Genomic DNA, 249,704 nt, shown 5'->3' on the forward strand with positions numbered 1-249,704 from the left:
GGGGAAATTCTTACCTGGTGCCGCGACGCTCAGTAACACGAACGCAACCAGGAACCGCATCCTGCACCGACTGCGCTTCCTTCCCCTAATGCTCTCGCGAGATCAGCACGCTGGCTTAGTGTTATGTCCCGCCCCTTCCTGTGTGCGTCGCCGCAGCCACACCCACGCAAGGGGCAGAGATTAGAAAAAAGCCCGGAAAGCTAGGGTTCCGCTATTTCATCCGAAGTGTGACTGCTTTTCTTGGTGGTGGGGCTGTATTGTTGCGTGTAGAAGGCGTATTTGTCTTTTCCTGCTTTCTTAGCTCCGCAGCGGCCGCTACAAACTTAGTCCCCGTTTCCTTCTTCGCTCTCGTATTTACGAGACGATACTGGCGGAGCAGGAGCTCCCTGGCCCACGGACGTACCCACGGGAGTGACGTCGTTGGGGCCTGGCTCGTGCTCGCTCCCATCCTCTACCTGCCTTTCTACCTTCTCCCTCCTTCATGGTTCTTTCCCTGCAGCGCACAGATGTGTGGAAATCTGGAAACAGACACTCACCCCATCACCTTTGTAGCGGGAGCCTTCGCAACCCTGCTGCCTGCTCTTTTGACCCCCCCACAGAAACGGTGTCAAAGATCTTTTCTTAAAAGTTCATTTGTTTTCTGATCGTGTAAATTATTCATTCACGCTAGAAAAGTCACTAAATGTGTACAAGTAGAAAACAGAATCTCTGCTTTCACCCTTCCAGAGTAGTGACTATCAACGTTTTAGCGTATTTCTGTCTTGCAAACAATATTTTTGATTAGGTAATATCTAACGGTTGAAAAATCAAAATGGGATTTATTTTGTGAAAAGTTCACATTAGAAAGTTACTGAAGCAATTATCTTTAAAAACCTCAAAAAGTTCTTGTGGGATTTCTCTTGTGGTTTAGTGGTTAAGAATCAACCTGCGAATGAAGAGGGCATTAGTTCCATCCTTGGTCCCATGGGGCAGCTAAGCCGGTGGGCCACAACTACTGAACCCAGTGACCTACAGCCAGCGCAACAAGAGAAGTGACAATGAGAAGCCCCTGTTATCTGCAACAAGAGGAAGCCTGAGCAGCGAATAATAAATAATAAAAGAATGTTTTTGCTCTCTAGCTCTCCTCCACAAGTTCCTATTCAGTGATTTTTTAAAACAATTAAGATAAATATAAATGTACTCCCGCCCCCTGTTTCTTAAGTAGTGTGTTTTCACAGTCTTTTATTCTATAATCATTTTCTCCCAAATTGCAATTATTGGATATATAGTTTTGTATCATGCTGTTTAAAATGTCTGTTGTGTTCACACAGACTATGGGAAGAAAATAGTGTGTTTAGGAGTTAAACATTTAGGAAGCTGTTGCAGTAGTCCTAGAAGGACTAGCATAGGTACGGTGAGAATAGAGGGAAGTGGTTGGACTCAATATAAATTTGGGAGGAAATACCAACAGGCCTTGGACATAGATTGGCTATGGGAGGGAGGTATGATGTGAGGAAGATGTGGAAAACCAGATTTAATACGATTGGGGCACTAAAAGTGAATTTCTTGCCTGTGAGACAGTCAAGTAGAAATAACAGAGAGGTAGCTGGAAACATGAACATCAAATGTGAGTTCAAGGGCACTCTCCCCTAATTAATTTAAATATTGTCAAACATGACTGTTAATGGTTTCATAAAAAATTTATATTTATCATTGGTTTTGTGACAGTTTCCTTATTATTGGAGTTCTGAATTATTTTCAGTTTTCTACTCATAGTGATTACTATTTATAATCAGGTGCTGATTAGGTGCCTGAGACAGAAGCTCAAAAAACTTAAGCAACTTGTTTAAGTTGTGCTATTATCTTACCCATCCTAGGTAAGTGACTATGCTTAATCTGCTAATTTGAGAGGAGAAAAATAGTCCTTGTTATTCTCTTTTAGTTTTTTTAAATTTTTATTTATTTTCGGCTGTGCTGGGTCTTCACTGCCTCACAGGATTTTCTCTAGTTGTGAGTGGGGACAACTCTTCCTTGCAGTGCACGGTCTTCTCAAAGCGGCAGTTTCTCTTGTCTCGGAGCACAGGCTTCTAGGGCAAGCAGGATTCAGTAGTTGAAGCGTGTGGGCTCAGTATTTGTGGCTTCCAGGCTCTAAGCACAGGCTTAATGGTTGTGGTGAAGGCTTAGTTGCTCCAAGGCTTGTGGGGTCTTCCTGGACCAAGGACTGAATCCATGTCTCCTGCATTGGTAGGCAGATTCTTTACCACTGAGCCACCAAGGAAACCCGTTATTCTTTAATGTTTACTGCACATATAATTCACCTGACTTTGAGCAATTAATTGTTTTAGGTATCAATTTCTTCTTTATGAAATGGGAATAAAAGTGTTGAGGGTGAGAAAATTCATACAGAGTATTTAACAGTATCTACCATATGGCACCCCACTCCAGTACTCTTGCCTGGAAAATCCCATGGACGGAGGAGCCTGATACGTTGCAGTCCATGGGGTCGCTAAGAGTCGGACACGACTGAGCGACTTCACTTTCACTTTTCACTTTCATGCATTGGAGAAGGAAATGGCAACCTACTCCAGTGTTCTTGCCTGGAGAATCCCAGGGACGGCGGAGCCTGGTGGTCTGCCGTCTATGGTGTCGCACAGAGTCGGACACGACTGAAGCGACTTAGCAGCAGCAGCAGCATATAATTAAGGCTCCCAATACATTCACTATAGAAAACATTTTAAAAATAAAGATAAGACAAAGTAAGAAAATAAGGTCCTGTTCAGTTCAGTTCAGTCACTCAGTTGTGTCCGACTCTTTGCAGCCCCATGAACCGAAGCATGCCAGGCCTCCCTGTCCATCACCAACTCCCGGGAGTCCACCCAAATCCATGTCCATTGAGTCAGTGATGCCATCGAACCATCTCATCCTCTGTTGTCCCTTCTCCTCCTGCCCTCAATCTTTCCCAGCATCAGAGTCTTTTCAAATGAGTCAGCTCTTCGCATCAGTTGGGCAAAGGACTGGAATTTCAGCTTCAACAGCAGTCTTTCCAATGAACACCCAGGACTGATCTCCTTTAGGATGGACTGGTTGGATCTCCTTGCAGTCCAAGGGACTCTCAAGAGTCTTCTCCAACACCACAGTTCAAAAGCATCAATTCTTTGGCACTCAGCTTTCTTTATAGTACAACTCTCACATCCATACATGACTATTGGAAAAACCATAGCCTTGACTAGACAGAACTTTGCTGATAAAGTAATGTCTCTGCTTTTGAATATGCTATCTAGGTTGGTCATAACTTTCCTTCCAAGGAGTAAGCGTCTTTTAATTTCATGGCTGCAGTCACCATCTTCAGTGATTTTGGAGCCTAGAAAAATAAAGTCAGCCACTGTTTCCCCGTCTATTTGCCATGAAGTGATGGGACCGGATGCCATGATCTTAGTTTTTTGAATGTTGAACTTTAAGCCAACCTTTTCACTCTCCTCTTTCACTTTCATCAAGAGGCTCTTTAGTTCTTCTTCACTTTCTGGCATAAGGGTGGTGTCATCTGCATGTCTGAGGTTATTGATATTTCTCCTGGCAATTTTGATTCCAGCTTGTGCTTCCTCCAGCCCAGCGTTTCTCATGAGGTACTCTGTGTATAAGTTAAATAAGCAGGGTGACGATATACAGCCTTGACGTGCTCCTTTTCCAATTTGGAACCAGTCTGTTGTTCCATGTCCAGTTCTAACTGTTGCTTCCTGACCTGCATATAGGTTTCTCAAGAGGCAGATCAGGTGGTCTGGTATTCCCATCTCTTTCAGAATTTTCCACAGTTTATTGTGAGCCACACAGTCAAAGGCTTTGGCATAGTCAATAAAGCAGAGGTAGATTTTTTCTGGAACTCTCTTGCTTTTTCGATGATCCAGCGGATGTTGGCAATTTGATCTCTGGTTCCTCTGCCTTTTCTAAAACCAGCTTGGACATCTGGAAGTTCATGGTTCATGTATTGCTGAAGCCTGGCTTGGAGAATTTTGAGCATTACTTTACTAGTGTGTGAGATGAGTGCAACTGTGCAGTAGTTTGAGCATTCTTTGGCATTGCCTTTCTTTGGGATTGGAATGAAAACTGACCTGTTCCAGTCCTGTGGCCACTGCTGAGTTTTCCAAATTTGCTAACATATTGAGTGCACCACTTTCACAGCATCATCTTTCAGGATTTGAAAGAGCTCAACTGGAATTCCATCACCTCCACTAGCTTTGTTTGTAGTGATGTTTCCTAAGGTCCACTTGACTTCACATTCCAGGATGTCTGGCTCTAGGTGAGTGTGAGTGATCATACCATTGTGATTATCTGGGTCATGAAGATCTTTTTTTCTACAGTTCTTCTGTGTATTCTTGCCACCTCTTCTTAGTATTTTCTGCTTCTGTTAGGTCCCTACCATTTCTGTCCTTTATTGAGCCCATCTTTGCATGAAATGTTCCCTTGGTATCTCTAATTTTCTTGAAGAGATCTCTAGTCTTTCCCATTCTGTTCTTTTCCTCTATTTCTTTGCATTGATCACTGAGGAAGGCTTTCTTATCTCTCCTTGCTATTCTTTGGAACTCTGCATTCAAATGGGTATATCTTTCCTTTTCTGCTTTGCTTTTCGCTTCTCTTCTTTTCACAGCTATTTGTAAGGCCTCCCCAGACAGCCATTTTGCTTTTTTGCATTTCTTTTCCCTGGGATGGTGTTGATTCCTGTCTCCTGTACAATGTCACGAACCTCTGTCCATAGTTCATCAGGCGCTCTATCAGATCTAGTCCCTTAAATCTATTTCTCACTTCCACTGTATAATCATAAGGGATTTGATTTAGGTCATATCTGAATGGTCTAGTGGTTTTCCCCACTTTCTTCAATTTGAGTCTGAATTTGGCAATAAGGAGTTCATGATCTGAGCCACAATCAGCTCCCGGTCTTGTTTTTGCTGACTGTATAGAGCTTCTCCATCTTTGGCTGCAAATAATATAATCAATCTGATTTTGGTGTTGACCATGTGTAGAGTCTTCTCTTGTGTTATTGGAAGAGGGTGTTTGCTATGACCAGTGTGTTCTCTTGGCAGAACTCTATTAGTCTTTGGCCTGCTTCATTCTGTACTCCAAGGCCAAATTTGCCTGTTGCTCCAGGTGTTTCTTGACTTCCTACTTTTGCATTCCAGTCCCCATAATGAAAAGTACATCTTTTTTGGATGTTAGTTTTAGAAGGTCTTGTAGGTCTTCATAGAACTGTTGAACTTCAGCTTCTTCAGCGTTACTGGTCAGGGCATAGACTTGGATTACTGTGATATTGAATGGTTTGCCTTGGAAATGAACAGAGATCATTCTGTTGCTTTTGAGATTGCATCCAAGTACTGCATTTCAGACTCTTTTGTTGACTATGATGGCTACTCCATTTCTTCTAAGGGATTCCTGCCCACAGTAGTAGATATAATGGTCGTATGAGCTAAATTCACCCATTCCAGTCCATCTTAGTTCGCTGATTCCTAGAATGTTGGTGTTCACTCTTGCCATCTCCTGTTTGACCACTTCCAATTTGCCTTGACTCATGGACCTAACATTCCAGGTTCCTATGCAATATTGCCCTTTACAGCATCGCCAGTCCCATCCACAACTGGGTGTTGTTTTTGCTTTGGCTCCATCCTTTCATTCTTTCTGGAGTTATTTCTCCACTGATCTCCAGTAGCATATTGAGCACTTACCGACCTGGGGAGTTCATTTTTCAATGTCCTATCTTTCTGCCTTTTCATTACTGTTCATAGGGTTCTCAAGACAAGAACACTGAAGTGGTTTGCCATTCCCTTCTCCAGTCGACCCAGAGTTATTAAGAATAATACTTTCTTGGTTCTCCCTTTTTTATAGGCAACTATGTGTATATGATCAATTATTAACTGGAAACGAAGCAAGTCAGAGAACACATGTGCAATTCTCATCTTGCAGGTCTCTTTGTCACTTTAGTGACAACTAGTCATGTCACCTCTTTTGGGACACTAACATCTCCTTATTTTCCAGTTTCTTTACTCAGCATCCCTTGAGGGCTCACAATTGTCATAGAACTATTTTCAGAAGGATAATGAAATTGACGGCACAGAGTTGATGTAAGATAAGGAGTTATTAGGTATTTCAGTAGAGGGAGTGAAACCCGGTTGCAGTGGGATAAGTAGTAGATGGAAGGTAAGTAGAAGCTAGCTTTTTCTGGAAGTTTGAATGTGAAACTAATATGGAAGAGGACTGAGTGTTTTTAACCTGACTGAGAGGAATAATTTACTAGACAGACCAAGATTACAAGACAGAGAGATATGATGACTGCTGGAGGGGCTGGGATTCAGGGGACAGTTCACCCTGAGTCGACCTTGAGACCTGTGGAAAAGCAGTTAGCACGGCTGGAGGGTGGGTGAATACTTAGGTAGGGATGTGGGAGATCAGAACAGAATTTTTTTTTTTTTTCACCTTTTTTGGCTGTGTGGGATCTTATTTCCCCAAACAGGGATTGAACCTGTGCCCCGTGAATTGGAATCTTGTTGGAATTTTAACCAGTGGACCACCAGGAAAGTCCCCAGAATAGAACATTTTAGCTGGCCTCAATTTCCTTGATATTCTAAGGGGCAACATAGTCTTTGAGAGAGAAAAGGTGGGGATTAACCCGAGGACTTGAGGATGGTGGAGAGAAGAGTTGTTGAGGGGAATAACACAAGAAACTGACAAAGGCTAAGTGTAGTAACTGATGAAATGTGCTGAAGGCCTAGCTTATGTTAGGTACATGTCTATTGTGGCACCTACTGCAGGTGTGTGGTTTTTCTCCAGGAAGTGCTGTTACCTGGAATAGGAGCAGAGAAGGTAGATTTTAGAACTAACTTCTTACTCACACCAATACTGCTTTAAGGGAATGATAGGGCCATAACTTGAATAAATCTTAAATTTCCTGGCACTTCTACATATAAAAAATACTCAAAAAACTTGGAAAAGAAGGGACTTTCCTCAACCTGAAGAGGGCATGTACAAAAACCATACTACTAACATAACGGTAATGGTAAAAGACTAGATGCTCTCCCCCTGAGATAAAGAACCATGCATGACTGTTCTTACCACTTTCATTCAACTTTGTATTGGAAGTAGCCAAGATAATTCAGCAAGAAAAGAAAATAAGACGCATCCAGATTGAAAGGAAGAAGTAAAACTATATCCATTTGTAGATAACATGATCTTGCACAAAGAGAATCTTGAGGATTTTCTAAAAATTTATTAGGACAGGTTAAGCAAGGATGTAAGAAGTGAGATCAATATATAAAAATCAACAGTATTCCTATACACTTTCAACAGACAATCTAAAAATGAAATTAAGAAACAATTCCATCTACAATAGTATCAAAAAGAATAAATCCCTTAGGAATAAATCTATCAGAAGAAATGCAAAACTTATACTCTGAAAACTACAAATATTATTAAAAGAAACTCAAGAAGCCCTAAATAAATGGAAAGACATTGCATATTCATGAATTGGAAGATGTAATTGTTAGAATGGCTGTACTTCCTAAATTGATCTACCAATACAAACCCTATTAAAATTCCTGGTGGCTTCTCTGCAGAAATTAATAAATTGATCCTAAAATTCATACAAAATGCAAGAGACCCAGAATAGCTAAAACAGGTTTGAAAAAGAATGAAATTAGAGGACTCTCATTTCCCAATTTTAAAACTAATTACAACATTGATTAGGACAGTGTAGCACAGGCATAAAGACATGTGGCTAATGGAATAGAATTGAGAGTATGGAAATAAACCTATATATTTATGATCAATTGATTTTTAACGGTTCAACGGGGGAAGGAATAGTCTTTCAACAAATGGTGTTGGGATAACTCACTAATGTATGGATGTTCACCACCATTAGTATTAGTTAGATAAATGCAAATCAAAATTCAATGAGACACCACTCCATATCTACTAGGATGGCTGTAATAAAAAAAAAAAAAAAAGGAAAATGCATCAGGGAAATGCAAATAAAAACCATGATGTCCTCTGACACCTGCCAAAATGGCTATCATCAAAAAGAACACAAATAGGACTTCCCTGGTGGTACAGTGAATGGGAGTCCGCCTGCCAGTGCAGGGGACGTGATTTCAATCCCTGGTCCAGGAAGATTTCACATGACATGGAGCAACTAACGCCTGTGTGCCACAGCTGCTGGGACCGCACTCTAGGGCCTGGGAACAACTGCCGAGCACCAGTGCCACAGCTGCTGAAGCCCGTGCACCTAGAGCTCATACTCCACAGCAAGAGAGGGCCCTGCACCGACAGGCTAGCACGCCACAACTAGAGGCTATCCCACACACAGTACCGAAGGCCCAGCTCAGCCAAAAATAAACATGCTGCTAAGTCACTTCAGTCGTGTCCCACTCTGTGTGACCCCATAGACAGCAGCCCACCAGGCTCCCCCGTCCCTGGGATTATCCAGGCAAGAACACTGGAGTGGGTTGCCGTTTCCTTCTCCAGAGCATGAAAGTGAAAAGTGAAAGTGAAGTCGCTCAGTGGTGTCCGACTCCCAGCAACCCCATGGACTGCAGCCCACCAGGCCCCTCTATCCATGGGATTTTTCCAGGCAAGAGTACTGGAGTGGGTTGCCATTGCCTATTATTAGCTAAATAGTTATTTAAGAAACATGAAATATCCAGAACAGACAAACGCAGAGACAGAAAGTAGATTCATGATTGTCCAAGGGCTGGAGGTGGTGGTGTGAGGAGGAAGTTCCAAAGAGTATGGGGTTTCTTTTGGAGGTAATGAAAATGTTCTAATGTGATGATGGGTACACAACTTTGAACACAAAACCACTGAGTGGTACACCTAAAATGGATGAATTGTATGAATTATGTACCTCAGTAAAGCTGTACAACAAAGATGAATTCCAGTGCTTGGTATGTGCAAAGAAACCCAAGGACACCCCTCCCATCTTGGCAATTTCAAGAAGACAAATGAAAATAAAAAGATTTATCCCTTTGGATCTCAGTTATCTATACTGACTGGTCTGTGAACATTCGAGGCTGAAAACAGGATTAGATTTTTCTAGTTCTGTCAGGCATGACTTACATCCCCTTCCAATAGAGGCATTCCTCCTTTGCATTCTGTAAAAATTGTACACAGCCTTTGGTGTGAAGAAAGGGACTTGAGTCAACAAAGGACTAAAATACTCAGCAAAGTCTTGCAACTGCAATTTTATTTTCTTTTGTGAAAATAAACAACTGGGAGTTTAAATTGCTCCAAAAAACCCCATAAAAATGAAAAGAAATACACACAGAAGAAGCATGTGAGGTGACTGGGGAGGGAGGAGGGTCTCAGAGCTTTGGCAGATTGTGCTAGCACATTCCCCGGTGACAGGAGCCAGACCTGTCTGCCACTCCGGGACTGTGAGGGGACATCTTGACTGGTAAGGGGGTGGAACACAGGCTTCTTCACTGAGGAAGTGGCAGGCACCTTGAGTCCCTTTAAATGCAGGGGAGAACCATTTTAGAGGACCTCTTCCTCCACAGAAAGCTGGAGGCTGGGGGGTGGGGTTGGTTTAGGGCCACTGAGGGAAAGGTGCACTGGTGGAGACAAAGGAGGCCAAGGTGTCTCTCACGTGGTGACAGCCTTACACTGGGCAGAGGACAAAGATGAAGGCATGAACCCACGGGAGAAAAACGTGGGCCAAGTAAAAGGGAATGTCGAGGAATGGGTTGTAGATGAAGAGGCTAGAAATGGCAACAAGGGCCAACGTGTAAGCTGGATTGAGGGGAGCCAGGAAGCAGGGGATGGGGGTTGGATGTGTGAGGACGATGGGAAGAGGAGGGAGGGCAGAGAGTCCAGGAGGTAGAGAGAGGGGTGCCTTCTGCCCAGGTCCATCCACCGCTGCACATACAGGAAGAATAACACACTACTTTTCAGTTCTCGTTTTCTTTTTTTTTTTAAAGATTTTTGTTTGTTTGTTTTTTTAAAAAAGCCTTAAGATCAGCTACTGGTTACATCTACAAAACGTAAAGTGCTGCCGTTACCAGTCACTTTACAGAACAGTCCAGAGTGGTCAAATATTGACCAATAAAGTTTCCTTTTTTTTTTCCTTCTGCATCCTTACTACTCGATGAGTCACGTGACAGCCTGCATAGGTCAAGGGGGGCAGCTTAGTGGGCAGACTTGGTGACCAAGGACAGAGGCTGGGCCTGGAGCACGGGGAGGGCCTGGTGGGTGTGGAGCGTGGCGGGGAAGGATGGAGGGGACGTCAGCAGAGCTGTGGGCACGGACCCCAAAGGGAGGGGCCGGGACAGGAGCGGGGGCTGGCTGCCCATCTGGCCAGAAGAGGTGGCGGCAGCCTTTGATGACAGGAAGGCAGCCGAGTGGAGAGCCAGCTGGGCCCGGGTCTCTGGCTTGGTGGTGAGGGAGAGAGGCTGGGCTTGCTCCGAGTGGGTGGCGGCTGGGGCGGCCGGGGAGGCCAAGGCCGCGGAGGGGGTAGCTGGGGAGTCCAGCATGCTGCCATGCGAGGAAGCAGGGCTGTCACAGGGCTTCTCGGGGGGCAGGTACTGGACACATGGCTTCTTGCTTTTGGAGGCCAGAGCACCTGTGGGGGTGAGGGTGGGGGTGGGGGGGACACAAAAAAGGAAGTCAGCCCCTAGGAACGATGGGAAAGGCGGAAGTAGTACGTATGACCCAGGAAACAAGCATGCACAGAGGGAGGGACGTGAGGCCCTGAAACGACGCCTAAGGCTTTCAGTACACCTAGGCTGCAGTCCATGGGGTTGCGAAGAGTCGGACACGACTGAGCGACGTCACTTTCACTTTTCACTTTCATGCATTGGAGAAGGAAATGGCAACCCACTCCAGTGTTCCTGCCTGGAGAATCCCAGGGACGGGGGAGCCTGGTGGGCTTCCGTCTATGGGGTCGCACAGAGTTGGACACGACTGAAGCGACTTAGCAGCAGCAGCAGCAGAGCACAGAAAAGGGCCAATACGAAAATGCCAAACACACCGTTCAGTATCTGCCTGGAGGGAAAATAGCTGAGCTTATCAAATTATCATGCTGTGCTGTGCTCAGTGATGTCTGCCTCCTTGCACCGCTATGGACTGTAGCCCGTCAGGCTTTTCTGTCCCTGGAATTCTCCCGGCAAGAATAATGGAGTGGGTTGCTATTTCCTTCTCTAGCAAATTATCATCTTCCTGCCTAAATCTTATCATTTGGGGGATGGATCTCCGTTCAGTTTGCTTTAAAATCTTTGGTTTATGATCCTCCTAGAGATAGTACAGCACCTGCCAAGCACCAATTCAACAGATTTTGCGTAATGCTGTTGCTGCTGCTAAGTCGCTTCAGTCGTGTCCGACTCTGTGCGACCCCATAGACAGCAGCCCACCAGGCTCTCCCGTCCCTGGGATTCTCCAGGCAAGAACACTGGTGTGGGTTGCCATTTCCTTCTCCAATGCATGAAAGTGAAAAGTGAAAGTGACGTCGCTCAGTCGTGTCCGACCCTTGACCCCATGGACTGCAGCCTACCAGGCTCCTTTGCGTCATATACATAGTTACTTTATGTGTACTCCTATGGAGATGAATATATAAATTATAGAGATATTAGAAAGCTAGGAAAGGAAGTGAAAGGAAAGGCTATAAAAAGCACTTAGTGTGTGTGTGTTAGCTGCTCAGTCACGTCTCACTGTTCACAACCCTATGGACTATAGCTCACCAGGCTCCTCTGTCCATGGAATTCTCCAGGCAAGAATACTGGAGTGGGTTGCCATTCCCTTCTCCAGGGATCTTCCCTACCCAGGGATTGAACCCAGGTCTCCTGCAGTGCAGGAGGATTCTTTACCACCTGTGAAGCCCTTTAGATGGAACTAAACTAGTTCTACCCTTGTCCTGGAATGAACGTGAGATGGGAGATGTGACTGAAATACTGGCCAAGGTATGGGTGAAATTCTGTGCTGGGTGAAATTCTGATGTAAAAAGATATTTGTGGCACAAACGGGCCTTCCTAATCTAAGCAAATGATTATTTCCGATATTCAGCCAACCAAACATTGAAGGAAAACCTGAATCTACTGGATTCACTGAAAGGTGGTATGCCAGTCTCTAAGGGGCTGGGTTCCTAAGGGAATTTCAAGTCTCATTTCAACAACATTCAATTTTTACTTTTACTGCATTGATTTTAGAATCTAACCCTCAAGTAAGACTCAACTGAATTGAAGAGCACCTTTTGAATGAGAAAGTGCTGGACCAAATCCTCCCTCCATTTACCAAGCAGCATGACCAGGAAAGTCCTTTCACTTCTCTGAGCCTCTGAACTGATCATCTCCAAAAGGGGGTAATAATAACACCCACCTGAGTATACCCAAGTGGTGCTACTGGTTAAGAACCTGCCTTCCAATGCATGTAGACATAAGAGCTGCAGGTTCGATCCCTGGGTCAGGAAGAGCCCCTGGTGGAGGGCATGACAACCCATTCCAGTATTTTTGCCTGGAGAATCCCCATGGACAGATGAGCCTGGCGGGATGCAATCCATAGGGTCTCAAAGAGTCGGATATGATGGAAGCGACTTAGCACGCACGCACAAGTGTACATGAGGCAGAGGCCTTGAAAATGGCAGCTATTAATATTAAAACACAGCATTGACATGGTGTCCATCAGAGACCCACACACAGGGTGCTGGCAGGTGTAGCTGGCACAGTGGCAAAAAGTAAAGACGCAGATTCCTCCTGAAGACTCACCGTCTGTCTCTTGGACTTGCTGCTGCTGGGACTGCGTCTGGGACAGCTGCTTTTCTCGCTTCCTCTTCTTTTTCTTACCCTGAAAGATATGGCCAAAGGAAAAGGTAATAACCAGGGACAGAATAACGGCTTTTCTGATGGATTCAGTTATGAAGTGGGGAGACAGGATATTTTCTGTACCAGGCGCCCAGGTCACATTCTGTGCATCAGCCTCATGAGGAGGCATGGTGAGCCTTTCTGGGGGGCCACCTCCCTCCCCTCAGCTCAGATAGGTCCTGACTTTCTTGGAAGGTCTCATTCTTTCCCTGCCCTGCAGGCTTAGTTTTCTGTCTCTCTCTCTAGAACAGTGTCAGGTTCTTGATCTTTTTTGAGGCACCCCAGGTATCACTGAAAATCTCATGCAGCTGGAATTCCCTGGCGATTCAGTGGTTAGGACTATATGCTTTCACTGTTGAAGGTGTGGGCTCAGTTGGCACCAAAGGGGGAAAAAAAAACTAACTCAGCTATGAAGACTTTTAGCAAAAAAAGAGCAAGTAAGAACATACATACAGGGACTTCCTTGGCAGTCTAGGAGTTAAGAATCCACCTGCCAATGGGTTTGATTCCTGGTCTGGGAAGATCATACATGCTGTGGGGCAGCTAAGCTCGTGTGCCACAACCACTGAACCTGCATACTCTAGAGCCTGTGCTCCACAAGAGAAGCCACTGCAATGAGAAACCTTCCCACTGCAACTAGAGAGAAGCCCCCTGCACATCATAACTAGAGAAAGTTCGTGCAGCCCCACCAAAAATTTTTAAAAAATAAAATTAAAAAACCTGTCCAGTTCCAGGGAGGTATCAGAAATGTAGGCAGTAGCTCATGGCATTGTGAGCCCCAGGTTGGGAACCCTTTGCTGCAGACACTGATCATCAGAACTAGCACACAGCTGACACCACACCCTGAATGATGGAATTAAAGGCTGAGTCCACTTCCAATTCCAGTTGGCTTCCCCGGTGGCGCTAGTGGTTAAGAACCTGCCCTTCAGTGCAGGAGACAAGAAACACAGGTTTGATCCCTGGAGGAGGAAATGGTAACACACTCCAGTATTCTTGCCTGGAGAATCCCATGGACGGAGGAGCCTGGCGGGCTACAGTTCACAGGGTTGCAAAGAGTCGGACACAACTGAAGTGACTTAGCAAGCATGCATGCCCCACTTGCAACGGGACAGGCACAAAGTTAAGTCTGTCCTTAGGACACCAAAACCATGTCCTTGTGGCCCTCCTGAGAATTAAAGTGTCTTCCTCATTTCTAGAGAAATACAGACTTCTCCCTGGCCTTAAGGGTCCTCTATCACTGGAGTCAGCTTCCTTCTCCCCCAAATCCTCACTTGGAGGCTGCCCCCGGTGCCTGAGTGGGCACGTACGTAGTTGTCCCGGGCTGACCAGGTCGGGTAGAGCTGTGAGTGAAGCTGCCGCTCCTTCCGGGCCAATTCGTAGTACTTGGCCTGTTCTTCTCGGGACAGGTTGTGCCACTGTAGAGAGAGGATCAGCGAGGACAGAGTGGTGAGTGTGGGGGACGCTGAGCTGCACAGCCTGGAACATAGGGGCGGACCTTACCTTCCTCCCCAGGATCTGGTTGATGGCTGCACTCTCCTTCAGGGTGCACTCAGCCACCACCTTGGCCCTCATCTCCTTCATATATAACATGAAGGCATTAAGAGGCTTCTTCACGTGGGGCTTCTTTTCTTCCTCTTTCTTCACTGTGACTGGTGATTTCCTGGGAAGTCACAAGGCTGTAGGTTAGCATTTGTCAGCTGTCATCTCTCAAGGAGGCTAAGGGCTGGCTGCCTCTGGGAAGCGGGGGATGAGTCACTTGGCAGCTAATGAGAGTTGCCCAGGGCTGCTTTCAGCACCTGAGCACCCAGTTCCTAGTCTCTGACTGACCTCCAGCCATATTCTAGGAGAGGACAACTTCCTGACAAAGAAGCTGTGCCCTTGACAAAGGTGGTGGGGGGAGCTGAGATGGACTGGCCCCAGGTGAGAAAGAGGAGGGGGCAGAGCACTGTAGGTAGAAACAGACCCGGGGCGGGTCTCCTTGGCCATGAGACTTTGACTTTCAGTGGACAAAGCGTGGGCCATGGTGCTGGACTCAGCTCTGACCCAAGTCAACCATGTGACCTTGAGAAAATTCCCCTTGCAATTTTCAAGTGTATGGGGGGACAGGGAAGGAAGCTAAAAGCTCTCTCAGTTTCTCTTTCAAAGTCCTGATTGTAGGGCTTCCCTTACTGTGAGAAAAGATGCATGGTGTCTCCGAGAGGATGGGAATTCCAGGGGTCAAAGGGAACAGTTCGCAAGGTGGGGAGGATGTGGCTGAGGAAGCCGTCAGCTGAAGGTCCCCAGGAGAAGAATCAATGGCACTTGCTACTCAGAGACTGGCCACCCGCCACCAGGCTGCCCATTACTCACGCGCTCACAGCCGGACTCAGGCTGGGGGGCGCTGGTTCCTGCTTGACAATGGGGGAGACAATGGCGGGGTGGGGGATCCCTGAGGTGGGCAGACCAGGATGGGTCGGAGCCACCATGTGAGGGGAGAACCGACTGGAAACCAGGCTGCATACCAGGGGGAAACAAAAACAACAGAGGGATTCAGGCTAAATGCTTGTCACTGGCAGAAGACGTGATGGAACCCAGCCTTGATGGCAGAGGCATGTGAATATCTCTGCCATGGCAGAGTTGGAGCAAGAGAAGGCTATTGGCTGACCTCGAAAGAACTCATTTTGGGAAACACCCAACAAACCTCCCTTCCCCAACAAACGCACAGGGTTCCTATACCCGATGCTGAAAGCAGGTGGGATGAAAAACAGAAGGTGCAGGAGGTCGGAGGCCAGGTACACAGGGGAAAGGAAAGAAAGGCTTATGCTGTGGGTTGTATTTTTTTTTTTTTCATTGGTGGTACGATTGTCAGGTAGGTCAGCCCCTGAGACGGAAATCCTCTTTTATAGTTCCCTTCTCCTGACGTCATTTCAGGAACAATCAATCTCCCAGCCTCTGGCTTCAGTCTGACATATTCAAAATGCTTCAATGCCACCAAGCCCTGCCCAGCCCATAGGGGAACGTGCAAGAGGACTGAGTGCGAGGGCTTTAAAATTTTTCTCTTAGAGAGGGAGATGGGGCAAGAGTGAGCAGAGCCTGTTTGTCTCCATCCCACAACTAATCAGAGAGGCGGGGAGGAAAGGTGAGCACCTGCCTCTTTGCTTACTACCAAGAGAAAGCTGTGTCATGTAATGGTCAGAAACTGCAGGGGAGCCAGTAGACAAGCATTCCCTGCACTGCTGCTTCCCCCCTCACAGCCGCAGCCCCAGGACTCACCTGGACATCGAGGCATTCATGGCGAGGGCAGGGTAGGGGTGCCTGAAGCCACCAGGAGGAAGGGAGTACATGGGCTGTCCTTGCCTATAAGGGCCAGGAGTAAGGAAATGCAGTCAGGAAACTGGCTGAAATGGGAACGTTCATAGGGACGGAGAAGGGGTTGGGAAGATAGGATGATGAGTAAAAGGCAGTAAGTAGGAAGTGGGAGTTGGGAAGATGCTGCCTGGGAAACTTGTTCTGATGCCCTGGGGAAGTTCTGGGCTTGGTGAGAGGGCTCCACTGTGGAGCTGGGGCTGGGGCGGGGGGCATCTATATTTGGACCCCAAGGACAGGCTGGAGGTACAGGAGGCAGAGCTCAGTGTAAGGAAGGAGGGATAAGAAAGGCTGTAAGTTTCCTTACTGTGGGACGAGCCAGCTGAGGGGATGTGGGATTTGCCCAACAGCTCCGGGAGACAGTGGGTAATACGGAGACAACTCGGATGGATGAGGGGGCCGGGGGATTCCTGCTTCCAAGGAGAAATGTGTCAGACAGTTCCTTGACCCTACACCTTAAAGTCACATCAAACAGGAGGCTACCCTTTGTTCCCAGATGCTCTGCAGCTTGCAGTGCCTTTTCTTTCACTGTTTCTGCCCTCAGTCACCAGTAACTTCCAACTACTCGTATTGGAGGTGTCCAAGACACAGGCAGGAAATCTTGGACTGAGAAACCCAAGGTTATCTCCGGAGTCATCACCTGGAAAAGCTTTTTCATTCGTGGAAAAATAAACTTCAGATTTCCGTGTAACAGGGAAGAACAATAGCTGATTCCACGTTGGATCTGTTTTTCTTTGACTTTAACCTTTGCTCTTCATGCTCTTGTTACTATAATTGTTGAAAGGATGCTGTATATAAACTGCAAGCATACATAATGGCCTGTCTCAGGGAACCTTGCCCTTCTGTTGCAAAGTTAGACTAAAGTGACTTTGTTCAGCTCACAGGGAGACTGTTCTGACCTGACCCACCTGTGACTGGCTGTAAGAAGAAACTAACACATCCCTGTCCTGATGCAGGCCAAGCCAGGAGATATTCTGCAAGACTTAACGGCCTTTTTATTTTACTTCCTCCCCCTCTCTGTTCTATAAAAGAAACTGGCATCCAGACTCCGATAAGATGGTTCTCTAGGACATTAGTCCGCTATCTTCTTGGATACCCAGCTTTCTGAATAAAGTTGTTATTCCTTGCCTCCCAATTACAGGCCTGTCATGTGGTGACCAGACTGAGCTTGGACTCAGTGACATCTGTTCCACATTTATCCTCCTTATTATCTGTAACTTGTAATAGCTATCTAAAGAGGGACTCCAAAAATGCTCTGAGCCACAGCAACTCTATGGGAATTTTATGAAAACGATGGCTCTCTCTGGGATGAACAGTGTAGGTGAATAAGTTGAGAAAAAAGTCAACTCAGTCTCTTGCCTTGTATCTATACTTATAAGTCTGTTAGGGGAAACACACTGACTGAAACTGCCCACCCTGGCCAGGTACCATAGAAACCATTTGTGTGAGTTATTTTACGACAGGAAGTCCTGGCAAGGAACATGGAACTAATACGCCACCATCAACCGGAAGAGTTTGGGAAAGGTCAAAATGAGACGCCATGTATCCTCCCACCTCCCACCTGGCATCCATCTTGGCTGAGCAATGTGTGCACCACCAGGAAGGACCCTGAGTCAGAACAACTGGCCAAAGACAACTCAGAAACTAACCCTATCACCGTAAAACCCGAGTCTGTGAGCCACATGGCAGAGCAGTCCTCCTGGGTCCCCTTATCATACTGTTCTCCACGCGGGTGCCCCTTCCCAATAAAGACTCTTGCTTTGTCAGCACGTGTGACTCCTCAGACAATTCTCTTCTGAGTTACCTGGGCCAGCCTGAGCGGCAGCCAACTCACCTGTCTTTGGATCGATCTCTGGGGAGAGGTGTGTGGGAGGGGAGCCGGGGGAGAAGTGGTCGTTGCTGTAGGTGATGAGGGGCGTCAGCGGATGCATGTGGTGCGGGTGCTGAACAACAGGAACTTTATTAGACTGAAAGACAGAGGGAAAAAGACTAGGGCCAGTTGCCAAGGAAATGGCGTACAGACAGACCTCAGAGATACTGCAGGTTTGCTTCCAGACCGCTGCAGAAAAGTGAAACAATGATTTTGGTTTCCCAGTGCATATAAAAGTTCAGCTCAGTTCAGTTCAGTCGCTCAGTCGTGTCTGACTCTTTGCGACCCCATGAATCGCAGCATGCCAGGTCTCCCCGTCCATCACCATCTCCCGGAGTTCACTCAAACCCATGTCCATTGAGTCGGTGATGCCATCCAGCTATCTCATCCTCTGTCATCCCCTTCTCCTCCTGCCCCCAATCCCTCCCAGCATCAGAGTCTTTTCCAATGAGTCAGCTCTTCGCATGAGGTGGCCAAAGTACTGGAGTTTCAGCTTCAGCATCATTCCTTCCAAAGAAATCCCAGGGCTGATCTCCTTCAGAATGGACTGGTTGGATCTCCTGGCAGTCCAAGGGACTCTCAAGAGTCTTCTCCAACACCACAGTTCAAAAGCATCAATTCTTCGGCACTCAGCTTTCTTCACAGTCCAACTATAAAAGTTACACTTACACTATTCTATAATGTTACGTATGGGGAAGCCCTGGTGGCTCAGCAGTAAAGAATCTACCTGCAATGCAGGAGATGCGAGTTTGATCCCTGGGTGGGGAAGATCCCCTGGAGGAGGGAATGGCAACCCACTCTGGTATTCTTGCCTGGGAAATCCCATGGACAGAGGAGCCTGGTGGGCTACAGTCCATTAGGTCGCAGAGCTGGACACACTGAGCACATGCAGTGTTAGGTGTCAATGGCATTATGTCTAAGAAAATAAACATTTGTTGCTGTTGTTCAGTCCCTCAGTTGTGTCTGACTCTTTGCAACCCCACGGACTGCAGCACGCCAGGCTTCCCCATCCTTCAGCATCTCCCAGAGTTTGCTGAAACTCATGTCCATTGAGTCGGTGATGCCATCCAACTATTTCATTCTGTGTCGTTATATATTATATATATATATATATATATATATATATATATAAAATTGCCTTTTTATACTGAGAACCCCATGAATAGTATGAAAAGGCAAAAAAAAAAAAACCAAAAACACAAAAACCCATGCATACTCTAATCAAAAACACTTTATTGTTAAAAGGTGCTAATCATCAACTGAGCCATTAGTGAGTTGTAATCGTTTTGCTACAGTGACATCAAAGATGACTGATTACAAGCCACCATAACAAATATAATAATAAGGAAAAGTTGGAAATATTTCAAGAATTACCAAAATGTGACAGAGAAACAAAGTGAGCAAAGGCTGTTGGAAAAATGATGCTGATAGATTTGCTGGATAAACCTTTAATTCATTAAAAAAATGCAGTATCTGTGAAGCACAGGAAAGTAAAGTACAATAAAACGAGGTATGCCTGTAAAATCTGTGGTTATTTACTGAGTTGAATATGTGCCAGGTATTTTCCATGCAGCATCGCATTCAGTCCTTGTAGAGAACTTAAGAGAAAGTAGCAGTCTGCTTGCCCCTTGGAAGAAAAGTTATGACAAACCTGGAAAGTGTATTAAAAAACAGAGACATCACTTTGCTGAAAAAGGTCCGTCTAGTCAAAGCTATGGTTTTTCCAGTAGTCGTGTATGGATGTGAGAGTTGGAAGAGGTCTAAGCACTGAAGAATTGATGCTTTCGAACTGTGGTGATTGAGAAGACTCTTGAGAGTCCCTTGGACTGCAAAGAGATCAAACCAGTCAGTCCTAAATTAAATGAGTCCTGAATATTCATTGGAAGGACTGAAGCTCCAATACTTTCGCCACCTGATATAAAGAGCCAACTCACTGGAAAAGACCCCGATGCTGGGAAATACTGAGGGCAGGAGGAGAAGGGTTATGACAGAGGATGAGATGGTTGGAAGGCATCACGGACTCAATGTACATGGATTAGAGCAAACTCAGGGAGACAGTGAAGGACAGGAAAACCTGGTGTGTTGCAGTCCATGGGGTCACAAAGAGTTGGATAAGACTTCATGACTGAACAACAAATACAGCAGAAAAAGAATCAAGAGATTTAGAGGAGGGATTACACCCAGCCTCCTACACACCCTCTTCAAAACAGCCCACCATCACTCACTTCATGTATGCTGTGTGGTAAATGGCAGACTGCAGAATTATGACCCATGCTCTGTGTACTCTCAGTGAATTCTGAAACGCTCAACACATGCTTGCTAAATAAACTTCTTAGAAATAGTAGCTCATGGGCTCAAGTCTGAGACTGGGAACAGAGCCGTGGGAGAACTGTCACCACCAGGCCTCATATAACCACTTGTCATGTTCAAGGTTTACATTTATAGACACTACCAAAGGGCATTAGAACTGTTCTCCCTGGAGCGTATCAAACACCCTGCTGACCTAATTATCACATTTTATTTTAAACATCAGCAAATATAAGGAGCACATTTTATATAACTGTTAAGATAGCAAAACCAGGGACATCCCTGGTGGTCCAGTGGCTAAGACTCCACGTTCCAATGCAGGAGGCCTGGGTTTGATCCCTGCTCAGGAAACTAGATCCTACATATCACAACTAAAAGATCCTGCGTGCCACAATTGAGACATGGTGCAGCTAAGTAAATAAAATAAATAAACACTAAATTAAAAAAAAAAAGAAAGTAAAATTCAGGCATGTCACCAACACATCATGATTTCAGAAATGTTAAAAAGGGGGGAAACCTGTGTGCCCTGGAATCAGTAAACTGAATTTTTAATTGTTTTAACCTAATCTCACTTAACAGTAAGGATTTTTATTACAAAAATGGCTAGCGTCCTTATTATAACCTACTAAAGGAGCTATGATTATCTTGGTTTGAGGAATGAGGAAACAGAGCACGGAAAGATGAAGTGATGTAGCCTGAGTTACAGAGCTAGTAAGTCACAAAACTGGATTCATATCAGCCCTTTACATGCTAACAAACCAGGGTGTCTTCTCTTGCATCACCTGCCAACCCAACAGCCCAATCAAAACATCTGTCAGAGAAAGGACATATACTTATCTTTTTGGGTAATAAGGTAAATGAGTTACAAGTGGAAGAGAGATGTGTTTAAAAAAGAGATCTGTAAAAAGGATGATAATTTGATGGCATCTCAGGAGAAGGAAATGGCAACCCACTCCAGTGTTCTTGCTTGAAGAATCCCAGGGATGGGGAAGCCTGGTGGGCTGCCGTCTATGGGGTCGCATAGAGTAGGCCACGACTGAAGCGACTTGGCAGCAGCAGCAGGGGCCAGAATTCCAAACTTCTGTCTTTCCTGTTGAATGTTTCATTTCTAGATTCCATGAGCCTTTTTTGCCTTTTAGTCGGTACCCCTTTGGTGCTCATCATGCAAGCTACGATATGTACATCTCCTAAGTATTCATGCACTCACAGTAGTCTTGCTCTGTTTTCAGTAGGCTAAGCAGAGATGAGAGGCAGAGTCCTGGAGCAAGGCCCGGAACCCAGAGGCCCAGGTCCTAGACCTGCAGAACTGTGACCGAGATTTCAGACGTTCGCAACTACAACCACTAGGTGGCGCCGGTACACGGCGGGGCTGCTGGTACTTCCTCTTGGACAACTTCTATCACCTCCCTTGGTTGGGCTCCTTTGGCGTTGCATGTAGTTGCAGGTATATTCTAAAATTATTTTCTTCTTACTGTTTTCACCTGTTCCCTTACTGGCTTTTGAAGAGGTCTCCACGAACAAGAACACGTAAGGCAAATAAGAGTATTAAAAGATTATTTTAAGGTCGGATTTCTATTAACAGAATTTCCTGTGGTCATGTATGGACGTGAGAGTTGGACTGTGAAGAAGGCTGAGCGCCGAAGAATTGATGCTTTTGAACTGTGGCGTTGGAGAAGACTCTTGAGAGTCCCTTGGACTGCCAGGAGATCCAACCAGTCCATTCTGAAGGAGATCAGCCCTGGGAGTTCTTTGGAAGGAATGATGCTAAAGCTAAAACTCCAGTACTTTGGCCACCTCATGCAAGGAGTTGACTCATTGGAAAAGACTTTGATGCTGGGAGGGATTGGGGGCTGGAGGAGAAGGGGACGACAGAAAAATGAGATGGCTGGATGGCATCACTGACTCGATGGACCTGAGTCTGAGTGAACTCCGGGAGTTGGTGATGGACAGGGAGGCCTGGGATTCATGGGGTCGCAAAGAGTCGGACACGACTGAGCGACTGAACTGAACTGAACTGAACTAATGCAATCAATGACGCATTCAGGTTTCACGGAAGCAGCTTTGTCTGAAGGGCGATTTTAATTTTATTTACTTATTATTAACTTTTTAAAAAGGTGTTTTTTTCCTTCCCAAGGCATAATTAACTTTGGGAGGTTCTTTTAAAAAAATGTTTATTTATTTGGCTGTTTTAGGTCTTAGCTGTGGCATGCACGGTCTTCAGTTGCGACATTCGAACTCCTACTAGAGGCACATGGGAACTAGTTCCCCAACCAGGCGTCGAACCGGGGCCCTCTGCACTGGCAGCACAGGGTCTTAGCCACTGGACCACCGGGTAAGTCAATATAGGGCGATTTTTATATTATAAAAACCAATATAATTATTACTAAGAGTGATAGTAAATGATAAAAGAAATACACAGAATGAATGTGTAACTTAAAAATTACAGTTTTTTAAAAACATGTAAATTCTATGATAAAAAAATTAAAAAGACTAGCAGGTATTCCCTAGTGGTCCAGTGGTTAGGACTCGGCACTTCACTGCCATGGCCTGGGTTCAATGCCTGGTTGGGGAACTATGATCCTGCAAGCTGCACACCACGGCCAAAAAGAGAAAATAAAAATAGAAGCATACCAAAATGTAAAGAGTAAGTATATTTGAATGGTGGGAGTACAAATGATTTTGTTTTTCTTGTGTTTTCCAACTTTATTATCTATTAAAAATATACATATGATGAATGCAAATTTCCTAAGGAAAAAAATACAAGCTATATTATAAAACATTTAGAAACCACAATCACACACACAATAAACCCCAACAAACCCCCTGTGCCCACAGTCACACTAGCATAACCCAGTACCTATTATCATTTTGACATATCTCTTGTGCATCTGTTATTTACATCATTTATAGCCATCTTTTTGAAATTAAAATTTTCAGCTTTATTTAGATATAACTGACAAACAAGACTGTAATATATTTGAAGTGTATTATATGAGAACTGAGTATAGGTACCCAGAGTCATCCTAAAATGCTTAACGCTGTTATGAAAGTAGGACTGGCCATGTGCTGTCTTCATCAGAAACTGGCAAACAGCACGGAATGGGTGTCAGAGTTAAGCACGAAGCAGGGAAACATGAGTTATATTGGAAAATGCAGTCTCCTCACTTAAAACACTCTGTGAGTTATTACTGGTTCCCATTAGGTGGCATCATTGTCCAGAAAATGGATGGGAAGGTGGTGAGTTCACAGAATGAAAAAGGAAGGTAGACTTTTCCTTATCAGGCTGGGAATATGCAGCCTCTGGAGATGATTAGCAAAACTCGTTCTCTTGGGTTCCCCTAGTGGTTCAGTGGTAGAGTCCATCTGCCAATGCAGAAGACATGGGTTCGATCCCTGGCCCAGGAAGATTCCACATGTCCCTAGCACCACAATCAACTGAGCCTGCTTTCTGCAGCCCATGCTCTGCAACAAAAGAAGCCACTGCAGCAAGAAGCCTCCGCTTGCCGCAACTGGAGAAAGGCTGCGTCGCGGTGCAAACTCAGTACAGCCAGAAATAAACAAACACACAAAATTACTTTTTAAAAGATCACTCCTTTAGGGCTGACTCAGGGAAAGCTCTCCTTGGAGGCTATCATCCCAAGAAAAGTCTCCCACTGATTTCTCTCCTTTGCTGTCCTCCAGGCACATGATGTTCGCAGCATGAAGCCAGGTCAAATGTAGGGATGTGGAGAACCAGCGGACAATTCCTGCTGTACAATACAGAGAGCACACACAAGCCAGGACACGGGTGTTCCCTGGGCAAGGAAACTAGCCAAGTCTAGCTTGCCCCAAAGCAGAGCATCTCAGACCTACCTTGTGCTCGAATCCTTCTGTCCCATCACACAGACCCAACCCTTTTCCAACTCAGGTGATCCTTGTCTATTCCCTGTTTCTAGGGTTGTTGTTGTTCAGTCACTCAGTCGTGTCCGACTCTTTGCAACCTCATGGACTATAGCCCACCAGGCTCCTCTGTCCATGGGATTTCCCGGGCAAGAATACTGGAGGGGGTTGCCATTTACTTCTCCAGGGCATCTTCTCAACCCAGGCATCGACCCTGTGTCTCTTGCAGGCTGATTCTTTACTGCTGAGCCACCAGGGAAGCCCCTTTCTAGGGTTGGTCCAAGCCAAAGTTCTGGAAACTTCTGGTTCCCAGGAAGCATGTATCCTCCCTTCTACTGTTCATGACTTTCTTCCAAGCTCTAAGTAAAGCCAATGCTCCACCACAGATGAACCAGCCACCTCTTCAAAAGCTGCTTCTCTCAGTAACTGCTTTGCGTTCAGGCGTTCAGTTGTATCTGACTTTTGGCAACCCCAAGGACTGTAGCCCACCAGGCTCCTTTGTCCATGTCATTTTCCAGGGAAGAATACTGGAGTGGGTTGCCATTTCCTCCTCCAGGGGATCTTCCCGATCCAGGGATCGAACTTACATCTCCTGCGTCTCCTGCATTGCAAGCAGATTCTTTACCACTGAACCACTGGGGAAGCCAGTGGTTTGAGGCCTTTATAAAGCCTTCTGCGTCCTAGGCTTCGTTCACTATCCCCTTTTCTTCCTGATCTGAATTTCAGAGATCAGAAAGATAAGGCTTTTCAGGTCAGGCAAAGGGGAGCCTTAATTGTGGTATCCATGTGGTATCCATGTTCCGCAAAGCAGACATAGAACAGTCAACAGGCTGCCCAGCAAAGATCCTCAGACTTGCACTGGGTCACTAACTGTAACTGATTTTATGTATTTAAAAAATATGCTCTACCCACAATCAATTGTCTGTTAACTGCTTGAGGGAATCTTCTCTTAAAATTGTTCTCAAGAGACTATGCTTAAATGCAAGACTTCAGGGGAAAAGGAAGTTGGTTTGTTCCTAAAGTACCAGTCCAGGATTTTCCTGGTGGTCCAGTAATTAGGACTCCCGGCTTCCACTGCAGAGGGCATGGGTTAGATCCCTGGTCAGGGAACTAGGATCCCACAAGCCACACGGCACAGCCAAAAAAAAAAAAAGTACCAGTATACTCTTAGTGGTGGATTAACATATAAGAGAAGCAAAGGCAAATAGAACCTAATGAAAATTGAGGGGGAAAACTCTAATTCTAAGTGAACATACCCACCACTCTCTAACAAATACTACTTAAAAGGAAAAATATAAGTTCTTTGCTAATTCTGTCATCGTATCCTATTAAAGAAAGGAAATTTGCATGTATGTCTTCTATACAGAATTTTCCTGGCAATTCACACATTGATTTATTGGGTAATTGTCTGTGAAGACTGTCTACACAGCAGGCACTGAAGTGGGTAGCCAAAGGGCTGGAGGCCAACAGCAGACATGGAAAGAACCTGGGTCTCCGATGGCATGGTTTGCTTGTTGAACTAACTGGCCTGGCAGAAAACATGACTCACAACAAGTATTCATGCTGTATCTATGACGTGCCAGGCACTGTTCTAGGTCTTGTGAATGCATTAGAGAATCTGTCTATCTAGACAATAATCCAAACAAATAAATAACTAAAATATTAGATAGTGATAAATTTTTCTAAGGAGAAAAATCAAGTCAGGGATAGCAGATAAGATGCAAGGAGGGGGACTTCCCTGGTGATCCAGTGACTAAGACTCTGTGCTCCCAATGTAGGGGATATGTGTTCAATCCCTGATCAAGGAACTAGATCCCACATGCCATAATTAAAGATCTTGCATGCTACAATGAAGACTGAAGATCCTGTGTGCTGCAACTAAGACCTGGACCAGCCAAAATAAGTATTAAAAAAAAAAAAAGAGGCAAGGCAGATGTAGGTTATATGTTACACAGGCCAACCAGGGAAAGCCTCAATGAGAAAATGACTTCTGTTTGATTTTTATTTATTTGACTGCACAGGGTCTCAGCTGTGGCACGTGGGATCTTTGGCTGTGGGATGTGTGATCTAGTTATCTGACAAGGATCAAACTCAGGCCCCCTGCATTGGGAGCGCAGAGTCTTAGCCACTGGACCACCAGGGAAGTCCTCAGAAAATGACTCTTGAATGAATATTTGAGGGCAGCGGAAATGAGATGTGTGGGCAGGAGAGGGACGGGGTTTTGGCAGAAGGCACCCAGAGTATAGTGGCTCCAGGTGGACAGGAAGATAGGTGTGTTTGAGCAACTCCACGGAAGACAGTGGATTGGGGCGCAGGGAAGAAAACAAGGGGATAAAAGACTGTCTTAATGTACTAACACATACATTTTGAACTTCTCAAGCAGGTGGCAAGTAGTGCGCTGCAGGCTGGGAAAGATGTGAACATAAATCCAGGATCTCTGGATGGCAGCAGCAGAGAGAAAATGCTTTGGGGAATTAGAATGTGCTTCAGGTCCTTCTTGGAAACAGTGGCACATTTCTGAGGACTTTGCAAATTGGACAGGGCACAAAATTCTTGGGTTAAAAAACATTCCTTATCAAAACTTATCTATGGCTTGCTGGCATTAAAGGCAGCAAAAGAGAACCCTGCGTTTACCTTTATTTTTCTTCCTTTGATACTGGCCTTTCCCCCTGCTACGTAGATGAAAGTCAAAGTGTTAGTTGCTCAGTCATGTCTGACTCTATGTGACCCCACGAACTGTCTCCTCCAGTCTCTGCTCATGGAATTCTCCAGGCAACAATACTAGAGTGGGTTACCCTTTCTTTCTCCAGGGGATCTTCCCAACCCAGGGATCGAACTCAGCTCTCTTGAACTGTAGGCAGATTCTTTACCATCTGAGCCACCAAGGAAGCCCTGCATAGATGCTTATAAGGGGAAAAAAAAAAAATTAAACCCTTACAATTCTCATTGTTGCCAGGATGTGTCTAAGTTCACATAAATTTTCATTTACTTTGTAGAATTCAGGTGAGCACTTTCAAGCCGTACACTTGAGTTTTTATTTATTTATTTTTAGGCTGTGCAGTGCAGCATCTTAGTTCCCCAACCAGGAAACGAACCCATCCCCTTGCAATGGAATTGAGGAGTCTTAACCACTGGACTGCCAGGGAAGTCCCTAGTCTTTTCTTTTAAAGATCAGCTTTGTTTTCTTCTCTTATTGCCTGTTGTTTTTACTGGTTGTGGTCTCCTCTTAAGGAACACTATTTGTAGACTGTTTTTCAGTTGTCTCCTCTTTTTCTTTTGTGTCATCAATGTACAGACTTGACTTGCCAATGTCCACTTTGCTCTACACTAAGAGTAATGAACTGGGAAATATGAATTGTTGTTTAGTTGCTAACTCATATCCGACTCTGTGACCCCATGGACTATAACCTGCCAGGCTCCTCTGTCCATGGGATTTCCTAGACAAGATTACTGCAGTGGTTTGTCCTTTTCTTCTCTAGGGGATCTTCCCGACCCAGGGACTGAACCCGCATCTCCTGCATTGGTAGGTGGATTCTTTACTACCACGACACCAGGGAAGCCTGGGAGATATGAATAAGGTTTCCCCCAAGCTAAATCTCAGTGGCAGAAACTAATAAAGGAATGATGGCAGTAGATAATTACAAAGGCATGCCATGAATTACGGGTGCAAATTTAATAAGAAACAGGGCATTTATGCAGCTTCCAAGCAGCATACAGCTTCTGCCTAAAGAGCGACTTATTAAGTACAAAAGGAAAGAACAACCTCAAAGAGAAAACACATGTCAAACATTACCTTAATTAAATGATCCAAGCCAACATCACCGACATTGGGACAAATGGACATCACAGACCTGCCTCCTGATGTGAGGCACTGAGAGGGACACCTGAATGTGGTCGTGTTCTTGCCAAAACATACAACCAGAATCTAACCACGAGGAAATCTCAGATACACCCAGATGAAGGGATGTTCCACAAAATAGCTAGTCTGTACTTCTCCAAAGATGTCAAGGTCAGTAAAAACAAAGGCTAAGGAACTCTGGGAGATTCAGATCAGTCAGTTCAGTTGCTCAGTTGTGTCTGACTCTTTGCTACCCCATGGACTGCAGCACGCCAGGCTTCCCTGTCCACCACCAACTCCTGGAGCTTGCTCAAACTCACGTCCATTGAGTCGGTGATGCCATCCAACCATCTCATCCTCTGTTGTCCCCTTCTCTTCCTGCTTTCAACCTTTCCTAGCATCAGGGTCTTTTCTAATGAGTCAGCTCTTTTTGCATCAGGTGGCCAAAGTATTGGAGCTTTAGTTTCAGCATCAGTCCTTCCCATGAATATTCAGGATTGATTTCCTTTAGGATTGACTGGTTTGATATCCTTGCTGTCCAAGGGACTCTCCAGCATCTTCTCCAACACCACAGTTCAACAGCATCAATTCTTTGGTGCTCAGCTTTCTTTATGGTCCAACTCTCACATCCATATATGATTACTGGAAAAATAGTAGCTTTGACAAGACAGACTTCTGTTGGGAAAGTAATGTCTCTGCTTTTTTTTGAATGTTGAGTTTTAAGCCAACTTTTTAACTTTCCTCTTTTGCTATCATCAAGAGGCTCTAAAGAGAACTAAAGTTCTTCTTTGCTTTCTGCCATTAGGGCGGTGTCATCTGCATATCTGAGGTTATTGATATCTCTCCTGGGAATCTTGATTCCGGCTTGTGCTTCATCCAGCCCAGCATTTCTCATGATGTACTCTGCATGTAAGTTAAATAAGCAGGGTGACAATATACAGCCTTGACATACTCTTTTCCCAATTTGGAACCAGTCTGTTGTTCTATGTCCAGTTCTAAATGTTGCTTCCTGACCTGCATACAGATTTTGCAGGAGGGCAGGTAAGGTGATCTGGTATTCTCATCACTTAAAGAATTTTCCCCAGTTTGCAAGGAACCACACAGTCAAAGGCTTTAGCATAGTCAAAGAACCAGAAGTAGATGTTTTTATGTCATTCTTTTGCTTTCTCTATGATCCAACGGATATTGGCAATTTGATCTCTGGTTCTTCTAATTTTTTTTGTTTTTTTCCCTCTACCTTTTCTAAATCCAGCTTGAACATCTGGAAACTCTCGGTTCATGTATTGTTGATGCTTAGATTGGAGAATTTTGAGCATTACTCTGGTAGCGTGTGAGATGAGTGCAATTGTGTGGCAGTTTGAACATTCTTTGGCATTGCCTTTCTCTGGGATTGAAATGAAAAGTGACCTTTTCCAGTCCTGTGGCCACTGCAGAGTTTTCCAAATTTGCTGGCATATTGAGTGCAGCAACTTTCATAGGATCATCTGTTAGAATTTGAAACAGCTCAGCTGGAATTTCATCACTTCCACCAGCTTTGTTCGTAGTGATGCTTCCTAAGGCCCATTTGACTTTGAATTCCAGAATGTTTGTCTCTAGGTGAATGAGCACACCATCGTGGTTATCTGGGTCATTAAGATCTCTTTTGTATAGTTCTTCTGTGTATTTTTGCCAGTTCTTCTTAATATCCTGTGCTTCTGTTAGGTCCATACTGTTTCTGTCCTTTATTGTGCCCATCTTTGCATGAAATGTTTCCTTGGTATCTCTGATTTTCTTGAAGAGATTTCTAGTCTTTCCCATTCTATTGTTTTTCTCTATTTCTTTGCATTGATCACTTAGGAAGGCTTTCTTATCTGGGACATTAAAAGAGACTAAAAGACATGTCAGTGAGATGTAATTTGTGATCCTGGGTTGAACTCTGGACCAAGAACAACACACATCTCAACAGACATGACTGGGACATTTACCAAAGTTTCAAAATATACTGTGAATTAGACAATAATCCACAAAATATATTGTGTGTGTTAGTTGCTCAGTCATGTTTGACTCCCCTGTCCATGGAATACTCAGGTCAAGAAAACTGGAGTGGGTTGCTATGCCCTCCTCCAGGGCATTTTCCGAAGCCAGGGATCGAACTCAGGTCTCCTGCATTGCAGGCAGATTCTTTACTAGTAGTGCCAACTAGGAAGCCACCATTATACACATACATATATTACTTTTCTGGTTTCAAAATAATTTAATTAGGGACTTCTGTGGTGGCCCAGTAGTTAGAACTGATGCCATGCTTCCAAGGCAGGGGCCTTGGGTTCTCTCCCTGGTTGGGGAACTAAGATTCCATATGCCTCATGACAGGGCCAAAAAATAAAAAAGATTTTTAAAAAAGATTTACTTAAAAATCCTGAATGTGAAGAGAAACTGGACTCAGGGGCAGAGAGGGGTTCAGAGGCGGGCATCCACCTGTCCCCAGATCGCTGATTCTCCAACCATTCATAAATGCTCCCTGAGAATCTGTTCTGCCAGGCATTATGACAGGTGCTGTATAAATAAATATGAACAAAACAGAGTGAATTTTATCTTGAGTTGGTTATACTCTGCAAACCAATTTATTTGCTTTGTGTGGTTGGTTACCATGTTCCATGGAGAGAGTGGAGGGCCTAAGAAGGGACAAGGTATGTGGGGCCACAATGAGGGGTCAGGATAACAGTCCACATGCAATAATCAGACATTACTCCTGAGTTATTAGAGCTTGTTTTGAAGGCACACAAATTCAAGTGGTAATAACACTTAACTCCATCCCCAGCCTGGCCCCGTTATGGCTTGTTTATATGCATTCCCTCAACAGGCAGCTTCAACATGACTCACTACATCTCTCCAAGTATGCAGGCTGTTTCCTTTACTTGCCCTTTCCCCAGGGCCAAACTCATCTTAAAATATTTCGCTCATGATTCCAAAAGAAATTTAATAATCAAGTGTTTTCATTTTTCTAAAAAAAAAGTGTCCAAACCTCCAACTACTTCCGGTAACCTGGTTACCTGCTGACACTTCCAGCCTAGAAAACCTGGCCGACAGTAGACTGGAATGTTTTCTGGTTTCTGCTTCCCTTTTGCCTCTGTTTGTAGTGAGGCTGCAATTCTGGCTGCCGCTGGGAATCTTCCAGAGAATCTTCTGGCTTGCCGCTGATAAACTAAGATACCTATAGCCCCAACCCAGACCAGTTTAATCATATTCTTGGGAGCACTGATGCTAAATTCTATAGGCTTATTATCTCTATTATCTGTGTAATGTCTCTGTTTGGTCTGGTATCTAATTTCAAAATTCATCACCTCTTAGTCTGCTAAATAAACTGTATTTTTATTTTTAATTTTTAAAATCCTTATTTATTTATTTGCCTGCATCGGGTCTTAGTTGAGGCATGAGGAATCTTCGCTGTGGCATGTGAGCTTAGTCATCCTGTAGCACACGGGATCTTAGTTCCCTGACCAGGAATCGAACCTGTGTCCTTTGCATTGGAAGGTAGATTCTAAACCACTGGACTACCAGAGAAATCCCAACAATAATTTATTTAATTTCTTTCAGATTTTATTATTTTTTAAAAATATATTTTTAAATTTATTTGGCTGTGTAAGGTCTCAGCTGCTTTGTTGCGGCATGTGGGATCCAGTTCCCTGACCAGGGATGGAACCTGGGCCCCCTGCGTTGTGAACATGGAGTCTTAGCCATTGAACCACAGGGGAAGTCCCTATTTTTTTTTTTTTAAATTAAGGTATAATTACCTATAATGTGTTCGTTTCTGCTGTGCAACAAAGTGAATCAGCTATATGTATACATATAACCCCTCTCCCCAAACACTCCTCCCATTCCACAACTCTAGGTCATCAGAGAGCACTGCAATGAGCTCCCTGTGCTCTATATAGCAGCTTCCCATAACAGTATTTTAATTGTTCTTTCCCTCTCTTATTAATAGCAGTGCTAGAGGTGGTGGGCAATCCCAAAGAAGGGCAATGCCAAAGAATGTTCAAACTACCACATAATTGCACTGCTCTCACATACTAGCAAAATAATCCTCAAAATTCTCCAAGCCAGGCTTCAACAGTACATGAACCGTGAACTTCCAGATGTTTAAGCTGGATTTAGAAAAGGCAGAGGAACGAGAGATCAAATTGCCAACATCAGTTGGATCATAGAAAAAGCCAGAGAATTCCAGAAAAACATCTGCTTCTGTTTTATTGACTATGCCAAAGTCTTTGACTGCTTAGATCACAACAAACTGTGGAAGATTCTTCAAGAGATGGGAATACCAGACCACCTTACCTGCCTCCTTAGAAATCTGTATTGCAGGTCAAGAAGCAACAGTTAGAACTGGACATGGAACAAAAGACTGGTTGCAAATTGGGAAAGGAGTATGTCAAGGCTGTAGGCTGTCACCCTGCTTATTTAACTTATATGCAGAATACATTATGCGAAATGCTGGGTTGGATGAAGCACAAGCTGGAATCAAGATTGATGGGAGAAATATCAGTAACCTCAGATACGTAGATGACACCACCCTCATGGCAGAAAGTGAAGAGGAACAGAAAAGCCTCTTGATGAAAGTGAAAGAGGAGACTGAAAAAGCTGGCTTAAAACCCAATATTAAAAAAAACGAAGATCGTGACATCTGCTCCCATCACTTCATGGCAAATAGATGGGGAAACAATGGAAACAGTGACAGACTTTATTTTCTTGGGCTCTAACATCACCACAGATGGTGACTGCATCCATGAAATTAAAAGATGCTTGCTCCTTGGAAGAAAAGCTATGACCAACCTAGACAACACATTAAAAAGCAGAGACATTACTTTGCCAACAAAGGTCTGTCTAGACAAAGCTGTGGTTTTTCAAGTAGTCATGTATGGATGTGAGAGTTGGACCAAAAAGAAAGCTGAGCACTGAAGAATTGATGCTTTTGAACTGTGGTATTGGAGAAGACTCTTGAGAATCCCTTGGAGAGCAAGGAGATCCAACCAGTCCATCCTAAAGGAAATCTGTCCTGAATATTCATGGAAAGGACTGATGCTGAAGCTGAAACTCCAATACTTTGGCTACCTGATGTGAAGAACTGACTCATTGGAAAAGACCCTGATGCTGGGAAAGGTGGAAGGCAGGAAGAGAAGGGGATGACAGAGGATGATATGGTTGGATGGCATCACCGACTCGATGGATATGAGTTTGAGCAAGCTCCGGGAGTTGGTGATGGACAGGGAAGCCTGGCGTGCTGCCGTCCATGGGGTCGCAAAGTCCACTCAGTCGTGACTGAACTGAACTGAGAGGCGGTGGTGGTGGTATAGTAGCAAGCTAGCAGTTATTGGAGCTTACTTTGTGCAAGGCACAATTCTAAACTCATTACAATGCATGGGCTCATTTTCACACAACTCTGAGGTCAAATCTTCTTCTAATACCTATTTTATAGACGAGGAAACCAAAGCAAAGAGAGATGAGATAATTTCCTGAAGCTTCACAAGTAGGAAGTGGCAGTGCTGGGATTCAAACCCACTTTATTACACAATCTCCAACACACATCGTCCTCCCTGGGCATTTCAGGTTTGGCTCCTATTCACACACACGTGTATCTCAGATAACAGAATGAGAAGCTCTGACTTGAAAATGGAAAACGGTGGTCTCTTTCCATTTTCTGGAATATTAAGTAAGGTTTTCTCCTGTGAAGTTTTCTTTAAGCTTTTGAGGCCTGTTTTTCTGCTTTTCTGTATGAGAGTACAGAGTGTGATAATATACAACTTCCTAGAAAAGTATCTATTTTTCTATCTACAATGTAATGTATCCACTATTCATGGTTTTCCACTCTCAGACATAACATGAGCCCCTGCTCCACCAGCTGTGCTAAGATGTCTCTCAGTGACTGCAGGTTTGTCTGGCGGTGGATGCTATGAGTAGAGAACCTTGTGGAGAGTTTACGAATTTCATGTATTTTTATGTCACTTAAACGGAGATAATAAGTGAGGATGAGTAGTTGATTTATTTGAGGAAAAGGGTCTAAAAAAAATGGAATCATAGAGAGGGCAAAAAAATGTGGTAATGTATATTAATACAGCTATAGTCTTTCCAATACCCGTGAATGGATGAGAGAGTTGGACCATAAAGAAGACTGAGTGCCGAAGAATTGACATTTTCAAACTGTGGTGCTGGAGAAGACTCTTCAGAGTCCTCTGGACTGCAAGGAGATCAAACCAGTCAAACCTAAAGGAAACCAATTCTGAATATTCATACATTGGAAAGACTGATGCTGAAGCTGAAGCTTCTATACTTTGGCAACCTGATGCAAAGAGCCGACTCATTGGAAAAGACCCCGATGTTGGAAAAGACTGAAGGCAAGAGGAGAAGGGAGTAACAGTGAATGAGATGGTTGGATGGCATCACTGATTTCAATGGACATGAATTTGAGCAAACTCAGGGAGATAGTGATGGACAAAGAAGCCTGGTGCACTGAAGTTCATGGGGTCGCAAAGAGCTGGACAGGACATAGTGACTGAACAACAATTAATACAGTCTCCTGGGGCCAACAGGAGAAGGAAATGGCACCCCACTCCAGTACTCTTGCCTGGAAAATCCCATGGATGGAGGAGCCTGGTAGGCTGCAGTCCATGGGGTCGCTAAGAGTCAGACACGACTGAGTGACTTCACTTTCATGCTTAGAGAAGGAAATGGCAACCCACTCCAGTGTTCTTGCCTGGAGAATCCCAGGGATGGGGGAGGCTGGTGGGCTGCCATCTATGGGGTCGCACAGAGTCCGACATGACTGAAGTGATTTAGCGGCAGCAGCAGCAGCAGCTGGGGCCAACAAAAGAATGATAGGAAGCAGAGGATTGAGAAAAGGTGGGCAAATGAACGCTGTTAGGTATTAGATGGTAAACAGATCAGGAATGGAGGTGGAAGGTCTAGCTCTTGTGTGAAGTTGGGTGGTGAATATTAGAAGGGAAATATAGGAGGAAGAGGAGGGCTGGTGGCAGGCTTTTTGTTTTATTTTTCAGAGCTAGATCACTCTGTGCAGCAGGTGGGAGGGCAAACTCAAAGAGTCCATGTGCTTGTTTTAAAAATAATTCACCTCCTCTGAATGCAGATGGAGATTTTTGAAGATATGCAGATAGGATGTGAAGGACGCTGGATGGGGATGTGCCACAGGATGGATGGGGCCATCAGCAAGGATTTGAAACACTGAAAGAGGGCTTCCCTGGTGGCTCAGTCTAAAGAATCCACCAGCCAGTGCAGGAGACTTGAGTTCAATCCCAGGTCTGGGAAGATTCCACGTGCCTCGGAACAACTAAGTTTCTGTGCCACAACTCCTGAGCCTGCACCCTAGAGCTCAGAAGCTGCAACTACTGAAGCCCGAATGCTCTGAGAGCCTGTGTTCTGCAACAGGAGAAGCCACTGCCATGAGAAGCCTGAACACCACAGCTTAAGAGTAGCCCCTGCTCGTTGCAACTAGAGAAAAGTCTGTGCAGCAATGAAGACACAGCATCGACAAATAAATAAATTTTTAAAAAAAATTAAAAAAAAAAGAAATAAAGACAGATGGCTGTGCTGGGAGGGGACAAGCCAGTTTTGTGGTGGTGATGGGGGTCGTTGGGATGCCCTGTCCCCGACTGGCCACTAGTGGGCACCTGCACCTCGCACTTGGCCATCAACAGTTGTCTTGGAATCTAGAGGGTCACAGGCAACTTCCAGGCCTGTCCCCCCTCCCCGTGGGGCATGTTCTTTAGGCTGCTCAGGTCTTGGTGACGGGCCATGGAACCTCTCAGGGCAGCCTGTTCTGGATGGCTGTGACAGTCACCTGAGAACTACACAGGACATTGGTCTGTAAACTACCCAGGGCTCAGACCCTGGAAGTTGGTCTCACGATTACTGGAAATCATACAAGCTCACCGTGCCGTGACTTATCTCTCTAGAGATACCTTCCTTCTCCTCAACTAAATTCTAAATTCTTTAAGCTTTTTAAAAAAATTATTATTTTTTATTGATGTATACTTGATAGTTATGCTGTGTGCTCAGTTGCTCAGTCATGTCTGATTCTTTGAAACCCCATGGACTGTAGCCTGCCAGGTTCCTCTGACCATGGGATTTCCCAGGCAAGAATACTGGAGTGGGTTGCCATTTCCTCCTCCAGGGGATCTTCCTGACCCAGGGATCGAACCCACATCTCTTGCATCTCCTGCACTGGATTCTAAGCTTTTAATGAAAAAAGACTGTCAGGAGATCTTAAAATAAGAGGAGATGAAATATGAATGAGATGAAATTCTACATCTGGGATTTGCTTGCAAACAACCCAGCGTGGTGGAAGGAGGAGTGTGAGTGAGGAAAACCATTGAAATTTTACAGAATTAAGTTTTAGAAGCATCATATATTCCAAGGTCTCCCTTCTACCTGTGTGCTCTGTGTTTCTGAGACTCACTGCACTAGAACAACACTAGTCAGCTTGTGGGGCATGTGGGTTGCCCCAAGCTCCTAAGAAAGCCTGGGAAAGAGGGATACAGGGTCCTAGCTGGGAGCATCTCCTAGCCCATCAATTTCAGTCTGTTGCAAACCCTGAGATGAGGAGACAGATCACACTGCACCTCCTCCCAGGACCCTCCAGACCCTCCTTTGTGACCGTGTCGCCTCGGACATTGGTAGAAAGACGTTGGTTGCCTCTAGGGATTTTTGTTTGCATATATTTTAATTGATTCTTTCCTATAACATCCTGTACAGAACAGCCTCTTCAACTGTTGCTGTGCAGCTCCGAAGAGGAAGTGAGGGCTGTGAACCGAGCTCTAGTGGGAGAGAGAGAACTGGGCTGCCAAGGTGGAGGGGCGGCGGAGGAGGACCAATACAAGCCAGGGGCAGGGCTGGCATTTCTGAGCTCATGACATCCTGGGTGGTGTGTGCGTGTGCCGAGGTGTTAGTGGAAGAGTGGTAGGGACATGCAAAGGCAACACTCTAACTGCTGCACTCCTGACCGTCTGGCTCTCACACTTGGGGCAACGCTGCTAGACCTTCGGGAAGGTGGAGGCAGTGATATGGGACAACGTCAGTGAGAGTGTCCCTTCTGTGCTTTAAGAAGAACAGACTTACCAAGTGTGCTGGGGACGGTGACCGGGCGTCCTTGACTGTGGCGCTGGCGGGGACATCGAGGAGCGGCCATTTCATCTGCAGGTACTACACAGGGGACAGAAAACAATGTGGCTGGTGAGAGGGGGCCACGAAAGAGCTCCATGTGAGCTGGGGCCAGGGGCTGGGGGGCAGACACCAAGCTTCATTCGACCTGCGTGCTCCTTACTGGGTCAGTGTCCAGAGATCGGAGCAGAGTAGAGCATATATCGACACCGCTACCGCCACCAGCCCCTGCATCATTTTGGGGTAAACACGTGACAGCACAACTAACCAAAGTGTAATATTCAAAGCCCCTACTGCTGAGAGTCATTAGGTGTGAGACAGCAAGACTCGTCAAGGGACCCAGGGCTCCAAGACGGTGATCCTGCCTGTTCAGTTCCATCTCTCACAGCATCACACACAACACTCCCCAGGAAACAGCCTCTCCAGAGCAATCTGGGGAATGAAGGAATACAAACGATCTGCCTGACACCTCCAGGGTCACGGGGAATATCTGTCCTTATTAAGGATGTGGATCTTTACTTCGCTGTAGTGTTTCTTGATCATGAAAAGATTTTCCAGTATCCTGCCCTCTCCCATGCATCACTGCAAAAACGCCAACCAAACAGTCCCTAACACACACACACACACACACACACACACACACACACACACACACACTCACACATGCACTTTAAATGAAAAGTGATTAACACCAGCCTAGTAGTCTTGGGCAAGAGCCTGGGAGAGAGTGGGTAGAGAGGCAGTGAGGGGCTCTGGAGTCGGGTGTTCATGGGCTCAGGTTCTCACTCTGCTGATTATGCTGTGTAACCCTGGATAAGTGTCTTAACAACTCTGAACCTCAGTTTCTTCATCCATAGAGCAAGGTGATTATCACTAACTTGACAGGTTGTTGGAAGGATTAGGGACAATGTCAAGTCTTGAACACAATCCTGTGCCCATGGATGGCATTTGATAAATGGCAGCTATTATTTTCATAAGCAAACCATTAATCTTTGCCGGGAGCAAAACACACATGCTGGCTTAGTGTCAACACTGATACAGTGCTTCTGGGCAGCAGACCAGCCTTGCAGGCTCTTTGCAGAATTCTTGAGGTTACTTTGAAAATTTGAGCCCTCATGGGAAGTGATGGCTCCAGGAAATGTTTCCCCAGGGAGACAGAAAGAAGTCTTTGAATTACCCCCTTGCTTCAGTTTTGGGACTGGGGAATAAAATCATGACTTGGCCTTGAGCTCTGAGCAGAGGTCAGGAAAGGAGGTTGGGTAGTACCCCTTTGCTCTCCATCAACCACAAAAATATGACTGAGAGGGCAGGGGCTGGACTTGCCACAAGGTGTCCACAGGCAGGAATCACAACCCAAGGACACATTAGCTAAGGCCCAGGGAGTGGACAGACAGCAGCTGGGGTGGGCCAAGTGGGCCCGGCCATGGGAGGTGGAAATGAATGGGGACCTCGTGAATAAGGACAGGTCCACTCTGAGCCCTCTGGTCTCCTGCCTCTCCCCCAGCTGAGTGTCATCTTTGTCCCTACCTTCTGCCTATCTTATTTGCTTCCTTCCTTTACACCCCCACTCATTTATTTCCCTTCTCAGAGCCTACATTTCCTAGATGAACTAACTGCGATTTAAATGCCTTTGGCAAGTCAACGGCACTGGACAAATGTATCATTAGTAAAAACTCATTTCCTCAGTGAATAACTTTTGTGCCACCCTGACAGTTTTCACAGCAGACTTACATATGTAAAACAGTTTAACTTCCATGACAACTCTGCTATGACATGCTGGGGTGGCTGTCTTAAACTGCAAGACGAGCTAATGGAAGTAAATTCAGGGCAGATGACTTGCCCACGTTATGAAAAGCTGGAGCTGAGGTCTCTTGACTTCAAATCCCACACTCCTCACCACAACATGATTCATAAAGCTTTTCTTAACACAATCTTCTGGAACATTCCATTGCCCCCCATAGCCTTTTCTTGGCTCTGATGGGTTTTTTTTCTCTCCTTTTATGTCTCAAACAGGGCTGGCCACCCAGAAGCTGAATGAATACATACATGGCAATGTATTACTGTAGGGACTCTTGAGGTGGCCAGAGCTTGCATGTTGAGTACTGATTATCACACTTGTTTCTCTACAACCACAAATACCAGGTGAAGTGTTCCAAATTTACCCCCCGCCACATGAAACACCAGTGTTCCTAAAATCCATCAACTCTTCCAGCATCTGGTTCCCTGTCTACAGTCACGAGGGTCAACACCGAACACTCTTCACTCTTGTTGCTTTCTTAGACACGCATGTTGGGGTGGTGCAGAGGAATTGATCTGAATCCTGATTTGGGACAGTGCTGGAGTTTGGGCTCTTTAAGAATACTATCTGCTTAGCTTATGGGCTGGTAGACATAGCAAGCTTGTAGGATTCTTGCAGTTTCTCAACTGTGGCACCATTGACATTTGGGGCTACAGAATTCTTTGTAGTGGGGGCTGTCCTGTGCATTTGAAGATGTTTAGCAGCATCCCTGGCTTCTACCTATTGAATACCAGTAGCACTCACTCTTCTGCCTGGTTATAATAACCAAAAATGTCTCCAGACTTTGCCAAATTTCCAAACTTCACCAAATATCTCTGGGAGGGGCAAAACTGACTATGTATGTATGTGTGTGTGTGTGTATTCTTTTTCATTATAGGTTATTATAAGATATTGAATATAACTCCCTGTGCTGGACAGTAGGACTCTGTCTATTTTGTACATGGCAGTCTGTATCGGCTACTCCCAAGTTCCTAATTTAGCCCTCTCCCACCCCCTTTCCCTTTTGGTGACCATAAGTTTATTTTCTATGTCTGTGAGTCTGTTTAGTTTTGTAAGTAAGTTCATTTGTATCATATTGTAGATTTCCATATAAGGGATATCATATAGTATTTGTCTTTGTCTGAGTTACTTCACTTACTATGATAATATCTAAGGTCCATCTATATTGCTGCAAATAGCATTGTTTTACTATTTTTTTATGGCTGAGTAATATTTCATCGTGGGCTTCTTAGGTGGCTCGGGTAAAGAATCTGCTCAGGTAAAGAGCAGGTTTGACCCTGGGTTGGAAAGATCCCCCAGAGAAGGAAATGGAAACCCACTCCAGTATTCTTGCCTAGAAAATCCCATGAACAGAGGAGCCTGGTTGGCTATAGTCCATGGGGCCGAAAAGAGTCAGACATGACTTAGCAACTGAACAACAACAACAATATTCCATAGTGTATATGTACCACATCCTCTTTATCCATTTATCTGTCAACGGATGTTAAGGTTGCTGCCTTGTCTTGGCTACTGTAAATAGTGCTGCTATGAATGTGGGGGTGCATGTATCTTTTCAAATTACAGTTTTCTCCAGATATATGCCTAAGGAGTAGGATTGCTGGATCATAAGGTAACTCCGTTTTTAGTTTTTTCCAGAGTAGCTGCTCCAACTTACATTCCCACCAACACTGAGGGATTCCTTTCCCGCACACAGGGCCCACTCTCACTCACTAATTATAACTGAAACCTGGAAGCTTGGAGGGTGGCTAAAGATCTTTAGCCTGGTCCACCACTGAAGTCTGGCTCCTTACAGATCAGTCAGGCAGCTGTGGAGAGGGGGTTCCGGGAATAGTATGCATCTTTGCAGGACCCTTCCAGCTCCAGCCGATCATGGAGGTTGAGGGTGTGGCACATGGGCGTGCCTGTGTTCAGAAACAGTTCATTCCAAAAGGTAGGGAAATGGAGGGCTGTTGTTTCCCTCTTTCTACTCTTTGGCTGTTTTTTTTTTTTTTTAAGATTTTGAAACCAGTGGTGGGGGTAAGGAGTGCGGAGAGACCTGTAAGAGCTGGAGCCCCTGTAGCTTGGTGTCATGGAATATCTCTGCATCATAATTCTGAAGAAAGGAGCGTTCTAAAGGGACAGCTGAGCTTCTCAGCACCACAGGTTGGGAGAGAAGGAGCCAGCAACACCCCCTTGTAAGCCTTCCCAACCGCATCCCCAGACCTTTGGAGGTGGCTGTGCACTCCTAAACTCCTAAGTCAGGCTCAGCCTGATGTTCAGCGGAAATAAATCTCTCTTGGCTGTAATTCTCATGTGCGAGCGGCCAGCCCCACAGGGCTCATCACTCATTGGTGGAGAACATGTTCTTGGGGATTAAGAGATGTGTGGCTGAGCCTAGATGCTCTGCATAGTGATGGCATGTGGACAAATGAAAACTGCTGGTTTCTCCAAGCCCAGCCTAAGCTCTGTCCAACTGGCCACAGCTGGCTCCTGACCAGTGTATCATGGTCGGACTTCAGCACCTCCCTACTAGGGGATGCTCACTGGGATGGAGCACAAGGGACCTGTGGGGCCTCAATGCACCGATGGCCAAGCAACAGCAAGAGTCATCGCTTATGGGATAAGCACTCTCTTTTGTGTCAAAAAAACAGAAAGAATGGTGAGGACCCAAATGGTGAGGACTGCTAACCCTCAATTTACAAATGCTACTTAACATGCTGCTGTGTGCGGTGACTCTCTGAGACAGGCTAGGTAGGCAGCTTTCCAATCTTACTGAATCTGGGAAACTCTTTTCCGTGTGTGAGGGTTCCATGGAACACACTTGAAGTTGTTAAAGTGTTTTTTTTTTAAATTTTCTTTTCTTTTGGCTGGGCCATGCAGCATGTAGGATCTTAGTTCCCCAACTAGGTATCGAACTGGTGCCCCCGGCATTAGAAATGTGGAGTCTTAGCCACTGAACCACCAGGGAAGTTTCCTGTCTCTACTTTTTTATAGTTGATTTACAATGTTGCATCAGTTTCAGGTGTATAGCACAGTGATTCAGTTATACACACACATATACATATATATATATAGGAAGATCTGCTATTGTGGTATTGTGGTTCAGTTAGGTAGAGTGAGGCTGTGGTTTAGAATGTGTCTTTATGTTAAGGAAGGATGATTCTATTCCTATTTTCAAATCTCTTTCACTGGGGCAGATGTTGACTTCTCTTAGGATCTACCGAAAAGGTGGTTTCTCTCACTTGACTCAGACTGGAGATTATACCTAGAAACAGATTTCCTTACACTGAAGCACCCTTGCATTCTCCAGGTAAATCCTATTCGATCACAGGGGTTTGTTTGTACTTGTATGTATTGTGGAATGCTAAACATGAATATTTTCAGATTTTTACTTCTATATTCTTAAGTGAGACTGAATAGTTTTCTTTCCTTCCTCCCTTGCTGACGTCTTTATCAAATGTTGCTATCAGCACTGCCTGCCTGTGGGCTTGGTTGCATCTGACTCTTTGCAACCCCATGGGCTGTAGCCTGCCTGGTTCCTCTGTCCGTAGAATTCTCCAGGCAAGAATACTGGAGTGGGTTACCATGCCCTTCTCCAGGGGACCTTCCTGACCAGGGATCGAACCTGCATCTCTTACGTCATTGGCAGGCAGGTTCTTTACCACTAGTGCCACCTGGGAAGCCCCGCTATCAGTGTTATTTTGGCCTTATTATTTATAAAGGGTGCTCCTGCTCTTTTTCTGAATGTTCTGGGATCCTTTCAGTATCTCGGGCCCCTCCCCAGGCCCCTCCATGGGGATAGCCCTTGGCCAGGTGGGCAGGGGCTTTCTTGGTGGCTCAGACAGTAAAGAATCCACCTGCAACTTGGGAGACCTGAGTTCTATCCCTGGGTTGGGAAGATTCCCTGGAGGAGGGCATGTCAACCCACTCCAATATTCCTTCCTAGGAAATCCTAGGGACAGAGGAGCCTGGCAGGCTATGGTCCATGAGGTCACAAAGAGTCAGTCACAACTGAACAATTAAGCCACAGCACAGGTGGGCAGTTTCTGCTCAGGTCCAGCCTGGGGAAGGGTCCCTGTGTAGGGTCTCTCACTGGAGAACCGGAGCCCTCCTCCTGGAGGGAGGTGGGGCGCTGGGCCTGCAGAACTGTGTTGTGCCTGGAGACCGTGCAGCAGATTAATTGCAGCTGTGCCCTGGAATTTCCCCAGCACACAAATCTTCATGATGCAAAACAGCTGGGAGGAAATCCCAGCATGCCCTGTCCAGAGGCAGAACTGCCAATGAGCGCTGGAGATTAACCCTCTGCCTCCCAGAAGGTAGGGACAGCTCCTTCCCCACCAGGCCCCCCAGTTCCAAACTTGCTGTGATAGAGACAGGACACTCAGGACTCTTGGCAACGCCCACATTCTCCCCATCTAAGTGTTCTCACAGAAAACCCTGTAAGCAGGTCCAGGCAAGAGAGGAAGCTAAGCCTCATGGTACAGACACAAGATCAGTGTTCCCAGTTAGGGGCTCCTTACAGCCGGAAGCCAGAAGGCAAGTCAGCTTCACTCCACCAAATGCCTCTTCTCCTTGTGGGGAGGGACAGACTTGGCACAGAAAGAAAGGGCCCCTGTCTCTACCTTTCCTGTCTCATGGTTTTCATGTGTTGGATCAGAAGCTCATCAGCTTAGGTGACCAGTCTTTCCTACCTCTCTGGTCCCTCATGGTGAATGAAGATTCTGGGACACTAGAATTGGGCTCCTTTTAATACAGAGAAGACCTTCCCAAGCCTCCCTCCCAGATCATATGGTGGGCCAGCCATCCAGGAACACAGGCCAGAGACCCAACCCTGAAGGCAGATGGCCATCCACTCTCCGATCCCTTTTAAAGGTGATTTTTAACATCAAGAATTGTATTATAGGGATTTCCTGGTGGTCCAGTGGCTAAGATACCACACTCCCAAAGCAGGATGCCTGGGTTTGATCTCTGGTCAGGGAACTAGATCCCACACACTGCAACTAAGAGTATGCATGCTGTAACAAAAAAAATACAAGCTGGATTTAGAGAAGGCAGAGGAATCAGAGATCAAATTGTCAATATCCGCTGGATCATAGAAAAAGCAAGAGAATGCCATAAAAACATCTACTTCTGCTTAATGACTATGCTAAAGCCTTTGACTGTATGGATGACAACAGACTGTGGAAAAATTCTTAAAGAGATGCGAATACCAGACCACCTTACCAGCCTTCTGAGAAACCTGTATGCAGGGCAAGAAGCAACAGTTAGAACAAGACATGGAACAATGGACTGGTTCCAAACTAGGAAAGGAGTACGTCCAGACTATATATTGTCACCCTGCTTGTTGAACTTACATGAGGAATACATCATGAGAAACGCTGGGCTGGATGAAGCACAAGCTGGAATCAAGATTGCTGGGAGAAATATCAATAACCTCAGATATGCAGATGACACCACCCTAATGCCAGAAAGCGAAGAAGAACTAAAGAGCCTCTTGATGAAGGTGAATGAGAAGAGTGGAAAAAGCTGGCTTAAAACCCAACATTCAAAAAACAAAGATCATGGCAACCAGTCCCATCATTTCATGGCAAACAGATGGGAAACAAATGGAAACAGTGACAGATTTTCTTTTCCTTTTTTTTTTTTTTAGATTTTATTTTCTTTGGCTCCAAAATCACTGTGGATGGTGACTATAGCCAAAAGACGTTTGTTCCTTGGAAGAAAAGCTATGACAAACCTAGACAATGTATTAAAAAGCAAAGACATCACTTTGCCAACAAAGGTCCATATATCAAAGCTATGGTTTTTCCAGTAATTATGTATGGATGTGAGAGTCGGACCATAAAGAAGGCTGAGTGCAGAAGAATAGATGGTTTTGAATTGTGGCGCTGCAGAAGACTTTTGAGAGTCCCTTGGACAGCAAGGAGATCAAACCAGTTAATGTTAAAGGAAATCAACCCTGAATATTCATTGGAAGGACTGATGCTGAAGCTGAAGCTCCAGTACTCTGGCAACCTTATGCAAAGAGCCGATTCATTGGAAAAGACCCTGATGCTGGGAAAGATTGAGTGGCATCTTTAACTCAATGGACATGAGTTTGAGCACACTCCAGGATACTGAAGGACAGGGAAGCCTGGCGTGCTGCAATTCATAGGGTCGCAGAGAGTCAGACATGACTGAGCGACTGAACAACAACAAAACTAAAAAAGATCCTACACGCCACAATGGAAGATCAAAGATCCTGAGTACTGCAACTAAGCCCTGGAACAGCTGAATTAAAAAACAAAGTCACTGAAAAAGATAAAATGAAAGAAGTAGAAAAACTGGCTTCCCCAGTGGCTCAGTGGTAAAGAATATGCGTGCAATGCAGGAGACACCGGAGACCCAGGTTTGATTGTTGGGTTGGAAGATCCCCTGGAGGAAGAAATGGCAACCCACTCCAGTATTCTTGCCTGGAAAGTCCCATGGAAAATGAGCCTCGTGGGCTATACTCCATGGGGTTGCAAAGAGTCAGACACGATTGAGCGACTGAGCATGCATTAGAAGAACTCGTTCCCAAACTTGATGGATTAGACACAGTTCCAGGAGCAAAGTATAAAAAAGGTTTACACTCTTATCCTTTATTTCCTTTATCTATAGATGACTAGTTTCTGCATCTGCTTAATTTTCTGAATAGCACTAAACCCCCAATACAACCACCTTTTTTGGTTTTGCTCAAGTGTAGATGGCTGTGTTCCTTCTTGAAGTTTTGTTGATAGGTGAGTTGTTACAAATAAATCCAATTAATAAATCTATAAAGCCCTATGATAAGTGACTTTTCAACTTAATATGACAGACCCAATTTTCCTTGGAAAAGTTATTTAGAACCACATGTGGCTAGTGTTTTAAGCCAGGGAAGGGAATTTTGTCTCTCTAGCACCTGTCACAGCAACTTAGTCAATAAATATTTTTGGAGCCCCTCTGTGCACTGGCAGCAGAGGGGCTCCAAGAACATTCCATGACTATAGAGTAAACTCAAAAATAAGAGTGGGCTGGCTGGGTTTCAGTTTCCCCATAAGTACCCATTTCCTGCCCTTTCCCCCAATAATTCCCCTTCTTTCCTGCATGGCCTCAACCTATTCTCTTTCTCTCCCAATTCAGAGAATCTGGCCATTTTGCCTACCAGATTTTTTTCTCCCTTTTTTGACCACACCTTGTAGCATGTACGAACTTAGTTCCCCAAACAGGGATCAAACCAGTGCCCCCTACATTGCAAGCACAGATTCTTAACCACTGGACCACCAGGGAACTCCCAAGAGACAGATTTTATTTTCTTGGGTTGAAAAAATCACTGCGGATGGTGACTGCAGCCATGAAATAAAAAGAAGCTTGCTTCTTGGAAGAAAGGCTTTGACAACCCTAGACAGCATATTAAAAAGCAGAGACATCACTTTGCCAACAAAGGTTTCATATAGTCAAAGCTATATTTTTTCCAGTAGTCAAGTACAGATATGAGAGTTGGACCATAAAGAAGGCTGAGCACCAAAGAATTGATGCTTTCGAACAGTGGTGCTGGAGAAGACTTTTGAGAGTCCCTTGGATAGCAAGATCAAACCAGTCAGTACTAAAGGAAATCAATCCTGAATATTCATTGGAAGGACTGATGCTGAAGCTCCAAAACTCTGGCTACTTGATGCGAAGAGCCAACTTACCGGGAAAGACCCTGATGCTGGGAAAGATTGAGGGCAGGAGGAAAAGGGGGTGACAGAGGATGAGATGGTTAGATAGTATCATTGACTCAATGGATATTGAGCAAACTCCAGGTAATAGTGGAGGACAGAGGAGCCTGGCGTGTTGCAGTCCATGGGGTTGCAAAGAGACGGACAGGACCTAGCAACTGAACACCACCAGAGCTGAAGAAAGTTGTTTTAAAAAATATCTCTACCAGAGGCCAATTTTTAGTGGTGAAAGGACAGAGCACAAAAGTTTAGAGAGCAGGGTTCCAGACTCTCTCTAACCTCTCTGAACTAGGTCGTCTCACCTTTTAAAATGAGACTGTTTCACTTCATCAGCCTGAAGCTTGGGACCCAAACCAGATGGCCTTCTATGGAAGAGAAATCAAATGCTCGTCTAAAGCACAGGGCGTGCCAGGGAGTGGAGCCTGAGTTGAGGGGCTCAAATCTGACCCCCACTTCCGAGCTGTGTTCCTGAGGACGTTTCTTGACCTTGAATAACCTCTGCTTTCTCGCCAGTAAAATGGGAATAAAGGGTTTTTTATTTACAGGAATGGTCACCCAGGAGAGGACCAAGGTCGGGCACATGACACGCTCTCAGGAAATATGTGTTTCGTCACTAAAATGTAGTAATTTTTGTGCAATGAGCCTCTTACCTGCACTTTTCCCAGGGGCAGGGAAGAGCTAATTAATAGGATTCAGCCCCTCACTCATCTCCAGGTGCTCTGTGGGGAGCGATCCTGTATGGGTAAATGTTTAACAACTGGCTGTCTAAGCGAAAACAGAAAGATGAAGCCTGCTTTGCAGCACTTGCTTGTATTCATAGTGAAAATCTTCCCACTGTGGCTGACTGTGAGCTCCCACGGTGAGTCGCCGACTGCAGGGTGGGGAAGAGATGCTTATGATTGGCTGGGGCTGCTTGCTGTGTCCACAGGTGGTGGGAGGCTGCCATGTGTGTTTCTCAGCTGAAGTGGTCTTGAGGGAGAGCGGGACACTCAACCAGGCACGTCTTCCTGACTGCAGTGTCCTCCTTCTGGAGGGAGCAGGGGAACTCTGTCCCCAGAGCTATGGGGGCTCCCACTCTGTGAAGGGGCCTCTGGGATGGAGACCTGGGCTTTCCAGAAAAGTCAGAGTCAAACTGCTTTTAGGTCCTCATTTCCAAGTCTGGAGTTACGCACCTCCTGTGTCCTATGTACCCTCTTGCAGTGACTTTTACCTTGTGTCTGCTGGGCCTAGGAGCTTCCCTGGTGACTCAGCGGTAAAGAATCTGCCTCCAATGCAGGAGCCACAGGAGATGTGGGTTCAATCCCTGGGTTGGAAAGATTCCCTGGAGGAGGGCATGACTACCCACTCCAATATTCTTTTTTTTTTTTTTTTCACTCCAATATTCTTGCCTGGGGAATCCCATGGACAGAGGAGCCTGGCAGGCTATAATCCATGGGGTCGCAAAGAGCCTGACACAATGGAAGCGACTTAGCATGCAAGCATGCTGCTGGGCCCAGGCAGTTTCTGTGCTCACTGCCTGACAATGGATACATCATAGAGAAAGAAGCTTCTTCACAGGGACTTGTGTTGAAGACCTGGCCATCTGTTCCCTGGGCAGACCCCTGCCTGACCCCTTCTCCTCTCCCTCTGGCTCTGGTCTTGCTGTGGCCACGTCTGGTATACACCGACAGTGAACCCCTGCCTCCAGGTACAATCATCTGCCACGGCCCTGCTATGGCCTCTGCCCGTGCACCACCATCATGCGCACGTGGGGCTGATCACACACCCGCACACGCAGAGCTGCCTCATTCTCTTAATGGCCTGCGCTGTCCACAGCATGAAGGTAACACAACCTTCTAACCAGCTGCATAGTCGTAGACATACAGGTGCTTCCCAGTCTTTTGCCACCATGAATATCCTCATCACATTGCTCATGTCTGAGTACAGTTGTAGGACCTATTTCCAGTTGAGAGGGAACTGCTAGGTCAAAGGTATGTACCTTTGGCTTTTTAAAAAAATATTTATTTTATTTGGCTACTCTATATCTTAGTTGTAGCACATAGGATCTCTTAATTGTGGCATGTGAGATCTAGTTCCTGGACCAGGGATCGAAACCCGGTCCCCTGAATTGGAAGCACAGAGTCTTAGCCGCTGGACCAGCAGGGAAGTCCCTGGACCCCTGGCTTTTGGAGAGTATTACCAAAGACCTCCCTGTCTACACCCTTACCAGCAATGCACAAGGGAGCTCATCTCCCCAAGCCCCTGCCCACATAGTGTTATTCAATGTAATGATCTTTGCCAGGTGGACAGGTGAAAAACACGAGCTCACCATAGTTTCCATTTGCATTTCTCTTATAAGTGAGGCTGGGAATTGTCATCTGGACAGGTACTGATTTGAAGGACAGAAAAAACGTGTGCAACCAAAAAAGGGCTTTACAGTCTATGGGGGGAGGGGGGTGGTGGTGGGCGGGGGCAGAGAAAGGGTGAGTGCGAAATGAACAGGGGTAGCGGAAGGTGGGAGGAGGCCTAGGAGAGGGTCTCTGGGGTTCCTCGTAATTCCAGAGAACTGTGCAGTCTTTGTTGTATTCGACTTTCACTAGGGAGGGAGGAGGGCAGGTCTGATGGGAGATGAGGGCGTGGTCTGCGGGGTGTGGACGTGTGCAAAGGCAGAGGGCAGCCCAGGAAGCCGCTGCCACTTCCACTTCCCACCCATCTGGTTACTACCAGGCCCCTGAAGACCTGAGAAGGAAAATAAAGGCAACTGGCTTTTTATCTGCCAAATTCTATGGACATCTCTGGGGAAACACATTTCCTGCCCATAAGCCCTCTCCCATTTTGGCTCCTGTGGTTCCAGGCTCTGTGTGCCCCCTAGATGGTCTACACTTATTGACCTACATAAATGTCTTGGGCAAACTGTTCAATGAGTAAAGCCAGCTGTGGAACCAGAAGGAGAGTCACGGAAATGTTCTCACTGGGTTTTAGCATTTCGGGCAATTTTACTTTCTTCTTTGTGCTTTTCTTACTCATTTGACATTTCCACAAAGCCTGGCAGGTGTGGTCCATGGGGTTGCAAAGAGTCAGACATGGCCGAGCAACTAAGCACAGCACAGCATGCAGCATATAGTATACTACTGAAACAGTAAGCAAAGCTATGAATATAATAGCAACTCTAGATTATTTTCATCCCCCCAAACTGCACCTTCAGTTTCCCCAACTAGAAACCCCCAAATCCACCACCTTAACGCCTTCAGCCACCTCCCCTATCTCCTGTTGGCTACCAAGTTCCATGGATCCTGAGCATCTTTCTAGATTCTAGGGTTCAGGTTCTCCCTATTTCATAGCTAGGCCACTGCAGGATCTGCATCTGGTCTCCTGGCTCCTGTTCAGTGTTGGCTTGACTATCCAGGAGGCGGGCCTTTTCAGGTGGCCAGTGGTAAAGAAGAACCCGGCTGCTGATGCAGCAGACCCAGGTTCGATCCCTGGGTCAGGAAGATCCATTGGAGGAAGAAATGGCAACCCTCTCCAATATTCTTGCCAGAATAATTGCATGGACAGAGAAAGGGGTGGAGTGTGGGCTACAGGGCATTTGGCCCCAGACTGAAAAAAATGTCTGGTGTCCACATCAAAGAATAGGTTGTTGGATGGAGACTAAGGGGTCCCAGTCTTCTTCCACAGTGTCAACAATGCTTCTGTCTTTCTACTCATCTCTTCCAGCTCACCCTTCACTGGCCCTCCAGAAATATCTTTCTAAAACATTTTCAGTGCCCATAAATGCGTGCTTAATTGTGTCCGACTCTGTGAACCCATAGGCTGTAGCCCACCAGGGTCCTATATCCATGGGATTTCCCAGGCAAGAATACTGGAACGGGTTGCCATTCCCTTCTCCAGGCAGATTCTTTACTGTCCGAGCCACCAGGGAAACCTTCTAAAACATAAAACTATGCTATTTAAAACTAGCAGATGGCTTCTCATTCTTTCACAACTGCCTACTTGTACTTATAAAACTGACCAAGAGGCAGCAAAAGCTCTGTGCAAAACACTCCATAGATGTTTAATGGTTACCTCCTCTATCAGGTGGTGGTTTATGTGCATGATATGTCACAGCGGAGATTTTTTTTAAAGGCGTATAAACAACTGGAATATAAGTCAGCAGATGACAGGTTCAGAGAAGAGGACTGCAGGGGGTAGAATTCTCATGGAAACGCTGAAGACTTCACACAGGAGATGGCATCTGAGCTGGGGCATGCGGCAGAATACACTTCTGCAGTCACTTAGTTGTGAAAGCACTTTAGTTAATTCATTTGATGTTGCTGATCCTTGGATATGGATAAAGCAGATGCTATCATTCTCATTTTAAAGATGGAGAGGGACATTCCTGGCGATCCAGTGGTTAAGACTCTGAGCTCTCAATGCAGAGGGTGAGGGTTCAATCCCTCGTTGGGGAACTAAGATCCTGCATGCTATGTGGTACTGCCAATTTTTTTTTTGCCACTTTATTTTTTAATTGAAGGATAATTATAGAATTTTGCTGTTTTCTGTCAAACATCAACAAGAATCAGCCATAGGTACAGCCATGTCCCCTCCTCCTGAGCCTCCCCTCCCTCCAGAGCCTCCCTCCCCATCCCACCCCTCTAGATTTTTCACAGAGCTCCTGTTTGAGTTCCCCAAGTCATATAGCAAATTCCCATTGGCTGGCTATTTTACATATGGTACTGTAAATTTCCATGTTATTCTCTCCATACATCTCACTCTTTCCCTCCTCCCTCTCTGCTGTGTCCATAGGTCTGTTCTCAACCACTGCTGCCCTAAAAATAAATTCATCAGTGCCATCTTTCTAGATTCTATATATATGTGTCAGTATATGGTATTTACATTTCTCTTTCTGACTTGCTTCACTCTGTATAATAGGTTCTAGACTCAAATGTATTCCTTTTTATGGCTGAGTAGTATTCCACTGTATATATGTACCACAGCTTCTTTATTCATTCATCTGTCGATGGACATCTAGATTGCTTCCATGTTCTAGCTGTTGTAAATAGTGCTGCAATGAACACTGGGATACATGTGTCTTTTTCAATTTTGGTTTCCTCAAGGTATACGCCTAGGAGTGGGACTGCTGGGTCATATGGAGGTTTTATTCCTTTTTTTTTTTTTTTTAAAGGAATCTCCAAACCATCTTCCATAAAGACCATGTCAACTTACATTCCCACCAGCAATGCAAGAGGGTTCCCTTTTCTCCACACCCTCTCCAGCATTTATTATTTGTAGACTTTTTGATGACGGTCATTCTGACTGGTGTGAGGTGGTATCTCATTGTAGTTTTGATTTGCATTTCTCTAATGATGAGCGATGTTGAGCATCTTTTCACGTGTTTGTTAGTCATCTGTATGTTTCCTTTGGAGAAATGTCTGTTTAGGTCTTTTTCCCACTTTATGATTGGGTTGTTTGTTTTTCCCGTATTGAGTTATATGAGCTGCTTGTGTATTTTGAAAATTAATTCTTTGTCAGTTGTTTCATTGGCTATTATTTTCTCCCATTCTGTGGGTTGTCTTTTCTTTTAAGTTTAATTAGGTCCCACTTGTTTATTTTGTTTAAAAAGAAAGAACCTTCCTTCCTGGGACTTCCCTGGCAATCCAGTGGTTAAGACTTAGCCTTGCACGGTCTCTGTGTCAACCTGGAGAGGTGGGATGGGGAGGGAGATGGAAGGGAGGTTCAAGAGGGAGGGGATATATGTATACCTACAGGAGACAGGGATCAAGACCATCCCCATGGAAAAGAAATGCAAAAAAGCAAAATGGCTGTCTGGGGAGGCCTTACAAATAGCTGTGAAAAGAAGAGAAGCAAAAAGCAAAGCAGAAAAGGAAAGATATAAGCATCTGAATGCAGAATTCCAAAGAATAGCAAGGAGAGATAAGAAAGCCTTCCTCAGCGATCAATGCAAAGAAATAGAGGAAAACAACAGAATGGGAAAGACTAGAGATCTCTTCAAGAAAATTAGAGATACCAAGGGAACATTTCATGCAAAGATGGGCTCGATAAAGGACAGAAATGGTATGGACCTAACAGAAGCAGAAGATATTAAGAAGAGCTGGCAAGAATACACAGAACTGTGCAAAAAATATCTTCACGACCCAGATAATCACGATGGTGTGATCACTCACCTAGAGCCAGACATCCTGGAATGTGAAGTTAAGTGGGCCTTAGAAAGCATCACTACGAACAAAGCTAGTGGAGGTAATGGAATTCCAGTTAAGCTCTTTCAAATCCTGAAAGATGATGCTGTGAAAGTGCTGCACTCAATATGCCAGCAAATTTGGAAAACTCAGCAGTGGCCACAGGACTGGAAAAGGTCTGTTTTCATTCCAGTCCCAAAGAAAGGCAATGCCAAAGAATGCTCAAACTACCACACAATTGCACTCATCTCACATGCTAGTAAAGTAATGCTCAAAATTCTCCAAGCCAGGCTTCAGCAATACATGAACCGTGAACTTCCAAATGGTCAAGCTGGTTTTAGAAAAGGCAGAGGAACCAGAGATCAAATTGCCAACATCCGCTGGATCATCGAAAAAGCAAGAGAGTTCCAGAAAAAATCTACCTCTGCTTTATTGACTATGCCAAAGCCTTTGACTGTGTGGCTCACAATAAAGTGTGGAAAATTCTTCAAGAGATGGGAATACCAGACCACCTGACCTGCCTCTTGAGAAACCTGTATGCAGGTCAGGAAGCAATAGCTAGAACTGGACATGGAACAACAGACTGGTTCCAAATAGGAAAAGGAGTACATCAAGGCTGTATATTGTCACCCTGTTTATTTAACTTTTTTTGTTTGTTTGTTTATTTAACTTCTATGCAGAGTACATCATGAGAAACGCTGGGCTGGAAGAAGCACAAGCTGGAATCAAGATTGCCGGGAGAAATATCAATAACCTCAGATATGCAGATGACACCACCCTTATGCCAGAAAGTGAAGAGGAACTAAAAAGCCTCTTGAGGAAAGTGAAAGAGGAGAGTGAAAAAGTTGGCTTAAAGCTCAACATTCAGAAAACGAAGATCATGGCATCCAGTCCCATCACTTCATGGGAAATAGATGGGGAAACAGTGGAAACAGTGGCTGACTTTATTTTTTTGGGCTCCAAAATCACTGCAGATGGTGACTGCAGCCATGAAATTAAAAGATGCTTACTCCTTGGAAGAAAAGTTATGACCAACCTATATAGCATATTGAAAAGCAGAGATATTACTTTGCCAACAAAGGTTCATCTAGTCAATCAAGGCTATGGTTTTTCCATTGGTCATGTATGGATGTGGGAATTGGACTGTGAAGAAAGCTGAGTGCCGAAGAATTGATGCTTTTGAACTGTGGTGTTGGAGAAGACTCTTGAGAGTCCCTTGGACTGCAAGGAGATCCAACAAGTCCATTCTGAAGGAGATCAGCCCTGGGATTTCTTTGGAAGGAATGATGCTGAAGCTGAAACTCCAATACTTTGGCCACCTCATGCGAAGAGTTGACTCATTGGACAAGACTCTGATGCTGGGAGGGATTGGGGGCAGGAGGAGAAGGGGACGACAGAGGATGAGATGGCTGGATGGCATCACTGACTCGATGGACGTGAGTCTGAGTGAACTCTGGGAATTGGTGATGGACAGGGAGGCCTGGCGTGCTGGGATTCATGGGGTCGCAAAGAGTCAGACACGACTGAGGGACTGAACTGAACTGAACTTAACTGATGGCTGATTCATTGTTGAGGTCTGACAAAAAACAACAAAATTCTGTAAATTACCCTTCAATTAAAAAATAAAAACAAAACAAAACAAAAACTTAGGCTTCCAGTGCAGGGGGTGTGAGTTTGATCTCTGCTCTGGGAGTTAAGATCCCACATGTCTTCTGGCCAAAACATCAAAGGGTAAGACAGAAGCGACATTGTAATAAATTCAATAAAGACTTAAAAAATGGTCCACATAAAAAAAAATTAAAAATAAATAAATATGGGGAAACTGAGTCTGCTGAATGCTCTTGGATTTACTCAAAGTCATAAACTAGTTGACGGTCCAGTTGGCATGAGAAATATGGGGCTTTGGACTTTTATGATATGACTCTGAGAGTACAGGGAATGCTCTCTGTCCTCTAGAGGCTTCCATTTCGTCTTGGAATCCTGGGATTCCCAAGTGGCTCAGTGGTAAAGAATCCACCTACAAATGCAGGAGACACAGGTTCCATCCCTGGGTTGGGAAGATTCCCTGGAGAAGGAAATAGCAATGTACTCCATTATTCTTGCTTGGGAAATCCCATGGACAGAGGAGCCTGGTGGGTTACAGTCCATGGGGTCTCAGAGAGTCGTACACGACTTAGCGACTAAACAACAACAATCTTGGGATAGCAAATATGGACATGGGTGATGCCACACACCCCTGGTGGACCCATGGCAGACACTGTTAATAGATCATGTCACTCTTCCCAATTAATGTTGGGTAAGACCTCAGAATCTTCAACCTAGTACACCAGGCAGCCACTAACACTTGGTTAAAATCCATCTGTGAGGTACAGTCTGTTTATTCTGATCTAAGCCTGAAGGTAGATATGGACATTCCGGGTGGCAAGAGGGAGAGGTGGGACCAGGCCTCATGAACATTGCCCTCCTGGTTGGCACAGTGAGAAACTAAGTTCCTAGACAGAGGGGAAGGAGCCACAGACAATACGACTGGACAGCGAGACCAGTAATGACTGCAAAGCCCATTGACCAAAAGCAGGCCTGGGAAATCTGAAGTTTATGGATTTTCCCTGTGGGAGGAGAAGCTGGAAGGCATCCCAGGTATTGAGGAGACAGGAAGCAGGATCTGCGGATAATCAATGGGGAACAGGAAGTGCTTATCTGGGGCCAATAAAGCACACAACACAAAGGAACAGCCAGGCGGGTCAGAGCTGCCTCCCAGAGCACTGAGCTCCAACAGCCTCTCTCCCCAAGTCCTCTCCCTGGCTCCCGCAGGCCCAGCAGCTGGCCAAAATCAACAAATCCTGGGCACCAGGAACTGGGAAATGTCTGAGGAGGTCCCTAAATAGGTAGGCAGCTCTGGGAGAGACCTCGGACCCCACCAGCAAGAGACGATGCTAAGAATAATAATGCCACACCAGCCACCTCTACCCAGTGACTCTTGATAAAAGAGCCAGGAGGCCGGCTCCTGCATCTGACCCTGCTGTGTGTCCTCGAGTGGGTTAGTCACGTACCTGCTGCTGCTGCTAAGTTGCTTCAGTCGTTGTCTGACTCTTAGCGACCCCATGGACTGCAGCCCACCAGGCTCCTCCATCCATGGGATTTTCCTGGCAAGAGTACTGGAGTGGGGTGCCATTGCCTTCTCTGTAGTCATGTAGAGGGAACCAAAAATGATTTCATATTCATATGGAAGCAAAGGTAGAGGAAATTAGAACAGGATAGTGGGAGGGCTAAGAAAGTAATGTTTTGGGTGGGTATATTTCATTTTGATACTTTATATGCATCATCACAGGGCTTCCCAGATGGCTTGGTGATAAAGAATTCACCAGCCAGTGCAGGAGAGATGCATTCAATCCCTGGATTGGGAAGATCCCCTAGAGGAAGAAATGGCAACCCACTCCAGTATTCTTGCCTGGAGAATCCCATGGACAGACCAGCCTGGTGGGTTACAGTCCATGGGGTTGCAGAGTTGGACTCGACTGAGCAACTAAGCAGGCACACAGTATCACAATACCCAACTCATGCCTCCTCCTCCTCACTTCATGAAAGACTATAGCACCTCATTCCCAGTTCCCATCTCAATTCTATTAAAAAATCACTTTTTGAAATTATTATTTTTTAAACCTAGACAGTTTTAAAAAGCAAAGACATAACTTTGCCAACAAAGGTCTGTGTAGTCAAAGCTATGGTTTTTCCAGTAGTCATGTATGGATGTGAGAGTTGGACCATAAAGAAGGCTGAGCACCGAAGAATTAATGCTTTCAAACTGTGGTGTTGGAGAAGACTCTTGAGAGTCCCTTGAAAGGAAGGAGATCAAACCAGTCAATCCTAAAGGAAATCAACCCTGAATATTCATAGGAAAGACTGTTGCTGAAACTGAAGCTCCAATACTTTGGCCACCTTATGGGAAATTCATTGGAAAAGCCCCTGATGCTGGGAAAGATTGAGGGCAGGAGGAGAAGAGGGTAACAGAGGATGAGATGGTTGGATGGCATCACTGACTCAATGGACACGAGTTTGAGGAAATCAGGGAGATAGTGATGGACAGAGAAGCCTAGCGTGTTGCAGTTCATGGGGTCGTAAAGAGTAAGACATGACTGAGCGACTGAACAACAACAACATCATTTTTTTTCTATTTTTTGGCTGCATGCAGTATGTGGGATTTTAGTTCCTAAACCAGGGGTCCAGCACCCGACAGTGGAATCGCAGTGTCTTAATCACTGGACCACCAAGGAAGTTCCAACCTCTCCTATTTTTATTATTAAAATGAATAGTTTAATAGACATTAGGATATATATATCTCTGTTGGGTTGGCCAGAAAGTCTGTTTGGGTTTTTTTCGTTAAGATGTTATGGAAAAACCCAAATGGAACTTTTGGCCAGCCCAATATATAGATATGGAAAACTCGTTTCTTGGACATGGTTGCTTTCAACAAAGTTTCATTTTAAGAAGTATAGATAAAGTGAGACAGTTCAAAGAAAAATATTAAGTAAATGAAATAGGAGCTATGTGGTATAAAGATTATACAAATAAGGGACATTTGAGGAACACACAGAGACTCACGTGTTTATGGGCATCCAGGCTGCAATCCATGGGGTCGCTAGGAGTCGGACACGACTGAGCAACGTCACTTTCACTTTTCACTTCCATGCATTGGAGAAGGAAATGGCAACCCACTCCAGTGTTCTTGTCTGGAGAATCCCAGGGATGGGGGAGCCTGGTGGGCTGCTGTCTATGGGGTCGCACAGAGTCAGACACGACTGAAGCGACTTAGCAGCAGCAGCAGAGATTATACCAAGTTTCAAGCAGCAACCTTAGGAACTGGGAGGGGTCTGCAGACAAACCTTGGAGTCAACCCTAAGACACATCACTATTTTATTCCCAAATGCTTCTCACCCAGGACCACCATCTTCTTGTGCTCTCCTGGGTCAAAACCTCCGAAACCTTTCCCTCCACCCTCTTCCTCACTGTTCGCTGGCTAAGCCCTGTCCATGGGCCACCTCAGCTTTTTTTCCATCTCTACCATCCCAGACCTTGCAATGGCTTCCAAGCCCCTCTTGCAAGTCATGTGCACACCTTGTCACCCCCACTGACTTCCCTGCTCATGGCAAGGCTCCTGGATGCTCCCTCATGTGCCCTGAAGCTTCTAGGGTGCAGGAACTAAAACTTCTCTGTGTCCTGGGTGGCCACAGTCCTTGGCACAGCACGTCGTTTGAGAGGCGCTTAATGGTTATTGCAAGGCATTTCAGAGTTAACAGAATCAGACACACAAGTGCTTCAACCCTCTAAGTGTTGCTCCCCAACCAGTTCTAGGTGGAAATTGAAGAGCCTACTCTTGCTGGCCTAGGACAAGAGCAAGGATAACCACAGCCTTTTGGGAAGACAGTGGATAGAGCCAGTGGGTCCATCCACTGGCAGTGGGTGGTCCTGGGCTCAGTCATGTCTGACTCTTTGCGACCCCATGGACTGTAGCCCACCAGGCTCCTCTGTCCATGGAATGGACAAGAATGCTGGAGTGGGTTGCCATTTCCTTCTCCAGGGGATCTTCCCAACTGAGGGGTCGAACCTGAGTCTCCTGCCTCTCTTGCATTGGCAGGCGTATTCTTTACTACTGAGCCACCTGGGTCTACCAGTTGATAAAGGCTCCATTTTCTTAATACAATAAGACTGATCAAATAAAAAAAAATTCACTGATATCATATCTGCTTCCAAATATTTTAACATTTCCCTCTAGAGTGTATACACTGATCACAAAAAATAACCTGGTATATCTTAGTTCTTCTGTAGGGGAGGATGACACAGGGTTGTCCTGCCCAGTGTTGCTGTGCAGTACAGCATTTCTGGAATCCATATTCTGTCTGATATTACCATTCACATAAGCAGGCAAGTAGGTACAAAAGCCTTTGGACAGCAGACTCCACGGAAGAGCAAATAGATGTCTTTAAACATAACATTACCTTGTACCAGGCACTGTAACAAGCTATTTCCATGTGTTATTTCATTTAACCCTTATAGCCTTATAAGTTGATACTATTATTATCCCCACAGAACAAAGACTTTAAGTAACCTGCCTAAGTCCTATTTCTCAAAGGCCATATTTTTAACCCTTTCATTATACTAATGCTTGAAGAGAAATAAAACACACCACTTTAACAGCCCATCAGGGCATTTCTCAGATAAATTCCCTTTAAGAGCTGGGATTAGAACAACCCAGGCATCCTAACCCCTAGATGCAGACGAGCTTATATGGATCAGGTTATTTATTTATTTTTCAACATATAACCCAATAGAGGAATATATAAAAATAATTGGAAGGGGATGAAGTATTATGTAGAAAAAAATAAATATTATGAATGCCAATCAGCAGAAGTGATATAACACATAACAAAGGAATAGTTGTATTATTCAAGATTGTGTTTTGGCCAATCCAGACATTCCTAGTATGGTGGTAGCTCCCCACTGCCCCCTGGTGGTTCCTAGGCACTCCCTGGGAGCCGGCCAGGACAAGGAGTGCAAGTGAAGTCGCTCAGTCCTGTCTGGCTCTTTGAGACCCCAGGGACTGTAGCCTATCAGGCTCCTCCGTCCATGGGATTTTCCAGGCAAGAGTGCTGGAGGGGATTGCCAGTTCCTTCTCCAGGGGATCTTAAGGAGGAGCCTGAAAAAAAGGCTTTGATGAGGATCTATGTGGTAAGCACTGAAAACTGCATCAGGCAAAAGCCTCAGAAATCCCAGAAGCAGTAAAGCTCCTTTGGGCTAGGTACTTACCCAAACTAACCCAAAGTTAAGGGAAATCTCTGGGTTCCACTTCCATTTGTATGCAGAATTTGAGATAAAGAAGTTATGAACTCAGTAATGAGTTAAATACTCTCTGTGAAATTGGCTAATGCTCTTTCCCTCTTTAATTACCATGGGCACCTTTTCATACCCTGTTGATGGGAGAGTAAATTAGTAAAGCTTTCTTGTGCAATTTGGAGGTATGTACCCAGCTTTCCAAAGGCTTACCACCCTTTAGTAATGACTCCTAAGGAAATAATTAAGGATGTGAGCAAATATAGTTTAAGAATGTGCACTGAAGAGCTATTTATAATAGCTGAAAGATATTCAGTACCTTACGCTACAAATATGATATCCAAGCTTATGAAGTAGGTGAATATTCACGGGCGTGGAAAAGCATATGTGATGTTAAAATGAAAATGCAGGCTACAAAACAGGTACAGCATCCTAGTTTTGAAAAAAGTATATATGTGCTGAAGAGAGGTCTGGAAGGATATATGTACATGAGGAGGTGAGCTGAACTTAGCTCTGGGTGATGAGATTATGGGTGTTGTAAGTTTATTCTTTTGGTTACACATATATTGCTTTTAAAATGTAAAAACAACTAGAGGCAAAGGGAATTACTTTTTAATTAGAAATTTTAAATACAAATAAAATTCATCCCCCCCCCACCAAAAAAAAAAATCAGTAAAGTCTACATTCAAATTTCCAGTCTCTCATTTCCGAATTCCTAAAGGCTGTTTTTCCTTGAGCCGGATCCTGCCCCTGACAACTCTCCCCCACTATCCCCACTGGGGTATAAAAGCGGTGATCTCAGCCCCTTGAGAATCTCCACTTGTCTCTGAGCAAGATGTGCTGGGCCAGTGGTGACCGCCAGCTGCACACTCCGTCCCACTCCACAGGCCCTGCCCCTTGACACGTCCTCCAGCTGTCTTCCTTCCAGACTGAACACAGATGGGTGCCCCAGAGGGGTCAAGTTTAGGTTCTGTTTCGGCCAGAGGGGAAGGGCTTTGGAGACACCCCAGTCTACTGGAACTCAGACCTCCCTGGGGCCTGCCTGGGGGAGCTTGAAAATACTGATTTCCATCCTCCTATCCTGTCTATTCTAGGGTAGAGCTTAAGCACCCCCTCCCCTTTTTTAAAGCTCCCCAGGTGCTGTTGAAGTGAGTTCAAAGTAATCCTCAAATACTCAGATACTTCCCCCTAAGAACTTCCTGTAAGTTTCTACTCACTGAACTTCTTGTTCAAAGATGACTTTCCTGGTGGTCCACTGGCTAAGACTCAATGCTCCCAATGCAGCGAGCTCGGGGTTTGATCCCTGGTCAGGGAACTAGATCCCACATGCTACAGCTAAAGCGCCCTCATGCTGCAACTAAGACTGAACACAGCCAAAGAAATAAATAAGTAAATGAATACTTATATATTAAAAAAAAAAAAAAAGATGACCCTTGAGGATCTGATCCTGTTCCTTTGACACTCTTCTTACCCCCAGAGCCAGCATTCACCCACTTACCCTTTAGACATTTTTCTCATGCTTCTTACAAGATGATGCTGTGAAAGTGCTGCACTCAATATGTCACCAAATTTGGAAAACTCAGCAGTGGCCACAGGACTGGAAAAGATCAGTTTTCATTCCAATCCCAAAGAAAGGCAATGCCAAAGAATGCTCAAACTACCACACAATTGCACTCATCTCACATGCTAGTAAAGTAATGCTCAAAATTCTCCAAGCCAGGCTTCAGCAATACATGAACCGTGAACTTCCAAATGGTCAAGCTGGTTTTAGAAAAGGCAGAGGAACCAGAGATCAAATTACCAACATCCGCTGGATCATCAAAAAAGCAAGAGAGTTCCAGGAAAACATCTACTTCTGCTTTATTGACTATGCCAAAGCCTTTGACTGTGTGGATCACAATAAACTGTGGAAAATTCTGAAAGAGATGGGAATACCAGACCATCTGACCTGCCTCTTGAGAAACCTGTATGCAGGTCAGGAAGCAACAGTTAGAACTGGACATGGAACAACAGACTGGTTCCAAATAGGAAAAGGAGTACGTCAAGGCTGTATATTGTCACCCTGCTTATTTAACTTATATGCAGAGTACATCATGAGAAATGCTGGGCTAGAGGAAGCACAAGCTGGAATCAAGGTTGTGGGGAAAAATGTCAATAACCTCAGATATGTAGATGACACCACCTTTATGGCAGAAAGTGAAGAGGAATTAAAGAGCCTCTTGAGGAAAGTGAAAGAGGAGAGTGAAAAAGTTGGCTTAAAGCTCAACATTCAGAAAACGAAGATCATGGCATCCAGTCCCATCACTTCATGGGAAATAGATGGGGAAACAGTGGAAACAGTGGCTGACTTTATTTTTTGGGGCTCCAAAATCACTGCAGATGGTGATTGCAGCCACGAAATTAAAAGATGCTTTACTCCTTGGAAGGAAAGTTATGACCAACCTAGATAGCATATACAAAAGCAGAGACATTACTTTGCCAACAAAGGTCTGTCTAATAATGGCTATGGTTTTTCCAGCAGTCATGTATGGACGTGAGAGTTGGACTATAAAGAAAGCTGAGTGCCAAATAATTGATGCTTTTGAACTGTGGTGTTGGAGAAGACTCTTGAGAGTCCCTTGGACTGCAAGGAGATCCAACCAGTCCATCCTAAAGGAGATCAATCCTGGATGTTCATTGGAAGGACTGATTCTAAAGCTGAAACTCCAATACTTTGGCCACCTCATGTGAAGAGTTGACTCATTGGAAAAGACCCTGATGCTGGGAAAGATTGAGGGCTGGAGGAGAAGGGGACGACAGAGGATAAAATGGTTGGATGGCATCACTGACTCAATGGACATGGGTTTGGGTAGACTCCGGGAGTTGGTGATGGACAGGGAGGCCTGGTGTGCTGCGGTTCATGGGGTTGCAAAGAGTCGGACACAACTGAGCAACTGAACTGAACTGTATGCCAACAAAGGTCCATCTAGTCAAAGCTATGGTTTTTCCAGTAGTCGTGTATGGATGTGAGAGTTGGACCATAAAGAAAGCTGAGTGCTGAAGAGTTGATGCCTTTGAACTGTGGTGTTGGAGAAGACTCTTGAGAGTCCCTTGGACTGCAAGGAGATACAACCAGTCAATCCTAAAGGAAATCAGTCCTGAATATTCATTGGAAGGACTGATCCTGAAGTTGAAGCTCCAATACTTTGGCCACCTGATGTGAAGAACTAACTCATTGAAAAAGACCCTGATGCTGAGAAAGACTGAAGGCAGGAGGAGAAGGGGATGACAGAGGATGACATGATTGGATGGCATCACTGACTCGATAGACATGAGTTTGAGCAGGCTCCGGGAGTTGGTGATGGACAGTGAAACCTGTCGTGCTGCAGTCCATGGGGTTTGAAAGAGTCAAACATGACTGAGTGGCTGAACTGAACAGAACTGTATGCCAGGTACCATGTCTCGCCTCTGCCTACATCCTTACCCAGAACATATCTTTACTACAGAGAAACCATTATGTGGATAAAGCTTAAAGAGCAAGTGTCTGGAAAATATGGAGACTCCTCAACCTGAAAGCATCCACTGCAGAGTTTAACAAATTAACCATCAGGAGTTTAGACAGGAGACGCCCACACTGTGATTCCGGCCGATGTCACCGGGCAAATTCACTGTCACAGCCAGCATCCTTTAACATTCTTACTGGCCTCAGCACAAGACGTGCCTTAGTGCTGAGATGGGAGAGCCGCTGTAGCACTTTCCCCGACCACTCCAACCAAATCGAGGGCTTAGTCTTTATGGAATTTCAAGCATCTGGGCTAGGCGAGTTGGGTTGGGGCAGGGGGATACATTTCAGCACACAGAAGCCCTAAAAACATATCTCGAATCACACGTCATTTCCCAAGTGACCCGGTAGCACACCAATTCTAGGCATAGCCTGGGCGTGAGGCTGCTTACAGCTGTTTAGGGAGTGGGGCTGGGAGGCGATCAGGCTTCGTTCAGGGTCTGCATCTGATGACCCCAAGATTCCACATTTCTGCCACTTCCTTCCTGAGGCCCTGGTTCCCCTCCACTGACTCTGAAAGGCAATCACTGAACTGAGTGACACCGCCATCTCCATGTCCCAGGATCTGTGATGCACACAGAGCCAGACTGGCTAAATTCAGCTCTTCTGAACGATTTTGGTAAGCTACTGGCCAAATTTTCTATTTGATCTACCTTTATTTTCTGTGTTACATTCCTAAATGCCCCACATTACTTATCAGTTCCTTGAGGTCTGGGTACTTAAACACCAGCTGAATGAAATTCCAAGAAATGGCTTAAATGGGTCATTAATTTCTTCTTCTCAATTTCCATTTTTCTCCCCAAAGCAGGAAAATCAGTGCAGTTGGCCAGCGTCCCACAATTGGGTAAGTCCCTATGGTGCTGCCATCTCTCCCTTACTGTCTTTTTTGGGGAACTCCTCTGGTGTTGCAGTGGTTGAGAATCTGCCTGCCAATGCAGGGGACACAGGTTCGATGCCTGGTCGTGGAACTAAGATCACACATGCCTCGGGGCAACTAAGCCGGTGCCCTACAACTATGAGTCACAGCTCTAGAGCCTGCGAGCCTCAATACTGAAGCTCATGTGCCCTAGAGCCCACGCACAGCAGCTAGAGAGTAGCCCCTGCTGCACCAGGCTCATCAGAGGCTCCAGGGCACAGGGAGATCGTCTCCACAGAGAAAGCCCTGAGCTCACGGCATACTCTTTGTAGCTTTGAAAAAGCCAACTTCAAATCACCCCAATGGCTCAGGCTGGCTTTGGTCACAACTAAACCATCTCGCCCTTTCCTTATAAAACTCTGGCAAGACATCTGGGTGCTGGTGGAATCATATATAGCTCCAGCTTTTCAACATCCTCTCCACACTGTCAGGGGGATGGCCGTGGGCCCAACCTCAAATGCTTCATAATCCCAACCCCACTGAAAATGCCCTTTCCTTAAACGCTTGCATAGAGTGGCCACACGGAGAAGAGAATGTCAACCCACTCCAGTATTCTTGCCTGGAGAATTCCATGGACGGAGGAGCCTGAAGAGCTACAGTCCATGGTGTTGCAAAGAGTTGCACACGACTGAGCTCCTAACACACACAAATGTAGAGTGGCCACAGGAGTGGAAATCCAGAGGACTGGCCTTTGTGACACATCTCAGTAGAAATCAAAATGCCTTCCTATATAGGCATTATAGTTAATATCATGGTTAGGTATTATAGTTAACTTTTATGGTGGGTTTGAGAGGACAAAATAATTCTATTGATATTATTATCATTCTTAAAATTACTTATTTATTATTTTTGGATGTTCTGGGTGTTTGTTGCTGTGAGGGCTTTTCTCTAGTTGCAGAGAGTGGGGGCTACTCTCTAGCTGTATTGCACGGGCTTCTCTTGTTGTGGAACACAGGCTCTAGGGTCTCGGGCTTCACTAGTTGTGACTCCTGGGCTCTAGAGGAGGAGGCCAATCGTTGTGGCCCAGAGGTGTTGTTGCTTCGCGGAATGTGGGCTCTTCCCAGGCCAGGGATCAAACCCAGGTCCCCTACACTGGCAGGCGGATTCTTTACCACTGAGCCACCAGGGAACACCCTGTGCTTAGTTGCTCAGTCGTGTCTGATTCTTTGCAACCCCATGGACTGTAGCCCACTAGGCTCTTCTGTCCATGGGGATTTTCTAGGCAAGAATACTGGAGTGGGTTGCCATGTTCTCCTTCAGGGGATCTTCCCAACCCAGGGATTGAACCCAGGTCTCCCACATTGCAGGTGGATTCTTTACCACTGAGCCACCAGGGCAGCGTGTACTGATATTAATATAAGTACATCTTATAGCTTTGGCTTTGGAATACACCCCCTCACATAAATACACACACACCAGCAGTAATTCCATAGGTAGTTAAGAACTCTAAGGATGCTCTTGAGTATACATTCAAGTACTACACAGTAACTATAAACCACAAAGGTACTAATTAGAAATGGGAGAAAGGCTATGGGCAAGAAGGAGCTCAGAAGATGTGAACAGGGCCTGTCACAAGAAGACAGGATACCTGAGAGTGAGCAAATGCTTAACAATTATAACGAAGTCTCCAAATCCCAACAGAGCTACTTCTACATCCTGGAGTTGAGGACCGCTATTTTGGGGTTTCACTACTTGGATGTACCTGTATCTGTGGTACAGGTCACAGCATGATATTCAACACATCTTTACCAAACGACCACTGAAACATCTTTCAAACAGGTGCTGACAATGGCCAGGCCCATCACATCATCTTTACACAATGAATCAGAAGCATGGACCTCTTTTCTTTGGTTTAAATTCCAGCCTCCCTACCTGTAAAACAAGGGTGGCAACACTGCCTACTCCACATGGTTACACTGAGGATTAAATGAGGAAAGGCACGTCAAGTGCTGGTTCCTTCTAAGTGTTCGACAGCCATTAGCCATCAGCATCATCTTCTTTTTTCTTAATTAAAAAAAAATTTTTTTTTTTTTTTAAATTTTTCCACCATCCCGAGAGGCATGTGCAATCCTAGTTTCCCAACGAGGGATGGAACCCATCTTAACCATTGGACCACCAGGGAACCACCAGGGAAGTCTCAGTATCATTTCTTCTTGTTTATGTTACTATAGCCCTGTGGACAGAGCAGGGTTTGCCTTAATATATAATGGTTGAGTCTGCAAGGCTTGTCCCAGGGGATTTTTTCCCCCCCTACCTTTTTGACCACATAGCATGAGGCATCTTAGTTCCCTGACCAGGGATTGAACCTGGGTCCTTGGCAGTGAGAGCTTGGAGTCCTAACCACTGGCTGCTGCTGCTAAGTTGCTTCAGTCGTGTCCGACTCTGTGCGACCCCATAGACGGCAGCCCACCAGGCTCCCCCGTCCCTGGGATTCTCTAGGCAAGAACACTGGAGTGGGCTGCCACTTCCTTCTCCGATGCACGAAAGTGAAAAGTGAAAGTGAAGTCGCTCAGTTGTGTTCGACTCTTAGCGACCCCATGGACTGCAGCCTACCAGGCTCCTCCGTTCATGGGATTTTCCAGGCAAGAGTACTGAAGTGGGGTGCCATTGCCTTCTCTGCCTAACCACCAGGCAGCCAAGGAATTCCTGTGGACGACTTAGTTCCAGGTGCTTCAATGTATAGTCCAAGAAATGGAGAAACCAGATAATCCTGCAGTTTGGGGCAGGCACCGAGGGTCTGCTGGGGGTGTACCATCCCTCCCTGAGGCCCACCCCCTAACACGTCTGGTGACCCAGTCTGTGCCGAGGAACACCCAGCCTCCTTTCTCTTCCTGGCATTTCACGCCTCTCCACCAGCATTTATTGTCCATTGTTCAGAAAAAAATGAATCAAGCCAGGACTTGAGGCTTGAGTTCAACTTAAAAAAATTGTGCGGTTCTACGGATCTCCATCCAAGTTTTTCCCAAAAGATTATTCTCCAACAGAAAAAAAAAAGAGAGAACAAAATGGATACATCTCAAAAATTTTCAGTCTGTATGATCCCACGGCTCTCTTTAACCCCCTTGAGACACGATTTTCAATAGCAAACTGGGCTGAAGTTGGAAGGCAAGGCCTAGAGAAGCCGTTTAATTCCTACCACTAAAGACTAACTCGGGCTCTTTCACAATTCTCCCTCAGGCTGGCCCTCCACTTTATAGGGCCAAACCACTGACAGAATAAATGAATGCAAAAAATTTGCCTCCCAGCGGCGAACGCTAAGATTTTTGACAGATACAAATTCCCAAGTAAACCCACCCCAAAGATAATAAAAACGAGGGTTGGGTTTGATTGGGCTTGTTAGAGGCTGGGTGCCTGATTTTCTTTAGGGTCTGAATATATTGACATGGGGCGGCCGGGGGGAGCTTACTGACACAGCAGTTTGAGAAAAATCAACACAGGCCCACAGAGCACTAATTAGTCTGCAGACAGCTCACCTCTCATTCCACAAATACTTGCTGTGCACCTACCATGCTCAAGCACTGCGTGTGGGGACATGGGGACAGAAAGACAACGTGGCTTGGGATGGTGTCAGCCCAATAGAGAAGACAGGATTTGTGCCCCAAGTGGTAAATGTGAGTGGGTAATGCGGGCAAAGAGCTGGGACTTGACCTAGACTTTGAAGCATGGAGAGTACAGGTTGCCACTTGGACAATTTACACAGAGCAGGGCTCTATTCTAGACCTAGTGTCGTAAAAAATATGCAAACCTTCTGAATGGAAAGGATCTGGGACAATGTCTTTTTCAAGACAGATATGGAGGGGGTCTCAGAGGTCACTAGCTGTGACTGCGGAAAAGGGGGCAGGCACACAGGCAGGCCCAGCTCTAAGATCTTGGGGCCCATGACAAGAAAGCCCATGTAAAGGAAAACCCATGTGTAACATTTAAAACTGAAAACTCAGGCTAACAAACTGTTAAATATATCCCACCCTTCTGCCTTGACGAACATGCCTCCCTAATGTTATGAAAAGTATTGTGTTAGTCGCTCAGTCATGTCTGCCTCTTTGCGACCCCAGGATTGTAGCTCGTCAGCCTCCTCTGTCCTTGCGATTTCCCAGGCAAGAATTCTGGAGTAGGGTGCCATTTCCTTCTCCAAATGTTATGAAAGGCGGGGTTAGAATTTAGACCTCCTAACTCAGAACTTCTGAGTTCTGGACCAGAATGTGGTGGAGGCGGGGGGCCTAACCCAAGACCCCTCCTCTCTCTTCCACTTCCCAGTTCCAACCTGTAACATGAGATCTCAGGACCACACAAGGCAACACCTCCAGACATCTCAGCCTCAGGCAAGCCAGGAAAACCCTGACCCCCTCAGTCTAGGGGTGTACACACCATGTTCAGGGCACACGCAGGAGGAGGGACCTAAGCAAGGGACTGGAATTGGTCCTGCACTTGGAACTCCCCTGGTTCCTGGGGAGCCATGGCAGGGGTCCCTTCTGGCCAGCCTAACAGTGACAATGGGTACATGGAAGAATTCAGTTTGCTGGACGATGAGATATAGCGTCCGGTGGTTATGACAATACTAGAGGTTAACCTTCATCCCCAGATAATCAATACAATATCGTGTGTGCGTGCCAAGTCCCTTCAGTCATATCCAACTCTTTGCAACCCCACAGACTGTAGCCAGCTAGGCTCCTCTGTCCATGGGATTCTCCAGACAAGAATACTGGAGTGGGTTGCCATGCCCTCCTCCAGGTGATCTTCCTGACCCAGGGATCAAACCTGTGCCAGCCAGGCATGGCCTTGCAGGTCAGGAAGGAAGATTTTTCTTTTTTTTCCAAATTGATTTTTTAAAACTTTTAAAACTAAGGTATATATTTTATGGCTTCCCCAATGGCTCAGCAGGAAAGAATCCGCCTGCAATGCAGGAGACCCAGGAGATGCTGGTTTGAGCCCCTGAAGAGAAGGAAATGGCGACCCACTCCAGTATTCTTCCCTGGGAAATCCCATGGACAGAGGGGCTTGGAGGGCTTCAGTCTGGTGGGGTTGCAAAGAGTCGGACATGACTGAGCACGCATGCACATGTACACATACATCTTATATGGGGAAGTGCCCAAAACCTGGGTATAGCTCAATGAATTTTTAATAGGTATAATATTATGTAACCACCACCCAGACCGAGATAATGTTTTAAAAATTGCTTGTAAATTGCAGAAGTAACACATGAACGCATTCTCCTTGTAAAGCATTCACACAGGACATGTAAGCTGACCCCCCTTTGGCCCCCCTCTCCCAGCATCCCCCTCCACACACAAGGCCCCACTGTTATAATTCAGTGTGTCCGGAAGCGGGGGGCTCCCCTCCTCAGCCTTCCCAGGCCTTCAGGCAGCAAAGCAGCCTGACCAAACAGGTTTAGGGTCTTTCTCCTAGAACATTCTCTCCCGCGCACCCCACCCCCCATCCAGTTCCTGCAAGGGATAGAGATCCTGTGATTCCTCCAAGGAGGACAGCACAGCTGCCGCCCTGAGAAGTAGGGGGCCAAGAGGGCTGCGGGGACCTCTCCCCATCCTCAGGTCTTAAAGCAGCCTAACCCGGACCCCTCTGAAGCTTGGCTGCTGCAGACAAAGAGAGGCCCCTGGGTGCCTGCGCTGCTGGGCCTACACAAGGTGGAGGGAACTACTGGGCGGGGGAGAGGGGGGCACCCGCCCTGAGGTGGGGGCACGCCTAAGCCAGAAACCGCCCGAACTGGTTACATTCCAGCCAGATTAGCACAAGGCCCAGGCCTGCTCCAGAGCCCACCCCTCCCTTCTCCCCGGACCGTGAATAGGAGATTTAACTATTTCCCTCCCATTTGCTGTCCAGCTTCACAAGCTGACAACGCTCCCTGCTGTTTGCACATTAACCTTCCATTTGCCAGGCAGCTTCTCAGGGACTATGGATTAACACCCTCCACTAACCCAGACAATGGGCTCCAGGGAGGGAGGCAAGGGGCTCAGACAAGGGCCCAGACAAAGGCTCGGGCCCCAGGCCCAGTCAATCACTGCCCACATAGGGTGGGGCTCCCAGACAGGCCCCACTGGGAGCTAATGCCTAAGAGGCTGGAGTAAAGGCCTAAGAAGCTGAAGAAGACTCTAGAGAGTCCCTTTGACTGCAAGGAGATCAAACCAGTCAATCCTCAAGGAAATCAACCTTGAATATTCACTGCAACGACTGATGCTGAAGCTGACGTTGAAGCTCTAATACTTCGGCCACCTGATGCGAACAGCAGACTCACTGGAAAAGACTCGGATGCTGGGAAAGATTGAGGGCAAAAGAAGAAGGGGATGATAGAGGATGAGATAGCTGGACAGCATCACAGACTCAATGGACATGAGTTTGAGCAAACTCCGGGAGATGGTGAATGACAGGGAAGCCCATGGGGGTCTCAAAGAGTTAGCACAACTTAATGAGTAAACAACAAAGAAGCTGGGAAATACCCCCATCCAATCCTATCAGGATGTGCTGGCCTTGTGATGACTGAGTTGAAGTCTGAAAGGAACCCCCTGCTTCTAGGAGAGGCCTGCAGCGACCAGGGATAGGGAGCCCCCTGGCAGGCCTGGCTCTCCAGCTCACCAAGTTTAGCTTTTCTCCTGGCAAAATTGGTTTCTCGGGGGATGCAGCAGCAGGAAGCAGACGACTTTGGCCCCTGCCCCAAGGCTCCCAGGAAGGTTGCCTGTCCTCTCCTTAAGCCCTGACCGAGGCGACTAGTAGACACCGTCACGTCAAAGCCATCTTCCGAAGCTCACGTGCAGGTGTGCCTGCATGAACATGGAAGAGAAGCAGGAGGCGAGGGAAGGGGCAGCGGAGACAGCAAGAGCATTAGGTGCGGAAAAGTGAAAATGTTAGTCGCTCAGTCAGGTCCGACTCTTTGCCACCCCATGGACTGCATGCAGCCCACCAGGCTCCCCTGTCCATGGAATTCTCCAGGCAGGAATACTGGAGTGGGTAGCCATTCCCTTCGCCAGGGGATCTTCCCAACCTAGAGAACGATCTTGGGTCTCCCTCTTTGCAGGCAGATTCTTAACCATCTGAGCCACCAGGGAAGCCCCCTTAAGTGTGGAAATGGTTCTTAAATTTGTGGCTCTTCAGCTCAGGCTGCAACATAAAGGCCTGGCCTCAGGCTGCAAAAATTCTACTTCAGGTGATGCTAATGTGACCTTGTCCTGAAAAGTGGCACCTCTGTTCATATGTGTCATCCTGAGATCTCATTAAATGCAGATTCTGGGTCAGTAGGTCTGGGGTGGGGCCTGAGATACCCCATTTCTAAGGAGCTCCTCGGAATTGCTTGTCCAAGGCACTAAGACTGCCATATCCACCAGGAGGTTGATTCTTCTCCAAACCCTGAGCAGTTAGTTGCCTGGTTTTAGTTTAATTGGGATCTTAGCTCCCCGACCAGGTATCAAACCCGTGGACCCCACAGTGGAAGCATGGAGTCCTCACCACTGGACCATCAGGGAAGTCTCCAATTTGAGCCCTCTGCTCTTAAGACAGCCATCCCAGTCCTTCCTTACATGAAGACGATACCGTGACAATCCAGTCCCTCTTCTCTTGACCTGGAAGTTTCTGGGCTCCTTGAGAAAACCATTTGGCTTCCACTCCTATTTTCCCTGCAGGCCGTTGGCTCCTAGTCCTGGCCAGCAAGACTGTTTTGCTAACCTTCATTCTGTTCATAGTACTAATACCAGACAGAGGGTGGGTGGGGGTGGGGTGCAGATTGGTGAGACTTTTGGGGACTGGAGTGGGAACAGAGCCCCCAGCGGAAACAGAAACCAGAGTTCCAGCCCTGGGGCAGATCACACAGAAGAAATTTAAAGACAATTAAAAACCAACAGGCACAATTAACAGGGTTTACACAGGCAAAAACTCATTAGTGTGGGTCAAGGTGTTGCAGTTTACCTTCACTAGGCAAACCCTTTCTTTACAGATAGTATAAATTAACTGCAAACAAGCCTGCAATGGGGGACATTTAAAAGGCTGTGAAACAACTTTTGCGCTCCCCAGATGCAGGCGGAAGAACCTCTGACCTGCAACGGACACACAGATCCCTGCTTGGGGAAGCCTTTGCCAGCCTGGCTCAAATTCCTAGTGAAGTTCAGATGCAATAAACCTGTGCTCCATTGGAAAGGTTTTCTAATCAGCGTGCTCAGTCGCTTGGTTGTGTCTGACTCTCTGCGACCCCATGAACTGTAGCCCACCAGGCTCCTCTGTCCATGGGATTTTCCAGGCAAGAATACTGGAGTGGGTTGTCATTCTATTTCTCAGGGAATCTACCCAACCCAGAGATCGAACCCATGTCTCCTCTCACCACTGAGCCACCTCGGAAGAACTTTATAATTCAGAAGACTCCCTAATTCACACTAACCTCCACCCTGAGACTGCACCAACTATGTTTCCAGGCAGTGCCACCCTGGCCCCTGGGTACTGCTAATCCCTTAGCAGTACCTTAGTCACCTCATGGTCATTGCTGCAGAGGAAATTTGAGCAGGGTTTATGATTTGCAGTGGCAGCAAGTCTACAAATGATTATCCCAAACAAGATGATGTTAAAAGCAACCTCAAATAAAGCGCTCGTCCGGCTGCTCTTGTGTTCCACACCACTTTCTGCCCTTCCACCTGCTCCAACCCATGAGCCCTCTTCCAGGCCCCCAACAGCAAGAGGCTATTCTAAAGGTTAAAATGTCCCAAAGACCCCAGGGCTCCTGCGGACACCCCCGGCCCCCTTAAAGGTCATAGACCATAGTAGGGTCTGGCTGAGATAAAAACGCATCCTGATCGAGTCCCTTATGAACTGTATTGTTGTTGTTATTTTAGTTGCTAAGTCGTGTCCGACTCTTTGCGACCCCATGGAACGTAGCCCACCAGGATCTTCTATCCATGGGATTTCCCAGGCAAGAATACTGTAGTGGGTTACTATTTCTTTCTCCAGGGGATCTTCCTGACCCAGGGATCAAACCCACATCTCCTGCACTTGCAGACAGTTTCTTTACTGCTGAGCCACCAGGGAAGCCCATGAACCTTGGTCTAAAGTTACCCTTTCTGAGCTTTGGTTCCCACTTGTTAAAAAGATATCACTATAACTCAGTTCATAAGGTTGTGTTGAGTTTTTTTGTTTTTTATTTATTTTTAATCAGTGGATAATTGCTTTACAGTATTGCACTGGTTTCTACCAAATATCAGTATGAATCAGCCATAGGTTTACCCATATCCCCTCCCACCTGAACATCCCTCCCACCTCTCTCCCCATTCCATCCCTCTAGGTTGTTATCGAGCCCTGGCTTTAGTTCCCCGAGTCATGTTTGTAAGTTTTTCATTATTTATTTGGCTGCACCAGGTGTTAGTTGCGGCATGTCGAATCTTTTCAGTTGTGGCATGAGAAGTCTTATTAGATGTGGCATGTGAGCTCCCCGGCCAGGGATTGATACTCGGCTCCCTGAACTGGAGCGTGGAGTCTTAGCCACTGGACCCACCAGGCAAGTCCCTGTGCTGAGGTATAACTGAGTTAAAGTTTGGCAAGCATAGGGTCTGGCTCCTATAATGATAATAAAAAATGGAATCTTGTTTTTTTTTAAGGTGGGAGGCTGGTCTCACACCCTTTCTTCTTTGAGGCTCGAAAGACATCATTTTTCACTTGAGACACATTCTTCACTTTCTCTGCCTTTAGGTCAGTTCAGCTACTAGTCTTGTTTCCCCGAGAGTCAGGCAGATAGGAAGTCTGAGATCACAGTCCTCCTCATCTTTGGACTCCCTGCGATGCTCCACCCAATGCTTGCCGGCAGTACGAAGCTGCTGGGTACTTGTGGCTGATTTTCCAGCAAGAGTCAGCCAACACAGGGCGAAGTATGGACCCCATACCAGGTGGGCCTTGTGGCAGCGCAGATCAGACCTCCCTCCCACTGTAAGCAGGTGCGAGTTCTGTCCTTAAAAACACCTGTCAAAGAGGAACTGCACTTTTGATCTGGTGCCAAACTCTTCATGCATATGACCACCAACACTGTATTTTAAAATCAAACACAAAAGAGTGACTTCCCTGGCAGTCAGGTGGCTAAGACTCCGAACTCCCTATGCAGGGGTCCCAGGTTCAACTCCTGATCAGGGAACTAGATCCCACTTGCCATAAATACAAAGATTCTGTGTGCGGCAGTCCTAAGACATGGTGCAGCCATAAATAAATAAATAAATAAACATATTTAAAAAAAATCAAACAGTGATATGTCAGTTACACAATAAGTAATTATAAATCTCTATAGTTTCAGAGGCCTGTTGATTCTTCTTCAGAAGCATGAACCCCGAATGTTTATGTGTAATGTGACACATTTAATGTATCACTTAATAATCTTTTTGCACTGTCCCTATATTACTTTTTTCTTATAGAAATGGGTCATAAGATAAGGGGTCACCATCTCTTCTGGGGTGGCGTTGGTCTAATTTTAGGCCTCCCGAGAAACTGCTGTGTTGTCTTCCCCAGGCTTAACTTTCTGGAGTAGGCAACAAAGATGATGTTTTTAGATTTTCTGAGGTTTTAAAATCAGTAACCACTTCTATTGGTTTGTGCTGCATGCGTGCTCAGTCGTGTCCAACTCTTTGCAATCCCATGGACTGCAGCCCACCAGGCTCTGGGGGGGTTTCCCAGGCAAGAATACTGGAGTGGGTTGCCATTTTCTCCTCCAGGGGATCTTCCTGACCCAGGGATTGAACCCATGCCTTCTGCGTTGGTTTGAGCTGTCATCTATTGGGCCCTGGAAGTTTCAGCCTGCCCTTCTGGGCACCAAGAGGGGCAGGACTAGGGCTAGGAAAGCTTCCTGAGGAGCTGGATACCAGGGGCAGAGCAGTAGGGCAGGACTGGGCAGGCAGATGTCCACAGTTCTGGGGGAGCTCGTAGGGCAGGCGGCTCAGGAACCACATGCTCATTCAGGTGACACTGTGTGTAGACACTTCTAGAACTCTGGTCAGGGGGACCACTAGCTCCATTACACATACTCTCTCATGGCCTTTTCTCTCCCCTCTTGTCTTCACTCCACCACTCCCTCCCTGGAGCCAGGGACTCCCCAAACCTTCAGGCAAGAGCAGTGCTGGGTGGAGACTCTTTTGGAGGGGTCCTGCCAAGGGGTCCCCCTGAGGCTTGGTTCAGGTGAAATAGCAAGGAGACGGGTGGTGCACACTTGCTCGTGGGGCCTGCCTGGAGAGCTTTCTGCACGTTATAACAAGGATGTGTCTCTGACCATGTCTGTGAATTCTCTAGAAGTCCTGCAACTGTACAGGGGTCAGACCCTGTGGCTGCCAATTCACGCCCATGGCTATGGCTTTAGTAGAAGGGAGAGAGTGTTTCTTAGGTGAGAACGACTGAACACCAGAGGCACAGGCAAACCTGTGTGTGGGCATGAACGAACCTGGGGCTTCCTGTTTCTGTAAATGATCAATCACTTTTATTCCTTTCTGTTATAGTCTCTCCTTTCTGCCAACGCACACACACACACACAGAGCATCTCCAGTAGGGAAACTATCAGAATTTCTCTTAATTGCAGCCTAAACTAGAATGGGAAACCGTCTGATAGTTTAAGGGGCCAGCAGACATAGATGCCAGTCACAGGGAACAATCTAGAAGCAGAGACCTGCCAGAGTGATTCTAGAGATGGGGGGCAGGCACCTAATACGAAGCTGTTGTCTGGTCCTCTCCTCCACTGCCTCTTAGGTCCAGCTGGTCCCTTATGAGGCGCTGAGAGAAGTAAACAGCATCAGGCTGGGGCCAGAGACTTAGGTTCGGTCAACTCTGCCCCCCTAGCAGTGTGACTTCCGGCGGGTCCCACCCCTCACTGAGCACAGCTGCTAGAAAAAGCCTTAATTGAGACAAACATGTATTAAGCACCCACTGTTTACACTATATGCTGTGTGCACAATAAAAGGCGGAGCCTTTTTATTTCTTCCCGGTAAGCCTGCTCTTTGTGTGTGGTGAGAACGAGGGCTGGTCATCACTCCAGACAATAATCCCATCCAGATATGGGTCATTAAGCCGGGCCATGACCTACCCACTTGTTACACTAACCTATTCTTGGTTATTCCAAAACATTATTCAGACAGCAAGGAGAAATTGCTTCATTTTTCTTTCCACTCCTAAATTGTTCAATTAGACTCAAGCCCCCAAAACAAACAAACCGAACAAAACTCCTAAATACAAAGTAGGACCTGGGTACTAACATCTGTTTCACTCCCACAAGGGGCAGGGAGGTGCAGTGCAGGGCGGGGAAAGTGGGGGCTGGGGGTCCTCCCTCCCTCCCTCCCCCTGTGGTGGCCTCAGGCCATGCCCTCCTGCCTTTGGCCCCTAACTCTCCGCTGCTAATTACTCCTTTACCACCTTTTTGCTGCTCAGGCTGAACACTCCGTATCCTCCAAGTATCCTCCAAGTCCTCTTCTTTCTGCTTTCCCTTTTCTAAGTCCCTTAGAAAGTTCTCTCAAAGGTTACTTATCTGTCCCCCAGATTGCTGAATTCCTTGCGTGCAAGGCTTCCTTTGGGAGACCATGGCACACCCTGGGGGTTTTGGACGTAACACAAAACACAAAGCAGTGTAATACGAAGTTGCACAGGCTTATTAGAAATCCCACTTTAGGGCTCCCCTGGTGGCTTAGTGGTAATCAACCAGCCTGCCAATGCAGGAGACCTGGGTTCGATCCCTGGTCTGGGAAGATTCCACATGCTGCAGGGCAACTAAGCCTGTGCACCACAACTACTGAGCCTGTGCTCTGGAGCCACACTACTGAAGCATGAACAACCTAGAGCCTGTGCTCCACAAGAGAAGCCACTGAAGTGAGAAGCCTCTCACTGCATCTAGAGAGTAGCCCCGGCTCACCACAACTAGAGAAGACCCAGCATAGCTTTTCTTGTGGCTCAGCGGTTAAGAATCCAATGCCAATGCAGGAGATGCAGGTTCAGGTTCCTAAGTCAGGAAGATTCCCTGGAGGAGGAAATAGCAACGCACTCCAGTGTTGTTGCCTGGGAAATCCCATGGACAGAGGAGCCTGGCAGGCTACAATCCACGGGGTCACAAAGAAATAGACATAACTGAGCACAAGCACAAATAAATTTAAAAAATTTTTTTAAATCTCACTTTAAACTATGGTTTTAAGATCTCATCACTGAGTACTTTCTAAAAAGGCCAAATTCCCTATACCACTCCTATATGTGGTAGAGGGAAGAGGCCAGGGGCGACTGCAGCACTGTGGTTTCTGTCTGTCACAGACACCTCCCAGCAGTGCAAGACATCAGCTGGCCCTGGGTTATTAGCATCTCTTCCGAACCCAGGGTTCACTGTTGCCGCACTGGGAGCTTGCAATCAGTCGTGGTGGGAGTTTTAACACCATGGAAAATGACAGACACTACAAATCAGGGCTCCCTTCACCCCCAAGGCGGGTTGTTAAACATCTACCAGCCCATCATGCTTGTAACCCATCCCTCCCATCATTAATTTCAACGAAGCATTTATTGAGCATTCAATCCACTATATTAGACTCTGGAACCCAGATGAGTGGAATAAGCTCATAATACAGAAAAAAATAACACTGCTAATGCCACATAAAACCCACAGTGTGTGTTGTATATGTGTGCTCAGTCGTGTCCTACTCTTTACAACCCCATGGACCTTAGCCCACCAGACTCCTCTGTCCATGGGATTTCCCAAGCAAGAATACTGGAGTGGGTGGTCATTTCCTTCTTCAGGGGATCTTCCCAACCCAGGGATCGAACTGGAGTCTCTGACATTGGCAGGTGGATTCTTTACCACTGAGCCACCTGGGGAAGCCCTAAAACTTTACAATAATAACAGTTAACTTATTGCATCCAGCTCTGCCCTAAGTCTTTGCATATGCAAACTCACTTAATCCTTAAGACAACAGTGTGAGTTAAGAACTACTATCTTCTTATCTTCTCCTTTTCTCAGAGCAGGAAACTGAGCTCTTTCCTTCCCGGGCTGGAGCCCAGGGGTTTTCTATTGTCCCAGGAAAAGGCCTAAGTGTCCCTCAAGTGCAAAAAAAAAAACTCAGAGAAAGGCTCCAGCAGAGTTCAGACTCAAAAGCAAATCATTTTATGGAGGCCTTTGTGTCAGGAAGGGTTCTTGGAAGTGACAAAAATTATGTAAGCTCTGAGGAAGGTTCCAGAGACCCCAGGAAAGTCAGTGGCGCGGCAGTTTGGGCCAGCTTGAGAAGAGAGGTGTCTGCAATACAACAGGCCCCTTGTCACAAAGCCCCCTTCTCCTGGCTCACTTTGTCAAGCCAGGGAAACCCCTTCCAAGTCTGGAAGAGAAAAAAGGAAGAGGGCACCGTGTGCCATTATGAGAGAACAAACACAGCCTTAGATTCTCACAGCCAAACAGCCAGGGAAAAGTCCAAGCCTTAAAGCGTCCAGAACCTGGGAGGCGCCAGAGCAAACACACACCTCCAGGTCTCTGTTCATCTTTGCAGGGGTGACTGCGAGAAACAGGGCCCGCATCATCACGGGGCAGTAAGGGGCCCTATTTTCCAAGCAGTGGTGGTGATGGTGGCAGTGGGTTTTCCTGCTGGGTTCCCAGTTGAAAATTCTGGAGAGAACCGCTTTCTGCCTTTAAGCATCCAAAGAAAGAAACTGCAATTGGTGAATAACAGAAATTACATTTCTTAACGCTATTTCAGAAGATGAAAATAGCCATATCCTGCAAACAATCAGACAGTGGGCTGGGCCTTTCCTTAGGATATTTAGGAAAGACAGAAAACCAAGTCCACTCCCCTTTTCTCGACTTCCTCCTGGCTTTTTTTTTTTTTTTGCCTAGGGAATGAGTCAAGTCAGTCAACAACTATTTATGGAGCGACCACAGGATTGCAGGGTCTGGGAGGAGACTTGGGTTGCTGGAAGAAGCCCAGGATAGCTCTCACTCGAGACAGTAAAAGGAAATGTCAATCCCCAGGCCAGGTCTAAACAGAGCAATGAAGAACTGACTGCCACCCTGGGTGGGTTTATTCTGGACCAATCAGCCCCTTCTGGCTGAGCAGCCTTTGTTATCCTAAGGCCAAAATGGGTGGGTCCACCATGATCATGCACATTTTTGGAAAAATACAGGCACAATGCGCACAATCTTGATGACTTTGGGGAGGGGACTGGCGGCTGGTTGAGATGCTCTCTTTTTCCTCAATTCCCAAAGGGCCCCACAACAATCAAAATTAAACAAATGTTGTCAGATGTTCACCGTTTTATCCTCTGCAAATGTCAATGTGTACGCACCAGAGGGGAGAGGCTAGGGAAATCTAGGGCCGATGGAAACAGTCTTCTGGGGACCTGATTCTCTCGAGTTTGGACACTGGGTTTACTTGGCTCTTGGGGCTTTCTAGGTGGCTCAGACATTAAAGAATCCACCTGCAATGCAGGAGACTTGAGTTCGATTCCTGGGTTGGGAAGATCTCCTGGAGGAGGGCATGGCAACCCACTCAGGTATTCTTGCCTGGAGAATCCCATGGACAGTGGAGCCTGGCAGGCTATAGTCTATAGGATCGCAAAGAGGCTGAGACGAAGTGACTGAGCACACATGCACGCATGCACAGAGCCCTGCTACTCAAAGTGAGCTCCATGGGCTAGCAGCGTCATCACCACCTGGAGTTATGTTAGAGATTCAGAGTGTCAGGTACCACCCCAGACCCATGGAAGCAGAACCTGCTTGAAATCAACAAGCTCCTCCGGAGATCCCCATGCGCATGCAAGTTTGAAAAGCACCAATCAGATAACAACACGTGCAAGTTGCCTCTGTCTTGTCTAACTGCAACCTGATGAACTGTAGCCTGCCAGGCTCCTCTGTCCATGGAATTCTATAGGAAAGAATACTGAAGTGGGTTGCCATGCCCTCCTGCAGGCAGTCTTCCAGACCCAGGAATCAAACCTGCATATCCTGCATTGGCAGGCAGGTTCTTTACCACTAGCCGCACCTGGGAAGCCCATGCAGTTGTCATTAAACCCTGAAGACTCCCCCTAAACTCACATTTGGGGAACACTTGTCCTCCATACCGCAGGAGGCCAGTGAGCAGGCTCCCTAGATTTTTCGTTCACAAAAAAACCAAATATTAGGAAAACTTAAAGATCTGTAATGATATTATAACTCCTGACTTACAAGTAAGTCACCTGGCAGACTTTGCTGGTTGGTCCAGTGGGTAAGACTGTGCTTCCAATGCAGGGGGTGCGGGTTCAATCCCTGGTTAGGGAACTAAGATCCTGCATGCCATTGGGTATGACAAAAAAAAAAAAAAGTCACCCGGGACAATCCAGGTTGATTACATATTTGTTTAATCAACATTGGAAGATACCTTCTTGGAGACAAGCGGAACTGATCAGAGCTCACAAGGCACTCTCACTTCTGCATTAGTCTCCTCTAAACAGCACATGCCAGCCTAGATTCTCTTTGGTTTTAAATAACCAAGTACGTCTGTATAACCTGTATGGTTACAATTAGGGTCAGTACATCTGGGGAGGTCACCACAAACTCCCACACATAAATATGGTGATTTTAATAACAAATAACACGTTTGGCGACTGGAATATAAGCACGCAGGCAGAGGGAGCCACCAAAGAGTGTTAATTTGCATGTTCACAAAGGAAGAGAATCCGGTTACAACATTAAATGCTTCATTCTACAGAGCCAAGGGACTCACAAACAAGCTCACCATGGGCAAGCTCTAAACTTAAGGTCAGTTTTCAACCCCTCATGATTTTGTCTAAAACTCAAATTTAGCAGCTTGAGAAGGAGACTAGATTTTATTTGATTTACTGTGAATCCTGAAACACTGCCAACAGGGAAAAAACAAACATCGGAATAGATTTGTAAGTTAAAAACAAACATCAGAATAGATTTGATGCAGGGTCTTGAAATATTCGCCTTGTGTGTTAAGTCGCTTCAGTCGTGTCTGACTCTTTGCAATCCCATGGACTGTAGCCCTCCAGGCTCCTCTGCCCATGGGATTCTTTTCTCCAGGCAAGAATACTGAAGTAGGTTGCTGCGCCCTCCTCCAGGGGATCTTCCTGACACAAGGATCAAACCTGGGTATTCCGCATTGCTACCAGGGAAGCCAAACCCTGTGCAGCAAGTAGAATTGGTAAGAGCAAATCAATTAATTGTCTCAGTTATGGGCACAGATATAGAATCTAGAAAAATGGTACTGGTGAACCTATACGTAGGGCAGGAATAGCGGTACAGATGTAAAGAACTGACCTGTGGACACAGGGGTGCAGGGGAGGGGAGAGTGGGATGAACTGAGAGAGTGGCATTGACATATACACACTACCACATGTGAAATAGCTAGCCAGTGGGAAGCTGCTGTATATGGCATGGGGAGCTCAGCTCGGTGCTCTGTGATGACCTAGACGGTTTGGATGGGGGTGGGGGTAGGAGGGAGGGGGCGTATTTATATTTGTATTTCAGTTAAGTTCTGTCGCTCACTCGTGTTCGACTCGTTGTGACCCCACGGACGGCAGCATGCCAGGTCTCCCTGTCCATCACTGACTCCTAAAGCTTGCTCAAACTCATGTCAAACTCATGCTCATCGAGTCGGTGATGCCATCCGACCATCTCATCCTCTGTCGTCCCCTTCTCCTTCTGCCTTCAATCTTTCCCAGCATCAGGGTCTTTTCCAAAGAGTCAGTTTTTCGCATCATGTGGCCAAAGTATTGGAGCTTCAGCTCCAGTTTATATTTGTATTTATATGTATACAAACAGGGGATTCACTTCACCGTACAGTAGAAACTAACACTACATTGTAAAGCAATGTCAGTCGAGTTTAAAAAACTGTCTCAGTTATGAAGGAAACAGCTAAGAAACCCTCCCACTCAAATGGCATATATTTCATTGAAAGCTACTGGCAGTCACTCTTTACAGAGAATGGTGGGTAGTCAGGACCTATGGTGACAACAGCCATAGGGCAACCATCCGCTCCTAGACATGACCAAGAAGGAAGGAAGGTTGCTTTTCATCCCCATCCACCAAGTAGATATGGGTCAAATCCTATGCGCTTGGGGTGCATGTATCAGACTATGACTAGGATGGCATGATTTCATGAGATTAAAAAGAAAAAAATCTTGAGAGTTAAATGCTGAGGAGTCCTTAGCATTGTAACTCTGCCAAAGCCTTGCACCATCTGTTCTTAATAAATGCTGGTGGCAATATCCGTGAACACACTTGTCAGAGGGGCTACTTTCTTTCCCCTGCCTCATCCGTCCTTCCCCACCAGATGTGGAAGTCAGGAGACCCCGGGTGGAGGGTCTGGCCCTGCCAGGAGCAAATTCGTCAGCTGGATAAGCCTCAGCTCATTGCCTATTCAACAGAAGTGTTACGCCAGCTTTGATGAATTCTTAGAACTATTTGGAGGATCAAATGAGATAATGGATATGAGTCCTTGGGTAAGTCAGTTAGCCACGAACCCAAGCACTTTGGAGATAATCTGGTACTTCCATGGGTGAGGCTGGGTGTGTTGGGGGCGTTTCCTTCTTCCATGTCAGAAAAAACATGTGACACTCCTCAAAGTACTTCCCCCTCCCAGGCCCCCAGACAAATTTGCCTTTACATTTAACATATTTAGGATTCATTAAGTAACTAAATCCAGTTTTGATCTAATTGAGTTTCCTCCGAGGGCAGCTTAAGGTTTCTCTAAGCCTGTGAAGCTTATGAGTAATTGGAAGCTGGAACTCCACCCCACTCACATGTGTTGAGAAGCTCATCATCAATTTTCTTCCAAGCATGACTTAAGCTCTCTGCACAGCTTTGTTACATCTGGAGGCCAGAGCCAAGTCAACCTCATTCACTAGCGGCAGCACGTGCTGAGTTGTTTCAGTTGTGTCCGACTCTTTGTGACCCTGTGGACTGTAGCCCGCCAGGCTCCTTTGCCCGTGGGATTCTCCAGGGAAGAATATTGGAGTGGGTTGCCATGCCTTCCTCCAAGGGATCTTCCTGACCCAGGGATTGAACCTGCATTTCTTATGTCTCCTGCATTGGCAGGTGAGTTCTTTACCACCAGCGCCACCTCAGATAATACTATTGCATCAACTCAGCAGTATAGATGGTCCTGCCTGAGCCTCTGATCAGAAAGAATGCCTGGCTATCTCTCAGATGGAGATCTTTCTAGGGGAAGGACAGCTGGGCTGGCTAGTCACTCGAGAACCATGGCAGCACTGCTCTGCCCATGAGGGGCATGGCTGTCCTCCAACAGAATCCATCTGACAAATCCCTTTCAGCGTATTACAGTCGCTGGTTTGTTTTAAAGAGGCCACCTTGAGCCTGATCCTAGAGCTCAAAGATTTCTCACTGTGGTTCCTAGCTTCCTATCTGGGGCTCCTTGTTTGCGCTGTGTCCAGCCAGGAGCCTCTTTAGCCATTCACTCCATCTAAGACTGCACGGGGAGTGATGACTGACCCTCCAAGCAGTCCCCTAGATCCGAGGCTCCTAAGTCAGTCCTGGACCACATGTGAGCATGTTAAATAACTTCAGTCATGTCTGACTCTTTCCAACCCTATAGACTGTAGCCCGCCAGGCTCCTCTGTCCATGGGATTCTCCAGGCAAGAATACTGGAGTGGGTTGCCATGCATCTTGCTGGGCATCTTGCTGACCTAGGGATGGAACTCGTGTCTATATAAGTCTCCTGCATTGGAAGGTGGGCTCTTCACCATTGCACCAGTTGGGACAAGCAGCTTCAGTCCTCTCCATTGTGGGAGTCCAACACTGACCCAATGATGACACCAGTCTCCCCAGATCAGGGAGTCCAGTGTAGATTCCAGGGTTTCTCCTGAGGCTCCGTCAGGCTTGGGATTTGGGGGAAGAGCCTCCTTTGCCCAGTGTCTGCCTGGATGTCCCACTCTAGAGTCTGCCTTGATTTCCAGCAGGGTGCTACGTCCATCTTATGAACTCCATGGCAACCAGGCTCCTGAGGACCTCCATCAGCTCAAGCTCTATCCTACTTGTCCTGTAAGCAGCACCTGAGTGAGCCCTCCCTCTTCGTCCACACACTCCTTTCCTTGGTTCAGGGACTCCAGACTCTCCAGTCTCTCCTCCTAGCTCTTTGGCTGCTCCCCTCAGTCTCCCTGGTTAATTCTTGCTCGTCTCTCCAATTTGTGAAAGCTGCAGTGCCAGGGCTCGGCCCTTTACCTGTTTTCTCCTCAGCCCTCACACCCCAGAGATCTTCTGTCTGGGTACCACTGTTGTGCCGATGACTGTGAATGTCTCTCTGTCTTTAACCAGGCCTCCTCCCTGACGGGCTTCCCAGGTGGCACTATTGGTAAAGAACCCGCTTGCCAATGCAAGAGGCATAAGAGACACAGGTTTGATTTCTAGGTGGGGAAGATCCCTTAGAGGAGGGCATGGCAACCCATTCCAGTATTCTTGCCTGGAGAATCCCATGGACAGAGGAGACTGGTGGGCTACAAAGAGCCCATGGGGTCACAAAGAGTTGGACATGACCCAAGCGATTTAGTACACACGCAGGCACTCCTCCCTGAAATCAGTGATGCTACTGCCATGACTATTCCACTACGTGAAAGTTGCTCAGTCGTGTCCGACTCTTTGCAACCCCATTGACTATACAGTCTGTGGAATTCTCCAGGCCAGGATATTGGAGTGGATAGACTTTTCCTTCTCCAGGGGATCTTCCCAATCCAGGGATCGAATCCAGGTCTCCCGCATTGCAGGCAGATTCTTTACCAGCTGAGCCACGAGGGAAGCCCAAGAATACTGGAGTGGGTAGCCTGACCTTTCTCCAGGGGATCTTCCCAAGTCAGGAATTGAACCAGGGTCTCCTGCACTGCAGGTGGATTCTTTACCAACTGAGCTATGAGGGAAGCCCACTGGCTGTCCCCAAAGTAGTTCAAATACAACTCCGTTTCCTAAACGGAGCTCCTGGTGATTTCCTCTCCATATCTGCTCATCCCACAGTCTTTTCCATTTCGGTTAATGGCATTTCCATTCTTCCTGTCACTCAGGAGACATCCCTGACTCTTTTCCTCTTCTTATACCCTACCAGCAAATTTCCCCTTAAAAACGGATCCAGAATGCGACAGCTTGTCCCACCCCCATTTCTATGGCCACCGCCCAAACCACAGACCCCCTAACTTGTCTCCAGTTTTCCACCTTTGTCTCCCTTCAGTTTTTTATCACAGCAGCTCTAGAGCTCTGTTGAAACCTAGATCAGATCATGTCACCTCTCTGCTCAAACCCTCCAACACTCCTCATCTCAGAGTAAAAAGACCCCAGTCTTTGCCACCTTCTACAGAGCCTTCAGGACTGGCTCCCTGCGGGCTTTTATTTATTTATTTTTGGTTGCACTCGGTCTTCGTTGCCGTGTGCAGGCTTTCTCTAGCTGTGGAGAGCGGGGGCTACTCTCTAGATGTGGTGTGTGGGCTTCTCACAGCAGTGGCTTCTCTTGTTGGGGAGCACGGGCTTAGTTGCTCTGCAGCATGTGGGATCTTCCCAGACCAGGGATTGAACTTGTGTCCCCTGCATTGGCAGGTGCAGCCACTGGACCACCAGGGAAGTCCCCCTGCTGCCCTTCTGACTGCACCCACTGACCCTGTCCTCATTGCTCCAGCCACACTGGTTTCCTTGCATCTTTAAACAAGTTGTCCAGGTTCTGCCTAAGGACTTTTGCATTTGCTGTGCCCTTTGCCTGGAATACCCTTCTCTCTATGTGGCTGGACACTTGGCTACCTTCAGTCTTTACTGAAAATCCACCCCCAGTATGGCTTCACAGGAGAAACGGGTTGTCTTTCTATTCAAACACCTGGGTCCCCTGTGAAGAGCCTGTGAGCACAGCTTCCCCGCATAGAGGCCCTTCGCTCACCTCCGCTGCCTTATCCTAAACATCCACAGAGGTGGGTGCTGTGTCACAATTACCTCCTTGTGAGTAAGGTATAAACTGACCCTTGAGGAGCTCAAAATGAAGCAGGGCAACCCCATCTGAGCTATTGAGAAGCTTCCACTTGGCATCACCATTCCTGGCAATGAGCTACAAACACTCAATCTTCTTTACTCACCTCTGGGTGACCTCTGGGCTCAACGTCCCCTCCATCAAAACACGAAGAGACAGTAAGGGGATCTCTAGTGCCTCATGACCCCGAGGGATAACCATTATGCTTTCTAGAATCAGGTCTTTTGCAATAATATGCCAAGCGATTATGAATGAACTTTGAAAAAGTTGATATGAGGGTAGAAAACTTGGAACTGAATGCATACCAGTCTTGCCCTGTTAACCAAGACCCATGAAGTTCAGCTGCAGGCCAACTCAAGCCCTGTATACTTTTGCGTGTGCTTGCCCAGTTGCTCAGCCGTGTCCGACTCTTCGTGACCCCACGGACTGTGGCCCCCATCGGACTCCTCTGTCCGTGGGATTTTCCAGGCAAGAATACTGGAGTCGGGTGCCATTTCCTTCTCCAGGGCATCTTCCTAACTCAGGAATCAAACCCAAGTCTCCCGAGTCTCTGTCATTGGTAGATGGATTCTTTACTGCTGTGTGACCTGGGTGTGTGCTGATATCTGGCCACACTGAAGTCTGTAAGGCTTTACCTGGAGAAGTCTGTCATGTAAATGGAGAAAGGAAAACATGCACTTTCATTCAAGAGCTTTTAAAAAAATGCAACAGCATACCAGGAAAGTCTGAGGCAAAATAGCCGCTTCTAACAATAGGGAGGTTAAGAAAGAGGGAGAGAGAGGTGTTGGGGAAATTTCTTGCAGGAGACAGAGAACTAGAGATTTGCAAAGAGAAGAAATGGCAGGAAGCAAACATCCCACGTGGAAGGGGGGCTGCAAGCAGGAGACCCAAGGGGAATGTCTCCAAGAAACATGAGTCCGGGGACAAGGCTTCATGCTTGCCATCTACAAGCTTCAACACAGCCCATTTAAGGAGAAGGACACAGAATCGAGTGCACCTTCTGAGGTCCTGAGACTTGGGATTTGGGTTCTTATTGTTATAATGGCATGGTCAGGTTTGGAGAAGAAAGTTAAGCTGACAAATCCTCAAGGCAGTGTAGGACCGTTCTTTCTGTTCTTTGAGGCATTCCGCAGAAACAGAAGGGAAGGAAATTCTTACACACATGTGTTCAGACACGGACTAGTGTGGATTTGGACAGTTGTTGGCATTGTACTGGGCTTGCGCTTTAGGTGACATGGGTTCTATATTTGCATTTGGCAGCCCAGGGGTAGCAGGAATGCTCTGGAGAAGCCAGTAGCCATCAGGTTGTCAAATCTTATGGTATCTGTGAGAGCATAAGTGTTAGAGATGGAGAAGACCTGCTGGGAGACATCTAAGTCTCCCTCTCTCTGGAGCGTGTAGGTAAATATTTGCTTTGATTTGAAGTGATTCAAATTAAAAGATGTTTACTCCTTGGAAGAAAAGCTATGACCAACCTAGATAATATATTAAAAAGCAGAGACATTACTTGGCCAACAAAGGTCTGTATGGTCAAAGCTATGATTTTTCCAGTAGTCACGTATGGATGTGAGAGTTGAACTATAAAGAAAGATGAGTGCTGAAGACTTGATGTTTTTGAACTTTGGTGTTGGAGAAGACTCTTGAGAGTCCCTTGGACAGCAATGAGATCAAACCATTGAATCCTAAAGGAAACCAGTCCTGAATATTCATTTGAAGGACTGATACTGGAAGCCGAAGCTCCAATACTTTGGCCACTTGATACGAAGAAATGACTCACTGAGAAAGACTATGATGCTGGCAAAGACTGAAGGCAGGAGGAGAAAGACAGAGGATGAGACGGTTGGATGGCATCACTGACTCAATGGACATGAGTTTGAGCAAACTCCAAGAGTTGGTGATGGACAGCCTGGCGTGCTGCAGTCCATGGGGTCTCAAAGAGTTGGACATGACTGAGTGATTGAACTGAACCGAACTGAAATAGGGGAGGATTTCTCTTCATTTTCTTAAAAGATAAATGTTTTTAGACTCTGGGCGATTCAAAACCTTCCCTGGCCATAAAAAAGAAACAAAGCAAAAAGAAACCTGAAAGGAATATTTATGGAGAAATAGTAAACTATTCCTTGCGCTTGTGTGCTGTCAGTTCAGTCTTGTCTAACTCTTTGCAACCCCATGGACTGTAGCACGCCAGGCTTCCCTGTCCATCACCAAGCCCTGGAGTTTGCTCCCAGGTTCCTCTGTCCATGGGGATTCTCCTGGCAGGAATACTGGAGTGGGTTGCCATGCCCTCTTCCAGGGGATCTTCCTGACCCATGGATTGAACCTGCAGTCTCTTGTGTCTCCTGCATTGGCAGGCGGATTCTTTACTGCTAGTGCCATCTTAGGAAGCCCAAAACTATTCCTAGACTCATGTAGTTATCCAGCTCCTAAAGCTTAGGAGAGGTTGGTTAAAATACTAAAAATATGAAATACTAAAATACTAAAAACAGTGACTATATTTAACTTTTTTTTTTTAAGTTTATAAAGGAACCAATAAAATAAAAATACACCTGGAACCTGAATTATCTCCTATGAACAGAGACTACTTATAAACACATCCAGTCCTCTGGGCCAAAGAAGGAGAAGTGCACCCTCCCCAGTGCTCCCGGTCCTTGAGGCCTGGTCTGTGAGTCACTCAACACACTTCCGCTGAGAGTTACCAAGTAGGAGGCACGGCGGACAGGGTACTGGCAGAGTCAAGTGAGAAAACCCTAGTGTTCCAACTTCTGTTCCCACACTGCCAAAGAAAGAATAATAACAACACAAAAATGCTGAGTTCCAAAAGACACACTGTGAAAAATGTTGAAAAGGAAGGCAAACCCTTTAAAGGGGTGACCTTGGGTGTGCCCTTCCCAATCAAGTTAAATGTCGCTGCCCTGAGAACTTGTACTTTCTGATTTCCTGATGCTGCAGAATGCAAAGTTAGCATAACGAATTTAAAGCTCCCAGCTTCCTTCCTTTCTCCATTTCCTTAAAAACAAAAACAAAAGCCACAGGTTTAATATTTCCATTAAAATACAACCTAACAAAAAGCATCACGCACACTGTTTGTTACCATGGTGTAGGGAAAAAAATACACCTTTTTTTCTTTGGCGGAAAGACTACTTTTTCAGATCTTAGTGAGAAGCTAAATTCTGTCTCCTGAGTAACTTTAGTCCTTAAGTATATGTGCTATTTTAGGCGATTTATGGTTTTAATCGTCCGTGCGTGTTTCTGTTATTTCTCACTACTAACACGGTGACTGTTAGAATCAGGAGGGAGAGTCCCACATTGGCCCTCTTACTCCTACTCTGGCTTTCCCGTCCACACCTTTATAAGATCCTAAATCTCCATCACAGTCCTCAGGCTTCCTCACCTTTGTATTCACAACAGCCTCCTGAGGGAGGGACTCATCACCATTGTGTAGAAGAGGAAAGGGAGGCTTCCAGAGCCACGAGGCCACCCCCACATGTGGCTTCTGAGCACCTGAAATGATGGTGCTCATGGAAAACACGTGTTAAAAACTCAGTGTGACGTAGGGCTGAGTCGCTCTGCTGTGCACCAGAAACTATCACAACATTGTTAGTTGGCTATGCGTGAGTGAGTGCGTGCAAAGTCGCCTCAGTCATGTCTGACACTTTGCGATCCAGTGGACTGCGGCCTGCCAGGCTCCTCTGGCCATGAGATTCTCCAGGCAAGAACACTGGAGTGGGTTGCCATGCGCTCCCCTCCAGGGGATCCTCCTGACACAGGAATTGAATTCCAGTCTCCTGCATTAGCAGGTGGGTTCTTTACCACTAGTGCTGTCTGAAAAACCCTAGTTGACTATACCCTGACATAAAATTAAAAAACTGATAATATTGTTGATAAACTGGGTTAAATATAATACATGATTCAAGTCCATTTACTTGTTTCCTTTTAATTCTTGTTTAATGTGGTTACTAGAAAATTTTTAATTACCTCTAGAGCTCACTTGTATTTTTATTGGGCAGCTTTGCCTTAGAGAGCTCCATGCAAAGTCATCCACTGGAACAAGGGCAGGCCTCCTACTGCATTTGGGAGGCCCAGAGTTTCCTAGGGCTTCAGGAATTGGGGAGAGCTTTGCACATAGACAGGCTTCCCTGGTGGCTCAGATGGTAAAGAAAATGCCTACAATGCAAGAGACCTGAGTTCGATCCATGGGTCAGGAAGATCTCCCAGAGAAGGAAGTGGCAACCCACTCCAGTATTCTGGCCTAGAGAATTCCATGCACAGAGGAGCCTGTTGGGCTACAGTCCATGGGGTCGCAAAGAGCAGGACACAACTGAGCGACTAACACGTGTTAGCACATAGATGGGAGATGGTCTGCACTGTGCCCAGGAAGGAGATGAAGGATGCCCTTGGTCTGTGTGTGTCGTAGGCACAGGAAGAGAACGATACAAGGGCCCTGGAGGGGCGGGGGCTGACTGCCTGCTTGCATCGGAGCCTGCATAAGGGTGACAAGGGGACCTTAGCCTGGATCCAATGAAGGAGCTGGGGTACATGCACCTCCAAAATAGGCACCTCCAAAGGACCCAACTCCTGTCCCTTCCTTCCATACCTTTTTGACACAGTAGCTGCAGAACTGTTTTGAAATTTATATTGATGATGAAGTCACACCTTCCTACTTCAAATCTTGCAACCCATTTCTCTGCACACAGGGTAAAATCCAAACTCGACAGTTTGATCTGACATCCACCCTCCTCTCTGATTCTGCCTCCTACTTCCCGCTGCATGGCCTCCCATGGCCTTTTTAATTATTCCCTCCGCCAGAGACACTTTTACCTGGATGTCCGGGACATCCATCATCTCATCATCTCAACTTTGGTGTCTCAACAATCTTCCTCCTTCCAATCTAGAGTCGCTCCTCAAACACTACGTGCTGCCCTGTTTTATTCTCTGCCCAGCACGTCATTACTGACAGGTGGTGTTTTATCTGCATTGCCCCCCACCCCCATCCACTCCGAATGTGATGTCTCTAAGGGCACCCTGGGAGCTGCCATCATCTGCATTTCAGAGGAGATGCAAGAGTTCAGATGGAGAGTGCCTAGTGAGACACGCGTGCTAAGTCGCTTCAGTTGTGTCTGACTCTTTGTGACACCATGGACTGTAGCTCACCAGGCTCCTCTGTCCATGGGATTCTCCAGGCAAGAATACTGGAGCCTGTTGCCATTTCTTTTTCCAGGGGATCTTCCCAACAGAGGAATTGAACCTGGGTCTCCTGTGGCTCCTGCGTTGCAGGTGGATTCTTTACCACTGAGTCAGGTTTAAATCCAGACCTGACTCTACACCTGGCTTCTCCCAGCACTGCCACTGTTTCTTGCCTTTTTGCTCCAGCTCTTCCTCCCATACCTGGAAGAGAGGCCCCAGCAAGGCACTAACCTTCCCCGCCTCCCCCCACACCCCCCCCTCCCCACCCCGGCCCCCAACAGCTCCCTGAAGCCTCTGCTCCCTCCTTCTCCCCAACACCCCCTCCCAGGACACAAAAGGCCAGGAGGGGAGTCATTTGTGTGCTGGCCTTTCTTCCCCACCAGCTAATGGACTCTCTGTGAATAGAGCCCAAGTCCTACAAAGGAGTCTCCACCCCCTGCCCGCTGCCACTGCACAGAACTGTCCTGAGAACTGTTCTCGGTATACAGCAGGAACCTAATAATCACTGGCTGCTGCAACAAACAACCCAGTGGAGGAGAGCCCTTCCAGACGTTGACCCCAAGGAGGGCGAGGGCGCAGGGCCTGTCATCTGCCCCTCCCCGGCCCGCATCACCATTCCCATTCACTTTCCTTTCCTTCCTTCTCCCTCAAGGAGGCCCAGACCACTTGGGCTTTTCATGACTTCTCATCACCCCTACTTGTGTCCTCCGCATGAGAAAAAGCCCAGAGCTTGCAAAAACCCCCCTTTATGCTTCACTGTCTTACCCGCCCCTCCCCCACCTGGCTCAGAGTCCTCCCAGGGCCCCCAGGGAGGCCCCTCGATGGGGCACCCTCCCTCCTCCCCCATTATCCTCGGTTCCCCCTCTCCCCCTGGACTGTTTACACAGCTGCAGAACGAAGGGACGCTCATTTCTCCGCTCCCCAAGCCCAGGGTTAATATATGTAGATTTCCGGCTCCCCACAACCTGGGGCAATGGAACTGCTATCCCAACCCAGGCTCCTGTAAATAGTCAGTCCGATGATGACGGCACCTTCGAGGGATTGGAAACAAACGAGGAACGGCTTACAATAAAGGAGCTCGCAGACACCAGCTCACTCAGGTTGCCTTTCCACGGCCCAAGACCGCAGCAGCTGTTCTGCACCACCTGAGCCCCGTGAAATAAGCAATGCAAAGGTAGGCACACCATAGACCTCCAGGTGACCTGGGTCCAGCCAGGGACAACTGCAATGGCATCCTTGTTTGAGTATCATAGGACCCAAGGCTTGACCAAGTTGTGGGCAAGTTGAAGGGAAAAAAAGAAAAAAAACCCACTAGACAAACTGTCCAAATACCTTAGAAATAAACTAACTAACTGGGCTTCCCTGGTGGCTCAGTGGTAAACAACCCTCTTGCCAATGCAGGAGACATGTGGGTTCGATCCCTGGGTCAGGAAGATCCCCTGGAGATGGAAATTGCAACCTGCTCCAGTGTTCTTGCCTGGGAAATCTCATGGACAGAGGAGTCCGTCGGGCTGCATGCAGTCCATGGGGTGGCAAGAGAGTCAGATACAACTTAGCGACTAAATAACAACAAACTAACTAACTGAATAAATAAATGCCTGTAAAGTACTTTGGAGCTCTCCAATCCTAAGAGGTGCCTCCAAATGATTGCCTCCTTGACCATGCTCTAAACCAGATGGGAAAATCAAATTAGAAACATCTCGAAAGCATCCTCGTCTCATGAGCCTCTGTAGTAATGGAGGTATTCCAGACCAGTGTGGATTACACAAGATCAAAGTACAAATAAAAGAATTCAAGATAGTGACTTGAGGTTTGAAGAATACAACTCCTGGAAAGCCACGGAACTTCTGTCTCTGACAAAGGATTATTACTTTGCATTCTGCCTAATTTTCTCCAAGGAACTGGTCTGTAGCTCTTGTTATCTCCTGTGTTTCCACTCCTCCCCAGGGTGACACATTCTCAGAGGGATAAACATACACAACCTCCCTTACCCCGAGTTCACCTCATGCCGGATCTTAGTACTGCAGGAATCAAGGGTCACTTTCCTTTTCCACTTATGGAATAAAAAGATTCTTTTTCAAAGGATGACCTAACTTGTCTGATGGGGGCAGCCCTAGCCAGAAACCTGACAAGTCAGCTTTTTCTTGAAATATTCACTTTTACACTCTGGTCTCCAGAGACCAAGTAGCATGTTTATATTGTCCCATTTAGAAACCTCCGCCACACACCTAGGAGAGGCGCTCTGGGGGTCAGACCCCATCCAGGGCCATCCCTATAAGGAAACCTGTGGATGCCAAGCCTGATTCTGTCTGTGATGTCTTCATGGGGTCCAGGGCAACTATGACAACTAAAGTCAGCTCAGAGCAGAAGATGGAGGCTGAAAAGAAACCTGCTTACTCAGAGAATGCCACAGGAACTAAAGTGTTTACCATTACAGACAGAGCATAAGGTGAAGAATCTCTGTAGTGCTGCGAAATCCATCTCGGCCCATCTGCAAGGTTGGCATGTAGCCAAAAAGGTGCATGGTTTACCCTTGTGCTTGAGGTCCCAATGCTTGAGCTAGTGGACAGGCTATCTGAGTTTCACACAGTCCTGGGTGTGAGTTCTGTTGTACAGATGAGGGACTCTGCCCATGGTCCCACCACGTGACTCCCAACACAGGGCCTTTCCCTTAGGAACTGTACTCTGGGGCAACTCCCCAAGCGGGGATGACAAACCAATTCTACCACTGGGGCTGAGTTTTACATCACAGGATAAGGAAAAGACTCAGGGGAGGGCAAGGGAAGGACAGACCGAATCTGTCATTAAATTAATCTCCTAACATCCAAGAGCTCTGAGTTAATATTGGTGTGTTATGTCAACTTAGTGTGGACCCAGGACCCAAACTAAGGGAAAACGAAAACAACTTTGACAGCCATTTCCTTGCTTTCTTTCTCCACCCAAGAGGCACCAGTAGTTAACAGTATGGTGGCAACAAGTGGGTCAAAGGTCAGCCCCTCAGCCAGAGCTGGTTTCCATGGAGATGGGGCCTATTCATCCAGCACACAGAGCCTCTTCATAGCCACTTACACACAATTGAGCTATTACTGAGAGCCCAGGAGAGCTCTGTCTGGAGCACAGTGCACTAGACAGGGCAGGGTTTAATGGAGCTGATTAAATGGTATTGGGGAATTATCCCAGAGCAGGATTTGGGGATGCCCGTCAGAGGCAAGTTAAATCTCCAAGCCTCATCGCAATCTCCCCCACACCTCTCCCTTGTACTAGAATAATGCCAGCATCCACACACTCCTGTTCACCTCACTTTTCTTCCCATGTGTCCAAAGCTGAGGACAAACCCTTAATCTGAGATTCCCGGAATTTGAGTATCTCTATCATTTGCTCAGCATCGCTGCATTTTTGTGATTTAGAAACATATCAACCCAAAGGCAAAGAATGGATCCACTTGAAGCATAAAATAAATTCCAGTGGATGGAGAATGTGGTTCAAAACCAGTACCTCCTAGAGGCGAGAAATTCTTCAGCATTTGTTTGGGAATTCTTGAAATCCTGTTTTGTTTTGTTTTTTTCCTTTTCCCAAAAGAATGGGAGCACATTCCTTTACAAAATGCAGTGCCATCTGCAATTTATCAGACATAGATTCTACCAAAACTGTCACAGTCTTTCAGAGTGGAACAATTGAAGTGGAAAGTAAAATGACTAAAAAGTCCTATGAAAGAGAGTATTCTTTCATACAAAAACTTTAGGTCAATGTTTAATACATAACCAATCAAACCTGGAAATAAGTCAAAATCTTTTGACAAGTAAATGAATCAGCAAATACTGGCTCATCCACACAGTGGAATACTACGCAGTTATGAAAAGACAATGGTGATACAGACAGTGACAAGAATAACTCTCAAACGCAATCTGCTAAGTGAATGAAAGTGAAAGTGAAGTCACTCAGTCGTGTCCGACTCTCAGCGACCCCATGGACTGCAGCCCACCAGGCTCCTCCATCCATGGGATTTTCCAGGCAAGAATACTGGAGTGGGGTGCCATTGCCTTCTCCGAAGTGAATGAAGCCAGAGCCAAAAGGCTACACACTGTTTGAAACCACTTTTATGTCATTCTGGAAAAGGGAAAACCATAGGGATGGAGAACAGATCAGTGGTTCCCAGGATTTGCGACGGATTACAGGGCAGGGGTTGACTATCAGGGGATGCCCATGGGGAGTCTGGTGGTGAATGGTCTTGTTCTACTGTTACTTTAGTGGTACAATTTGTCGAAACCCATAGAACTGTACTCCACAAAGAGTGAATTTTATAGTATGTTTAAAAAAAAGCAAACTCAGGGCTTCCCTGGTGGTTCAGTGGTAAAGAATCCACCTACCAATGCAGGAGAATACAGGGTTCGATCCCTGATTCAGGAAGATCCTATATGCTTCCAAGCAACTAAACACAACTATTGAGCCTGTGTTCTAGAGCCTGGGAGGTGCGACTACTGAGCCCGTGTGTCGCAGCTACTAAAGCCCACACACCTGAGAGCCCATGCTCTGAAAAAAGAGAAGCCATGGCAATGAGAAGCCCGCACACCACGACTAGAGAGTAGCCCCTGCTCACTGCAGCTAGAGAACAGTAAAATAAATGAATGAACACAATTATTAAAAAAATCTGAATTGAGTCTTTTAGAGAACAAGTAAGGAAACAGTATACTGACTCTCCAGGTCAGGATAAAACAATAAAGAATCTGCTCTGTTCTAAGTAAGACCTGCCAAGCTCTAAGTGCAGTCCACTCTTTACAATCCTAGTTGCTGTTATCTCTAACCAGGTGAAGGGAAAGAGGAATATATTCAGGAACTGAAGCATGTCTCGATTTTTGTTTTTATTTTGTCCGTATCACATGGTATGTGGGATCTTTCCAGACCAAGGATCAAACCCGTGCTGACTGCATTGGGAGAGTGGAGTCTTGTTTCTGTTTTTTGAGGCCTTCTCTTCCTGAGTATGATTTGGGAAGAAAAAAATAATAGTGGAAGAAACAGTGCTTAGTAAGTAGGAGAGAAAATAGTGGAGAGGATGAAATGAAAACAGTTGTGGTCTCAAGTGGGTTAGTGTCTGTAAGCGGAAGAAGGAAGAACAAATTCAAAGTCTTTGCACAGAGGGTCCCTGAGACCTCACAGAAGTCGCTCAGCTTCAGATCAGACATACAGATGTCTATCCTGATCCCTGGAATGGCAGTGTCACCAGCACGCACAGCACTGTGGTGGCCCGAGTGGCCAAGACCAGACGGCGCCCACGTGCACATGATAATATCATAGTCTGTATTGTTGAGTGATGAACACGTGTGAGGTAGGAACTCAGAGGCTCCCCAGACCGACCTGAAGGGCACACAGCGAAGACCTCAAAGCATCTCAACAGGTCAAATATTTCCATTGTCTCACAACATCCAGGCACTGTTTACTATACCTAATTCACTTTATCTTCATGACAATCATCTGTGGTGGAAAGTGTTAATCCCATTTTATAGGTGAGAAAACCGAGGTACCAGGAAGCTATCAACTAGCAGAGGGTGGGATCTGAAACCTGTCCTGACCCAAAAGTCTGTATGCATAACCCCTACACTATTGGAAAAAATGAGATAAATCCACGAAGGCAAAGATTCACAGAGATAAAGCCCTACACTCATAGATATCCCAAGGCAAAGGGTAGGAAGGGCATGGAAGTGGTCAATTCTTCCCCATGGTGCTCGAGAAAGGAAGCTGCTTCAGTGTTTGAGGGTCCTCTCCAGTGCCCAGAAAACGATGCTCTGGTTCAGAGCGGAGTGGCAGGCCAAGGACATTCAAAATTTTCTTCTCTGGAAAACAGTCAAGGTGAACGGAAGACAACACAGGCAGTCTGTCTTCTGAAAGTGACAAGCTGTCATGTGGACAAGGAGGAATTTTGTTTGTTCTGCACTGCCCTCATCGCTGCAGGTGTCCACGCAGAGGCCAGACAACAAGTTGTTGGACCAGACAGCTTTCTGCTCTCAGCCAATGAGGAATTATTCTCAGATGTGAAATGATTCTTCCGTCTTTCTATGAGAGCAAGTGCGGAATGGAAAAGCCCACTTCTAACTCAAAGAAGAAAAGCAAATCAGGCTGCTGGGAGGCAGTGGCAGACAGCTTGGGAGAGGTGTCCTGTGGGCCTGAGTTGGTGATGCAATTCCTCAGAGAACCCAGACAGACCCCACATTTCCCAAGGGTGGGCAACTGGCAGGGGCTGTTCCTTCTGGCTGCCTCAGCTACCTGGTCCATCAGCAAGATTTCTGCCAATGTTTCAAAGAATTTTCAGTATACCTTATAATGGGTCAACATTAATCCCCAAGATTTAAAAAGTCAAGCTAAGACTAAAGTTTGGAAAGTTTAAGACATTTGTTCCTTTATCACAAACTAATGGTGAATAAGGGCTTTCCAGGTGGTGCTGGTGGTTAAGAACCCGCCTGCCAATGCAGGAGGTGAAAGGGACATGGGTTGGGATCCCTGGGTTGGGAAGCTCCCCTGGAGGAGGGCATGGCAATCCACTCCAGTATTCTTGCCTGGAAATCCCATGGACACAGGAGCCTGGCGGGCTGCAGTCCATGGGGTCGCAAAGAGTCAGACACAACTGAAGCGACTTAACATGCACTCAACAGCAAATTAAAAGGTGATGTCCAGGGACTTTCCTGGTGGTCCAGTGGTTAACAATCTGCCTGCCAATACAGAGGATATTGGTTTGATTCCTGGTCCTGGAAGATTACACATGTCTCGGAGCAACTAAGCCCATGAGCCACCACAGCTGAAGCCCATGCTCTAGCCTGTGCTCCATAACTAGAGAGGAGTCTTCGCTGGCCACAACTAGAGAAAGCCCTCTGGCAGCAACAAAGACCTAGAGCAGCCAAAAATAAATAATTGACAAAATTTTTAAAAAGCCACCTCTCAGGCTTTTCCTCTGGCAATTCAATCAAGTCGACTGTATAGGGTGAATGGCCTGGGAAAACCAGTAAAAACAGAGACAACTTGAAGCTTTTTTTTTTTTTTTTTTAAGGCTTTGTAATCCTACTGATTCTGTTCCAAAGAACTGGAGTGCTATGCGGGGGTGAGGGAGAAATAAGGCAGCTCCAGGTATAAACTAGTTCAGACCACTGTAAGAAACTTTGGCAACATGATGAAGAACTTTGAAATGTTTTCTAAACGTCTACTCCCTGATTCCACATCTGGGAATCAAGGGTAATAATCCTAAATTTATAAAAATCTTCACACACAAAAGACCTGCACTGGACTATGGTTTATAAGAGTAAAATACCAGAAAAACCCAAGTTTCTAAAAATGGGGGAATGGTTAAGTGTTATCAGCTGGAGACATAGCCTGTGACTAAATATTACATGAAAAAAGCAAGACACCAAAGTCCACCTCAGTATGGAGATACGGATGTTTGAAAAGAGAAGCAAGTACATAATTTATGCACCAGAAGAAGGGTCCAGCAGAAATTGGACCAATATATTTAAACGGTTATATTTGGGTCACAGGATTGAGGGGGCATTAAAAAGAAAATCTTGCCCCAATTTCCATATTTTCTTTCATAAACATGCTTCTCTCCTTCTTTCTCTCTCTTAGAGTAACACAACTAAAACAAGGAAACAGTCTCTCTCTATGTGCTTCCCCATCGTCTGGTGTCAATCTTTCCCATCTCCTTTCAAGAATGTACAGTCAGGGACTTCCCGCTTTCCAATGCAGGGGACGTGGGCTCCATCCCTGGTGGAAGAACTAAGATCCCACATCCTTTGTGGCAACTAAGCCACAACTGCTGAGTCCATAGCATCACAACTAGAGAGAAGCCCCACTTCCACCACTAGGACATGAGGAAGCCAAATAAGTAAATAGATATTAAAAAAAGGATGCACAGCCATGTATAAACGAACAAGCACAAGTTCGCATATTTCTGACTCTTCCCTCCTCTTCTTCCCCCTTCTTCCTCTTTTTTTTCTTTTTGGAAATACAAATTTTTATTTATTAACAAAGGTCTTTTCTAACAGCTTAGTTACATTCCAGCAAACATTATTAATAGAATCAGTTGGCATGTGTAAATATAATGCAACTAAATGTAGTTTAAAGTGTTACTTTTGGCTTTAATTTTTTAAAAAACATATAATTAACTTACTTTAGAAAAAAAAAGTCAAAGAGCCAGCAAATATTAATTCAGTAAATCAAGTGTAAATGTCCTTGTCCTGGGTCATCTGGGACACTCTTCACAGTTGACTGGTTTAGCTGTCTAATAAATATCTTTTTTTTTAACTTTATATTTTATATTGGGGCACAACTTATTAACAATATTGTGTCAGTTTCACATTATGTACACACATGTATCTATTCTCCAAATTCTTTGACCATTTAGGCTGTCACAGAATACGGAGCAGAGTTCCCTGTGTACTACAGGAGGTCTTTGTTGGTTATCCACTTTAAATAAGGCAGTGTATACATGTCACACACGATTCCTCCTTTTTCTTCTTCTTTTTAAAAATTTAAACAAGTGTGGGATTATATCACATATTCCCACTTGTTCCTCAGCTTCCTTTAAAATAAGGTCTTCATTTCTAAGATCTCTGTGACCTTGGCAGTCAATTTCAACCTCTCCTTCCTTACTTGCTCTCACTAAATTCAAACCATCCTGCACCTCAGGAGCCTCAAGTCAAGATGTGAACCTTGAAGGGGGTCCCAACCCACTTCCTCCCAACCTTCTTCCTTCAAGTTCCCCTAGAAGGCAGGAAGGATTCATCCCTCACTTGGGCTGCCCTTCTCCAGCATGAAGTCCTTACCTGTAAATGGACACTGATACGGACCGCTTGTCCCCTTGAAATGCAGTATTTCCAAGTCTGGGACACTACCTTTTTTTTTTAAATATCTCGGTCCCTAACACATTGCTAGACTGCAAGGAGCTGCTCAACGATCACCTGTTGAATGAAAAACAAATGCCTACAGATACCATCGAACTATTTATGACTGATTTTAAAGCCAATCAAGTATCAAATGTTGAATGAATAACTTCTCAATAAAGAGAGAGTCCAAGAACCCAAAGAGCTTATAATGAAAATGGGAAATAAGACACATGTGCTTTCAAAGGCATGGCACACACCAGTGGTTCCTGTCAAAATGGTAGGAAAAAAAGGACTGAGAGAAGTTAAATGTATACAATTTAAACGACTGTCCTTTAGTCTGCGGTGAGTTCATTCTCTTTTTTGGTTATTGTTATTAAACTGTTCTTTTTGAAATGAGATTATAGAGATAGTAGGGGATAGTTGTTTCTTTTAATAGCCTTACTTGGTAAAAATACAAGTTGATGTTGTTCTGCCAACCCCTTCCCCTACCCAAGTTCTCTGGAATCTGACTGTCCTGCAAACCCAGGAGTGGGATCCAGGTGGTAAAGACTCTAATACTTTGTGGGAAGAATGAATCCCCCAGACTGAGTGGGATGCTCTTTTAGTTGATCTCTGAGGATGAGTTTGATTTTTGAAAGCAGAGAGAGCAAGCCAGTGATGAGAGCTGAAAGCTCTAAAGGATGCAGGAAAAAGAAGTCCAAAGATATTCAGTAGGTAATTTTTTGTAGAGAGCTGTCATAAGATGGTGGCTCAGATGGTAAAGAATCCACCTGCAATGCAGGAGATTCATGTTCAATCCCTGGGTAGAGAAGACCTCCTGGAGAAGGGAATGGCTACCCAGTCCAGTATTCTTGCCTGGACAATTTCATGGACAGAGGATCCTGGTGGGCTATGGTCCATGGGGTCGCAACGAGTTGGACATGACTGAATGACTGGTGCTGAAAAAACAGCAAAAGAGCTTAGGAATGAAGACTTAAGCATTCATTCACTCTGGAGACCAAGAGCTTATACTGTCCCAGGTGCTTGATGTTTGTATTTTTTTGCATGTTTGATTATCTCAAACCCCCATTTTGCAGAGCAGATATCACAGATAAGTTTCAGGGTAAAAAGTGACAGAAATGCTCTTTGAATCCAGGTCCACCTCCATTACCTTTGTACTCACTGTCCTGGCAACAAGCCCCTACCCTCAATGTATGGTCAATGAGGATGTTCTGAAGGTTTGTGGGCAGGACAATGATATAAAGAATGTGGTACCCATCAGAGGTTTTCTAAAAATGGCGATAAACAGGAGGCAAGAGCTGAAGTCAGGACACCGCTGCAGTGAGCCAGGCCTGATGTCCACACCATGTCCTCTGGGGTGTCTCTGGGGTTGGAGGATAGTTTCACAGAATCAACAGGACCTGGAGACTGAATGGTGTTTATGGAACATGAGGGAAAGAGGATCCGAAGACAGAGAGCTTGGGTGATGAGGAGAGTGTGAATTATAGGAGAACAGAGAAGCGGGGAGGGGAAACATTTACTGTCAAACTGCTGCTGCTGCTAAGTCGCTTCAGTCGTGTCCGACTCTGTGTGACCCCATAGACGGCAGCCCACCAGGCTCCCCCATCCTTGGGATTCTCCAGGCAAGAACACTGGAGTGGGTTGCCATTTCCTTCTCCAATGCATGAAAGTGAAAAGTGAAAGTGAAGTCTCTCAGTGGTGTCTGACTCTTCGCGACCCCATGGACTGCAGCCTACCAGGCTCCTCTGTCCATGGGATTTTCCAGGCAAGAGTGCTGGAGTGGGGTGCCATTTGCCTTCTCCTTTACTGTCATAGATTTCGCCAAAACGCCACAGTGGCACTGACCTGAACAAGGGCAGCAGAGCACAATGGTTAAGAGCCCAGGGTCCAAGTTAGTCCAGGCTCAATTCCTGCCTTGACAGGCATGGGTGACCTTAGGCAAGTGGTTTATCTATGACTGTTTCATCAAGCTTAAAACAAGAATAAAGAATCAATTTCCTGGCACTTCCCAGGTGGTCCAGTGGTTAAGAATCTGTCTTCCAATGTAGGGGACGTGGGTTTGATCCCTGGTCGGGGAACTAAGATCCCACGTGCTGCAGAGGAACTAAGCCTGCACGCTCATTACCGAGCCTGCGTGCCACAACAAAGACCCAGTGCAGCCAGAAAAAAGAAAAAGAAAAAAAAAAGAATCAACACAAAATTGTAAATAACCATATGTCAATAAAAAATAAACGAAATCTATCATTAAAAAAAAGAATATCATGCTCTTCACAAGGGGGTTGGCTTTAAGGATTAAAGGACTTCTTACTTGCCGTGCTGTGTGAAATTGCACAGCCTCCCATATTTGGCAGTCTCTTGTGCACTTTCCCCCAAGCTTTTGCTTCCCTTTTTTCTTATCCCTCCTTCCCATTCTTGGCACACCTAAATCCACTCCTCCTGGGGAAGTCCACACCCTTGCATGGCTTCCTGGAGACGCTTCTCCTGCAGGTCTCCTGAGTCTGCCTCCTGGCCCTTCTCATCCCTCCCTCATTTTTACTAGTCCTGCTCAAACATTCAACTGTCTGGCAAGCACACTCTTATCTTCTTCCAGGTGAATAAAAATAAACTATATATTTTTTTATTTTGTAAAATGTCAAACATATACAAAAGTAGAGAGAATAATACAATGAAGCTGGTCAAGCCCTCACTCATGTTCCATGACTAGTCCATGGTCCATCTTGGGTCATCTATCCCCATCCACTCTACAGCCAACCCACCATGAGCCAAATTACTGTGAAGCAGAGCCCAAATAACACAACATTTTGCCCCTAAGTGTTACACTGAGTATCTCAAAAAGACTGACATTTTAAAAATGCCTATATATGATTTAAAAATTCCTATAAATGATAAATCAACAACCTCAGATATGCTGATGATACCACTCTAATAGCAAAAAGTGAAGAGGAACTAAAAAGCCTCTTGATGAGGGAGAAAGAGGAGAGTGAAAAGGCTAGCTTGAAACCTAATATTCAGAAAACTAAGATAGAGGCATCAAGTCCCATCACTTCTTGGCAAATAGATGGGGAAAAAAGTGGAAACAGTAGCAGATTGTATTTTCTTGAGGTCCAAAATCACTGTGGAAGGTGAGGCAGAAATGAAATTAAAAAATGCCTGCTCCTTGGAAGAAAAGCTATGACAAACCTAGACAGCATGTTAAAAAGCACAGACATCATTTTGCTGATGAAGGTCCATATATCAAAGCTACAGTTTTCCCAGTAGTCATGTACGGATGTGAGAGTCAGACCATAAAAAAAGCTGAGTGCTGAAGAACTGATGCTTTTGAATTGTGGTGCTGGAAAAGACTCTTGAGAGTCGCTTGGACAGCAAGGAGACCAAACCAGTCAATCCTAAAGGAAATCAACCCAGAAAATTCATTGGAAAGACTGATGCTAAAGCTGAAGTTCCAATACTTAGGCCACCTGGTGTGAAGAGCCGACCCATTGGAAAAGACTCTGATGCTGGGAAAGATTGAGGGCAGGAGGAGAAGGGAGTGACAGAGGATGCAATGGTTGGACGGCATCACCGACTCCATGCACAAGAGTTTGCGCAAGCTCCAGGTGATAGTAATGGATAGGGAAGCCTGGTGTGTTGCAGTCCAGGGGGTCACAGAGTCGCACATGACTGAGCAACTGAACAACAACAATCCTTAGGATGTCATTTACCACGTTCCTCTGAACGATGTATTTCTTGTAAACTAATAATGAGATCTAGAGGCTTCATCAAATTGAGGTTTAGTATTATTTTATCTTAGGGAGAGGAAACAAAACTACTTCTTCCCTTAGTAGCTGGGATACTTCTAAAGATAAATCTTCCTCACTACTATCGGGTGGGCCAGTAACAGACAGCACACGGCACAGGTGGGACAAAAGTCCGATCTTTTCCTTTCATATATCAGGCTTGAAATACTGACTATGGCTCCTTTTAATCCTCCACAGGATACCAGAGTTTTTTGTTTAGTTTCAAGTCATTAATTTAAAGCTTCAAATAAATATGTTATTGATGTTCAAACTATTTCATCTTTTCCCTCTTGTTCAGAATGACTCCTGAGCCTTTTTGACCTAGTGGCCCTAGTACCTGAGTCTCTCGTAGGAGACTATTAGTATTTCAGTGGGAAATAGTATTAGGAGGTCACAATCTGAGCACTATAGAGTCATTGCTATTCAAATGATGATTATTTCCAGGACTTTTCAGTAGAGAGGTTAGGAAAGAAAATTTCTCTTAATCTGATGAAAATAGATGATGAGTTTAAAGTAGACCTTCCAATTTGCATTCAGAACTACAAATTTTTTCTCAGCCTTCTTGATCTTCCATTTGTACCTCTTTTTAGCACATTGAAAATTCTTTTCTCAGTGACACCAACATGACTACTCATTTACTCCCTTCATAATACATACAGCACAGACTCAGAATAACAACACTAATACCACTGCATCAACCTGGTTAATTAAAACAGTTCAAGATTTTTTTTGGCAGGGTTGGGGTATATACCTTCTTCTTTTGCTCCTCAGGTTATATCCTTTCCCTGGTTGTTTAGTGGTTAGGATTTGGTGTTCTCAGGTTATATCCCACTATGGGAGACCTGGGTTCAATCCCTGGGTTTGTTAGATCCCCTGGAGAAGGGTACGGCTACCCACTCCTATATTCTTGCCTGGAAAAATTCATGGAGAAAGGAGTCTGGCAGGATACAGTATATGGGGTCGCCAAGAGTTGGACACAACTGAGAGACTAACACTTTGACACACAGGGATATATAAATAATTGTGTTTGCACCAGTGGGTTTTGCCGAGATCTCCTGATTTTCAGTCTGGTTCTGTCCCTGGGACTTAAGCTTGTCCAGCCCTTAGCTGGAGGCATAACATCCTGTCTACTCTTGGGCAGTTCCACCCCTGAGGTGGACCAAAGCAAACCAGAAAGGTAGCATCATCCACAGCAGATACCTGACCTCAGACTTTGCTTGTCCAGGAATTCTGCATGCTTAGACACGCTTAGGTCTGGGATGGGATGGAGACTGAGTGTGCCTCGCCCTTTTGGCAGTGATTTGGGTGGATGGCTATTCCCAAGGGGGCCAGGCCTAAAGCTGACTAGGCTTTTCCTGTGGTCATGTCCAAGTCAATCGTGCTCTGGCAACTTTTGAAATGCCGTGAGGTGACAAAACACTTTCTTACAATAATTTTTCATTAAAGATAAAACTAGTGCCAGGCCTCCCTGCCCATCACCAACTCCCGGAGTTCCCTCAAACTCATGTCCATTGAGTTGGTGATGCCATCCAGCCATCTCATCTTCTGTCATCCCCTTCTCCTCCTGCCCCCAATCCCTCCCAGCATTAGGGTCTTTTCCAATGAGTCAACTCTTCGCGTGAGGTGGCCAAAGTACTGGAGTTTCAGCTTTAGCATCAGTCCTTCCAATGAACACCTAGGGCTGATCTCCTTTAGAATGGACTGGTTGGATCTCCTTGTAGTCCAAGGGACTCTCAAGAGTCTTCTCCAACACCACAATTCAAAAGCATCAATTCTTTGGCGCTCAGCTTTCTTCACAGTCCAACTCTCACATCTCACATGACCACTGGAAAAACCATAGCCTTGACTAGACGAACCTTTGTTGGCAAAGTAATGTCTCTGCTTTTCAACATGCTATCTAGGTTGGTCATAACTTTCCTTCCAAGGGGTAAGCGTCTTTTAATTTCATGGCTGCAATCACCATCTGCAGTGATTTTGGAGCCCCCCAAAACAAAGTCTGACACTGTTTCCACTGTTTCCCCATCTATTTCCCAGGAAGTGATGGGACCAGATGCCATGATCCTAGTTTTCTGAATGTTGAGCTTTAAGCCAACTTTTTCACTCTCCTCTTTCACATTCATCAAGAGGCTTTTGAGTTCCTCTTCACTTTCTGCCATAAGGGTGGTGTCATCTGCCTATCTGAGGTTATTGATATTTCTCCTGGCAATCTTGATTCCAGCTTGTGCTTCCTCCAGCCCAGCATTTCTCATGATGTACTCTGCATATAAATTAAATAAGCAGGGTGACAATATACAGCCTTGACGTACTCCTTTTCCTATTTGGAACCAGGCTGTTGTTCCATGTCCAGCTCTGTTGCTTCCTGACCTGCAAACAGGTTTTTCAAGAGGCAGGTCAGGGGGTCTGGTATTCCCATCTCTTTCAGAATCTTCCATATAATTTACCTAGGTCTCTGTAAAAAACATTACTTTTCAGTTATGCAACTATCTATAAATGATATTTTTTTTAATCAAGAAAATAACTGGAAACATCAATGGACTCATTACCCATACTGAATAATTTAACAGGTTCTCATAATGATCTCAGAGTTCCCCTGACTTTTTTTCTAAAGAAAGAAAGTGTCACTGATACCCAGCTAAGGTACCCAATCTCAACCATCCATTTCCCCACCTTTCCAGAAATAACTATTGTCCCCATGTGCTCTTTATCATGCCTCTGCATGTTTCTATACTCATTACATATATATTATTATTATCCACAATTTACAGACTCAATTTGAGTGTTTTCTCCAACTTTTTATTATTTAGAAAAACTCCAAATTTACAAGAAAATAGTAGGAGAAGAAGAATGAAAATCCATTCCTCCTTCGACCAGGTTAATGATCATAATCATCATTACCATGTTTCCAAATTTTGCTTTATGTTTACCTTCCTCTGTATATACATGGGTGTGAGGATATCATGACACCTTATCCCTTGTTGGCAAAGTGATGTCTCTGCTTTATGGTTCTACAATACCATAAAAGCCAGTGAAAAATTCATTTTACGTTGGTCCTAGTCAAAACTAAGATTTGTAGAGCTGATCCTGAGTCATCAGAAACAAAATGAAACAAAAAAGATTCTATCTTCACTATTTAAGAAGTTAGAGGAGTGTAGGATCCCTTTTAGAAAATTCCCACCAAAAATTGGCTAAAGCTAATTTTATTGTCTTGAAAAACAAGTATTTATTGTCTAGAAAACCAAATTCCTTAAGGAATAAAAGACATATATACATGCAATTTTTTTTACCCCACAAATACACAGTGAATACCTCTCAAGTATGCTCCTAGGCATGGGGGGAGAAGAACACCATTTCTGATACGAAGGCATTAATGATCTAATGAAGGAGACAAACAAGAAAACAATGATTATGATATAAACTGACGGTGCTATTTGATGCTAGTATAGGCAATGGCGGAGAGCGGCACAGAAGTCAGTAACCATCAAGAATAGGAAGTTCTTTATGGTTGCCGGTGGAAGGGATGGGGCCGGGGGGTGGGAAGGGATCGTTAGGGAGTTTGGGATGGACATGTACACTCTGCTATATTTAAAATGAATAACCAACAAAGATAAAATGTTTAGCACAGGGAACTTTGTTCAATGTTATGTGGCAGCCTGGATGGGAGGGGACTTTAGGGGAGAATGGATACCTGTATATGTATGGCTGAGTCCCTTCACTATTCATCTGAAACTATCATAACATCACAACATTGTTCATTGACTGTACCCAATACAAAATAAAAACTTAAAAAAAAGAATAGGAAATTCACTGGCTTAGCTGGCCCTGTCATTTATGAACATTTATTGCTGAGTGAATATGTCCCTAATGCATGAGCTTCTTCTAAGACATGATGACAGTGTCTGGAAGTAGTTAGGGCAGAAGGTATCTACATGAGTCATGAGATTCACCTTATGAATGAAAACGGTTAGCCTCTGAAAACGGCTGGTGAATCCCCAGCATTCTCTAGGGACAACAGGGCCACTAAGAAGAAGGCAGCTGTCTCCCCTCCCCTCCCCAGGGTGTTCCTGTCATTGGAATGGCAGCAGGCTCAGGGGACCCTGGCTAAAACTAGAACTGATACTTCGTATTCTCCTGCAGGGCTCCGCTCACACACCTTATCAGGGCCCCCTTCACCCCTCCAAGCCTGGGCCGCTCCTATTACACATACTCCACGTAACGTTTCACTCTGCTTTACGGTGAGGACTGGTTTTCCTGTTTGTCCCCCCTGCCTTTCAAGGTCCCATGGGCTGGGACCCTATCAGATTCTACTTGGTAACCCCAGAAGGTGTTCTGTAATTGTTAAATGGATGCACAGATGCATGCACATCAGGCATGCTTCCAAGGCAGGCAGGGAGCAAGGGGGCTGATAATGTTGGCCTGATTAATTTCACCACATGTACACGTTCTAGAAGCAGAAGAAAGCATGGAAAATGTTTGTGGGCTGGTATGTTTGTTTTGATTTGTTTTATTCTCCGAGGCAGAGTGAAGAGGGTAAAAACGCACTGAGTTAACATCACTAACCACTCACTGGAAGTCGTTTGGAATCCATCATTTCCGAAAACTCGAAGCACAGCAGGACGCGAGGTTCCCAGATGGCAAGTGGGCTGGCGGGTCTTCATGGGCAACGGAAACAGGCAAATTGCATTTTGCACAGTCACATACCTTCCCAACGGATCCCAACTAGGATTTCCGCACGAGTCAAGTAATTCAAGGGAGGGAGCAGGGTGGTGGCGGGTGGAGGGAGGGGTGGGAAGGGGTGGGGTCCGCGGGGGTGGTGGCAGGAGATAAAGGTGCCTGGAGACCTGTGAGAGGGGAAGGCTGGGCAGAGAGGGCTCCAACTTGCCCATACTTTTTAGTTTCCTTTCATCCCTGTTTGAATAAAGTCTGCATTCCTTTTCTTGGAGGACAGCCCCGCTCCCCACCCAGCACAGCCCTGAATATGATGGAGCCCCTCAGGCCAAGCTCGGCAAGGAAGCTGAACCCTGGCCAGCGTGAACACAGGCAGATTGTCCCCCTGGCCCGGCTCAAGCGGTCCATTCTCTTCCTAGGCCTCCAAACCCTAATTTGACCACAAAAACCTGGCCTCTGGTGTTTCTGTTATGAGTATCGGATTCCTTCAGCTGAACTTGGCTGTTCACTGCCTGAACAAATTACATTAACAATACAGAGAAATGTATACAGGGCCTTAAAAACACTGCTGAGCAGGGACCAAAACAAAGACGGCGGTGTCCTAGCAACAAACCTCACCCCCCCCTGCCAGGGACTGTGGGCCCTGGAACTCCGCTCTTCTCTGCAAACAATTAGGGACAGAGAAGTCACAATTACAGATGGGATTTACAGCCAGGGGAGCAATCTATAAATCACCAGGCTCCCACCCCCAGCCATTCCCAGCCAGATAATCAGAGCCAGATGTTCACCACAGCTGCTTCAACGTGGGTACAAGGCTGTCCAACTCGAGCACGCTCCTCCTCTGAGAACCGGCAGAGGCTCCAGCCAGAGAATCTGGCCAAGCCAGAGGGGGCCTTCGCGCCCTGGAGCCAGCCCAACTGTATGAAAAGCTGGTTCGTGTGGGAACTGCAACTGTCTGTTAGGAGCCACTGCAGAGGTGCCCGGTGCTCTCGCTGGTGAGCCCTGTGGCTCCCCGAGTTCTCCAGAACTTTGCACAGTTTGGTGACAATGGCGACAAAAATAATCATCACCAGCAGCATTAACATTCATTATCACTTGTGAAGTACTGAGCACCCGGTGGGTCCTTTATAGGTCTTCCTTCACTGAAGAATGCTCTTAGGAGATCAGCAGATATGGAATTTAGAAAGATGGTAACGATAACCCTGTATGCGAGACAGGAAAAGAGACACAGATGTATAGAACAGTCTTTTGGACTCTGTGGGAGAGGGCGAGGGTGGGATGATTTGGGAAAATGGCATTGAAACATGCATAATATCATATGTGGAAAAAAAAGATCAGCAGAGACCAAGAAACTGAGCCTCAGTGAAGGGATAATGGTTTTCTAGAAGGTTCCAGGGCTGGTAAGAGGCAAAATAGCAACTCCACAGCTGAGTCAGCTTGAAACTGACGCCCCAACAATCTCATTAAATTGTGCAGTGATGGAGACTCTGATTCAGGAGGAGGGACTGGCACTTTCCAAATTATTCTCTCGCCTATCAGCATCGAGGAGACTTGTCATGATTTTATTCCTCCAAAGTGGCTGGCGTTTTAAATTTCTAGATTGAATCAAGTCAAACTATTAAGACTCGGGGCCATGGAACAGCAAACTCCAAGTGTGGTAAAAGCTAGGCTATTCAAATGTTGCCAAAGTACTTTTCTCCATAGCCCTCCTTTTTAATGCATGTCTAAATTTTTTAAAACTTATTTATTGAGATAACTTGCATGCAGTTATATGATATGCACACATCTTAAATGTGCAGCTCAATTAATTTTTACATCTGTATAAACCAGTGTCATAGCCACCAGATCAAATTATGGAACATTCTAGAACCCATTCTGGAATGTTCTCACATGTCTCCTCCCAGCCAATATTCCTCTGCCCCCAAGATAGCAAGTGTTCTAATTTTTATCACCATAGAGAGTTTTGCTTGATTTGGAGCACACGGATTCACACCGTCTGTCTTTGCTGTAAAGACATGTCTTCTGTGCAGTTTTAGTTATTCTCTGGGTCCAACCCAGGTTCCCAATTCAAAACTATCAACAGTCAAAACTTGAGGTTACATGATGAGTGCTCTCCGCTACACCATGACACTTGGAATTCCTCTTCCTAGTGCCCTGTTGGTGGTGTCTAAGATGCCCTGTCCTCAAGGGGTGGACAAGCCCCCAGCCATTTGTCTTCGGGAACTGCTGGTAACTGAATCTGGTAGTAACAGGCTGTGTTTACCCCACTTGTCACCCTTCATCCTTCATCCGGTGACAGCCAACATCTTTCACCCCTCAGGAAGTGCAGGAGGAAAGGGAGGATGTGGCTGGGGGCTCTCAAGGCGAGGAGCAGGATTACCCAGTCGGAATGTCTGGGCTCTGAGTGCCCTCCACTTTGAGCTGTTCCTCACCCTCTCACTAGTCCAGGAGGTCCTGGATGCCGGGGGGAAGGGGAGGGGTGGAGGGGGTAGTTTCCCACCTGGGCAAGACGAGGTGCCCATTCACCATCCACGCACATGGGCCCCATGCAGGTGTGGGCCTCCCACTTAGAAACGTGGGCAGGAAAGCTAGGCAGGGTGAGCGTGGGGGTGGAGGTGATGCAAAAAAGGCCAGTGCAACCGGAAGGCACCCTGAGCACAGTGCTGAGGGGCAGGATTTTCTTTTGCTGGCATTCTCCCCAGAGTCTTGACCTTGGCCCAAAGCACAGGGGTGCTCACCTTAACTCCTTGGCACTGCCCCAATTTCACTTCCCAGGGTGCTTATTTTTAGCTACTTGGAGCACCTGTTTATTTCCATGACTGCTTTAAAATTCTAAATCTGTTGGGATATTATGACACAGGACACTTCCAAAGGAGCTCGTGCTAGCAGCCGGAAGTGGCAGATCCTCAGGAATTCATACTCTCATCCGAGTGTTTATGGCTGACACATAAAGAAAGTGGCCTACCTTCCAAATAGAACTGTGGAGCACAGAATGACACAAAGGATATTTTGGGGTATGACTTCTACATGCAACAAATGATTGAAGAGATGGAAATAGTGGAATTATAGCATTCCTTTTTTTTTTTTTTTTGTGGCACCGGGCAGTTTGTGGGATCTTAGTTACCCAACAAGGGATGGAACCTGGGCCCCCAACAGTGCAAACATGGACACCCAAACAATGGACTACCAGAGAATTCCCTTATGGTATATTCTTGACTTGTAAGCCTATATCTGATTATCTGTGATGAGGACTGCTAGAGAATGGCAGAATTTGAAATTGACACAAATGCAGGCCACTCCCAAGTTCAGGACCTTGAATGCAGTCTTCTGTGACAGCGCTCCAGTCCAAAAAGGAGTTGGGGCCCATTGCCACACCCTGTCCTAAAAGCCCTCCCTGGCCCCTGGCATGTAGAAAGAATGGAGGTTTCCCATTTGAGGCATTTCCTGAGCTCCCCAGTCTCAGCCTATACAACTACCTTCTGCCTCACCACCTACCCCACCCCACCAATTGCCAGAATTTCTCCTGGAATCAGATTCTCTTGGACTGAGAGATGAGTTTTGTCCTGTTCTAGTTCTGGAGTTTTCTAATGCATGCTAAGTCACTTCAGTTGTGTCTGACTGTGTGACCCCATGGACAGCAGCCCACCAGGCTCCTCTGTCCCTGGGATTCTCCAGGCAAGAATACTGGAGTGGGTTGCCATTTTCTAAAGGCTGCTCTATTTCCTAATCCGGTAACTGGCACGGGTGTGAGAGCTGGACTATAAAGAAAGCTGAGTGCCGAAAAATTGATGCTTTTGAACTGTGGTGCTGGAGCAGACTCTTGAGGGTCCCTTGGACTGCAAGGAGATCAAACCAGTCAATCCTAAAGGAAATGAGTCCTGAATATTCATCAGAAGGACTGAAACTGAAGCTCCCATACTTTGGCCACCTGATGCCAAGAGCTGACTCATCAGAAAAGACCCTGATGCAGGGAAAGATTGAGGGCAGGAGGAGAACAGGGTGACAGGATGAAATGGTTGAATGGCATCATCAACTCAATGGAGATGAGTTTGAGCAAACTCAGGGAGATAGTGAAGGACAGCGAAGCCTGCTGTACTGCAGCCCATGGGGTCGCAAAGTTAGACATGACCGAGCAACCGACAACAACAACTGAAATGTGAGAATCTTCTGACTCTTCCCATACCTCTCTTGGGACCCCAACAGTAACCCCAAGCACAACCTGCTGAGTGAGTGGTGTTGTCGTCCAGAGGGGGAGTGTCTGTGGCCAACATGTGACTGAGCATATCATTCTCCAGGACCTGAGGGTACAGAGGTGCATTTGGCCCCAAACCCTGAACAAGGCACATGGAAGGAGGTGAGAAAACTCAGCAGACGGAAGGAAGGCTGAATGATGGCTAAGTGGTAGAGAATGTGCCTGCTAAGCAGGAGATGCGGGTTGGATCCCTGGGTTGGGAGGATCCCTTGGAGAAGGGCATGGCAACCCACTCCAGGATTCTTGCCTGGAGAATCTCATGGACAGAGGAGCTTGGCGGGTCACAGTCTAAAGAATCAGACAGGACTTAGCGACTAAACAACAATAGCAAAGCGATATGCACCTTCCTACCTCCAAGCTTTTACCCTTGCTGTCCACCGGTCTGGTATCCTCTCCTCACTCTCCAAGTTCAGACTTGACTCAAAAGACAACTCAAAAAAAAAAAAAAAAATCAAAACCCCAGACTGTGATGGGCTTTCCTTCCTTGGAACCATGGGTCAAACATATCAATGCTTCGTTAGACCAGGCACAGGGTAGTCCTGATAATAACAAAAGCCACAATAATCATTGTCTGGTGTTTCCTGTGAGGTGGGCCCTGAACCCAGGCCTTTCACAGTGAAGTCCACAGTAAGCCTACGAGGTGGACGCTGCCACTGCCCAGACACAACAAGGTCAGGTAACCTGCTCATGGTCATGCCACCGCTAAGTGATGGTATTGTACATGCTCAGTCACGCCTGACTCTTTGTGACACCATGGACTATAGCCCATCAGGCTCCTCTGTCCATGGGATTCTCCAGGCAAGAATACTGGAGTGGGTTGCCGTGCCCTCCTCCAGGGGATCTTCCCAACCCAGGGATAAAACCCACGTCTTTTACGTTTTCTGCATCGGCAGGTGGGTTCTTTACCCTTAGTGCCACCTGGATAGCCCAAGATAAGTGGTGGGGTCAGCACTGAATCCGGCCTTACTCTTGAAGCCCCAACACAACAAGGCTCTGCTGGAGGAGTGGGCACAGACCATTGGAGGGGGGCGGCCACCTGTTACCCTGCAGGAATCTGAGGCCAGCCCTGCTATGCCATGGATTTTTCAAAAAATTTTACATATTTTCTAACTTTGTAAAATCACTGTTCTAGCCCCAAATTGCATCTGAGATGGAATTGGGCCAGTGGGCACCGGCCATGCCCACTGAGAACAGTGCATCGTGCACCTGACCAGGCATTTCCCTGTGGGGTCTCACCTTCCAGGCCTGGAATCCTTGTTTCCGTGTCTGTGGTATCAGTTGGCATTTCCCTAATTTACAAGCTAAGTGAGGACAGAGAGCTGGGCTTAGAATTCATCAGGTTTTGTGAAATCCTCCATAGCCTCTTGCCCTCTTAGGAAGAACAGGGGAGAGACTTGCCTTTATAGAAATCCTACTGGGTGCCAACACTGTTCTAGAACTTTCTGTGTAGCAGCTCATGTAGTCCTCACCTATTGGGGTGATAATATTGACCTAGCTTTTTTATTGTTTTTAAACAGAGGCAGATGGTGAAAGGTTGAGGCATTTGGTCTCTCACCTAAAGGCATGGGCGTTAGAGACAGCCCCTTGCATGCTTCCCTCCAGCTCAGGGAACACTTGTAAATGACTGTTGATGTGTTCTATCTCCATGGTTCTGGCAAGGAAATCAATTCTTTTCCTTTTGACTGAGCTGTGCACAGCTGGTGGGATCCTAGTTCTCCAATCAGGGAACAAACCCATGCCCTTGGCAGTGAAAGCTCGGAGCCCTAACCACTGGACTGCAGGGTTGTTGTCGTTTGGTCACTAAGTTGTATCTGACTCTTTGTGACTCCATGGACTGCAGCACACCAGGCTTCCCTGTCCTTCACTATCTCCCAGAGTTGGCTCAAACTCGTGTCCATGCCATCTGACCATCTCATCCTCTGTTGCCCTCTTCTCTTCTTGCTCTCAATCTTTCCCAGAATCAGGGTCTTTTCCAATAAGTCAGCTCTTTACGTCAGGTGGCCAGGGTATTGGACTGCCAGGGAATTCCCATCAATTCTTAAATTAATTACTGAGGGGACTGTTTATGTTTGAAAGGCTCTCAGTAAGAAATAAAGTACTGACTCCTGGATACCTAAATTCTCAGAGTTTGGGGGGCCATCCTGTCTGCCTTGAAGACTGAACACTGCCCTAGAGATAAAGGCATATTCAGCAATATTACTCAGAAGTGTTTGCTAAACCCCTTGGTGGGTGGGGGTGAGGGGCCCCAAAGTGGAAAAGCAAGGTGTCTCAGGGAATAGACCCTTCATGCTGTGTGACCAGAGGCAGCCCAGTGCAGACAGAGCCTTGCGTGGATCCTGGGTTCCACAGCTCGTGCACCATGCGATCTGGGCCAGTCTCTGCCTCGTCCATGTTTCAGTTTCCCACCTACAACACAGGGATGATGAGGCTGGAACTAATAGTGCTCACTAACTCATGGCTGCTCTGAGGGTTAAATTAGTTGAAATCTGTGTTTATAGCCATAACTGACATGTGGCAAACCTCCAGAGTGGTGTTAGTATTTAGAACCCCACGTCAGGACTTCGCTGGTGGTCCAGTGGTCAAGAATCTGCCTTGCAATGCAGGGCACTCAGGTTCAATCCCTGGTCTGGGAAGATTCCACACGATGCAAGACAACTAAGCCCATGCTCCACACTACTGAGCCCTAGAGCCCACGAGCTGCAACTACTGAGTCTGTGCTCTGCAACAAGAGAAGCCACAGCGATGAGAAGCCAGTGCACTGCAACTAGAGAGCAGCCTCCGCTCACTGCAACAAGAGAAAGCCCTCAGGCAGCAGCAAAGACCAAGCCCAGTCAAAAATAAATACTTAAATATAAATGTATATAGAACTCCTATCAAGGCACCTCTGCCACTCTCCATGGAAGGGACAGGTCCTAACAGACTCGGTCAAAGAGTCAGGAAGAGCCTGGATGAACCCAGCCCTTCACACTGCCATCAGATGCTCCCTTCAACGGTCTAGAGAGAACTTTCTCCTCTGGATGGGTCTCAACTGGGTCTCATTGTTTATAGTGGGTTTTGCTCGATCCTCTTGGGTTTTCCAGGTAGACGATTTGCAAACAGGGATCATTTTACCTACCATCTTTACTGTCGTGGCTACTGTACATGCAACCTCTCTCCATTCCTAGCTCTTCACATTTGTCATTTATTCAAAGGACAAAGCCCTACTTGGCAATGACCTGGGGTCACCGCTAGAGATGCTTCCCAAGGGGAGAAATCGCAGGGCTCAGTAAGGGGCTGGCTGCAGCTGTGCTAGGTCGAAGGTCGCCCTAGCAGGGTGGGCAGCTCCTGAGAGAAGTAGGAATTCAACCCCTAAATGAGGACACTCAGGGCTTGCGGAGCAGGGGATAGGCAGGAAGGGAGCCTCTCGGGAGGCAGAGGAGAGCCAGAGCTGAGGTCACCATAGGACCCAGTAATGGTCCTGTGGCTGGGAGTGTTCCCTACCGGACCGGACAAAGGGCTAGGACCCAAAGTGCTGCTGAATCAGCACTGACCTGTGAAGATTACGCCCTGTCCCCTTGGACACCACCTAGGACAAGGTCTTCAAGATGATCTCTCCCTCCAGGATTTTAGGTATATGGAGATGGAAATGCTTTAAAAAAAAAAAAAGAGACACCCATGTCTCAAGTGGGAGATACCATTAAAGAAGGTAAACAATTTCCTAACTCACTAACAGTCTTACTGGGACTGTCCTGGTGGTCCAGTGGTTAGGCGTGGGTTCGATCCCTGGTTGGGGAACTAAGATCTTGCATGCTGCATAATGTGGCCAAAACAAAAACAAACACACTAACACCCACCCACACACAAACACAAAATAAACCCCAAAACCAATCTCACTGATTTCTACATCTAGGAGCACCCTAGGTTTACTAACCTTCCAGGACTGGATGTATATGTGACAGGAATCATCTCATCATTTGGAAACAGAACAGTTGCAGCAGAAGGTTTCTGTGCAAAGGTTGCTTCGTATCACTGAGACCCTGTGTCAGCCCTGGAGATAGCCCTCCCATCTCAGTGCTATAGCTTCTACTCAGGATGGTCCAGGAATCTGCATTTCAACAAGCACCCAGGGTGCTTCTGGAGCAGAGGTCTGGGATCACACTCTGAGAATGACTGTCCTGAGAGTTCTGCAGGCTCAGAGCCCCGACCATGTCCATCCCTACTCCCTCCTCTGACCCAGGAGGCCCTCCCAGCCATTCAACTGTGAGCAGCTCCCTTTGGGAGCAGAGGCTCCCGGTCAGTGGACAGACCACAGGAAAAGAAGCAGGCTGACCAGGGACTCCAGACGTTACATCTCCCATCCCCAATTACGGAGGATGGACAGGGCTACAGAACATCCAACGAAGCTCTCCCAGCTCACTCAAGTGCCAACTGGCTTCACATGCACCTGTGGTCACAGCCTCAAGCAGAGGAAGGGGATGTCCCATGGGTTTCTGCGCCTTTGCGGGTCCTACACTGGTCCCCAAATCACCATGCTCCTCTGGGTTGCTGCCTGGGGACTGACTTCTTTATTCACACCCAGGCCCTTCCCAGGGGCTTGAATGTACACATTCATCTGTCCCACTTGGAAAAAACTCTCTTAACCAGAGCATGCTCTTCACCTGTTCACCTGTGGCACCTTTTAGATTAAGATAAATATTTAACCCTGTTTTTCAATGACTCCTGTAAAACCTACGAAAGACGTGGAGGAAAAAGAAATCGATGACAAACAAATGGGGTTAAACCTGCCAAGCTCAGAATATTTTGAAAACAATAACCTTTAGCAATTTCTTATTAATTTCATATTGACTCCCATGGGAAGAAAAAAATTCATTTTTTATAATCTATCACTTTCTCATGATAATAAAAAATAAACTGAAGATAGCAAAAATGTAGCCTATAAACATTTTTTTTTCTTCCTGGAATTGTCCCTTCCACACAAAAAAAAGGGAGTTCCAAGCATTCCAGAATCTTTCCCTCTGTATTTGCAGAGGATTGGTTCATGACCCACATCCATGGATGGTTGAGTCCCTTATAAGAAACAGCGTTGAATTTGCAGATAACCTAGGCACACCCTACTGTATCCTTTAGACCATGCCTAGATTACTTATAATACCCAATACAAGGTAAATGCTATATACAAAGCTGTCACTGTGTGATAAATTCAAGTTTTGCTTCTTAGGGATTTCTGGAATTTTTTCCCTGAATATTTTAACCTGCAGTTGGTCAAACTGGTGATTCGAAACCCGCAGATACAGAAGGCAAACTATATTTGGCCCCAGATATGTGGAAAAACTAAAAGTCCATGTGTGACAGATAAATGCATATCTAGAAATCACTCTGAAAGCATGCAATGGTAAGAATTTAGCTTTTCAGCCACGAAAGAGATATGGCTCACCCCCTCACTTCCTTCGGCCACCCCTGCTATCTCAAACAGTAAAGAATCTGCCTGCAATGCAGGAGATTTGGATTCAATCCCTGAGTCAGAAAGATCCCCTGGAGAAGGGAATTGGTATGCATTCTAGTGTTCTTGCCTGGAGAATTCCATGGACAGAGAAGCCTGGCAGGCTACAGTCCATGGGGTGGCAAAGAGACATGACTGAGCAACTAACACACTTTCACCTCCTCCAGGTCTCTTCTTAAAAGTCCCGTCTGTGAGGCATGTCCTAACGTCATCATACAACAGCATCCCAATCTTTACTCTCAGTTTCTTGCTCTCTTCTATTTTCCTCATCAATACCTAACACACTGTTTATTTATTCAGTCTCTCTTTCAACCAGAAGGTAAGCAACTTACATGCTAACATTTTCCTCCCTGCTATATACCAAGGACCTTGAAAGTGCCTGACAGGTCAATGTACCCAGTGAAGGAGCCCCGTCCATCTGTCCATCCGTCCATATGTGTGTGTGTGTGCATGCGGATAAGTCACTTCAGTCATGTCCGACTCTTTGCGACCCCAGGAACTGTAGCCTGCCAGGCTCATCTGTCCATGGGATTCTCCAGGCAAGAATACTGGAACGGATTGCCATGCCCTCCTCCAGGGGATCTTCCCGACCCAAGGATTGAACCCGAGTCTCTTATGATTCCTGCATAGCGTCACCTGGGAAGCCCATAAATGAGTACTAAAACTCATTATCCAAATATGGGCTGAAATCCCCATTTGTTTCTGTATCAGTGAAGGTGCTTCTGAAATGTTTGAGAACAACTTGGAATGAGGAGTAATGTAACTAAACATTTTTTTGGTGATAGATTACCACCCTTCACACCATCATTCAGAAGGATGTTTCTGGCTGGAGAGTCAAGTCCACATTCCGGTTCGAGGGACTGGGTTTCAAGTGCTGTCTTAAAAGACAAATCTTTAGAAGACTGGATATTCTTTATTACCAGGGCAAAATATCTTGTATTTTTGTTGTTGTTTACTGGGGTTTATTTTCTCCTCCTAAAATTACAATACATGCTACAATTTTCTGTTGCGTAAAATGAACGAGAATCTTATTAAACTATTAGCTCCTTGAAGGGAGGTATTAACTCTAGATTCACAGCACCAAGAATAGTGGCTGGCCCAGAAAAGAGCCTTAAAGTAAGTTTAATGAGATCAAAGAGCCTCAGTTTAAAGACTCTCTGCCTGGTCTGGTTTAGCACAAATCCTGTTCTCAATTTGGTATCTGCCTCATGCTAGCTGTAGGATTTCGGGCTCTGGAACTAATTTTCCAGAAAATTAAATGAAATGATAACTTACAAACAGCATCCATTTTGAAGCCTGGGGCTAGCTTGGCAGTCAATTGGTAAGTGGCAGGGGTGACTGTTTTGTCCCTAAAATGCAGACAGAACCAAGACTGTTCGTGTAGCTTTTGCATTGTCATTTTAAGTGTCCACCAGAATCTTGGCTTGGCACACAACCCTAAACCCCACTAACACATTCTGTGGTCACATAGCCCCATAGGGTCAGGGAGGAATGCAGCCAGTCTGGTTAAAAACTAATGCAAATGGTCTCAGTGATAAAAAGGCCACCAACAAGGAGAGTCAGTTTGGTGTGGGTGGGAGAAAGGGCACCAACTTTCCCACAAGCTGGAGGCAATCCCAACAGAGACGTCACCCTCGGGCCATACACTCTTGTTTTCTACCATGGCCCCTGCCCCAAGACTCTCCAGCCAGAGTACCTAAGCCCAACAGAAGGGATTTAATGCCCCTAGGGCTTTACCTTCAGTTGGAAATGTCCTTCTCTGTCAATGATAGAAGGTCAGCTGTAGACAGCATATCAAGAAAAGAAAGCCTCTAAGTAGGTGATTGGAGAAGGAAATGGCAACCCAATCCAGTATTCTTGCCTGGAAAATCCCACGGACAGAGGAGCCTGGTGGGCTATAATCCACAGGGTCGCGAAGAGTAGGATATGACTTAGCAACTAAACAACAACATCAAAGTAGGTGATAGTCCTTATTGACGACTTATCAATCCCAGGATCCAACTAAAGTGCTAACATTTAATTTTTACATAATGTCCACTGTTTGATTGATTGATTGATTGATTGGGGCTTCCCAGGTGGTTCAGTGGTAAAGAATCCTGTGCCAATTCAGAGACACGGGTTCTATCTCTGAGTCAGGAAGATTCCTGGGAGAAGGAAAGGGCAACCCACTCCAGTATTCTTGCTGAGAAATCCCATGGACAAGAAGCCTGGCAGGCTACAGTCCATGGGGTCACAAAAGAGTCAGACCACAAGGTCTGACTTGGCTGGACCACAAGGTGTTTGGGATCTTAGCTCCCCAACCAGAGACTGAACCTGTGCCCCCTGCCTTGGAAGCGGGGTCTTAACGCTGAACCATGAGGGAAGTGCCTCCACTGTTCTTAAAATCCATTAGAGTTGGGAAGCCATTATATGAAAAACATCAAATAAAGGATGAGAGTTGACAAGCACTCCTGTCTGCTGCCCCCAAAGTCTTCTATCAATATATCCATAGCCCCCAAGTGCAGAGGCTCATGACAATTTATCTGGACAGGAATCTATCACTTCAAGACTAGAAATACTCAACCTTTGGTTGACAATCAGTTCTACAGACGTGTGGTATCTTTGCTTCCAGGAAACAAAGACTTTTAATACACACCTTTCCCACTGCCCTCAGCTCTAAGGCCAGCACTGTACTGAGAGGGAAATGGGCAGTAAGCTCCCTGTAAGGGCCGGGGGCCATTGTTGGATACTGTTTTTAAAAACATCTTTCTTGTTTTTCAATTTACAAAAGCAATATATATATATTATTTCAAGACAACCTGAAACATGACTCAAATTTAGAAAATGAAAAGTTCTCCAAAGCCCGTGAACTTCCAGATAGATTTCTATAAACAGATTAAAGAAAAAACCTAAAGTGTACCTTTAACAAAGATGTTTTTTCTTTGTTATAAAGAAAATCAAAAAATGAGGTACAAATTCTACCCGTTGACTTAGTTTAAACTTAAAAAGTTGTTGAGAGTATGGAAAGTCATTGTCATGCTGCTAACAGAAGTATAATTTCTATTCACATGTCTATTTACAGAAAGTCTTTTTCTAGATGGCATTTTGGCCAAATTTATTAAAATTTAAAATGCACACATACCATTAGACCCAGTAAATCTGGTGTTAGGAATCTGTTCTAGAGAAGGACTAACTTATGGGCACAAAGAGACATGGACAAGAGCTCTTTTCCTTTCTTTTTTTTTTTTTTGAATGTTTATCAAAATGGGAATGGTTCCAAGGTAATCTTTACTGCGGAATGTAACACAGCAGCTAAGAAGAATGAGGTTGACCCATATGTACTGATCTGGAAAGGTCTCTGAGATACACTAAGTGGAACCACACACACACACATGTTACTGAGCATGAATAATATGCCTCTCTTTGTGTTAAAAAAAAATTTACGAAATAATCATAGTAGCTATGTACAACTGGCCTTCCATATCCTCGAATTTCACATCTCAGGATTCAGCCAATTGCAAAACAAAAATATTCCGAGGAAAAAATAAATTCCAGAAAGTTCTAAAAAGCAAAACTGGAATTTGCCATGCACCAGCAAATGCTATTTACACAGCATTAAAAAAAACTTTTTTTCCTTCACCAAGCCACTCGGCATTCAGAATTTTAGCTCCCCGTGGAAACACGGAGTTTCAACCACTGGCCAGGGTCCCATACATAGCATTTATATTGTAGTAAGTATTATAAGTAATCTAGAAATGACTTAACGTATAAGGGAGGATGCACATGGGTTATACACAAATATTACAGGCATACCTTCGGAGAGATTAAGGGTTCAGTTTGAGACCACTCAATAAGTAAAGCAGATGATATAATAAAGCAAGTCACATGAATTTTTTGGTTTCCCAGTTCATATAAAAGCTGTGTTGAGGTCCAGTTAAGTGTACAATAGCATTTTATCTATAAAAAATGTACATATCTTAATTAAAAACCACTTTACTTGGCTTCCCTGGTGGTTCAGTGGTAAAGAATTCACCTGCCAATGCAGGAGACTCAGGTTCAATCCCTCATCTAAAAAGACCCCATGTGCCTCAGAGCAACTAAGCCCATGCACCTCAACTATTGAGCCTGTGCCCTAGAGCCCCGGAGCTGCAACTACCGAGCCTCCCCAGAGCCTGTGCTCTGCAAGGAGAGAAGCCTGCGCACAGCAACTAGAGAGCAGCCCCTGCTCTCTGCAACTAGAGAAAAGTCCAAGCAGCACCGAAGACCCAGGACAACGGAAACAACAACGACGACAACAAAATGCTATTGCTCATCATCTGAACCTTCAGGTTGTAATCTTTTTGCAACAATAATATCAAAGAACACTGATCATAGACCACCAACACAAATATGAGAAAGTTTGAAATGCTGCTAGAATTACCAAAACGTGACAGAGACATGATGTGAACAAATGCTGTTGGAAAAAGGTCACCAGAAGACTTGCTTAATGCAGGGTTGCCACACACCTTCCATTTGCCAAAAAAGAAATTTGTGAAAACTCTGCCAAGTGCAATAAATCAAAGCACATTAAAACAAGGTATGCCGGTATGCCACTTTATGTAAGGGACTCGTGCATCCTCCAATTTTGTGATCCACAGTAGGAGATCCTGGAGCAAACCTACCACAGATAACAGAGGAATAACTGTATATATGTGTTCAAATCAGCCTGGAAGCCCAGACTGTGGAGTAAAATGAAGCTAGAAAGAGAGGGAAAGGAAGAAGAGGTCAAGATAGAATTTTATGTCCCTTGTATTGTTTGAATGTTTTACTACAATTAGCATGCATGCCTCTCATAAGTGTAAAAAAGAGTGATGAAGACTTCCTGGTGGTCCAGTAGCTAAGACTCTGTGCTCCCAAATGCAGAGGACTCAGGTTTGATCCCAGGTCAGGGAACTAGATCCCACATGCTGCAACTGAGATTCTGCATGCTGAAAATAAGACCCAGCACAGCCAAATAAATAAATACTTTTACAACAATCTATAAAAAATGATGAAACAAAATCTTTAATCCAGTTGATATACTTGATTTTAGCATGACGTAGGGACTTAGCTCCCCCTTCCAAGTCATCCTTTTCTCTCTATGTGCTTGAGCCTGTTTCAGTTCTTTAGTCTATTACCACATCATTATCACTTGCTGTGGTTTTACAGGACACTTCAACATCCTTTACAATAATTTTAAAAGCACCTTTTAATTTCTTTTACAATTCTAACATTTTAATCCATTTGGAATTTTCTTTCATGAAATAATTTCCTATTTAGTCTTGAGTCTGATCTAACCATAATATGAACCTGCATTTCAGTGACTCTGGGCTGTCTAGCTACTCAAGAATTAATATCTTCATTTTTTAAATGTTATTTATTTATTTTTATTTTTGGCGGCACTAGGTCTTCACTGCTTTGCTCAGGCTTTCTCTAGTTGCAGCGAGCAGGGGCTAATCTCTAGTTGCAATGAGCTGCTTTCTTATTGAAGTGGCTTCTCTTGTTGTGGGGGCTTCCCTTGTGGCTCATCTAGTAAAGAATCCTCCTGCAATTTGGGAGACCTGGGTTCGATCCCTGGGTTGGGAAGATCCCCTGGAGGGGAAAGGCTACCCATTCCAGTATTCTGGCCTGGAGAATTCCATGGACTGTATAGTCCATGGGGTCGCAAAGAGTCAGACACGACTGAGAAACTTTCACTTTCACTTTCTCTTGTTTTGGAGCATGTGCTCTTAGAGTGTGTAGGCTCATTAGTTCAGGGGCACGGGCTTAGCTGCTCCAAGGCATGTGGGATCTTCCTGGACCAGGGATCAAACCCATGTTCCCTGCAATGGCAGGTGGATTCTTACTTAACCACTGGACCACCAGGGAAGTCCCAGAATTAATATCTTCAAACACATGATACTGAGTTAGTATCTCATCTGTGGTAGAGTGACTTGCAGTGTTCTGGTCATGTTAGTTAATCTGATGTTAAGATGGACACAGTACCTGAGGCAGAGTGCTAGGTTTCAAATGTGAGAAATGCTATTGAAACTCATGGATCTTGGAGAATACACACTAACCCTTCATAAGAGTAAGGAAGGATTTTAGCTTTCTATAACATCCTAGGGTCCATATTTGCCTCTCCATTAAAATAACTCAGGATCTCAAATCTCTTGCCACTATAGTAGGAGGCTGGAGCCCTCACGTCCCTGGGCCTGCTCTACTGTTCTGCTGCTGCTGCTAAGTCACTTCAGTCGTGTCCGACTCTGTGTGACCCCATAGATGGCAGGCCACCAGGCTCCCCCGTCCCTGGGATTCTCCAGGCGAACACTCCATGGAGTGGATTGCCATTTCCTTCTCCAATGCATGAAAGTGAAAAGTGAAAGGGAAGTCACTCAGTCGTGTCCGACTCTTAGCAACCCCATGGACTGCAGGCTACCAGGCTCCTCCATCCATAGGATTTTCCAGGCAAGAGTACTGGGGTGGGGTGCCACTGCCTTCTCCAGCTCTACTGTTCTAAGATTATCAAACTGCCTTGCACAGAAGGAAGCTGGGGCCCTAACTTTTGGGGATGATAAAAACCTGCCTGTCTGCCTGCTAAGTCGCTTCAGTGGTGTTCAGCTGTTTTTGACTCCCACAGACTGTCCATGGGATTCTCCAGGCAAGAATACTGAGTGGGTTGCCATGCCCTTCTCCATGGGATAAAAATCTACCCCCTACATTAACCAAAGCCCTCAAATGTAAGAGCTAAAACAATAAAACTCTTAGAGCACAGACATAAATTTTCATGACAGGATTAAACAATGCTTGTTTAGATATTACATGCAAAGCACAAATGACAAAAGAAAAAAATAAATTATCAATGTTTAAGACTTCTGTGACTCAAAGAATATTATCGAGAAAATGAAAAGACAACCCACAGAATGGGAAAAAATATTTTCAACTCACAAGTCTCATAAGGATCTACTGTTTACAGTACACGGGCTTCCCAGGCGGTGCTAGCGATAAAGACTCTGCATGCCAATGTAGAGGACACAGGAGGCGCAGTTCGATCCCTGAGTTGGGAAATGCCATCCCACTTCAGTATACTTGGTAGGAGAATCCTAAGAACAGAGGAGCCTGGCAGGCTACAGATCATGGGGTCGCAAAAAGTCAGACACGACTGAGAATCTGAGCGCATTTTAGAATACATAAGAACTCTTATAACTCAATAATAAAAAGACAAATAATCGAATTTTAAAAGATCAAAGATTTGAACAGAAATTTTTCTAAAGAAGACATGCCAGTGGCCAAGCAGCACATAAAAAGATGCCGAACAGCATGGGCCGCAAGGAAAATACCAATCAAAACTATAATGAGATATCCACCCACATCCACTAAGGTGGCCACAGTCAAAGGGACAGGCAGCAACAAGTGAGAATGCAGAGCATTGGGATCCTCATACACTGCTGATGGCAATGTAAAATGGTAGACCCACTCTGGAAAACAGACTGGCATTTCCTCAAATTTTAAACAGAGAGCTGTTGTATGGCCCAGCAATTCCACTCCTGGGCACTGATACATACCCAAGATAATTAAAAACACACAAAACCTTATACACAAATATACCCCCAATGGAGTGGGTTGCCATTTCTTCCTCCAGGGGATCTTCCCAACCCAGGGATTGATTCCGAGTCTCCTTTGTCTCCTGCATTGCAGGAGGATTCTTACTCACTGAGCCATCAAGGAAGCCCTGCACAAACATAAGTATTCATAATTGTTGCTGTTCAGTCCCTAAGTTGTATCCGACTCTTTGCGACCCCATGGACTGCAGCACACCAGGCTTCCCTATTCTTCATGTCTCCCAGAGTTTGTTCAGATTCACGTCCAATGAGTTGGTAATACTATCTAACCATCAAACCCTTTGCTGCCCTCTTCTCCTTTTGCCTTCAATCCTTACAAGCATCAGGGTCTTTTTCAATGAGCTGACTGTTCACATCAGGTAACCAAAGTACTGGAGGCTCAGCTTCAGCATCAGTCCTTCCAATGAATATTCAAAGTATTCATAATACTATTCAAAGTACAAAAAAGTGGAAATAATCTAAATGTTCTTCAACTGATGAATGGATAAACAAAATGGGGTATATTCCTCCAAAGGAATATTATTCAGCCATAAAAAAGGAAAGTATACTGATTTACATTGCAATATGAATAAACCTTGAAAACATTATGCTAAGTGGAAGAAGCCTGTTACAAAAGGTCACATGTTGTATGATTCCATTTATACAAAATGTCCAGAATAGGCAGCTCCGTACAAAGCAGATGAGTGGTTGCCAGAGGTTCGAGGGAGGGGACAAGGGAGTGTTAAGTCACCCAGTTGAGTCCGATTCTTTGCAACCCCACGGACTGTAGCCAACCAGGCTTTTCTGTCCATAGAATTCTCCAGGCAAGAATACTGGAGTGGATTGCCATTTCCTCCTCCCTCTCTGCCTTTGAGGGAGGAGACAAAGGAGAGTGACTACTAATGGGTTAGGTTTCTTTTTGGAGGGATGAAAATCGTCTGGAATTAGATAGCGGTGATGGTTGCACAACTCTGTGAACACACTAAAACCACGAAATTTTTCGCTTTAATAAAAGGGTGACTGGTATGGTATGTAAATTATATCTCAATAAAGTAAATAAATAGGATTTTCAAGCCATTAAAGGAATGAGAGAAAATATCTTGTACAATATTTTTGGAAATAAGCCTGAATCTTTACATCCAACTGGCATACCCCAAACAATGCTCCCCAATCTTGGCCTCCCATTAGAATCACCCGGGGAACTTTTAAAAACACACCGATGCTTGGACCTTCTTCCCAGAGGTGGCGATTTAATTGGTCTGGGGTGGGGCCTAGGGACTTTTGGTTCTCAAAAGCTCCCCAGTTGATTCTAATGCGCAGACAGAACTGAGAACTGGCTGCCCTAGAATTTGAGCTTTCAAGAGTCCCTGGTGTTGGTTTAGATATCTGTTATTTAATTCTTTCTCATAAACATGAGACAAACAAAAATTTAAATGGCTCACAGTTTCTGGCTTGTTACAGCTGGGATTTTGTTGTCTCGTCTACATTAAAAAAAAAAAAAAAAAAAAGATCAGCAGGTTGCCATTTTACAGACAGAATCTGAAGTACAAAATGGCTAAACACACACCGACGTCACCATAGTGAGCTGGGGTGGAGACTGAATTACAGCTGAGTCCCTGGGAACCTAACTTACTTCTTTTAGTAAGTCGGATGGAACATCCACTCGGCACCGGTGTTGCTGGCCCAGGAGGATGGAGGATGGAGGATGGATGGAGCCTCAGTCTGAGAAAACTGCAAATGCTCAAGTCCACCAACCTGACCTTCGGATTTAGTTAAATGGAGCCACCCCTCTGCCTCCCCCCGACAACAAAGCCTTTTTCTTAAAAGGCTGGGAAGATGAGGCTATTTCACTTCTTCATCTCAGGTAAGCCACCTCTCAAGTGCTCATCTACCTAGAACACTACTTGTCTGATTTTCATTTTTTCCCCTAAGCTGGTGAAAGCCACGTCAGGTCTGCTTTAGGCTCTATGTTCGTTTAGAAGCCCCAAAGCTGTTTCCAATTGGCAACGTCACGGCCAGTGTGTGTTGTTCATTAGTCTATTTGTGGGAGGCTGTCCGGGCCCCCATCCAGCCCCAACCTGTGGGAAATTCTTCCCTGATCCGAGAACCCACCAGGTGCCCCTGAGACCAGGAACGAGGCAGCCGCCTCCACCTCCCCTATGCTCTAAACGGATACACACACAGCGGCTGTCTGGGTTCTGATCTTGCTGAGGAAGCTCTCAATGATTCTCTGGCCCTTCTTTCTCTCTCACCGAGCTGTTTTATAAGTTGAATGCTAATCTGGGTTTCTTCACAATGTCGCCTTTGACGAAAACCTAATAAAACCCCAAACGGGAAATCCAGGAGTCATGGAGATGCCACGTGACTGTAACCTAAGGTTGTTGGTCAACTTGATTGGGTTTTTGAGCTCATACACCATCTAGGGACCTTAGTTACCCCATCCACCTTTGTTCAAATAAAGAAGATCTTTGTCTTTCCTCGCAGCAAATAAGGGCCTGAACCTTTCTGAGGAGTCCTGTAGACCCAGGACCACTGCATGCCCCTCTCTAGGCCTGTGACCCACCAGGGCTCTGGGCAGAGGTCCCCAGCTCTGCTCACCTGAGCAGCCAGAGGGACAAGAGCCAGAAGGACCCCCTGCCCCAAAGCTGGCCACTCCATACAACCAGAAGGCTGCCAAACCTGCAGGGAAGGAAACCTTTTGGTTAAGGAATGCAAATCCTCTACATGAAAACCAGGTAAGTCAGTGAGAAGGATAAGTGTGTTTTTCTGTGTCCTGACATCCATGGTTATAAGGTTGGGTACAGTCTTATCAGTCACATCATCTAGTAATTTATTTCTGATTCTTGTTTTTAATGGAAGAGTGTTGAGGAAAACCTTGATTTCCACAGATAAGTGGTAGCAAATGCTAACAGGCTTTTAGGAGACTGCTTTAGGACATTAAAAAGGTCTTTACTTAAACCAGTGTTTCTCAGCCATTCTTTCATTATTGCCCACCCCCTAAGGAGCTGTGGTGGACATTTTGGTCTCACTGTGCCCTCCCCTCTTCCATGAAACACTGGGCATCTGTTTACATACAGTGACCCTTTGGAGGGCCATGTGCCATTGCCTTCGCTAAATTTTCTTCATCTCCTCAGGGATAATACCTTTCTGGTTGAGAATGCATGAATTCAATGGGTCCAAATCTCTTTTATTAAAAAAAAATGTATTTATTTATTCATTCATTTATTTTATTATTTGGCTGTGTCGGGTCCTAGTTGGGGCACATGAACTCTCTAGTTGTGGTGCGTGGTCTCTACAGCATGTGGGCAAGTGAGAGAGCTTAGCTGCTTCGCAGTCTGTAGGATCTTAGTTCCCTGACCTGGGATCGAACACACATTCCCTGCATTGCAAGGCGGATTCTTGACCACTGAACTATCAGGGGAGAAGGCAATGGCACCCCACTCCAGTACTCTTGCCTGGAAAATCCCATGGATAGAGGATCCTGGTAGGCTGAAGTCCATGGGGTCACTAAGAGTCAGACACGACTGAGCGACTTCACTTTCACTTTCCACTTTCATGCATTGGAGAAGGAAATGGCAACCCACTCCAGTGTTCTTGCCTGGAGAATCCCATGGACGGAGAAGCCTGGTAGGCTGCAGTCCATGGGGTCGCACAGAGTCGGATACGACTGAAGTGACTTGGCAGCAGCAGCAGAACTACCAGGGAAATCCCTGGATCCAAATCTTAAAATAATGATAGAAAACTTCTGTTTCAAAGAGTTGTTAAAACAATAATATTAGAAACAACAATGGAAAATTCTTATGTGGTATTTATTATTTGTCAGATGCTGTTCTAAGTGCATATATATATATATATATATATATATATATATACACACACACACACACACACACACACACACATAAAAACTTGTTTAAAAGCCTTGTAATATCATTACTATCACCCTTATATTTTGGTGGTGCAGCTTATGGGACCTTATCTCCCTGACCAGGAGCCCGGGCAGCAAGAGCACTGACTCCTATCCATTGGTCCGCCAGGGATATCCCTCCTTATTTTAAAAGATGAAGAAATTATGGCACAGAGAGGTTAGGTGACCCGCCCAAGACCACACAAGTGGTACAGGGACTCACGCCCATCCTGCACACCCTAAACCATTAGGCAATGGCTGGCTTCCTGTGCTACTGCAACAACCACTTATTTCTTCATCAGACAAAGAAAAGTCAAATAAGATGTACCTCAAACTTGCCACAAGCCTGAAACCATCCATCAGGGGACAATTACACAAGGCAACATACCACGCTTAGCAGACTGGCCACTGAACCATGAAGACGCAGAAGCCAACCTCACCAGTGGCAGGTGTGAGCATCTAGATGACGGCCAGAGAGCAAACTGCGCATGCCTGAACCCTGAATGAAACTGGGGCTGGGCTACAAGTGTCCTAACCAACACCACATTTACAAGGAATTCCAATACCGACAGAAAGTGGCAGGGGCCTCCCCCACCCTGATGTGAGCCTCCCCAGCAGCTCCATCAGTGCACTGGTGGTCTCCAGTACGTTGAAATGTAGAATATTTAATCACACATGTTTTATTTTGATTACTTGGTAAAAAGAGAATTTTAAAAAATCAAGTCCAATGTTTGAGCAACTCTCAAAACACCAGACCCACAGAGAAGAATTTGAACCATGAGAAGACCCTGCAAGGCTCATGGTCTCAAAATCCAGCCTCCCACAAGGTCCCAGCACCCAGGTCTTGATATGGCTTCCCAACTCTGGCCCCTCTGATCTTCCAGTCATGTCTCCCAGCCTCATCTCCCACCAAAGACCTGATTCAATCGGAGTCGGGGGGCAGGGACCCATCATTACTGGCCCCTAAGCTCCCCATGCACGCATGCTCAGTTGCTCAGTCGTGTCTAACTCTTTGTGACCCCATGGACTGTAGCCTGCCAGGCTCCTCTGTCCAGGAGATTCTCCAGGCAAGAATACTGGAGTGGGGTTGCCATTGCCTCCTCCAGGGGATCGTACCCACCACTCACGCATCTCCTGCATTGGCAGGCAGATTCTTTACCACTGAGCCACCTGAGAAGCCCTAAGCTCCCCAGTTGATTCCAACATGTGGTGGGCTTGAGACCCACAGTTCTAGTCCTGTTCTCTCATTTTCAGAAGTTAACCCAACTGTGAGCAGGATCACATTCGGCTGGTCCAGTCCCTCAAGTGTACCTGAAAATACACCACTTGAACGTCTGTTCTTACTCTTCACCACCGTCAGAGGAGGGGACGAGCTCTCTTGACCTAAGAGTGTGCTCCCACTCATCACTGCTTTCTCTCCATTCATTTATCTATTAGTTACTGAATGTCTACTTAGTGTCAGCAGCTGGGAAATCAAAATAGACATGCATATATTCATGTGCTGCTTCCAGTGTTACAAAGAAAAAAGACAGTAAGGAGATCAAACCAGGCAATCCTAAAGGAAATCAACTCTGAATATTCATTGGAAGGACTGATGCTCCAATACTTTGGTCACTTGATGCGAGGATCCGACTCACTGGGAAAGACCTGGATGCTGGGAAAGTTTGAGGGCAGGAGGAGAAGGGGGTGACAGAGAATGAGATAGATGGATGGCAGCACCGACTCAATGGACATGAGTTTGAGCTAATTTTGAGAGATAGTGAAGGACGGGGAAGCCTTGCGTGCTGTAGTCTATGGGGTCACAAAGAGGTGGACATGAATGAGAGACTGAACAACCAAAGAAAAAAGAACAGGGCAGGGGGGCGTGTAAGTGGGAATTAGTTATCTAAGTAAGAAGTAAGGGTAATAACCTTCTAGGCAAAGCAAATCCCAAGCTTGAGTCCCAGGAACAGAGGGGTCTGGACAATTTGAAACCAGGCTAATGAGGCTGGGAGCATGAAGGGCTGAGGATGAGGCAGGGGTTCCTCTGTGGAGGGGCTTGCTCCCCCCACACCCCACTATGACCATCCAGGAAGGCAGCAGTGAAATCACTGCATTGGGGTGTGTGCTGGGCGGGGAGAAGGCCTCACTCACTGTGGCTTGGCTTCCTGTTTGTCAGGAATATTCACAATGCCGATTCCAGGTGGGGGTGATGATGAACTGCCATCTAGAAGCAGTGGTTCTTGAGCTTGCCTACACGCTGGAATCACCCGGAGTCCTTTCAAGTCCTGGTGCTTGGGTCCCACCACCAGGTGATAGATGGTCAAAGCTCCCAGCTGACTCTAACCCACAGCTGGACTGAGAACCACTGCCTGCAGAGCACTGGAAGAATGCCAGGCCCAAGGGATGTGCTTGAAAAATATAAGCTGTTACCACTGGTGTCTCCAGTCCTTCTTCCTACCTGTCTTTAAAATGTTCAAGCTCCCAATCAGAAATATCTCTTAGCCTCCCTGTGCAGATGAATTCTGTGATAAAACTTTGAAAACTGTTTAGCAGCCAGATTCATAGAGACACAAGGTAGGTGGGGAGGTGCCTTGGGGAGTTATTATCTAATAGGTGTGGAATTTCAGTGTGGAAAGATAAAACTCCTGGAGATGTATGGTGATGATGATCAAATAACACTACGACTATACTTAACTATACTAACTTATGTGCACGTAAGAATGGTTAAGATGGTAAATTTTATGCGATGGGTGTTTTATCACAATTCTTAAAAACCTGCTTAAAATACTGTTTATTGGATGTCCCTAGCGGTCCAGTGGTTAAGAATCCGTCTGCCAATGCAGGGGATATGGGTTCAATCCCTGCCTGGGAAGACTCCACGTGCCTCGGAGCAACTAAAGCCTGCGTGAGGCAATTACTGAGCCTGCGCTTAGAGCCTGTGCTCCCCAACAAGAGAAGCCACAGCAACGATAAGGCCTTGCACCACAACTAGAGAAAGCTCATGTGCAGCAACGAAGACCCAGCACAGTAAGAAAAAAATTAATTAATTAAAAAATAAAATACTGTTTATTTATATTCACAATGTCTTTCAGTGCCCACAGAATATAAGAAATGTTAACTTGAAAAATAATGAGAATACATTTATCCTTTTTGTTTTTAAGAATTTGTCTGACAGAAACGTCACATTTGCGTAAAGATACAAATATGCTCAGCGAGGCATGTTGCAATGGGGCAAAAAAGCATAACCGATCTAGAAATTTGTCACCAGGGGAATGGCCCAATGAGTCAAAGACCATCTTGGGAATACTACGCAACCAGGAAGAAGAATGGGATGAGCTGTCTCTGGGGGTGCTGACATGCATGAATAATACTATTTAGGGAGAGATCTGGCCTCCTGGCATCTAAAGTCCCTTCCCATGTTTAGGAATCCCTGCCACCTTTATGAGTCCTGGTGGGAGGCAGGATCCACCTCTCACCCTGAAGGTTGCAAATAGACAGCGGCAGTGTCCTTACCATTCCGGTTTTGTGGCATAGTTGTGGCCACTGCCTGGGCTGATGTCTAGTTTCCACAGTTTGAGTCCACAGCCTTCCTAGCAAGTCTGGGAACCACCTTGAGGTCCCTTAAAGAAATGCCTCTTCTGCTGATATCAGTCAGTTGATATCTACTGCTTGCTACTAAGAACCCTAGTGATAAAAATATTCAGAGTAAGACTCTGGTCCCTCCTATTTTGGTGGAAAGAGCCCATGTTCAATGACCATTTCTCTCTCAGTTTATTCACCCTCTTCTCCTCTCATCACTCAGATAGTCTTCATCCCCCTACTCCTAAAGGCCATGGTCCTGGGCCCTCTATCCATTCACATGCATACCCTCACCCCCACCAAACACAGGGCAAAGGTTTCTAGAAACAGTGAGCCTATTCTGCAATAACTGACACCCAAGTGCTATTATTTTACATGAGCCCTATCCACATGAGGGTTATTTTTAACTTAGAATTTTGAAATAATTTCAGACCTACAGAAAAGTTGCAAGAATAGTACAATAAACTCCCTCCACCTAAATACCCCAAATGTAAACATTTCATTTATCCTCCTCTCTCTCCATAGAGCTTTTTTTCCTCAGAAACACTTTAGTCTAAGTTGCACAGAAGATACCCTTTTGCCTGTAAATACTTCAGCATGCATTTCCTTAAAAAGACATTTTCTTACGTTACCAGGTTAATTATTTAGTCAGGAAATTAACACTGATACAATGCTATCATCCAATCTGCAGACTTCATTCAAATGCTGCCAATTGTCCCAATAATGTCCTTTAAAGCAAGAAAAAAAAAAGAGAGAGAGAAAAAGAAATAGAACAAACCCATGGTCCAGGATCCAATCCAAACTGAACAATGCTCAGACTGGACTTGCCAGTTTCTAGACATGTCCATCCAGATTGGATAAGCCCTTTCCTCTCTGGGCTCCACCCTTCCTCACCCATGAGAATAAAAGGTCAAAGAAGCCACGGGAACTTTAGTGACTTCTCTGTATGTTAAAGGCAATCTGTCAGGGAGGTCACCGCTTCCCCAGGCAAGGACATGATTCAACTAATTGAAAAAAAGAGAAGCTAATTTTATTGAGTGAGTACTAGGTGCTGTATTTGTCAAGTGCATCATCTCACCTAAGCCCCCTTCCTGCCCATTTCCACTGTTATCCCCCTTTTGCAGATGAAGAAACTGAGTTTGTAGGAGTTAATCTACTCAAGGCCTTTCAGTACTTAAACTCAAAAATGAGGTGGGAAGAAAACATACCTTGTCATTCCCAATCTGACTAATCTTCTCTAGACTGAAATAAGTGCCCTAGATTGCATGCTCAGTCACTTCAGTCCGAGTCTTTGCAACCCCACAGACTGTAGTCCTCCAGGGGCCTCTGTCCATGTGATTCTCCAGGCAAGAATACTGGAGTGGGTTGTCATGCCCTCTTCCTCCAGGGGATCTTCCCAACCAGGGGATTGAACCTGCATCTCCTGTGTTGCAGGTGGATTCTTTACCAGAGCCACCAGGGAAACCTGCCCTAGATTAGAGGGGAGCCAAATCTCCAAGGCTGCAGCAACCTTAGACACAATACAGAATCCCCTAGGAAGAGGGGACCTCAGTGGAAACAAAACTGTACCAAGGGGACTTCCCTGGTGGTTCTGTGGGTAAGGATCCATCTTACAACACAGGGGATGTGGGTTTGACCCCTGGTTGGGGAACTAAGGTCCCACATGCCACGGAGCAACTAAGCCTTCATGACACAGCTACAGAGTTCATGTGCTACAATGAAACATCTTGAGTGCTGCAACTAAGACCCAACACAATCAAATAAATTAATTAACTTTAAAAATATGTCAAAATATATATTTAAAAAAAACCAAAACTATACCAAGTTCCACAAGCTGCAAGATGATTTCTCTTGGTGGCCTGGGGCTGAATGTTTGTCCCCTTGTCAAGAAGAGCTTTGCCCTTTGGAGCTGAATATAAAGTCTTGTCCCTTCTTGAGACACATCCAACAAAGAAAGGACTTTCTAAGACACTAAGGGCTTCCCAGGTGATGCTAATGGTAAAGAATCTGCCTGTTAATGCAGGAGATATTAAGAAACATGAGAGATGCAGTTTTGATTCCTAGGTTGGGAAGATCCCCTGGAGGAGGGCAGGGCAACCCACTCCAGTATTCTTGCCTGGAGAATCCCATGGACAGAGGAGCCTGGCGGGCTACAATCCATGGGGTGGCAAAGAGTCGGACATGACTGATTGACTTAGCACGCATAAAAGGCACTAAATATTAAAGAATTGACCATATACTCTGACTCCATTGCTGACCGTAGGAGAGGTCCCATTTCACAGCCAGGTTCTGTGGCCCACCCCAGGATGAGCTGATCTTGGACCCAGGTCTGGGAACACTCACAGAGTGCCTGCACCTTTCAGAACAAGCTGTTAGGGCCAGATGTTCTGAAGCTGGCATCACGGTAAGCAGATCCACACCCCTCCAGTAGTCATGGTTGGAAAATCCCATGGACAGAGGAGCCTGTTAGGCTGCAATCCATGGGGTGGCTAAGAGCCGGACACGACTGAGCGACTTCACTTTCACTTTTCACTTTCATGCATTGGAGAAGGAAACGGCAACCCACTCCAGTGTTCTTGCCTGGAGAATCCCAGGGACAGGGGAGCCTGGTGGGCTGCTGTCTATGGGGTCGCACAGAGTCGGACACGACTGAAGTGACTTAGCATAGCATAGCATAGTAGTCATGGAGCAAATCTTCTCCTTCCTCAGGAGGAAAAGACCACGCATTTGTCCTAGTGGGTTCTCGACCACCTCCCAAGGTTATGTGGCGCGTGTCCCTTCATGTCCTTGGCACAGATGCAGCTGCCACCCCAGCTGCTGGCAGTTTGGAAAGTATTTCTGTTTGTGTGTTGCATTTCTCCAACTAAATCTCAAGACTTCTTAGTGTTAGTCGCTCAGTCGTGTCCAACTCTTGGCAACCCCATGGACTGTAGCCTGCCAGGCTCCTCTGTCCATGGGATTTTTTAAGATGTCTACTTTTTGAATATCATGGTCCTAATCAAAGTATGTTATTTTCTTTTCTTCCTTTTAGATTAACATTTAAAACAGAGGTGAAAATTATTATGATAACTTGGTTCACTGCACCAGAGTAACGCTTGCAGCAGCCATTGCCTTCACTGTACTGAGCTCTTGTTTCCACTGAAGTTCTGCTGCTCACTTTGGGTAGTCAATATTTCTCAGCCTCACTTATTCCAGCTGTAAATGGGAATAATAATCTTAAAGTACTTAAAATGCACACAATGTATACATTTTACAAATGGGTGGGTGCATATACAACAGCATAACAGCTTAAGTCAAATGAAGTATTATATACAAAGTACTTAGCCCATTAAATTCCCAGGACGTAGATGATTGTTCCACTTCTTTGCCTACTACTGCAACTGTCTGCAGTTTATACTGGACAGCTTTGTAAAGTTGGAGAGCACTAAGCCTCCTTGGCATTTTGGCTGGTCCTTTTCATTCCCTGAATGTTTTCAGCATTGTCCTAGGACGCCTGACCCTCAGTGAGGGTACAAGCCAGAACTGAGAGCAAGTCTTTGAAGGTATTGGCTCCCACATGGCACAAGCTGTGCGTGTGTGCACTAAGTTGCTTCAGTCGTGCCTGACTCTGTTCAACCCTATGGAATGTAGCCCACGAGGCTCCTCTGTCCATGGGATTCTCCAGGCAAGAATGCTGGAGTGGGTTGCCATGCCCTCCTCCAGGGGATCTTTCCCACCTAGGGATCAAACCCATGGCAGGTTCTTTACCAGTAGCACCACTCAAGAAGCCCAGGACAAGCTACAGAGAATCAATTAAGTCCAAGCGCACAAATTCGTATCTACTACAACTGGTTCCAAACCAGCCCAAGGAACGGCCCCTTCCTGCAAAGGGCCTGAGGCTGATCTCTGCAGGGGCCTCAGGCGCTCCTTACACAACCTTTCCAATTCCTGATGCAGGTACCTGGCAGCCACAGGGCCCTCTGCTGTGGCCATATCCCACCTTGAAAATGTCCTATGTCCTTTCAGGGTCTCATATCTACTGTCCTTCCCAACATGAGGTGAGCCCAGTTCTTCTAGTAGGCTGCCCTCACTCCAGGGCAGAACACGCCACAGCACTGCGTGCCCTGAGCCAAAATGGAAGTTTAATCTTCAACAAGCATTTACTGTCTCGTGTGTGTTGTGTCCCAGGTGGCTCAGTGATAAAGCATTTGTCTGGCAATGCAGAAGATGCGGGTTCAATCCTTCGATGGAGAAGATTCCCTGAGAAGGAAATGGTAACCTACTCCAGTATTCTTGCCTGGAAAATTCTATGGACAGAGGAGCCTGCCCATGGGGTCACAAAGAGTCAGATACAACTGAGCATGCACGTACCTTAATACCCTCGGGTATGCAGGGCTGTGATGGTTAAAAAGACAAGGTCTCCAGTCTTAAGTAGGGGATCAGATGGGTGGTACACAGATAAAGGCCGAAGGTCAGAGCCAGAGATAAGCTCCAGCCAGCCCGAGCTTGCACATTCCTCCTTCGTGGCAAGGTGTTCCTTCCCCTTGCTTCCAGCCCCCAACTGCACCAAATGAATGAGCCCCAAATGGCTGCCCAGCATCACCCCTCTGGGCTCACTCCTGGGCCCCGGGCTTGGGGGAACAATCGGGGGCTCCTGGAGGCAGGCTGAGCCGGCTCGTTCTCATGTGCGGGGCCCGAGGCGCCCTTCTCAGCTGATTGTGTCCAGGCGGCCGGGGTCTCCGAGGCGCATGAATGCCCTTGAATGGGACCATTCAGGCTGATGGACAGGAGCTGAAAGCTGCACACACACAAAAGCCATTGGGCAGCCGGGAGGGCTCCAGCCCCAAGGGTTTGCCCACGGGAAGGGAGGCCGTCCCACCACAAAGAGCAGTGTGAAGACATCTCTGTGTTTTCAATGGCATCCTCTGGGTGTCAATGGCCAAGCATCGCCCCCACCCCCTCCAGCCAAGACCTTGAAGGCAGCAGAGGATGGCACTTGGTGGAGAAGGCTGTGAGGGATACAGGCCGAAATGAAAATCCAACAAACAACAAATTAACAGAGTCCGTTTCTCTGAACGAGCAAGATGGGGCTCTGGGCCAGGGGTGCTGTATAGGGTGCCTCCACTAGCCTGTCGTGTACATTGGTTAGCACTGCATTCCTGACACCCACGGTGACCTTCAAGAACTCCGGCTGCCCTGAGATCGCTGAACGTGTCACCAAGAAAAATTACCTCCAATGGACAAGGACAATATTTAAATGAGGATTGGAGAGACCTGGTCTCCCATTCTTATGTCACTTGGTTGGTGTTTTTCAGGAATGGAAAAAAAAAAATCTCTGAAATGACAGTTGGATTTTTAAATAGGGCCAGGAATGGGGAGCCACCCACCTGGAATTCTTTTAATTGCTTCAAGGGGAGGGCAGGCTCTGACAGCGGCAGGGGTGGGTGGGGGGCGCGGCCGTGGGGGGCAGAGAAGTCTATTTACACTGTTGTGCACAAATATTTTAAGCCCATTGTCAGATGGTCACTTGGGGAAGGATGATTCTCAGCTCCCCACATCACATTACTTGAGAAACAAGCACCCAAAAAGATAATTAAAGATAGTTTCCTCCTCATAATACAATTCTATAATGAGCAATTAAAATTAAATTAGCTTTTCATAATAAAAAAGATGAATTGCGTTCTTAGGTTTCCTGACCCAGAGTTACTAATTCACGGGAAGAAGCGATACATCTGTGACTGAAGAGTTTTACTAAGGAAGTGTTAAATGTGAAGACCAATTCAGTGAATAGATCAAGATAACGTGGAGATAGACATGCACCCTCGGCATAATTACTAGTTTTGCTGGTGGCTCAGAGAGTAAAGAATCTGCCTGCCATGTAAGAGACATGGTTCGATCCCTGAGTCAGGAAGAAGGTCAAGAGAAGGAGATGGCAACCCACTCTAATATTCTGCCTGGGAAATCCCATAGGCAGAGGAGCCTGAGGGACTACAGTCCATGGAGTCATGAAAGAGACGGATACAACTTAGCGACAACAACAAGAAAACAACAACAACACAATCAGAACCAGGATACCGACATGGACACAACCCAGAGAACTCATTCAGATTTTACCAGTTTTACAAGCACTCGTGTGTGTGTGTGTGTGTACGCACATGTGCGTGTGCATGCAACTTTGTGTAACCAATCAAGATACTACACCATACCTTCATAAGACTCCCTCAGGCTATCCCTTATTAGGGACACCAATCACTCACTCCCATCATTAACCTCTGACAACCACTGAGCTGTTCTCTATGTCCAATTTTATTATTTCAAGACTTATATAAACAAACTAGTACAGTATGTAGCCTTTGGAGATTGATTTGTTTTTTTCACACAGCATAATTTCCTTGGGGTTCATCCACATTGTTGCATGTATTGATCATCTGTCCCTTTCTATAGCTGAATAGTATTCCACGTACATGTAGACACACCATGGTTTGTTCAACCACTGACCACTGAAGAATACCTGGGTAGCTTCCGTTTTGTGCTTGTTTTGAATAATGGTGCTATGATCATTCGTGTACAAATTTCTTTGTAAAAATAAGTGAAAAGCCCTAAAAGAGACCAAATAATTTTGAAAGTTATCCCTTTTCTTTCCAACTACAGTAATTTTACCTCATGGTATTGGTTGAAGGCCAGACACATAGATTAACAGAACAGAGAATTCACAATTGACCCCACACAAATACGCCCAGGTGATATTTTATACTGTGCAATGAATTCAATGACAAAGGTGGCTTTTTCAACAAATGATGCTGGAGCAACTGGACACCCACATGAAAATTCCCATACCAATAGAAAAAGTCACTCAAAATGGATCACGGACTTAAAACATAAACTATTAAACTTTCAGAAAAAGGTAGGAAAGATGGAGATATCTGAGTTCAGTTATTCACACGACACCAGGAAGTACCTCTCACTACATCTTCTTCTCTGGTCTCTTCCAAATGACTGAAATTCCACTATTAGATAGTCATACCTTTGGCTTAGAGGCTCATCCACAAAATTCCTTTGGGAGATAAGACATGAGCTTTAAATCTTGGGGTGAATCAGAATCTCCACTGAGAGCTGAGAGGGGGCTCTGGAAGGATGTAAAATGCAAAAAGCACTAAGCACCTGGAGAATAGAGGAGGGTGAAAAAGAGTCAGAGGGAAAAAGACAGCATCCTGACAAGTTCCACCTGCTTGATAATGCCAACATCATTTCTTCCAAAATCTATCTGGTTTGACCTAACTAGCAACAGTAGTGGTGATCATGGGTTTTCGCCAGATTACACCTACCCAACATGAGCAGACATCCATCCAAGGTATCGACCAACTTATATGCAAAGACAAGTAGAGTGTGTATATAGGTATTAGAGGATTGTGGGATGGGGTTGATATTCCCTCATTAATATAAGCACAACTCTAGGGCAAAACAAAGAATTTATATTTCAATCAAGATAACAGTAAGGAAGTCCTGTTGTGAAGTCACTCAGTCGTGTCCGACTCTTTGTGACCCCATGGACTGTAGCACGCCAGGCTCCTCCATCCATGGAATTTTCGAGGCAAGAGTACTGAAGTGGGTTGCCATTTATTTATTTCCTATCTAGTATTTTCCTTCCTGAGTTTCTTATTTCTTTACATAGCTATTTAATGAAACTACTTAGGCAAATACCCTTTGAGGGACTTGTTCTTGGAGAATTCTCATTACAGACACAGTGGGTATTCCACCAACTCCCAAAGAATCAAAAACAATCAAGTGCTTTTAACCCTAAAACTTTGTAGAAACAAAATTCTCACCTATGCTAATGCAGAAGGCACCATAAAAGCCATAGGGTCACGTAATCAAACCATAAATCGATCTCATATATCCTGAGTAACATGCATATAAAAACAACAGTTATGAAAAACTTAAATCCAGGATATGCGGTCCATGGGAGCTATAACTGCCACTTGCTTGCTATCCCATCGACCTGGGAAGAATGTTCAGAGAGAAGGCAGCAGGTCTCGATGGCGCCCCCTGAAGGCAAGGAGGAGCCACAGTCACTTAGAGCCAGGCTCCCCAACCCCTGGACCAAGGACAGGTACTGGTCCATGGCCTGTTAGGAACCAGGCCGCACAGCAGGAGGTGAGAGGACGTAAGCAACACACTTCAGGTGTGACTGTTTCCCATCACCCCCAGATAGGATCATGTAGTTGCAGGAACACAAGTTCAGGGCTTCCAATGATTCTGCATTATGGTGAGTCGTATACTTATCTCATTGTATATCACAATGTAAGAATAATACAGGAGAAGGAGGGGACAACAGACGATGAGATGGTTGGATGGCATCACTGACTCAATGGACAAGAGTTGGAGCAAACTCCGGGAGATGGTGAAGGACAGGGAAGCCTGGCATGCTGCAGTCCATGGGGTAGCAAAGAGTCAGACACGACTGAGCAACAGCAAAGAATAATAAAGTGCACAATAAAAGTAATGCACTTGAATCACCCCAAAACCATCCTTCCCACCCAAATCTGTAGAAAAACTGTCTTTCCCAAAGCTGGTTCCTGGTGCCAAAAAGGTTGGGGACCGCTGGCTTAGAGCAAGCCCTAGGTTTTAACCTGCCACTCTGAATGGACCCTGAAGCCATTTCCCCTGTGTTCTCTCTTGATTGGCAGGTAGATACTTATCTCCTCAGAGGATATGATCCTTAAGTTAAAATGAGCAAAGAGCAACTTCCCTGTGGTCCAAGGGCCAAGACTCTGTGCTCCCAAGGCAGGGGACCCCAGGTTGGATCCCTGGTCAGGGAACTAGATCCCACCAGCCACAACTGAGATCCAAGGCAACCCAATAAATAAATAATGAATACAATAAATATATATATTTTTAAGTGAAGCGACAGAACACAAAAACAAACAAGGAGTCAGGGCCCCAACCAACATGGGCCTCAGGCACCATGAGGGCTCTCCCAGTCTGATTCTCTTTCTTTCCACCAGCAAGTCACAAACGCCCACCTTCTACCAGGTCATGAGCTGCCAAACCTTAATGCAGGGGGCGCCTCAGGCTGAGACACAGTCATTCTCTCCCTCAAGGCAGGCTTCAGAGAAAACTCACAAGCACAGACACGCCAACGCCCTCCAGAGCTGAGGCTGCCCTAAGCCCAGCAAGCTAATTGATGAGGGCCCTGGATGGCCTGAGGTTAAGTGCAAGGCTCCTGTGTCTGGCTCATGCTCGGGGCCGGGCAACCCACCCAACCCTTCTGAACCTCATCTGCCTCCTCTGTAGAATACCGTGAGGTGAACTCACAAGTCAATATGCAGGCCTAGGCCCTCATGTTGTTGCTGTTCAGTCGCTAAGTTGTATCAGACTCTTTGTGACTCCATGGACTGCAGCACACCAGGCTTCCCTGTCCTTTACAATCTCCCTGAGTTTGCTCAAACTCATGTCCATTGACTCGGTGATGCCATCCAACCATCTCATCCTCTGTAGCCACCTTCTCCTCCTGCCCTCTTTCCCAACATCAGGATCTTTTCCAATGAGTCGGCTCTTCGCATCAGGTAGCCAAAGTTTTGGAGCTTCAGCTTTAGCATCAGTCCTTCCAATGGATATTCAGGGTTGATTTCCTTTATGATTGACTGGTTTCATGTCCTTGCAGTCCAAAGGACTCTCAAGAGTCTTCTCCAGCACCACAGTTCGAAAGCGTCAGTTCTTGGGTGCTCAGCATTCTTCATGGTCCAACTCTCACATCTGTATATGACTACTGGAAAAACCATAGCTTTGACTATACAGATCTTTGTCGGCAAAATGATGGCCCTTAGTACAAGCCGGTGGTAGTGACTTCACTTCCCACCTTCATGCATACTTGGCTAAAGCTGATTTCCCAGGCATCTCCTAGTCCCTGCTACAGCAGCTGCATTCTTAAGGAACGTGAAATTCTTCATCCAGGGCTGTGAAAGATGCTGAACCCTGGGACGAACTCCAGATGTGAGGTCAGAAAACCGAGACACAGGCAGACCTGTCACTCAACTGTACTGTGACATTTGGGGGTAGGCCCTTGACCTCTCTGAGATGCTGAGGGGATCAGAAGGAAGACTCATGTGACAGCCCTCACCCCTGGCCATAGCAGAGCTCCTGGACTGATCAGAGGGCAACAGCTCAGCTTCCTGACACAGGCAGGCTCACATAGGAAAGCACAGGGCTGGGTGCTTCCATAGCAGAACACAGCCTCTGAGAGCCTGCCTTGCCCCGCCCCACATCCCCCAGAACAGAAACATCAATGGGACTGCCCTCTCAGTCCAAGCACAGAGAGAGGGTTCAAGTGCTGCAGGCTTGTCCTCACACATGGCCAGGACGAGTCAAGAAAGAGATGTGCTGATGGGATCACTTATACCGGGCTCTCTAGGTAAGGGACCTGGGCTCCAACCTTCACGTTCCGAGGGACAGAGTTGCAGGGGGCCTCTTCACCATCACGAAGAAACTAGAACTACCCAGCACTATAGACTTCTGTCCCCTGAAAGCTGGCTCTTAAATTCACCCATTGTCCCTTTCATTCTCTCTCACAACCCAAGCTGGACACTCGCCACCAAACTTCCACCTCAAGGTCACCTTCACCCTGGAAAATCCCACGGTCGGATTCCACTCTCCAGAACGTAGGCTCCACCAGGCCTGGCCCAGCCCTGCTTCTCTGCTGTCCAGGCTGGCTTGGCCCAGTACTCTGGCCCTCTCCTCAGGGCCCACCCACAACGCCTGTCTGCCGACTGAAAGGCCCTGCCCCTCCTCATTTTCCTTTCAGCATTACTGAGATACAACTGACATACTGTATAGGCTTAAGATGTACAATGCAATGATGTGATAGACATATATATCTGAAACCCTCCCCTCCTTCTATCCACCCAGATCCTGCCTGGCCTTCACAGCTTGGCTGAAGACCAGCTCCACACAAAAATAAAGGCCTTCCAAATGTCCAGCCTCCAGAGACATTTCATGTTTCTTCTAATTCAACTTCTATCCCAAAGATATCGCCTAGGAGGACTTCCCTGCTGGTCAAGTGGCTAAGACTCCATGCTTCCAGTGCAGGGGGCCCGGGTTCGATCCCTAGTTTGGAGACTAGATCCAGCATGCCACAATAAGAAGCTTACATGCCACAACAAAAGTCCCGTGCGCCACAACTCAGGCTCAGCACAGCCAAAATAAATAAATATTTTTTAAAAAAGAAGACATTGTCTGAACGTGAAATCTGCCCAAGTGAATAGTTCCAGTGCTGTGTTAGGCAGTAGCATCCTGTGCTTTCAGACCAGCACAATAGTGCGAAAGTTCTCCTTCTATACCCCGAGTCAGAGATCCCCCCTCACTCTGCTGAGCGCCCACTTAGCTTCAGCTCTCCCACAGGAACCACACATTTTTGTCAACTCTATTCCCATAGCCACAGCCCAACTTTACACGGGTCATGACAGCTGACCTGCCCCATCAACTTCCATCCTCCCCAGATCCCTCCCGATCCCCTATTTGTCTCAGTCCTGCTGGCACTGCAACTCCCAAAACTGAGCTGGAAGCTCTGGAAGTGGGTTGAGCAGGACCGAGTGGTCAGGGCCATTCTCTATCTTGAGCTGGGCTCTCTGATTCGACCACTGGACACACGCAGCCCCCACTGAGCCTTCCCTTATTTCATAGGCAGACCTCAGAGATACTGTGGGTTTGGTTCTTGACCACTGCAATAGAGCAAATATTGTAATAAAGCAAGTCACATGAATTTTCTGGTTTTCCTGGGCATATAAAATTTATGTTTACACTCTACAGGAGTCTATTAAGTGAGCAATAGCATTATGTAACCCCCCCAAGCCAATGCATATACTTTCATTTTTATTTATTCTTTAAAATATCTACTTATTTATTTTTGGCTGCACTGGGTCTTCGATTCTTCATGTGGGCTTTTCTTTAGTTGCAGAGTATGGAGGCTACTCTAGTTGTGGTGCTTGGGCTTCTCACTACGGTGGTTTCTCTTGTTGCAGAGCACAGGCAAGAAGGCGCTCAAGCTTCAGTAGTTGTGGAACGTGGGCTCAGTAATCGTAGCATATGGGCTTAGTTGCTCTGTGGCCTGTAGGATCTTCTCCAACCAGGTGTGGAACCCATGTTCCCTGTATTGGCAGGCAGATTCTCAACCACTGGACCACCAAGGAAGTCTCCATGCTTTAATTTTAAAATGCTTTTGTGTTTTGCGTATGTGCTATATGCTCAGTTATATCCAACTCTTTGTGACCCTACGGACTGTCCACCAGGCTCCTTTGTCCACAAAATTTTCTAGGCAAGAATACTGAGGTGACTTTCCATTTTCTATTCCAGGGGATCTTCCCAACCCAGGAATCAAGCCCGTGATTCTTCTGTCTCTTGCATTGGCAGGCAGATTCTTTACTACTGAGCCATCAGGAAAGCCCTTTAAAATACTTTATTATTGCTACAAAAGCTAGGCACCATAAGAGCCTTCAGCAAGTCATAACCATTTTGCTGGCAAGGGATTTTTGCCTTGGTGTTGATGGCTACTCCTGATTAATCAGGATGGTGGTTGCTGAAGGTTTGGGTGGCTGTAGCAATTTCTTAAAATAAGACAATAAAGTTTGCCAAGTCGACTGACACTTTCTTTCGCAACTGATTTCTCTGTAGCATGCGATGTTGTTTGACAGCATTTTGACCACAGGAGAGCTTTCAAAATTGGAATCAATTCTCTAAAATCCTGTGACTGCTTTATCAATTAAGTTTATGTAATATTCTAAATCCTCTGTTGTCATTTCAACAATCTTCACAGTACCTTCACCAGGAGTAGATTCCATCTCAAGAAGCCACTTTCTTTGCTCATCCATGAGCAGCAACTCCTCATTCGTTAAAGTTTATTCATGAGATTACAGCAATTAAGTTACATCTTCAGGCTTCTAATTCTACCTCTCTTGCTATTTCCACCACATCTGCAGTTACTCCCCCCACTGATGTCTTGAACCCCTCAAAGTAATCAGTGAGAGTTAGAATCAACTTCTCCCAAACTCCTATTCATGTTGATATTTTGACCTCTTCCCATGAATTACAAGTGTTCTTATGGCATTTAGAATGGTGAATCTTTTCCAGAAGTTTTTCAACTTACTACACCCAGGTCCACCTAAGGAATCACTATGTATCATGGCTACAGCCTTACAAAATATATGTTTTAAAGAATAAGACTTTGAAGTTGCAAGGATACCTTGATCCATGGGCAGTGGAACAGATGCTGCATTAGCAGGGATGGAAACATTAATCTTGTAAATCTTCATCAGAGTTCTTGGGTGACCAGGTGCATTATCAATGAGCAGTAATATTTTGAAAGTACTCTTTTTTTCTAAGCAATAGGTTTCAACAGTGGGCTTGAACTATTCAGAATTCTGTTGTCAACAGATGTGCTATCATCTCTGCTCTGTTGTTCCATTTATAGAGCACAATCAGAATAGACTTAGCATAATTCTTAAGGATCTAAGGATTTTCAGACTGGTAAATAAGCACTGGCTTTGATTTAAGATCCCAGCTGCATTAGCCCCTAAGAGATTTGGCCTGTCCTTTGAAGCTTTGAAACCAGGCACTGACTTCTCCTCTCTAGCTATGAAAGTCCTAGATGGCATCTTCTTTCAATTGAAGGCTGTTTTGTCTACCGTCTGAGGCAGTAAAGAGTCTGCCTACAATGCGGGAGACCCGGGTTCGATCTCTGGGTCGGGAAGATTCCCTGGAGAAGGAAATGGCAACCCACGCCAGTACTCTTGCCTGGAAATTCCCAGGGCAGAGGAGCCTGGTAGGCTACAGTCCGTGGGGTCGCAAAGAGTTGGACACGACTAAGCGACTTCACTTTGTCCACTGAAAAATCTGCTGTTTAGTGTAGCCACTTTCATTAATTATCTGAGCTAGAACTTCTGGATAACTTGCTGAAACTTCTATATTAGCACTTCCTGATTTGTCTTGCTCTTTTTATTATAGAAATGGTTTTTTGCTTAAACTTCATGAACCAACCTCTGCTAGTTTCATACTTTTCTTCTACTGCTTTCTCACCTCTCTCAGCCTTCACAGAACTGAAGACATTTAGGGCCTTGATCTGGATAAGGCCTTAGCTTAAAGGAACATTGTGGCTGGTTTGATCTTCTTTGCAGACCACTGAAAATTTCCTCATATCAGCAATGAGGCTGCTTCACTCCTTTATCATTCATGTGTTGACTGGAGTAGCAGTTTTAATTTCCTTCAAGAACCTTTCCTTTGAGTCCACAACTCTGCTAACTGTTTGGACCAAGAGGCCTACTTTTCAGCCTCCCTCAGCTTCGGACATACCTTCTTCACTGAGCTTCATCATTTCTAGCTTTTGATTTAACATGAGAGACTTTCAACTCCTTTTTTCATTTGAACACTTAAAGGCTAGTGTAGGGTCATTAACTGGCCTAATTTCAGTACTGTTATGTCTCAGGGAATGAGAAGGCCCAAGGAGAGGGACAGAGATGAGGGAGCAACCAGTGAGCGGAGCAGTCAGAACACAGACATTTGTGGATTAACTTTGCCATCACATGAGCACAGTTCCCGGTACCTCCAGATTACAATAGTAGCATCAAAGATCACAGAACACCATAACAATAATGAAAAAGGCTGGAATATTGTGAGAATTACCAAAATGTTACTCGGAGACCCAGAGTAAGCAAATGCTGTTGGCAAATGACACCAACAGACTTGCTTGACAAAGGGTGGCCACAAACTTTCTGTGTTAAAAAAAAAACAAAAAACAGTATCTGTAAAGTGCAATAAAATGAGGAATGCCTGTATTTGCATTGCTCTGGGCTCTACAAAGAGATAAGGCCATCAGGATGGCCTGGAGCATGTTCTCTTGAATCCTCCAGCACAGACAGGTATGTAACACCTGCTGATTCACTCACTTTGATTTTATCCCAAATCGGGCCTGAACTCCGTAACATGCCTATTCACCATGGCTAAATTCGGATTACAGAACACTTGCTGGGGCCTCCACGGTGGTTCGGTGGTAAAGAAACAACCTGCCAATGCAGGAGACACAGGTTCCATCTCTCCGCTGTGGAGCAACTCTGCCCATGCCCCACGACTCTTGAGCCCAAGAGCCGTAAAGTGAGCCTGTGGGCCACAAGAAGAGAAGTCACCACAATGAGAAGCCTGAGCACCGCAACTACTACAGAGTAGCCCCCACTCGCTGCAACGAAAGTTCACGTGCAACAACGAAGACCCAGCACAACCATAAAAAAAAAAAAAAAAAAAACTAACCATACACCTTTGTATACAAAAAACCCAACACCTTCTGCCCTATACAAGCCAATAGGGTTATAGGCTCTGAGAGTCATGAGGCAATAAAAATGAAGCTAGACATTGAGCAGTAACTGGGAAGATGCAAAAAAAAAAGCCCACCATGTACAAGCTGGCTCCTGTTTGCAGCTTGCTTCTACAGGCCTAAGCTATAAAGGCTGGACTGGGGATGCCAAGGACCATCCAACACAGGAACCTGAGTCTCAAATGACGCACACGGTGGAACCAGTTAGACATTCAATAATGAGCTCCATGAAGGTTCGGCCTTCTTGAAAGGCCCTGGTGCCATGGAGGTGGTAGCTATTTAGTTACTCAGTCGTGTCCGACTCTCGCGACCCCATGGACTATAGCCAGGCTCCTCTGTCCATGGGATTTTCCAGGCAAGAATACTGGAGTGAGTTGCTATTTCCCTCTCCAGCCTGGTGCCATGATTAACTGCAAATCTTAGTTGACCTTCTCCACACATCTGAAAAGCATTTTGAAATCTACTATTTTAAGCAGAGACCAATGAGATCAGGATCTGTGTTGCCCTTTTGAATGGTGGCAGAGACGATGCCATCTTACCTTCCTTCTGGGCCCACAGGATGACTGTTTCTTGGGCTCTCTTGGAGTTAAGTGCAGCCGCTGTGATTGAATTCTGCTCCCTCTCATCCCTCAGCTCCTGGCTGGATGCAGAAGCTTCAGAGGAGAATTACGAAGCCCTAGAATATTGGTTTGCAAAGTGTGGTCCCTGGACCAACAACAGTTGGAATTTGTTCGAAATGCAAATTCTCAGGCCCCCCCACTACGGTGGGGGTGGGGTGGGGGCGGGGCTCAGCAATCTGTGTTTTAATAAGCCCTCTGGCTTCCCAGGTGGCCCAGTGATAGAATCTGCCTGCCAATGCACGAGATACAGGACACCAGGTTCGATCCCAGATTCTGGAAGATCCCCTGGAGAAGGAAATGGCAACCCACTCCAGTATTCTTGGGAAATCCCATGGACTGAGGAGCCTGGAGGGCTACAGTCCATGGAGTCGAAAAGAGTCGCACACACATGGGACTTAGATACACACTCAAAGTGGGAAATCACAGTTCCAGAAGACAGCTGAGCTCTTAGACAGGAAGCTCTGGGCTTGTGCTGGAGATAAGAATACACCTTAACACCAATGTTGTGTTAAGCCATTTGGGAAATTATTTTGTAAAGTAGATTTTCTGTCCCAATTAAAACAATTATAATCCCCAGGCTGAGAGTCCATCCACTCATTAGGGCCACGTCCCACCTGGGGTTTTCCAATCCCAAAGGTTGGCAGGCCAGCAGGCAGAGGCTATTTTATGTCAGTTGTGAGAGCCTGCACTGGAACCCTTTCCACCCACTCATTCATTCATTCACAGTCTGGCTGGTATGTTAACAATGGGGGAAGCGGAAGTCGCTGCTGGGCCAGGATCAGATAGCAGCCATCCGCTGGAGTTAACACATTCCTACAGCCCTGCAGTCCTCCTGACTGCCACAGGCTGCCTGGCAACCAGGCCAGCACCCACTTGCTCATCCGTTAAGGGGGGTTCAGACCCCACATCTGTGCCCAGGAGGTGCTAGTGGTATAGAACCCACTTAATGCAGGAGACATGAGATGCGAGTTCGATCCCTGGGTTGGGAAGATCCCCTGGAGGAGGGTATGGCAATCCACTCCAGTATTCTTGTCTGGGGAATCTCATGGCCAGAGGAGCCTGGCATCTCAAAGACGATCCATGGGGTCACAAAGAATTGAACATGACTGAAGCAATTTGGTACATACACACACTGACATTGTGCCTGCAGCCCCTGCAAGGCCAGCAGCTATGGCTGAAGAACAAATCGGGTCCCAGGCTGTCTTCAGAGGCTTGGATGGCCATCTTTCCATCCATGACACATGAGAGCTGGTCTCTCCTCGCCATCTCCATCTTCCCCTTTCATCTCCAGGTGAACCCCATTTATTTTTCAAGGTTTCCCCCACATCCTGCCTTGTCCACAAATCAGATGGCTTTCCCTGCTCCTGTGTCCTTAGGCCCTCTATGTCTGACACTCACTGTGGCCCTTGATCTCACTGAGACCACCCATGCCATTTTTACTGCTTTATACCAAGTTCTGCGTCTTCCCATTACAATTCAGTTCTCAGAGAAGGGGATCGTGTCTGCATGTCTCCCACACACCCCTGGACTTGGCACTGGACACAGAGCTCTCGTCACACTTTCCTGACTGATAGGTAAGATTTGGGGAGAATGGCCACCCCAGCTGAACCCCATGACGATGTATATATACCCACAGGATCAATGAACCTAGATGTATGATACACGAACACAGACAGACCAGGCTTCTTTGCTGGGGGAACACACATTGTGGCCCCGGACTTTCTCTTCCAATCGGCCTCGATGTTCCTCTATGATTATTCAATCCCATAAAAGAAAGGGAGCTGTCTGAGGTTTCCCTGCTGTACTGAAAACTCTCTCAGGCATTTAGTCTTTTTTTCTACACGCTATTAATTTCCCAGGCCCAGGGCAGAAGCACATATCTCTGCGAGTCTCCTATCCATCCTCTACCTCCCAAAGCAGGGCCTTTCCCTGGGCAATTTGAAAGGATGTGGCTTCCTTCCTTACACTTGGGTTTTTGGCCACCCACCAAACTGGACAAGGAATGCGCTCCCTCCAACCTCCCCCACCCGAATTTCTGCTGGCTACTCCTGTTAGGCAGGTCTGCTCACTGGGTGATCCAGGTCTCTCTCAGGGCGCCCCCCCCCCCCCCCCCCCCCCCCGCCCCCCGGTTCACAGTACCTCTCTCTTTGGCAAGTCTCCTCCTCAACTCTCCCTCCCCTTCCCCCCTAAAGAAGCCCAGAGCTTCTTGGCCTCAGGGCAGGCTGCTCTGAAATTTATGAAACTTGAAACCACCAGCCTCCTCTTCTCATTTTCCATCAGGAGAAACAGTTGACTGCCCCAGTTGAGCAGCCACATGCAGGCAGAAGGGGAAGGGTGGCGAGGAGCTCTCAGCAAGCTGGGTGTGGGGTACACTTGCTTCAGACTTGCAGGCTAACAGGCGGTCTACCTGCTTGTTATCTGCTGGATGCAAGTGTTGAACAAATCCCAAAGAATCCCTCAGTTTCCCCAGCTGTAATACTAACCTCCTAGGGCTGTTCCAGAGGTTACACGAGGGAATTAACACAGACACTTGGACCAGCACCTGGTGCGTAGAAAGTGCTCCCAGCGCATAGAAAGTGCTCCTCAGGGACCCACTCTTACTCTTATTATTACTCTTATTATTTCCTCAAGTCTCACTTCGGAAGGTCAATAACCTCTAAAAAATGCACCAGGCAAGGAGCAGAGACCATTTTGAACTAGAAGATAAAGGCCAAGGGGGAGCTCATGACCATATAACCTTCTAGAACTCCTGACCTCCATGGAAGAGCATCTGAAGAACTCCACAAGAACGATGCTGGGTGAAGCTCAATCCTTTTGACCCCACACCGAGGAGTTAAGTCAAGTAATACCTGACCAAGCTGGCAAGGATGATCTTACATTTGTTGTTGTTCAATTGCTAAGTTTTGTTCAGCTCTTTGAGACCCGCAGGCTGTAGCATGCCAGGATCTTCTGTGCTTCACTATCTACTGGAGTTTGCTCAAACTCATGTCCATTAAGTTAGTAATGCTATCTAACAATTTCATCATCTGCTGTCCCCTTCTCCTCCTGCCTTCAGTCTTTCCCAGCATCAGGGTCTTTTCCAATGAGTCGGCTCCTTGCATCAGGTGACCAAAATATTGGAGCTTTAGTATCAGTCCTTCCAATGAATATTCAGGGTTGATTTCCTTTAGGATTGACTGGTTTGATCTCCTTGCAGTCCAAGGGACTCTCAAGAGTCTTCTTTAGCACCATAATTTGAAAAGCATTAATTCTTTGACACTCAGCTTTCTTTATGATCCAACTCTCACATTCATACATGACTACTGGAAAAACCACAGCTCTGACTATACAGATCTTTGTCGGCAAAGTGATGTCTCTGCTTTTTAGTATGCTGTCTAGGGCTGTCATAGCTTTCCTTCCAAGGAGCAAATGTCTTTTAATTTCTTGGCTGCAGTCACTATCCACAGTGATTTTGGAGTCCCCTCAAAATCTGTCACTGTTTCCATTTTTCCCCCTCCTATTTGCCATGAAGTGATGAGACCACATGCAATGATCTTAATTTATTTAATGTTGAATTTTAAGCCAGCTTCTTCACTCTCCTCTTTCATTCCGATCAAGAGGCTCTTTAGTTTCTCTTCACTTTCTGCCATTAGAGTGGTATCAAGTGCATATCTGCGGTTGTTGATATTTCTCTGGGTAATCTTGGTTTCAGCTTGTGATTCATCTACCCCAGCATTCTGCATGATGTACTCTGAATAGACATTAAATAAGCAAGGTGACAATATACAGCCTCGTAGTACTCTCTGCAAAATTTGGAACCAGTCAGTTGTTCCACGTCCAGTTCTAACTGTTGCTTCTTGACCAGCATACAGAATTTTCAGGAGACAGGTAAGGTGGTCTGGTACTCCTATCTCTTTAAGAATTTTCCAGTTTGTTGTGATTCACACAGTCAAAGGCTTTAGCATAGTCAATGGAGACTTTACAATTAGTCATTTAATTAAACATTAGATTTAATTCAACACATTTCAATTTTGCAGATTTCTTTATTTTGGAAAAACTATGCATGTGTATATACAGTCATATAGATTTTTTTTTAAGTTTGCAAATATTCTTCACATATAAGTATGAAGGAAGGCTCCTAGATGCTCAAGAATGTTACAGTCTAAGAGAAGCCCAATAGACCTCTCTCCTTCAAGGGGACTCAGTTTTGCCAAGAGAATGCACTGGTCATAGCAAACACCCTCTTCCAACAACACAAGAGAAGATTCTACACATGGACATCACCAGATGGTCAATACCGAAATCAAATTGATTATATTCTTTGCAGACAAAGATGGAGTTTTATACAGTCAGCAAAAGCAAGACCAGGAGCTAACTGTGGTACAGACCATGAACTCCTTATTGCCAATTTCAGGCTTAAATTGAAGAAAGTAGGGAAAACCACTAGACTATTCTGGTATGACCTAAATCAAATTGCTTACGATTATACACTGGAAGTGACAAATAGATTCAAGGGATTAGATCTGATAGAGTGCCTAAAGAACTATGGACAGAGGAGGTTCATGCAATTGTACAGAAAGCAGGGATCAATACCATCCCCAAGGAAAAGAAATGCAAAATGACAAAATGGTTGTCTGAGGAGGTCTTAACAAATAGCCGTGAATAAAAGAGAAGCCAAAGGCAAGGAGAAAAGGAAAGATATACCCATTTGAATGCAGAGTTCCAAAGAATAGCAAGGAGAGATAAGAAAGCCTTCCTCAGTGATCAGTGCAAAGAAATAGATGAAAACAATAGAATGGGAAAGACTAGAGCTCTCTTCAAGGAAATTAGAGATACCAAGGGAACATTTCATGCAAAGATGGGCACAATAAAGAACAGAAATGGTATGGACCTAAGAGAAGCAGAAGATATTAAGAAGAGGTGGCAAGAATACACAGAAGAACTTATACAAAAAAGATCTTCACAACCCAGATAATCACGGTGGTGTTATCAATCACCTAGAGCCAGACATCCTGGAACGTGAAGTCAAGTGGGCCTTGGAAGCATCACTACGAACAAAGCTAGTGGAGGTGATGGAATTCCAGTTGAGCTATTTCAAATCCTAAAAGATGATGCTGTGTAAGTGCTGTACTCAATACGCCAGCAAATTTGGAAAACTCAGCCGTGACCACAGGACTGGAAAAGGTGAGTTTTCATTCCAATCCCAAAGAAAGGCAATGCCAAAGAATGCTCAAACTACCGCACAATTACACTCATCTCACAGGCTAGTAAAGTAATGCTCAAAATTCTCTAAGCCAGGCTTCAACAGTACGTGAAACATGAACTTCCAGATGTTCAGGCTGGATTTAGAAAAGGCAGAGGAACCAGAGATCAAATTGCCAAAAGCTGCTAGATCATTGAAAAAGCAAGAGAGTTCCAGAAAAAAATCTACTTCTGCTTTACTGACTATGCCAAAGCCTTTGACTGTGTGGACCACAACAAACTGTGGAAAATTCTTAAAGAGTCTGGAATACCAGACTACCTGACCTGCGTCTTGAGAAACCTGTATGCAGGTCAGGAAGCAACAGTTAGAACTGGACATGGAACAACAGACTGGTTCCAAACAGGAAAAGGAGTTCATCAAGGCTGGATATTGTCACCCTGCTTATTTAACTTATATGCAGAGTACATCATGAGAAACGCTGGGCTGGATGAAGCACAAGCTGAAATCAAGACTGCCGGGAGAAATCTCAATAACCTCAGATATGCAGATGACATCATCCTTAAGGCAGAAAGTGAAGAAGAACTAAAGGGCCTCTTGATAAAAGTGAAAGAGGAGAGTGAAAAAGTTGGCTTGAAATTCAACATTCAGAAAACTAAGATCATGTCATCTGGTCCCAAAACATCATGGCAAATAGATGGGGAAACAGTGGAAACAGAGACAGACTATTTTTTTGGGCTCCAAAATCACTGCAGATGATGACTACAGCCATGAAATTATAAGATGCTTGCTCCTTGGAAGAAAAGTTATGAGTAACCTAGACAGCATATTAAAAAGCAAAGACATTACTTTGCCAACAAAGGTCCATCTAGTCAAAGCCATGGTTTTTCCAGTAGTCATGTACAGATGTGAGATTTGGACTATAAAGAAAGCTGAGCACCCAAGAATTAATGCCTTTGAACTGTGGTGTTGGAGAAGACTCCTGAGAGTCCCTTGGACTTCAAGGAGATCCAACCAGTCCATCCTAAAGGAAATCAGTCCTGAATATTCATTGGAAGGACTGATGCTGAAGCTGAACCTGATGGGAAGCACTGACTCATTGGAAAAGACCCTGATGCTGGGAAAGATTGAAGGCAGGAGGCAAAGACAATCACAGAGGATGAGATGGTTGGATGGCATCACCAACTCAATGGACATGAGTTTGAGTAAAATCTGGGAGTTGGCGATGGACCGGGAGGCCTGGCGTGCTGCAGTCCATGGGGTCGCAAAGAGTCGGTTGTAATTGAGAGACTCAACTGAACTGAACTGAAGGGAGAGGGTTTCAAGGAAGACTCATGAAAGGGCAAGTACATGTGGTGGGCTGGCTAGACGGCTTAGTGACACCTAGCATAGCACATGGGGCTACCCTATTTGGTTCAGATATTTAAGACTCTGCCTACAATATGGGAAACCCAGGTCAAGAAGATCCCATGGAGAAGGAAATGGCTACCCACTCCAGTATTCTTGCCTGGAGAATCCCATGGACAGAGGATCCTGGTGGGTTACAGTCCATGGGATTGCAGAGTCAGACACAACTGAGCAACTAACACATACACACACCGCATAGGGCGTGCACCAAAAACATGTGACTTCTGTAGCCAAATAAGCAGAGGACTGATCCAGGCTGAGAACACAGGGTGAGCAAGGGCTGGGCAGAGTGGACGTGTGTGGCGTGTTTGTTCAAAGAGCAGAAAGGAGTCTGGGGCAGACACACTGTAGATGACATGGTGAAAAGGCAGTAGGGGAGGTCAGGGCAATTACATCAACTAGTGTCAGCACATGGACTCAGCAAACATTTGTCGCGCTCCTGCTGTGGGGCAGGCACTGGGGACTCCGTGATGGACATGACAGGCAGGATTCCCTGCCATGTGCGGTGGACATTCTCCTAGGAATGCCGGGCACACTGGCTGCCTGAGCCCAGTACAGATTCCTGGGTCCCTCCCTGAAAGATGCTGATCCAACAGGTCTGAGCAAGCCCTGGGGTCCAGGATCTTTTCAAAGTGCCCCACATAATTCTCTTCCTTTTTCACCGTGAAATTTTTTGAGGTATAGTCGCAATACGATATTTTGTAAGTTTCAAGTATACAACACAGACATTCACAATTTTTAAAGGTTATACCTCATTTATAGTTATTATAAAGTATTGACTATATTCCCTGTGCTGTATAATATATCCTTGTAGCTTGTTTACTTCAGGCATGATCGTTTGTATCTCTTAATCCCCCAGCCCTATCTTGCCCCTCCTCCTTCCCTCTCCTCACTAGTAAACACTAGATTGTTCTCTGTATCTGTAAGCACCCCACATAGTTCTGATGCACATCTGGAAAACATCCATCCAGAGGCACCTAACTCTCAGAAGGGCTTGAATATGCTGAACAACATCCCTTCCTGAACTTGAATCCTTCCAGAGAAGAAGGGCTTGCTGCCTCTCATGCAAACATTTTGCAAACTGTAAAATATCCCACAGGAAACAAGGTGCTATTATTATTGATACTGGGCTATTAGTCTACCTTTGGACAGTCTGATCTTTGGATTGGTCATCCGTATAAAAAGCCAAATTTGCACATTGCAACATCCTTCAATCTCAACAGTTGTGGTCCCCTCTCTCTCTTCCTTCCCTCCAGAACTCAGCAAACCATCTTCTCCTCTAGTAAGGATTTAGACCCATGGCACCCTGACCACCCCTCCATAGGCAACCTCCAGTTGTCTAAGAGCCTTTTAAAGTCTGAGTCATGACCTTGACTCAGCATTCTTCCAGGTGATTCAATGGGGCAAGTGCTTTGTGGGTCCCTCCAAAAGTCTTCCCAGACCGAGACCCAGACCCTCTGTGTTGGTTTCAGGATTGTTATTTACAAAAGTGAGAGAGACGTGGAGAAGCTCCTATGTTCTCTATCAAAATGACATAATGAGACTTCCTTGGTCGTCCAGTGGTTAAGAATCTGCCTGCCAACACAGGGGACAACAGGTTCGATCCCTGGTCCGGGAAGATTCCATATGCTGCAGGGCTACTAAATCCATGCACCACAGCTATTGAGCCCACACTCTAGAGCCTGAGCTCCGCAACTAGAGAAGCTACCGCAATGTGCACTACAACTAGAGAGTAGCCCCCACTCGCCACAATTAGAGAAATTCCGTGTTTGCACAGCAACAAAAGACCCAACACAGCCAAAAATAAAATAAAATAAATAAATGACACAATGGATCCCAAGCATCAGAAACACTGAGCGTCTACTTACTCAAGTGAAAGTGAAAGTCGCTCAGTCATGTCCGACTCTTTTGTGACCCCATGGACTGTAGCCTGCCAGGCAACTCTGTCCACAGAATTCTCCAGGCAAGAATACTGGAGAGGGTTGCCATTCCCTTCTCCGGGGAATCTTCCGACCCAGGGATGAAACCCAGGTTTCCTCCACTGCAGGTGGATTCTTTTACCATCTGAGCCAAAACAAAACTAAAAAGCCCATTTATTGTCTTCAGCAAAGGTTTTCAGGTCTCAACTCACTTTGGAACCTCAGCCAGTGGAGGTGGCCATCAGCAGTCTGGACCTGCCCTTATAAGGAGGACTATCAGAACCAGGTCTCTTCAGCAGTCTTGCCAATGTCCACGGTCTAGAAAGGGGCCTTTCTTAGCCAGACTCAGAGAAATCTGTTCTTTGTGACTGGGCTCTTCTCCTTGGCTTTCTGTATCGCTCCATAACACTGCCTCTCCCTCCCACTTCACTGGTATCCTCCTCCTCCTCCTCCTTCAAACTTAAGTCAGCAAATCTTCTCACTGGTGGCTGTCCTCTGATAGCCATCAATTTGGCAAACATACTCTTTTCTGCAGCTGGAATACCCAGAAGCAATCAGGATTGTTAAGACCCTCAGCAGCATCCACACTGTTACTCTGGCCAGACAGGATGGACCCAGATAGGAAAGCTAAGATGCCAAAGACAATGGAATTTTCTTGTGGGCCATGGGGAGCTATCAAAAGTTTTGCACTCCCCGGGGAAGTGGGGAGCAGCCTGAGCCCAGAAGGTACTAGGATGGCAATACAGTGGTGCTGGGAAGGACAGGGAGGGAGGGCGAGAAACTGGAGACTGGCTGCAAACTACTATAATTATCCAGGTAAGACACAAGAGCAACCTAAGGAGGTGGCAGAGGCATGAATACAGACGGTGTTCTGGGGAGACTGGACAGTCACTATCGCGAGGTCCAAGGAAGACAGTGGCATGGACAAGTGAGAAGACTGACCTGGATGGGGATTCGAAGCACATTTGAGAGGGGATGGTAACAAGCTGGGTTTCTGGCTGTGAGGTAGAGATGGCTGAGGGCCGGGCAAGCAAACACCCTACTGAGAGAGACACCTGTGGCTTACACACTGAGGCTCCAAAGCGAACCAAAGAGAGCACTTTGAAAACTGGAAGCCTCAGGACTCAACACAAAATTCCCAGCCCCATATCTCTCCTCCCACCCAGAAGGAGGTCTCCTGACACTCTCCCCAGTGCGTCCTGACCAGTGACATCCTTCACAGGAGAGTAGGCCTCCCCCTACACACACACACACACACACACACACACACACACACACACACACACACACACGAGACCTTTAAAAATTAACTCGCGAGATCTTCTGAGAGCAAAAGAAAGTCAGAGAAAATTGTTTAGAAGAACAGAACGTTAACTGTCTTTTCTCATTCAGCATCTAACAATAGTTATGACTCAAGAGAAATGTCATATTTCTTTCTTTCCAAAAAAGATAAGAAATCTTTTTTATGCACTTATCACAGAAAACGCTTAGATCCTCAGATTTCACATGCTAAGAGGAGCTACGGCCACAGTGAGCTTTTCTGCACCAGCTCACTGAGCCCTCTTCTAACCTTTACTGGAGGGGCTCAGCCTCAGGTGAAGGGACAGGCTGGAGTGCGGGGAACTCAGCCAGTCTCTTGGCTACTCTATGCTGCAAGAAAATAAATTCTTGTTTAGACCACGGCTCTCTACCACACTGACGATGTTGGATTTTGGGTGTGAAGATGGGAGCAAGGGACTTACCCAATGGCTCAGCAGGTAAAGAATCCACCTGCAATGCAGGAGACGCAGCTCCAATCCCTGGGCTGGGAAGATCCTCTGGAACAGGAAACGGCAACCCACTCCAGTATTTTTGCCTGGGAAATCCCATGGACAGAGAAGCCTGGCAGGCTACAGTCCATGGGACCACAAAGAGTTGGACACGACTGAGCAGGCACAAAATCAACTTACTCTCTTTTTGCTGTTACACAGCAAAAGAAGACAACGTCTGCAGAACACGGATGGCTTTGGAGGAAAGGCAGCTCAGCGTGTCTGACCAATAACAGTTCAGCCTGCCAGGACCCTTCTTCCCCAGGAGGGCCTCTGAAAGGCCTCACCCAGTGGGTGGCCACTTTCTCTCATCCTGGGTTAACTGGGCCCTATCTACTCCTATCTGCTCTCTTCTGGGTTTTGTTTTTTTTTAAAGCTTTTTCTTCTTTTTTTTTTTTTTGATGTGGACCATTTTAAAAATCTTTATTGAACTTATTACAATATTGTTTCTGTTTTAGTATTTTGGCCAGAAGGCATGTGGGATCTTATGTCCCCCACCAGGGATTGAACCTGTGCCCCCTGCATTGGAAGGTGAAGTCTAACCAACAGACCGCCAGGGAAGTCCCTCCACCCTCTTCTTGACTGTCTCCTCTACCCAAGGCCAACTCACCCACAACAGACCCCAGCAGAGCTGGCTGAACCTCCACAGTGACCCCTTCCTCAGCCCACACCATCTGTCTCTGGGCTCTCAGAGCTCAGACAGAAGGGCTGGCAGCCACAGCTGAGCCAAGGCTCTAGCGAGGCCATGCGAACCTCTGATTCTAGTGAGTAACTCGGTCTTGGTTTCCCTATCTATAAAATGGAAAAAGTACTGTCTAGGAAGAGCTCATTATATGACATCATTCAGGCCCTGGAGAGAGAGGCCCTCTGGGAGGGTGTGTGGAGCACCTGGATGCTAGGATTCCAGCACCCACTGCCTTCCTACAAGGCTGCCCCCTGTCCCTCAACACCCCTCATCACAGCCCCTTCTGGAACCTTAAGTGCACAGTGGGAATTCGATAAATTAAGGGGAGAGAGATGGAAGCAAAGAGCCTTGCGATTATATATGACTCAGGCAAACAGAACTGATCAGGAACGGTACTTAAAGGCAAAAGAAATTGCTAACAAAACAGACGGTGCTTACTATCATGGAAAGAAGCCAAAATAGTAACCAGCTAACATGAAACACAGGAAATTCCAAAAAGTATGTAAAAAGGGCACTGTTTTTTTTTTTTTTCCCCCTCTTCTAAAAGGTTAAAATGGTTCCCAAACATGCTCCTTTCCCTACATGTGGTAATGCTTCTGGAAGCCAGGAAAGTAGCCCTACCTCATACCGACTCTTCCCCTGCCTCCAAGGTCCCTGTTTCCTCCCACGTACAGGGCCCCCAACTTCACTGTTCTCTAGGCGGTGTCATGATTCTGAGTCTGTTCCTCTGAATGAGCTGCACCCATCTCAATACTCACTGCAGCTGCAAAACATTTGTATTCTTAAGTCTTGGTCTTATAATGCCTAGAACTGTGGGGGAAATTATTACACAGTGAATGAAGAAGCCACCAAAGCTGTGTATACTGTACCGATCTGTTGTTGTTGTTCAGTTGCTCAGTTGTGTCCAGCTCTTTGTGAGCCCATAGACTGAAGCATGCCAGGCTTCCCTGTCCTTCATTATCTCCCAGAGCTTGCTCAAACTCATGTCCATTGAGTTGGTGATGCCAATCTCAGTCTCCTTTATTGTCTTCTTCTCCTTTTGCCTTCAATCTCTCCCAGCATCAGGGTCTTTTCTAATGAGTCGGTTCTTTGCATCAGGTGGCCAAAGAATTGGAGTTTCAGTCCTTCCAATGAATATTCAGGATTGATTTCCTTTAGGATGGACTGGTTTGATCTTCTTGCAGTCCAAGGGACTCCCAAGAGTCTTCTCCAGCACCACAGTTCAAAAGCACCAATTCTTTGATACTCAGCCTTTTTTATGGGCCAACTTTCACATCCATACATGACTACTGGAAAAACCATGACTTTGACTAGATGGACCTTTGTTGGCAAAGTAATGTCTCTGTTTTTTAATATGCTGTCTAGGTTTGTCATGGCTTTTCTTCCAAGGAGCAAGTGTCTTTTAATTTCATGGCTGCAGTCACCATCTGCAGTGACTTTTTTATTCATCAGACTAAAGACAAAGGAAATACTCAAATGAAAACAGGCTGGTTTAGGTGATGGAATTATCATCCTTTTTTTTCTACAATGTGGTAGATATTGACCCCATGCTTAAAATATACAGATAAGTGTGTCTGTGTGTATGTGTATGTGTTAATTGCTCAGTCGTGTCCAACTCTGCAAGGCCATGGACTACAGCCCACCAGGCTTCTCTGCCCATGGTGTTTCCCAGGTAAGAATACCGGAGTGGGTTGCCATGCTCTTCTCCAGGGGATTGTCCTGACCCAGGGCTTGAACTTGGGTCTCCTCTATTGCAGGCAGATTTTTTACCATCTGGGCCACCAGGGAAGTCCATATATATACATATTTCTATTTTAATATTCCTATATATGTTCCTATTTTAATTCTCTTCTTTCTCTGTTCACTATTATCTTAGTAGACAATGATATGTCATATATATACATGACATATTAGGCTTCCAGGATCCCCTTATCTTCCTTTGTAACTGTTAAACTGTAAGGTAAAACTGTTATTTGACAGAATGGTGTGGGAGCGAGAAGGGCACAGCCCATGTAAAGACAAGTCACCCCGAGACACCATGGCCTGATACGTGGGGATAAGGAGGAAGGTGAGATCTACACTGGAGGACTCCAGGGTGAGAAGATAACAGCTGAATACAAGGAAGAAACTCCCCCAGAAATGGAGCTGTCCAACAGTGGAAGTTACAGCCAAACCCTAGTCTCCTGACCATGCAGATGTATGGGGAGGAAGGCACTGAACAATCATCTCCCTCCCACCAGTGGGAACTGGTGGGCTCAGGTGCCTCCAGGCCTCGGTTCTTACCACTGTCTGCTTCTAGGTAAACACACGGTCAGAGGAGGATCAGAGCCCCAAACCAGATCTCACAGGGCCTGGACCAGCACACCAGAGCTTCCGGTCAGTTGGCGCCTGTTGGCCTCACAGTGGGCTAGGGTACACTTGAGGCAATTGAGCCTCTGGGGTTGGCTGGCTGCAGCCTTTTTGTTCATCCCAGTACAGCCTACAAATATCATCATGTTATACCCTTCCCATCAGAGGGATAGGTTGAGAGTGCCTCTCACTAGAGGCAAAGAGGAAGAGATGGTTTCCTACAAAAGCTGGTCAATATTTCCTCAAAAAGAAATCTGTTTCCATTGGAACTGCCCCATCTAGCTGTCCAGTCTCTAACTCCGATTTTAAGTGATCCATCTGATCATCTTTCCTTTTCTTCAAGAACAGCAGCTCCCCTCCTCTGCCCTCCAAAAGAGCTGACCTAAACAGGCCTGGTAACAGAGAGACAAGAAAGAAGCCACCAGAATGAAAGTGCAGGGGGCCTATGCCTGGACAGTCAGAAGTACTTGGTCACGGCTTCCACATCCTGGCTTCTGTTACAGCCAACGTTTGTCTACCGGGCCTACAGATTCCCTTCCTGCTCTTCCCAGCTTCCTATTTTAATGTTGTTCTTATTCTGTTCACTATTATCTCAGTGGACAATGAAATCAGATGACAGAGGAACAGAGGGGCAGTGAAAAAACCAAGTTATCTGCTAATGTGGATTACCTGAGCCATGTGGAAAACAGAGAACGGGAATGGACAAAGAGCGGGCGGACCTCGTTGTTATGGCTGTGGTTATCTCAAGTCACCCCCTGACCCCCAAGCCTAACTAAATGCTCATATCTGTGGCCAATAAGGAAGGGAACCAGGAGTTATCAAAGGTCCCACTGAATGGTGCCCAGGTAGCGGCTGCAGTTTTGCAGAATTTATGCAGATGGGCAGGGTTACCAAGAAAAGTATTGACAAAAATCCAGGTTACTTTTTAGCGAGTTCAGCCATGCATTTTCAGGAATCAACAATGGCAGGTTAAAGCAGGATCCGCAATGATTTAAACCCGATCCCCACCTCCAAAGACCATTGTACAGGGGAGCCGGTGCCTCCATTCACCCTTCCAGCCTCTCCAGTTACATGGCAAAGGGCTTGAAACTCTCAGACACCCAAGCAGCCGGCATTCAGAGAACCCACTGTGAGTTGTGCCTGGGGGATGCTGGGGACAAGGCTGCTACGAGACACTGTCTGGCCATGTAGCAGTTATGGTTTAGTGGAAGCCATGACGCAAGACAACACCACCAAAGGGGAAAAAAAAATACACAGTAACAAGAAAACACATTTAAACACAAGTAAGAGTTTGAGGTGGGTTTCTTTGGTGGTTCAGACAGTAAAGAATCTGCTTGCAATATGAGAGACCTGGGTTTGATCCTTGGGTCAGGAAAATCCCCTAGAGAAGGGAATGACTGCCCACACCAGTATTCTTACCTGGGGAATTCCATGGACAGAGGAGCCTGGCAGGCTACAGTCCATGGTGTTGTAGAGTCAGACATGACTGACTGACTACTACTACTACTAGTAATAATAACAATTTGAGGTAGTAATATCAAAAAGACCTGTGGTGGCTGTAGAAGTAGCCCAGGATGCCTGGCAGGGGAGGGCATAGCTGGGGGGTGCTGGAGGCCCTTGGAGCTAACTGTAGAGAAAGCAGGTGGACAGGAGTGGAGACTGGAGGGCAGGGAGGAGAGTGCAAATTTGACTCACATGTCAAAGAAGAGGAACACTGTGATAATCACACACATCATACACCAGCACAGAAAATCCACAGAAGTGGGAAAGGTCAACTTTAAGACTGGACAACAACCTAGCTAGACGAGATGTCTATATCTTTGCAGATCCTCACACCCACCTGGGAGGTGGGCCACATCCCTCCAATGTAGAAGCAAGGAAGCCCCTTCAGCATCAAGCCTTTCATGACATTTCAACACGGCTCAGTGGCAGTCAAAAAGGAGGAAGATTGCAAATGCTCACCAATGAATGAATGGATAGACCAAATTTGGTATGTCCATACAATGGAATATTATTCAGCTGTAAAAAGGAATAGAGTGCTGTTACATGCTACAACAAAGATGAACCTTAAGAACATCAGTCTAAATTAAAGCAGCAAGAGACAGGAGATCAAATGCTGCCTGATTCCATTTATAGGCAACATCCACAACATAAAAAAAGATAAGGTTGGGTATAAGGAAGACTGAAAAATGACTGCTTATGGGGTGATGAAAAAGGTTCTAAATTTAGGTAGTGGTGATGGCTGCACAATTCTGTGAATACACTAAAAAAACCCACTGAAGTGTATCCTTCAAAAGGATGGATTTTAGGATATGGGAATTCTGTCTCAGTAAAACTCTTGCTTTAAAAAGAGTTTTTACAGCTGAATAATATTCCATTGTACGGACACTGTATGGCTTGACAGGAGTTTTTATATCTGCATTTGCTATCCTTGTATCTTCATATGCAGGGTATATTTGATTCAACTTAATCTTTACTAATAATTCAAGGTCACTGTTTCAATGATCAATCAATGAGCACCATATGCCACAATTAAAATAATGTGCCCCCCTACTAAGGTGCTTTTCAATATTCCCACATGGTGCCCTTTTTGGGTTCTGTCTTGGGCCTCCAGTGCTCGCTGTCTGGCTGACAGACAATACCTGACTGCTGTCAGGATGGCTCATCCCCCTGCATCTCAGCATCTCAGCACTGGTCCCTGCTTGTGCGGATGCTCAGAGCAAACCATCTCAATCAGGTCCCCTGGGTGAGGTCCCTCTGAGCAGAAAAAGGTGGGAAGAAGATCACTTTGTCATCTTCATTTTCCTTTAGAAGGAAAAACTTACCAGAGGAGCTTAATTTTTCTCTGGAACCAAGGTTTTTGTGGTAAAGAGAGGCAAATTCGGATTTCTTAAAATATTGCTGCCACTTATTCATTTATTAAAAACTGTTTATTGGGCACCTACTGTGTGCTCAGTGCTGCTGACAAGCTGGTGGTGGTAAGTGCTGTGGAGGAGTGACATAAACCCAGGGAGGGGAAAAAGAGGGCTGCAGGTTGAAATAGCATGTCCAGGAAACCGAGGAGGTGATAGTTAAACCACAAAAGTGGAAGAGTGAGCCACGCAGTCGTCAGTAAGAATGTTCTAGTTGAAGCAGGCATACAGCAAGTAGAAAGGGCCTGAGACAAGGAGGAGTTCAGGGGGAACAGAAGTATGGATGGAACAAGGTATGTGAGGCGATGGAGCCAGAGGGGTCACAGGAGGTCAGCTCAGGTAGAGAGAACACTGGCCTCTACCTGGAGTGAGAGAAGGACTATCACCTTGTTATTACCTCAACACCACTCATCACCTGAACATCACTTCCTGGTACTTTTCATACAACCCTGTTGGGTACACCAAGCTGGACATACAGCTGAGCATGGCATGAGGCAGGAAGTACCCTGAGGAGCAAAGAGGGGGCTTGTTGTGGAGACAAGACTGGAACCTGCCTTCTGGAGGCATCATCAGGAGACATTTCCATGGCTCACCTTGTTGGATAGTTCAGGGGAATACATTGGAGCTGTGGACACTGACCACTGGTCTCCCCAAGGTACCACTAGGACTTAAGCACAGGACATGCCTCAGAGTGAGGAGTGGGTGAAGTTATCCCAAGAGGATAAAAGCAGAGCTACTGCTTATAGAGCCCCTCAACACGCATGCATGATCTCCACACCTTACAAGCCCCATCTTGCAGGTGACAAGACAGAGATGCTGAAAGGCCAAATGACCAGGCCAAAGCTAAGAGGCTGGGAGAAGGGGGATGCTTGACTCCAAGCCCAGGTGGTCCTCCTTTTGGGGCCTTTCTCTCAGTCCAGTCATAGGGAATTGGTGATCAGCAACTATTTTTTAATTATGGCCTGGCACTCCATAACAGAAATGCTGAAGGCTCTTGAAGGAGACAACACTTCTCATTCAAGTCTACTGTCAGGCTCTGTGAGTTGGAAGCACGCACCACAAGGTTTCAGGAGGAAGGACTCACGCTGAGGCTGAGCCTCCAATATTCTGGCCCCCTGATGTGAAGCGAAGAGTCCACTTATTGGAAAAGACCCTGATGCTGGGCAAGATTCAAAGCAGGAGGAGAAGAGGGTAACAGAGGATGAGATGGTTGGATGGCATCACCAACTCAATGGACATGAGTTTGAGCAAACTCCGGGAGAAGGTGAAGGACAGGGAAGCCTTTGTGATGCAGTCCATGGGGTCACAAAGAGTTGGACATGATTGAGCGGCTGAACAACAACAACTGTCATCACAGTCACCCTAGGAGTCCTCCGGCCGCCCAGCCCAGGCCTACCTGAATCACAACACCCTGGGGCCAAGTCCAGGCAGCTGCTGCCCATCAGCCTGACACAATTCTTCCCCCGAAGTCTGAAAACCCAACTGCCTCACTATTCTCTTCGCAAATGGAAACGAAACTAACTTTAAAGTGTGCCTTTTCCAAAGAGTTCCTAGACAGGAAAACCCAAGGGAGTTCTCTGTCCAGAGGCTACCAGCACGTCCTCCAGTTGAGGGTCTCATCAGGGAGTGAGACCTTCACACCTCCTGGCTTCCTGGGCAGACAGGAAAAACTAATTTTCAACACTCCACTCTGGGTGCGTTTTTCCCAGGCACCATGTTTCTTTCTTGAGATGTTCAGTACTAAGATGTTCAGCTCTGTCTGCTCCAGGTAACAGACAAGTAGAAAGAATCAGAACTCCTTCCATTCACTCTAAGTCTGGACAGCAGCAGAAAAATGGTGGCAGAAGTGACAAAGAAGAAACTACTGGCTATAACTGGAAATTCTGGAGTGTTTTACTTTATTTTATTAAAATTTCATTAATTATTTTTAGTTATTTATTTGTGAGCTGCCCTGCGCGGCTTGTGGGATGTTACTTCCCCAACCAGGGATGGAACCCACGACCCTACAGAGGAAGCCCAGAGTCCTAACAACTGGGAACCAGGGAGGTCGTCTGGCGGGTTTTAGAACAGAGTGTGATGGTGGCTAGAACAACCCATGATGAGGCACTATAAACCAGAAGCAGAGTTATTTGCTTCTCATTTTTTTTTAACATTTCAATTTTCTCTATGGCTCAAATTTCCTTCTGATAAATATGTATGACTTTCTCTCCACAAACTGACTTAATTCTACAGTCAGATATGGCTCATTTTGTTCAAAATGCTAGACTTGCTGCTTCTGAAAATAAGGTCCATGTACAGAACACATGGTCTCCACCCCAACCGTAAGATGACACGGCATAATGAAGTCAGCTCATCTCTCCACACTGATGGGAAGGTGGTGTGGACATCGCCACTCACTGAGCTGAGGGAGCCTTCAGGAGAGTCAGCAAATATTTGGCCCTTGGGATTTCATCTCTCACCCTCTGAAATTCTTATCCCCCAAGTCTACTTGCCCTAGATTTGCTCTAGATTTGAGTTTGCAGAAATCAGGTTTCAGCTATATCAACTTTCAACTCCAAGAAAATATTTTCTTTCCAATTCTGATCTTTCAGTTATCTCCAAAAGACTTTAGCTGACTATCTCATACCCAAACAAAACCTAACCATTCCTTAAAATATCCTGATTGCCAGCTCCTTGCATTCCAGGCTAATGACTACTAAATAGACAGCCAGTAGTTATAAATTCCAGTTTGCTTTGTTAGAGCCTGCAGGATAAGGACCCAGACTAGAGCTGTCAGGCACTTCATGATGGGGGCTGGCTGTACCCAAGGTGAACAAAATATACTGCACAGGCTCCCTGCCCTCCCCCTACTTAGGGAGACATGGCCTACATAGGCAACAGTTAGGGAAGAACACAACATGCTTTGTCTTATTCACTGATCATATAGACATAAGTAACATACAGAAGTTATGAAAATAAAATTACCATGATATCACAAACCAATTGTGTTTGATTGTGAGATACACAGGAAAAACTGTGGCACTGGGTTAATCTGGAGTTTGGCTCATCAAAGCCAGGGTTAGAAAAGGGACAGGATGTGATGGGATGAAATTCGGAAAGCAGAGACGCTTTAAGTGTGGGGAAGGGGCGGGGCTCAGAGACTGATGAATGACAGGTTGAGGACTTCCCTGGTGGTCCATGCATGCTTCACGCATGCTTAGTTGCTCAAGTTGTGTCTGACTCTTTGTGACCCCATGGGCCGTAGCCCACTAGGCTCCACTGTCCATGGGATTTCCCAGGCAAGAATATTGGAGTGAGTTGCCATTTCCTTCTCCAGGAGACATTCCTGACCCAGGGATCAAACCCAGGTCTCCTGCATTGCAGGCAGATTCCTTACCATCTGAGCCACTAAGGAATCCATGGTAGTCCACTGGTTAGGAATCCTCCTGCAAGGGATACAAGTTTGGTCCCTGGTCCAGGAAGATTCCAAATGCCAAGGGGCAATAACCCCTTGAGCTGAGCCCTCCTGCCCTAGAGCCCATGCTCTGCAAAACGAGAAGCCACCTCAATGAGAAGCCCTCACATTGCAGTGAAGAGTAGCCCCTGCTCTCAGCAACTAGAGAAAGCCCAATGCAACCAAACAAAAAGAAGTAAGACTGACCTGATGGGGTAAGGTCAGATGTGGAAGGGAAAGGAAGCAACTGCTGCTTTCCTGGAAATGAAGGTATACGAGACGACGGTGTTTAGGAAGATGGATCTGACAGTATAGGGCAGGTGAGTTGAACGAAAGGTATAGAGGCAGACATCATCTCCATCAGATTTCCTTCCTGGGATGGTAGTGACCTTGGTCTTCTGCCAAATTTGGTTTCAAAAATTATATTTACAAAAACATCTGAGGCCCTCCTCTGACAACTTGCATGTGGCTGCAGCTCCCAGGTTCCGTCTAAACCCCAGCTTTGCCAATCAGTAGCTGGTGCTTATGCTGGCAGCCATGTAGCCTCCCCCGGTTCCCTGGCACTGAGCTACCCTCCTCCTTTGGGTGTTGGCACCACCTCTGCCTGGGCTCCTGGAGCCTCTCAGGGTCTGTGTGGGGCTTGCCTGTCTGAACCAGCCTGCCCTCTCTTCCCTTCTCCAAATCTTTTTCCATCTAGCATCCCAGCACTCACTCCTGGGAGCTGGTCTTGCACTGTGTACTAGCTCTTCCCTCCAGGCAGCTCCTTGTTGCTAGAATCATCCTGCAGAGGTTGCAGCTGCAGGGTTAGAGAAGGGTATCATCTCTGACTATAAAGATTAAGTTACTGTTGTTGTTTACTTGCTAAGTCATGTCTGACTCTTTTGAGACCCCAGTGACTGTAGCCCGCCAGGGTCCTCTGTCTATGCGAGTCTCCAGGCAGGAATACTGGAGTGGGTTGCCATACCTTCCTCCAGGGGATCTTCCCAACCCAGGGATTGGACCCGCATCTCTTGCATCTCCTGCATTGGCAGGCGTGTTCTTTATCACTAGTGCCACCTGGGAAGCCCACAGACACAGTAAGCAGTGTTGTCCTGTGCTGCTGGAGAATGGAGTGTTCCGCTTAATCAGATGTCCTATAACTGGGAAATGCCGAAGTTACAATAAACACATGACTGGCTTTGGGGGAAAAGTTACCATCTTTGTTTTCAGTGTACTCTAGAATTTGTATCAACTATCTTTCCTTCTACCATGACATCACAATAGCACCAGCAGCGAAGTGACTAACATTCCCATCCTGCTTCCGGAAGCCATGCCCAGCAGAGCAGGTGCTGAGCACAGTCAGTTGAGGGGCACAGGGAAGGATAAGCAGGGCCCTTGGGTACCCCCACACCCACCAAGCTATGGCTTTTCCCCACAACCTGCACCATGTCTCCCCAGGCATCTGCCTAGTCCCTACCTGGCTCCTCATCCCCCAGGAGGCCTGGCGCCTTTCTCCACACTCCGGGGAGCTGGCTGCCCTTTTATCCTGACTCTCTCTTGCTTTGCTCCCTCTCCCCAGTCCAGAGAAACACTGTGATCCCCAGGACACAGGGAGCTGTGTCTACATAGTGCAAGCAACTTCGCCAGCCAGAACTCCTGCTGCGGGGCTCCAGGCCCAGACTGGGCCTTATAAATGGTAACCACACCTAGCACTGGAGTCCAAATGCTCCAAAGGCCTCTGGACAAGTCAAATTACCACCTCCAGCCCTGAGGCTGATAGTGCTCTGATTAATGGAACAACTGATAATAATTCACTATGTGCCACACAACCAAGTTCAAGCACATGCTTCGCAAACTGTTCTGTATCATGACTGTTGAGGTAGTTACATAAATCTCTAAAACCTCATAGAACTGTATGTGTTACAAGTGGTGTGAACTGAGCAAGGTCTGTAATCTAGTTAACAGTAATGTGCCTGCAATGCAGGAAACTCAGGCTTGATCCCCAGGTCAGGAAGATCCCCTGGAGAAGGAAATGGCAACCCACTTGAGTATTCTTGCCTGAAGAATTCCATGAACGGAGGAACCTGGTGGGCTACAGTCCATGGGGTTGCAAAGAGTCACACAACTGAGCAACTAACACACACCCTAAAATCAATATCCTAATTTTGATATTGAACTTGAGCTATATAAGATGTTGTGCATGCTTGCTAAGTTGCTTCAGTCATGTCCAACTCGTTGCAACTCCATGGAATGTAGCCCAACAGGCTCCTTTGTCCATGGGGTTCTCCAGGCAAGAATACTCAAGTGGGTTGCTATGCCCTCTTCCAGGGGAGCTTCCCAACCCTGGGGATCCTGACTCCTGCGTCATCTGTGTCTCCTGCATTGGCAGGTGGATTCTTTACTACTGCGCCATCTGGGAAGCCCTTATAAGTTGTTATCCAGGGACAAATTGTTGGAAAAGTTCCCAGGACCCTTATACACTTTTTCTGCAACTACCTATGAGTCTAATTATTTTGAAAGAAAAGTGAAAAGTGAACCCTAATCCCCTTCGATCAAATCACCTTCACACCCCCAGGTCTGTGACCTGGCTCCATGTTGTTTTTCCAGGTGACCTGGAAAGGATCCTCCGAGGCCAGCTCTCTTCTCCAAGGGCAGCTCAGGCATGAATGCGAAGCTTGTGCATTTCCAGAGTGACCAAGAAGAACACGCCCCTGTGTATTTAGCTCTGGGAAGAGAACATGGTTATTTCGCCAAAAGCCACTCTCAGTCCCACTCCCATGAGACAGGGACCGGCTTCCCCAAGCAGGACCCAACAGGACTGAAGGGCAAACTTAAGGCTGGGCTTGTTCTAAAATGTCTTCCTAATCCTTGATGTCTTTGAAGGGAAGATGGGTCCAAGTCCATGTGAGTGCATGTGTATACACAGCTTAGTCCAAGAAACCAAAAATAAAAGTTTACAAATATTAACTAAGTCAGTGATTGTCAAGACTGTAGCCAGAACTATTTCCATTTGTAGGATTTACCCACCCACTGGGGACCATGAGGGGTTACGACAAACACAAACCAAGGTTTCTAAACCTCTTCAGTGCCACAGACCCCCACCCTCGCCGGCAGCCTGGAAAAGCCTGTGGACCCTCCTCAGAATAATAAGTGCACAAACTAAATACATGGCATTACCCAGGAAACCGGCTACAGAAACACACAGCTATCAAAATATTCCAAAACTGTGCTCTGGTAATTAACACGTTAAATAAGACCTAGTGGTAAGGGATTTCCCTGGTGGTCCAGTAGATAAGACCCTCCCAATGCAGAAGGCCCAGGTTCGATTCCTGGCCAGGGTACTAGATCCCACATGCTTAGTCCCTAAGTCATGTCTGACTCTTTGTGACCCCACAGACTGTAGCCCAACCCCTGTCTATGGGATTTTCCAGGCAAGAATACTGGAGTAGATTGCCATTTTCTTCTCCAGGGGATCTTCGGGCCCCAGGGACCGAACCCAAGTCTCCTGCATTGGCAGGCAGATTCCTTACCATTTGAGTCACCAGGGAAGCCCCTCCGCATGCTGTAATGAAGATCAAAGATCTAAGTGCCAAAACTAAGACCCAGGGCAGCCAAATAAATATTAAAAAATAAATATGTGGTGAGTACCACAGCCACCTTAACTTTGACGTACTGATGAGGATAATGATACATCAAGAGATTCAAAGTATCTGAAAGTATCTGAAGTATCTCAAACATTAAAACAAAATCTCAGCAGTTCCTACTGGTGGCAATCATGGTACAGCTAACATCACCAAGGTTTGCTGTCTACATTCCCGATAGAAGGAAATGCAAATTTTCAGGTAGTGAAAATAAAATGTAACTTTTTTCCATCAAAGCTTTTGGAGCCACCCTTGAATTTTGTCTGTGGGTAGCCTCATGTTAAGAACCTCAGGGGTACAAAATGAAAAGATAACCTGCAGAATAAGAGAAAATATTTGCAAACAACACAATTGACAAAGTAGCAATCTCCCAAATGTATAAATAGTTTATAGGGATTAATATTGCCTGGAAAATCCCATGGACAGAGGAGCCTGGTGGACTGCAGTCTATGGGGTCGCTCAGAGTCAGACACAACTGTGGGACTTCGCTTTCACTTTTCACTTTCATGCATTGGAGAAGGAAATGGCAACCCACTCCAGTATTCTTGCCTGGAGAATCCCAGGGATGGGGGAGCCTGGTGGGCTGCCGTCTCAGGGGTTGCACAGAGTTGGACACGACTGAAGCGACTTAGCAGCAGCAGCAGCAGGGATTAATATAAAAAATTTTTTTTAAATAGGCAGAAGAGCTAAACAGACTTTTCTCCAAAGAAGATATACAGATGGTCACACAGATGGAAAGATGCTCAACATTACAAATTATTAGAGATATACAAATCAAAAACTACAATAAAGTATCACCTCGCACTGGTCAGAATCGCCACCATTAAAGTCGACAAGTAACAAATGCAAAAGAGGGTGTGGAGAAAAGGGAACCCACCTACACTGTTGGTAGGAGGGTAAACTGATACAGCCACTTTGGAGAACAGTATGGAGGATCCTTAAAAAACGAGAGTTAGCACGATCCCGCAATCCCACTCCTAGGCATATATCCTGAAAAAATCATGGTTCAAAAGGATACGTGCACCCCAATATTCATTGCCGCACTGTTTGCAGTAGCCAAGACACGGAAGCAACCTCAGTGTCCGTCAACAGATAAATGTCCACTAACACACAGCCTCCATCCAACGGATTTTCACGCATCCGCTCAAACCGATGTTTAACACCAGCACCTGACTCCGGCTTTTACAGATAAATGGATAAAGAAGATGGGGTACATATACACAATGAAATATTACTCAGCCATAAAAAGAATGAAAGAATGTCATTTGCAGCAACACGGATGGACCTAGAGATTATCCTACCACATGGAGTCAGGCAGAGGAAGACAAATATCATATGACATCACTTAAACATATGGAATCTTTAAAATGGTACAAATGAACTTATTTTTAAAAAAACAGAAAAAGATTCACTTACGTAGAAAACAGGCTTATGGTTACCAAAGGGGAAAGGAGTGGGAAGAGAGATAAATGAATAGGAGTTGGGGATTAACAGAAACACAGTACTGTATATAAAACAGATTAACCACAGGACCTACTGTACAACACAAGAAAGTATATTCAATATCTTACAATAACCTATAATGGAAAAGAACCTGGAAAAGAATATACACATATACATACATATGTACATAACTGAATTATACTGAAAATCAACTATACATACATCAAAAAAATTCTTTAATTAAAAAGTTTAAAATCCAAAAACAAACAAAAAAAAAAACAGAAAAAGAACCTCAGGAGTGAGCAGCTGATATATGACTTGCAGGGCCATGAAACATATTTCCCATCCACACCCCCATCATTCCCTCACCATTTACCATTTACATATATTACACATAATAACGTATGTACATTCCAAAGACATCCCACCACCAACACAGAGCCCCCTTCTGATGGATTTTCACGCATCCACTCAAACCAACGTTTAACACCAGCACCTGACTCCAGCCTTTACCTGGGGCAGGGAGGCTCACCCTACATAGCTCACCTCTTCATCTAGCTCCTGCCACTGTGAGGAAATATACCGTCTCTGGGGAGGCCTGAACATAAACCATCATCCTCCAAGTGCACCCAGAACCGGGGGACCAGATGTCAGGAACCTGGCAAGTTAGTGCTCAGTTCAGTTCAGTCGCTCAGTTGTATCTGACTCTTTGTCACCCCATGAATTGCAGCACACCAGGCCTCCCTGTCAATCACCAACTCCCGGAGTTCACCCAAACTCCTGTCCACTGAGTCGCTGATGCCATCCAGCCATCTCATCCTCTGTCATCCCCTTCTTCTCCTGCCCCCAATCCCTCCCAACATCAGAGTCTTTTCCAATGAGTCAACTCTTCGCATGAGGTGGCCAAAGTACTGGAGTCTCAGCTTTAGCATCATTCCTTCCAAAGAAATCCCAGGGCTGATCTCCTTTAGAATGGATTGGTTGGATCTCCTTGCAGTCCAAGGGACTCTCAAGAGTCTTCTCCAACACCACAGTTCAAAAGCATCAATTCTTTGGCGCTCAGCCTTCTTCACAGTCCAACTTTCACATCCATACATGACCACTGGAAAAACCATAGCCTTGACTAGGCAGACCTTTGTTGGCAAAGTAATGTCTCTGCTTTTGAATATGCTATCTAGGTTGGTCATAACTTTCCTTCCAAGGAGTAAGCATCTTTTAATTTCATGGCTGCAGTCACCATCTGCAGTGATTTTGGAGCCCCCCCAAAATAAAGTCTGACACTGTTTCCCCATCTATTTCCCATGAAGTGATGGGACCAGGTGCCATGATCTTCGTTTTCTGAATGTTGAGTTTTAAGCCAACTGTTTTCACTCTCCTCTTTCACTTTCGTCAAGAGGCTTTTAAGTTCCTCTTCACTTTCTGGCATAAGGGTGGTGTCATCTGCACATCTGAGGTTATTGATATTTCTCCTGGCAATCTTGATTCCAGCTTGTGCTTCTTCCAGCCCAGCATTTCTCATGATGTACTCTGCATACAAGTTAAATAAGCAGGGTGACAATATACAGCCTTGACATACTCCTTTTCCTATTTGGAACCAGTCTGTTGTTCCATGTCCAGTTCTAAGTGTTGCTTCCTGACCTGCATACAGGTTTCTCAAGAGGCAGGTCAGGTGGTCTGGTATTCCCATCTCTTTCAGAATTTTCCACAGTTTATTGTGATCCACACAGTCAAAGGCTTTGGCATAGTCAATAAAGCAGAAATAGATGTTTTTCTGGATCTCTCTTGCTTTTTCCATGATCCAGCAGATATTGGCAATTTGATGTCTGGTTCCTCTGTCTTTTCTAAATCCAGCTTGACCATCTGGAAGTTCATGGTTCACGTATTGCTGGAGCCTGGCTTGGAGAATTTTGAGCATTACTTTACTAGTGTGTGAGATGAGTGCAATTGTGTGGTAGTTTGAACATTCTTTGGCATTGCCTTTCTTTGGGATTGGAATGAAAACTGACCTTTTCCAGTCCTGTGGCCACTGCTGAGTTTTCCAAATTTGCTGGCATATGGAGTGCAGCACTTTCAGAGCATCATCTTTCAGGATTTGAAATAGCTCAACTGGAATTCCGTCACCTCCACCAGCTTTGCTCACAGTGATGCTTTCTAAGGCCCACTTGACTTCACATTCCAGGATGTCTGGCTCTGGGTGAGCGATCACACCATCATGATTATTTTGGTCGTGAAGATCTTTTTTGTACAGTTCTTCTGTGTATTCTTGCCACCTCTTCTTAATATCTTCTGCTTCTCTTAGGTCCATACCATTTTGTCCTTTATCGAGCCCATCTTTGCATGAAATGTTCCCCTGGTATCTCTAATTTTCCTGAAGAGATTTCTAGTCTTTCCCATTCTGTTGTTTTCCTCTATTTCTTTGCATTGATTGCTGAGGAAGGCTTTCCTAACTCTCCTTGCTATTCTTTGGAACTCTGCATTCAGATGCTTATATCTTTCCTTTTCTCCTTTGCTTTTCACTTCTCTTCTTTTCACAGCTATTTGTAAGGCCTCCCCAGACAGCCATTAATGCTGAGAAATCACCAGCCCTGAGCTTCATGCTCTGTGTGATTTGAGAGTGGGAATAGATATAAAGAAAAACTATACGATCAGCTTTACAGATTAAATGCTGCAGCTAAGGGACTTCCCTGGTGAAGTTCCCTTCCTTCTGGTTAGCAATCCACCTTCCAATGCAGAGACAGGGGTTCAATCGCTGGTCACGGAACTAAGATCCCACCTGCCTCGGGGCAACTAAGTCTGTGTGCCACAAATACTGAGCCCTCGCTCTTCAAGGAAAGATCCCACATGCTACAGTTAAGACACAGCCAAAAATAAATAAATATTAAAAAAAAAAAAAAAACAGCTGCAGCTAAGGTGGAAAACTTGGAAAGTAGTTCGAGGTTGAAGAGGTGTGTTCAGTAGCTAAATCCGATTCTTTATGACCCCATGGACTGCATCATGCCAGGCTTCCCTGTCCTTCACTATGTCCCAGAGTTTGCTCAAACTCATGTTGATTGACTCAGCTGAAGAGGCGTGCATGCTAAGTCATTCAGCCATGTCCGACTCTTTGCGATCCCACAGACTGTAGCCTTCCAGGCTCCTCCGTCCATGGCATTCTCCAGGCAAAAATACTGGAGTGGGTTGCCATGCCCTCCTCCAGGGAATATTCCCAACCCTGGGATCAAACCCATGGCAGATTCTTTACAACCAGTGGCACCTCAGAGTATGACTTTGTCTAGAGGCAGGGTCTTTCCAGAGGGAATCAAGTTAACAGGAGGTCATTGGAGTGGGTCCTAATCCAGTATGTCTGGTATCTAAAGGTGGGGGGCGGGGCGGGTATTTAGACACAGACACATACCCAGGGAAGCTCTGAGGACACAGGGAGAAGACAACATCTGGAAGCCAAGGAGAGAGGCCAGGGAGATGCTACTTCACAGCCTCAGAAGGAACCAGGCTTGTTAACACTTTGGTTTCAGATTTCTAGTCCCCAAAACTGTGACACGATAAATTTCTGTTGTTTAAGCCAACCCGTGCATGGCACTTTGTCACAGCTGTCCTGGCAAGTTAATAACATTCAGAGTCACATATATGGCTTGAAAACAGGAAAGCCTTCACTCAGAGCCCATCCAACTCTGTTTCTTATGTGCCACTCATCAGTGTGAAATTACGTTCTAATCAGAGTTGGTTTCTGGTCCCTGGGCAGGAAGGATGATCGAGGCCAAGTCTGTCATCAAGAAGGACAGGACTGGATGATGGAGTGGCTCAGAGAATCCTGGGGTCACTGTTGGTGAACCTACCTCCAGCCCATGGGCTTTGGAGGAGCCATCAACTCACCAGGCAGAGATTGCTTTAATCCTTTGATTCAAATATTCAGCGAGGAACTCTGGCCTAGAGCAGTGGTTCACAAATTTGGCTGTACAACAGAAGCCCCTGTGGAGCTTTAAGAAAATTCCACCCAAACCCGAGCCCCACCCCAGACCAGCCAAATAAAAATCTTGGGGGTGGGGGCTGGGCCAGAGCAATTTCTAAAAGCTCCCCAGATGATTCTAATGTGTAGCCCGGGTTGAGAGCCTCTGGACCCTATGACCTTTGAAGGCCTTTCCTTCTCAGAATTCGGTGAGAGTGCACTCCATGTTTATCTTAGTGGTTCTCAGGAGTGTGCTGGGGGTTGCCTGGGGCTGGTTTCTAGGTCCAGACCACAGCCGCCTTTACTGGGTTTGGGTGAATGAGTAATTCTCATGAACAGCAGGACGGTGACAAAGAGGGGAGGAAATTTAAAAAGACTTTTGCCTTTTCACTAAAACATTAATTCAATGTGCTTTGGTTATGAAGCTCCTAAATATTCATTGGAAGGACTGATGTTGAAGCTGAAGCTCCAATACTTTGACCACCTGATGCGAAGAACTCATTTATTAGAAAAGACCTGAGGCTGGGAAAATTGAGGACAAGAGGAGAAAGGGGCAACAGAGGATAAGATGATTGGATGGCATCATCAACTCAATGGAAATGAGTTTGAGCTAACTCCGAGAGATAGTTAAGGACAGGGAAGTCTGGCATGCTGTAGTTCACGGGGCCACAAAAAGTCAGACATGACTTAACAATAATAAATGAAGCTCCTACATGCCAGGAACTCAAAGATGAACCCGAGACCAGTATCTAGACCTCCAGAAGCCTAGCCTCATTCCAGAAATAAACAGATAGCTGTTAAAATGGGAATACCCCAACTGAGGTGCATATGGGAACAAGGGGTCAAGACACCATCCCTAAAGCAACAGAAGGTGACCCCAGACATGATCTTAAAGGAGAAACAGGAGTATCTTCCATCAGGACAAAAGAGCGTGGAAAGGCTTGATCCATGCTAGGCTGAAATGATTTTGTTCAGCCAGAAATAGAGGAGATAACACATCTGCAGAGACTGAGAAAATGTGAGACCACTGCTCTGTGAATCAGGGATTTAAGAAGGGTTGCCTGGTTTGGGTAAGGCACTGCCCCACCTCCTTGTTCACTCACTGACCACGTGGGCCCAGCTCTCTCGGTACCCACAGAGCAGCCTCCAGATCCCACGTCTGCCCCAGGCAGGGGGGTCTCTATATGATCTATGCACCAACATTTAAAAGGGAATTCTTAGTAAGTACATATTTCAGAGCTCCACAAGCTAGAGATTCTGGGCACCTGTATTAGGCATGTGAACTTACCACGGGTTCCCTGGAATTCTGATGGGTAACTCTGTTTTGTTTTCAACTTTTTATTTTATATTGGAGTACAGTTGATCAACAACATTGTGACAGTTTCAAGCGTATAGCAAAGTGATTCAGTTATACATATACATGAGTCTATTCTTTTACAAATTACTTTCCCATTTAGGTTGTTACATAACATTGAGCAGAGTTCCTGTGCTATAGAGTAGGTCCTTGTTGGTTATCCATTTTAAATACAGCAGTGTGTACATGTCCATCCCAGACTCCCTAAGAACTTCTCTTTTAATAAACACCTAGGAGTAGGGGATGAGCTTGAATCTAGACCCGCAGTTCTATAAATTTAGCATCTCTGATGGGTAATTCTTAACCTCAGGGGCACTCCTGGCTCTGAGCTCCACCTGTTTCTGAGGGCAGTCTGCCAGGCCTGTGATCCACCACTGCTTTGCCTTGCTGGGCCTGCCTACTTAGACCCTCAGCCTCTGTCTCCCACAAGGGGTACTCACCTGGCTCCCACCCGGAAGGTTGATCCAGGAGCTGGAGTTCTCCCTGAAGGACCCCACCAGGCCCAGGCCCCCTCCAGGTCTCGTTCCTGCTCTCAGGCCAGAGTCCAGCACCAACCTAGCCAAGGGGCTGCCCCAGAGTGCAGCCCCCCTGCCCAAGTTCATCACCACAAACCCTCATCCCACAGTGTGGAACTTCATTCTCAGCCTTTCACATAAGCTGCATCTGCACAAGTGCAGGAGCTCCAGGTTTGCTCCCTGGGTCAAGAAGATCTGCTGGAGGAGGAAAAGGCTACCCACTCCAGTATTCTTGCTTGGATAATCCCATGGACAGAGGAGCCTGGCAGGCTACAGTCCATAGGGTCACAAACAGTCAGACACGACTGAAGCAACTGAACATGCACGCACACACGAGGGTACAAATGGGGACTTGCTGTATGTCCCGTGTGCTTCACGTGTTAACAGGGCTCCCCACAAAGACCAGGATAACAGGGCTGTAGGGTTCTTTGCACATGGAAGTCACTCCTTCCCTGGCGGTGAACCATCCCATCCCAGGAGGTGGGCAGGTCCTGGGCTGGAGGGAGGGCCTGGAGCGCAGGGAACCAGCCCCACCCACCTGGGCATACCTCCCCTCACTCATAGCTCAGAACCTGACTTAGAGAAGACCACCGCCTTCAGACTGTCTTCGGTTCCTGTCTCACAAGGGCCAATCACTTCAAGCCCTGGCACCGCAAACCAAGCACCCAAATCACATTTTATAGACTTTATTTACCCTAAAATATACCCTGCTTCCAAACCACCAAGGAACCTGGAAATTTACCAGGAAATTGGGCAACTGTAACTTCTCCTGGAGACTCTGGAATCAACACTTCATTAAATGAGAAAACTTTCTGCGAGTCAAGGCTGTCACAGTACTCAGAAGGATGCGGACAGGGGAAGTCTGAGGGCAAGGTGGTTGGCAAATCCTTAGCTAGAAGGATGCTGGCATGTTCCCCAAAGTCAGCCCAGTAAAGGCATTCATATGTCTGCGAGCTGATGGAACACGTCTGTGGCGCAATTCTTCCACACGGGCTTGGGGAGCCCAGACAGCCCTCAACAACCACACCCTGTCTTACTCCAATTAAACAGGAATGATTTGTGGGTTCTCAATACAAATGACTAGCAAACAATCTTCTGGAATAAAATTAAGCCTCTTAACTTAAAACAAACAAAAAATGCACCAAGACATCAAAAAGATGAGCTCAAATCCACTGTCAAGGTTTCCTGCGCACTTTTTTTTTCAACTTGTCTTTCTCCCTTGGGCGATCTCCAGCCTAAGGTTATTGTTACACACAACATTCTTTTCAACTTAGACTTCATCTGTTTCTTCCTATAATACATAATTTTGAAGCACTGGGCTAAGGGAGGCATTTTTACGATGAGCAGGAGAACAGGGTTGCAATAGATAAAAAACGTTGATGCACAGAGGCAGCTGAGAATCGGGAGGAAGAAGGCTGGGTTGATGCTGAATTGGAGAAGTGCTCAGGGCTCAGCTCGATCATAATAAAGTACAAAGGAAGGTAGAGATTTTGAGTAGACTTCATTGTCATCTTTTACCTCGTACCGGAGAAGGCAATGGCACCCCACTCCAGTACTCTTACCTGGAAAATCCCATGGACAGAGGAGCCTGCTAGGCTGCAGTCCATGGGGTCGCTAAGAGTCAGACACGACTGAGCGACTTCACTTTCACTTTTCACTTTCATGCCTTGGAGAAGGAAATGGCAACCCACTCCAGTGTTCTTGCCTGGAGAATCCCAGGGACAGGGGAGCCTGGTGGGTACCTTCTATGGGGTCGCACAGAGTCGGACACTACTGAAGGACTTAGCAGCAGCAGCAGTGAAATGTATTGTTGTTGTTTAGTTGCTAAGTCACGTTGGACCCTTTGAGATCCCATGGACTGGAGCCCACCAGGTTCCTCTCTCCATGGAACTTCCCAGGCAAGAATACTGGAGTGGGTTGTCATTTCTTTCTCCAGGAGATCTTCCCTGACCAAGGATTGAACCAATGTTTCCAGTTGGCACGCACTGGCAGGCAGATTCTTTACCACAGAGCCATTTGGGAAGCCCGTGACATTTATGGGAAGATGCAGTGGATGTGGACCACAGATCCTTAGGGAGCATGTTGGAGGACAGAGTAGTGGTGGCTGGGGAAAAAGGTGGGTGGGACAGCATGACTACAAAGCGGTTGCAGCACAGAGATTTTAGAGGTTTGGAACTAGCGGTGGAATTACAGGAGTCTATTTACATGAGTCTAAATGTGTTCAAATGGGTAAAACTGTTATTACTACTATGTTTTAATATGAAAAAGAAAATAATCAAAAACACCACCTCTAGATAAGGGAGAGAAGGGTAACACCCTTCCCCCGTCACGTGAGGGGGTCCCGGCTCCCTCCAAGCATGTGTGGATACTCAGCAAAGCTCTCCTCAGGGTGGCGGGCAAGCTCGGAAACCCAGCAACCCAGTGACCATCACTCAGAGCGCCGAGACCCCAGGGAAGCAGCAGAGATGCTGCGGGAGGAAGCTGGCCCCCTAAGTGGCAGATGGAGAGAGGAAGCAGAGAAGGACTTGGAGGGGCAGAAGGAAACTGGCCGACGTGGCAGGAGGACGCTGCCAGGGCAGCGGGGCCAGAGGGATGCCTGGTCCTGGCCCAGGCCTGCTGTGAGGGGTCCTGGAGAGGAGCCAGATGTCCCACTTCTCCCCAGGCATCCCTTTCATCAAGGCTTCCATGGGCCGTGGGCCAAGAAAGCCTGAATAAGACCTTTAATTTTCTCAGGGCTTCTCCCTTCTCGAATGGCAAAAGGCCCAGCCCCCAAACCAGTCAAGAGGGCAGGCCCCGATACGGAAGGTGGTACAATGGCCAAACCTGCCTCCCTTCCCACCCCATGAGATCTCCAAAATGCAGGCAGCTACCGGATGCCCGTCTCAGCCTCCAGGGGTCTTTCTGCAAAGGACCTCACTGGGCATGCGCACAATGACCGATGCATAAAGCGTGAGGAAAAGCTGAAGCAGGGCAGGCGTGTGTCTGCCCACTGGTTCCTTAGGCAACCTGAGCAGCCAGAGTGAACCTGAGGGGCAAGGCACATCTCTCTAGACCACAAAAAGGGTACAGACCGGGGTCCTGAGGGTCAGTGGTTGGTCCAGGAGCTCCAGGAGTCCAGAGTGGTTCCAAGAGAACGGGCTCCAGGGCTTCCCACAGACCATTTGAAAGGCTCCTGAGGGCGGAAGAGGCTGCAGAGGCTGCAGAAGAAATACCAGAAAGAGTTTCTGGTCTCGGGCACAAGCCTCTCTCCGGTTCCAGGAATCCCCTTGGCCTTATGCGGGCGCCTCCTGCTATTTATTTACACAAGGCTGAATCCCACCTTCCAGGGCGCTGCAGAGCCCTCCTCCAACACAAAGCCCGATTGTACTTCCACCTCCTCACAGCCAACTCGGAGACAGAAACTCGCCGGAGGGAAGACAATTTGTACCAGAGATGGAGACGCAGGCAGATTTAAAGGCATGGTCCTTCAATAACGACAATCTTTCTTAGGGTGGAAAACCACCTTCGGAGGACAGACAGGAAGGTGTGGCGGGGGGTTTCTGGTGCCAGGAGGCTCTCCCGCAGGTGAGCTCCGGCTATTCGGTTTTGGACCATCTCCAAAGAGCCAGGCCTCATGGCAGGCCTGACTGAGAGAGAAATTAGCATGCTGCTCTACTCAATTATCCACTTACAGAGAGGCATGACAACATTTCATTAGCACAGGACATGCAAATGCAAGATGCATCAAGAGTAGAAAACCCCAGAGTGTTGTGGTTTGTGTTTTTTTTTACCCCCCAAAAGGAGACAAGGATCTTTATCATCTCCCAAAACTATGCTAGCCTAACCTAGAGTGATTTTGGCAATTCAGACACAATGATTTTTCTCAGGATTTGCAAGGTGGCGCTTTCTCTCTGTACCCAAACCTCTCAGCACAGGATTTGGATAACATTATTTTTATTTTTTAAATTTTATTGGTTAATTTAGTTTGGGATGCACTGGGTCTTTTTTTGCTGCGCGTGGGCTTTCTCTAGTTGCAGCAAGTTGGGACCCGTCTTTGTTGCGGTGTGAGGGCTTCTCATAGTGGTGGCTTCTCTGACTGTCGGGCACAGGCTCAGTAGTTGTGGCACACGGGCTTAGTTGCCCTGTGGCATGTGGGATCTTCTGAACCAGGGGTCAAATCCATGTCTTCTGCATCGGCAGGTGGATTCTTAACCACTAGACCAACAGGGAAGTCCCAGACTTCATTAAACAGGTTCTTATCTTTCCACAGCAAAATACATTTGAAAAGTGCTGAAACAGCCCTCAGGAAAGCTGGACCCTGGAGCTCTGGGTAGGTTTCAGCTTCCCATGGAGTCTGTAGATGGTCCTCGGGTACCAAACCCAGAAAAACAGAGAGGTCCCAGACAGGGGGCAATGGGTGCCTATATTCTAAAGCACCCATGCAAGAGTGGACAAGGCAGCAAAATGCAGCCTGTTCATTGCTCAGCTCCTGGGGTTCTGAGGCCAGGATAAGGGAACCTTTGGGCTGATGTTGTGGCCACCAGCTTTCCAGCTGCTGCCCATGAGGCAGGCGCTTAAACGGCAGTGTAGCTGGTTCCTTGTTTATACTTTGGATTGTTATTGTTCTTGCTCAGTCTCTAAGTCGCATCTGACCCTTTGTGACCCCATGGACCCCAAGGATGCCAGGCTTCCCTGTCCCTCAGTATCTCCCAGAGTCTGCCCAAGTTCGTGTCCATTAAATCAGTGATGCCATCCAACCATCTCATCCTCTGTCACCTGCTTCTCCTGTCCTCAATCTTTTCCAGCATCAAGGTCTTTTCCTCTGAGTCAGCTGCTCACATCAGGTGGCCAAAGTATTGGAGCTTCATTCCATCCAATGAATATCCAGGGTTGATTTCCTTTAGGATTGACTGGTTTGACTCCTTGCTGTCTAAAGGACTTTCAAGAGTCTTCTCCAGCACCACAGTTTGAAAGCATCAATTCTTTGGTACTCAGCCTTCCTTACGGTCCTACTCTCACAACAGTACATGACTACTGTATACTTTGGATACTAGAGTATGTACCTCTAACCTCCCCCCTCCCCCAAGAGGCTACTCTGCACCTTCCTTACTTCCCGCAGAATGCTTGCTTTCCTCCAACACTTTGTTTTAAATTTGTTTTTGTCTGTGCTGTGTCTTTATTGCTATGTACAATCTTTCTCTAGTTTTGGAGAGCCAGCGCTACTCTCCAGATGCGGAGCACTGACTTCTGTTGTTGCGACTCCTGGGCTCTAGAGTGAGGGCTCAGTAGTTGTGGCCCATGGGCTTAGCTGCCTTGCGGCATGTGGAATCTTCCCAGACCAGGGATCAAACCCATGTCCCCTGCATTGGCAGGCAGATTCTTAACCACTGAGCCACCAAGGAAGTCTCACATTCTCTCACATTCTGATCGAGTTCCCCAGCTTTTCAGCCTCCCTGGAGGCACCAGGCCACACCCACTGTCTGTGCACACGGTGAGTAATTACCACCAACTGCACCCCCCCACCCCCCACCACCCCATCATCTCCTATGAAGCCCCAGGCTTCCCCTGGGCAGCAAAGGAGGGAGAAAGGAGGGAAAGGCAGGAAAACCAGCAGGGTCTCTCCTGTCCTGACCCATCCAGCTCCCCAGGCCCAGGCAGGCTGACTTGCCACCATCCCTCCTACTCTCCCCTGCCCCCCTCCCCCAGAAGCCTCCAAGCCAGTGCTATGGACCCAGCAGGGGGCTGTGAGTCCAAAAAACCCTACAGGTTTCATAGCGTCTCAGGTTCATAGGATCAGGGCTTCTCAGAGACAATGCTCAAGCACTACTGACCATTTCCAAATTGCAGCCTCAGAATGCAACCATTGGAAGGAGCCCCACAGGCCACCCTGTTCAGTGTCTCCACTGTACTGGCCATGTCCAGGCGAGGTCCCCCAAACTCACAAAGCCCCTCCTACCACCACATGGCCTAGTGGGAGGTGGTGCCTTGTGGGAGGAGCCAGCAAAAGTGGGTTCTACATCGATCCCCGCCTCTGGAAGGCTGAGTGGCCTCAGGCAAAGATCTTGACCTCTCTGAGCCCTGATTTCCTCCAGAGTAAAGAAGGAATAACCACTGTGCCCACCAGTAGGGTCATTTTGAGGATTAAGTGACTTAATATATGCAATACTCCTCTGGGACACTGAACACCCTCAAGAAAGAGACTATTATCTCTGCAAAAAAAGTACTGCTCAGAAAGAAGAGAAATTCAGGTACAAGTCTTGCTATGTTTCCCTTTTTTTGGCCATGCCGTGCAGCATGTATATGCATCATGTGTGTGCGTGCTCAGTCACTTCAGTCGTGTCCAACTCTTTGCAACTCCATGGACTATAGTCCACCAGGCTCCTCTGTCCATGGAATTCTCCAGGCAAGAATACTGGAGTGGGCTACCATGCCCTTCTCCAGGGGATCTTCCCAACCCAGGGATCGAACCATTGGCTCTTGCATTGGCAGGTGGATTCTTGACCCACTGAGCCACCTGGGAAGCCCTTTTATATGCATATACACATATAATGACATATGCACATGCACATAGCCACATGTGTTTATGTGCATGCACACACATGCATATGGTTTTATTCATGTATGATATACTATGTTGTCTGTACACCAGGGTTTTGCAGCCTTAGCACTATGAGCTTTTGGGGCAAGATAATTTTTTTGCTGTGAGGAACTATCCTGTACCTTTTAAGACGTTGAGCAGCATTCTTGGCCTCTACCCACGAGATGCTAGTAGTAACTCCCCGCTGCCCCCACCACCAGGTCGTAACAACCAAAAATGTCTCCAGACATTGCCAACTGTCCCCTGGGGGACAAAACTGCCCCCACTGGAGAATTAATCGTGTACACACACACACACATTCATATGACATGTGCTTTGACAGAGTGACGAGGTAAGCAGGGTGAGAACAGAAGAACTAAATTTCTGTGGACAGAGCCCTTGCAGTGTGCTCATGGAAACTTTACAGGGACTGTGACTACAAACATACACAGTACTTTTGAGCTTCTTTACATCTGTAAAAACGGTTACTGTGCTCGTAAAGACTGCCCGCAGACTTAATTTGGCTCAGACATACAGAGTCCCATTTAGTGCGTAAAATCACTGGGCCCCAAGGCTCCCCAGCTCCAGTCAAGAATATGCTTGGGAACTCAGCCTGGAGGAGGAGAACACAGGGGGATCCTGTGTACTCTCGCCTCACGTGTTGGCCTTGAGCTCCCTTGAGCAGGCCACTGGGGGCCTTGCCCAAGGAAGGGGGCATTTTGTCAAATGTGCAATTCCCTTTTTACTTGATGCGATAGTAGACTGAACTAAATGTCTACCTGCCCGGTTCAGAAAAGCAAGGAGACGGGTGACCAAACTTGAGTGCACTGACAGGACACCGTATGTACACACGTACCTGCCTGGCTAACTGAAGTAAAAGTGAACAGTAATCATAATGATGAGCAGAGAGGTAAAGTGGAAGAGGGGAGGTGAATGTCTGCTTTACAGAGGGCTCTGTTTACCCCAGTGTTGAAAAACAAGAATCCTGAACTCCGTCTACCTCATTATGACTTCTTTAACATTTGTTTTTAATTTACCTGAGATCATAATCTCCACTGAGGACCACATGTGAGCCAAACTTGAACTCGAAAACCAAGCTGGGCCTTTTGTTCTGCCTGCGTTAATGAGTACACAAAGGGGCATCTGATTTCTCCCTCCCTCGTGGCCTGAACACCAGCTCCCATTTATGTAACTAACAATGTGAGAGGGGGCTGCAGGCTGTCTGGGGGTAATAGGCCCAGGGACAGGTATCAGGAAATGAAGGTTCCAATCCCAGCTGATTCACTATGTGCCACTGAGACAAGAGCTCAAAGACTGAGCCTCATCTTTAAAAATGTTGACAGTTTTCCTTGCTAGGTGGATGCACTGAGGACATTCAGTAGCATTATGAAGGTCTACCAGAATTCCAGTTATTCACACTGAAAGTAAAGACCAAGCTATGGTTCCCAAAGTGGGTTTGCTAGAGCTCTGGTCCTGTGAGATGCTATTCAGAATGAAGGGATCGACAGACCCTTCACTCATCCAACAAATATTTGTGAAGAGCCTTCTAAACGCCTGGTGCTGGGCTTCCCTGGCGGCACAGTGGCAAAGAATCCACCTGCCAAAGCAGGAGACATGGGTTCGATCCTTGGTCGGGGAAGATCCCACAGGCCGAGGAAAAACTAAGCCCATGCACCACAACTATTGAGCCTGTGCTCTAGAGCTTGTGTGTGTGTGTGTGTGTGTGTGTGTGTGTGTGTGTGTGTGTGAGTCATTCAGTTGTGTCTGACTCTTTGCAATCCAACAGACTGTAGCCCACCAGCTTCTTCTGTCCATGGAATTCTCCAGGCAAGAATACTGGAGTGGGTTGCCATTCCGTTCTCTAGGAGATCTTCCCAACCCAGCGATCGAACCCGGGTCTCCTGCATTGTAGGCAGATTCTATGCCATCTGAGCTACCAGGGAAGCACTGGTCTAGAGCTTGGAAACCGCAACTGCTAAAGCCCGCACACTCTAGAGCCCGTGATCCGCAACAAAAAGAAGCCACTGCAGTGAGAAGCCTGAGCACCACAACTAGAGTGTAACCCCACTCTCTAGAGACAAGCCTGTGTAGCAACAAAGATCCAGCACAGCCAAAAATAAATAAATGAAAAAATATAAATGCTTGGTGCTAGAACCCCATAGAAAACAGGCCCTTTCCCCAAGTTCTTCAGTGAGGTTAGGCTCCAAAGAAGACAAGCGCCTATTGGATCATTGTGAAGTCACAAATTTACCAGCAGAGCAATGTGCTCAAGTACAGGGAGCTCAGCATTTGCACCAGGGACCACATCTAAGGCTGGGAGCCAGGGACTATGAAGTGAAATGTGTGCATGGGGTGAGGGACACTGGGCGGATGGTAGTACTCCAAACACAAGGAAAGCCTTGGTCAAATAAGCCAGAGGACTCCTGCATAGCACACTCCCCTCTAAGAGACCACACCGGCATGTTAAAATCTTGCAGAAATGAAGCAATAATACTACCTCTTAACATCCCTAGGAAGTTACTCTGGGAAATGCTGATAGAGGCTCTATTGTTCCCAGAGCCTGTAAGAAACTTCAGCATAAAACAAAAGCTCTTGTTTGTATAATTGGAAAACTACCATGTGTCCTCTCAGAAGCCAAAATACCTTGGAGTTGCTAATGTAATTCTAAAGTATTTTCCTTGGCAAAAGCCTATGAAAACATATGGCTTCTACAACTGCTAACATACCCCCAGTATTACAGATGAAGGAATGTCCACAACTACATACCAGTGGGAACTCTGTCTCCAGCACAGACATCTGCTTCATTTTTAAAAGAATGTACAGCCTTAAACTGGGATGAACTGAAGAAATCTTCATAAAAAGTAACATTAAGGGACTTTCCTGGTGGTCCAGTGGCTAACACTCCATGCTCCCAATGCAGTGGGCCGGGGTTCAATCCCTGGTCAGGGAACTAGTTCCCACATGCCACAACTAAAGATCCTGAGTGCCACAATGAAGATCCCAGTGCAGCCAAATAAAATTTTTTTTAAAGGAAAATTAAAAGGATCAACCACCAGTGATCAGCTTATCAAAGATCACACCCAGGACTCCCCTGGTGGTCCAGTGGTTAAGAAGCTGTCGATGCAGGGCTGATCCCTGGTCAGGGAACTAAGATCTCACATGCGGCAGGCAACTAAGTCTGAAAGCCACAACTAGAGAGAGCCCTTGTGCTCTAGGATGGCAGTACCCAACCTTTTTGGCACCAGGGACCAGTTTCATGGGAAACAATTTTTCTACCCATCCTGAGTGGTTTGGGGATGATTCAAGCACAGTAGGATTCGTGCACCTAAGAGAATCTAATGCCACTATTCGGAGAAGGCAACGGCACCCTACTCCAGCACTCTTGCCTGGAAAATCCCATGGATGGAGGAGCCTGGAAGGCCGAAGTCCATGGGGTCGCTAAGAGTCGGACAAGACTCAGGGATTTCACTTTCACTTTTCACTTTCATGCATTGGAGAAGGAAATGGCAACCCACTCCAGTGTTCTTGCCTGGAGAATCCCAGGGACAGGGGAGCCTCATGGGCTGCCGTCTATGGGGTCGCACAGAGTCGGACACGACTGAAGCAACTTAGCAGCAGCAGCAGCAGCAGCCACTATTGATTTGACAGGAGGCGGAGCTCAGGTGAAAATGCTAGGGATGGGGAGCAGCTATAAATGAAGCTTTACTTGATCACCTGCTGCTCACCTGCTGTGCAGTCCAGTTCCTAATGGGCCCCATATCGGTACCATGGCCCAAGGGTGGGGGACCCTTGTTCTAGAACCCACGCCCAACAACCAGAGAGCCCTCATGGCTCAAATCCTGAGCCCCCACGCCACAACTAGAAAAGCCTGAACGCTGCAACTAAGACCTGACATAATCAAATAAATTAAAAAAAAAAAAAAAATCACACCTGAGCTCTTTTTGTGCCTGGCACAGCCATGGCTCAGGGTCCCAAGAAGCACCTGAAACTCATAGCAGCTCCAAAACATTGGATGCTGGATAAATTGACCAGTGTGTTTGCCCCTTAACCATCTGCCGGCCCCCACAAGCTGAGGGAATGTCTCCCCCTAATCATTTTCCTAAGGAACAGACTTAAGTATGCCCTAACAGGGGATGAAGTAAAGAAGATTTGCATGCAGCGATTCATTAAGATCAATGGCAAAGTCCGCACAGATATAACCTACCGGCTGGTTTTATGAACGTCATCAGCATTGATAAGACTGGAGAGAATTTTTGTTTGATCTATGACCCCAAGGGTCGCTTTGCTATTTATCATATTACACCTGGGGTGGCCAAGTATAAATTGTGCAAAGAAAGATATTTGTGGGGACAAAAGGAATCCCTCATCTGGTAACCCAGGATGCTCGTACCATCTGTTGCCCCGATCCCCTCATTAAGGTGAATGACACCATTCAGATTGACTTGGAGACTGGCAAGATTACTGATTTCATCAAATTTGACACTGTAACCTGTACATGGTGACTGGAGGTGCTAAGCTGGGAAGAACTGGTGTGATTACAAACTGGGAGAGACATCCAGGCCCTTCTGAAGTAGTTCATGTGAAAGATGTGAACGGCAACAGTTTTGCCACATGGCTCTCGAACATTTCCGTTATTTGCAAAGGCAGCAAACCGTGAATCTCTCTTCCCCATGGAAAGGGTCTTCGCCTTACCACTGTTGAGGAGAGAGACAAGAGACTGGCAGCCAAACAGAGCGGTGGATAAAATGATCTCTACGTGATGTGTCTGGAAAAGTCTTTGTACTTAATTAAAGATAATACCAAATGATTAATAAAAACTAAAAGATCATACATGAAAGAAGTGAATGATAATTTTCCCTTGTTAGCCTAACAATGTTCAGGAGGAAGCCAGATTTTTGCTGTTTATTTTATTATATATGATGTGTTAAAATGAGGGAAGTGCAATCACACAAATAACCCTATAGTACAGATTTTATGTACAAAGCACTGTGCTAGGGGCAACGGTGATCAAAAGGGAAATACGACAGCCAGGATTGCTAAGGATATGGGTTCTAGAAAACCAGCAATCCAAAACTGAACACAAGTTCATACAAGGAATGGTACAATACAGAGACTAAATTTCATAGGGGCTAGGGAGACCTGAAAAGCCAAGGCCACCAAAGTTGATAACAAGGTTACCTTAACAAAGTCCTTACTATACTACGCATTTTGTTCTACATGCTCCTGAAAAACTTTATTTAATCTTTTGCAACCGTGAGGTAGGTCCTAGGAATATATAAAAATTTGGCCTCAGCATTCAGTGTAAATCTGTTGTTCAGTTTCAGCTTCAGTCTTCAGAAGACCTGTACTTCTGCCTGATGGATGAGCATGTGGTCACAGAGGTGACCAATATATCTAATTAGTGTCACAATGTGAGAAACAGAGAAATGAAGCATGTTTGGATTTGCTGTCATTATCTGAACAAACCCTTTCAAAAACAGGGAAGCATTCCACACACAATCTGAGTGGAAATCTTGTGAGCTTTATCCAGTGAAATGATAACGGTTGGCAGAAATAGATAAGCATATATTTTATTGAAAGAATAAAAGCATGAAAGATAGAAAACAATTCTAATGTACAACTAAAATTACTAAATAGGAGGATTAATTAACAACATTATTAAGAGGATTAAAAATGGAGACCATCAGGACTTTCCTGGTGGTCCAGTGGTAAAGAATCCACCTTCCAATGCAGAGGACGTAGGTTCGATCCCTGCAGAGGGGAACGAAGATCCTACATGATAAGGTGCAACTAAACCTGCAAGCCAACACTAGAAAGCCTGCCTGCCACAACTACTGAGCCAGCACGGTGCAACTACTGAGCCAAGTATCACAACTAGAGTCCGTGTGCCGCATGGAAAGATCCTGCATGATGCAATGAGGAAGATGCCACATGCCACGACTAAGACCCCACGCAGCCAAATAAATAAATAAATACAAAAAAAAAAAAAAAAATAGAGAACAATACATACTTTTAGAACAAAAGTGACTATGTGTTTTAAAATCACAGCTATCACATTCTACTTTCAAATTCTATGGATTAGTTAATGCACTCATAACATTAAACAGAACACCCTTTAGGAGCTTTATATATGCACCCTTACCATTCAGACTATGGTCTCTAAATAACATCTTTCACTGAAAGGAAGCAGAGATCCTAGAAATATCTGGCCCCAGGTCTACAGCAGGAAATCCACAAGATGAACCTGGAACACCATACCAGTAATCCCGGAAGCATCAAAGACCGTATACACAAAGATTGTATACACAAAAACTCAGGAACCAACTTGAAGAGGCTCCCACTGGCTAAAGATGTGGCAATTTGAGTTTCAATAAAGATAATAATTGTGTATCAGTTGAACTATACCAAATAGGTTTACATCCATGAGTCTGTAACAATATTAAAAAAAAAAATTCAGTGGTCGCCTTTGCAGGATAATAGGACAACAACTGAAAACTGGAGAAAGGATCAAACATTTAAATTGCTTCTTCCATATGATCTAGAGCAGGGGTCAGCAAACTGCTTCTATCAAGGGCCAGATCTTTTCAGCAATGTGAGCCACTTAGGGGGCTTCCCAGGTGGCGCAGTGGTGAAGAATGTGCCTGACAGCAGGATCAAACTTGTGCCTGACAAGTTTGATCCCTGGATCAGGAACATCCCCTGGAGAAGGAAATGGCAATCCACTTCAGTATTCTCACCTGGAAAATCCCATGGTCAGAGTAGTCTCTCAGGCTACAGTCTATAGGGTCACAAAGAGTCGAATACGACTTTGCGACTGAGTGAGCATATATGCAGACATGGGCCACTTATGGCCCCAGTGGCAACTGCTCAACCCAGCCATTGCTGTGCAAAAGCAGCCACACACAATATGCAAACGAATGGGCATGGCTGTTCCAATAAAACTTTAATTACAAAAATAAACATTGGGTTGGATTTAGCCTGTGGACCTTAGTTTGCTGATCTCCGATCTAAGGTAACTTAGTAGTTGATGAAAGGTAGTTTCTCTTTTTTGGAGAAGGTAATGGCACCCCACTCCAGTACTCTTACCTGGAAAATCCATTGGATGGAGGAGCCTGGAAGGCTGCCGTCTATGGGGTCGCACAGAGTCGGACACGACTGAAGCGACTTAGCAGCAGCAGCAGCAGCAGCAGTTTCTCTTTTTAAAAATGTTACAGCTGATAAATGGAGAAGCAATGATACAAACAGACTATGGCCATTTTGAAACTGCTCACAGGTGATGTGGGTGATGATCATCAGTGGTTGCTAACACTACAGAGAGACAGGCTGACCTGCAGTGCCTCTCCATGAAAGGTCATTTATGAAAGAGTCGTGCAAAAATAAAGTAAGAAGTAAAAGAAAGTCTATGAAAGTCAATTTACAGAACCAAAAAAATTTAAAAATAAAATAAATTTTAAAAGGACAGTGAGAACCTTGGAGCCTGATCAAGAATCTAAGTCCAGCTAACGATTTTCAAGAAATACAGGACACAGAAAAACAGGTTTAAAGAACCCTGGGGTTGCATTTAAGAAAATCTAGACAGACTATGAGAAACTCCAGTCATCAGATAAGAACCTAAAAATCCCAATTAGGAACTTCTTTACATTCTATGAAGAACAAAGAACAAAATATTGCTACCTCAATATTTCACAAGATCTCAAAATTGTGAGCCATTAAATTCTTGGTAAATCACTGATTTATCATTGATGCTGGCATAGTAAAGATCATAAAAACTAAGAAGAACAAACTATTATTTTTTAAAAAGGACCTAAGCCATCTTGTTCCTTCATCTTAGTATTCACAAACATGCTAAACAATTCAACAACTTACAGAGCTGAGAAATTGTTCCTGAGTTAAAATAACAAACTTTAAAAATCCAACCACCATACAATTTTCATCAAAAATACAAAAATAAATAAATAAAACAAAAAATTTGGCCACTACCACAGTGATAACTGGTTCTGGTAAGAAACATCAGTGGATACTAAAACCAGTAGTTGAAAGTGATGAAAAATGCTGTACTTCCATAGTCCCAAAGTATCTCCTCACAAGATACTCATAATCACAAACAGTAAAATAGTAACTTTCACATTGTAAAGAAACTATCATCCAATTAAAAATACATTTAAAACACACATATACACACACAAAGAAACATTAAAAAACAGTAACTTTCTTGGATAAATCTGGTAGACCAAATTTTAACCAAATGACCAAAATTAACAACACCTATGAATGGGAAAAATAGATGGTGCCTCTTAGGAGAAGCATTGAGAAGGACATCAGTTTTGCAGTATTCTTGCCCAAAATCTACTTGAAGAAACATTAGGGGGAAAAAAAAGTTCAAGGTCCTACAAAATAAATGGCTTGTATTCTTAAAGTCAATACAAGACACAGTTCAAAAATCTGTTCTAGGGTTTGCCCTGGTGGCTCAGTGGTAAGGAAATCTGCCTGCCAGTGCAAGAGACAAGGGTTGGATCCCTGGTCTGGGAGGATCCCACGTGCTGTGGGAACAACTAAGCCCGTGCACCACAACTACAGAGCCTATGCTTTAGAGCCCCAGAGCAACTGAAGCCCACATGTCCTAGAGCCCGAGCTCTGCAGCGAGGGAGGCCGCCGCAATGAGATGCCCACGCACCACAACCAAGAGCAACAGCCCCCACTCGCTGCAACTGGAGAAAAGCCTGTGCAGTAACGAAGACCCAGAATGGCCACAAATAAATAAAGTTATTTTTTTTTAAACTTTTCTAGTCTGAGGGAGACTAAAAATAAAATTATTAAAAAGAAACAAACTATTTTAGACTGAGGGAGAGTAAAAATACATGACAACTAAGTATAGCACACGGTCTTAGGCACCTTCTGAACACCTCCCATCCCCACCAAAAATTTTTAACATTTTCTTTTACTACAAAAGCCATTAGGAAGACAATCAGCCAACATCTGAATAAGGTCTGTAGTTGAGACAACAATTTCCTGATTTTGATAATTATATCATGGTAAATGTCCTTGGTTTTAGGACAAACACACAAAGCTATCTAGTCTGTCACTTACTCTCAAATGATTCAGAAAAAAAGTTATAGAAAGGTTTTTAAAATGTAATAAATATTAACATTTGGAGAAATCTGGGGTAAAGTATATAGAAATTCTCTGTATGAGTCTGCACCCTTTCCTATGTCTAAAATTATTCCAAAATAAAAAGTTAAAACTTGTGTGTGTGTATGAATTAGTTGTATGCACATCATCCTATTGATAGATGAAGAACTCACACAAACCACTAATTTGTTTTGTTGTTTTTTTGATACAGACCATTTTTAAAGTCTTTGCATGAAACATTCCTTTGGTATCTCTGATTTTCTTGAAGAGATCCCTAGTCTTTCCCATTCTGTTGTTTTCCTCTATTTCTTTGCATTGATTGCTGAAGAAGGCTTTCTTATCTCTTCTTGCTAGTCTTTGGAACTCTGCATTCAGATGTTTATATCTTTCCTTTTTTCCTTTGCTTTTCGCTTCTCTTCTTTTCACAGCTATTTGTAAGGCCTCCCCAGACAGCCATTTTGCTTTTTTGCATTTCTTTTCTATGGGAATGGTCTTGATCCCTGTCTCCTGTACAATGTCACGAACCTCATTCCATAGTTCATCAGGCACTCTATCTATCAGATCTAGGCCCTTAAATCTATTTCTCACTTCCACTGTATAATCATAAGGGATTTGATTTAGGTCATATCTGAATGGTCTAGTGGTTTTCCCTACTTTCTTCAATTTAAGTCTGAATTTGGCAATAAGGAGTTCATGGTCTGAGCGACAGTCAGCTCCTGGTCTTGTTTTTGCTGACTGTATAGAGCTTCTCCATCTTTGGCTGCAAAGAATTTAATCAATCTGATTTCGGTGTTGACCATCTGGTGATGTCCATGTGTAGAGTCTTCTCTTGTGTTGTTGGAAGAGGGTGTTTGTTATAACCAGTGCATTTTCTTGGCAAAACTCTATTAAGTCTTTGTCCTGCTTCATTCCGTATTCCAAGGCCAAATTTGCCTGTTACTCCAGGTGTTTCTTGACTTCCTACTTTTGCATTCCAGTCCCCTATAATGAAAAGGACATCTTTTTTGGGTGTTAGTTCTAAAAGGTCTTGTAGGTCTTCATAGAACCGTTCAACTTCAGCTTCTTCAGCGTTACTGGTTGGGGCATACACTTGGATTACTGTGATACTGAATGGTTTGCCTTGGAAATGAACAGAGATCATTCTGTCATTTTTGAGATTGCATCCAAGTACTGCATTTTGGACTCTTTTGTTGACCATGATGGCCACTCCATTTCTTCTGAGGGATTCCTGCCCGCAGTAGTAGATATAATGGTCATCTGAGTTAAATTCACCCATTCCAGTCCATTTCAGTTCACTGATTCCTAGAATGTCGACATTCACTCTTGCCATCTCTTGTTTGACCACTTCCAATTTGCCATGATTCATGGACCTGACATTCCAGGTTCCTATGCAATATTGCTCTTTACAGCATTGGACCTTGCTTCTATCACCAGTCACATCCACAGCTGGGTATTGTTTTTGCTTTGGCTCCATCCCTTCATTCTTTCTGGAGTTATTTCTCCACTGATCTCCAGTAGCATATTGGGCACCTACTGACCTGGGGAGTTCCTCTTTCAGTATCCTATCATTTTGCCTTTTCATACTTTTCATGGGGTTCTCAAGGCAAGAATACTGAAGTGGTTTGCCATTCCCTTCTCTAGTGGACCACATTCTGTCAGATCTCTCCACCATGACCCACGCTATGGACCTAACAGAAGCAGAAGATATTAAGAAGAAGTGGCAAGAATACACAGAAGAACTGTACAAAAAAGATCTTCATGACCCAGATAATCACGATGGTGTGATCACTGACCTAGAGCCAGATATCCTGGAATGTGAAGTCAAGTGGGCCTTAGAAAGCATCACTACGAACAAAGCTAGTGGAGGTGATGGAATTCCAGTTGAGCTATTCCAAATCCTGAAAGATGATGCTGTGAAAGTGCTGCACTCAAAATGCCAGCAAATTTGGAAAACTCAGCAGTGGCCACAGGACTGGAAAAGGTCAGTTTTCATTCCAATCCCAAAGAAAGGCAATGCCAAAGAATGTTCAAACTACCACACAATTGCACTCATCTCACATGCTAGTAAAGTAATGCTCAAAATTCTCCAAGCCAGGCTTCAGCAATATGTGAACCATGAACTTCCTGATGTTCAAGCTGGTTTTAGAAAAGGCAGAGGAACCAGAGATCAAATTGCCAACATCCGCCGGATCATAGCAAAAGCAAGAGAGATCCAGAAAAACATCTATTTCTGCTTTATTGACTATGCCAAAGCCTTTGACTGTGGATCACAATAAACTGTGGAAAATTCTGAAAGAGATGGGAATACCAGACCACCTGACCTGCCTCTTGAGAAACCTGTATGCAGGTCAGGAAGCAACAGTTAGAACTGGACATGGAACAACAGACTGGTTCCAAATAGGAAAAGGAGTTCGTCAAGGCTGTATATTGTCACCCTGTTTATTTAACTTCTATGCAGAGTACATCATGAAAAATGCTGGACTGGAAGAAACACAAGCTGGAATCAAGATTGCCGGGAGAAATATCAATAACCTCAGATATGCAGATGACACCACCCTTATGGCAGAAAGTGAAGAGGAACTCAAAAGCCTCTTGATGAAAGTGAAAGTGGAGAGTGAAAAAGTTGGCTTAAGGCTCAACATTCAGAAAACAAAGATCATGGCATCCGGTCCCACCACTTCATGGGAAATAGATGGGTAAACAGTGGAAACAGTGTCAGACTTTATTTTCCTGGGCTCCAAAATCACTACAGATGGTGACTGCAGCCATGAAATTAAAAGACGCTTACTCCTTGGAAGGAAAGTTATGACCAACCTAGATAGTATATTCAAAAGCAGAGACATTACTTTGCCAACAAAGGTTTGTCGAGTCAAGGCTATGGTTTTTCCTGTGGTCATGTATGGATGTGAGAGTTGGACTGTGAAGAAGGCTGAGCGCCGAAGAATTGATGCTTTTGAACTGTGGTGTTGGAGAAGAGTCTGGAGAGTTCCCTGGACTGCAAGGAGATCCAACCAGTCCATTCTGAAGGAGATCAGCCCTGGGATTTCTTTGGAAGGAATGATGCTAAAGCTGAAACTCCAGTACTTTGGCCACCTCATGCGAAGAGTTGACTCATTGTAAAAGACTCTGATGTTGGGAGGGATTGGGGGCAGGAGGAGAAGGGGATGACAGAGGATGAGATGGCTGGATGGCATCACTGACTCGATGGATGTGAGTCTGAGTGGACTCCGGGAGTTGGTGATGGACAGGGAGGCCTGGCGTGCTGCGATTCATGGGGTCGCAAAGAGTCGGACACGACTGAGCGACTGATCTGATCTGATTTTTAAAGTCTTGACTTAATTTGTTACAATATTGTTTCTATTTTACTTTTTGGGTTTTTGGCCACAAGGTATAGGCCCCAACCAGGACCTGAACCACACCCCCTACACTGAAATGGGGGGAAGCTTTAACTTCAGATTTCGAGGGAAGTCCTCAAACACATAAGCCTTTGAAAGTGATATGTAAGTCTTTTCAAACGGAACTGATAACCATGTAAACTTCAAAACCATGCACTAAGTACTGAAGCTGATGTACTAACTACTTTAAGCATTTCTGGTTCTCCCCTGATGATACCATTTCATCCTTTCCTAAAAAATATTTTTCAATACTGCAAGAACATATCCATGTATTAAAATATTAGTTAAAACTTTTGGTCACTAAACATATTAATAAAATTGTAACAATACTGACATTTCTTCTTATATCCCAGAGACTCATTCTATGATGTTACTATTTAAGTCTTGAACAAATCCTGGTTTTAAAACATGGTCCATTCAGCCAAATTGTTAATTCAGTGACTCTCAAATACTACCACTATCCCTATTTTGCCTAAGGGGGCCCTGGGGCACAGGGGCACAGAGCCAGACCATTGCCGGGCTAGGGTCCAAGGTGTGACTGCAGCCAAACCCCAGTCGCAGACCCCTTAGCCACATACACTGCCGGTCACTGGAGTATGCTTTTCTACCCTTCAATCCTCGGGCTTCTCTCCACAGGTCTCTCTCTTTTCAGTGCAAGGTGAAAGGAACACTTATTAAGGGACTCTGGCTAACTCTAGACTCTCTTACCCTCTCCACTCCTTCCTGTATTAACTGCTTAGGAGGGCCTGGGAACACATGGGTGAAGATCTCTTTCCCACTTCAAAGCTTCAGACCAATGTCTCTATCCCTGACAAGCATTTTATTAACAGAAACGTTTATGCTGTAAGTTAAATATGATGTGTTTTCATCTCACGTATCCCTAAGACTCCCACTATACCTCTCCTTTATGCAACCCACCTAGAAATGTTTAAATAGATGATATGATTAATAAGTAATGGCTGTTTCTAATTTGCATACAAATACTGACACATGTACAAGCAAGAGGGGCTGGTCAGGAGCGGCAGGAGGCAGTAGCCTGAGTCACCAGATGTACAGACCAATACTGCATATTGCGGTATCTAAGGACCCAAGTTTACCTCCTCAAGAAGTCAGAGCAAAACACAAGGGAAACTGAAGGGGAAAAAAAGCAGATCACGTGGAGCTGCACAGCAAAGACAAGCAAAGAAAGATTAAGATCGCAGTGAATACCGTCTCTGAAACTATAAAGACACCAACCATTAAGGCTCTGACTGTACCCCAGGCAGAAACAGAGATGACAGTTCGTCCTCGTAAAGGGCTGGGTATGCCACTGAAAAGAATGAATGTGGAGACCTGGCTTGTTACTCCTTTTGTCGCTTGTACACCATTGCTTTGTATCTTGCTCCAAATGGCATTTTTACATTAATTTGGCCTGTCCACTTTCAGTAGAGGGGAAACGGCAGCACTGTGGCTGGAATGATGGCTTTACAACCTTCAGGAGAGATGACTCTGGACTCTTCTACTTACTCTCTCAGTCTCAGCATCCTCGTGGATAAAACGGAGATTGTACCATCAGACATGGTACCAGTTGTAAATGGTATAACAGAGCACCTTGCAACACTACAGGTGCCTACAGGCTGCTTTTTAAAAATATTGAGGTTTAAATATTCATGCTGTCAACATTCAACACATGTCTATGAATCATTCATTATGGGTCAGGTGCTCGAGTTTAACAAAGAAATATTTTGAGGTGCATTTTCTCCATAGCATTGCTTTTCACCAGAGTTGCTGTGGATCTCCCTGAGTCGGGGGAGGGTAAAACTCCAGGGGATACAGCTGAGCTCCCATTCTGTTTTCATCGCTCATAATTGTCTGATCTTGGGCAAGCCCACCATCTCCCTGGGCTTGTGCTGCTTATCACTGGGAGAGCTGGATGGTCCCTCCTGGCTCAGAGGGGGCTGCAGGGTACCTAAGCAGAGTCCTTGCACAAGAATCTCAGGGAGGAACACCCAGTGCACTCCTATAAGGTATGTGTTATAAATCCATCTGATTCTAGTGACTCTGTTATATCCTTTTTGGAATTTACAGAGAAGAGTATAGTCCCAAACATCAGAAATCACTACTGCCAACAAATCTGGATTCATAAATTGATCAGCTTTTCTTTGCCTTTTCTCTCCCTTGTTGGTTATTTATTTTAAATACATCAGTGTGTGTACACATCAATCCCAAACTGAACTTTTCATACTGCCATTCCTATTTCTTTTGTTTTTCTTCCTTATCATCAGATCCATCTATTTCTTAATCACAGTTACTATCTCGTATTTACATCTCTGCTCTTCCACACAACATACTTTCTATAGACATTCCTACAAATAACGGCCCTGTTTACTTTACAAAGTATATAAGACAATTACCTCACTGATTGGTGCCTTGTAATATGCAAATTCCCAGGAAGGCATAGCTAGGACTTCCGGAGCCTCCCCAACTTCTATTAACCATACTTCTGCAGTTAGTGCTCAGTCATGTCCGACTCTTTGCAACTCCTGGAAGCCCCTTATTACTCTTTCCACCATGCTATTGTTTTCAGAAAGAGACTGCCTAGAAGGTAAATTTGGGAAGCGAATGAAAATGTATCAGATTACCTGATTCCTAATTTTAAACCATCTTACACATGCGTGCACACACACACACACACACAGAAAAGGGGTGGTGATGGGGACTAACACATTGTCTGCAAATCTCTGTGTAAATATTTAGCATTTACTTCTTTCACAGTCAATTTACTCCAAGAATTACAAATGATTGGGGGGGATTTTTAATTTCTAAAGAGCTTGTCTAAAAGCAACCAATTTATAAAATATTTTACAAAATGTACAATAAGAAGATAATATTTGCATACTCGGTTCACCAGAGCTCGGTTTGTTAACCAAACTATGTTGTAATCCAAATCGCAGGGGTAGGAGCCAGCCTGTTCCTCCTGCCTCGTTCCTCGCAAGACACACTTGTGTATTCTTTCAAGCCTCCCTAGGAAAGACAGTCCCTCAACCCTGTTCAGAAAAGTTCATGTCTATGTTAGCAGATAACCACTGTTTTCTCTGAAGGTAACAAGCTAGTGAAGCTCCTGGGGTTGCCCTCTAAAGGTTGCTTAACACCTGTGGAGCATAGACAGTACTAGAGGAAGAATTTGAACCACAGCTGCTCACTCACTTATACAACTATTTATTTGGGAAGCTACCTTCTCAGGTCCAAGTTGGAACAAACCTACCCGCCCTCCACTCAAACTGATAACTCACAGATTCCTGAACAGAGAGACAAAGGTCACCTGCCCTTCTTCCAAGAGGAGGAGGAGCTAGTGGCATCAGGCATGCATAGAAAGTCCAAGGGTGGAATGGGAAGACCCAGACTTTGCACTCACAACCAATTTCAAATCTTTGTGCTGTCAATGACCAGTTGTGTGACCTTACCAAGATACTTGACCTCTACAAGTCTGTCTGCCCAGCAGCAAAATGGCAATAGCAAGTATTTATTTCTTAGCAGGTCAGAAGCAGTGACAAGTGCTCAAGTTTTAGCAACCGTTGCCAAGTGCTTTCCTGGTGGGTGGGCTGTCAACAGCCTTCAAGAACAGCAACTAAGAACACCCACTTCACCACACATTTGCCATTTAACAGCCTTAGTAAGACAAAACCTTTGTTAATATGGTGGCCAAAAAATGGTGATTGTTTTTAACTATTCATAAATTTAGTAGACATTCAACATTTCTTCTCTGAATTTTTTGTTTACACTTATTTTATATTTATTTTCTTCAACTGAGATGAAAACTTGGAGCTTTGTTCCTCCTTTTGAATGAAACACTGGGTTGACCAAAAAGTTTGTTTGGCTTTTTCTGTATGATATTACAGAAAAACCCAAACGATTTTTTTGGCCAACCCAATAGATTTCTAAGGGGTTTCCCTGGAAGCTCAGTTGGTAAAGAATCCACCTGCAATGCAGGAGACACCAGTTCAATCCCTGGATTGGGAAGATCCCCTGGAGAAGGGACCAGCTACCCATTCCAGTATTCTGGCCTACAGAATTCCATGGACTGTATAATCCATGGGGCTGCAAAAAGTCAGAGCAACTTTCACTGTCAATAGATTTCTAAACTGCTAGCATGGTTTGAAAGTGTGCCTGTGACTTCATTTCCTGTCCTGAGGACTCCAGGTGACTGGGTCTCATCCCTTACTTCTTCCACAAAAACTCATGAAAAGGGCCATATTCAGGGAAACATTTTTATGATTCAATTTTCAAATTTTGAAGTGTATTTCCAAACTAAAAGGTCATTTTCCCCCCTGAAAATCTGTAGGCTATACAAGATCAAACCAGTCAATCCTAAAGGAAATCAACCCTGAATATTCATTGGAAGGACTGATGCTGAAGCTAAAGCTCCAATACTTTGGCTACCTGATGCGAAGAACTGACTCATTGGAAAAGACCCTGATGCTGGGCAAGATTGAAGGCAGAAGGCGATCACAGAGGATGAGATGGTTGGATGGCATCACTGACTCAATGGACATGAGTCTGAACAAACTCGGAGAGACAGTGGAGGACAGGAAAGCCTGGTGTGCTGTAGTCCATAGGGTCACAAAGAGTCAGACATGACTTAGTGACTGAACAATACGCATAATGAAAAGAAAAGGTTTAGGACTCTGAACCTAAAGCCTTTAGAACCTTAAAGGTGCCTGAAAAATTGAGGGAAAACTCAGAGCATGTCAGAAAGAAGTTGCCCAGTACCCCAGAGATGTTCCCTGGGCAGCACACAGAGTACAGAGGAAAAGGCAAGCCCCCTTTACCTTCCCCATGTTCCCTCATTCCCAAATGCCAAGGTTTTGGAAACTGCAATTATTTCATTGCTCCCTTAATCCAATCCAGTTTGGGAGAAGACAATAAAACATGGAACATATAAAAACCTCCTCTAAAAATACATTATTAGATTAGCCAACATGGGGCAATTTTCTACAAGCTTTTATGCGGTCAGTCCTTTCCCATCCCCAATTACTTATCACGTCCCAACATCTGGCCCTGACTGCAAATGAGTTGGGTTTTGGTCCCCCACCTCTATCCCCCATCAAAGTCAGCCAGCTCCAGACAATAAAAAAAGGAAAAATTACCCAAGTGTGTGTCATATCTTTCAATCAATGCACAAACATTTCATTATTAACATGTAGCTAAAAGGTTCCCAACAAGTTTGGCTTTATAACTGGGTACAGAGAAAGGGCCTGTGGTTTGCCTACTGCCAACAAAAACCCCAGCCAACCTGCCCTTGGTTTTTCTGAGAATCTCAAAGCCATCTAGCCAACCAATGCACTCCGTCCTCAATTTCTGCAACTCTACCTCTGCATTTTTCTACATCCTCTTCAACTCTTGGGCTCGCCTGCCAAGTCATGAGGACAACGCCTACTGTTTGGTAGATGCGGCTGCACAGCAGCCTCCATCTATGAGGGAAGAAGACTGCCTTCTTCTCAAAGTTCTCAGTCTCATCTTTTCCTCCTCTTCTCTCCATTCACCCTCCACCCTGCCCTGTACAAACAAGTTCCCCCTCCAGCATCCTGCAAGGATTCTCCACAGCCTGCAGCTCTTCCCCTCTATCTGCCACAGCGCATCTGTCCAAGGTCTGGTTTTCCAACACCATCCAGGTTATGGTAGACCGGAAGTGAAATGTATAGGGTAGAAGGCTGCTCGTGTGTGTGTGTGTGTGTGTGTGTGTGTGTGTGTGTGTGTATAGAGTCTGGTGTGGGTTCTGGCTGAGGAATGAGCGATGGCCACATCGCAGGACCAGTCCTGGTGACAGCACCTGGACACCTGACTGAGAAGCCTGAAGCTAGTATCTATCCCTGACTACCGACCTTTTTTTTTTTTTTTTTTTAACTTCTCTATTTTTGGCTGCGCTGGGTCTTCCTTGCTGCACTTGGGCTTTCTCTAGTTTCACCAAGCGGGGCTACTCTCCAGTTGCGGTGCACAGGCTTCTCATGGCAGTTGCCTCTCTTGCTGTGCAGCACAGGCTCTAGGTGTACAGGCTTCAGTAGCTGCGGCACAATGGGCTTAGTTGTTCCTTGGTATGTGGAATCTCTCCTGGACTAGGGATCGAACCCATGTCCCTTGCGTCGGCAGGCGGATTCTTAACCACTGGACCCTGGAAGTCCCCTACCTACCGTTCTCATCACCACACGCCTGAATACTGCTCTCTGTGGACACCAGTTACCTCCCCATTAGTGACTTCCTAAAGCTCCTTTTGACTTCTCAGTCCTCTCATCGCCTCTCTCTGTGGCATCTGACCCTGAGGACACACCCCTCCACTCTCTCTGCCCTCCAGCTTCTGTGCCATCACAGCACCTAAGTTCTCCTCCCTTCTTGGCAAGCGCTCCTTTCCATTCTCCCTCAGTGACTTCTCTGCTCTGATATTCCCCTTCCTTTCTTCTCCCGCTCCTTGCATCATCCTATTGCTTCAGTTTCAACTATTCCCTTACTATCCCCTCAAACTCAAGGCGCCGCCAATGAGACTAAGCAGTTCCTCCAAGTGAGAGCCTCTGATAAACTCGTGTGGGCCTTCATTGCTCAAACAGTTCACGATAAGCATCCGTCCAGCACTGGGGAGGCAAAGATGGCAGAGCAGGGCCCCACCTGCTCCAAGTCACCCCCCAGGTCATCCAGGCTCAGACATTAGCAATTACCTGTGACATCAGCCACCCTCTCCCTCCCTCCCTTTCTCCCTTCCTCCCTCCCTCCTTTCCATCCTTCCATCTACCATCTCTCCAAGCACAAATTCAGGCAACCATGCCAGTCTCCCACATCCTACCCTTCCTTCCCATTCAAATATTCTAAGCCCCTTTCACCTCACCCCTGGACTCCCCTGAGTGTCCCAAGCATTCTAGCTCCTTCCAGGTCCTCTCCCCACGATCACTATTATCCTTCTAAGCACAAGTACAAGTCACACTGCCTCCCAGCAGAACTTTGGATGGTTCTCTGCTGCTGCTGCTGCTGCTACGTCGCTTCAGTCGTGTCCGACTCTGTGCGACCCCATAGACGGCAGCCTACCAGGCTCCTCCGTCCATGGGATTTTCCAGGCAAGAGTACTGGAGTTGGTTGCCATTTCCTTCTTCGTTGAATGGTTCTCTGCTGCCTCTTAAAGAAGACCAGATTCCTTCGCTGGCTTTCAAGGTCTGACCCTTTATCTTTCCAGACCAATGGAAGAACTTGCATTGCCCAAATGGCCCTGACCTTTCCCTTCCTCCATGCCTGTGCTCTCCCTGTGCTGTCTTCTACCTCAAGACATGGGTGCAGAACTTCCACTTTTCATTCTAACCACCTTACTACTTTTAAGTTTTTTATTATCAACAAGAATTACTTTGTTACAATATTGCTTGTTTTTATCTTTTGGGGTATTTTGGCCAGGAGGCATACGGGATCTTAGCTTCCTAACCAGGGATCAAACCCATGACCTCTGCACTGGACGGTGAAGTCTTAACCACTGGATTACCAGGGAAGTCCCTCAACAAGAACTACTTTGAACTAAAGAATGGTGAGTGACAGGGACCAATTTAAAACAATTTCCTTTACCTGCTTTCCTTGACCATGCCAGCCCAAAACAATTTTTCTACTCTTTTTATTCTTCAAATTTTCCTCTGAACTATCTTGACTCTTAACAAGAACCTTCCTAATGGTCTGTACTAACATTACTTCTTCCTAACTCACTTTTTAAGTCCTTCAGGGCAAAGTTGGTTCTAATTCATCCTAACTCTCACAGCCCCTTAGTCATTGCCCATGATAAGTCCTCAATAAATATCAGATGAAGTCGAGGAGTTACAACCTTATCTTAAGGATGCCAATCTGAATTTCCCCAGCTTAGCCAGTAAAAATGGACTCTAACTTGGAATATAAGTAGGATCTTTGCATAATGCATTTTCCAGTGGATAATCATTTAAATTCCTTTTTTATGCCACAGTTTTTGGGGTAACTCTGCACATCACTGTAAAGCCTGGGACACTTTGCGTCGTAGTGTGTGTGTGTACACACTAACCTACTTTCTCCTCAAGATTCCCTAGAAGTGAGATCAATGAAGAATGAAACCAACCTAAAACTTTCCAAAATTATAACAGAGCAAGCAGGTATTGCCTGTCGGATCCACCCAGTCAAAGAAAAGGGACTGACAAGGTCTGAGTCCCTCCACAGAGTCTGTCACCAACTGTCACCCCAGCAATCTAAGTGCCAAAACTTCAGCAACACAGACAGGGCCCTCGTAAATGCTCATTCCATGTGAAAAGTCCTCATTAAACCCTGAGTTATATTTAGAAAAAAATGGAACAGAAGTTATATTTAGATGAAATGGCTTAAAAGAACTTTCCCAAAAGCAGCATGTTTATACTGATCTTTTACACTGATCTTCCAAAAGAAAAAGTTTGACTGGGCTTTTACATACAACTCCAAAAAAACCCCAGAAAACTTAAGTATACATACACAAAGATTTCTGCTTCGGTTCCTCTGTATCAGATATCAGCAAGACTGCCCATGGGATGCAAAGGACTTAAAAAATGGGCCCACGTTTAGAAGACAGAGGGATTGCATACAGAAATTTGAGTTGTGATGGCCTATATGAATATGTATGAATAACTTGGAGCTTGAGCTGTACAACAGTAGTTCTAAAATTTATAAATAGGACCCCAAACTATCCATTTCCTCAGCGATTCTACCTGCAACCGTTGTTTTCCCAAATGTCATTAGCACTTACACTACGGTCACACTCATAACTCCTATCACTTTGTAGCTTGCTCACTGAACCACACTCCGCTCACTCACTGAACCACCCTCCGCGTTTTCTCTTTGGTTCTGACTTGTCAGACTATTTTTGACATCTGCTTTCTTCTGTGTTGACTTACATTTTCCTAACAAAATTCTAGTCAACAGCACCGAGGTGGTTTAGTAAACTGGTGAAGTCTTTTCATGAATGAATGTATAATTTTGGGTGACTCTTGGAAGGAGTGAAAGGTGGTTTGCGGCAGTTAGTCCTCTTTTCACAGGCCACAGGGTCCCCCGGGGTTCCAGAGGAGAATGAATCATGGCTCAGAGGCTTGGCACACGCCCCAGGTTAAGGGGACCTCTTCTCTAAAGAGGCTCAGGAAGAGGCCACTTCCCAGCCAAGCCGGAGTGGAGGGCAAAGGTAACAGCGCGTGGGGAGGAGACAGCCAGACTGGAGGACTGGCTGGCCCCCAGTTGTCCCAGAAGGAATTTTGCCAGTGGGTGAGGGTGCTGCAGCCCTGCTATTTGCTATTCCTAGGGTCAATTAATACCCAGAAAACACTCCAGCCAAATCTCATTTTTGCCTCTGGTTTGGTATTTCCAAGCAGAAGAGAACTGAGGTCGCCTGGTTTTATACCACTTATAGACCTTAGAGCAGCCAGGCCAGGGTTGTGAAACTTGGAGGTGAAACCAAAAAAGACCAAGGCTGCTAAACCAGAGAACAGGTCATACATTCCAGGCACCACTCCCCCTACCCTTCAGCCACCTGCCTCCCCCTTCTTTCCTCCCAATATCCACCTAAAACATTTTACCAGGCGGGGATCCCCACAGAGGGCCACTTTGTCTGCACCTATAGTTTGCCTGCAGTTAGAATCACATTAATTTCATTAATATAATCATTCAGCAGAAAAACATCATCTCAATCTTAAGAGTCCAGACAATCAAGTGCTTTACTAACAGTCACTGATAGAATCAAATTAGCAGGTTCTACTGAGCTGATATAAATGCAGGAAACTTCAATGAACTCTGTAACCAGGCAGGTCAAAGCCCAATGACAGACACATAAGGGGCACAGAATTGATGGAGGCATTGAACTTACTTCTGAAAGGGCAATTCACCGGGGAGGCAAGATAGAAACAGAAGAGTGAGATGAGACATACCAAGTCTCTTATGAAGGGTAACAGGGAGAGGGTGAGTGTTCCTGGAGGCTGAAAAAGCAGGATGGCAACATGGGCTCAGGCAAGAACAGCTGAAGGGACGAGCAGGAAAAGTAAAAAGCATGCAGAGGGGAAAGTTCAGCTTCCGCCAAGGACTCCAAAAGTCCCATGCAGGTCTGGATACAGACCATGCAGGTAATCAGAAAGCCCCAGGACCAAAAGGAAGCAGCCTTTGGGAGCTCTTAGTAAAAGACCTAAGACGGTGGAAAGAAAGAAGAGTGGTAAAAGATGGTAGCAGGAAGGAGGGGACTGACACAAACAAAGTCTGTCCCACTTGGGCTCTTGGGGGGAGGGGACGAGCAGCATAGGAAGACAGGGAGCTGTCACCATTCTGTCACCAGAAACCCACTCCAGTATTCCTGCCTGGAGAATCCCACGGACAGAGGAGCCTGACGGGCTACAGTCCATGGCAAAGAGTCAGACACGAATGAAGCTACTTATCATGCAGTGAGAAAGGGGGAAGAAAGAGCCAGATCCAGTCAAATAACCAGTGATATGTGGAACATTTCTGGTGACTCTATCTACATCAGGACATGGATCTGGATCGGTGCTGAGTCACAGAAATGCCAAACTCCTTTTCCCAGACATCTAAAGGTAAAAGCAAGAAAAGGGACTGCGGTAGTGTGACCTCATACACAGTTACAGAAACCCTACTAAAACCTTCAGAACTGAATTACATCTGCGGACACCGACGAGAATATGTGAAAACCTAAACAAAGGCTTGTTTCGCTCAACTTTTACTCACACCTTCTTTTTATATGAATGAGAAAAAGCAACAGCCAGATGCCCCGTTTCAGCTCATAGTCGGGACTTGTATTTGGGAGGTCCCAGGATGCTCCAAGGCAGGGCCAAGGATGCAGGGTCTTCCCTGCTTTAAAGGGGAAGCTGTGTGGCCCCACTCCGCTTTCGGTTGGTCAGAATCCTCAGCCTCCACTTTCACGCCTCAGGGGCCTGCCAAGCGACCCCTCTGAACCTCCGCACACGTCTCCGCTCTCCATGGACCGCTGGACCATGACAGCAGGGACGGTCCATTCAGCACCAGCGTTTCCCAGGCAGCCCTTTAATTGTGATCGTCATTGAAGGACAGCTTGAGCATAAAGTGAGTTTGTCCGGCCAGTCTTAAGGAGCCAAACACCTCCCACCCCGAATCAAGCACGAACTGGCAGGCGCTGGGAAACTGGGCAGGAAGCAAAGAGAACCACTGTGCTGTTCGAGGCGCCCAAGCAGCGCGCAAGAGCCTGGCACGCAGTAGGTAGGCGTTCACCTAAGATCTGCCAGCGGACCTAGCACCTGGGCTGGAGGCCCTCGGGTCGGGTGGCAGCTCAGGGCACACACACAAAACCCGGCCAGCTCAAGGGGCTGCAGCCCTCGCGACGCGGGGGGCGGGAGTTAGAGCCTGGGAGGGGGCGAAGGAATCCGCCCTCATTTGCACGTCGTCTGGGGCCCGGTCAATTTGCTTAATCACCGCTTTAAATGCCAGCGCGCAGCACACAAAGCGCGCCCATTAACAGGTTTAAAGTGTCGCAGCGCTCGCTTTAAATGAGAAAAGCCGGCAACAAAGGGGGAAAAAGCCAAGTTCCTCAACTTGAAGAATGCCTCGATTCGCCCTCGAAATCATCTCGGCGAGTTTAAAATCCCAAGCTCTACAGAAAAGTTGAGGCCCCAGCGCGAGGGATGGGGGTGGGGAGGGGGTGTGTGTATGTGTGTGTGTGAATAACCCGCCACGAATACTGGGTTTCTTAGGAACCGACTTCTAGCCGCCCGGAGAAGCTGGAGTCGCGGGGCAGCGTCGCCAACCCACCTCCCCTGGCCCCACTGCCCAACTGCCAGAGAAAGCGGACCGATTTCCAGGAAGAAAGCAAGACCACCTCCCCCCTCCACGCCCCGCTCAACACACACTCCCGCCCAACCGGCACAAATCCAAGTTTTTCTCTAGCGCGAGCAAAGAATTCTGGACACCAAGGAGAACGCCAGAAGTGGACCCCGAAGCGGCTCCCCAGCCAAAGGGGAGAATGTAAGGGAATGTTCCAGGCACTCCCAGCGCAGCCTAACCCTCGACTGCCGGAGTGGTTCAACTCCGTAAGCAAGTTCTGCCCGGGATCCTCCCGGGACGGCCCCATCCCCCACCCCGTCGCCGAGCCCGGGGGCGCATCTCTCGAGCCCCTACCGCCCGCGCGCCCGGGCGCGGCGGGACGAACACTCACCGTGCGCGCTCCTCCGGGAGACAGGGGTCCGTTGGGGAGGTACGGGCTGCTCAGGTCCGGGATCATCAGGAACGGGTAGCCAGGGTAGGGGGGCCCCTTAAAGAACGCGCCGTCCTGGGGCCTTCTCACTGCCGGTAAAACCAAGGCGGGGGTGAGGCCGGGGCCCTCGGGACAGTGCCTCGGTAAGGGGTCCCGGGGTGGGGACCGGGAATCCGAGCGCCCCCCACGCGCGCCCCAGGACGGCTAAGGCCGACGGGGGCGAAGAACAGGGGCACGGCCACCGGGGCGAGGGGGACCGAGGGCGACCCGAGCCGAGGCGCCGAGCGCTGCGGGGCCGGGAGCGGGGGACAGCCCGGACCCGCACGTACCTTCGGCGAAATAGTCCCGTGGCTTCTGGAAAGCGTCCCGGGCGGGCTGCGGGCGCCTCTCCGCCTGCGAAGGAGACACAAAGGCGAGGGCGGGTGAGCGGGCGCCGGGCCGGGGTCCTCGGGGTCGGCCGCGGGGGCTTGCTCACCTCCGAGTCCGAGCTGCTGCTCTGGTTCTCCGACTCGTTGACCAGGGACGACTTGACTTCGTCCAGGTCCCGCTGCGCTGACGCGCTGTCGCTGCTCGGCTCCTGCTCCTCGCCTCCCTCGTCCTGGAAGGGGATCAGCTCGTCGTTGGCCCCGAGGTCGTCCCCTCCGCCGGCTGCCCCGGCGCCCGAGCCGCCGCTGCCGCCTCCCGAGCCGCCGCCGCCGCCGCCGCCGCCGAGCTGGGGCATGGTGGGGCCGCGGGCCGGGGCCGCCGCTCTCCGAGCCCCTCGCCGCCCGCGCCCGGCCCGGCCCGGCGCCCGCCCCTCCCTCCCTCCCTCCCTGCCGTTCGCCGGCCTGCTCCGCTCGCCGCCCCGGCGGCCGCAGCAACAAAGTTTTGACAGGGCGTGGCCCGGAGGGAAGCGGGGCCGGCGCGACCGGACGGGAGCGGGGGCGGCTCGGCTCGGGCCCCTAGGGCAGCGCGGAGCCCGGGGCTCCCTAACTCGCTGCTGCCGCTGCCGCCTGCTCCGCCGGGGCGTCCCAGCGCCTGGCCCGCCGGGGAGGGGCGAGCGGGGAAGGAAGGAGGGACCGGCGCGCGGGGCAGGGGGGCCGGAGGGAGGAGCCCCGGCTGCAAGCTGACACCCGGGCGCCTGGCGGAACGCGGAGAGCCCCGGCGCGCACACACTCGCCCTCACACTCGCACGCCGCTCGCTCACACCTTCCCGGGCTGTGCCTCCCCGCAGTGCGCGCACGGCCTGGCCCCCAGATTCACCCGAACCCCTTCCCCGAGTCCCATCCCGCACCCCCGCGGGCCTGCCCCCCGCCCGGCTCTGGACGGACCGCTCGGGTTCCGCCCCCACCCCTAGGCATCCCCGAACTTTCTTCGCGAGAACCCCCAGAACTCCGCAGCAGCTCCACACCCCCTCCCACCGGATCCGCGCGCTAGCGGGCGGCACTGCCCCCTGCGGGAAAGCTTCGGACCCGCAGACGCGCCGGGACCTTCGGTGCCTGGAGTCCTCTAAGCGCTGGATCCCTCCCGGCTTGATCGCCCTCGCCTGCCTAGGGCAGAGGATTAGAGAAACGTACGGCACCCCAGAATATGCCCGGCGGCCTCCCGCTCCTGTCTTTCCTGTGGGGTTCCAACGCGCCCCCGCCCTCCACGCCCCAGTTCAGGTTTTCAACTTTGTTCAGGTGTCCAGAGTCACCCAGGCAGAAATCCCCAAATCACCTTCGTCCCATAGTTCCGGACCGGGTGCTTAATCGAGTAACTCGCGGGGCTGGGTTCAGAAAGACTTCGGATTTGATACGTTGCGAAGGAAAATGACCCCTTGATATCTGAAGCGTTCACGAAGCTGCCTTGGGAGCCAGTGATCGTATGAAAAATGCCCAGCCGGCCTCATACTAAAGAAATGCCAGATGCCTCCTGTGATAACATTCAAGTATCGTCTCTCTACCCAGTTCGGCAAAGTTTGAAAAAGTGAATCTTGTGTCTTCCGCAGTAGGGAACTATTGGTGAGAGCATCTGTTATAAAAGGCAAAATGGGAATACTTAAAACAATTTTAAAGACGACTGAGAGGCGTTTTCTCCAGCGACGTGTACGCATATGGTCAAAGTCACAGATACAAGAAAGTTCCAAGCAGCTGTGTGTGTGTGTTTGTGTGTATGTGTGTTTAATCGCTCAATCCTGTCCCACTCTTTGCTACCCCAAGGACAGTAGGTTCCTCTGTCCGTGGGATTTCCCAGACAAGAATCCTGGAGTGGGTTGCCATTTCCTACCCCAGGGGATCTTCCTGACCCAGGGATCCAACCCGCCTCTCCTGTATCTCCTGCATTAGTAGGTAGATTCTTTACCACTGTGCCACCTGGGAAGTTGAAACCATGAGGGAGGTTTATAAAGAGTTCTCGGTCTTTATTACAGTGAAAGTCCGTGCAACAACCAGCTCAGGAGAATGAAGCAGGTAAGGATGCAGGAATGATTGTGAAGAAGCACCTTTAAGTAAAAATGTATATGGTACCCTCTCTTCATTTTTATTCTTGAAAAATGACATACTGGGATTTGTTTATTCATAGAAAAAAGTGTGAGAAGATGCACACCAATATTATCAATAAATATTTCTGGGAAAGGGGATAAGTGAGAGGAGAGGGACAGTTTTGTTTTCTGCTTTCTACATATTATATACAGCAAGCAGATATGACTTACCTGTATTTTCACACAATTAATATATAAATATAGTCTGATAAAGCTTCTTCAAACAATAGGGCTACATCTATGAGCAGTGTCTTGAGTAAAATGTAAGACTTCAGACTTCCCTGGTGATCCAGTATTTAAGAGTCCCACTGCCAATGAGGAGATATGGGTTTGATCCCTGTTTGGGAAAGGTCTCACATGCCAAGGAGCAACTAAGCCGGTGGGCCACAACTACTGAGCTGGAGCTCTAGAACCCAAGAGCCATAACTGCTAAAGCCAGTGGGCCTAAAGCCTGTGCTCTGCAACAAGAGAAACCACCTCAATGAGAAGCCCACACAACTCAGCTAGAGAGTACCCTCTGCTCATTGCAACTAGAGAAAACCCTTGAGCCACAACTACTGAAGCTCACCCACCTAGAGCCTGTGCTTCGAAAGAGAAGCCACTCAAATAAGAAGCCCAAACACCTCAATGAAGAGTAGCCCACATTCGCTGCAACTAGAGAAAAGCCTGAGCAGCAATGAATACCCAGCGCAGCCAAAACTAAATAAATAACATTAAAAAAAATTTTTTTAAGTCAAAATTACTCTTTCCCTCCTTCGTACACCTCCCTGCAGTTAATCATTGTTACTAGTTTGGTGTATATTCTCCCAGATAGTTTCTTAAGCAGTTATGTACGCATTCAAACACATACACAAACATACTGTATATGTTTACTCTCATAGAAATTAGAATTATACGGTTCATATTACTGCATGATATTTCATTTGTACAAGTTTTTAAAAGTCAGAAGGTTTTTCATGTGTTCCAGAAATATATGAAAAACCCATTGCATCAGTTTCTCATGGTTGCTATAACAAGTCATTGCAAACTTGGTGGCTTAAAACACCAGAAATATATTTTCTCACTGTTCTCCAGGTCGGATGTCCAAAATGAGTTGCACTAAATCAAGGTGTTGGCAAGATCACATTCCCTCTGAAGCTCCAGGAACAAGGTACTCCTTGCCTCTTCCAGCTTCTGGTAGCTGCTGGCGCTCTTACCATCTCATCAGTCCAGTTTCTGCCTCTGTGGTCACATTGCCTTCTCATTTGTCATTGTCAAATCTCATTCTCTGCTTCCTTCTTACAAGAAAGGACACTGTGATGTCATTTAGGGCCCACTCAGATCATCTTGATTAATCTCCCCATCAATATCCTTAACTGAAAAAAAAAAAAAACAAACCCTTAACTTAATCACACCTGCAAAGACCCCATTTCCTTATAAGGTCACATTCACAGGTTACAGAGATTAGTACATAGACATATCTTTGGGAGTGAGCCATTATCAATCTACCACACCCATCAACCTCGAAGAAATGCAAATTGAAACAGCAGAGAGAGACCATTTATCATCTATAAGTTGGCAAAGGTAGAAAAAAAGAACAACACCCAGCTTTGGCCCCACTGCTGAGAAACATACAGCTGCTGGGCATGCCCTTGTGTAATATTTCTGAAGAGAAGTGTGGCAATACCTGTGAAAAAAGTCTTTAAAAGTGTAAACCCTTTGACTCAACTCTGTGTTTTCTAGGATTTTATACTTAGGAAATAACCAGGTACATGAGGAAACCCATAGAACTGTCATTATTACAGTGAATAGCTAGAAACAACCTCAAGGTCCCCAAGTAGGGAAATGTTAAATAAAATCCTCTTAACCTGATTTTTATTTTTTATTTAACATGATGTGGAGGCTGGTAGGTCTTCCTGGGATTGACAATTGAACTGTATGTGGAAGAGGAAGATAAGAATGAGGGTCATCTCACAAAAAACAAACCTGTGGTTCCCAAAGAGGAAGAGGGGAGGGATAAATTTGGAGTTTGGGATTAAGAGGTACACACTACTGTATGTAAGATAGACAAACAGGGACTTCCCTGGTGGTCCACTGGTAAGGAATCTGCCTGCCAGTGAGGGGACACGGGTTGAATCCCTGGTCCTGGAAGATCCCACATGCCGAGGGGCAACTAAGCCCGTATGCCAGAACTACTGAGCCTGCACTCTAGAGCCCGTGCTCTATGACAGGAAAAGCTACCGCAATGAGAGGCCTGTGCACCAAAGCTAGACTAGCCCCACTACTAGAGGGACTAGGCAACTAGAGGGTAGCCCCCACCCCGACTAGAGAAGGCTCATGAGCAAAAACGAAGATCCAGCATAGCCAAAAATAATTAAAACTGAATAAATAAATATAAGAAAACCAGGAGGGACTTTGGGGTTATAGGTAAAGAAGGAAGATCTTTTATTAAGTATTTTTTTATTTTTAAAATGTATTTATTTTTAATTGGAAGATAATTGCTTTACAATATTGTGCTGGTTTCTGCCAAACATCAACAGGAATCAGCCATAGGTATACATCTATCCCCTCCCTCTTGAACCTCCCTCCCACCTCCCACCCCTCTAGGTTGTCACAGAGCAATGATTTGAGCTCCCTTGTTTAACATGTCAACTATACATACACAAAACTGCAGAACAGTGGAAGTGCACAGTTGAAGGAATTTTCATCAATGGAACATGTCGATGTCCACCAAGATGAAGATTAACAACAAACTTCATGCTCTTCTCATCTTTACCTTTCCTCAAAAGTAGTCCAGATCCTGACTCTTATCACGAGAGATTAGTTTTGCCTGTTTTTGAGCTACATATAAGTGGAATCATACAGTATTTTTAATCTTCTTTTGGGTAATATTATTTCTAGGTGAATGATCACACCATCGTGGTTATCTGGATCATGAAGATTTTTTAAGATAGTTGTTCTGTGTCTTCTTGCCACCTCTTCTTAATATCTTCTGCTTCTGTTAGGTCCATAACATTTCTGTCCTTTATTGTGCCCATCTTTGCATGAAATGTTCCCTTGGTATCTCTAATTTTCTTGAAGACATCTCTAGTCTTTCCCATTCTATTGTTGTCCTCTATTCTTTGCATTGATCACTGAGGAAGGCTTTCTTATCTCTCCTTTCTATTCTTTGGAACTCTGCATTCAAATGGGCATAGCTTTACTTTTCTCCTTGGCCTTTCACTCCTCTTCTTTTCTCAGCTATTTGTAAGTCCTCCTCAGACAACCATTTTTCCTTTTTGCATTTTTTTTTCCTTGGGGATGGTCTTGATCACTGCCTCCTATATAGTGTCACAAACTTCTATCCACAGTTCTTCAGGCACTCTATCAGATCTAATCCCTTGAATCTATTTGTCACTTCTACTGTACAATTGTAAGGGATTTGATTTAGCTCGTACCTGAATGGTCTAGTGGTTTTCCCTACTTTCTTCAATTTAAGTCTAAATTTGGCAATAAGGAGTCCATTATCTGAGCCACAGTCAGCTCCTGGTCTTATTTTTGCTGACTGAATAGAGCTCCATTTTTGGCTACGAAGAATATAATCAATCTGATTTGGGTGTTGACCATCTGATGATGTCCATGTTTAAGTAGTTTCACATTTTTTGGCCAATACAAATGCTTCTGCTAGGAACATTGTTTTCTATCTCATTGGATATTAATTTCTCCTGAGTCCTAGAAGTGTAATTGCTGGGTTATAGAATATGCATTTGTTCAGCTTTATTAGATATTGCCAGTGAGTTTTACAAAATGATCATATATCAATTTACAGTCCCACTAATAGTATGCAATAGTTCTATCACTCTACATTCTCTTCCATATCGGGTACTGTCAATATATATTTTATTAGCTTTAGCCATTCTCGTAGGTGTATATTAGAAACTTATGGTTTTAATTCATATTTCCCCAATGACTCATCTTGTTGACTACTTTTTCACATGCTTCTTGGCTATTTGGATATTTTCTTTTGTGAAGTACTTGTTCAAGTCTTTTATCTATTTTTCTCTTGAATTGTTTAATTTTTTTCTTACAGATTATTTGTATGAGTTCTTTGTATATTCTTGGAAAAGGAAATGGCAACCCACTCCAGTATTCTTGTCTGGGAAATCCCATGGACAGAGGAACCTGGCAGACCTCAGTCCATGGGGACAGAGTCAAACATGACTGAGCAACTAACACTTTATTTCTTTTTGTATATTCTGGATATGAGGATCTTGTCAGACATATCTAATAGAAATAATTTCTTCAGGTCTGTGGCTTTCCATTTTACTTTACAGATGATGTCACATGAATAAAAATCAATTTTAATATAGTTACTTTATCATTCTTTCTCTTTATTGTTAGTGCTTTGGATCCTATTTAAGAAATCTTTGCTCACCCCAAAATCATAAAAATATTATCTATTATGTCCTAGAAACTTTGTTGTTTTACTTTAAGTTTAGATCTACAATCCATCTGAAATACATCTTTGTGTGCGGCTTGAATGAGAAGTCAAGGCCCTCCCTTCCATACGTATGGTTGCCAGTGCCATCCTTTCCCCTTCCATTGCCATGGCGCCTTTATCATAAATCTTAAGTGTAAATGTGGGTCCGTCTTTAGACTTTTCCCTTAGTTCATCTGCCTAAACTAGCACCAATGACACATTATAGATATGTAAAAATCCTTTGACTGTTCTTCAAGATCGTGTATGTTATTTTGGGGCTTTTAAAGGCCATGTTGGTTTTTTGTTTTGTTTTATTTTGGCCATACAGCACAGCATGCAGAATCTAAGTTCTCAGACCAGGGATCAAATCCATGCCCCCTGCAGTGGGAGAGTAGAATCTTAACCACTAGAATGCCAGTAAAGTCCCACCATATTGTTTCAAAATGTAGGTTTTATTATTATTGATGTACCCTGGAGAAAGACATGGCAACCCACTCAAGTATTCTCGACTGGAGAATTCCATGAACAGAGGAACCTGGCGAGCTACAGTCCAGGGGGTCGCAAAGAGTCAGACAGGACTGACGGACTTTCACTTCACACAGTGAGACCAACAGACCGGGAGATGACTTTCTTTGAAAAGATAGTTTGTTTCTCACAGTTCCAAGGGGGTGGGCAGGCAAGGCCATGCAGGGCCACACGAAGAAGCAGGGTTGATTAGGAAGCAGAAGGAGTAAGGAGAAAGCATGGGCAGGAAGACTTATTGTGGTTTTTCATGGGAAAAAATGGCTGAGACAGGGTAAGCAAGCTAAGCAGGTTTGGGATTGGCTTGTTTGAATAAGTTCAGCAAGCTCTGGAATATATGATCTGTCTTGAGCTGTCTGGTTCCTGGCTCTGGGATGATTAAGGCAAAGAATTACTGTCTAGAGTTTAAGAGCCCAATGAAAGTCACTCAGTCATGTCCAACTCTTTGTGACCCCAAGAACTGTAGCCTGTCAGGCTCCTCTGTCCATGGACTTCTCCAGTCCAGAATACTAGAGTTGGTAGCTATTCCCTTCTCTGGGGCCCAGTGAGAACCTAGTAAAGATGGTAGTTGGGGAAGAAGGAGGAGGCTTTGGGTTGGTTGATTTGCATGTGAAAGGCTCATCCATGGGGATGGTCATTTGTTATTTCTAGAAATCAGCTTGCCTTGGGAGGGGCAGTCTCTCCTTGGGGATCAGCAAGGCCCCCAAGATATGAAAGCATCATAAAATAAAAAAACATGATTAGTATACATGTAAATTTTAGAGTCAGCATGTTAATTTCTACAAAAAATATCTTCTGGAAATTTTTATTAGCTTTGTGTACTGAATCTATAGATCAATTTGAAGAGTTAATATTTTTACAATATTAAGTTTTCCCATGGATGAAACCAGAATATTTTTACTTTTTTTTTAGCTTTATTTTTTTGAAATTATTTTTCCATGTCCTGCATTTTTGTTGCTGTGCACAGGCTTTCTCTAGTTGCAGCACTTAGGCTTCTCATTGTGGTGCCTTCCCTTGTTGTAGAGCACAGGTTCTAGGGCTCACAGGCTTCAGTAGTTGTGGCTCAAGAGCTCTAGAACAGTCTCAGTAATTGTGGCACATGTTGGCTTAGGTGCCCTGGGGCATATGGCATCTTCCTGGACTAGAAATCAAACTCATATCCCTTGTTTTGGCAGGCAGAGTCTTAAACACTGGAACATCAAGGAAGTCTAATTTCTTACTCTTCTATGTAGAGATTTGCATATCTTTTGTTCAACTGCTTTCTAGGTGTTTCATATATTTTAATGCTTTCTAAATTGTATCTTTTATTTTCTCATTATGTATTGCTAGTATGTAGAAATACAATTGATTTTTCTTATTTTGAGCTTGTGTTATCACATGAGCTGGTAATTATTCCTGGGTTTTTTTTCTTCTTCTATTTTTTGGAAGAGTTTATATAAGACCGTATGTGCATCAGTTCAGTTCAGTTCAGTCGCTCAGTTGTGTCCGACTCTGCGACCCCATGGACTGGAGCATGCCAGGCCTCCCTGTCCATCACCAACTCCTGGAGTTTGCCCAAACTCATGTCCACTGAGTTGGTGATACCATCCAGCCATCTCACCCTCTGTTGTCCCCTTCTCCTCCTGCCCTCAATCTTTCCCAGCATCAAGGTCTTTTCCAATGAGTCAGCTCTTTGCATCAGGTGGCCAAAGTATTGGAGTTTCAGCTTCAGCATCAATCCTTTCAGTGAACACCCAGGACTGATCTCCTTTAGGATGGACTGGTTGGATCTCCTTGCAGTCCAAGGGACTCTCAAGAGTCTTTTCCAACACCACAATTCAAAAGCATCAATTCTTCGGCGCTCAGCTTTCTTCACAGTCCCAACTCTCACATCCATACATGACCACTGGAAAAACCATAGCCTTGACTAGACAGACCTTTGTTGACAAAGTAATGTTTCTGCTTTTTAATATGCTGTCTAGGTTGGTCATAACTTCCCTTCAAAGGAGTAAGTGTCTTTTAATTTCATGGCTACAATCACACTCTGCAGTGAATTTGGAGCCCCAAAAAATAAAGTCAGCCACTGTTTTCACTGTTTCCCCATCTATTTGCCATGAAGTGATGGGACCAGATGCCATGATCTTAGTTTTCTGAATGTTGAGTTTCAAGCCAACTTTTTCACTCTCCTCTTTCACTTTCATCAAGAAACTCTTTAGTTCTTCTTTGCTTTCTGCCATAAGGGTGGTGTCATCAGCATGTCTGAGGTTATTGATATTTCTCCCGACAATCTTGATTCCAGTTTGTGCTTCTCCCAGCCCAGCATTTCGCATGATGTACTCTTCATATAAGTTAAATAAGCAGGGTGACAATATACAGCCTTGATGTACTCCTTTTCCTTTTGGAACCAGTGTGTTGTTCCATGTCCAGTTCTAACTGTTGCTTCCTGACTTGCATACAGATTTCTCAAGAGGCAAGTCAGGTGGTCTGGTATTCCCATCTCTTTCAGAATTTTCCACAGTTTATTGTGAGCCACACAGTCAAAGGCTTTGGCATAGTCAATAAAGCAGAAGTAGATGTTTGTCTGGAGCTCTCTTGCTGTTTCAATGATCCAACAGATGTTGGCAATTTGATCTCTGGTTCCTCTGCGTTTTCTAAAACCAGCTTGAACATCTGGAAGTTCACGGTTCACATATTGCTGAAGCCTGGCTTGGAGAATTTTGAGCATTACTTTGCTAGCATGTGAGATGAGTGCAATTGTGTGGTAGTTTGAGCATTCTTTGACATTGCCTTTCTTTGGGATTGGAATGAAAACTGATCTTTTCCAGTCCTGTGGCCACTGCTGAGTTTTCCAAATTTGCTGGCATATTGAGTGCAGCACTTTCACAGCATCATCTTTTAGGATTTGAAATAGCTCAACTGGAATTCCATCACCTCCTCTAGCTTTGTTCATAGTGATGCTTCCTAAGGCCCACTTGACTTCACATTCCAGGATGTCTGGCTCTAGGTGAGTGATCACACCATCATGATTATCTTGGTCATGAAGATCTTTTTTGTACAGTTCTTCCATGTATTCTTGCCACCTCTTCTTAATATCTTCTGCTTCTGTATGCTTGCATGCTAAGTCACTTCAGTTGTGTCTGACTCTGTGCGATCCTATGGACTGTAGCCCACTGGGCTCCTCTGTCCATGGGATTCTCCAGGCAAGAATACTAGAGTGGATTGCCATACTCTCCTCCAGGAGATCTTCCTGATCCAGGGATCGAACCCGAGGAGTTTCTTGCATCTTCTGCATCGCAGGCAGATTCGTTACTGTTAAGCCATCAGGGAAGCCCTTCTAATGTTAGTATAGAGGAATCGTCTTTCTTTAGTGTTTTCACCTTTATCTTCTTTCATCCTTTAACTTTCGATTCTGTGTACCCTCAGATTACAAATATAGGTATTTTAAGTAGCGTATAGTTGCCTTTTTAAAATATGATCTAAGAATTTTGTCTTTAAATTTGGAGTATTTAAATAATATACATTAAATTTTTATTTATTTATTTATTTTTGGCTATGGTGGGTCTTTGTTGCTGTGCAGGCTTTTCTTTAATTGTGGCAAGCGGGACCACTCTTTAGTTGTCCGACTTCTCAATTCAGTGGTTTCTCTTGTTGAGGTTCTAGGGCTCTAGGGCACAGGTTCAGTAGTTGTAGCACATGGGCTTAGTTGCTTCACACCATGTGGGATCTTCCCAGACCAGGGATTGAATCCATGTCTCCTGCCTTGGCAGGCAGACTCTCTACCACTGAGCCACTAGGGAAGCCCAATAATTCACATTTAATAGAGGTACCAATACATTTAATTTTGATTTACCATCTTAACGCTTTTATTTTCCTGTTTGTTCTTTAATATTTTTCCTCTTTACTGCTTATCACTTTGTTAGTAACATGTTCTTTAATGATTCTGTGAGTGTTATCCTAAAGAAGATAATATGTATCCTTGAACTACTAGAGTAAACCTTAAATTAATACTTTTACAATATCTCAGCTAACCTTGGTACAGTTATTTTTTGGAGGTGGGGGGTACCGAGCTGTGACACAGAAGGGATCTAACCTTTGCCCCCTGGAGTGAAAGTACAGAGTCAACCACCAGACCATCAGGGAAGTCCCAATCCTAGTACAGTTTAATTCCATTATCTGCTGTCTGCCTTTCGTGCTACTGTTGTCATGTGTTTTAATTCTGCATGTACTTTAAACCACACAAAATATTAGGTTATTGTTCCAAACAATCAGTAGTCATTTATATTTACTTGCCCATATGCTTATCTATGCTGATGCTTTTCATCACTTCCTGTTTCATCATGCTCTTACTTGGGATCATTCTTATTCTTCCTGAAGAAGCTTGCTTTAACGTTTCTTCCAGAAAAGATCTGATGGCAATAAATTCTCACCGTTTTTGGTTTTCTGTAGTTTCCTTAATTTTGCCTTCATGTTCATTTCAGTTCCAAAGTGGACATGTCTATTTGTCAAAGCGCAACTTGTATATTCTGTATCATAGCTGCAAGGGAGACTGGGAGAGTGAAAGCAACAAGAGCAGTCTTAGGTTAGGCTCTCAGGAAGCAGATTCTGAGAAGGTGATTTGTGTGCAGGTTCATTGGGCAATAATCTCAGGCGCAACATCTGTAAGTTAGGGAGGGAGGCAGAGTTGAGTCAGATGGAAAAGTTGAACTGCAAAGCAGTTGCAACAGAGGGCTCAGTTGATCTCTAGATCTGGAGCCCTAGAGCTGGAATATTCCTTTAGACTTGCCCCCAAATGAGGTAAGAGGCCAGGCTTTGTACTCTCATACTGACTAGTCATTGAATGTGTTGTGTTGTGCTTAGTCGCTCAGTCGTGTCCGGCTCTTTGCGATGCTACGGACTGTACCCACCAGGGTCTTCTGTCCATAGGATTCTCCAGGCAAGAATACTGGAATGGGTAGCCATTTCCTTCTCCATGGGATCTTCCCCATCCAGAGATCAAACCTGGGTCTCCTGCATTGCAGGCAGATTCTTTACCATCTGAGCCACCAGGGCAGTGCAATGAAGTCATTGAATATGGATTGCCAAGAGAGTAGGGGCACAGTCTTGGGCAAGATATCTCTCTTTTGCCCAGAGACGTTTCTTGAGAAAGAGTCAGCTGTGAGCCACTGGCAGCCAACACTTCTAGCGGCTGAGGAAAAGAGCATTTCAGTCCTAAAGGGGAAATTTTGTTTGACACACTGCAGATCCACTACAGTCTATACCTTGCACCACTTGGATTTGCTTCTTTTGTATAGTCAGTTTGCTTCATCTGGAAACAGCTCCAGGGTTCTGAGTTATCTTCTTTCCTGGGGAAACCTTTGAGAGAAAGGTTAGTGGGACGAAATACACCCCTCACTGCTTCAGCTATCTCAAGCCATAATCTCTAGTCTAGCCACATTCTAGTCTCAAATTCCAGCTTTCTGTCATCTTCAGTCTAGATAGCTTATCTGATGGGTGGCCCAGAGCCTCATTACTGGGTGGTTTGAGCCCACAGTTACTATACTTTTCTTAGACTTTGGCAGCATCCCTGTCCATTTACCATAAATACTGGACAAGGCATACCAAAAGATTTCTCGTCAATCACTTGGGTGCAAAATGCATTTCTCCCCACCTCCATTGAGTAACAGTAACCCCATTGCCTTCTGATGATCACAAACATTTAATTACTCCTGACAGTATGGTTATTCCTTTCCTTTCTTGCTAGTTTTTTGGCACGAGGAGCCCAAGATGATGGACAGTAGTATAGGGAACTCTTACAAGTCCCCTGGTGGAAGCAATGGCCCCTGGAAACCAGATCTCTGGGACTGAAAATTGAGGGTTTGTGGGACTTCCCTGGTGGTTCAGTGGTAAAGAATCTGCTTGCCAATGCAGGAAGCAAGGGTTCACTCCTTGGTCTGGGAAGATCCCACATGCCACAGAGCAACTAAGCCCATGAGCGACAGCTATTGAGCCTGTGCTGTAGAGCCTGGGAGCTACAACTATTGAAGACTGCAAGCTCTAGAGCCCGTCCTCTGCAATAAGAGAGGCCACTGCAATGAGAAGCCTGCACACCGGAACTAGAGAGCAGTCCCTGCTCTCTGCAGCTAGAAAAAAGCCCATGCAGCAACAAAGAGCCAGCACAGCTAAAAATAAATGAAAAAAAATTTTTTTAATTGAGGGGGTGGGAAACTTAAATTCCCTAAATGAGCCAATGGGAGTGACGGTAGGTGAGACCACTGCTACTTACACCTCTTGGTTTCCAAACTCCTGTAGTCTGTCTATTGTGGACACAGTACTACGTAATGAACATTGATTTAGGGTGTATACTGCATCCTGGAAGACAATGTCACATTTCGTCTGGTATCATCTCTAAGCTAGTATCTCAGCTGTACCTTCAAAATGCTATTCTATCACTTTAGGGGTCCAGAAACTTCTGAGGGCTGTAGTATGTGTTATATGAGATGGGACGATGGGTCCCATCGTCACATAGTGATTTCCACACCTCCCTTGCTATAAGTTAGGTTTCTTGGTCAGAGGTGAAGAGGGGATGTTATGCAGAATTGCCTACTGGCAGGTCACTCTTAAGTCATCAGATAGGGTGCTTCTGAAGGCACTGCAGGCAGAAAAGCAAGACTGTAATCTGGAACAAATGTTAATTCCTGTCAAGATGAAGCAATGCACCTTCCAGAGGGGTCCAATGGTCAGCTTGGGTCCAAGTGGCTGGTTGTGCTGTCTCAGGGACCCAGCATACGCCTCTGCCGCTGGTTGACAGGGCACTGCAAAGCAGTAATGCTATGATGGATGCGAGCTCATGCTTTTAGGCTCATTCATAGCCACCAACCCTTCCACAATGACTATTTGAACCCAGAGCTGATTGTGCCAGCACTGGGATGGGTGAAAACAGAGGTTCGCTGACATCCACTGGTTGAAGTGTTCTGTCTGATGGCTCTTCTGGGGGTAGATACTGAAATGTGCTACAAAGACACTCACGTTCTTTGCCCCCTTCCTTAGGTTCATCAGTACCAGAAGCTGGCAAACGAAAGCCCACAGACCAAAGCCACCCACTGCCTGTTTTGTAAATAAAGGTTTATGAGGGGATTTACCTGGTGGTCCAGTGGCTAAGACTCTGCACCCCCAATGCAGGTGGCCCAGGTTTGATTCCTGGTCAGGGAACTAGATTCCACATGCCACAACTAAGAATTTGCATGCTCAACTTAAAAAAAAATCCTGCATGCTGAAACTAAAAGATCCTGCATGCTGAAACTAAGACCTGGTGCAACCAAATAAATAAATATATTTTTTAAAAAGGTATATGGAAACAAAACCATGCTCATGTATTTACATATCGTCCCTATGGCTGCTTATGTACAACAGCAGAGTGAATAGTGGCCAACAGCAACCATATGTCTAGTAAGTCTAAAATACTTCCTTTAACCCTTTACAGAAAAATTTTCCAGGCTGTTGATCTACATACCTCCATATATCTCCTGTCCACGATCTTCCAATCTTCTTCCTTTCAGGTCCTTGATCTAATGTGCCACTGCCTTTAAGTCTGTATGCATTTTCATCTTGGGCCATTTGTCTTTCCACACAAAGTAGAGGACCAGATGTAACATCCAAAACTCTGACCCTTGGGAGGGTTTCCCTTCCATCGTCTTTGAGGATCACCCCTGAGTGAGAGTGTACAGTATCAGCAGCCCACTTTTGGCTTGCACTGGGATATCCAGACAGTTCACCCCAGAGTCAGTCCTGGACTTTAGTCTCACCACCCCACAAACAAACTCAGGAAGAGGCATGAGTGCAGCAGTGGACAATGACATAGTGTTTTAGACCACTTGCACGTGCAGATTACTTTGTTTTTGGCCCCTCCATGCTATGCTATACTTCAATTTTTAAAAACATTTAAATATTTTTGGTTGTTGCGGGTCTTATGTGCGGCTCGTGCAATCTTTATTGCAGCCCACAGGCTTCTCTCTAAGCTGTGGCGTGGGGGCTAAGGAGTTGCAGTGCACGAGCTTGGTTTCCCCTTGGCATGTGGAATCTCAGTTCCCTGACCAGGGATCAAACCTGTGTCCCCTGCATTGGAAGGTGGATTCTTAACCACTGGACCACCAGGGAAGTCCCAACACTTCAGTTTTGTAAAGGATTGCTGCTGGGGTCACGCAACCTTGTAACTTAGTAAGTCTTCTAGAAACCAAGCTCACGGTAGGCCACTTGGTCACGTGATGTCACACAGTCACATGTTGCATCTCTATGGTGATACAGGAACATGCCAGGAGCTATTTATTCAGTGGCATATAGTTGTCTTGAGTTTGCCATATTATACCCCTGATAGATCTTTTTTTCACTATAGAAATCTCTGCTTTCACAATCTTCTTTATTACATGGCTCACATGGCAGAGTTGCTTGTAATGTCACATGAACGAGTTAGTTGCAGAGCCCTTTCTTGCTCTGGGCCCCACTCAAATTTGTTGGTTCTCCATGTGATCAAATAAACAGGTCAGGGCAGGTTTCCCCAGGATGACACATACTATCTCCAGAACCCAAAGGAGATACCAAGTTTTGTGCTGCCTTCTCAACAGATCACTAGATACTTTATTAATGTGATGGGCCCCCAGAATCTTCCTAGGATTGGTCTCCCATTCTCTGGAAAGAGTGTCTTTTACCAAGGCACCAACATACTTGCCACTTCATCCAATAAATATGAAGTTATTGACGTGATGGACCAAGGTGGTGCACTTCAGGATGTTCAGATAATCTTAATCTTTTTATTTTACAACTAACCAGGTCTTAGTTGAAATAATACAGGTCTTTTGTTGCAGCATTCAAAGTCTTAGTTGCAGTATGTGGAATCTAACTCCCTGACCAGAGATTGAACCGCCTCTGCTCCCCAACTCCTCCTACCCCCCAACCCCCACATTGGAGCTCAGAGTCTTAGTCACTGAACCACCAGGGAAGTCCCCAGATAGTCCTAATCCAATTGGCCTACATTATGATGGTGTGTGGACTTCAAAATATATCCACAAATTTGTTCATATTTTTGCTTTAGGAGGTGAGCTTAATTTTTCTCCCCTTGTGGATAACTTGTTTTCAGGGAAGTTAATGGCATGTGCAGACTTTAAAATATGTCCTCAGATTCATTCATATTTTTGCTTCAGGAGGTGGAACTTAATTTTTCTCCCCTTGTGGATCACTTGTTCTCAGGGAAGTTAGTGGCCATCTTGTGAGCAGACACATAAACAACCAAAGGAGAGGCACATGTGATAAGGAACCGAGGCTTCCTGTCAACAGCCATGAATGAGTCATCTTGAAAGTGAATCTTCCACCCTCATTAAGACTTCAAGTGATTGCAGGGTCTGTGGACATCCTGACTGAAACCATTCGAGAGATACTGAACCAGAACGACCCAGCTAAATTACTCCTGCTCCCTGACCCACAGAAACTGTGAGATAATAAATATTACTGTCTGCCAAAGGGTTTTTGTGACATAGTGCCATGGGATACTGCAGAAACCTTCTCAGCATTCATGTATGTGCAGCCCTGACGTGTGAGGTATCTTGGTCAATGGGGGATAAAAGCCAGTGGATAAAAGCTTCTCTCTTTCTTTACCTGGTAAATGGTTCTGAAGCACATTTCATATGGCTTTTCAGATGGTCCCACAGAATCAAGCATTAGTTACCTATGAAAGTAAAAGTGAAAATGTTACTCACTCAGTTGTGTCCGACTCTTTGCGACCCCATGGACTGTCACCTGCCAGGCTCCTCTGTCCATGGGATTTTTCCGGGCAATATACCTTGGACTGCAAGGATATCTAACCAGTCCATTCTGTAGGAGATCAGCCCTGGGATTTCTTTGGAAGGAATGATGCTAAAGCTGAAACTCCAGTAATTTGGCCACCTCATGCGAAGAGTGGAAAAGACTCTGATGCTGGGAGGGATTGGGGGCAGAAGGAGAAGGGGACGACAGAGGATGAGATGGCTGGATGGCATCACTGACTCGATGGCTGTGAGTCTCAATGAACTCCGGGAGTTGGTGATGGACAGGGAGGCCTGGCGTGCTGCGATTCATGGGGTCGCAAAGAGTCGGACACAGCTGAGCAACTGAACTGAACTGAACTGATACTGGAATGGGTAGCCATTCCCTTTTCCAGGGGATAATGGTGACCAATTTGTTAATGCATCTGTGTACTAGCTGTCCTTCTTTCTCTGTTTCACTTAATCTTTTTTTAAAAAATTATTGTTTTCCCTGGAAAAGGAAATGGCAATCCACTGCAGTATTCTTACCTAGGAAATCCCATGGAGGAGCCTGGCAGGCGACGTCCATCAAAAAGAGTTGGACATGACTTAGCAACTAAACGACAACAGCAATGGCAGTTCTAGCCAGTATGTGAGACCAAAAAGTTGTAAGGAGTTGGGGGTTGGGGTTGAAACAAAAATCCTATTGTTGCAGTATATTATTAACGCATTTTTATGGAATTTAGAAAGATGGTAATGATGACCTTATATGTGAGACAGCAAAAGAGACACAGATGTAAAGAACAGACTTTTGGACTCTGTGGGAGAAGGCGAGGGTGGATGATTTGAGAGAACATCATTGAAACATGTATATTATCATATGTGAAATAGATTGCCAGTCCAGGTTCAATGCATGAGACAGGGTGCTCAGGGTGCACTGGGATGACCCTGAGGGATGGGAGGGGGAGGGAGGTGGGAGGGAGGGTCAGGATGGGGAACACGTGTACACCCTTGGCTGATTCATGTCAATGTATGGCAAAAACCACCACAATATTGTAAAGTAATTAGCCTTCAATTAAAATTTAAAAAAATTTTTAAAAATCCTATTGTTTATGGATGAGATTGTTTATTTAGAAAACCAAAATAAACTACAGGTGAATATTTAAACTTAAAAGTATTTATTTATTTTTGGCTGTGCTGGATCTTTGTTGCTGCATGAGGGCTTTCTCTGGTTACAGTGAGCAGGGGCTACCCTGTGTTGCAGAGTAGCTTCTCATTGTGGTGGCTTCTCTTCTTGCAGAGCTTGGGTTCTAGAGAGTAGGGGCTTCAGTAGTCATGACTCACAGGCTTAGTTGTCTGGGGGCATATGGAATTTTCTCAGGCCAGGGATCAAACCTGTGTCCTCTGAACTGGCAGGCAGATTCTTAACCACTGGACAACCAAGGAAGTCCATCAGTTTCACTTACTCTTATTCCTTACTCTCTTCCCCTGGGATTGCCCTCCCCAAAAGCTTTTTGCACAGACTCCTTTGTCTGTTTTCAGGGGAACCCACAAGATAATGTAAAAAAAGCACTTGACACAATTCAAACTTGATTTTATATACAACTACCCAGTATTTATTAAGTACTGCTTATTTAACTTCTATGCAGAGTACATCATGGGAAACGCTGGGCTGGAAGAAGCATAAACTGGAATCAAGATTGCCGAGAGAAATATCAATCACCTCAGATAGGCAGATGACACCACCCTCATGGCAGAAAGTGAAAAGGAACTAAAAAGCCTCTTGATGAAAGTGAAAGAGGAGAGTGAAAAAGTTGGCTTAAAACTCAACATTCAGAAAATGAAGATCATGGCATCCGGTCCCATCACTTCATGGGAAATAGATGGGGAAACAGTGGAAACAGTGTCAGACTTTATTTTTGGGGGCTCCAAAATCACCGTAGATGGTGATTGCAGCCATGAAATTAAAAGATGCTTACTCCTTGGAAGGAAAGTTATGACCAACCTAGACAGCATATTCAAAAGCAGAGACATTACTTTGCCAACAAAGGTCTGCCTAGTCAAGGCTATGGTTTTTCAGTAGTCATGTATGGATGTGAGAGTTGAAGTGTGAAGAAAGCTGAGTGCCAAAGAATTGATGCTTTTGAACTGTGGTGTTGGAGAAGAGTCTGGAGAGTCCCCTGGACTGCAAGGAGATCCAACCAGTCCATTCTGAAGGAGATCAGCCCTGGGATTTCTTTGGAAGGAATGATGCTAAAGCTGAAACTCCAGTACTTTGGCCACCTCATGCGAAGAGGTGACTCATTGGAAAAGACTCTGATGCTGGGAGGGATTGGGGGCAGGAGGAGAAGGGGATGACAGAGGATGAGATGGCTGGATGGCATCACCGACTTGATGGACGTGAGTCTGAGTGAACTCCAGGAGTTGATGGACAGGGAGGCCTGGCGTGCTGCGATTCACGGAGTTGCAAAAAGTCAGACACGACTGAGCGACTGAACTGAACTGAACTGAACCCAGTATTTAGCATCTTATCTTATTAATGCAGAAATATTGAAATTAGAATGAGTGTTACTATCTCCATTATGGTTTAACATCATTTTGGCTGTATTAGTCAACACATATAATACAAGGGCAAGCATATTAGATAAGAAAAATAATATTGGAAAGAAAGAGATAATACGATCTCTATTTAGCAGTGTGCCCAGTGGTCCCATCGATTTGTCCCTTGTTTCAACAGTGTTTGGAGGGAACAGACCTAGGGCCCCATACTCTGACCACCCTCCAACCTCCTCTCCAGCCACAAGTCCAATACCGCCTTCTTGGCCATTCCCTGCCTCTGGAACCAACCAACCCTGAGGTTAGCCCTTTATTGCCCACCAACCAGGAGCTCCAAGATTCATTAGGATTATTCCACTGAGATGGAGGCCATTGTCAATGGCCTGGTAAACCTGCATCTGCTGGCCTCCTATACCCACTTCTTTCTGGACTTCTATTCTGACCACAAGGATGTGGCTCTAGAAGGTAGAAGATCCTTCTTCTGAGCGTTGACCAGAAGAAGCACCAGTATACCTCATGCCTCTTGAAGAGGGAAAATCAGCACAATGACTACACCCTCTTCAGGACCTGCAAAAGCTGTCTCAAGATGAAAGGTGTAAAACCCTGGACACCATGGAAGACTCTATGGCCCTGGAGAAGAACTTGAACTAGGCTCGTGGGGATTTGCGTGCCTTGGGCTTGGTCCATACATCCCCCACCCCATCTCTGTGACCTCCTAGAGAACCACTTCCTGGATGAACAAGTGAAACTCATCATCAAGAAGTTGGACCACTACTTGACTAATTTCTGCAGGCTGTCCAGCCCTAGTCTGGGCTGAGAGAGTATCTCTTGAAAAGTCTTAACTTCCAGAAGGACCAGGAATCACCAGAGCCCAGCAGCCTTTGAGGAGTCTCTCTGCTGCCCACCTGATGTCAGAGCTTCAGCCTGATCCTGTATCTATAGCCACTAGGCAACTCTTTAACCACCCTGGAATCTTCTGTTAAGCCTTAGACCAAATGGAAACATTAATGTTTTGCAGCAACAAACAAACAAAAGCCCTATCTCTCTTTGTAGACAATTGTTTAGTTGGGACACCCAAAAGGATTGAAGGAAAAACTATCACAAACAATAAAAAAATTTAGTAAAGTATCATGATATAAAATTCACATGTAGAAATCAGTAGCCTTCCTCTATATACTAAGCAATCAGAAGATATAATGAAAGAGAAGATACATTTAAAATAGCAAAAGTAAAATAAAATATCTACTGTAGATCTAAAAGACATGTGCAAAACCTCTGAGTAAAATCTATGAAACACACATGAAAGACACAATAGTGGACTGTAACAAATAGATCCATCTCACTTTTGGATTGGAAGATTCAGTTTGTAAAGTTGTCAATTCTCTGTCAAGTAAGTGATGTACTTACTAGTCATGATCTCAGTGGAAATTATCATTGGGTTTTGATTGTTTATTTTGTAGGGTTGAACAAATTTATTATACAAAGTTTATTCTTCCAAAAGGAAAGAATAAACAAGTAAGAATTGCTAGTAAAATCCCTTAAGAGAAAAGTAGAGTCTAGCCCACAAAGACATTAAAATGTTACAACTAAATGTTATAATTAAAACAGCATAGAAGTGACACATGAACAGATAGACCACTAGAACTGTATAGAAACCCAGAAATAGACCTAGGTGCAAAAGGAAATTTGGCATACAAGAAAAGGTTGTATTTCAAATCAGTGGGGAAAAAACTTTTAACAAATGGTATTGAGACCATATGGGAAAAAGTAACATGAGATTCATTCTTTTGATAAGCTGGAATAGATGGTAAATGAACAAGAGATCTAAGTATGAACACTGAAAACACATAAATACTAGAAGAAAATCTGAGAGCATTTCTTTATAGCCTGGGAGTGGGGTAAACATTCATAATTTCACAAATCAGAAGAAGTAGAAGAAAAAAATTGATAACTTTCACTGAAAAGACATAAACATGCTTTGTGGGAGATAAATTAGAGAAATAAAGAGACACAGAGAGAGAGAACCATAAATTTTCAAAAGACAAATTGACAAATGGGGAAAAGGTATTATAGCTTGCATCACAGAAGGCTAATACTTCTAATATATGAAGTGTTCCTGATTTTTAAAATAAGAAAAATATACAAACATAGTAGAAAAAGAAATGCAAATGGCAAAGATGCTCAGCCTATTTCATAAGATTGAAGGAAATGCTTGTTAATAAGGGAAGTGCTTGTTAAAATTACCCTGAGATAATATTTCTCCCCTACCAGATTGGCAAAATCCAGAAGTTGACAGTGTACTTTGATGGTGAGAGATAGGAAATGAGGCTTGCCCATTACTCACGAAATGCAAAGTGATATAATCTTAATGGGGGGCAACTTGGCAATATCTAGCAAAATTAAATATGCATTTACTCTTAGATTTAGCAATCCAAGGAACCTATCACAGAGTGCGTGCCTGCTAAGTCGCTTCAGTTGTATCCAGCTCTTTGCCATCCTATGGACTATAGCTAGACAGGCTTCTCTATCCATGGCACTCTCAGGCAAGAATACTAGAATCAGTTGCTATGCCCTCCTCCAGGGGATCTTTCTGATACAGGGATCGAACCTGTGTCTTTTGTGTCTCCTGCATTGGCAGGTGGGTTCTTTACCACTAGTGCCACCTGGAGAGTCACAGGTAAAACTATGAAATGACATACAAACATGGAGTTTATTGCAACACTTTCTGTAAACAATGCAAGTATCTATCAATAACGACTGGTTGAATATTGGCTCTGTGAAAATGGAGGACTACACAGTTGTAAAAAGCAATGAGAACAATCTCCACTGCTATGATCTAAATTGTGTTCCTTCCCTCAAAATTCCTATGTTGAAGCCCTACCCCCAATGTGATAATATTAATATTTGGAGATGGAGCCTTTTGGTAATTAGGTTTAAATGAGGTCATGAGGGTGTGGCCCTCATTATGGGATTAGTGCCCTTATGAGAAGAGGTACTAAAGGGCTTACTCCTCTTGCCATGTGAGGACACCGTGATCAGGCAGCCTTCTGTTAGCCAGGAAGAAAGCTCTTACCAGAAACTCATAATGCTAGTGTCTTGACCTTGAACTCCCAGCCTTTAGAACTATGAGAAAATTAATTTCTGTTGTATAAACCACCCAGTCTGTAGTATTTTAAAAATACTTATTTGGCTGCACTGGGTCTTAGGTGCAGCACACAGGATCTTTGATCTTCTTTGCAGCATGCAGAATCTTTAGCTACAAGTGAACTCCTAGTTGTGGCATGTGGGATCTAGTTCCCTGACCAGGGATCAAACTCAGGCCCCCTGCAGTGGGAGCGTAGAGTCTTAGCCACTGGACTACCAGGGAAATGCCTTTGTTGTGGCAGTCCAAGCTGCTTAAGATACCTATCTACCTCTATGCAGTGATCCCAGGATATATGGCTCAATGAGAAAAAAAAACAAGGTACAGATTGGTGCACAGAATGCTGTCCTTTGGGTAAGAAAAATATGGAAATATGAATATGCAAATGTCTTTGGTGATATTTTTGTAAAGAAAAAGTGAAAGCATAAATTTTTACTACAGAGCAATCTTTTCCAGTCTTTTTATTCCAAAGGAACTCTTACAATTATTTTTAGATCCCAGAGGACCTTGCATAAAAATTATATCTACAGCTCGTGGTACATTAGCTTGCTTGTAAAATGTACATATAATTGCCCAATAATAATCCACAGTGCTCTTTTGAGTAGAGAATGCTATTTTCCCCCTCCCTGGGAGTGTGCGTTTTGCTTAACTTGTTAGCAAATCATTTTTTGTGGCTTCTCCAGTCACAAAGAATATTAACTCCAATGCGAATCACTAGTGTAGGTAAGGGAAGTTTTAGCTGTCATTAAAAAAAAAAATTCCTACATGAGTATTTAACATTATCCAAAAAGATCTTCCCAGATGGCACTAGTGGTAGAGAACACGCCTGCCAATGCAGGAGACATAGACTCGAGTTTGATCCTGCATTGGGAAAATCCCCTGGGGAGGGAATAGCAACCCGCTCCAGTATTCTTGCCTGGAGAATCCCGTGAACAGAGGAGCCTGGCGGGCTACCATTCAGTGGCTCACAAAGAGTTAGACATGACTATAGTGACTTTGCACACAACACAAAAAGATCTGAAGTTTTACTACAAATTTCTACTATACTAGATGTTAACTAGGTATAACATGTGTATGTGTGGGTTTTTCCCCACTGAAAAGTAATAATTACTTTATAGCCAAACATTCTTTTTTAAAAAGTACTTACTTATTTATATATCTATTACTTTGGCTGCGCTGAGTTTTAGTTGCAGCACTCGGGATCTTCGTTGAAGCCTGTGGAATCTCTTAGTTGTGGCATGCAGGCTCTTCATTGTGGCATGCGGGATCTAGTTCTCTGACCAGGGATCAAACCCAGGGTTTGGGATCTCGCAGTCTTAGCCACTGGACCACCAGGGAAGGCCCCAAACATTCTTGAAAAAAAAAAAAAGATTAAGGTAAGCTTAGTCAACCTTTTTTGAAATTATCTGGTTTCTTTCCTTTGCACAAAATTTTAAAGTTTTATTGAGATATGATTCACATACCATGCACTACACCCATTGCAAGTGTATAATTCAGTGATTGTCAGTATATTGACAAGTGTACGCAATTATCATCACAGTCAATTTTAGAAAGTTTTCATCATCTCAGGAAGAAATCCAATACTCTTTAGCTATAGCCACCTCCCTTCCCCCACCATACACCCCAGCCCAAGGTAACTACTAATCTCTCTCTTTTTTTAAATTATTTATTAATTTTTTATTTTTGGCTATGCTGGGTCTTCATTGCTGTGTGGGCTTTTCTCTGGTTGCAGAGAGTGGGGGCTACTCTTTATTGCAGTGGGCAAGCTTCTCATTGTGATGACTTTTGTTGTAAAGCACAGGCTCTAGGGTACGAGGGCTTCAGTATTTGCAACTCCTGGGCTCTAGAGCACAGGCTCAATAGCTGTGGCATATGGGCTTAGTTGCTCTTTCGCATATGGGATCTTCTTGGATCAGGGATCAAACCTGTGTCTCCTGCATTGACAGGTGGATTCTTTACCACTGAACCACCAGGGAAGACCTATTTGAAGGTTCTAGTAGCCATGTACAGTAATTAGCCCCTTTACTTGTCAAATAGCTGTTGTTTGTAGGTCAGTCACTCAGTCAGTTCAGTTGCTTAGTCGTGTCTGACTCTTTGCAACCCCATGGACTGCAGCATGCCAGGCCTCCCTGTCCATCACCAACTCCTGGAGTTTACCCAAACTCATGTCCATCGAGTTGGTGATGCCATCCAACCAACTCATCCTCTGTCGTCCCCTTCTGCTCCTACCTTCAATCTTCCCCAGCTCAGGGTCTTTTCCAATGAGTCAGTTCTTTGCATCAGGTAGCCAAAGGAATGGAGTTTCAGTTTCAGCCTCAGTCCTTCCAATGAATATTCAGGACTGATTTCCTCTAGGATGGACTGGTTGAATCTCTGCTGTCCAAGGGACTCTTAAGAGTCTTCTCCAACACCACAGTTCAAAAGCATCAATTCTTTAGCATTCAGTGTTCTTTATAGTCCAACTCTTACATCCATACATGACTACTGGAAAAGCCATAGCTTTGACTAGATGGACCTTTGTTGGCAAAGTAATGTCTCTATTTTTTAATATACTGTCTAGGTTGGTCATAACTTTCCTTCCAAGGAGTAAGCGTCTTTTAATTTCATGGCTGAAGTCACCATCTTCAGTGATTTTGGAGCCCCCCAAAATAAAATCTGTCATTGTTTCCATTTTTTCCCCATCTATTTCCCATGAAGTGATGGGACCAGATGCCATGATCTTCGTTTTCTGAATGTTGAGCTTTAAGCCAACTTTTTCACTCTCCTCTTCACTTTCATCAAGAGGCTCTTTAGTTCTTCTTTGCTTTCTGCCATAAGGGTGGTGTCATCTGCAGATTTGGGGTTATTGATGTTTCTTCCAGCAATCTTGATTCTAGCTTGTACTTCATCCAGCCCAGCCTTTCTTATGATGTACTCTGCACATAAGTTAAATAAGCAGGGTGACAATATACAGCCTTGACGTACTCCTTTCCCAATTTGGAACCAGTCTGTGGTTCCATGTCCAATTTCTAACTGTTGCTTCCTGACCTGCACGCAGATTTCTAAGGAGGCAGGTCAGGTGGTCTGGTATTCCCATTTCCTTCAGAATTTTCCACAGTTTATTGTGATCCACACAGTCAAAGGCTTTTGCATAGTCAATAAAGCAGAAGTAGATGTTTTTCTGGAACTCCCTTGCTTTTTCAATGATCAAATGGATGTTGACAATTTGATCTCTCATTCTTCTGCCTTTTCTAAATCCAGCTTGAATATCTGGAAGTTCACAGATCACATACTGTTGCAGCCTGGCTTAGAGAATTTTGAACATTACTTTACTAGCATGTGAGATGAGTGCAATTGTGCGGTAGTTTGAGCATTCTTTGGCATTGCCTTTCTTTGGGATTGGAATGAAAACTGACCTTTTCCAGCCCTGTGGCCACTGCTGAGTTTTCCAAATTTGCTGGTATATTGAGTGCAGGACTTTCGCAGCATCATCGACATGTTTGTAGGTGTCTTTAAATTTTGGAGTCAGCTAGACTAAATGTGTTCCCTAACAATTCATGCATTAAATCCTAATGCCCAATGTGATGGCATTTGACCATGGGGCCTTTAGGAGGGGATTAGGTCACAAAGGTGGGGCCCTCATGAATGATTACTGCTTTTATAAAAGAGATCCTTCCCCTGCCCTTCACTTCCTTGAAAAGATGGCTCTATGAACCAGGAAGCAGGTCTCACTGAATATGCTAGTGCCTTGATCTCGAAACTCCTGACCTTCAGAACTGTAAGAAGTAAATGTCTGCTGTTTGTAAGCCACTTGGTCTATGATAGTCAATCGTTGTTTAGTCACTAAGTTGTGTCCAACTTTGTGACCCCATGGACTGTAGCTTGCCAGGCTCCTCTGTCCATGGGATTCTCCAGGCAAGAAGACTGCAGTGGGTTGCTATTTCCTTCTCCAGGGGATCATCCCGACCCAGGGATCGAACCCCCATCTCCTGCATTGGCAGATAGGTTCTTTAGCACTGAGCCACCAGGGAAATCCCTGATAGTTGATTATAGTAGCCCAAATGGACTAAGAGCCATTGCTGAATGTGCCAGTTCAGCGCAGACAGTGCGCAAAGGAACAGAGCACCTCACATTACCAGTCCATGTAAAACTCATTCATAAATGTTTCTTGTCACAAAAATGTACTTTTTTTTATGTCTATTGTCCCCTACTGCATTGAGAAAGCCCACATGCAGCAATGAAGACTCAGGGCAGTCAAAAATAAATAAATAAGCAAAAGGGCATGTATACAGAAATGAAAGGAATTTATGGCCATTTTTAAGTCTACCATAAGTGGGGACATCTTCTGTCAGAAAGCATAGAAACTGTCAAAGACTAATGGAGCCATTTTAAAAGGGCACAGGAGACAATCTTTTGGGGCTTCCACTGGCCTAAGATAGGACAATGGAATTTGCTTTAAAATACTCCAGAAAGAAAACTCCCTGGTTGTCCAGTGATTAAGACACAGCACTTTCTTTCCTGTGGTCCCAGTTCAATCCCTGGTTGGGGAACTAAGATCGCTCAAGCCATGAGGCACGGCCAAAAAATAAAATAAAATAAATTCCTCTAGAAAAAACAAAGTTGGGGTGTGAACAGATGAAATGTTTGGCAGAACGTTGAATATAGTAGAAGTTGAGTGATAGACACAAGAAAACTCATGTTAGTAGTTTCTTTGCTTTTGGTATACTTGAAATTTTCCTTAAGAATTTTTTAAGTAATACTATTTCAGGTTAAAAAATGTAGAAAATACAGAAATAGCCAAAATATAAAATTATTGGCTAATCCCACCACTCAGAGGTGGGGGGATATATATATATATAATAACAGCTAATATATATATATATATATATATATATAATAACAGCTAATAACAACAGTGAACCATTCTTCCGGGCTGTTCCTATTCATGTTTGCAAACCCTGGCCCGTCCGGCATTCCTCAGGTGTCATTAGCCATCATTACATAAACACAGCCTTCTGCTACTCTTTGGGGAGCCGAACCTCATGGCTATCTATGGGAGAAGCAACTTGCTTGCAAATTGGCATCTACAATATGGAGACTCTGTCCTTGGCACAGTGGCTTTGGGACACATGTTAGAAACCATTTTTTTTTTGCCCTGACTCAGGATTTTACCTGGGGAGGTCCTCTCTGGCTCTCATACAGGTCTCCCCTCCAACTTGTCTAGCTGTCTATCTCTGCTTGGACTGTCAGTTTCTCATACCCACAAAGGGAATTGTGAGTATGCCATGATCTTATATCTGAATTCAGTTCATCTTAAACATACCCTACACATTTGGAGAGACTCTGCACCACCCCCCCACCCTTTTAATTTGCGGGGAGTGGGGTAACAAGAAGACTGAACTTTTGCTTAATTCATATGGATTCATTTTGCAAACAGAGCTTCAGTGTTAAAAGAATCTGCCTACCAATGCAGGAGATGCAGGAGACATGGGTTGCATCCCTTGACTGGGAAGATCCCCTGGAGGAGGAAATGACAACCCACTCTTGTATTCTTGCCTGGGGAAGCCCATGGACAAAGGAGTCTGGCAGGCTACAGTCCAGGGGGTCTCAAAGAGTCAGACACGAATTAACAACTAACCACTCCAGTGTTCTTGCCTGGAGAATCCCAGGGACGGGGGAGCCTGGTGGGCTGCCATCTACGGGGTCGCGCAGAGTCGGACACGACTGAAGCGATTTAGCAGCGGCAGCAACACATGCATTTTGCAAACTTAACAAATTGGGATCATATCCTCCCCCCTTTTTTTTGCTTTATATATCCTGGAAATAATTTCATGTGCCAGTGAATATACTTTCTAATATGATTTTTAGTGGTAGCATAATTTTCTGAAAGAAAAGTCTGCATAGTATACATTCAAATAATTTTCCGTAGCCTTTTAACAAAAATTTTATTTATTTGGCTGTGTCGGGTCTTAGTTGTGGGCACGTGGGATCTTTCATTGTGGCACTTGGGCTTAGTTGCTCTGCAGCATGTGGGAGCTTAGTTCCCTGACCAGGGATCGAACCCAAGTCTCCTGCATTGCAGGGCAGATTCTTAACCACTGGATCACCAGGGAAGTCCCCACAGCCTTTTTCACAGCTCTAAGTAATGCTGCATTGAAAGTAACAAAACCTTCCACTGCATCTCCATTTCCCTAGGATAGGTTCCTAGAAATGAGATTACTGAATCAAGGCATTTGAACATATGCGTGTATGTGATACATCAAAAAGTTATCAGTGTTCTATGTGAAAACCGTTTTCCTTTGATTTGCTTTTTTTTTGCTTGTACGTCTAATCTTTTTTTTTTTCCCTCTAATATAATTGCTTTATAATGCTGTGATAGTTTCTGCTGCACAACAGAGGGAATCACTATATGTATACATATATCCCCTCTCTCTTGGCCCTCCCTCCCATCCCTTTTGTTCATCACAGATCACTGAGCTGAATTCCCTGTGCTTTATAGCATCTTCCCACTAGCTATCTATTTAGTGGTTGCTCAGTCATGTCCAGCTCCTTGTGACCCCATGGACTGTAGCCCCGCCAGGCTCCTCTGTCCATGGAATTCTCCAGGCAAGAATACTGGAGTGGGTTGCTTTCCTCCAGGGGGTCTTCCTGACCCAGGGATTGACCCCAGGTCTCCTGCATTGCAGGCAGATTCTTTACTGTCTGAGCCACCAGGAAAGCCATTTTACACATGGTAATGCATATATGTCTATCCCAATCCCCCAGTTCATCCCACCCTCCCCTACTTTTCTTTGGTTATTGGTAAACAAAAGAAGCATTTCAATGGTTTGTGGAGAAATGTCAGGAGATATGAAGGGAAAGAAGCACACAGAGCTTTCTCTTGAAGGATACTTTTATTGTGCACTGCATCTGCTTTAGTAAATGGGAGGAGTGAGCAGTAAAGTGTTGGCGCTCCTAGACAGGTGTCTTAGCCATTTCTCTATCTGTGAGAACAGAGTCACAGGAGTACTGATCCCTGTGTCCTATTCCGATCTCATGAGATAATCCACACAAGGCCCAGCTTTCTCCTACTGTAATGCAAACACATCACTGTCAGGGTCATGACATGAACGGACATTTGGAAATATTCCAAAATGTTAACCGAGTTTATCGCCAGATGATAGCACTACATGTGATTTTGAGTTTTCCTTTTTTTCCTACCTTGTTATATATTTTTGAAAAAAAAATTTTTAAGATAATGATCAAGTGCTACTTTATTATTTTTTTCTTCAAGTGCTACTTTAATGAAATGAAAAGACTCTAAAACAGTTTGTAAAAATGAGGCAGCCCCCAGCTGGAAGCCCTCATTCCCCAAGATTGGCAATCAATTCAGCATCACAAGCTAGCCACCCCCCAGACACCTGACATCCTCACCCCGTGCCCCCACAGCTGCCTGCCCCTCCCCCCAGAAACTGCATGGGATAGTGTCTTGGGGCCAACCTGCCCAGTGCACAACTGTGACCCCTTAGACCCTAAGCTGCTCTCACCATGGCAAATTGAGGGGTTGGCTGGTGGGGAAGAGGGTCGTACTGGAGTTAAGCAGGGGTGGGGAAGCTCAGGACTCCAGTGGAGCCCCAGACCATCCAGTACCACCATCTGCTTCTCTGGCTTGGCAAACCCCAGACGACCCTGGATCATTTTTAGAATTGACAGAGGCCGTTCAGATCACCTAGCCTGTGGTCCAGCCTAGGCTTCGCATGAGAATCAGGCAGCAAGTGTCTTAAAACACACGGATGCTCTGGCCTCATCCCAGACCTATTAGATCAGAACTCCGGAGGTGGCCCCTTGTCATCGGCAGGTGAGTCTGTTGGTCAGACAAGGTTGAGAACCACTCAGTCCAAACCCTACATCTTATTATCTGAGATGCTCTGCCATGCGGTATCACACAGCCTGTGATAGGACTTGAACACATACCGCCACTGGTTATGCAGCTTGACTCATCACTGTCCTTCCTTATATCTTGAGGGTGCCTGGTTGTTTACCTAGATTTTCTGAGCTATCATCTCTATTGGTCTGCATAACACAGGATGAGGAAGGCAGGCAGACATTGTTATCTCTGCTCTGAAGACCAGGAAACTGAGGCCCACTAGGGTGAAGTGGATTGCAAGTCTGAGATGGAGCCAGAATTGTAATCTGACTTCATTTCCAAGACACCCAGTAGCAGGACCCCTTCCAAGGGGAGTCACTCAGGTGAGTCTGCATTTCTGAGCCCTGCCCCAGATGCACTGTATCAGCACAGCTGGATGTGGGAGGGAGTGAATGCAGTTTTTAGAAACTCCTGAGGGATTGTGATGGACACAAAGTTTGAGGATCATTTCAAGTGCCTCCATGGTGGTTAACTACATAATAACATACATGCCTGCGTGCATGCTCAGTTGCTTCAGTGGTGTCCAACTCTGTGACCCTATGGACTACAGTCTGCCAGGCTCCTCTGTCCATGGGGTTGTTCCAGGCACGAATACTGGAGTGAGTTGCCATGCCCTCCTTCAGGGGATATTTCAGACCAAGGGATTAAATCCTCCTTCTTTAATTTCTTTAAGAAGAAATTAAAGAATGTTATATAAATGGAATCATATAGTGTATATTCTTTTTGAATCAATTTTTTATACTCAGCATAATTCTCTGGAGATTCATCCCTTTATTCTTCTGAGTGTATTTTTTTAAAAAATTGCAAATGGGTGTTGAATTTTTTACATGTTTTTTCTGCATCAATTGATCCGATCCTGTGATATTTCTTCTTTAGTCTGTTAACATGGTAGATCACATTGATTGATTTTTTAAATCTTGAACCGGCTTTGCATTCCCGGAACTCCACTTGGTCATGGGACATCATTCTTTTTATATATTGCTGAATTCTATTTGCTAGTATTTGTTAAGGATTTTACATTTGCATTCATGGGGGATATTGGTCTACCTATTGAGTTTTTATTTCAACCATTATACTTCAAAAATTTTTAATTCTATGTTGGAGTATAGTTGATTTACAGTCTTGTTAGTTGCAGGTGTGGAGCAAAGTGATTTAGTTACACATATACACGTATCTATTCTTTTTCAGATTGTTTTCCCATGTAGGTTATCACAGAGTATTGAGTTCCCTGTGCTCTATAGCAGGTCCTTGTTGGTTATCTATTTTATACATAGTAGTGTATATGCGTTAATCCCAAACTCCTAATTTATCCCTTCCCCAATTATATTTTAAATTTCCAAACATTCTACTTAATTTGCTTCAAAAACTGCCATGTAATTGACAGTCTCCTGTTGCTCTCTCATTTTTGTGTTTCTGTAGTGATAAGAGAAAGTGAGCTCATATTTGACTTATCTTGATCTGGGGGAAATCCCAAGGGTTTACACTAGGGAAGATTTCCTCCAAGTAGAATTGCATTTCTTTGTGCTGGGGGGTCAGACAACCAGTCTCCTGGGTCCCCTTCAGCCCCCGTTGTACCTTCCCATCAGAGTTTCAGACACAGCTCCCCACCCAGCCCTTTTGTTGATTGTCTAATCTCCTGAATGCAGGGCTGTCAGCATCTACTGTCCAGGCAACTCTGATTTTCAGGAATTTTCCCCTTGAAGTTTTCTCTCTGCTTCTTGAAAACCCAGAAAAACAGTACAAACAATGATTTTTGTATTTGTTTGAGGTCATCTAAGAATTTCTAGTCCACTACAGTGCTGGCAGCAGAATTAGATTCCAATTTCACACCTATCAGAGTGGCAAACACTTCAATACCTGATATTTCATGTGTTGAGGACATGAGCAAGTTAAACCCTTACGCATTAGTGGTTGGAGCATAAATTGGGAGAGCCACTTCAGAGAGCTAGTTATTATCTAGAAAAATTCAGCTGCACACATCTCACATTCTACTCTTGGTATATATACTCCAGAGAAACTCTTCCACACATGTCCTAATAGACAAGTATAAGAACATCCACCATGCTTTGTTTATAAGAGAACTCATTGGAAACAATGTTCATTTAAAAGCATACATTATGGTATATGTATACAATGGAATACTAGGAAGCAATGGAAATGAACAAACTAGAGCTGCATGTATTAATATGGATAAATCTCACAAATATAAGTGAGCAAAAAAAGTGACTTGCAGAAAAATACATAAATATGATTACATTTGCATAAAGACTAAAGCATGCAGAACAACAGCAATTATGACTTCAGTCAGCCAGTTCAGTCGCTCAGTTGTGTCCGACTCTTTGCGACCCCATGAATCGCAGCACGCCAGGCCTCCCTGTCCATCACCAACTCCCAGAGTTCACTCAAACTCACGTCCATCGAGTCAGTGATGCCATCCAGCCATCTCATCCTCTGTCGTCCCCTTCTCCTCCTGCCCCAATCCCTCCCAGCATGAGAGTCTTTTCCAATGCGTCAACTCTTCACATGAGGTGGCCAAAGTACTGGAGTTTCAGCTTTAGCATCATTCCTTCCAAAGAACACCCAGGATTGATCTCCTTTAGAATGGACTTGTTGGATCTCCTTGCAATCCAAGGGACTCGCAACAGTCTTCTCCAACACCACAGTTCAAAAGCATCAATTCTTCGGTGCTCAGCTTTCTTCACACTCCAACTCTCACATCCATACATGACCACAGGAAAAACCATAGCCTTGACTAGACAGACCTTTGTTGGCAAAGTAATGTCTCTGCTTTTGAATATGCTATCTAGGTTGGTCATAACTTTCTTTTCAAGGTGTAAGCATCTTTTAATTTCATGGCTGCAATCACCATCTGCAGTGATTTTGGAGCCCCAAAATATAAAGTCTGACATTTTCCACTGTTTCCGATCTATTTCCCATGAAGTGATGGGACCAGATGCCATGATCCTAGTTTTCTGAATGTTGAGCTTTAAGTCAACTTTTTCACTCTCCTCTTTCACTTTCATCAAGAAGCTTTTTAGTTCCTCTTCACTTTCTGCCAATAAGGGTGGTGTCATCTGCATATCTGAGGTGATTGATATTTCTCCTGGCAATCTTGATTCCAGCTTGTGCTTCTTCCAGCCCAGCGTTTCTCATGATGTACTCTGCATAGAAGGTAAATAAGCAGGGTGACAATATACAGCCTTGACGTACTCCTTTTCCTATTTGGAACCAGTCTGTTGTTCTATGTCCAGTTCTAACTGTTGCTTCCTGACCTGCATATAGATTTCTCAAGAGGCAGGTCAGGTGGTCTGGTATTCCCATCTCTTTCAGAGTTTTCTACAGTTTATTGTGATCCACACAGTCAAAGGCTTTGGCATAGTCAATAAAGCAGAAACAGATGTTTTTCTGGAACTCTCTTAGGAATGCATAAATAAGTAGGAGTATGAAGAAACACATAATTCTAATACAACACCAAACTGAGAACAGCAGCTGTTTCTAAGAGGTAGGTTGAAGGGACTTCCCTGGTGGTCCAGTGGCTCAGCGTTGGAGCTCCCAATACAGGGGGCTTGGGTTTGATCCCTGGTCAGGAAACTAGATCCCACATGCCACAACTAAAAGAAAAGGTCCTGCGTGCTACAATGAAATTTGAAGATCTTGCATGCCTCAGCTAAGATCTGGCACAGCAAATAAATAAATACAATAGAAAGAAGGGTAGGGATATAAATGGGGGAGGTGGACCCAGGAGCTTCAACTGAATCAACATTTGAAAAAAGTAATTTTATTTATTTACTTATTTTTGCCTGTGCTGGGTCTTTGTTGCTGTGTGGGCTTTCTCTCTAGTTGTGGAGAGTGAGGGAGGGAGGTGGGGACAGGAGGCTGCTCTTCACTGCAGTACACAGGCTTCTCACTGTGGTGGTTTCTCTCATTGCAAAGCACAGGCTCTAGGGCTAGCAGGGTTCAGCAGTTGCAGTTCCTGAGCTCTGGAGCACTGGCTCAGTAGTGGTGGCAAATGGGATTAGTTGGGCTTCCTTGGTGGCTCAGTCGGTAAAGAATCTGCCTGCAATGTAGGAAACCCAGGTCCGATCCCTGCATGGGAAGATGCCCTGGAGAAGGGAATGGCAACCCACTCCAGTGTTCTTGCCTGGAGAATTCCATGGACAGAGGAGCCTGGTGGGCTATTGTCCGTGGGGTCACAACGAGTCAGACCCATCTGAGCAACTAACACACACACACAGGCTTGGTTGATCCATGGCATGTGGGATCCTACTGGACCAGGAAACGAACCCTGCATTGGCAGTGGATTCTTTACCACTAAGTCATCAGGGAAGCCCTGGATTAATACTGTTTCATTTCTTAAACTAGGTGATGAATACATGACTATTCACTCTATTATTCTTTTATTTATTTATTTATTTACAAACTGTGTCTTGTCATCGAGCCACCTTGGTACCTCTGAGTACTTCTAATGGCGTGAACCCCAGAGTCTGCAGTGGTAATGAGATTGTTGAGTTCAGTCAGGAAGAAGGTGTGGCATGAGAAAAGAAGACAGCTGAGGTCCACCAACATCTCTGAAGGCTGCAAGGGGGAGGAGTTGGCAAGTGTGGTGTTTACAAATCCTCAGAAGAGCATTTTAAGACTGCTTGCTTGGTAGGCAGCTTCCAAAATGGCTCCCAATGATGCCCCTCCTGCATTTATATCTTTGGGTAATAACTTCCCACGGAATATGGGCTAGACACAGTCCCTTGATTCTAATAAGTGTTAGTTGCTCAGTCATGTCTGACTCTTTGTGACCCCATAGACTATAGCCCGCCGGGGTCCTCTGTCCATGGAATTGTACAGGCAAGAATACTAGAGTGGGTTGCCATTCCTTCTCCAGGGGATCTTCCCAACCTAGGGATCAAACCCAAGACTCTTGAATTGCAGGAAGATTCTTTACTTTCTGAGCCACTAGAAAAGCCCTGATTCTAACAAAGAAGTGGGCAAATGCAGTGGGATGTCTCTTCCCAGCTTAGGCTAAAAAAGAATGTGACTTCCATCTTGCTTGAATTGATCTAAGGAGAGACACACTTGACATGGAACTGGGGGTGACTGTCAGTCAAAGGCCAGAGATGAACTCAGTCCAACCAACCCTGAGGAACTAAATCCTATCAATAGCCACGTGAGTTAGCTTGGAACAGACTCTTTCTATAGATAAGCCTTCAGATGAGACCATAACCTGACTCACATTCTGACTGGAGTCTGTGATGGACCCTGATCCACAAAATTCAGCTAAGGCCTGCTTAGGTTTCTGTGGGCTTAGGTTCCTAACTCAACAAAACTATGCTCCATGTCTCCTCCAGCCTCTCTGCTGATGGCTTCATTCCTCTTCCCAGATTCTCTTTGCTCATTCTGTAAGAGCAGCACCTGATCTGAATTAGGCCCCCAAGCTTTACTCTCTCCCCCAGAAACCTGACACTCAGCAGGAATACTGAAGAGGAAAGCAGTTTGCTTTCTTGGACATTAAAAAAAAAATTTTTTTTTTTAAATTTTTTGGCCTTACTATATGGGGCACGGGATCTTAGTTCCCCAACCAAGGATCAAACCTAATGCCTCTTGCATTGGAAGCACAGAGTTTTAACCACTGGGCCACCAGGGACGTTCCAAGGCCTTCTTGAAAATTCAAAGGAAAGAAAATAGTCTGATTGTTCAGGGGCCCTAACTGTCCTAGGATGTTCATCCTCTCAGCAAGATCTTTAGTCAACCCCTCCTGGCCAGACCTGCTGCAGCTATGCCCAGCATCCCTGCTCATCAGCCTCTTCCATAAGATAAAGGTTGGGCTGGGAGCCAGCATGTTTGACAGCTGGAGTTCCTATGGGGCTCATTAAGAGAATTGGATGAGGGAATCCAATAGAGTTTGCCCTCTCTTGCCAACCCCAGACCCATCAGCAGTCTGGGAGCATGGAGAAGAGTTCTCCTGGGCTAGATGCTGTCTGCATCCTGCCAGCTCAAATCCAAGGCCAAGGGCAGCTCTACTCTTGCCCAGCAGCTGGCCTGGAATATTCCTAAGTACCAAAGCTTCCCATCCCTGGGACTGGGGGTCTCCTCAGACCCCCAGGCACATGTCCCTCACTGCTTTCCATTCTAGGGACCCCACGAGCTACTCTGGACCACTCCCAACCCTTCTTCCTCCCCATCCAAGTGCTTTCCTTCCCTGATTTCCCAGTCTCATGACATCCTGAGCTGGGCTATCATGTTTCTGATTGGCTAATTTCATTTCCAAAGACCTGCTTATGATACAGAGTGTTTAAAACTAGCTGTAGACTTCATGCCCACATAACCATGTCCAAACTTGGGCTGATTTTCCTTTTCTATTTATACTCTGCATTGTTCTAATATTTTTATGGCTCTTTTGTTACTTGCAACCTCTGGCAGAACAAGAGATACTTCCAGTTTGGAAGGTCATTATTTTCTCTCCAGGTGATCAACAGCAAGGACTGTGGAGGCTGTAGTATTTGAATTCCTCACCTGGGTGAATTTGGGCAAAATACTTCACCTTTCTGTGCTTTAGAATTGTCACCTGTGAAACAGAACCAATAACCATTCCTTTGGCAGAGGATTGTGGTGAAGATTAAATGAGTTAATGGGTATAAAGTTCTGACTGATATGCACTACATATTATAAAGGGATTTTTTAAACAATATTTTTATTTGGCTGTGTAGGGTCTTAGTTGTGGCACACAGGATCTTCTGTCTTGATGTGGAATGGGGGCTCTTTAGTTGAAGCATGTGAACTCTTAGTTGTGGCATGTGGGATCTAGTTCCCTGCCCATGGATTGAACCGGGGCCCCCTGAATTGGGAACAAGGAGTCTTAGCCACTGGCCCACCAGGGAAATCCCCACAGTATATTCTAAATAAATATTTATTAAATAGAAATTTGAAATTCAGCTCAGCTGTCAGTGAAAGCAGGTGAGTCATGGGGTCCAATGGCTCCCATCTCAGCCTCTGCTTCTGTCTCTCCCAACCCACTTGGGGCCGCATCCCCCCAGGCCCAGGTGTCAGAACTGGTGCTAGTTTTGGTTATGACTCCAAACTATTGGCTCAGGACACCACTCAGGCCCTGCAGGTCCTGTGCAGCTTTCACCACCTTTATCCTTTGCCCATGAGCACTGCGCTGCAGACCTTCAGGGCCTGTAGACAGGCCATCTTCCTCCATCTGACTTCCCAGGGTCACTGAATTCCCCTCCCTGTCCCTCTGGGGCCACTGTGGGGCTGTCCTGACCCCAAAGCTTGACTGCAACCTCCTGGTCCTCCAACAGCATCACGCCAGGTCTTTAGCTCAACCAGTATGCTGACCCCTCACTATGGGGCATGGTTGAGGCCCAAGTCCCAACCAACTCCCAGTCCCCCTGCCTTGCTTGGTGTGGACACCACTCCTCCTTACAGGGAAGCCCATGGTTCCCTCTTGAGGGCCCGACTCTGTCATTATCCTCTCTCAGCCCCGCCCTGCTGCTGTTGAGATGGAGATGAACTCAAGGATTCATTCACTACTTGGCTATGGTTGACCCAGCTGCTTCAAACTCTCTCAAGCAGTTGTTTCCAGGCTGTCGTCCTGCAGGTCTCAGGCCTCCGTTGGCTGTTGGCTAGAGGTCTACTGTAATTCTTTGCCATGGAGACCTCTCCACAGGGCAGCTCACAACATGGCATCTGGCTTTCCCTAGAACAAGCAAGTGAGAGAGCCGGGGGTGCCTGCAAGGTGGAAGTCAGGGTTGCTGTGTAACCAATAAGAAATATGTATTTGGTCTTTGGTTCCTGACACAGAGTTCCCAGATTCCAGGGAATTTCCTGGT

At 45.6% G+C, this 249,704-nt stretch overlaps 1 protein-coding gene and 1 pseudogene across 1 annotated transcript; one reads left to right on the plus strand and one right to left on the minus strand.

Annotated features, from left to right (window-relative positions):
* Positions 1–9,182: 9,182 nt before the first annotated feature.
* TCF7L1 (transcription factor 7 like 1) lies at positions 9,183–211,843 on the minus strand. Its single transcript, XM_019969482.2, has 12 exons — positions 211,583–211,843; positions 211,437–211,500; positions 211,069–211,196; positions 37,142–37,225; positions 17,983–18,115; positions 16,456–16,558; positions 16,056–16,139; positions 15,153–15,296; positions 14,304–14,463; positions 14,111–14,218; positions 12,708–12,786; positions 9,183–10,573 (listed from the first exon to the last, which is right to left on the minus strand). Exons 1-12 carry the CDS (start codon positions 211,826–211,828, stop codon positions 10,140–10,142), a joined length of 1,767 nt encoding a protein of 588 aa, XP_019825041.2. The 5' UTR covers positions 211,829–211,843; the 3' UTR covers positions 9,183–10,139.
* Positions 190,334–191,119, plus strand: LOC109566181 (small ribosomal subunit protein eS4, X isoform-like; annotated as a pseudogene).
* Positions 211,844–249,704: the final 37,861 nt, after the last annotated feature.

Source organism: Bos indicus, chromosome 11, assembly GCF_029378745.1.
Source record: "Bos indicus isolate NIAB-ARS_2022 breed Sahiwal x Tharparkar chromosome 11, NIAB-ARS_B.indTharparkar_mat_pri_1.0, whole genome shotgun sequence".
NCBI lineage: Eukaryota > Metazoa > Chordata > Mammalia > Artiodactyla > Bovidae > Bos > Bos indicus.

Coding starts and splice junctions, on each gene's coding strand:
- TCF7L1 (XM_019969482.2), bottom strand. CDS start 211,828: ATGCCCCAGCTCGGCGGCGGCGGCGGCGGCGGCGGCTCGGGAGGCGGC. Junction 16,140..16,455: donor CTCAGCTGGCTCGTCCCACA/GTAAGGAAACTT, acceptor TGGCCCTTATAG/GCAAGGACAGCCCATGTACT. Junction 14,464..15,152: donor CTGAGTCCGGCTGTGAGCGC/GTGAGTAATGGG, acceptor GTGACTTCCCAG/GAAATCACCAGTCACAGTGA.